Below are 249887 nucleotides of genomic sequence, written 5' to 3'. Positions count from 1 at the left end.
TGTGAAACCCAGTCATGTGCCTGGGTTCATTACAGCAAGCACTCCGTGGTTCTCACATTCTCTCCTGAAGGCTAACAAAGCAACAAGAAGGTTCCAGAACATACCTATACTGAGGTTAAAGTGAGACATTTTTGCTTGAGGAAACCCAGTATTTTTTTTTTTTTCTTTCCTCTTTCCTTCCCAAGCCGCCTAGGCTGGCCTGTAACCTACCACCTTCCCACCTCAGCACGCCTCGTGTTAGGATTACAGGTTGACACCAGCACACCCAGCGAGGAATCCAATCTTGTCTTTTTCCTCTTTCTTTTGTCCTAGAGTCTTTCAAAAATCATAGTTCCTAACCAGGCATACCACCACATGCCTACAACCCCAGAACTACAGCTGTGGAGGCAAGACAATCAGTTCAAGGCCAGCCTCTGCTACCTATCAAGTTCTAAGCTAGCCTGGGCTACATGAGACCCTGTCTTCAAAGTAAGCACTGTCACAAGCTTTTCTGTTATCCCGGACAGTTGCCGTTCATTCTGGCTCTCTTACCAAGCATGTCTCCCATCCTCAGCACCAATAGTTCTATCTATAACCAAACCATTTTGGGAAATTTAGGGTTACAAGTAAGGAATTCACTCCTCCTGGTAAATGTTTTGTAAAATGAGATGGCTCAGTGGGAAAGAGAGCTTACAGTGCAAGCAGGAGGATCCGAGTTCAAATCCCTAGTCCCTGTGTTTTGTTTTGTTTTGTTTGTTTGTTTTTTAAAGAACAGGTTGAGCTTGAATGCACATGTACCTAGAAACCCAGCACTGTAGGGTTGGAGACAGGAGGATACCTATGAGTTCCTGACTGCCAGCCTATCTCCAGGTTCAGTAAGAGACCCTGCCTCAAGGGAATAAGGTGCAAATTGAGCAGGTAAGACAGCTGATGCCCTTCTCTGGCCTCTGTGATGCACATGTGCACACGAACACACACACACACACACACACACACACACACCTTATTTACATAGTGCTGCTACTTCTATACTATGTGTTCCACAGAAGGTGGAGACAGGTGCCTGCACACAGGGGAAATGTGAAGATCATATGCAAACATGTCCCCTGATATATAAGGGGCATAAACATTCAAGTTTTGGGTATCTGTTGGAGGGAATGGGTCCCCAACAGGAGTGTTCTCCAAATGTTCTTTAGAGAATCGTGCCTCAGGTTCCCTGTACAGGGAAAGCACATGTGTCCTTGAAGGACCCACCTAAGAGCGAGGCATGTTCTGTCAAAGTCAGCACCAGCAGGGACATCACAGCCATTCTCAGGTGTCCAAAGATCATTTGAGGCGGACTCTGGGCCCTATGATGAAACCTACAGAGGTTTAAAAGCCGCTCCTCGCTGTCAGAGGCACTCCCCTGGGTGATTAGTGAGCTCCCAAACACTCTGGTCACCTTGGCCTTGACCTTCCTCCTGCATCCTCTAGGAACTGGGCACAGTGTCCAGGGAAGGCTTTCAGAACTGATGTCAAAGTACGTTCTGTCATCTAGAATCTTCCATGGCTTCTAGCCCCTGCTGCCTAACCCTGGTCATGCAACACCTCTGTCCTCTTTCTATTACTCCATATTTCTATTACCCCACCATCCATCCCTCTGGGCTCTGCCAGTTTGAAGGGACCTTGTTCCTTTGGCTTCTAGGCCTTTGGCCACACAGGTCTTTCTACTGGGCCCTAGTCTGTGTCGGGGTAGATATCGGGCAACTCAACACAAAGAACTGTTAACCAAGAACTGGGAACTGACAAGTCTCCAAGTCCCCATATCACCTCCACCGCCTCTCTCCATCAGAGAATGACACTGTCATTCTAGGTGAGGCTGAGAAGAAGAGGGTCATGCCGCTCCCCAGAGCAGTACTAAAAGCATCTTGGGAGGGTTCCTTATTAGTATGCTGCCTGCTTCCAGGATCCTTCAGAAAATTCCGGAGACTCCCAGAGAACTTTCCAGAAATGGAGAGAGTCCCCACCTGGAAGCCTGAAGCTCAGTTCTCCCTCACCACCCTGTCGGCTGTGTGACTCTGAGCCGGTTACTGCCCCTCTCTGGGCCTCTTTCTGCTTCTCAAATATGGACTAGTGGTCCTCAGGTCACGGGTTCTCTCTAGGGAAAAGCAGAGGGAACTAAAGCCTTGGTTGGGATGAGCCCCAAACTGTCTGGGATCCAGCAGCACGCCCGAGTGATAAAATAACTAGGGGGTCTCTCTTTCCAAGTCTAACTGTAAAAGTTGTGGTACAGCTTTCTCCATTGCTGGGTAGTACCGTGCAGCATCCTGAGGCAGTGCCCCACCCCCTCAGGCCCCACCAAATTCTGCCCCAGCTTTCACTTCCCCGTCTGTGGTCTCTGCACTGGTCTGGTACACATTCTTATTTAAACAGGCACCCAAAACTCACTGGGGCACTGGCTGTCAATCAGGATGACTGTGACAGCCTAGGTAGGCTTTCAAGAGCCCAAGTAAGTAAAAGCACCTGCCTGACCTTTGGGACATGTTAACATAATAAAACCTGAGCCCTTTATCTGCAATTAAATGGAATGGGAACGGACAGCCCATGTCTTACACTATGCCCAGGGACATCTGTCTGTCTGGAGACATGTCTGTCCCACCTGGTAATGCTTCTGGAGACAGATGCCATCAAGGGAAGGGTGCAGGGGGGGTCCCTTGGCAGAGAACAACCCAGGCACAGGTGCCCGGAATGCTGAGAGTACAGAACTCTGTGTCTGTACACACCACGGAATTCTCAGGACCACATCCAGAGGCACAGTGGTCAAGTCAGGGAAACCAAGGCACCGGTGCAGAGCCTCCATTGTTACAGTCTTGTGCTGTGAGTTCTCTCTGCTAAAGTCAACGCAGAGCCGTGAAGAGCAGCCAGGAAAGGAAGGAGCAGGAAAGAGTGGAGCCCTCCAGTGTCCCCAGGTACACTCACATCACCACCAGCACCGGACACTGGCTGATGTGCTAGACTGTTACCAATGGCGCCACCAGGGGGAAGCAGAGACTGGGAAGTGGCTGCAGCCCCCGCCCTCCCCAACTCCTGATCTAGGGAGGCTTGAGGTGACTTTCTCTTAATGGGGGTGGAGGAGTAGGGGGTTGGGGAGGGCGGGGATTCTATTTCCCAGACATGGTCGAAAACCACAGGTTCCTGGGTTTTGTTTGTTGTTTTGGCACCATTTCTGTAACAGCAACCTGAGGGCTGTAAAAATCTACCTACCAACGTGGAGGCCACACACATGAGGTATGTGCGCAGTGGTGACAGGAAGGAGGTTCTGATGCGCATAGCTGGAGAGGGATCGCTTCCTTCCTCTTCATTTACTTGTGAGTCTAATGCCGCCAAGACAAGAGAACCTTTGGGTGGAGACGAAAATATTTGCGGAATATAATCTTGCACCGCATGGGTTAGAAATTTACATGAAGGGTTGTGAGGTGGCTCAGTGGGGAAAGGGGACTGTGGTCGAGCCTGACAACCTGAGTTCAGCACTCAGGAGGCAGAGGCAGTCAGATCTCTGAGTTCCAAGCCAGTCTGTCTGCAGAGGGAGTTCCAGGAGAGCCAGGGCTACACAGAGAAACCCTGTCTTGAAAAATAAAAAACAAAAGAGAAAAAAAAAAGCAAACAAATAAAATCATGTGGAGCTTGGCCAGTGAGGGTTTTCTTTTCTTTCTTTTTTGCTGTGCTGGATTTGGTTTGGTTTGGTTTTCGACACAGGATTTCTCTGTGTAGCCTGCCCAGTTAGGAGCTTGCTTTTCAAATGGTCTGCTGGGTGTACATTGTTTGCGTTCTTAGGAACACTTTAAAAGCCAGTTTATGGGCTGGAGAGATGGCTCAGTGGTTAAGGGCACTGACTGCTCTTCCAGAGGTCCTGAGTTCAAATCCCAGCAACCACATGGTGGCTCACAGACATCTGTAATGGGGTCTGATGACCTCTTCTGATGTATCTGGAAACAGCTACAGTGTACTATTATGAGTATCTTTTTTAAAAAGCCAATTTATAATAAAACAGACAATTGAAGAGTTACCAGGCGATCACAGGTGGTCCTGACTTCAAAATATAAAAAACGAGAAAGAGCTGGGGAGGAGAAATAAACCAATGAGAAGTTCTCCAAATACTGACAATGGAAGGACTCATAGGCACAATGTAGCCTGTGAGAAGGCTCAGCAGCTCAGGATGGTTGCCTACACGCCTACACCCTGGGACCCCCACGGCAGAAGAGAACCAACTCCCAGACACCATTCTTTAAGCTCCACTTGTACACGGTGGTGCACGTGTGCCTGCACACACACAGACACAATCACTTGTGTCTACACAAAACACAATAAGCAATTTCAGGTTGGGACACATATGGACAGTGGAATATTATATAGCCACAAAAAAGACGGCGGTTTAATGACCCTCGCTTCGACAAGGGTGACCCTGGAAGACGTGTTCAGTTAGATAAGCCCGACACAAAGGACATACGTCGTTTGAATCCACTTACCCAAGATCCACAAAGTATCTAAATGGAGCAGTTAGAGACACACATCAGAAAGACATTTTCAGGCACCGAGAGGAGTGGTAGAAAAGTTAGTGACCCATATGTTAGGAAAAAAAATGACTCGAACAGGGCCTAGGGGTGGAGCTCAGGGTGTGTCCTTAGCATGTGCAAGGACCCAGGCTCCACCTCCAGCAACATGGCACATAGGAGGTTAAAATGACACACTTAGGATGTACAAATTTTAATTACATTTAGGGGCTCGAGGGGTTGGGGGGTACGGGGCATGCACACACCATACGCATGAAGGGCAAAGGCTAACTTATGGGAGGTGCTTCTCTCCCTCCACCACGTGGGTCCCGGAGATTCAACTCCAATCATCAGAGTCAGTGGCAAGTGCCTTCAGTCAGTGAGCTCTCTCCTTGCCTGGTGCTTGCTAACCACATGCAACAGAAACAAAAATGTCTTTCCACAAACAGCACTGTTTCACATCTCTTGCTTGGGTAATTTAAAATATTTGAGGGGCTTTCCCATGAAATCAAAGAAGACCAGAGCTAATCCGAGGCTAGTCTCAGGTCTCAATGCCCTGGGGAAATAGCTAGTGATTTATTTATTACATATAAATACACTGTAGCTGTCTTCAGACACACCAGAAGAGGGCACCAGATCTCATTACAGATGGTTGTGAGCCACCATGTGGTTGCTGGGATTTGAACTCAGGACCTCTGGAAGATCAGCCAGTGCTCTTAACCACTGAGCCATCTCTCCAGCCCTCATCTAGAGGTTTTAAAGAATATGCACAGGCCGACTGACCAGCAGACACTGTGAACTCCTGCCAGACCGTCCCTGACTGACCAGGGTGAGGAAATGTGCTAATTGCGTCCTGAGTAGAGAGAGGTAGCTGTGGCTAAATTCAGGGAGCTAGAGAGCTGGTAGCTATAGGGAGTCACACAGATGTCAGGACAGAAGCTGATCCCACTCAGAGGGGGAGACTCTTGAGACACTGCAGGGGTTTGGAGAATGCTCACAGTGGTGGACTGGGTTCAGGAAATCCAACTCTTACCTTACCTTGTCCCTGGTCCACAGAGATTATCAAGGCTCACACCTGGGCCAACACTGGAACAGCATCAAAAAAAAAAAAAAAGCCACAGGGTCAAGGGGTGACAGCAACAGAAATGAGAGGGTGTCCTTTATTCACGCTCACACCCACACTGGGGAAAAACTAGAGGGGGGCGGGGAAGATTGGAGGAACTGGCCTTCCCCAGCAGTTGTTAAGAAACTAAGAAGGCTGGGTGGCGGCAGGGCACGCCTTAGATCACAGCACTCAGGAGGCAGAGACAGGAAGACCTCTGTGAGTTTGAAGCCAGCCCGGCCAGGGCTACACAGAGAATCCCCGTCTGGAAACCAGAAAGAAAGACTCGGCAGAACAGCCGCCTGGGGGCCTCAGCTCACACTTATGTCTACAACCTGGAAACTCTTTAGGGGTCTCCTGGAGTCATTCCCCTCCAGGAGCAACCAGCCAGGAGCAGCTGAGTCCTGAGTGCCCCCCCACCCTTTCCATCTGCTGGCTGCTGTTTTCTGATACAAGCATTTGTGGAGCCCTCCTGGGCAGGGCGACGCCCCAACACTTAACTTCACCCAATGGAGGAGCCTGGCCCAGGTCTAGCCAGGGAGGAGGGCAGGCAGAAACCTCTTCTAATGTCCCCTACTCCACCCTTTCCATTTCTCTTTGAGACAAGGTCTCTGTAGCCCAGGCTAGCCCCTGACTCACTAAGCAATGGAGAACGGCTTTGAACTTCTGATCTACCCTTTGGCCTCCCTCCTCCAAGTGCTTTATTACAGTGTATACCACCTCATCCAGTTCTATTCGGTACTTGGGAATAAACCCAGAGCGTTGTGAATGCTAGGCAAGCGCTCTACCAACTGAGCCGTAGCCCTAGGTCAGAGCTGGTACCCTGCCCTTGGTTGGGCAGTTTTGCAGGATACCCTGGCTGCAAGGATACCCGGAGTTTCCACACTGTAGACGCTAAGATGACAGTCTCTGGACCCCTAAGTGGGAGAGCCAGGTTTCTGTCTCACAGAGTTTCCTATCCTTGTTCCCGGGAAGCCAATGCTAGAACGCAGCCACATCTGAGCCCCAGGGGTGGGCAGGCAGGAAGCCCTTCTGGTCCGGGCACACTGACTCCTTGCTGGGCTGTGCTCCTGGCTGAGCTGCAGCCCTTGGGCCTCAGCCCTCTTTGCTCTCCTCAGCCTTCCCAGCCTCGTGTGTGTGTGTGTGTGTGTGTGTGTGTGTGTGTGTGTGTGTTGGGGCGCTCTGCAGCAGCTGCCTCCTGTAAGGGAAGCTGGGTCTCCATGGCAACATTGACGTCAGGGGCCCAGGTTGGGAATGCGGCCTCCCGCCCCCAGTGGCCAGCTCGGCCCAGACTCAGCCCTGATCTGCAGCAGCTGGGACCCCGGAGTGTCTGAATCCTTGCCCTCTGATCGGACCTATTAGGGGATGCAGGAATACCAGTGGCCATCGACAGGTGTGAGCATCCTGGTGGCCTTGCTGCCTGTCCTCATTTGCCAGCCCCCACTTTGTCCTCGAAGTGCCCTCAGCTGGCTGCTTGCTTAACAGACCCTGCTTCCTGCTCCATTCATCAGCCCCCTCCCAGAGCGCATGTGCGCTTAATGAGACCGGGGAAGGAGAAGGTGCCAGGAAGGCAAACAATTCCCTGCTTATCACTTGGCCCCTCTCTATACCCGGCCCCAGTTCATTGTTCTAGGATAAAGACCCCAGAGGCCTTAGCCCTCCCTCTGCTCTGCAGATCCAGAGGTCTTCCCTCCTGTTTCTCCGGTCCCTCCCAAGAGCCTGGCCCTGTCTAAGGCTGTTCTCTCTGCCTGGAAGACCCGTTCATCTCCACTCTGGGGAGTCATCCCTGGCTCCCCTCTGGGTTTAGGTAGCCAGCCCCAAACCCAGGCTTCTCTCAGAGGTCCTGGGCTTTTTATCCACTCCCCCCCCCCCCCGCGCGCTGTTGTAATAATGGCTGCTTCCTCCCTCGGACTTGATGTGACTTGAGGTCGCAGAGAGCACAAGTTTTATATTTTCCCCGAGCCCTCAAGGTGCCTTGTGAACAATAGATGTGTGTGCGTGTGCTCTCTCTCCCTCGCTCCTAGTTCATTGACCCCAGACCTGACATTTTAAGTTCCATCCCCAGGTCTCATCGTGGAAAGAGAGAACTCCCTCCCACAAGTTCTTCCCTAACACCCCACCTCCCAATAAACGAATATAATTAAATGAATTTAAACCACACATTTTTGTGTGTAGTGCGGTTGGGGGTGGAACCCGGGGTCTCCTGCGTGTTAGACAAGGGCTTCCCCCTGAGCTACCCATGGAGGCCACCCCACCCCCACCACCCCATATATTCTCACACAGCCCTGATACTCAGTTCATACAGAGATCAGCTACGCACACCTACGACCAACACGCTAATGTTTATAGTGTCTTAAGAGTCACACAGACACCACGGTCTGTCATCTCATGTCTTCCTTGTCTCGAATGAAACCTGATTGTGTTAGCACGTGATTCCCCATCCCCCATCTCTGGGTTCTCTGTCCTACAAGTCACATACATGCAATCATCAAACTGTGTGCAGCTCCCTGTAGTGGCCACAGGGGGGAGCCACCAGAATTCTGAGCAATCTCTGCCCTGCCCGCCCCAGAGACGCACATGATTGTACGTTCAAAATCAAGCTAAGACAACAACAACAAAACTCGCAAACACTCCAGTTTAGGAGCCCCCAGGGGAGACCAACCCTCCCCCATGCATGCTGATGCTCTCTATGACAGGGTCAATGACCTCACACCCCACCTAGCAGCTCCACAGCAGCCAGGGTGTGTATGGAAGGCAGTGGCCACACTGAGGGCATTCTGTTCCCCAGGGCACCCCAGCTGCCTTCTGGAGCCTCAGCCCTTCTCCTCCATACAGACAAGGGAGGCAGACCTCCTGTGTGGAGCTGCGCCGTTCTTTTTACCATACATAACACGAAGAGTAAATTAAGAACACATTAAAAACAGCCAAGAGCAGGTGGGCGTGGTGGTGTACCCTTTAATCCCAGCACCTGGGAGGTAGAAACAGGCCAATTTCTGTGAGCTTGAGGCCAGTGTGGTCTACATAGCGAGTTCCAGGAAAGCCAGGGCTGGGTAGAGAGACTGTCTCAGGACAGTCAAACAAAGACAGCCCAGCGGATCTGTCACTGGGAGGTGTCCCTTCCATTCTATTTTCACCATCTTGATACCACGTGGGCCCTCGTACAGAAAGCATGTCTCCGTTAACAGGTCTCAACCATCTGGTCATGAAGCTCCTGTGTCCTCGGCAGTCATGTGACCAGGACTTTCACCCAAACCCAGGCTCAACAACACTCCGTATCCGCCATTCACGTCCCAATAGAACACCTTGCTGATCTCATAGCTGACCCCCCCCCACACACACAAAGGCGGGAGCACCTCTCAGTTGAGGTTTCTCCAAGGAGGGTAAATAGAAATCACCCAAGGACCTCATTCAAACGCAGATTATGAGTCTTCAGGGTCTGTGGTTCTAACGACCAGCACCACAGCACCATTCATAGATGGACCACGGCAAGGCCCTCAGCTCCTGTCATCCGAATTAGAATGGGGTCAGAGAAGAAAGCCAGCATCAGTTTTAGGATAGTATGCAAACACAGCTAGCTAGGATTTTCTGAGAAGTAACCCAAAGCCTCACCATGAACATCCAGGCGGGTTGGACGTTGCAAAGGGAGTTGATTTTAATCTTTATTAAATATTTCCAGCAGGTGGCAGTAGAGAGTCCAAAGAGCCACCAATTCAGAGGCAACTTTGCAAGGACTGCCTGGCTTCCCTATAGGTGTCACGACAGGGTTGAGAAGAACATTTGCTCTGTTCTTTAACATATTCCTGTTTGGCAGGACAGGATGGTGCACACCTGTAATCTCGGTATCCAGGAGACTGAGGCAGGAGGATCGCTGTAGACTCAAGGCCAGCCTAGTCTGCATAGTGACTTCCAGGTCACGCAGCACGATCCTGGGAGACTCTGTCTCAAACACCACCACCAAAATGCAAAACAAGCCCCCCCCCCAGATACTGCCCTTCAACCTCTGCCCTCAATCAGTTGCACTGTTTTGTATTTAGGGCTGGGGAACTTATCAATGACCTCAACAGTCTGAAGAATGCCCAAGTCCCCGAGTTCAAGGACATTCTGACTCAGTTGAAGTTGCAGGTATAAGCCAACATGTTTGATGTACAATTTGTTGCTGGTGTTTTTTTTTAATTGAACTATAAACACTTGTGACGGCAATAAACATTACAAATTATTTTTAATTATGAGTATGGATATGTGTGTGTGCAAGTGAGTGCAATGCCCTGGATGGCCAGAAGGGTGAGCCACCCCCAATGAAGTAATGGGTGGCTGCAAGCCAATCAACAGGATGCCAGGAATTAAGCTCTGGCCTTATGCAAGAGCAGCAAATGTGCTTAGCTGCTGAGCTGTCTCTCCAACCCCTTAGTTAACCAAACAGTGCCCTTTCCGGTGGCACATGGAGTTGGCACCAAGCCATGGAAACTTATCTATATCTAACTCTAGATAGAATCTTGCTAACCCCAAGAGGAACCCCTGCACCAGTCAGCAGGCAGTCCATCCACCCAAACCCCGACGAGCATCAGGTGGCTTTCCAGTCCTGCTGATTCTGGACGTTTCCTCAAAATGGAATCATACCTGGACTGTTGTATCCCGCCTCTTCCCCTCAGCATCATAGTTTTTGAGGTATATTTATGTTATCAAATATCTCAGTATTTCTTTTTTTTAAGTTGATTGATTTATTTTTTAAAGTTTTTTAAAAAAATTTTATGTATCTGACACTGTAGCTGTCAGACACACCAGAAGAAGACATCAGAATCCATTACAGATGGTTGTGAACCACCATGTGTTTGCTGGGAATTGAACTCGGGACCTATTGGAAGAGCAGTCAGTGCTCTTAACTGCTGAGTCGTCTCTCCAGCCCCCAGTTGCTTTATTTATTTGTATGTGTGTGCCTACGCCAAGGCACATGGGTCAGAGGACAACCTGTGGGAGTTGGTTCTGTCTACCACGCAGGTTCCAGGGATTGAACTCAGATCTTCAGAAGTTGCAGCACCTTTACCCTCGGAGCCATCTTGCCAGCTTCCTTCTTTGCCTTTTGACCAAATATCTCATCATCTATACTGGTCTCCTGGTCTCCTACACCCCAGGCAAGTGCTTTATGGTAGAGCCTCTGGCCCTGGTCTACAGGCATTTGGCTGCTTCCTTCTGATGCTAATTTAAAAAGTTGTTATGTGATGTGATAGGAGATACTAGTTTGCAGCGGACAGCTTCTTGAGAGTCTAGCTATCCTTACCACAGACCCAGCTGCAGAGTCCTCAGGTCGCCTCTTGTCCCTTCTGTGTCTGTAACAAGCCCCTTCAACATAACACCATGGAACTCTTTGCCATTTACAGAGGGCTTGCACCTGCTCAAGAACTTTCTAGAAGTGAGCCACTTCCAGTGTGCCTGGCATGTTCTCTCTCCCCAGTTATTTGTTACTGTATTGGATGGCTTTCTTGCTCCGTAGGACTGTATGTGAATACGCTAGTGTGTGTGTGTGTGTGTGTGTGTGTGTATGTGTGTTCTGAGTTAGCCAGATATTTGGCCGGTCCTGTTGCCTATCTGTCCCACGGTATTTACCACTGGTGGACGTGCTTTGCTGTTAAGTCACGCACTATAAACCTTGCTTGCATGTTGGGTGTGTGAACTCAGTTGTACAGCCGCCTGGGGACAAAGCTGCTGGCCACACTGTGTCTATTTGCCTAGTTTTAGCAGACAAGCCTGCAAAGGCAGCTTGTCCAGCTCTGAGCTTCCACCTGCTGAGGCCAAGTTTTCTTATATTTTTGGTCGCGAGCCTAGCCTTTAATGGCTGAACCATCTCTCCAGCCCGAGGCCAAGCTTTCCTAGTTCCTCCTCCCATCAGTGCTGAGGACGAGCTAGCTGGCTCAGACCTTCCAACATGGCCAGGAACCAGCGGGACTGGTGACAGCACAGCTCTTGGGTGGCATTTATTAGACTGCCCTGAAAGGGGCTCTCCCTCTCCCCACGTGATCTCATTCTCTAATCAGAGCAGTTTATTTTTCGGCTATGTTTCTTCCACCTGGCCTAGAAGGAAGCATGGGAAATGTCACACACAGGCATGCCCCAGTGTTCCGGTGATCCGAGACTGTGATGTGGAGGTGATCCAGCTCTTGAGAGAGCACCTTTTGATCCTGTCCCCTTGTCAAGGCCTGTCCTGCTCCACAGAAGCTCAAGCTTCTTCCCCTCAGCATGTAGCTTGGGTGGCCAGCCCATGGCCTTTCTACTCATGGGACAAGAGGCCACCCAGGAGAGTTGTGCGTGGGACAGCCAGGATACTCTAGTCTGCCAGTCAGGCCTGACTTGGGCCATCACACATCAGGTTAACTCAGGACAGTGGGGACATCCCCAGAAGGCCAACAGTTTAGAAAAGGATGGAAAGTACTTCTCTGACATGTCTGTGTGTATGCATACGGAGCCTGAAGGACATCAAGTCCCAATTATTCCCCCCACCTTATTTTTTTTGGAACAGGGTCTCAGAATGTGGAACTTACTGGTTCAGCTAGGCTGGGTAGCCTGCAAGTCTATCCACTGGTCTGTCTCCATCATCCCAAGTACCGGGAATGCAAGTGGATACCACAGTGCCTGGCTTTGTATGTGGGTGCTGGGAATCCAAATTCAGGTCCTCACGTTGCTTAGGTACCAAGTATATTACCTACTGTACATTCTGACGTCTCCCATCTTGCTCTAGCATTGCCACAGGTCTGCATAGCCTAGACTAGCCTTGAACTCCAGACCTTCCTGCTTCAGCCTTAAGAGCTGGGATTACAAGTGTGTTCTGTTCCATCATGCTTGGTGACACACCTGGGAGGCAGCCATGGATAGCCAGGTGCTGGGCTAGGGCCCACTTCGACCCTCTGAACTTGGGTGTCTCCAGTAGAAATTCAGAGGGTGGTGACCTTGTCCGGACAGAATGTCTAGTGGCCGGGAGGGTTGTCACCGTCGGTGAGGGTGCTGCTAACGGGTGTCAGCCAGGAATGGATCTCAGTGAGCGAGGTAGGGCAGCCCAGTGTGACAGGCTCTGGCACCATGGTCAGTCCTCAGGTGTGTCCTGGCCCCCTGCATGGGACCTCCCCCCCATTTCCCTCCTCCTGCCCCCCAACCACACAGCAAGGCCAACTCATGAGTCACTTACAGTTTATTTTTGCCTGAAAGTATTTCACATCTCTTTGTACACAGCTACGCGACAGTATTTATTATTAACCATCAAGAAAAAGCAACGTTGCGGGGTGGGGGCGGGGGTGGGATGTCTCAGTTCTTTTTTTTTTTCCTTTTAAAATTTTTTCCTTTTTCTTTTTTTTTTTTTACATTTTAATTTTTTTTTACTCTGTTTTCTTTATTTTTTTTTCTGCTTCTGCTTCTCTCTGCACCAGGGTGCTGTTAAGAAAGGAACTGGGGTTGGAAGAAAAGCAACAACAGAAATCAACAGAGAAACAAACACAAACCAGAACTCACTCCACACACACACCCGCGCTCTCGCGCGCGCGCGCACACACACACACACACACACACACACACACATACATAGAGGCACACACACAGAAGAAAACCTGCCACGGAAAGGGAAATTAAGACTGAGACTCGAACCAAAGTCTCTGTGTTTTTTTTTCTGTTTTTTTTTTCGTTTTTGTGTTTTTGTTTTGTTTCCTTTTTTTTAAAAAAAAAATGAGGGCACAGTTGGGGGTGGGGAGGGTAATAAAGTCTACCTGGCAAAGTATAAAACAGCTGAAGCATGGTCTCCATCGAATAAGATTAAATAGATATAAAACAATTAACTTCGACTGGTGGGTCTGGTTTAGAGGTGCCAGGGAGGGAAAGGATTTGTGCTAAACCAACATAAAAAGGGCGGAGTGGGGGGCTAAGAGGGGGTCCCCCAAAAGAATTGTCAAAGGGCTGTTTCTGTACAGTGAGGGCTTGGTAAGAAAAAGCCAACTGTTTGTAAAAAGAAATGAGGTTAGTCTGCCTCGGGGCACAGGGGGGAGGGGATGCCACAGTGACCGCTTCTGTGGAGGGGAGGTATGGACAGTCGGGTCGAATCGGGCTGGCTGGGTGACTTAGCTCTTCTCTCCCAAGAGACCATGCAAAGAAGTGGGCGTGGGGCATGCGTTAGGAAACCACAGGACCAGGACGGGGAGGCCACAGGTTGCAAGTCTCAGAAGGGGACAGGGACAGCATAAACAGGGGTGAGGAACCAGCAGGACCTCGGAGGACCAACTCTCCTACGGGGTAAACAGGGAGGGGAGTTCAGGGCCCTTCCAGAGTCACAGAAGCAGAGGAGGGGAGCTGTGAGCTACAATGTGGAGAACCTATCTCTTTCCTCCTCTCCCCTCCCCACCGTCTTGATCCCCCACCCACGAGGAAGCTGGAGACTTCTGGAAATAATACAGAGTAGCAAGTGGGCAGACTGACTGACCAGCATAAGCAATACAGAGACCGGTAAGAAAAAAAAAAAGCAATTAAGTTTTCAAAGGTCTTTTTTCCCCCTGTTGTTTCCTTTAAAAACCAGAATCACTGGCACTAACCCGACAGCTGACTGGTCCAGACAGTACTACACGCCAGGGGGAAGGTGGGGAGGGAGGGCCGGTCAAAGACTTCATAAATAAGAGCGGGTCCCAGACCCGCAATTTGTCAACGTTTCTTAAATAGGTGTGTTATTTAAATCTTATGTACAACAAGAACCACTTTGCATAGCAATGGTGAGCCACAGGACGAAGGGTGTGACATGACTGGGTATTCCTGTCCCAATGGTCAGGGCGAGATCTCTGCTCGGTGCACCTACAGGAAGAAAGCGTCCTCCTTCTGGCCCGAGTCGAGTTGACAGCATCAGGCTGGATGAATGCCCCCACAAAGGGTATCACACAACAAAGGCAAAGAAAATCCACACAGGGATCCCCGCCCACCCCTCCCCTGCCCTCCCTACCCACTGTTCCTCCTCTTGTTGCCACTAAGGCCGCTTTTGATCAAGGTCAAAGGTTCCAATATGAAGCTCTAAGAATTAGGCGGGGGCTGGGCGTGCTGAGGATTCCCCACCCCTCCCCCCTCTGCCCCCCAAGACTCCCCCATCTATCCCGCAGCCAGGTGCTGGGACCACCCACTGCTCTACGGCTATTAGTCAAGAGTCATTTTTTTTTTTTTTTGTTTCTTTTTTGTTTTTTGTTTTGTAAGACGCCATCCTGTGCACACAGGGGGGGACTTCACCAGGCTTCCGTGTAGCGAACATCGACCTCTTTTAGATTAGGAAGCTTGGCCTGTGGGTGATAAAAAAAAAAAAGGTACCCGGTCAAATACTAGCCAAAGTCTCTAACAACCCACCCACACTCTCTCCATTGTAAGGCTGTGGGCTCTCAGGTGACCTTAAACAGAGCACAGGACAGGTGGCCTCAGAGAAATTAGAACGTGGCCACAGGAACCCCAACCCTAGAGTAGATGCAATTGTAACAACCTTGTGAGACTGGACTACATATCTGACCTCCCCAGGTTTGTTTTCTGGTGGTCACAGCTAAAGTGAGCCCTGTCTCTGGTTCCCAGGTGGCATTTAGGATTGACTATAGCTTTCTGGGAAAGCCCTGAGTGTCAGGAGATAGACTATACTTCCTAGGTATAATCTTCCTTCCCTTCCTACTGTTAAAAGAACAGTCAGAATGGGCGAGGGACCAGAACACACCAGCAGCCAGCCTGGACTCCTCTTAGGTTCCTGTATCCTTAAAATGCAATATGGCTCCACCTGATACTTTTATTACATTTATTTGTTTGAGAAAGAGCTTCATGTAGCCCAGGATAGCCTCAAACAGGTACGAAGCTAAAGATGAATCTTCTAAGCCTTTCATCTTCAGCTCCACGTGATAGACTACACACTGCCTCATCGGCTTTATCTGGCACTGGGCGTGGGAGCAAAGACCTTTGTGCACACAAGGCAAATGTTCTAACTGAGCCCCACCAGCAGCCCAATCAACTTGTAAGATTCTGCGCCCCCACCTTTTCTAAAGAATTATTTATTTATTTCATGTATGTGAGTACACTGTAGCTCTTCAGACACACCAGAAGAGGGCATCGGATCCCATTACAGATGGCTGTGTGCCATTATGTGGTTGCTGGGAATTGAACTCAGGACCTCTGAAAGAGTAGACAAGTGCTCTCAACCGCTGAGCCATCTCTCCAGCCCCAAGATTCTTACCTCTTTCTTTTTGTTCCTGCTGGTAGACTATTCTCTCAACAGCCAGCGTTTTCCTTCACTGTACAGCAGCCTCTAACTCATTAATGGTTTCCTGCCTCCACTTCCTGCCTAACCACCAGTACCATTCAATAATGCACACGCCATCTCCATGCACACGTGTACACACACACACACTAGCAGTCTGCTCATTGTCTCTGTCCTATGCCCAAAAATCTTCAATGTCTTTCCCTGCCCAGGTAGAAGTGGCAAGCTAGGGTCCTGTGGTCACCAGTACAAAGCTGAGAAAGTCTTGCTTGCCAGTGAGGAGTCTATACAGAAAGATACAGAAGGCCTGCATAGTAAACCACGTGGGTTTATCAGAGCACGGGGCTAGCGGTCTCAGAGACACAGAAAGCGGCAGAGGTCTGGCATTAGCACAGACGTTCTTCTTCAACAGCCAGGTTATCTCCAGGTGCCCCAGGGGAGATGGAGGTCGGTCAAAAGCTAGTATCACTGAGTTGGCACCATGTCCTTCTGGGGCATAAAAATAAATCAGGGGCTGGTGGGACTGCTCAGTAGGTAAAGGTGTTTGCTGTGCAAACCTAGTGGCCTGCCCTGGAATTCACTTAAAGGTGGAAGGAGAGATATGACTAAACACACACACACACACACACACACACACACACACACACACACACACGGGGTGAGGGGTATTAAGCAATAATTTTTTAAAAAAGATAGTAGGAACTAGAAACATGAGCCATTGTTGCTTTTCCAGAGACCTGAGTTAGGGTCCCAGCACCCATATCCGATGGCTCACAACCACCTATAACTCCAGCTCCACAGAATCTGATGTCTTTTTAGTGTACCCACACACATGTGGTGCCCCCACTAAAATGAGAGTCAGTTTTCCTCATAAGCAGTCTCTTCTATTCCATTCCAGGGGCTCTGTGGCTTTTGGGGACTTAATGCAGGCCACCCTGATGGCTATGCCTGTGTTCTGATGAATGTCATCTGCCACACTCATGTTCTCTCTGCCCAGCCTTGTGAACACACGGCCTGCTTCTATCCTGGCTCCTGTTCCCACAGACCATCTTCCAGACAACAGCGGAGGTCTTAAAACTAGAACCTGGGACCCTCTCCAAGAGCCCCCAAGGGTGTTCTGACACTGGGAAAAATCTAGTCCTTCGGTGACCCGTGAGGACTTCAATCAGTCCCCCGTTCTCACTTTCCAGTTAGACTCACTATGGCCAGGACCTGCCTTTCTTCTCTGCTTCGGAACCTCTGCAGATAACCACCCTCCCTCTGGACATCCAGGCTTCTCACCCTTTGGATTCAACACTATGTGGCCTCTTTTTGGAAGGAATGGGCCTTGGTTTCTCCATGCCATATAGATCCTCACATCTAGACTGTCAACCCTGGCTGATTTTGTCCCTCCCCACTCCCCTTCCCCATCTCTGTCTGCTTCTGGTATGCCAGCCATGGTGCTGGAGAAGTATCTCTAAGGGTGCTTAGGGAGGGAGAGAAGGAACCGGCAGAGAGGGCTTACCTTCAGATCCTCATAGGTGTCAGCCGAGAGCTTGGTGCTGTTCATATTTAAACTGCAAAGACTCTTCATGGCTAGGTAAGCATAGACAGACAGTGAGCCCACAACAAAGACTAGGGAAGGATGGGGACACCTAGTGAGGGAGCTGTGACAGTGTGGGCTCAGCCATCACGAAGCCCACTTCATGCCCTGGGGTCTTGTCTTGGTCCCTGACCTCTGATCTTCTCTCCCTTTCCGGCCCTCCTGGGCATCTCGGATGCTCTCTGGTGCTAGCTCCCATCTCTCACTTTGGAGCCACACAGATGCCTGCTGCAGGCACATTCAAACGCTTCTGCTGAGGCGCTGAGGGGGCTAGGCACTCGAGGAATTCTGCAGTGTCGATTAGAAGCCCCCCACCTGCATATGGCTCCCAGACAGTTGGCCCAATCTCTCCCTTTTCTCCCATCTCACACCACGTAGAACCAATCTACGAGCTCGTGATGTCACAGCCACTTCTGTGGTCTCCTGTCATGCTCGCTGCCACCTCCCAGAAGTCTGGTTATTTCACAGCGGAGCCAGAGGCCTCCTGTCTAAGCTCTCGGGTTGGGGAACAGGGACACTGGAACGTGCAGATTCCCTGGCTTTTGGTCAGTGCTGTGAAACCAGTATCCCAGCTCCTCCTCCCTGTTACTAAATGCTTCTTATGACAGGTCCAGGAGCACCTGGGGACCCAGTAGCACAGAGATGTGTTTCTGCACAGCTAGCAAGATTGGAGTTGCTGGGGGGGGGCGTGTGTGTGTGTGTGTGTGTGTGTATTCAGGCTCATGTGCGTGGTGTACCCTAGTGAACTTTTCTTGCAAGTGGTTTTCGGTAACTGGATGGAAGGCACAGGCTAATCTGATAAACTTCCCCCTTTCCTCTAGACTTCTAGATCAGATCCCTGAGGGCGAGCGCACCCCTCCGTTTGCTCTCAGTGTCTGGCCTTTGGCAGCATGCAACAGGTCTGCCACAAAATAGTTATTAATGAATGGTTCCCTTTCCAGGGTGTCCAGCTTGGGGTCAGCCCACCTGCTGCAGACCAGGTTTTACTCACAGCTAAGGGCCAGCAAGCCCGCGTCGGTGACTGGGGTCTCACACAGGTTCAGCACCTGGAGCATAGTGAGGTGTTCCGACAGGAGCCGCAGGCCGGCGTCTCCAAACTGTGGGAGGGGCACATGGGTTCTTAGCTTCTCCAGGCCTAGAGGAGGGGACCTAAAGCTGGGGGCTGGGAGTGGGAGGTGGGATCTGGCTATGAGATCATGGCCTTCTTTTATAAAGAGTTTCAGACCCAGTTTCTTACAGAGACATAGAAACGTAGGCCAGGAAAGGGTCTCTCTGTGAGTATCTGGCCTAAGGCTCCTATGCCTGAAGGCAGTGCTTGAGGAGCCTTTTCCAGAGATAGAGGAACCTGTGTATTTCAAAGAGCTAGGCCAGTGTACTAGGCTGAGACGCTTAGGAGAATACTCGCGTGTATACCTCTCAGTGGCAGGCAGAAGAGGTATAAGGTGAACTGAGGTGAACTCAGCCCCGTTGTCTCCCACCTCAGGAGTCTGTGTAGGAACTGCCCTGGGCTTCAGTGTTCCCAACTAGGAAATGGGTACAAGCCACCAACCTCCTGTCTGGGGGAGTGGGTTAGGATTATGTGTGTAGAGCAAGTGGCTGGGCCCATGGACTCTGGGTAGAAGAGGGCAGGGTGGGGTAGGCACCTGCGTGGACCACAGATTGAGCTGCTTGAGGGAAGGCAGTTTGATGAGGTGCTCGGCGCAGGCACTGGTGACGTTGGTGAAGGCCAAGCTGAGGTTCTCCAGGTTTCCAAAGGAGCCAGAGCTCAGCAGGCGGGCCAGGTCCGCATCCTGCAGTGGGTAGCAGGAGGCTCAGGCAGGCCGGGGTATCTATCCGGGTGGGCCTCATCCCTCTGCCTTATCTGCAGTCAACACTGCCCCTGACCACCCCTGAGGGTTCCGTGTCCCCAGAAGCTAGGGGGTGGTGGCTCAGCCTGCGGTGTGACTCAGAGCTTTGAGTCACAGCTGGATTATAACCAAGGCCAGCACCCGCCCAAGCAGGGCATGCACATGCACATGCGTGTCGTGTGGATGTGGTGTGTATGTGAGCACACCCTCTGCACCAGGAGCTCCTGTGTTTCCCATGTGAACAACTAGCCACCACCGCAGCGACAAGCTGGCAGAGAGTCACACACACATGCCGAATGCCCTGGACCGGGAGGGTCTTGTCTTTGACTTTTAGCTGTCCCCTCAATTACAGCCAATTTCCCAGAATTCTCTGCAGCTAAACATGACCAGGTGCTGAATATGGACAGCTAGACCAAAAACAAAAAAACAAACAAACAAACAAAAACACCCAAAAAAACACCCAAAAAACAAACAAACATAAACCCAAACCCAAACCCAAACAAGACAAAACAAAACAAAAAAATGGAACTTCTAGGAAGACTATCTGAGGGAAGGGCGGGCTGCTCCCTGCCACTTCCTCCTTCCTGCTGGCTGGGATGGAGACACAGTGGCTGGAGCCTGAGCAGGCTTCCCGGTCATGAGGACAGGGTGGTAGTAGGAAATTAGATCCCCAAAGACTTCAGAAAACAAAATGGGGAAAACGGTGGGCAGACCAAGACCGGACAGGGTTGTGAAAATCAAAGGCACAAAACAGTCCAGTGCCCATTTGCTACTGTTACCATGGTTACCAGCAACCCCTAGGCAACACTGCTGTAACCGGCAATCTTTTGTTGTTCTCAGGCACTGGAGTTTCACTCGTGCTAAACGGGCCGCTCTACCTGTGAGCCGCAACCCCAGCCTCTGTCTCGACAGAAAACTTTATCGGTAACATCTTGATTCTGCATGGTTTTAACTTCTGCCCCTTCAGACCATGTACCTCGTAGAAAAGCTGGCCTGTCTCCCTGCCCCACCGTAGGTAGGCCATCTGTGCTCTCCCCTCTCCCTCATCCCAGCGGTTCAAAGGTTAACCTTCCCACTCTGCGGATCTCGCCCTACCTCACCCCACGCCAGAGACTGAAACCTACTTACCGTGGACTTAGAGGGCAGTGTTAGCCTGGTGGGCCCGCCCTTCCTTTGCTGCAAGAGAAACAAGAGCAGTTTGAGACACATGTCCACTCGTCACCAGCCTCATGAAGCCATGGCTGCTTCCTTGGGCAGCCGATGGCGTCTGTGACACCGAGCAACACTGGCAGAGGTGGAAGTGTAGATGCTCTGGTGAGAGACATGTGACCCATCAAGTTCTTTCTTGGGGTTAGTGGCACCCACTTCCATCTAGAGTCCAGTCAAGTGACAGAGGAGGTGTGAGGCTGGTTACGCCCCAGAGCTATAGTGGGGCAGGGAGGGTGCTTCCAGGGTAAAGGACTGTACTCCTAGGCCCGAGTGTGCACACAGATACAGAGACAGCCTCTGAACTAGGACTGAGTATGACAATGACACGCGGGCCCCTGTGCCAAAGCGGAAGTGGGCTGCGTGATTTCAGCCCGCCCGCTCTACCTCTCTGTCCCCGGCTCTCTGGGTGTGGAGCGGCAGTCACGAGGGACTCTGAGAACTTACCAGCTCCTTCAGCTCCCGCTGCCGGTCGCACAGTTGTTCATACATGCGCTTGCCCACATCTGTGCTCTCCAGTGTGGAGATGATCTGCAGCTGGGTGTCCTTGTTGTCAATGATGTTGTATTCCAGCATCAAACACAGGATCTGCCAGGGGTCATCGAGGGTGTGTCAGGAAATGGCCTACCACAGGACCTTGGCATATGCTGTTCCCAAAGTCTGTCCTCTTCTGCTTTGGTCCCATGCTAATATCTCAATCCTACCTCCAAGGAAACTCAGGGTTTTCCCAATGGGCCTGTTCCTTCTTGTAAGGTGGAGCCATTTTCCCACCCCCTGGACTGATGGGCAGCTTGGTGACTGTTCCCTAGAAGGTAGACTGTAGTGAGGTGGTACCACCCTATTCTGGTAGCTGTTATAAAACCCTATTGCTCATGAGACAGGAGCTCTGGGAGTGTGTGGCACTAGGGGACTTGAGTAGTGGGAAGAGGGGACAGAGGAGGGACAGTTAGAAGTGGCTTGAGGTGCCTGAACTTGTGCTCACTTAAGTAGTGACCCCAAAACCACACAAAGCAGAGAGAGGTTGGGACTGCCTCAGCCCTTCAGGCAGAGGAAGAAGCCTGGTGAAGGATCCCATGAGCTCCAAGGAAAAACAGCTCAAGAGGAGCCAGCTACATGTGTTCCATGTAGAGATGGTTGCTATATGTGTTCCATGTAGAGATGGTTGCTATAAAGTACGAGGCAATCAGGACAGAAGCTTCTAGACGGCTAGAATTAACGTGCTAGATCCCAACTGGAATGGACCGGCAGCATCCTGAGAAGAGCAGCTGCATACCCAGGAGGCTGCCTGCCTTGCCCACACTGCCTGCTCCTCACATGGATGCCATGCGACGGTACCTGGGGACCAGGGCCTTACCTCTGCCATGGTCTGGTTCCCTCTCAGCGCCAGGAGCATGCAGGGGCCCAGCTTGTTTTCCGCCAGCGACAGCAGAAACTTTTTGGTCTTGTAACAGGAGCCCATGAGGATATGCACCTGGGAGGCAAGAAGACTCAGGTGAGGCATCCGCAACCATGAGACCACCACAGTGCTGGGACCCTCGGCGCCGACGCCCCCCTCCCCGCCCCCATGGGCAGGAACAGGTGGAAGACCAGGGAAACAGTGACCCTGCCTGATAGTGCCAACTGCCTTGTCTCCAGTGACGAGCAGACCGTTTCCCTGTGGAAAGTGACTGAGGATGACACTTAGCATTAAAGGGTTCAGAGGCAAAGCCAGTGAGGATAGAGTGTTTCAGAGACGGGTGGTGCTGATGGATGCAGAACTGTGTACCAGAATCATGCTGGGATGCTTGAGACAAAGTGTTAACACTCAGTCTCACGGTTTTACTACAGTTAAAACAAAAAAGGAGCCCTCTTTTCCCCAGCTCCCTTTAGAGGCTACTGATATTAGATCCTGTAAATTCCGAGCATTGAGGGTAATGGGTTGAAAACCTCTAGGCAGTCCTTGCTAGGTGGGGGACAACAGGCATGACTCATGTGGCAGTTGGGCTGTTCTGTGCTCTGCTTTCTCTGTGATACCAAACCAAAAGCTGTTCTGAGAGATCACCCACCCAGAAAACTCTGCTCCCTCCTGAGACATGCTTGGAGTGACTGTGTGTGTTGTTTTTAGAGGTTGAGGCTCCCAGACATCCTGCAACTTCACATAAGAACAAAGACCCTCTGAAAGAGACAGTCTAATCCAAGAACCACTTCTCGCCATGTGTCTCCATGGAAACCGCACACTTGCATCCCCATGGCTGCCTGCTTCCTTCCCTGTCTATGTATTCTTCTTCTGCCCCATCATTAACAACTCTGGCGTACAAACGAAATCACTCTGGCAGGAGCTCACTCCCAGAGTTCTCTCTCACACCGAGTCTCCGCATGAAGGGGGGGGGGGGGACCTCTCCGCATTGCCATGGTGAATCTGTGACATCAAAGGAAGTCAGGGAGGCGATGGTAAGCAAGACGTGGCACAAACAGGCGGTGGGACGTGTTTCTAGGTACAGAGGACATTCAGAAAACAGGTCCAGGGCAGCAGGCGAGGGGTTTGGAGCTGATGCGTAAGGGAAAGTAGCTAAAAATAAGGCCCTTGAGGTGATGTCTGAGAGAACATGCCCATCTATCGTCACTGCACAGATCTCTCTGCCAAATCCACCGCGGTAGCTGTTTACCCTGCAAACCAGTCCCTAGGAGAGAGAGAACCTGGGCCAAGTTGGGGTCAAGGAGTCCCTGGGTGGTTCAGTGAGTATTTCATGCCTGTCTCTACACACAGATGCTACTGTGCCCTGGCAAAGCCTCTTTGTCTCGTTTTACCTGTGAGGACGCTCTAGACAGGCAAGTCAGCACACAAGGCCAACTAGCGGAAGACTGGGCAGTGACTTGAGACCCAGGACTATCGGGTACCTGCATTTTCTCTGCATCACAGGACCCCAGAAGAAATGTGTGATCTGTGGAGTTGGGTGTGTCAGGGAACAGAGTGCCTGGGGTCCCTGGTTACTTGGGTAGACCTTCTGTTTTGGGAAAAGGGGAATCCGTGTCCCTCTCCTACAGAAGACAGTCATCTGGTCTACAAAGGGCTTGTAAAGAAGTCTTGTCAAGCAAGCCACTAGGCTTCTCTGGGCCGCTCTTGAGGTCCAGGTGTGATTCTGTGCAGGGTTGCTACATGGATTCAACAGAGCTGAGTACAAGACTTGGCTGACACAAAGCTCTACAGCAGTGGTTCCCAACCTGTGGGTTGAAACCCCTTCACAGGGGTCACACCAGACAGTCTGCATTCCAGACATCTACATCACAGTTCAAAACAGCAGCAAAATTACAGTTAAGGAGTAGTGAAATAATTTTATGGTTGGGGGCCACCACAACACGAGGAACTGTATTAAAGGGTCACAACATTAGGAAAGTTGAGAACCATGCTCTGTGGTAAGAAAGTACCAGAAGCCACTGTGGATGTTTTAGTGACCTCAATACTTGGCTCTGAGGTGGGGATGAGCATCCTGAGACTGGCTTCCAAGCCTCTCTTTGTGAGCCAAGCAGGTGGATCTGGAGTACCTTGTGCTATGATGTACCTGTCCCTTGCACAGAATGTCACCATAACAACCAAGTCTGATCAATGATTTGTACACAAACATATACACCCACAAAGATAGGGCTGTGATCTTACAGGGCAGAGTATTCCCAAACAGGTCCTGCCTCTATATTTGCTTTCTATGTTGCCTCCTGGGTGACTTCCTCTCTCTGCACTCCCCAGAGCAGGGACGGGTTCTTGGCCCAGATAAGCAGGAATTAGTGATACTCTCTGTAGTGGTTTGAATGTTTGGCCCAAGGGAGTGTCACTGTGTGGAGGCGTGTTCTTGGAGTAGGTGTGTTACCGTGGGCATGGGCTTTAAGACCCTCATCCTAGCGGCCTGGAAATCAGTCTTCTGCTAGCAGCCTTCAGATGAAGATGTAGAACTCTTAGCTCCTCCTACACCATGACTGCCTGGACAATGCCATGCTTCCACCTTGATGATAATGGACTGAATCTCTGAACCTGTAAGCCAGCCCCAATTAAATGTTGTCCTTATAAGAGTTGCCTTGGTCATGGTGTCTATTCACAGCAGTAAACCCTAACTAAGAAACACCCCCTGTAATCACCTCCCTCTTCATGGCTGGCACTGTGCTGGCCAGAAGACTTGCAGGAAGGCCACAGCAGGCTGGCCGCTGTGCAACTTAGGATGGAACAGCCCAATGTCCACCAGCCGCTTCCTGTAGGGACCTCACGTACCATGCTGGCAAATAGCTCCCCGTCATCATCACAGGCCACCCCTCCGGGGCTGTAGAGCTGGAACCAGCCATCCTTGCCTGCCCGCACGCTCAGCAGACACGAGTGGACCTGAGGACAGAGGACAGACATATCAGTTCTAAACAATCTCAGGTATGAAGGTAGGGTGAATGGTGTCCAAGCCAGGCAGTCCGGAAACGTATGAACTTCCTTTAGCTTCACAAGGATTTGCCTCTAGGCTGCGAAGTCCAACCGTGTGTCTTCTGCTTCCTAGAACAGTCCTGACGTCTAGCAGGAAAGCACTCTGAAGAAGACAGACTGTGGCCTTGTGGGGCAGAGTGTTCCCAAACAGACCCTGTCTCCATATCTGCTTTCTATGTTTTCCCTGGGTGGGTTACTTCCTCTTTCTTTTCTTTTTCTTTTTGATTCTTTTTTTTCAAGACAGGGTTTCTTGGTTTAGCCCTGGCTGTCCTAAAACTTGCCCTGTAGACCAGGCTGGACCCGAACAAGGGATCCACCTTCTGCCTCCCGGGTGTTGGGATTAAAAGCATGAGCCACCACACCCAGCACCCTCTCGTTTTTCTGCTTGGGTCTCTGCGCCTCTCTGTGCCCGAGTCCTCTCTCTGTCTATCTGCCTCTCCCCATCTGAGGTTGATCACTAACCCTTAGGCTTGGGGTATTTGCTGCCTTCTGGCCCATTCTCTGCCTTTCCTATGTGGGCTGTCATCCCTCCCTCCAGGCCTGGCCTGGTAATCTCAAACTTTCTCCAACCCAAGCTTTCTCCAATCCTCAGCTTTGTCCACGTATCCTTCGCTCTTGATGGGTCTTTGTTTAGAGTAGAAACAAGGTCCAGGCCCCAAAACAAGCCTTTTGCCTCCCGGTCCCAGAGCTGTGGTTACAGACAAGCGCAAGAGCACGTGTGTGTGCATGTTTGGGAGGGATTCCACATCCATCCATGCCCACTACGATCCCACACATGCACACACACAGACATACAGCTTCAGACATTTTTCTATAGCTAGAGACATTTCCTCATTAGCCTTTCTGCTCCCTCCCGAATCTGCCCCCCCCCCCCATCTGAAGATGGCTTGGAGAACCTGTGATGGAACTAGAACTTCCTAGAATGAGGTTTCCCACTGCACTGCAGCCTGGAGACCACCTAAGAAGCAGGAAGGATGCTTACAACACATGGTTTGGTTCAGCCAGATCCAAGGATCTTGAATCATGAGGGTTAGTGGAGGCCTGCTTTGTAGGCTAGCAGGGAGGTCTGGAGATGGTCTCCCTACAGCATCTAGACTTGGGACCTGAGACTGGGCACAGGCTGTGAATGTATGCTTCTGGGTAGGGCCAGTGTGCCCTTACCACATCTGGTTAAGTGGTACGGGAGGCTAATGGCTTAAGTTCATTTTCACAATGCTGAGAGGGCTGGGTGGGGAAGGGGATACCAGTGATTGTTTTTTAGTTTTTTGAGACAGAGTTTCTCCATTTCTTCTGGCTGTCCTGCGAGTTCTGTAGAGCGGGCTGTCCTTGAACTCAGAGGCCTGCTCTGCCTCCCAAGCGCTGGGACTAAAGGTGTGTATCACCACTGCCTGGCTTGGGGGGGCGATTCTGAAGTCAGGAAGGGATAAGAATGGCTTCCTCTTGGGGTGGTAAGGGTTAACAGGGAGCATGCATGTGCCTGGTCTTGGTTTTCTGAAGCTCAGAGTTTAGTGACGATCTCTTCCTTGGCCCAGGGATTCCCCACGCGAACAACAGCACAAACATAGAGCACAAAGGTGACTGGAAGCTGGTTGGGCATTCCATGGAGGATCCACTGGATCCCAAGTCATGTGGCACAGGGACACTGCTGCCAAATGACAGTCTGAGGCCACATCTGGGTGGTTCTACACACAGCGCCTGGACCTAAATACTCTATATTGAGGATCTGGTGACACAGTGGCCTCTGCAAGGAGACCTAGGAGGCCCCAAACGTTTACTCCCTACTGCAGAAAAAAAGGCTCACCGGGCCGAGGCACGGCTCAAGTGTTTGCTTAGGTCCCATCCCCAATAAACATGTTGTGGGGGGGGTAAAAAAAGAAAAAGGCTTACCTCCTGTCTTGGATCTTCTGCAAACCTCTGAATCACGTACTTCAGCTCCCTGGAAGAAAGAGGAGGGTGGGTCATTTGCAGGCCTGAGTGGACAGGGAGGGGTTGGAGAGGGATGGGAAAGAGGCCAGGAGCAGGTGGGGGTAGACAAGGCAAAGCACATGGCGGACTTCCTAGCAGGGTTTGGATGTGTGCCACAGGGGGGCGCTCAGGAGATGCCTCTGCAGCCAGAGACATTCACTTCCAGAGAATGGGTAGAGGGAAGTTGGTGGTGGCTGGGGTGTGGTGGTGACGGGGTTCAGGGGCACTCACAGCTGGAGATGGTGGGGTGGGTGAGTCTGGTATACTTACTTTGTGAACTTCTCGTGTGCGAGAGCTCTGTACCAAAAACCAAAAAACAGACAGGCAGTTAGAGGCCATCACGTAATGACCACATTTCCTCAAGGGACATCTAAACTTTAGCTCTGATTAAAAGAATGTAGAGAAAACCGACAAAGAAACTAGGGTATCAAACGTGTCCTTCCTCTGACGGGGTGAGGATCACAGTGATGTGAAGGGGCTGAGCCACCGGCGTCCCCAAGGTCAACACCAGGCCCACACCTGTCAAGTGCAGAAGTACACGGACCTGTTCAGCACACATGGGCTCCAGGGACTCAGGTGTGTTTGTTAATTGCTCCACAATTAAGGCAAGGCTGCACTAATTACCAGCACACATTGCCAGGCAATCAGGGACCATTCTTCCAAGTGAATTGCATCATGGGCTACCGTCAAGTGGGTCCCAGGGCCTGTGGGGACAGCTGCTGTAGCCAATGATGCCACAGACAGAGAAGGCTCTGAGGAGTCAGATTTCTCCGGTCTCCATTCTTGGGGGCCCTGAGGGAACTAGCCGGCCAGCAAATGGGGCAATTACTGGGTGTAATGTCCCCCTCAGAGGAGAGGCATCCACAAACACAGGCTCACTAATGGGCTCCACAGAGAGCCCCAAGTGCCTCCCAAGGCCCAGCAGCTTCCAATCTGTCAAAACAGACCTGCAGGCATGTGAGGCCCGTGGCTGAGCTGAAGCTCTCGGTAGGCTGTGACCCACCACAATGATGCTTCCCAGAACGAATTCCACGGAGTATGAGGGTGGGCGAAAGAGACACGGAGGGTCTATGTCCGGCCGCATTCAGAGTGTTTTTAGCTGACGGCCGTTAAGGCTCCGTAGGCACAGCCCTGAAATGGCTCCATATGTGGTTTCTTTTCTTTTTGCTTGTTGGTGTTTGGAGACAGACTCCAGGGCATTGCACATGCTAGGTGCACACTCTGCCACATGCTAGGTGCACGCTCTGCCACCAGAGTTCCTCACTTTTCCTCCCTTTCTTCCCTTTTCTGCAGACACGGCTTTGCTGTGTAGTTTAGGGTAGCCCCAAGCTGGATTATAAGCTGTGTTTCTCAACCTGTGTGTTGTAACCCCCCTGGGGGGGGGGAATCAAAAGACCCTTTCTTAGGGGTTGCATATCAGACATTTACAATAAGCTTCATAGCAGTAGCACAATTACAATTATGAAGTAGCAACAAGAATGACGTTATGGCTGTGGGGGTCACTACAACATGAAGAACTGTAGTGAAGGGCCGCAACATTAGGACTGAGAACTACTGAATTGTATAGGTAGGTGTTGCCCTGCCTAGCACAGTGATTATATTAACTGTCAATTTTTACTGTTCTCCAGGGATTGGGGGCGGGGTATTGCTGTCCCCACATGCTGTGTAATAAAAACCGTTATGGTATTACAGGTAGATATATGGTAGAGATGATCTGGTCTCTTCTCAGTTTACTGAGTCCCAATGTTGCTGCCATGAGGCCTGAGGCTGTTCCTATCACATTCTGGTTTTTCAGAGAGGCGGAGCAAAGCCACATCTCTATGTCTTCTTGGCTGTGGGTCCCACCACCCTCCTCACCGCCATGACACTGTGAGCCCCTTAAAATGACATCCTCCTCTCCTGAGGTTCTCCTCCTATTTGGACTTACTCTTTGGGGAATGGAATGGGTTGAAGCAAGCTGGCCAGAGACGGTCTCCAGTCATCATAGTCGGACCTAGAATGAGAGAGGAGACCGGTGAGGGGTGGTCAGCAGGGAGAGGTTTTCCACTTGCTATCCCACAGTGGGCCACAAGATAGAAGTGTCTGGGGTTAGCACACAATATGGAGTCTGCTTTGCCTACTTCAGAGACAGTAGTCATAGCACAGCATGAATCAACAAAGAACATTCCAGACTTCCAAACAACAACGGGGGGGGGGGGGGACTATTCAGCTCCCCAGGATTTGCGTACCCTCCTTGCTCAGGGCTGAGACGGTCTCTGTCTCTGTTCATTACTGTTTGGGGCTTCATAGAGGGTGAGGGGGCTACTCTGGGCCTCCAATCCCTAAATCTAGGTTGATGTCCGAGCCCCTTACTACCTTAGGGCAGGACACATCTGGACAGAGCCTTTAAGGAGGGGTTGGGGTTACACGGGGTCACTAGTTCAGGCCCTGAAGCAACTCAAATGACACGAAGAATTTGTGCACAGACCTATTCCCTGGTATAAAAGATACTGAGGTCCCAGCCACATGGCCCATGGTGGCATCACAGCACTACAGGCACACCTGTCCCTCTCGTCTGTGACTGACCAGACTCAAGGGGAAACCTACAGACTGATTCAAGGAAACAAACAACCAAAACAACAACAACCACAAAACCAAACCAACCAAGAGCAACAAACCACAATTTGGACTGTCGTCCTCAGCTACCAGAATGGTTTTTTTTTTGTTTGTTTTTTGTTATTGTTGTTTGTTTGTTTTCTTTATTGACAGGATCTCGAGGCTGGTGAGGTGGTTCTTATGGGTAAAGGTGCATGTCCCCGAGCCTGACAACCCGAGTTCGAGCCCCAGAATGTATATGGTAGGAGAGGAGAACTGAGTCCCTGAATGAAGCCTGTCCCCTGCCACCACATGTATACTGTGGCATCTGAATGATCACAGACACACACAGACACACACACACACACACACACACACACACAGGGTCTCATGTAGCCTAGTCTGGCCATTTGATACACAGCTGAGAATGACCTTGGACTTATGATCTTCTTGCTTCCTTGTCCTGTGTGCTGGGATTACAGACCTGGGCCACCATGCCATATCCATGTGTAGGGTGACGTAATCCAAGGGTTTCCACATGCTAGGCAAACATCCTCCCAATAAACAGACACCCCTTTTCTTGCTATTAGAACCCCCGCCTCTTTTTCTCCACTGGACCCAGCTGGAGGCCTGTGACATACTTCCTCAGCATCTCCTACGCACACGCTCCTTGCAAACACATAACGAAATAAACAGGATCTGCGCCATTTAAACAGAAGAGGAAACTCAAGGGTCAGAGGGGCTAAACAGTCTGCTAGAACTAACACAGCCCTGACTGAGACGCGGCCTTTAGGCTTCCGACGCCAGACCCTTGAGCTAACTGACTTTATACTGTTAAGACCTCACCCAAATCAGACATTTGTATGGTAAGGAGCCTGTGCCTCAAGCAGAGACATAGGGGAGGGCTAGACATGCTGTGCCACCTTCTCTCCTTCGAGGTGCACCCTGGTGGCAGAGTGAAGCCATTGCTCAGAGAATAAATGACAAAACAGGACAGGTGATACAGGCCCTGCTGTCCCACTGTGGAAACGTGGCTGAGCAGAAACACTTCAGGCACTGGAAGAGGCTGCTCTGAGGCTGGCTGAGGGGGAGTGCAGAGCGGAGACATCACAGGAGAGATTTCAACAAGGTCTCAGTCTGATGATGGGTGGACACCCCCCACCCCCACCCCATGTGGGAAAGCTTCCGGAGAACTGTGGGGAAACTGAGACTCGGAGATGCTTTGCGACTTTCTACAAATCTCCACTGGCAGTTGAGGTGCGACTCAGGTACTCCTAAAGCCATGGCCCACATTCCCGAACCCCGACACCTACACTGTATTTATACCCAAGTCCCTAACCTCGTGGGTTTGAGGGCTTTGCTGAAGAGCGAACCTCAAAGTAGTCTGTTCTCAAATCACAGTGCTCATGGAGTGAGCTGCTGGGTGGATGGCCGGCGAATTTTAAGCTTCACTATTGGTCCTCGTTTAAATTTGAAATTGAGGTTTCCTGCCGTTTTCTGCACTAATGCTCGTCTCACATTTCCCCCCACTTCTTGTTCTTCCGGTTCCATTCAACCTGTTTGGTTTTGATTTTGAGATAGGGACTCTCAGGTAGCCCAGGCTAGCCCCAAAGCTGCTATGTAGCTGAGAATGACCTTGAACTCCTGGTCCTCCTGCCTCTGCTTGTCAAGTGTCGAGAGTACAAGCATGCCCCACGATGCTCATTTTATGCAGTGATGAGCGTGGACACCAGGACTCAGAATGTTAGGCCAGCTCACTACCGAGTCACAACAGTCCAACTCTTCTGATCTAACACTGCTGACCTCCTGCCTGCCTGGACATCCTGCCCATTTACCTGGGCTTTCCACAGAAATAATGCCTGCTATTTTTCAACAAATGCTTGCTTCTAACAAAGTATGGCTTAGATAAACTTAGGCTTTGGACTATTCCCCGACATGCCGCCCTCCAAATGAACCCACGATAAGGACTCCGGGACTCAGATCACACCCTGGAAAGGTTCCGAGGAAAGGCTCAGAGGCTGGACAACGGTGTGAAAAAGAATTACCAGAAGAATCTGGTAGCTCTAGATAAGTCTAGGCAGTGTTATGGCTGACATCTAGGCACGCACTATGCCCTGCACTGGGCTCAGATTTGTCCACGTCATTTCCGGGACACCCACATGAAGAGGGAGGGACGGGATGTCTGGGTTCAGGTAGCAGGAACTGAGGGGGGCATGATAGGGCACTAGCCTGCTGCACTGTGCCAACCAGGGGTCTCAGAGTTCATAGGCTTTAGGGATGCATGTGCCTGTTCCCTTGGTTCCTCCTGGGGATGGGGGTGGGTGGTTCTTTTTTTTATTTTTATTTTTTTTGCAGCTAGCTTGCCTTCCTATGACAAGATCACCTCCACCCTTAACTGACTCATGGTATCCAGCACACTGAAACGTGACTTCCTATGCCGTGTCCACTGCATGCCAGATGAGGTCTTCCAAGGCCCTCCAGGTCAGTGGACGTCACTGTCGCCGACTTATAAAACACAAATGCTTGAAACGTCAGCATCTCGGCCTGGATCTTAGGTCAGAGCTGAGCTGACCCTTGAACCCAGGATCCTGGCTCCTGCCTATGTTCTGTCCACTTGACAGCCAAGGGCCTCACAAGAAGGTGGCCAAGCTCCTACTACAGAAGAAGGCTATACTTAGGTCTTTTTTCTAATAAAAAAAAAAAAAAGCCTGGGTTGGAGAGATGGCTCAGTGGTTAGGAACACTCATCGCTCTTATAGAGGACCTAAGTTCAATTCCAGCACCTATAACGGCAGCTCACGACTGTCTGTAACTCCTGTTTCAGGGGATCCAACACCCTCACACAGACATACATGCAGGCAAAACAGCAATGCACACAGAAAGAGAATATGTGCATGAATGAATACGTGGGTGGATGAATGGATATATAGACAGACGGATGGATAGACAGATAAATGGATGGTGGATGGACGGACAGACAGGTGTGTAAATATACGGGTAGACAGATGGGTGCATGATAGATGAATGGGTGGAGAATGGATGGATGGATAAGTAATCAGATGGATGGATGATGGATGGATGGACAAGGACCCTGAAAAAAACCCCAGGCTTTCCCTACTGCAGATCCCAAGCTGGTCTTGGACAACTCGGTCTAATCAAAAGTAGATCAATCCTGATGTGTCTTTGAAATACACTCCTTCTCGTGGGTCTCCAGGCTTGGGTTGACTTTTTAGAGGTGTCAAATTCCAGCGATGGAAAAGCCTGCCTCTGGGAACTCATAACAGATTAGAACAATACACTGACTGGCTGCCATCGAACATTCTCCCTGCAGCCAGGGGCACGCCCAGAGTTCTGAGCATGGCTTTCTTCACCCTCACAACATCCTGTAAAGTGATGTCTCAATTCCACAGCATACCATCTTCTCTGCTTTTTCCAGACAAGGACTGTTTATGGTTCTGGAACTCACTATGTAAAGGAGGTTGGCCTTGAACTCATAAACCAGACTCCCCCTGCCTCCCTAGTGCTGGGGCTAAATGCCTGCACTGCTATGCCTGGCTCCATCTTCTTCTTCTTTTTAAGCTTTCATCTGCACTTCAGTACAGTTCACTGTCACCAAGGACCACAGTACAACAGGGAAAACTGTCCCATTACTGAAATCTCACAGCAGCCCTCCATAGAGGGTGCAAGACAAAACCGCTGAGACCTAAAGGAGACAGGGTACTCACTGTCTCATGTTACTCAACAGATAGAACCACGTCCACTGGCTTCTCGGCACCTTTGTGCATGTCGAATGCCAGTGTTCTTTTCCTAAGTTGTCAAGTTAACAATGTACCTTACCCTGACTCTATTTAGGACAGGAAACACTACCCTATGACTTCTGTAAGTGGCGTGATGTCTCTCAGGCCTGCGAAGAACCCAGGTGGCAAGAGGCCTGGGGCCGATGGGAAACAGCCCAAGGCAGGCAGCTCTGGCCAGGAAGGCTGCTTACCAGGAAATGTGGTCCATCTGTGCATGGTAGCGTCTGCTCTGAGCTGGAGCTACAGGGTTCAACTCAGAGAGGCCACACGACTGATTTATGTCACAGATTAGTTAGTGGCACCTGAGGGATATGTACCTAGATTTATTGCCCTAAACCTGTTTTCCTGGTGCAAAACACACTGGAACCCTCTGAACTGCAGGTGTTTGTTGAGATCTAGCAAATCTGAAGGCCTAGAGATCAGAGACCTAATATTCAGTTTGGTGGGACCTTTTCTGGCTCATCAGAGTGTTCTTAACCTGGACATGACCTCTGAATCCTGACCCTGGGAGCTGTAGCAAACAGGAGGTCTGGCCAAGCAGGAAGAAATAGCTCAAACATGAACATTTGTAAGGGAGTTAACTTCTGTCAGTGGTGTGTGATCTCTCTCAGGCCTGCAAAGAACCCAGATGGCAAGAGGCCTGGGGCCCATGGGAAACAGCCCAAGGCAGGCAGTTCTGGCCTGGAAGGCTGCTACCAGGAAATGTAGCTCACAGGAGCCCATAGCCAAGACCCCGGGGAGGCTTGGAGTGCTGTGGGTTTGGCCAAGAAAGAAACAAGATTCCTCCATGCCTTGTGGAAGCCCAGATCCGAGCTCAGTTCTCAGATATTCAGAATGAATTCTGGAACTTTCTTCCTTAGGATCCGTAGATTGAGCTCTACCCTCCCTTGGCCTCAGCTGAGGGACATAGAGTCTGGCACTGATTTTAGCAGGCCCCCTAGTCCTTTCAAGGGCAACAGGAAGTGCAGACGAATGACTGCTACCTTCATAATATCCTCAACTACAGGAAGTGTGTCACAGATTAGCATGTGCCACGTGGGCTACACTGAGCTACCTTGAACTTGCAGTCATCCTCCTGCCTTAGCTTCCCTAGTACTGGGGCACACCTGCCCATTCACAGCTTGTACATCTAATACAAGCATGCCCATACACCCACCCCCATAGGGCTCAGGCTGGTAGCAGGACCGGCCCCCCCCAAACCCTGCCCTCCCCAAAGTGGGTTCCAGGGTACTCACAGCAGCTTGAGGATCTCCACGTGGCAGCCGAGGGTGCGGCCAGCCTGGGGGCCCAGCTCAATGCTCATGGTACCACATGCTGGGCTGACCATGAGACAGTCAATAAGGTTGGGCTCGCTGTCGTTGCCCGTGCTGGCTGTCAGAGCCGGCTTGGCAGTGCTGGTGCGCTCCACCTCCACGTGGACCTCGCTGGAGGCCACGACCACCGACTTGAGCCGTGGCTCAGACAATGTGGCTTCCTGAGACACCAGGTCCGGGCTGGGGTGCAGCAGGCGCAGAGGTAAGGTGGGCTTCCGGTCGCATGGCTGCTGACAGCCGTTCCGGATCTCCTTCAGGCTGGGGGAGTTGTCGCGGCTGGATGGGGAGAAGAGAAAGGGCAAGAGTGGGTGAGTGGGTGAAGGGGGGATGGTGTTCAGCCCTGACAGCCACAAAGGGCAGTGCTGAGCAGAGGTTAATTAATCTCTCTGTACTTGGGATGCTGAGGCAGGAGGATGCTTGCCAAATTTCAGGCTGGTCTGGGCTACCTAATGGGTCTCTGTCTAGGAAACTGAAAACACATGACGGCAAACAAACAATAAGCCAGGAGGCTACTGGAGACACAAGACCTGACCTCCTTAGCGTCTGTACATCAGCTCTGCCGGTTTCCCTAGAACCTCCATAAGGGGTCGCAATAAAGTGTTCGTTAGGAACAAAGAAGTGGAGGCTTGTCCTGGGGTACACAGCTCAGTCTGAGGAGCACTGGACCCGGAGTCCAGACCCCACTGCCCGTCTCTATAACCGACCACAGCCCAGACAGTAGGCACTCAACAGACACCTGCTCAACGAGTCAACACTGGCACACCTGTGACAAGGCCACCCCTCTCTGTGACCACCTAGTACCTGGTGCAGCCATACGGACACCAACCCAGAATCCTTCCTGATACGCCTGTAACACCCGAGGAGTCCAATCCTGCTCCCATTTGTTTCCTGAGGTGAAGCTACCTCTCCTACCTTGACGCCACCATGCACTTCAGGTGACATTCCCTATTTTACTGTCTGTCCTAGCCAGGTGAGAGAGAGAGAACATAGCATCCACTCTCCTCCTGGGAGTTCCCAGCTCCGCATCAATGGCTCAAGACCCATATTCTGGCAAGCCTGTTATCTCGGGGAGGGGGGATCTTTTCAGGGTTCACCTCTAAATTCTGTCACTTCCAACTGCCTAAAGGTTTTGGTGACACCTCATGACACCAAGGTGGTGACTGAGGAACTGGCTTTTAGGTGACAGTTGCTCGGACAATGTGGAGCCAAACACTGATGTTCAGAGCCTTTTTACAGCAGGACTTTGTCAGAGCCTGGACTTGATAAAGCCCCTTCCAAAGTGACCCCCAATTTCTGGGACAGCATCCTCGGGCACGGTAAGAGGGGCAATAGGTTCTGGGGCTGGTGTCCGTGCCTCCGGGTAAGACTCCATGGGGGTTAATACTCCTTGATGTCACAGCTCATGAATCTAAGCAGCTGAATCTTTCTACTCTTAGGGCTAAGTACTACCAACCAAGCTGTCTTTTAAGGCCCCAAGACTGTAGGTTTCCCCTCTAGGAAGCCCCCTTTGGTTTCCATTTCCTGCCATGGACGAGTTCCTGCCTGGACACCAAAACCATAGCTTTCCTGCCCTGGTGGATACTCGAACAGTCCCCTGAATCTGGGAACTTTTGAAACACCCCCTCCCACTCACCCCAAACTCAAGGAACTCAGCTGTTCTAGGGCAAGCTGCTACAAGCAATTGGCAGGGCTTCCACAAGACTAAGATCAAGACCAGGGGTGACCAGAGACAGGTGCTTCTCGGGCTGGCAAGATGGATCAATGGGTAGGAAGGTTTGTACCTAAGCTGGACAAACTGAGTTCGATCCTTGGGCCCTACATGGTAAAGGTTGGAATGACTCAAACATGTCACGTGTGCCGTGTCCCCAAAGGGAAGAGAGCACATGCACTGTGTACTGGTGTGCAGGGCTAGGTCCACATGGCGGCTCTGGGACCACGTGCCAAACTTGTGAAGAGACCTCAGGGAAGGCCTGAATCCATTTTGCACCTGCCGTGAGCCAGGGCTGAGCACAACGCAATGAGGACATTCAATAAACACATTTTGGCTTTGCTGGGGGAAAGCAATCACTCGCTTCTCTAAACCTATGAACTCCATAGTGGGCGGAAGCCGCATGTGGTCTGAGAGGCGGGGCCTGTGGATCTCCACGGGCTCAGATTTTATTTGCTCCCCTGTGCTCGGCACTTCAGTTCCCCGTTTGCCTCAGCTGGGGTTGAGGAGTGGATATTCAAGGCCTCTTGGCCCTGCTCGGTGATTTTTTCCAGACAGCCACGTTAACCTGGGTCAGGCCGTCTGTTCTTTCAAGTGTAGGAACATTGTGTGCTCGCTGGGAGTGTGCAGAGGCCTGGAGGACAACTGGGAGGGACTGACCAATGGGCCAAAAGGAAACAGCAACCTGGTAGGCCTGGAGGAAGGAGGAGCTATGCCATCAGCTGGGACCCCAACTCAAGGGCTCCCAGGGGCTCAGCTGTGCATTACTGGAAGCCAAGGCCAGTCTGTGTGGGAGGAAGGGCGACCTGTCTTATCCTTGTGTCTTCATCTTGACAGTCCCTCATGACTGAGGGCCTGAAGCCCGTCTCCCTCCCTGCAGCAGTAGCAGCGTGGTGGTTGGAAGGGCAATCCCTTGACAACCCTCCCCTACTTAAATTGTCTGTTGGCTCACCCATGTTCTCAGAAAACGGAACCCAGGCCAGCCTCCTCTAAAGTGTGTCTTCCTGCTCAGCATCTGAGTCCCACCGCCACATGCTGAATATGCAGGTGGGTGCATGCGTGTAGTGGCCAGAGGTTGATGGCGGATGTCTTACTTGATTGCCTTCCTCTTTATCTATGGAAGCGGAGTCTCTCAGTCAAACCCAAAACTTGTCCATTTTTCTAGGCTGGCTAAAAAATCTACCATATCTCTGAGATTGTAAGTGGCTGCCAAGCCTATTCGCAAACACCTAGCTTTTATGTGGGTTCTGGGGATTTGAACTCTGGTCCTCACATGTGTATGGCAAGCACTTGCTGAGCTCCATCTGCTCTCAAAGCCGGCCCCAGGGAGTCCCTTCATCTTTAGCTTCTCTGTCTCTAGTCTTAGTTACACTAATTTCCCTGAGCTGCTGCTCTGCAGGGACCCTCCGTCCATGAGTAGACCCTGGGCAGTTTAAGCAAGCAGACCCCTGAATCCCCAGCCGAAAAAAACAAAATCTGCGGGGAACTTCAGCAGGCTGAGTGGCCATGAGTGGTTCAGGAAACACGGATGGGAAAATGCTGTGATCAGCAGTAACCTGGTCACCACTGGGTCACTGCATACACTGTGTCCTCTGCCAGGATGCTCCTCTTCCTGCTTCCTGCCTCCCTAAGTCTGGCGGTCTTGTGTTCAATAGCATCTCCCTGAAAGGCCCTTCTAACTTTCTATTGGTAAGAGTTCTTAGCTCTAAGCCCGGAGACTCTAAATACCACCAAGACCACACCAATTAATTCAGAATGGCACTGGGGGCCTGGGTATTGTTCCTCTTTTCTTATTTCTAAGCTGAATAGACCCTGTATTGTGCTGGCAAAAGTCCAACAGCCCCGTCTCCAGGACAAAGGATCTCTGATTGGTGACGTCACCCACAACTGTGGGATGGGAAAAGATGTACATCTCAAGACAGACAGGAGCGGTCTTCCTATGGGAAGGGGCAGCAAGGTCTTTGAGCAGACTGCTCTTTCAAGGACTCCTCTTAATGTCAGGACCAGGACAGAGGGGTGGAAAACCAACCCTCCTCTCTCATGCACGGCTACCTAGAAACAACCCTTATCTGTCGCAGCCCCGTCCTTCTCTGCCTGCTGGTTTTAGTAGTTTCATTAACCCAATGTCAGAGATTCCCCCAAAGGCACTAGGGCCTTTCTGTTGTGAGGATACTTCATTTAGCACATGCTGCTCCCCTGCCCCTGAAGCTCCCCACAGCTCTACTAGTGCCTAGAGAGCAGGGGACCCTCAGAGACGTGCTGTGTCTCAACTGAACAACTGGGCAGCTGCAGCACCATGTCCTGCGTGACCAACAAGACTATAGGAAGTAGCTATAGGAAAATCAATGGCACCTGTCCCCCCCGAACAGCCTTAACCAGAACAGACGAGTCTGGATCAAACCTTGGAGGATGATGGGTAAAAAGACACACAACTGAGTCACACCTAGCTTCCTGGGGCAGGGGGGTCTCAGCTACACATAGTAGTCACCCTCTTCCACCTAAATCCTAGGCTCCGAGGCTCTCCCCCCACCCAGGCAAGCACCCACAGTAACCCCCTTCTGGTCCCCTCACTATGTGGTTTTACCATGTGCATGGTCTGGTTCCCACCAGACAGGCTCTGGTGTAGTCAGGGATCTTAGGAGTCCCCTAAGAGCATCTGCTTCCAGAGCGGAGGTAACCACAGGCACAATACAATCACTTCCTAGCTCTGATAATGACACTCTTTTTGCAGCGGGCTGGAAAATGCCGTTAATAGCCCCTCCCCCACACGCAGATAAGCACACACAGGTACATACTCAACACATCCTCTCCCCCTCAAGTTCTCCCTCTGTCACCTTAAACCTGTGATCCCCCTGCCTCAGCCTAAAATGACAGGTGTTCATCCAAACTCCTAGGAGTGCCACACAGACTTGCATATCTGAGCAGCCTTTTGCTTTAGCCCCTCAGAGTGCTGCCCTGTCCCATAGTGAGCAGCCTTCAGCAAAGGATACCAGTAGCTAGAGCCTAGGTGCTCCTAGGCTTCTGATGTTGCTTATCTTCTCAGCCCTAACTTGGGGCTGGGTCCACACCCATGGCCACTTGCAGAGAGGGGTGACAATCTATCCTCTTTGGTGACACATTCCCAGGACAGGGTGGCACTGTGCTCCCACCCAGACCCATCCAGCGCACCGGCACTGACCTGTTGATGAACTCTTCATAGCAGGAATATATGGCCGCGAGGCACACCGCCACGAGGTTGGGCAGGACCCGGGGATGTGGGCAGTGCCCTGTGGGGCCATGCATGCTGAAAGAGAGGAGAGGGAGGTAAGGAGGTTGTGGAGCAGCTGTTGGCCTGAGGTGGAGTTGGGGAGGTGGTCCAGGTGGGAGACCACTTCTGTCAACCCTCATGAGGGCAGGTGGAGAGCCTGCGCCATGTGGCTGATGAGTCCTAGCCAAGAGGGGTGCCAGCTCACTTGGTCTAGCCAACTACTCGAACTCTACCCCTGTGCCTTGAGCTCTGTGAAGGGCGACAGAGGATCAAATCTAGTTTGGACCATGCGGCACATTGTGGCTCTATCCTGGGACCAGCCCCATTTGCACAGGTGCTCTCCGAAATGACTATTCAAAATTCTTTAAAGTGTGATTTGTGAAAAACAATTGTCATTTCAGGTCACCTTAGCTGAGCACAGGGCAAGCGACATCACAGAGCCCTTAGTACGTGTTACTGTACTGTTTGTTACAGAGGCCTCTCTGCCATGGTTGTTTCTCTGTAAAACGGGCTGACCTGTGTGTGTAGGATGACATACGGAACCTCTCTAGGAAACCGCCATCATGGGTGCTGTCACTGAGACAAGCCTGTCCTGCTTTGATTGACCCCACAACCAGAGTCAAGGTTAGAAGTGTGTGTGCGTGTGTTGGGGATGGTGGAATTTGACACCAGTCCTGCAGAACAACCTGCCTGAGCATGGTCATGTGCTGTGGGATTGTAGTGGGCACAGGTCACAAATCTAAGTTTTGTAATTGGCTCAGGCTGGATTTGAACTTGCAATGTAGCCCAAGATAACTTTGGACCTCTGGTTCTCCTGCCTCCATTTTTCAAGTGGAGGGACCACAAGACTGCATTGTGAGCACGGCTTCCATTGTACTGGGGATGGAGCCCAGGCTTCAAGCATGTTAGGCAATCTGCCTACTGCCACATCCCCAGTGCCCAGGTCAGGTTTTTTTTCAAACGCAGCAGAAATGAGCACTTCAGCTCACTCGGATTGTCATAGTTATTGGATCGAATGAGCATCAGAGATCTCATTTCACAGATAAGAAACTGAGGCAAGAGGAGAACATTTGAAAAGGAAGCCTCACAGAATACAGGCCAAGGTGAGAAGTCAACACCAATCTTGTCCTTGGTCCTTGCTCCACCCTAAATACCCACAGCCCTCTGGGGGAGGGGCCACAGAGACAGGAAAAAAAAAATTTAAAAAATGGTTCAGAAGTTCCCCTTCACCATGCTAAGGGTTTCTTCATGTGTTATCTATTTACAATAACAATCTCCCAGAGATATCGAAGGAAGCCAGATCACAGAGGCACAGTGAGAGGCTCGTGGTGTACCTCTTAGAAGGTTAGAGACACAATTGTACCCTGAGTGTCGTGAAGCAGGTGGCATGGGGCAGGGACAGGAGGGGTGGCTGGGTGGGTGGGTGAGACACACCTCTGAATGAACTTCTTTACCACCTCCATGCCTGCGTTGAGCTCATTCAGGGCGAGGATGTACTCCTGAGTAAAGAGCCTCAGCCTTGGGCACTTCCCGAAGTCCTGGAGAGAGAGGAGAGGTAGAGCTAAGGAGGCACGGACAGGAGGAGCTGGAGAAGGGAGCCTCAGTCACTCACGGACTCACACCTCTAATGATTCCCATGCTGAGGAAGGGGTCTGGTGCAGGTCGCATGTTCCCACCTCCTGGATCTGCTGCTGGCAGAGGTCATCAAGTCTAGGTCTGTCCTCTGCAGGACCTTGAGTGGCAGATGTTCTGCCTGGCCTCTGGTTACACCCCCCCAACCCCCGCCACTGGGGTAAACTACAAGCCCTTTTGAGGTGGCCACCCGAATTGAATCTGTGAGCTGGTGTCGAAGGTAGCCGCAGTCAGAGAGACTGCCTTCTGAGCTGGGATGAACCCAGACACATTTCCTCAGAGGCTTCTTTTGGTTTGGCAGACCCCAGACACTCCCAGGCTCCCGCACACGTCTGAAAGAGTATCTGAAGACCAACAACCCACACGCACACACATGTTCCAAGCTCCTGAGAGGCTGAGGCAGGAAATTTGTGAATCTGTGGCCAGCCTGGGCTACACAGTGAGGTTCTACGTTCAAATGAGGAGGCTAGTGGGAAGTGGAAGGCGAGGCGGGTGTCAGGCGTGGGCGCGCGGGAGGCAGCCGGTGTACGAGAACACAGCCAGGCAAGGGCAGTGTGGCTGCGTCATTGAAGACAAGACGGGAAGGCAGGCGGCCGCAGTAATGAGGAGGAAGATGAGCACGTAAAAGAGGTAGTGCTCCCGGCCTGGGGACAGCTGCGTCTAGAGCTCACAGGCGTCCATTTGCGGCACGCACTTGAGGCTTAATTATGCCCCCCCCCCCCCCCCGCCAGCGGGAACAAAGGGCTTCTTCATGCTCTAGCCGAGTAGCTCTCTGAGACTGACATCAGCAGGTGCAGGCAAACAAAACCCGATCAGGAGCCAAGCATCCAGCGTGGCCCAGGGTCTTCTCCTGGCCTGGTCTGGAGAAATGGGCAACCAAGGAAGAGGAAGCACTTTTAGGAAAGGCCCCAAGTGCTATCCAACTGTGCTCAGCGAGGGACGCAATGCTGAAGGCTGTCAGGTAACAGCCCCCCCCCTCCCCGCCTGCCACTGGTGCAGAGCCTGGGCATGGAGCGAGAAGGAGGACACACTGGTCGGTGCTTCAGCTCTGGAAAGATGTGTCTGGCCAGCCAGATGTCTCACGGGTGACACTTGAACTCATCCTGCCCCGCTCAATGGGACCCCTTGAAAAAAAAAGTGGCAGAGTTCTGGATTTGATCCCTAGTGTAGGAGTGGGGGTGGTTTTCCTCACGGTGTGTTTGTTAAGGTCATTTCTCTACACAGGAACGGAACTCGGAGGGGAGCTTAAGAAGTATGCAGACACACTTTCACGCACAGGCACGCGTGCACACTGTGGGCAACACTCACACACAACACTCAGCCAGGCATGAGGTCCTGCAGGACGGGAGGCTCTGAAATACTTCATCTTGCCTTCCTATCTAGGGAGATGCCCACACGGCGCGCCCCACTGTTCCATAGCTCTGATCTACACCCTGCCTCCTGGAGCCACGCAGTGGGCGCGTGCTTAGCATCCTCAAACTGTCAAACGGTGGCATAGCTCAGTGCTAAGAACACATGCAAGGTCCTGGGTTCTTTTGTGTTTCTATCATTGCAGGTGTGAGTGACCTCTCATTTCAGAGGGCCACCCCCAAGCCATCCTTAGGTGTACTTCTTCCAGCAAGAAAAAAGAATGTCTCTTTGAATTCTTAATGACACCATGATATTTGGTTCCAAAAAGGAGCCCAGTAAATCTTCAGAAACACACTTGTTACCCTTAGGCACGGTCCGTGTTGTAGGTTCTTGCTCCAGAAGCCTCTATGCGTAGCACTGAGAAAATATTTGCCATCCTCACATTAAGTGCCTCAGACCCTGAATGCCAGGTTCTTAAAGGGGATGGTTCAGTTGGGCCTTTATGTTTTCAGAAATGAACTAACTTCGACTCTGGTTAGATTCCCTCCTAATGTGTGTACCCCCTGTCGTCTTTGCTTTTACATGAGACAGACTCCCATGTTGAACAGGCTGACCTTTAATTCATGACGTAGTTGAGACTGACCTTGAACTGATTTGCCTGGCTCCTCAACAGGGATAGGATTCTACAGTCCATTACCTACTTGGTCTATGTGGTTCTGAGACAGAACTTGGGGTCTCATACATGCTGGATAAGCGACTACTAGCTGAGCAACACCTTCAGACCCTGAAATGTCCTTTGTCTGTGTTATGGTCCTAGTTGGGTAGAGTTGAAGGGTTTGTTATGGGCTGGAAAGACGGCTCAGTGGTTAAGAACACTGACTGCTCTTCCAGAGCTCCTGAGTTCAATTCCCAGTAACAACACGGTGGCTCACAACCATCTGTAATGGGACCTAATGCCCTCTTCTGGTGTGTCTGAAGACAGCAACTGTGTGTGTGTGTATTTTATATGCATATAAAACAAATACTTTTTTTTTTTAAAGTAAGGGTATGTTATTTCCTAAGGTTGGACTGAGGTGACAAGCTACAGGGAGAAAGATCTCCAGGGCGAGGTTCCAGAAGTCACCAATCAGATGCTGACATTTACGTCCAGCTGAGGCCACAACTGCTGAAGGCCTTCTCACCTTGAATCTGCCCTCACTCCTACACCACACCCTTCAGTAGGATGTCACTGAGCCCAGGCTATCCTTCAAGAGTGAAGAGTCCCATCCACAACCCGGAGAACGGAGTACTGCCTATGTCCCATAGTGGGGACCACTCAATGGAAGCCATGTGCCCAGTAACCACATCTATTCTGACCCAGAAGAGATTTTGCTGTCTGCTTGACTGGAGAGAAACAGTCCTGAAGGGACAAGCTGCACAAACTCCCAGCTTCTGAAACTGCCACGGGCCACATACCATCCACTCCAGGCTGTCCAGGCCACTCACCATATTATGCTTAAGAATTCTCTGAACCACCGGTGTGAACACCTCGATGACCACCATAGACCGGGGCCGCTCTCTGCAGTGCTGGGGAGATAGAGGGGTGTGCAGTCAGTCAGTGTAGCCTGGGGGAGCCCCACCCACAGCCTGCTGCTTCCAGAGGCCAACGCGATGCTATCAAGCCCAATAAGGATATTGTTTTCTTTGTTTAGGAAGACCACATGCTTTAGAGAAGGCTTAGGCTCAGGGCAAAACTGCCAAGCAGGGGTGTGTTCCAGCCTCCCCAGATGTTGACTGTACCACAGTACACTTGTTGGCAGGTATTTATTAGTTCATACCAACATGTCAAAGGGACCTTAGTTGGCAGTCTACACTAGGTTGGTGTCTAGATGCCCCTTCTAGGGGTTTAGACCCAAAGTTAAGGGTTTTTAAATCACCATGACAGTAGCATACAGTAGTTTTGCATTGAGCTCTGCTTGATAGCACCCAGTCCTTCCCGAGCCTTTGCAACGACTGAGCTCTGCCCTTCCTAGCTGCTTGGCACTCCCCGAGTTCTGTGCCCAGGTTAACTGGCGCTGATTGAAATGGGAAGCCCGGGAGTAATAGATTTTTTTGGTTGTTTTGTATTGTTTGTAGAGTCCTGACGTAATTTTCCACAATGTTTTCAGCATTGCCTACTCTGACAATATCCTACTTCAGGTGTCAAGTCAGCATGAGAAAGTTGGGGTTTGGGAGCATTTTGGATTTGATTTGCGGACGACAGATGCTCAGCGCATGACTGAAATCACAAAGGCATGCAGACTGAGAAGTGCGCACGTCCTTAAGTGGTGGTAACTCCCACAGGGTGTGTGGGGAGTGCTCCCTGCAGGTTCCCCACAGCTTCCAGTCCCTTCCTTTTCTTGTGACAGGGTCTTGCTAAGTAGTTCAGAAATCAAGGTCCTCCTGCCTCAGTCTCCATACTGCTGGTGCTACCACAGCTGGTGCTCATGTCTGTCATGCTAAATAAGAGTCCCCAATGCTAAATAAGAGTCCCCAGATGAGGCCAGGAAAGCGCTGGCCAGGTTTCATCCCTAGAACCCACGTTAAAAACAAACAACAAACAAAACCAGGCATGGGCTGGAGAGATGGCTCAGCGGTTAAGAGCACTGACTGCTCTTCCAGAGGTCCTGAGTTCAAATCCCAGCAACCACATGGTGGCTCACAACCATCTGTAGTGGGATCTGATGCCCTCTTTTGTTGCTGTCTGAAGACAGCCACAGTGAACTCATACAAATAAATAAATAAGTAAACAATAAACACAATAAATAAATCTTTAAACAAGCCAGGTATGTGGGGAAGGCTAGCTCCATGATTAAGAGGCCCTGTTTGCGGTTCTTGTAAAGGGAGGGGATTTCCAACAAGGTGGGTTCACAACTACCTGTAACCCCAACTCCAGGATATCTGATGGCCTCTTCTGGCCTCTGTGGAAACCCACATAAATGTAACATGTGATATACATTTATAAATATATGATATTAAAATGAACATGCTTGTAATCCCAACACTGGGGAGACAAAGAGATAGGAGGGGGCTTACTGGCCTGGCAGCCTGGCTAATTGGCAAGCCTCTGGCCAGTGAAGAAACGCTGTGTCAAAAGACAAAATCTGCCTGAGGAAAAGGCACCTGAGGTTGTCCTCTGAATTTTGCATACATGTGCACATGTGTGTATGCATAGTCTCTCTCTCTCTCTCTCTCTCTCTCTCTCACACACACACACACACACAGAGAGAGAGAGAGAGAGAGAGAGAGAGAGAGAGAGAGAGAGAGAGAGAGGGAGGGAGGGAGCACATAGATTCCAAAGCATGAGCAGACCACAGCTGAGGAACACTTTGACTGCTTCAAAATTCTGGCAACTGACAATATCTGCTATACAAATCTATGGGTGCATTTAGGTTTTTAACTCAATTGGATTGAGTTTTGTTTTATTTATTTATTTATTTATTTTTAAAGACATTTATTTTATTATATATTTTATATGAGTACACTGTTGCTGTCTTCAGACAGAAGAGGGCATCAGATCCCATTACAGATGGCTGTGAGCCACCATGTGGTTGCTAGGAATTGAACTCAGGACCTCTGGAAGAGCAGCCAGTGCTCTTAACCGCTGAGCCATCTCTCCAGCCCTGCTTGTTTGTTTTAATTAAAGTAAGGTTAAAAAATGGACAAGACTGAATCTTCTGTTGATTCTGTTTGACCTTGAATGTTTAAGACCACTTCAGAAAGATATGTTCTGCCTCCAATCTCATTCCTTATATAAGATTCAGCAGGCCTGTCTGATAAGCTGGAGAACATTCTAGATGTGGGGCAGCCTCTGACTTCTCAGAAGCTGTCAACACCCTGCAGGAGTCCACAAGCTAAGCTCGCTTCTTCCTTCCTTGTCACTGTGGAGACCTTCACACGTGAATTTTTTAAGGCAGGGTCTCTTGTAGCCCAGGCTGGCCTAGAATTTACTGGATGACCTCAATATCCTGACTTTTCTGTCTTTTACCTCTTGATCGCTGGAAGTTCCAGGTGTGAGCCATCACACACAGTTTTAAGCAGTGTTGGGGATCAAAGGCAAAGCCTCAGAGGGTCTGTGCCAGGTATTCTATGACCATGCCTTGCTTTGACATTGAATTAGGCCTCCTGTAGAGCAAGCAAGTGCCTTTGGCCCAGTAACCTTGCCCCATTGACCTGCTTGTACATATGAGCCCCTTGGCCCAGAAGTGAGTTCTGTTTGCAACTCTTAGTGAGGTCAATGGACCTAGGGAGAAAGAGCCCAGGGCTTTTCTGGAAAACCAGAGCAGCAAAATTTCCTCAAACCTTTGTATCTGAGATCTGGAAGTCCAGCCGGAAGGGCTGTCTGGAGACTCCTCAGACAGGCTCAGAGAGGCCCCGGGGAGCCGGTGAGGAGGGCTTTGTAGCAATAAAGCTCCTCTCCCAGGGCTTAGCCACCAGAGCAAAGACAGCTTGAAGCCCCGTGGCCCTGGCTAGGTTTTTATCTCTTCCATTTAGATCCCAGCAGGGACTGCTCAGAATCCATTTTCCCCTACTTTGCTTTATGCTAGCAGGGACCCCAGAGAAAGACTTACTTATGGGAAGGGGACGGCCAGCGAGGTTGCTCAGCAAGTAAGGGTGTTTGACATGAAGCCTGACAACCTGAGTTCGAGCCTCAAAACACTCAAGGTTAGAGGAGTCCATGGATACTAACAAGTTATCCTGTGATCTCCATATCCTTGCCATGGTTTATGTGTGCACAAGCATACGAAGTAAGTGAATGACTCGCTTTAAAGACTGTAATGGGGCTGGAGAGATGGCTCAGTGGTTAAGAGCACCGACTGCTCTTCCAGAGGTCCTGAGTTCAAATCCCACAACCACATGGTGGCTCACAACCATCTGTAATGAGATCTGATGCCCTCTTCTGGTGTGTCCAAAGACAACTACAGTGTATTCATATGAATCAAATAAATTAAAAAAAAAAAAAAAGACTGTAACAAAGGTCAGTTTTCTGGAATAAACATTTGTTAACCATGAAACTGGGAGAAAGGCCTGAGCTCCCTTACTCCATCTGCCTGGGGGCTGACACTGAGCATTGAGGCAGAGGCTCCTCTCCTGTGTGGGGCTGCCATGGTAGTTGTTTGCCTACTTGGACCAGATGGCCCATCACCTGTACCACATGAAGAAAGGGGCTTCTGTGCTGGGTCCTAAACTGCCCCATGGTCTGGCCAACGTGTGAAGACACTGGGAAACTTCTCCTTATAGGAGAAGCAGAGACAAACAGAACACAGTCTTGGCCCATTTTCCAATGTCTCCAACAGGCAGCTTGGGGTTGTAGAGGGAGGCGGGGTCCCCACATTGATACCCAAGGGGACCAAGGAAGAAGAGAACATAAAGGAAATTAGTCTGCAGGGAGGTGAAAGATGCAACCTTGTGTCTTTCTAAGGATATCAAGTTATTAGAGTACACACATGTGCACGAGTGGGCGTGCACACACAAACACATACACACACAAACACACACAGCACAAAGGACAGATAGATTTGTGTGCCAGTACAGCCCCCAAGCTGCTGAGCTGTGCTTTCTGGGAAGGCCCTGCTCCCTGGTATGCCTGGGTATGTTGCAGAAAAACTCTGCTGAGAGGTTGGCATCAGGTCCCTGGGCATGCTGCCCTGGTCTGTGGCACCTCCAAGCTGACCTGGCACATGCTGCCAGTTTCCCTTGTCCAGGGAAAGCCCTGCAGCCGGGCCCCTACCCTGGACCAGTCAGTGCTCAGAGGAGCCTTAGCTAAGAATAACTCAGTTCTGACGTCAGGAATCTAGAAGACTGACTGCAAGCTGCCTCCTAAGACAGCCAGGAATAGTCCACAGAAAAGCCAGACGCCTGGTTCTTCCTCAGCCTGTCTGGCAGAGGACAGCAGCCCTAAGAATGGGCACCTGCATACCCTCTTCCCGCACCTAGTACCTTGACCAGGCTGGCAGGTAGGTTTGGCATTCAGCCAGGGCATTCAGACCCCCCCCCTCAGTTGGCACACTGTGGTGGCAGTGGCCTCTGGTAGCCCACTGCAGTGATACCATACCTTGCAAAAGAATTCGCAGAGATCTGGTGGTGGGTGGTTGTTTTCCAGCAGAGGCGCAATTGCCTACAAGAAAATGAACAGCCATTAGTCAGCAGGATCTGGTGGGGATGGGGGCGGGGGTAGGGTGGGAGAGAAGGGTATAGTCTGTAGAAGAGAGCCACTTGAAAAGATACAAAAATATCCCTCTCCTCTCCGCTGGGTAGAGCGCCTTTTTGAATGTACAGACCAGAACTCCAGAGTGCAGGATAGCTCCAGGCTAGACCCGCAGTGGGAGAGCTAACTTTAGGGGCGTCATGCCTAGATTTATCCACACCGCCTTCAAGCCCACAACTTCTGACTAAGCAACAGGACATCTTATTGGGTGAACGTGATGCTATTTTCAATAAGGGATCTTGGCACCTTCTATGTTTCTAGCTCTGTGGGGAGCTGGGCCCCTGGCAGCAACCTAAGGGATGAGCATCCAGGCTGGGCAGAGTCCTGGCTGAGATTCTGATCTTGCCCCTTCCTCGTAACAAGACCACTGGGACAGGTTGACTTTGTCTCAAATGATCCTTAAACCTACCACCTGAAAAGTGGGGTTCACGAAGTCTCTGCAAGTGTCTGATGTGCAGTCATCCACAAGTGGGGTTCCTTCGCCATGAGGTTGATTGTGCTTTGTGGGGTGCTGGCCCTGTGCCCTGCCTTGCTAAATATAAGCAGTAGCCCCCTTGCAGAAGACAATGCAACCGCCTCTCAACACACTCCAGGTCATGTTAAAGAAGGTTGGGGGTACTCATCCACTCCTTGAGCAACTGCTTAGAAAGTCTCCTTGGGGCCTGTCATGTAACACTAGAGGCTCACTGGTTTTAGGGGTATCTCGGGAAAGACTGCATAAAGGAGATGAGCCAAGTCCAGGAATCATCCCAGCTGCTCAGGAAGCCATGACAGAGGAACTGGAATTGGGAGGGTCGGCCTGTGTTACAGAGCGAGTTCCAGGACAGCCTGGGCAGCGTATTGAGACCTTATCTTCCAATAACGAGTTACAGGATTAAAGTGCTGTCTTACAGCATGGTGATGGGGTGTTTCTGATGTAGGTGTGAGACCCTGGGTTCAACACCAAGTCCCACAGAGGATCGTGGGGAAGAGATCAAAGGCGGAGATTGCAGGTGACCAGATACTCAAGCGGGTGGTCATCTGAGATAAAGTCATTTCAACAGAGTGGCCACAGGTGACACCTTCAATTTCAACTGGCACAAAAACTTAACGACTTTTGGAAGAAGGAAAGAAGTTTGTCACCTTCTCACTCTGGCCCCATTTCTATTGCTAGGCAGTCCCAAGAGACTCAGGTCAGGGGTTCCCCAGCTCGGTGCAAGGCAAGTTCCCACCTCGCACCATCCCACCCCGATAAAATGACAGCATTCGCAGTGGTGGCCATCGGTGGCCTGTACCAGCCCATGTGGCTAGAACTGTGTGACTTGTCTACTGAGCCACTGAGAACGGGAGTCTGAGTTTGGAGAGGACAGTACCAGTCCAGGCCAAGCAGTGAGCCAGCAGCAGAACAGGGACTCAGAGCCACTCTGGTGACCTCATGGTTGGGTTATGGTTCATTCTATGTCATTAGCAAGGAACAGAAGAGTCTGGGGACAATGACTACATTGAAGGAGGGACTGGAGAACAAGGAACAGCACAAAAGACAACGGTAAGCCTCTCAGTGACCTGAACAGCCAGGACATCCTTTCTTCTGCCTCCTGGAAGCGGATCATGCCTAGCTCTCCACTCCAGAGCCAGGCGACCCAGCGACTGGGTTAAACAAAGGAAGGTTTCGGGCCACAGTGGCAGCAACAGGATGGGAGGCCCCCTTCTCGGCTCATGAGGCATTTCCCTAGCTCTACTCGGGTACCAGTGCAGGGCAGGGTGTGGTCCCCTTGGGTTGGGTCCCTCTAGTTCCTACCACGTCTCCTTCCTAATGGATGTGAATTACAGTGTGGAGGAGGGGAGCTAGTATAGCACTGACAGCAGCTGTGAAGTGTCACATCCAAGTTATCCCTTCACTGATCCTTAGGCCCACAGGGACAGATAAAGAGGCAGTGGGGTCAGGGAATCCTCTAGGACCTTGCTGGTCATAAAGTGATGACTGTATTCAAACGTGTTGATATAAACCGGGAAGCGCCCCCCCCCCCTTTTTTTTTGTGGAATCTTTTTAGAAGCAGTACCCTTTGCTCGGCATGTTAGATGCAATGGCTCATGGAGAATCCTGAGCAGCCCATGAGAAAAGAACCAAACTGCCATTTTACAGAGCCTGGAGCATTGAAGCCACCGGACCGGAAAGAACAAGAGTTAAGGAAAAATAACAAGGATGTCCAACCAGAAGCCCTTACATTGCCACGGATGCAATTCATAAAATTGTGAACTTAAAAACGTGACCAGATCTGGCAAGATGCTTGGGGAGTTAAGGGATTGCTGTGACCCGAGTTTGGTCCCAGGAACCCACACAGAAGGGACAACTGAATTGTTTCTACAGGCTTGTCTGTTGATCTACACACACACACACACACACACACACACACACACACACAACCACGACACACATGCTCCCTGATCCCACCACCACACACACAGTAAGTAAATAAACTTAAAATACTGAGGGGTTTTGGTAATTATTCCAGTAACTCAGCGCATGGCTCCCAAGCATGAACTCTTCAGAAAACCAAGTTTTTTCATGACGTCAAATGGCATCTTTATAAAGTAGGTCTTGAGGGTAAACTGGCCCTAAGGGGTACCTGGTACACGGCAAGATATTTCTGTCCCAAAGGCCTTTTGGGAGTAAAGGCCAGAGAGGAAGGATGTCACATTCTGACAATGCCCAAGGTACCTTCAAAATGAGAATCCACTCTCTGCGACTGTCGCTATGAAGAAGGAGAGGCGCTTGAACAAGAAATTCACAGAAAACCCTAGAAGGTTCTCTGGGCTACACCGACAGACAGAGTGACAGATATGGAACACGTCCTTGTTACCCTGTTCCCACGAAGAACAAGACCCATGGCAGAAGCTGTTGCTGTGGATGAATTATCTCTGAGGATGGTAACGGGAGAAGGCAAGATCACACTGCCCTTCCTTCTTCAAATTCTAAGGCTAGACAATCCAGGTATCACCCACACTAGCAGGAGGAAGTGCTCTACGACCAAGCCACATCTCCGGCCCCTCACTAGGAGACTGTGGGCAGGGGATCTCCCACTGAACCAATCTTGCAGCCCCCTTGTTATTTCCAGAAAAGGTCTCATTAGGTTGACTGGGGCTGGACTTGAACTCATTCTGTGGCCCTGGCAGGCTTTGAAGTTGTGATCCTCCGGCCTCAGTCTCCTAAGTACCTAGGAAAACGTGCCTGTGCCAGTAGGCTTGGCTCAAAACCTCAACCTCAACAACAACAACAACGACAACCACCACCACTACAACCACAAAGAAAATATCAGCAATGTCAAAGCTAAGTCAGAGCCCTCTTCATGGACTCCTTACCTGTGTATTCAACAGCCATGGCTCAAATTTATTTGGAAGAAAAACAAAACAAAAAACAAAATGCAAAACATCAACAACAAAAACCTGTCCCTGGACAGAAAGTAGAGACTTCTGCTAATGTTCCCGAGGCTCTACAACATGACTTGTCACCTGCTCACCTTGTACCAGATGACCTACACCCTAGAGATGAGGTAATGCACGCGGGAGGATGCTCAGAGACAGTGTGTCAACACATCCTGTCTTCCAGAGACTTACACACGTGTAGAGTCTGACACCCTCAGGCGGCCTCAAATCACCCACAGGTCCTGAGGGAGATTTTTTTTCCTTTGGGTGGTGCTGGGACTTGAACCCAGGACCTTGCACTTGCCAGCAAGGTGTCCCAGATACCAGACATTGTCTTGTACATGTATGAATGTGCACCATGTGAGGAGTGCCTGGAGTTAGGGACGGTTGTTAATCACTGTGGATGCTCTTAGCTGCTGAACCATCTCTCCAGGCCAGAGACAACTGTTTTCAATCACACTAAAATTTCTTCAGGCGGGCTGCAGAGACACTCAGCCGTTAAGAGCGCTGGCTGCTCTTGCAGAGGGCTTGGTGCAGCACCAACGTGGGGTAGCATGATCATCTCTGTCTCCAGTTCCACGGGATCCAATGGGCTCCCCTGACTTCGAATGGCACTTCTGGCACCCCGTGCACAGACGTAACACCCACACACACAAAGTAATAATTACATGTTTTTTCTTCTAGTAATTGCCATATCCAGGTCTAGATCCTCTGAGCTTGAACCTGTGGACCCACTCCAGGCTGGAGGGGAAGGCTCCAGCACCTCTAGGCCATTGTAACCTTCAGGACCCGGGGACACAATAGCCTTTGTGATTCTCAGACTGGTACTGACCCAGAGACTCTCACTGCTGCCTTGTGCACACTGGTCCGTTCTTTAACTGTCTTTCCTCAGGACCCCAGCCCCCTGCCGAAGAGAGCAGCTGCCTCTCCTGTGCTCTCCCACCACCCAGAACCACCCCTGCCCCTGACTGAGATGTGTTTTGATCATGACTGATCTGCTGCGGGCCTGGAATCCACAAAGCAAGTCCTCAATGGCAGGGCTGTCCTCGGGTGGGACACAGCCGGGGTTTGGTGCACTCACAGCCACCGGCAGTGAAGGTTTGCTTACACAAGCTAACTCATCGACAGGATACCGGGAGAAGGTGCTAGAACGTGAGCAGGGGCACCCAGGTTGGCTTATTCCATCCTGTCAAGAGCAGTCAAGACAGCTGTAGTAGGTGCGCCGACTGTGCACCAGGTCCCAGACTAAGGGAGGAGGCTCTCCTGACCCCCACTGAGCTAGGGAACAGCTGGCACTGACCTCCTGGTGTGAACATAGGGGCACAGCTTAGCTGGATGAGCCTTGGGGGCAATGGAACTCCCAAAGCCACAGCCCCTCGTCACAGGTTCACCCTGTCCTCTCCAGAACTGGGTTCTGCTTCATCTCCATTTCTGGTCCTACGTCCCAGCTTCCTGCTCCCATGTGTTTTAGGCTCCGGCATTGCTGAAGCTTCCACAGTACACACCGAGCTGCTTTAACCTCTGTACCATTGAATAGATGGTTTGCTCTTCCCTGGACGCCTTCACTCATCTAGCAAACTCCTATTGATGCTTCAAAGCCCAGCTCAGATGTCACCCGCCCTGGGAAGTTCTCTGGCCCTGTCTGCCAGGTTTGGTCACTGCACATTATGTGCCTCTGTTCTGCAGTGACCACATTTGTCTTCCTACAACGGATGAGCTCATGGCACCGGGGCTCAGGTAAAGAGCTGGGCATACAATACACGTCATCAGTTATTCAACTTCCTTTCTCCCAATATGAACCGATTCAGCTCCTGGGGTTCTTGAGATGCTTCCCCATCCTCATGAGGCACCTCAGTACCTCATCTTTTAGCCAATGAACTTTGCCCACCCTGGATATTCCTAACCCCTTTCTCCCAAACTGTAGAGTAGCCTTTGATTCACCCGAATAAAGTTGATCTGTCTCCCCGAAGCTGGTCCCAATGTGTCGTTCTTAACGTTTGTACCCATGGGCCATCTGAAATTCCGTTCACGGATTACACCCTTCATCCTCATTGGCCAGTGGCCAATGACCCCAAGGAGAAGGGACCCACAGCTGGTGCAATCCATTTCTCTCTTTTCCATTAAGTGTCTCAGAGCTTAAAATTGACCAGGGAAATATTTTACACCCAAAGGTGCTTACAACACCACTGAACTCTGAAAAAGACTAGCCTACTGTATGTACCAGAGGGGTCTACAATCCTGGTTTCATATAGTGAATTAATTAGGGGACATATCTAGGGCAAGAAAGAGCCGGTTTACCTGCCCAGGGACAAGGTGATGGCCTTGAATTAAGTCAAAGTGGAGACTTGGAAATGAGAGGGCAACAGAGGGCTTAAAGTGAACCCCAAAGACTGAGCATCATGGCTACTGCCAGGCAGCTGGGATCTGCAGTGAAAGGTGGGGATGGGCAGCCAAATGACTCAAGTGGCGCAGTTAAGAATCTCAGGCTGAGCACCAGGCTGAGGCTTGGGGAAGTGGGGTAGGGGATGTCAGGCAACTTACCACAATGATGTTCTCGTGCTCCTGAGTGGTCAGGTTTGTGTTCTAAAGAATTGGGTGGAGAAAGAAGGAAAACACAATCAACAAAAGTGGGCATTTGATCCCAAGGATCCACAGCACTGCAGACTGTTTCTAGTGCTATCAACCCTCACCCCAAAGACATACAATAATCATGTTCTTCACTGAACATACCACGGCTACTCTGGGATGGGGCAGGAAAGTGGCTATGTCCTAGTTATCATTAACTCTCAACTTACCACAGCCCAGACTAGCCTGGGGGCATGTCTGTAAGGGACTATCAAGATTTGATTGTTGACTGGTGCAGGAGGGCACAGCCCACTATGAGCGGCACCATGACCTACACAGCTGGTCTTGAGCTGTGTAAGAAGAAAGCTAGCTGAACATGAGCCCAGAGCTAGCAAATGGCATTCCTTCATGGTATCTGCTTCAAGTTCCTGCCCTAACTTCCCTCGATGACTTACTGTGACTTGTAAGTGGTAATACACTCTTTCATTTCCTAAGTTACTTCTGGTCAGAGTGGTTTTGTTGTTGTTGTTTTGTTTTGTTTTCGCAACAAGAAAGAAAACCAGAACAGAGGGTAAAAGGAAACTGAGCTCCCCACCCCTGTCTCTCAGCTCTGAGGCCTGGGGTGACTCATGTCTTGTTGAGACTCAGTTACTACTTTGGACAATGGGGGCGGGGGTCTGATACCAGCATCTCATAGGACTGTGGTCTGAGGATTCTGACTTGGTCTTAACAACACTCCTTAGAACCAGAGTGCAGGCTCATAAAACAGAAGAAATCAGACCTTTTGTGAGTTCACACTCGGTGCTAGGTCAACCTTTTATTTTAGATCAATGTGATTTCAACGGTTCTCAGATGTTTTAGCTAAATGCACATCTGAGCAATAGACCTCTAAAACAAAACTAGGTTAATAAACTTGTTTTGGTCCTCCCCCCATCTGGAATCCGTTAAACTGACTGCACCGTTGCCTTCCTGTGTGTGAAGAAATGGCAAGAATCATGGGAAATTTCAAAGCACTTGCTGTTCTCTTTTACACCAGTCTACTGTGTCTCTTCTGACGGACCCAGGCTGTCTCCGGAGCCTACTTGCATTTCATAACAGCCACATTTGGAGCTTAGAGCAACTCCTGATTTGATCTGAGTTGGCACGGTGCATGAACCCTTGCCTCTACCATCACAACAGGCCAATGGGGAGAAGGAGCATTTAGCAGCTCTGCACTTGCTGAGGCCGAAGGAAAGGTACTATGCTGGACATCTGCCTTTGTACCAGCCAGCCATCCTGGTACGGGAAACGGAGACAAAGGCTCTAAGCACCAAGCAGGGGCCGCCCACCATCTTAAGGGTAAAGTACAAACAGAGTGCGCTTCTTTGACTGTAATACCCTTTTCCTTCTGTGGGCCTGTTTCTAGAGGACTCTTAAAAAATGCTAGACACTTTGAGTCACGGCAGATGAAAGCCAGTTTTCACTTCCCTTACGTTGGCAATGAGCTTTTAGAGCTTCAAACAATTTGCTTTCCACCTGGTACACTGATTCGATTTCATTTTTTACTTTGAAAACTTTCTCTGCTACATTTGTCCATCCGTCCATCCACCCATTCATCTATTCACCCACCCATCCATCCATCCAGCCACCCACCCATCCATTCATCCATTCATCCACTCACCCACCCATCCACCCACCCACCCACCCACCCATCCATCCATCCATCCATCCATCCATCCATCCATCCATCCATCCATCCAGTACATGAGATGCAACCCATGCCATGGCACAATCAGGTGGAGGTCAGAGGACAACTCACAAGATTTGGTTTTCTCTTTCTGCCCTGTAGATTCTGAGGATTTAACTTGTTGGGTCATCAGACTTGGCAACAAAAGTCTTTATTCCTTCATGTCTTTATTCCTTTATGTCACCAGCCCCTGCTTTATGGTGACAGTTTTGTTTACTTGTTTTTGACTACCTGCTGACTGATTGAGTTACTTGGAGCTGAGCCACTAGCCCGATGCACAGGGAAACCGTGTTGGGAGTGGGGACCTGAACCTCTGTCTGACCTGAGACCAAAGCTTTTATTTTCTGCAGAGCTATAGCATTCAACCCTTGGGCAGCTCCCTATGCTGGGCTATGTGGGCACCCATATCTCTCTCTAAGAAGCTCCTGTTGTGAGCATTCTGTTTGCTGGACAGGGAGACTTCTCCCCTACATAGGATTTTGCTCCTTTTTTTTTTTTAAAGATGTGTTTATTTTTTGTGTATTAGTGTTTTGTCTACATGTCTGTGTAGGTTCAAGCGTTGTACCCACACAGTTGTGAGCTGCTGCTTAGGGCCTGGGAACTGAACCTGGGTCCTCTCAAGAACAGCAAGAGCTCTTAACCACAGAAGCATCTGGAGCCATCCCTCTTTTGTTTAATTTTTTTTTTTTTCAGACACGGTCTCATGTACCCCAGACTGGCTTGCAGCCCACTACGTCACTAACAATAATTCTGAATTCTTGATCTTTGGTCACCACCTCTCAAGTGCTGGGATTAAAGGTGTGCCCTACCTCAGTCAGCCGACTCTCCAATCTAGGTCTATGAAGCATCAGTGCCTCAGCATACGAGCCTAGCTAAGGGGTGAACCTAGCCAGCTACGTAGCTCAGTGTCTTTACCAAGCTACTAACTCCTTATGATAGCTACTCGTCACTAGCAACTCGATAGGTTCTACAATCACCATGGAAACACAAACCTGGACTTCTCTGTGAGAGATTTTCTAAATTTGGGTTAACTGAGGTAGAAGGACCCACCCTAAATGGGGCAGCACCATCTCTGGAATGAGTCTACCATAGGCCAATACCGGAGACCTTCTACCTTCCCGGGAACAGCCCACTGTGCTGGAACTGAAGGGCTGGGTAATGTCACATCCAGATGCAAGAGTCAGATGGCCCTGGAGTAAAAGTTCTAGGCCAGTATGGGCTTGTCTTGTGTGTCCCTCAGTTGTTTCTTTATGAATGAGGACAGCAAGGTCTCATGTCGGGTGGAATATGTACACAAAGAGGTTCCTGCTGCCACTCGGGCCCCACTGTGAGTGCACCTCCTAATCGTGAGCCAAAACAAGTATTTCCCGAAGTCCGACCAATGGGAAAACGCCTGATTGGAAATCTATCTGCCTGGCTTCTCAAATTTTTCCCTGGCCCTGGGTAAAAAGCCTGAAGTCAGGGCTGGACACTGGGCAGGAGGCCCTGAGAGTTTGAACCTTGACTGTGATTCACACCAACACATGACCCTCTGCAGAGCAAAGCTCTCCCCCCAGTTATGTATCCACCCTGTTTGTCCGCCTGCCACTGCAGAGACACCCAGCTCTTCCAGGGGAGGGACCCCCCCAGCCCAGGCTTCTAGGGGAGGGACACCCCCAGCCCAGGCTTCCAGGGGAGGGACACCCCCCCAGCCCAGGCTTCTAGGGGAGGGACACCCCCAGCCCAGGCTTCCAGGGGAGGGACCTCCCCCCAGCCCAGGCATTCTGCATCAAAGCAGACCTGAGAAGGGATGATGAGAGCCTGCACAGGAGCGCATCGGGACACAGGGGATGGAACTCTCCAGAGGGGCATGACAACATCACTTGGGTGGTGACTGTCACTATTTTAAAGAGGGAGCCAGCAACCCTAGCATCCCCAGCGGCCAGCCAGGCACATATAGAAGAGCAGCGTGGCTATTTAGGGTGCAAGAAACTGTGCCGAGGGCCACGCACAGATCCCAGGGGGTGATAGTGAAGTTTGGGACTATCCCTCCTCCCCATCCCCCCCATCAACTCACTTGGGGCTGACTCTTGATTCCTCCCTGTTTCTGCTGCAGCCCCTTGATGGAACACAGGCAGGGGATCGGTGTTAGTATCCCGTCCATAACCCGGCTTGGCAGCTGGTACCCACTCTAGGACAGGGCTGCTTGGCCAAGCGGAGGGTGCTGGCCTTTCCCGGGACAGGATGCTAAGAAACAGTAGCTGCCCAGCATAGGCAGATTTTTCCCTCTTTTAAGAGAACCTGGAAATGGCCATTGTGCTGAAATCTGAATACTTCTCTCTCTCTCTCTGTACCTTTTTGCTTTGATCTATCATTTGACAATTTCATATACGTGTGACAGTTTCCTGCCACCACCTGCATCACGCACATGACGTCTGTTTTTTAAGGCAAACAAGGCTTACCGGTGGATGGCTAAGGGTGCGTGGGACAGAAAGCTGACGAGGGCTGAATAAAACCAGAATGAGATGTTGTCCCGGCTGGACAGAGCAGAAGGGAAGGTTTTATCTAGGGCAGTGGTTCTCAACCTGTGGGCCTTGACCCCTGGGAAGGGGGGTCACCAAATGACCCTTTCACAGGGGTTGCTGGAGAACAGATATTTATTTACATTATGATTCCGAACAGTGGCAAAACTGCGGTTAAGAAGTAGCAACGAAAATAACTTAATGGCTGGGGGAGGAGCGGTTGTCACCATAACATGAGAAACGGTGTTAAAGGTTGAAGCCTCAGGAAGGATGAGACCCACTGCTTTGGGGCTTTAGAGGTCCACGGAGTTGGCACTTGACCCTGGGAGCTGCAGTGGCTACTGTCAGGGTCACTATCCAAGACCCGGGTTCAACCCAGGGCTTAGTAGAGGTGGCAGTCCCCTATACCTCCAGACAAGTTGGAGGCAACTAGAACCAGCAAGCCCCAGTCTCCGTGGTTTGGTGAGAAACACTGGCTTCCTTAGTAAGCACGGATGGCATACCATGGGTACATCTCTCCTGCTCACTCAGATGGGGCTGAATACAAGACAGAGGTAAAAACAGACAACCTAAAGGAGAGGGAGGGGGGTCTCGTCCAGCTGGGGGATGCATCTTACCTCCGAGAGTAGTTTTGAGACAATTTCCAGTGGGGCCTGGTTGATAGAATCATCCTGCAGTGGGGACGTGAGAGCCATGTCCACCAGCGTCCGAATCTCCTTCAAGACTACCTCCCAGCGGCTCGGGTTACTCAGGACTTTCTTGTATTTGTAAATCTTTTTCTGGGTGGAGGGGAGAGATGGGAATACATCACTGATTTAGCAAACCACTCAAGATGACCAAAGAACTTCTCTGGCTAGGGTGAAAAGGCCCTGGGAAGTTGTCAACCTGGCTTGAGCTCTCCCCAAAAGGAAATGGATGAATGAAGAAAGAAACCGACTCCATGCAAGGTCAAGGGTGCGTCTGTAGACAGGCAGGCTCCGAATGCCGGAACGACAGTTTCCCACCCTCTTCCCAATGACACATAAAAAGGAATTAGGAAACTGCTCTTTACATGGAGTCTTCTGCCAAACTCAGTCCCCAAGTCGCCAAGCACAGGAAGAATGGGAATGCTCCCGGCCCACAGAAGGCTTTCTATGAGCCGAGTTGCTGCTGCCTAGGCGGACCCTATGAGGTCTCTTGGTAAGTGGCATTCAGACAAAGAACTGGATGGTCAGGATGAAGGCCAGAACTTAGCTGCAGCCAGGCGGGGACTGAGGCCAGGACAGCCCAGGAAAACGGGAGGCATGCTCACCTCGATCAGTGCTGCCTCCAAACCCGAATGGAAGGCAGGGCTGTGGCCTCCTGGATTTGAGGCACACTTAGTTCCGCCTCTCTGACATCATGGAAACAGAGGCCTTGGAGGGCGGCGGTCCAAGCCAAGTGCTCCCCTCCCGTCTCTGTCTCTGTGGCTGCTTGCCTGGCCCTGTGCCGCCTGGCTTGCTGGGACTCTCAACAGGGTGCGCTTCATCATTTACTGCTAAACTCCTTGTTCCTCTGGGGTAGCCTAATCTTGGAGTCATGGCACCCCATACCAGCAGCCAGCTGGGGTGACATGTCACGACCTCTGAGCCTAAGACTAAAAGGGGAGAGGGGGAAAGAGAAAGGGAAGGGCCCTCGCTGATAATCCAGGCTCATTCTGAAGGCCACTGGGGTCTTCCTGGGACATTTCTGAATTAATTATACAACCAACCGTTTAATGACCTGGGCGAAAAACGCAGCACTTGGAGGGTATATCCCAGCCCAAACGGATAGAGATGGAACCAGGGTGAGAATGGCTCCTTTAGGGAATCATTTCACCTTTAGAGCCCTAGGTTCCACATCACTGGGCAGAGAAATGAGTCCCAGTCTCAGCGGGACCCGTGTCAATCTTGGTTCCACATAGTTCATTTCCTCTATGAAGTCACACCAAAAATCACAGCCCGGGGAGCAGAGCCAACAACGTGAATGAGGAAGCTCTGGCATGTAGTCTGTCTCTACGGACACAAACATACTCATCTTTTTATCTCATTTTCCTGGTGCTGCCCGCTTGCAGCCGAGTCCCTGCTTGTATCTATAAGGTGTTTTCTGTTTTGTTGAGGTAGGGTATCAAGCAACCCAGGATGGCGTGGCACTCGCTGTGTGATCTCATGTTCCTCCACCTCCCAAGTGCTGGGATTATAGGCAAGTGCCAGCACCCTGTGCTGTTTTAAACTTCTTCCCCCTCATCCGGTTCTTCTCCTTTTCCTTCACTTTATTTCTTTCATATTTCTGCCGCATCCCACCCACGCCCGCCAATCTCTCTTGACCTCATGGCTGTGTGCTGGAGCCCTGTATTTTCCACAGCGCTCCTTGATCATCCGAGGCTGACACCAGCTACAGCGCATCGGGTGGAGGACGACCGGACCAGGTACAGACTTGCGCTTTCTGAGGACAGAAGAGTCATGGCAAGTTCTGCTGGGGACGGGCACCCCCTTGACACTTAAACTGGCTGTGCTGACAATGATGAGAGTGGCCAGGAGTGTGTCCCCAACTCCATTACTTTAAATGACAAAATACACCCTGATCCAAACAGGCTGCTTTGAACCTGTCACTGGTGCCTTTCCGGCTGCGAGAGACTATGTGTACTAGAGAACCATGTCCTTGTCAGAAGATCATTAATATTTCTTTTCAATTTTTAAATTTCATCACAACGAGGCTTGCCTGGACAGTCCATCCTCTGGGCCTCCCACTGAAGACTTACTTGTGCACCATGGAAACTCTCAACGTGGAACCATTTTGGTGGCCAGCTGCAAGCTATTACATTAGAAGGAATTACTTATTTCTATAAAGATGATAGGCACTCATTTTAAAGAAAGTTGAAACCAAACTACTGAAAAGCACAAAGAGGAGAAGGGGGGAAAAAAGCAAACCTCAAAAATCCTATAATCCAGAAATAGCCATCATTAATATATGTGGCAAACATGGTTCTGGCCACCCCTCGTGTAAACTCTGCAAACATGGCTGGCCATGGTGGCCCATGCCTACAATGCAATACTCATCTGGGCGCCAGAGACCATGGGTCTCCCACGAGGCAGCTAAGCCAGGAAAATGCCCAGAGGGCAAGCATGAGAAAGTTCAGATCCCCAGCACCCAAGCAGAAAAGCCAAACTGGTGGAATGGGCTTATAATTCCAGTGCTGGGAAAGTGGAGACAGGGGGATCCTTAGGGCTTGCTGGCCAGCTAGTCTCAGCTGACTTAGTGAACTCCAGCCACGGTGAGAGATCCCATCTCAAACACATTGGAAAGTGACTAAGAGAGACATCAGACCGGGACACTCACACTCATCCCCCCCCCCCAAGTACGTTGAAAGCTATCATGGGTTACAAAAAGAGACCCTATTTCAAACAAGAACTCTGCAAAACATCACCAGCCTACGAGGCAGGCAGCTATGACAGTTCTAAGAACAGAATCCAAAGGGCAGCGATTCTCAACCTGTGGGTTGTGACCCATTGGGAGTCCTGAACATCAGGTGTTTACATTATGAATCATGGTGATAGCAAAATTACAATTAGGAAGTGGCAACAAAATAATTCTATGACTTGGGGGAGGGAGTTAAGGGGGTCACCATAACATGAGCGCTGGGATTAAAGGGGTGCAGCATAAGGAAGGCTGAGAACCACTATCACTGAGACAGAGAGGAGGGAGTTAGAGGCAAGCAGGACCTATCTTGAGTGCCTGAGCAAACTAGCTTCGGAGTTTGCTTGCCTTCAATGACCTGGCCTTGGTGCTGACTGATGCCATGGGGGGGGGGGGCGCAGCTGAGGGATGACATTTGTATAATCAGGACGAGAGCCTCAGAAACAATGTGAAGAAGTCTGTGACAAGGGCTAACATTCGCATAACAAAGGATAGGAGCAGGCGCATGGTTAGCTAGGTTCTGATCAGTACCGTTGTAAAAACCCTGGGAGCTGGAGTCTTAGCCCAAGGTTAGACCACCCGGCAAGCATCCTATCAGCCACAGGACTGAGCTCAAAGAACTTGGGATTGGAAGATCGATGGAAAGAGATGGGGAGACCTTTCTCCTCGTCGGCCATCAAAGGCAAGGCGGTTCTCCAGCCGCTCTAACGGAGTCACCAGGGGACATCCGGCCAGGGTTCTCATGCTGCTCTAATGGCCACAGTCTGAGCTAGAAATATGGGCTGAACAAGAGCCACCCGTGTTTCCACGGGCATGAAAAGGACACGGACTTCCTTAAGTTGGGTGAAGTGACCTTAAATAAATTATTCCAGACCATCTATCTACCCAGCAAAACAGATCATTCTTATCTCTGCACATTAAAAAAAAAAAATTAAGGGGGCTGCAGAGATGGCTCAGCGGTTAAGAGCACCGAGTGCTCTTCCTGAGGTCCTGGGTTCAATTCCCAGCAACCACATGGTGGCTCACAACCATCTGTAATGGGATCCGATGCCCTCTTCTGATGTGTCTGAAGACAGCGACAGTGTACTCAGATACATGCAATCAACTTTTAAAATTTTCTTTAAAAAAAATAAAAAAAAAACCCAAAACTTCAATACCTTGTGGGGTGCAGGGGGTGAGGTGAGTGAGCAGTCGGTACGTGTCACCTATCCTGATGACAGGGGAACTTGACAATGTCATCTATGTGGGCAGCAGAAAAACCAATCCTACTAGGGTTCTCAAACACTGGCAGACTCGCCTCGACTACAGGACCCCAGGTCTGCGGATTCCCTTTATTCTCACACTTCTGTCTGCCAAGATGTTCTCAAGGCCACGAGCATTCAGGGCACTATTCCACAGCGTCCAGGGTGAGCAGCCTGCAAACGCAGATGGTGCTGGGAGTGAGGCAGAGGATCCGCAGCATTTGCTGCAAAGCTGTTGGAATCCTGACTTATAACTAGGTCCCAAGCCAGGAGGCGGGGAATAACCAGGTGAAAGCCAGGTACCCACGAAGAATCAAATTGGCACATGAGTCAAAACAGGGCTCTTAAGGTCTCACTCTTTCTGTCATGTCCCTCAGGGCCAGTAGGGTCAAGGGGAGAGAGGCAAGATGGGCCAGCCTAGAGACACTGAAGGTGTCATGGACGCTTGGTGGCAGGTAAGAGCCAGGAACAAACCCATGGGCTGGACATCAGTGACTAGTGGGTGAGACACATGAGAGGAGTTGGGTTCCAGGTCCTTAGCCACACCCCAAATGACACGTTAGCATCATCCCAGGAACTCTGATGAGCTCAGCAGGCAATGAGTCATGGTGGGGCTAAGATGAAGCCATTTCTAGAATCTCTCTGGAGGCAACACAGTCTTCCCACTGAGCCTGCCTTGCCAGAAGCAATGGGTGGCTCCTGTCTAATGTGTGCCTCGTGGGCCACTGGAGTCCTTGACCTGAGTGGGGGAAGAGGGGACGGGGGTCCTGGGCACATGACTAATAGCATAAGACTTGATAATGATTTAGTGTGGGGCTGGCAACATACAGCCTGTGTTCAAACCCAGTCTTGGCTGTTTGGACACAATGGCAAAAGAGAGAAAAAAAAAAAAAAAAAAAAAAAAGAAAGAGGCTCTATGGGTTTTCTAAGAGTTGTAAAATTCAAAGCAAACAGAACATGTGACAGAAATTTGAGTGTGTGTGGCTCTTAGAGCCCCAAAGAGCTGCCATCTGGCCCTTCATCAACAGCGCTCTGCCAAGCCGTGCCTCATGACTCAGACCCCAGTATGGGAGAAGACACGTGAAAAGATGTTCACAGCTGGCCATGGTGGCACACACCTGTCCTGCCAACATGGGGGGAGGGGTGGGGTGCAGAAACTCAAGTCATCCTTGGCTAGGTAAGAGTTCAAGCCCAGCCTGGACTAACTGGGCCTGTGTTTCCAAAAAGACAAAATAAAACAGAAACTATTAAAAAAAAAAAAAAAAAAAAAAAAGCAAAACAAACAAACAAAAAATAAAAATGGGGGTGGGAGGTGTGATTTGTCGTTATATGCTACTGGGGAAATACACATTTCAATGGTACAGAAAGACCTTTTCATGCCCACTGGGATGGCTGTGCTGGAAAGGACAGATAACACCAAGGGTTGGTGAGGATGAGGTCAAACCAATCCTAGCGCACTGCTCTTGGGGTGAGAGGGTTAAAAATGGAGACCTACATGGCAAAATCATTCAACACTCCCTCCCATCCTCTTGTTCTGGGAATCAAATTCAGTTCCTACCACTGAGCTCTGCCCCTGCCTGTTTGACAGTCTGAAAATACTAAGCACACACTCACAACAGAGCTCAGTAATGGTTTTATAACACTGCCCCTATTCCCCCAAAGGAAAAGCCAAGTCTCACAGAGTTTCCCCCCAAGACAAGGTCAATCTCCTTCAAAGAAGGAACTCATGGCTAAACAAGATGTGTAGAGCCATGTACTGGGGAAAAAGAGCTGAACGTATCCTCTGACAGCCTGGGTCACTTCATGGCCACTGTCCCTCGTGACAGAGGTCAGATGTGAGGCATAAACAGTAAGGTTCCTTTTATGTGAAATTCCTAAAAGAAAAAGTCCATTTACAGACAGAAAGTGAACCAGACAGTGCGGGGGCTGTGGAGAGGCAGCAAGGATTTGCACAGGGCATCTTTAGGGTGGTAGCCATGTCCTGAACCAGACTGGGAAAACAGTTGGTCAAGCCCGTAAAGTTTCAAGTGATGATTTTATGATGCCTAAATTTAATGACATGTAACTTATACCTCAAATAAGCAATTTTAAAATATATAAAATGCCATCCTTGGAAGACAGAGGTAGGCAGACTAAGCCAGAAGCAGCATGGCTTGTTAAGAGTACGGGTTTCGCAATAAGCAGATTTCATTTCAAACATTTCAGACTTCTCGGCTGTTTCTATCATCTACCCATTCATCTGACCGCCAGCTCTTTTCTTTAGAAAAAAAATTGATTCTTGTGTGTGTGAGGGGATCCCCTAGAACTGGAGCTACAGACAGTTGTGAGCTGCCGTGTCGGTGCTGGGATTTGAACCCAGGTCCTTAGGAAGAGCATCCAGCACTCTTAACCACTGAGCCATCTGTCCAGCCCCAACTGTCATCCATCCATTCACCCATTCATCTTCCTATCTACCTCTCCTTACCCATTCACCCTCCATTTATCTACTGATTCCTCTACTCATCCATCCACATCCAGCCACCCATTTCCCTACTCATTCACTGATCCATCTCCTACCCACTAATCTATCATCCTTTCATCCAAGAGTTTATCCACTCATCCATCCGATCCTCCCCCATCCGCTTTCTGGTGTATCCATCCTTCACCGATATACTCACCTCCCATCTGCCCGCTCACCCATCACCCACCTACTCGCTACGCACCCACTAAGACCACGTGAAGCCTTCTTCTACTATACCGGGCCCACTATTGTGCTAAGCCCTAAGGAGGCGGTGGTAAGAAGAGCAGACGGGCCCTGGGATTTACAGTCTATTGTTTACAGTCTCTCATCTGCACAGCGACAGAAGAATAACTACTACCAAAGGTTGGCTGTGCTGCCCATGAAACAACAGGCAGGAAGCATCTCATCTACTTCCTGACTGCACAAAAACTGAGGATAATATCACCTACCAAGTCCTAGGAGGGAGTGGTCCAGAGCAGGCAAGACTAAGAAAGGCTCCCAGCATCTGTGGCAAAGCCGCACCGGCCAACAATAAACAGAACCAGCAGGCAGAGCCTCCTGTTTCCCCTCTGGCAGAGCCAGTCACTCCACGGCTGCCCTCACCCTATCTGCTTGTCAGGGAAGGGACGTTACCTGGGCAACACCAGCCATCTCTCTGGAAACTGTTCCTGCGGTAGGAGCAGGCACAAGACACTGGGGTTCTCGAGCCTGAGAGAGTGGAGCCTCTTAGCTCTTCCACGGGAGACTAGCTGTCATCAGGTGGGTGTCCCTCACCAGGAGGTGTGGCTCAGAATGTACTGGAAATGCTCTTCCCAAGGATGGAGCGGAGGGGGTGGGGGACAGCTCTGCTGCCTGCTGCAGCCTCCGAGGCTCGCGTGCACACAAGTACGCATGCTCCTCGTCACTTGTCACGGGTACTCTGAGGAGCTGCGGAGGGGAGGACGTCCCTGAGGAGATGGAACCAAGCAAGCTAGGGAGAATGGCTTTGACACTTTATTTCTAGGTCTGGTGTGGCGCTGCCTACTGGACCCAGGGGGGCTTCTGACAGTCAAACTTAATTAGAAGAAAATTTAAGTGGAAGCCCCGCTCTTCAGTCACACAATGTCTCTGCAGCTGCTAGTGGCTGCAAGACGGAGGACACTGTTGTCACCACAGAAGGAGCTACGGGGCACTGCTATGCCTCCATTGCCATGCTAAGGTCCAGCTTATCTGTTCAGCACAAGGACAGCATAGGGGACACGGATTTAAGCCCCCAACTGGTGGGTGTGTCCAATTTCTACACACTGCCACTTACGAAGTTCACAGGAGAACTTACATGAGAGAGAGCGCATGCGCACGCGCACACACACACACACACACACACACTTTATAATGTTAAGTAAGTTAACATTTTTGCACTGGGCCACATTCAAAGCAATCCCCTTACATCTGAGTTATGGGGTGCAGGTTGAACAGCCCCAAGCAGGGATCCCACCTTGGGCTTTTCCTCCACAGTGTGGGTTTCACAGTGAAATAGCTCCTACAGGTTTACGTGGTCCCCAGCTGCTGGCGCAGTTTTGGGAGGCGGTGGGACACTCCCCATGGGGAGCCTAGCTGTTGGCAGCAGGCTGTAAGGGTGAGGTATGACCACTGTACGAAGGCTGTGCCTCTCCACTCCCTAGTTGCTATATCATTTAATAAGCAGCTACCACCTGTCCGCTGTCATGTTTGCTTCCCCGGCAGGCATGAACAAGCCTTCCCCCTTCCCTGCCCCCGTTCCTGCCAGTCACTCTTTCACAGTGACAAGAAAAGTTACCAATTAATGTTTTGTCCCCTAGAGTCCCTTGTACACCCGGCAAGAAAGGCAAGCAGACTGACTATGCCCATCGAGACTCTCCAATTGCTACAGGCTGCAGATGTTGGCGCAGGCAAACAACCGGCCTTCTAAACATGTCACACACATCCATGAAGAATGTCGCAATGGAGCCCACCATTGTGCACAATTAGCACGCTAACAGAAGCATTAAAAAAATACAGCAAATGCAAGCTGCCTTTGTCACGGGCTGGGCCTGTCCCATCTAGAAATATTCGGAGATTAAGGCGAAACTATTGCTCTGTTATGAGAATCCCTCCTTTGTCACAGGCTCGGAAGAAATCCTTCATCCCCCACTCATTGCAACTGTCACAGCTTTAGCTGTCAACTTGACACCGCCCCAGAGTCATGGGGAAGAGGAAACCTCTTGAATGTGGCCCAATGTAAAAGTGTTAACTTACTTGACATCATAAAGGGCGAGTGCTTGTGCGTGTGCGCTTCTGTGTTTGTATGTGTATGTAGGGAGGTGTGGTTTCTCATGTATATTCTCTTATAAAGAAGTGCCTCCATCAGATTAGCTTGTGGACAAGTCATGTCTGTGAGGCATTTTCTTGGTGGTTAAGTGATGGAGGAGGGCCAAGCCCACCGTGGGAGGTGCCATGCCTAGGCAGATGGATCTGAGATGGATAAGAAAACACACTTCAGTTCCCACCTTTAGCTTCTGCTTTGGCTTCACTCAGTGATGAACTATAACCTGTAAGATGAAATATTCCCTTTCCTCTCCAAACTACCTTTGGTCACGGCGTTAAATCACAGCAACAGAGAGCACTCGAAGACAGAGATCATCTGTGGCCCGGTCTACATCGGAACTCCAAGCCCATCAGCCCTGCTGTCTTAGTTGTATATACCCGCCCATTATCAAGGTGAAAGACACATCACTGAACCAATCTTCTCGAAGCATACAAGTCCAGTGGCGCTTAGCACATCACATGCAGCAGTCATCCCAGAGAAAACTGAGGACATCCAATGGTCAATGCCTCGTCCCTTCCAACACCTCCTTTTTTTCTAGTTTCTGGACAGATCAAGAAGCTGGGGTCATACTACAAACACACAGTCTTTATGAGGCAGGCTTCTTGCACTTGACAAGATGGCCTCAGAGTTGCTAGGCAGCTCCCCGAGCACCAAAATCCCATTCCTTCTCATGATGGAATTCATCATGTGGCCAGGCCACCATTGATGAGCTGCTTGTCCAGAGATAAGGCTATTCCCATCTCTGCCTCTGCGATCATCTGGATGGCCACAACCCCACCCTGAGAGTGAGCCATGTGGGTCTTTCAGGGGGACCTAGATTTGGCCACCAGTCACTGCATAATCACACACGGTCACAATTTCACCCACCAGTAGAGAAATTCATCCATGGTTTTTTGTTTTTTTTTTTAAAACCTTTGGGTGTAGGGGACAGGGAGGGGACAGAAAGCACTCCAGCAATGCTATCAATTAGGTAACAATGGCTGCCCACTAGATGGGAGCACCTGCAGTGCATGATGGGTTGTGATGAATGTTACTTGGACGCCTTTGTTCTTCATTTGGAGGACTGTATACTGGTCAGGCTCTGTGCCCAATGCCTTGTGTGTGTGCATGTGTTCGTGTTCCTAGGGTACACATATGTGTGAGAGTACAAGTGGAGGTCAGAGGTCAGCCTCAGGTGTCATTCTTCAGGAGTTCTCCATCTTAGTTTTTGAGACAGAATCTTTCCCTGGCCTGGAACTAGCCGGTAAGCAATTTGGAATCCACCTGTCTCCGCCTCTCAGCGCTGGGATTTCAAGAGTGCACCACCACACCTGCTGGCTGTTTCTCATGGGTTCTGGGGTCTCCAAGCTTGCAAGGCACGCTTTATTAAGCTATCTCCCCGCAGACCCACACATTAACTGCTGTCGTCACAAGAGTACCCCAGGGAAGTGAACCGCACTTAATAGATAAGAAAACCGAGGCTGAGCGATTAAGCCACATAGCTAACGATAGCCAGAGAGAACAGGGTAGCCATGTTTGTCACCTGACCTCACATTATCAAGTAGGGCAAAGCTGGGGCTGAAGAGATGGCTTGGCAGTTAAGAGCTGCTCTTCAAGAGAACCTAGCTCCTAGCCCCCACACGGCAGTTCACAATCACCTATACCTACGATCCCAGGGGAGTATACTAGTGCCTTCTATTGGCTCACACGAGTACCAGGCACAGACATGGATGGCATCAACACCCATACACATAAATATAATAAGTTTTGAAACCTATGTCTTCCATTCATCAATGTCTGTGGTGCCTTCCTGTCAAGTCAAAAAGCCCAGCTGATGTGTTCCTGAGACGCCAGGTCCTGGGGAGATGGGTACTCTGAAAAAAAGGACACAGCTCAGGCTCTCGGCCTCTTAAGTGACCATCAAAGGCAGCCTCCCTGTAGCCATTACCGCTACCAAGGAAACAGGTGGGTGTCCTGCTCTACTGGCTCTGGGCATCAGCTGGTTGCCTGGGTAACCATGAATCTGGCTGATGACTGGATGACCCACCTAGGTGTCAGGCTCACAGCTGGGTACCACATCCCACTCATACTAAATCCCAGGCACAAAGCAACCATCACACAGATGAACAGTGTGCTTCCCACCGAGTTCATGTTCCCCGTGGGCAGGGATGAGCCTTCCGCTTTCTCCGCAATTTGTGCAAGGTACCAGAGCAGTTTGGGGTAATGAAATTGCTGCTGGTTAGCTTGTTTAGGGCAAGGAGGATAATCGTAAACCTCAGCATCAGCATCAGAGACACATACTTCCAACCACTGCCATGGACAGGGAACTTGGGTGTGGGGGCAAAAAAGAAGACTCAGCCTTGAGTCTGCATCAGGGTTTTCAGAAAACCCTGGAGACTCCTGAGCCCTAAAGAAGCAACATTCAACCCCCACAGCTGCTGGCTGGCTGGCTGTAGGATAGACAGACCACAACCTGTGGCATAGAAAAGGCAGCGATAGAAGGGACCACTCCCTTGTCTAGGGACACCCTGCTGGCAGTGTGGGTTGAACTGTGCCCCCCCCCCCAGAAATTATACTCCAGTGATAACTCTGGGCATCCAACTGTGCTCTTATTAGGAAGCAGGGTCTTTGCAGATGGCATCAAGTTAAGTAAGATGACGTCATGCTGGACTAGGCTGAGTCCTGAACACACACACACACACACACACACACACACACACACACACACACCACACAACATGTGCAGACACAAGCAGGAAGCATAGTTGCAGAGCCAGAAGTAAGAAGGGGCCAAGGGTTGCCCGCCATCCCAGAAGCTGGACAAAGTCAGACCGAGATATGCTCAGAGGCCTCCAAGGGAGCAAGATCCTGCTCTATACCTTGATTTGGAGTTCTGGCTGCAGAGCTGTAAGACAGTGAGTTCTGGTTGTTCTAAGACAGTTGGACTTGGCTGGGCAGTCTTGGGAAACCCATCTGCCTGGGAAGCAGCAGGTGAGAGCTGGCCTGGGGCCCTGGCTTCTCACACCTGGTTGCCCCATGAGCCAGGCTGAGCCATCTAGCCCCATAACTTCACCAAGGGGCCACAGTGAGAGGGACCCTCATCCTCCATTGGAATAGGCTGTTTTGTCTTTTCCTTAGTCACCCTGGAAGTCTGTTCCCTGATTCCTCAGTGGGCCACAAGGCCTGCATTAGCACCCCAAAGCCTGCCTTGGCTCTTGGCATGGTGCACAAGCCCTAGTCCTGTGTGGCTGGGCCCAGCCACCCGCAACCCTGTACACCTGCATCATCTGTGATGTCAGAGAGAGCTACCTGGGGACCTGGCAGGCTGCAGGAAGAACTTCCAGGAGAATTCAGACAGGGACGTCAGCCACAGCTGACGTACGGTCCTTGGCAAAGAGGAGCCACGGGGGAGGATTCTGCCCAGCATCTTCCTTTCACAACAGCAGACACTGTCAAACCACCCACAAATCAAGTCTTCTTCCCACAAGCTTCCCCCAGTGCTAACGCCCACCCTGACAATCCTGTTAAGACGCTCAGTCCTGGGTATACATCAGAAGCAACCTAAGGCTTAAGAGACTCCATGCTCAGGTAGACCTGTTCCTCTAGCCTGGTGCACTGTAGGGGGTGGTACCCAGACACTGGTCCTTTTGTGGGTACAGGTATATTGAAGGGGTATATCTATACACCCCCATTCACTGTAGCATTGTTCACAACAGCCAAGAGATGGAAACAACCCAAGTTCACAAGTTCATGAACCAACTGTAGTACATACATTGGAATATTACGCAGCCTTCAAAAGGAAAGAAACACTGACATGTGCTACTGCACACATGACCTGAAAGACATTGTGCTGAGTGACGTGTGGCCAAGGCTCATGTGATCCCACTTGTGTTAAGGTACTGAGAGTAGTCAACCCTACAGGTACAGCATGTGGGATGGCAGTTGTTGGGGTTGAGACTGAGCGTTATCTTTTAACGGGGACAGAATCCAAGTCTGGGAAAACAAGGGTGGTGATCTCGGCAACATAACGGTTAGAGTGTGCTCTTAGACGAGCAGGTGGCAGGTGGGCTGGGCTCACAGCCTCGAAGGCGTCACCTCCCCCTTCACGATACTGGGCCACCACACTCAGGAATGCTGAGGCCATCTGTGGTCCTGTGTCAGTTACAGCTTTAATCTTCCATCATATTCTATCATACGTAGGTCTGAGCGCCCGGCTCTCGTTTCTCAACACCTGCTGGGAACTACTCCAAACCAGTTCCTGTTGCTTGCCCTCCTGCCTGCTTCCGCAAGCTACATCTCTCTCTCTCTCACACACACACACACAGACACACACACACACACACACACACACAGACACACACACACACACACACTGCCAGAGGTGGGGCAGTGAAAGGAAGATGCCGGGTAGAATCCTTCCCTGTGGTCCCTCTAGAACATCAAAATGAAGCCCCCTAAGGTCCTGCCTCCCTACCTCAGCTTAGGGATCACTCTGGCAGTGCTTCTGGCTTGGTGACCTCAGTGGCAACTGACCAGGACCCTACCCATGACAGTTCCTTGTATGCCGCCAGTAAAGGCTGCGGCGGGGCCTCTCACTAAGCATTAAAGCCAGGTGGAGCTGTTCAGCACAAACGTGTGTGTGTGTGTGTGTGTGTGTGTGTGTGTGTGTGTGTGTGTGATGGTTTGTTATCACCATCAACTTGGCGAGATTTGGAGCCACCTGGGAGATGCGCTTCAAGCATGTCTGTGAAAATGTGACTGGAATGGGAAAACCCACCTCCTCTGTGGCAGCACCATCTCCGGAACACAAGGTAGCTCAGCATTGCTTCCCGACTGAGGATACCACATGACCAGCTGCCAACGGCTCCTGCTGCTAACGTCACCCCTGCCATTATGGACTGAACGCTTCAGCTGTAAGCCAGCACAAGCCCTTCTTAAATAAGATTTACTTATTTTGCGTGTATGGGTGTTTTGCCTGTTTACATGTATGTGCCCCATATGTATATCTAGGGCAGAAGACGGTACCTGTTAGATCCTGGAACTGAAGTTATAGGCAGTTATGAGTCACAGCACCATATTGTGCTGGGCATCTTGCACTAAGCTGTAGGCATGAGACCCTGTCGCAGAGGCCTGGATGACACAGTCCGACCCTCTTAAGCAACCATGAGCTTCGCTTTGAGAATTAACAAGATATAAATTCAAAATCCTTTGTCTGAATTGGTTGGGAGGCTTGGGACAGAGGGGACCTGTATAGAGAATCTAACTCAGGCCTTAGAAGCCAGCAGCTATGGGTACCTGTGCTGCCATCTTGGCCAGTGTGAAGAGACCCTGGTCTTCTGGGTATCCTTTAATGTCATGGTCCTGGAAATCTATCCCATCTAAGGACAAACACAACCCCTTGCAGAGTCTGACCCAAGCCTCGGCAGATCTGCACTGGTCTGCCTACCACTCCGGGAACACATTCCCCTGGTACCAGGCTGCTACCCCACAGCAGCTCAGTTAGGAGCGGACTTGTGTCCCTGTGAGTATCTCTGCCTGGCTGTGGTATGCACTAGGGCCACGCTGAAAACTCAAAGTGCCCGATGTTACAAGGGCCTCAGGCTTTTGACACCAACTCTGGCCAATTAGCTTCTCCCCAAGCCCCTCCTTCTCCAGACCTGAGCCACCATCCGACTGGGCAACTATAATCACCTCTGGAAGAGTCAGAGTGAATTCCTCTGTGTGGACAGATGTGACTGCTCTTTTAAGTCTCTTGTTGAGCCAAGCCAGTGGGCGGGCAGGAGACACAGAGGGCCAACCCAGAACTGTGGGCCACCATCCTCTCTTCCAGTGGCTACTCAATCACCACACCACCCTGAAAACAAGATAGTACCCCCACTGCCCACCACAGCCTCCGGAGAGACGGAGGTCATGTCAAATGACGACGCTGCCTCCTGGTTATGTCTGGAAAACTCATCCACAAAGAGGAGGGGAGGGGAAATCAAATAAAATTCTGCTTTAAAGGGCAGAACGAGGGTTTACCCACAAACCATGTACGTGAAAACCCTCCCTGTGCGGCTCCGTGACTCATCGGTCCCCATCAAAGCGTGTGTTCATGACACATGGCAGCTTCAGTCCCCTCCTTGCTTGGAAGGAAAAAAACAACCCACAGATGCCACTTCTTTCCAGAATGCTGGGAGAACCACCATGCTGCTCCAGAGGTGCAGGCAGACCTTCACATCAAAGGGGAAGGCATCTCAGCGCTTAAAGCCAGGTCTCTAGGAGGGCTGGGGAAGAACGGGAAGGTTCGAGGACAGCCAAGAACATGATGAAGACTCAGCTTTTCTGTTTTTTTGTCACGTGCATGTGTGTGTGTGTGTGTGTGTGTGTAAGCTTGGGAGTTAGTACCTGGACATCCCACACCTCCTCTTATCTTCTATTATAGACAAGGTCTCTCATTAGCATGTGGACTTGCTGGTCAGGTGAGGCTGGATGATCTGTGAGCCCCAGGAATCTATCTTCTCTGCCTTGCCAGTACTGAGGTTACAAGCATGTGCTAGCACATTTAAGAAAAAAAGGGGGTGGGGGGTCCTGAGGGCTATCTTTCCTAGACATCATCCTTTCCTCTCCCCCACTCTCCAGCCTCGCTGCTTGGTCACTCTCTAGTCTGGGTTCCAAATGTTTGGTCTGTGAAATAGGGAGGCCAGTTCCCCAGGGTGAGGACTGGTTAGCAAAGCCCCTTGTGTTGTCTATAGACAGCTCAAATCCGCTTGCTTGGTCCCTTCGGGAACCCTGTTGCCTAATGTGGATGGCAGTGAATTATTAAAGATCTGAAGCCCCCATCTGGCCGCTTTAAGCTGAACCAGCCGTCTCTGTTCGCCTGTGGCCCGATCCCTCTCATGCAGGCTCCGCAGGACCAGCCGGTGGCCTTCCCACTGGACAAACGCCCGAGAGAAACAGCTGCAAGAAGGAAGTTCATGTTTAGCTCACAGCTTCAAAGGTTCCCGTTCAGAGCCGTCAGACTCCATTGTTTCTGGGCTTGGGGTACGACAGGGTTGACAGAGGAGGCCTCAACTCAAGCAGCCAAGAAGCAAAGAGAAGGACAGAGGAAAAGGCTTGGGGTAAGATACGTCTTTCAAAGGGATACCTCTAGGGACTTACTTTCTCCACGGAGTACCCCAACTCTGAAAGTGTCCAATAATCAATTCTCAATATTGTTATCAAATCCCGTTTGGGTCTGTCAAAATATCAAACCACTCAGGATGCCCCAAGGAACCACTCACTTTCAAAAATCCCACCAGCTAGCAAACGACCTACTCTGTGGATGCATGAGCCTCTAAGTGACATCTCAGACTCAAACCAGAGCGCAATGGCGTAAAAATATTAAATAGAAAGTTCCAGAATCACATTGCTCCAAACTTTACCATTTCAGCACTGGTGTGAGCAGTATAAGGAAGGCTATTAACAACCCTCTCTCTCTTCCGGTCAGATGCGGTGCGTTCCATGTTGTATACATGTCACTAGCCTGTCGGAAGTATCTCCTTAGCCGATCAGCTGCTGTGGTGCCCTGAACTTGCCCTCCCCTGACAACTCCTCCCACATCCAACCTAACTCCTCAAGCTGTAACTTACTTAGTTACTATTGCTACGCATGTATGCATGACCTATGACAAGTATAAACTTTATATACATATAACAGAACCTACTGAACCCATTTAGTATTGGTCTTACTAATGTAAGATGTCTTAGCGTGACCATTGGGCGACTGGATAACCCATCAGGTAGCTCGTGCCTGAATGATGGATGATTTGCGCTCTTTCAGTGACCACTGACTGTCAAGTAGAATTTCTTCTGTCTACATTCTCATGATAGCTGGAACCAATATGTAGGTCTGCTTTAGACAACTATATTGTTCAAAATTTGTGGGTCCAGCACCCGTGTCATATTTACATGCACCCTACCTAACGTGTGGACAATCTTTCTGTCCCCTCTACCAAAGTTTTCTCTGAGTCTAGTGAAGATGACAGTCAACTAACCCTGCACACTGGGCAATGAGGTCACGTACGCTTTTGTTGCATGTGACAGGGCATGTGTGCTTTGTTACATGTTCAATTTTTTAAGACCGTAAGAAGTGTGAACAGGTTCAGAGCAAGCGGTAATTCTTGTAAAGTCCTTTTTTAAATTTTTTTTTCCCGGAAAAAGAGTGGTCAACTCTCCCTCAAGGTGACCGTAAGTGTGCCCCACAGCCTGTGACTTAACTCCCACACAGCCACAAGGGGCATGAATGTACGCACAGACACCAGAGTGTTCCCGACGGTCTTGTCTGTACCAGGCCAGATTAAAAAAACCGAGACACACACACCCAGAGCAGAAAAAACAACCACCCAGCACTGACAAATACAGCTTCACTACACAAAGAACACATCTGAGTCTCACAAACATAATTCTCAGCGTAAAAGCCCAAGGCACAAACGAGTCCATTCACAATTCTGAGTTCAAATGGGCCAAATAGATGGAGGAGTTCTAGAAGTGTGGGGCCTGGAGATCCAGCCTGTGTGTGTGTGTGTGTGTGTGTGTGTGTGTTCACACCCCAGGGAATCTGGGGAGAAGTCGGAGGGCCACCTCTTTTGATCTGTATGTTCTAGAGAAACTTATATAAAGGACAGAAAAGCCTGTAACCAGCCGAATGTGGGGCATAAGTCCATATTTGAATGGTATCTCAGCTATGGGGAGGTCTTAGGCAGGGGGGTTGAAGGAGCTTACCTAGATCCTATCTACAAAAAAAACCCTCAGAGTGGGGGATGAAGCTCAGTGAACCAGTACTTAATCCCCAGTACCGGAGAGACAAAAGGAGAGGCAGAAAAGGAGGAAAGGCGGGAGGAAGAGGAAGAATGTACCACGTGGTGAAGTGGAGAGACTGTAGGTTCAGGGTGGGGGTCCTTTGGCAAATCCTGGTGGAAGAAGCTGGAGGGATGGGATGGAGCTAACCCACAGGCCCTCCTGGTGTCCAGCAGAGAGATGCTCAACCAATGCCTGGACTCCTTCAGCTCATCCTTCGAGATGGGCATCGTCAGACCTTGAGGATCCATGACATGATCCCCTCAAGTCTCCCAAGATAAGAAGGTGCCTAATAATTGTTTTCTTTCCTCTACGCAAAGGAAGCCCAAGAGTGCGAATCTCATCCCCAAGGCCACAGAGCCTCAGCCTTTTGTTAGTTTCAATCCCAGGGGCTCCCCTTGTTGTTAGTTACGGGGACCCCAGTGACTCTCTGAGGGGCCGCACTGAGGCTGGAAGACACTGGAGACTAGTAGCCTGGGTCACCAAAGGCCGCTACGCTTGGGTCTCCAGAGCCCAGCTACCTCTGTTCTCTGTTCTTTGGGTCATCATGGGGCCTTCCTGCGTCACTGGAGTAGGATGACCTCTTGCAGACTGAGGGCAGCTCAGAGTTTATAATGCTCCAAGAGCACCTCTGATCCTCCTGTGGCTGAATGCAGAGCTAACCTGGGCTATTAAAAAACAAAACAAAAAAACAAGGTCCTGCTGAGCCAGCCACTGGGAAGTGAGGGGCCGGGCCAGGTCCAGGAACCAAATAAAAGGGAGTGGTGTTGGTATAGCTGGGCAGGCATGGAAGCAAGGAATGGCTGTGGCTATTCTAGCAAGTAGCCAAGAACAGGTAGCCAGACCACCTTCATCTCTACCTGTGAGTCCTTCCAGGCCGCAAAGGATGCAAAACTCTCTCCTATGTGTGTCGTAGACAATCCAGACTGAGAACTTAAACCGGCTTCTATAAAAGCTAACTGTCTCAGGAGGGTGGGAGATACCCTCGGACCCTCTCCCTCAGGCCATCAGACAACTGAAACACTGGGCCCCAAGCAACTAGAATTTCTGCTAGGGAATTCATGCTGGGAGGAAAAGAGGCTGAAGCCTGAGTTGCCGGTCAGAGCCTGGATCCAGAACCTGGATTCCTCCAAGAGAATACACACAGTTCCAACTGCTCATGAGACCAGCTCACTGGAGGGTCTGGAGTTGAGAGACTGGTGGATCAGTGTCAGTGAGAGTGACAGTCTCTGTGTGTACACCTCATGTCACAGAAGATGAATTCTGGGAGATGGGGTGGGGTGTGGTTGCTGGAACTCTTGGTCTTTCCTTCCTATTTTTCCGTATCACTGGTCTGTTTAATTGGCATGGGGATGGGGGGAGGGTTGTTGCTGTTTGTGCCTAGAATCTGAGCCTAAAATCTCCAGTAACAACCCATGGGACATATGTGTTGAGCGTGGTTGACTATGTACCAATGTGTGTGCTCTGTGTTTGAAGCTATGCTCCGTGGGGGCGGTGGGGAGTGGGAGGGGATAAAGGGACACTGGGTTTAGGACTCAGGTCAGGCCTTTGTTCAAAGGCCACGTGACTGGGTTAACTCAGGTGTGACTTCTCAGCCCCACTGTCCACTCCTGGAATAGGAACTCTGGGAGAAGCAGCTCCTTCCTCGCAGCTGTGATGTTCAGCCATGCTCACTGCCAAGTGAGTACACGGGGCCTGCCTGCTGCTCTGTGACTGGAGGTGTGTCTATCTGGATACCGCGGGAGAGGTTCTGGAAATCAGAGTGGAACACGGAATCTGGGAAGGGCGGTGGGGGAGGGGGGGTTCAAAGTGTGACTTCCTGACCAGAGAGAGACAGAGCTCATTGACGCTAGGAATGCTGGGAGGGGTGCAGGATGGACAGTCAACTCAGGGCCTTCTGTCATTCCCTCATTAGTCCTCAATTCAGGCACCAGCCGGGGCCCCTCCCTGTGGAGAAGGTAGGATAAGACTCTGTTTCCTGACAGTATGAGTGGCAAAGAGCTCACACAGGAGCCCGGATGTTGGCTGTCCGTACACATCACGGGGGCGATCCTCGCTCCATGGCAACTGCCTAGTATACTTCTAAGAAGTCATTTGTCCTTGGACATGTCACTGTTCTCAAGCCACCTCTCCTATTAGGCACAAGTGACAAAGGCTTTTAAAAAAAAAAAAAAAAAAAAAAAACCTCTCCTGAGGTTCAAGTCAACAGATATGTGTAAAACATTCTACAATCTTCACAAAGGCACAGTAGGTGGGGTGCTACCGTCACCCCATTTGACAGAGAAGAAAACTGAGGTATCCCCACCACCAACACATGAATACAATGGCCCGCCCTCATACACCATAGTACTTTTTCTGTTTCGTCCTCCTCCAAAGCAGAGGAGGGACAGAGGTCCGAACCCGGGTGGTGTGAGGTCATACCAACCTTGCTGGGACACGGGAGAGCCTGCTGGAGGGGAAGTAACCAGCTGAGGCCAGGTCTATCCAAACGCACTCGTGGCTGGCCAGCTTCTGTCACACCCTGCCTGTCCCCTGGGGCCTGTTGTGTTTTCAATGACCCACTTTCCCTGGAGAATGCAATCACTGTGGATTTTACGACCTCTGTGTAGCGGCCTCCAACCACAGCAGGAAGCAAAGGCTGAGCTCAGGGTCCCAACTGTGTGGAGGGGAGAGCAACAGACCCAGCTAGAGGCTCACCACCCGCCTTAGCTACCCCTCGAGCTGGTCAGGCAGGCTTGCCTTTCCCTGATGCGCACATTGGAGCCTCTTGTGTTCAGAGCCCAGAGAGAAAATCTGGTCAGTTTCTCACATAAGCACATTCTGTGCACTTGCAGCCTGGAACACGGTCAGTGTCACACAACCTAGGCTGTCCCTTCATGGCCTTGTTACGAACATGGCTTAGTGCCCACAATGGACCTGTCCCTTCACAGTAGCATATATCTGGATGGGTCATTCTCTTCTTGGCCTTGAACGTGAGTTATGCCTTTCCTTTTATGGCCTTGTACAACGCAACACAACAGGCCTCTCTCCTCAGAGTTTTGTACACACAGAAGGATCTATCCTCTCAGACTTGTCTCCTCACAGACTTCACACAGAAGGGCCTGTCTTCCGATATACAGAATGGACCCCAGACTGGTGGCCTTGTACATGTGACAGGCTATTCCCTTGAAGCCTCATGTATATGTAGACTATCTCTGCAGACCCTGGCCTCTGAGGGCCTGGGCAGGAGCAAAGAGGAGCATCTGAGTCAGAACTGAGGCCTCATTAACTCTGTATGACTGTTTATGTTCCACCCCCAAGGGAATTGGCCTCAAGGGCCTACTGCCTAAACCAAACAGACAGCTTCCCCAGGGAGCCCTTGGGACTGCAGGCTGGGCTCTGGGGGAGGGGGTTCAAGTAGAGCAGAACATCTCTTTTCCATCCCTTCTCTACTATAGGAGGTACTAGTCCTCCACCCTGTCATGGAATCATGGGCATCCCTGGATTCCCCTGACCAAGACTGCTGTAGGCAAGAACGGAGCTCTTTCCAGGAAGAGAGGGGAAAAGGAGGAAGAGAGAAAGGACTCGGGGTGGATGGCTTACTCTGCCAGCCTCTTGTCTCCTCAGAGCAACTGCTGGCTTAAGACAATCTATTCAGGTAGAGCAAACAGCCAAGATGGTGGTGGTGGGGGTAGGGTGGGCAAACAAGGAAACTCCAGTAGAAACTCCCTGACTTTTTAAAAAATGACAAGAATCCTACAAGGGGCCTTCAGTCACACCTGGCTTGTGTTCCTCAGGACAGTCTGAAATGGACTCTGCCATATCCTTCGGTGGAGAAGCCTCACCATTCTGAGGGTCACATTCTGTGGGCTACAGCTAAGTCTTTTTAAAAGATCCAGCTTTGCCTTCCCGAGGAAAGATACTGCCCTGGGCAAGTCTGGGCAAGGTAAACCGGGAGACACAGCATCCGAGAGGCGTGCGTCACACTACAAAAAGAGCATACTCTATATATACTTCCTGTTGTAGGCTGCATGCAGAAAACTCACAAATTCAAACTGTGGTTGTGGGATTGCTAAATGTCCTAAATTCTGATGTTCCGCTGTCTACTTTTTCCCCCCTGTTAAAAATGGAAAAAAGGGAAGAAGCAAGTAAATAAAACAAATCCACAGTGGCTGCCTTCTGTGGAGAATAAGAGCAGCTCTCTCAGCCCCGAGGCAGCCGCACACACCTTTAATCTCAGCACTTGGAAGGCAGAGGCAGGGGGATCACTCTGAGTAGAGGCCAGCCTGATCTACAGAGAGAGTTCCGGGACAGCCAGAGCTACATAGTGAGACCCTGTCTCGAAAAACGAACAAACAAACAAAAAGAGTGGCTGTCTCAGGAGAAGCAGATAGAGGACCGTACCCAGAATGGTCTCAGGCAGTTAGACCGAGGAGGCCCGATGAACCCACAGGTCTAGCCTGAAGTTGCTGTACATTCTTGGGCAAACTGTTTGGCCCTCTTAGCTCTAGTGTCCATACTGGTTAATGGACAGCAAACAGAAGTTTTTAAGCCAGGCCTTGTACACTACAAACTTTAGTAACTGTATTCAGTCAAATAAATAAACACCCAGATCTGTCTGGACCAGTACAAGAAAAAGTTAGGATTCGAATTCAGGACTTCCAGCTGACATTGCTAAGATGGAGCATTGTCCCCTCCCCCCCAAACAATCTTGCGACTCTTTGTCATTTTGCAAGGATGGGTAACTCTCACCACATCTACATCTCCAAGAGCCATAACAAAATCAAGTTGCCACAGCGAGAGACCACTGCCACCTGGTGGTTACATACCCAAACCATCGGGGGCCAACTGCCCCAGGGGAAGGAAGCTAACTTCTCACAAGCTTATATGGAGGGAATAATTCTGGAATGTCATCCTGGAGGAAGGAACAACGCCTAAAGAGGTCTTTTCCATCCTCTTATACCTCTGGCTTAGGTTTCCCAGGTGCCTTTCTTAATGACAAGGTTCTTACTGATTGAAGTTAGTGACCATAAAGGAACAAGATGCCATCAGAATTGCGATCAGATACCCTGGCTAGCTCAGGGTTAATTTTATGAACCCCACATGTAATCCTAGGCTAGATCATCCAGAATCATCTTTTTACCAAAGTCTCTTAAAACGTCATTTCCTTGTAAGTCTCAAACTAGTAGCAATCCTCCTACCTTGGACTTTTAAGCACTGGAAAAAGGGGTATTTCCCACTGAGCTCAGCTTAAAGTTCCATTTCTGTGCCTCTATCTTGCTTACCTTTTGTAAGAATGTGAGCACAGCCTTGCAGGTGTGCCTGGGGTGCATCACCTCAAAAGGTGAATCAGGACCCCTAAACCCTCCTCAGCCCTCGAAACCAGAGGCTGAGCTATACACTGAACTGCCACAGGCCACCCCAGCCAACTCCAGTAGAATCTGTGTGACAAGTTCCACAGACTGAGTCGAAAACTTCAAAAGAAGGAGGCCTCTTAGAACAGGTTGTAGAACTTGTCACATAGATTCTTACTGGAGTTGCTTTGGCACTGAACCCCAGTTTTCTCAGAGGAAGCCTGATGCAGACAGGAATGAACTTCACAGAAGTCTTGCCAGTTGCCAGTATGCAGTAGGAGCTCAATAAATGCAGTTTCATTGTAATGACTCATGGTACGAGGGGCATAAAGAATGACTACACCCTGTGACCAGCTCATCTCCTGAGCCACTGAACATAACAACTCTTCAGGAGAGCTGGCCTGGGCCTAAGAAGTCATAGTAGAAGTCTGCTCTCTCTGCATGCCAAATACTTTTATACGGAGTGCTAACAAGAGTGAGGCCGGAGAGCCAGCCCAACAAAAAGAATCAAGGCCAATGAACACAGCCAGTGCTAAACTCCCACTCTGTACATCTTTCAACACGACTTGTTCAAGGAACTTGTTAGTACCCAGAGTCCAGCCTCCCTGGAACCCCAGCTTTGCCCTCCCTCTGATGGAAGCAGGTCTAGGAGCTTCCTGGAAGCAAGGAAACAGTTGGATGGTTCCAAACTGAGCAGCCACCTACCAGGGACCTGCTCCTATCACAAGGCACAGTCCTTGGGGAGAGGGCAGAAGCTTCTAGCAAGAGCAGGACCCTCACTGAGCCACTACAGAGGTAGTGTTCCCTACCGCCAGGCCTGTGCCCTGCCTGGCTCTCAGCCATCACCCTCTCAGCCTCATGAAGCCACTGCGAACCAGCAGCAGGGGCCTGACTTACCTTCCACTGCAGAGAATGGAACCACTGATCTCTTAGGTAGCTGTTGGCAGCCTGTAACAACAAGAACAGGAGAATGGCAGGTCATCATTTTCTGGAATATCTTCACACAAGTCCCTAACCACCAGCTTCTGCCCTAAAACCCTGGCTTGCCTCCTAGAAAATTATGCACTTATCAAGATCAAAATCAGGACAGATTTTGGTTGCTGGTTGGTTTGGGATAGTTTTTCTGGGTATAATAGTCCTCATCCTGCTGGTTGGAGCATTTTCCCTGTGGATAGGCATAAGGAATGACCTTGGATGGATAGTGGGAATTGGCGGAAGGTGATAAAGTTGAGCAGATTAGTGCCTCTGCTCTGCCAGGACTGCTCAGGAACCCTGTCACACTTGGGGGTTCCCTCAATGATCCCCACAACAAGCTTCCAACTCCTTGCCTATGCCTATCAGAGCTCAGCCTCAGAAAGACTCAGGCTTAAGTCCTGGCCTCAATCACAGCCTAGCTATGAGCCAGCCACTCAGCAACACAAGGCCTTCAGAGGCCTGAGTAAAGAGAAGCACTCCCTGAGGGTCTGTGGCTCACCCACACCTTAGCTCTGGTCAGCACTGACCCAGGATCTGGTCTCATGACACTGGGCCATGGGCTTTGCAACAGAAGATGGTGCGAATACTTTGCAGATGATCATCAAAGGCTCTCTGGAGCAAAATAGCTCCAGCCTCGGCATTGCATTGTTGTCTCTGGTGTAAATAATCTCTACAGGTTGAGGAGATTTAGAGCTCTCATGAGTAAGTATAAACCAGGCTGGGCCAGCTCCAACACAGAACTGGTTAAAAGCCTTGTCTATGCTTTTAACATATCACAGTACTGGGGAGGAGGAACAGAAGGGGTGCTCCAAAGACAATCACAGGCCAACCACTTATGGTGGTAATGGGACTCTGGAGATGGTACCATCAAGGCTACTGTGATGGTAAGATCACCTTGGACCATCTAGGTGGCCCAGCGGGATCACATCATCCATGTAAGAGGGAGGCAGGAGGGCCCATCGGACTAGAAGCATGAAGAAGATCCAGGTCATAGTGTCCAAGGAGCATTCAGAATCTGAGAAAGGAGACAGACTCTTTCCTAGGCCTCAGGAGCAAAACCCTGGCCACACCCTGTCACTGACACCCATCACTTCTGATCCCAGCAGGCAACTGCAGAAGATCCAGCTGATCTTGGGATGAGAGTCAAGCCCAGCCTACCCTGGGCTCCGCCACCACCTTCCTGATACTGACCTGGGGACTGCCAGTCTCAATGTTGCCAACCATCTCAACAGCCCCGCCCCTTCTGATACACAGTACAAGTACACACAGCTTGGTGATTTGGCCAGCAAGCATGAGTTGTCCTGGCATGAAAGGGACCCTTCTTCACCTGTGGGTAGAAGCTCTGCTTTTTAAGAGTCATGGCATGATTTAGCCCTGTCCCATGCAGGCGCCGCGGAAATATCTCAGATGATGTGATGAGTACTCCCGGGCAGAAGCCCAGCAGCCATGGGAACTAGGCGGTGTGAACTGGTAGAAATCCTTAGCTGTTTTGAGCTACACGAGACTGGGGCTGCTTCCCCGGTGCAGGGATCCAAGCTTACCTAATCTGTCTATCTGATTCTAGCATTGCCTAATACTGCATTAGGAATTCTCCACCTTCATCTGCTTTCTCCGGTGCCCTCAAAACTCCTAGCCACTCAGGTCACACCCAGAATGCCATTTCTCCGGGATGACTGTCTCGAGGCTGGCTTTCCTCTGTCTGTGCTCATCTAACATGATTCTGTCCCGTTCAGTTGTCCTCCTTCCTGCAGGCACAGGTGATGTGAGCATCACCATGTTTGGGAAACCCAGAGCAATGTAATACCAGCTGGCATGTTGAATAAATGAGAAAGGACCGAGTGGACGCATGTGTTCATGAATATAGGGCAAGGAGGCATAGATGGGTGTGTGGGGAGTAAGCAGGGGAAGGTTGGAACCGTGTGCAGGTAGATGGTTGGGTGGGTACATGGGTGGGTGGGTGGGTGGGTGGATGAATAGATGGGTAAGGACATAGGTGGACGAGAGGGTGGGTGGATAGATAAATATGTAGATACTCAAGCAAGTGGACGGGGTGAGATGAGTGGATAAATGGATACACAGATGCGTGGAGGGGTAAGTGGCTAGACAGGTGTCTACGTGGATGGAAGGATGGATAGGGACACAGAGTGTTAAGTGGGTGAATGGGTGGGTGTGTGTGCAGATGCATGAATGGGTAAACGTGTGGATGAGGAGGTGAGTGTGTAGACTGATAAATGAAGTAAGTAAGTAGACAGATGGGAACGTGGGTAGATGGATGGGTGGATGGGTAGGTGTGTATGTAGATGTGTGGGTAGGTAGGTGTGTATGTAGATGTGTGGATGGATATGTATGTATGTATGGATGGATGTATGGATGGATGTATGTATGTATGTATGGATGGATGGATGGATGGATAGGGTATGTATGTTGACAGATAAATGTGTAAGTAGACAGGTTTGTCCAGATGGATGGTTCCACAGGCATAGGAGAATACAGAAAGGAGGGAGGGAGAAAAATCTTAGGACTGATTCACAGTAAGTACAGCATCCATGGACCCATTCCATGGACCTTCAAAACAGTCCCTTCAGCTCTGACATGTTTTGCTCTTGACCACCTCGCTTGTGCTGAGTCTTCAGAAACATGCATAGTGGTATGTCCCGGACACCTGTGTACCATGCTTAGACTGTGTGACTCCGCAGTAACCAAGAAGACAAATACTGCAGTCTAGTTACAAGTGAAGAAAGAGAGCCCAGAAGCTTCCTCCCACTGCCCGGGACACTGGACTAGCACAACAGACTTGGATCACACTGCAGGCCCATTTCCCTCCTAGTCTGTTTGCCCCAATACCCTCTAGGGAGCAGGTAAGCAATGTACCTGGCTCCTGTGGATACGGGAGCTGCTCTTCCCCTTGACAGTCAATGAATAATGTGGTACCTGTTGGCCAGCATGGAAAACAGGGTGGACCAGGCAGTGTGTGACAAAGGTGACCCCCCCCAAGCAGAGGATACCAGGCAACACTCTTGAACCCCAGTTCAGTTCTCCCTAGGTGGTTTGGCAGGGGATAAATTTGCCTAGCTGTACTGCAGCCAGGAGAGCCTGTCTGTGAAGTTCCCTTGCAGCCAGGGTGCGGGAGAGAGGAGCCAGGACAACCCAGATCCCAGGGAACACCAGGTACAGTGAGAGGCTGGAGGGTGACTTGGAGGAGAATCCCCTGAAACCCCAGAGGGAGTCTGCAGCCTACCTTGCCCCCCATGGCCCCAGGTTGGCTCAAAAGGCAGCTCCTGGCCTGAGCCTGGTGATAACCTTCCCACAGGGCTGGCTCCGGGCAAGCCAGCCCAACTTCCTCAGCAGAAGCTGCCAAGTTCTGGCTCATTGTTACATTGTCCGAGAGGTGAGAAAAACAGCCTGGAGCCTGCGGGGACTGTTCCCAAGTTCAGCTTCCTGGCCCAATCTCCAGGAAAAACAGCAAAGAGTAGACAGGAAGGCTAGCGCTTGCTTCCCATCCCCCCCCCCCCCCATATTCTCCCTCCCTAGCAGTAAGACGGGAACCCATCCCGTTCCTGTCAGCTACTTGTATGTAGGGTAAACAGTTGTCCATCTCCCATGGGGCTTCTGTGACCAGTAATGAGAAGTGGGGGGTCACTGTCAGGAAGGAGGGCCCACTTTCTCTCCTTATTTAAGCCACCTTGGGCTCTGTCTGCTCTTCCTAAAGGGTAGATAGACCTTCTGCCTCCAGAGTATTAGTTCCGAACGTTCCTTAGTGCTTAGCGTGTAACCAGAAGCCACCAGCAAGGTGCCTCAAATAGGACACACACCATGTAGGCACTTAGAAGCTGGCCTCCTCACAACGGAGCTCACATGAGGACAGTAAGGGGGGGGGGGGGCGGACAAGCAAGGTTAGCAGGCCTCTGTTGCTGCTAGGACCTCTAAAATGTACTTAGGGAGCTCACACTGAAATCGCAGAAAGCCCAGGAATACTGACTGGCCCCCATGCTGGTCACTGGCACCTTGTCTACTGCTTACACTTTGCTACTTAAGAGGCATGCCATGGGAAGCTTCCGTCAGCCTTTCTGGAACCCCCAAGTCAGGTCCCAGGAGCTGGACTTCCAGGAAAACAGGCCATCGATCTGAGTCAGAATGCAAAATGGGAGGACACTGTTGGAGGAGGAAGACAGAGATGGATGCTCTGAGGCTAAGGAGACATTAAAGAAGAAGCAAACAGTAAAAGCTAGAGAGGGGGGGGGGGAGAGAGAGAGAGAGAGAGAGAGAGAGAGAGAGAGAGAGAGAGAGAGAGAGAGAGAGAGAGAGAGAGAGAGAGAAGGGGGAGTAGGAAGAAGGAAAGACGGACACAGAGACAGAGGAGGATGATGGGAGGAGAGAGATGGAGGATTAGAAAACCCCGAGAGAGCAAAGCCCTGACACTCAGTGTGGCTCAGGACGGAGAAAGCGCAGCTTCCAATCAATAACACAAACTCACTTCACCACAGGGGCTGGTGACTGCAGTGACCATACTCACTGCAAAAACACTCCAGGACCTCTGCCATTCTGCAAAAGGCCCTCAGCACTTCCACTGGGCCAAGACCCCTGGGCTGTGACCCTTTAGCCTAAGTGGCTGTTGCCCAGGTCCCCTCCCACCTGGAGTCAATGAAGCTCTGTCCCTTGAGGATGTTCTTGGTGACACCTAGGTAGTGGGGTCCTAACAGTATGTCATTCAAGAACTAAGACAAAGCCAAGGCTCGACTTCCGTGACACACAACATGAGGACCAGGATGCCCAACAGGGACCCAAACCAGCAGCTATGGCCTCACCCTGGGGAAGAGAGGAGCCATACGCAATTATGGAGTCTAGGAGGGAGGCAGGGACAGGCAGCCAAGCTAATGTGCCTGCCTTAGCCTAATGGAGGTACAAGCAGGAGAGAGACCCCAGGGGTGGGAGGGGCAAGACTGCACCCACCTAGCTCCGAAGGGAGACTGCGTTGTTTCCCTGTGTTAGGCGCCGGATCACGGCGGTAGCTGGTACGGCCTCCTCTCTTCTCCTTCCTTCTCTCCTCCTCTGCCGCTCCTGCCTCTGGCTGAGCAGCCACCAAGCAGGGGCGGCAAACGTGGAGGACGCTGGGGCAGCCTGGTTTGTCAGCCCGCAGGGGGAGCTCTGACGCGACGCTCAGCCCACTGCAGCCTGGGAGAGTCATCACTACCACCAGCCAAGGGCCATGGCCAGGTTAAAGAGACATGCCCAGAGCTGGCCAGCGTGTCTCACTCCTCTGACCCCGAGGGGACTGGGGGGTGATGCTTTAGCCTCAGAAACAAAAGGCTCTCCTGCCAGTAGGTAGGGACCACCATCAGCAGATAAAGCAGGGCTTCCTGGCTATCTCCCATATGTCCTCTCAGGCCCCGATCGTTGTCTAGTGTTCCCTCTGTCCCTGAAAAGCTTTCTATGGCTCCCCAACGCCCTCAGTATATAGTTGGAGGCTGACAAGCCCTATCATCTATATACACAGTCATGGGCATCAACCTCACTCCTACCAGAGGGGTCCCTCCCACATTCATACTAAGGTGTGCCCCCTCCAGGGCACCCTCCTACTTATCCCCCTGTACCCCCACATCAATGCATATCCCTGGGGCACAGCTGTCTCCCGAGGCCCAGTGAGTTATCCTCCCCCTCACCCCAGTCCTCTGGGACACGGTCTGTGTCTGAGTTGCAGCTTTGGTAATCATGTGTTTATGGCTCAGTCTCCCCAGAGGCTGACAGTCAGGGTGAGGTTGTAGGGCCCAGAGAGAGGGGCAGGCTTGAAGCTGCAGAATTGAGCAGTAAAGACATTCCAGAAGGCTGTCCTGCTAGCCTTCAGGGTCCCCTCTGTCTTGGCCATTGTTGCTCATGGAGTCAATCAGCCCCACAGGGCCTGGCACTGCCCAGCCTTACAAAGACCCAGAACTAGCATGATCAGCTGGGCAAGGGAAACAGAAGAGAGGCAGAGAGGCCAAGGGAGCCACAGCAGAGGCTGGTTGCCCCCCCTACCCCCCGCAAGACAAGAAGACAACAGACAGACCTGGGGAGCTCATGATGAGGAGGGAGTGGGTCACCATGGGCAGAGCAAGGTGGCTGAGTTCCAAGATGGGTTTCAGCAGGCATGGCCTTTGGTGTCTTCCAAGAGAAGATGACACGGACAGGGTTGTGTCACACAGTGTCCCTCACATGCTGCGGCCAACAGGCTTCTAGCTGCTACTGTCCCCTTCTGGGATGCCTATCTCTCCTGCCTCTGGGTGGTACCAGAAGGACAATCAGCTACTCTGGTCAAAAGTGAGCAGGGAGGCAGAGTACAACAGACTCCCAAGGTAAGTAGGGCCAACCTGGATCTCCCATGAGGTTCAAGGGGGAAGGAAAGGAACTCTTGCTTTGAATAGAATTAGGAATTCTAAGCTGTTCCTTAGGGTGGCCACCCTCCTTCTTTCCCGCCACACACTGACAATGTACCTCACCATGAAGGGAGGGACAAAAAACCCTAAGTCTTGATGCCATCATCCGTCATCTGATCCTGGGTCCAGCTGTTCTTTGTAGTCCTCCCCTGGACTTCTAAGCAATTTTAAAAGAACGAACGACTCCTGTTCGGTCCGAATGATGTTTGTGTCGTTCCCAACCCATGTGCTCACGGATACACAGAGCCAGCATTTCCATTGTTTGCAAAAACAAAACTGAACTCACCAAAATATACAGGACACATCCTCACTCAAGTTCAGCAAAGAGATGGTTCATAAAGAGGCGGTCCTCACAAGCTCTGAGACCTGACAACTGACACATGGGCTCAGTTTCTCCATTTTCAAAACAGAGGCTACAGAATTCATTTTTCAGGCTCAGGAAAACTACCAAGCTCCTATACAGTGGGCAGCATGCAGCAGGTGCTTAATCCACACATAGCCCTCCTCTTACCCTCCTTCGTGAGTTACCAAGTTGAGCAAAGCTATAGAGGGAACAGGTGAGAAGAGGGAGAGGGGGATGGGAGGAAGGAAACTGCTGGCTCATGCTTACTCTTCCTACCTGCAGCAGGACGGTCCCTCCAGGGATCGTGAGCTGTAAACAGTACTTCGGGGCGTTCTCCCAGGACAGCGGCTGAACGTCCTCAATGGCGCTGTAGGAGACCGAATTTTCCATGTACCCAGACGGCTGTAGCAAGGAGAGAGAAAGAAACAAGAGCTGGTGAGCAGAAATTATAAATACAGAAATGAGTCTACCCAGGGACCAAAGGAAGGACCAGCTCTTGGCTGCCAGCATCCCATGATGGGGAGGGGCTATGGAGGGAACTCATTCCACACCTAGGGTGCAGGAACATCCCCTGGTAACCATAGAGCCCAGCATAGGGCAGAGCTTGGATCTCAGCATCCCTCCCAAGCGCAGCATCCTCCAAAGGCTCCTAGGGTGTCCATCCCATGGAAGTCACTCCCTACAGCAGCCTGCTGACAGGACCTCTGACCCGTCTGCTTCCTTATCCTCAAAGTCCACAGAGCACATGCTGTCTTTCACTGGTGCCTGGACCACCACATGGCTCCATAGCTTGTTGAGAGAAAGCATGAGGAAGGCAAGCATGGGTCAATGATGGGGAAGGCAAGACAGGCCTGAGGCCATCCATCCACACTGCCTCTAAGAGAGTCCCCGGGGTCTCAGAGAAGCCATCAGGTCCTGCTAGGATCTTCAATACCCCATCTCCAAAATGCCAGGGGTCAGAAAGGCGACCTATCATAGTCCCTTCGTGTGCGCACACTGCTCCAAGAACCCCAGGAGTGAAATTTCACAGTAACTTTGGGGAGGAGATGGTAGGGCCATCCGTGGGGCACACAGGTCTTGTGCCCTTCCCACAACTAAGACTAGATGAATGTGTACACTATGCTGTGCTGAAACAGGAAGGTACAAATTAAAGTCCATGGCCTGGGAAGTATTTTACCACAGACACTTAGGCCTTTGATCCTTTTTCTTCTGTTCCAACTGACACGTACTGGCGGTGGGGAGAGCTGATGGTTAAACTGCCTCAGTCTCCCCGGGTGAGGGCGGGTGGTTATCAGCCTTAAGTGACGTGAATGACCAACTTATGTTGGTTCAGCAGATATCCACTGAGCTTCTAGTATATTCTAGGGGTCGTGGCGGGTACTGCATAAAACTAGAGTCCAGTGGGGTGAACAGACAACAAACAGACCATCCCCACCCCCGCAAAAAAAAAAGAGTAAGCATGTGGGAGGGGTTGAGAGAAGGACTGAGTATTGAATGGGGCAATCAGAACTAGGCATGGTGACGGGGCCACAGCATGAACTCAAGACTAATGCTAAGGCCTAGGGGGGGGGCGGGCAGTGAGCAAGAGGGCCAAGGGAAGAGGTCAGGCGCAGCTTAGGTAGCAGGTAGCCCTTCTGGGGTCCAAGGGAAGGTGTCACAGGAAATCCTAGCAATATCACTGAAGCCACAAGAACAGAGCGAGGAGGACAATGTTGGTGGGAGGTGGCTGGCCGCAAGCCCTTCACACCAGTGCCCTGCTCGCCGGCCAGACCTGCAAAGCACAGTGCCCACCTGTGCAAACCGCCCCTGTATGTAGAGGTTGCTTCAGGACACCTCCTTTCTACAACCTGGCCTGGCTGTCCGGAAGCAGCTTGTAGCTGGAGCCCTGAGCAAGGCTTTCTGGGAAAGGGTTGGGTAGAAGTAAGCACCCGTTGTTTTTAAAAGCCAGATTGATCACTTTCCCACTGTCTTACTCAGCACTTGGCCCAAAGCAGTCTTCAGAGCCATTAAGGCCTTTATTTGAATCCCTTACTGTGTGTCATTAGGACAGTCACAGTACCTCTCTGAACCTGGTTCCTCTGACAGTAATTTCATAAAGATAATTGCCGAGGATATTCTAGGGGATCTAATTTGCCAAGGGCTTACTTAGCTCAGCATCTGGAACATACTGAAGATATATCTCATCTCCGGCGTCCTCTTCCCTCTTCCCCAAACTCCAAAACCCAAGTTTAGACAAAGTGTTCCTCAAAAGACATCTGCCCAAGTCAGGCACGCTGAGGCTCACCTGCCATTCCAGCCTCTTGCCTCTACGGACAGTAGAGGCAAGAGGCCTGAGCATGTGAGGCCAGCCTGGGCTACCTAAGAAATGTGTGTGTCCTAAACCAAAAGGGTTTCCCAGCACTTATGGAGGACAAGAAATGCCTAAGCCCAGCTGAAGAGGTTTTAGGGGGCCAGGATGAGTGAATCTGGGGACAATTGAATCTGGGGACACAACATGCCACTAGGAAACTTGGATGACTGACCAGGGCCTGGACCACAACAGTAAGTACTGGATCCTCAGGTCAGGGCCACACTGGCACGCTGGTGTAAAACACTCCAGATGGACAAAGTGGGGCAGCTCAAAGATACTGTTCTAGTCTTCTCAGTTCTCTTCGTACAAGGTTCCTCTGTGGTCACTGGAGGTTAGATTACATCGAGGACCACTCCCTGAGGGTCCTCTCTGGAACAGGAAATCCAAAGACATGTGGGGGCAGATGTGTCACACCCACTGAGACCATGTTACCCACAGCAATGATGACACAGGTGCCAAAGTCACCAGCAGACAAGAGGTGAATCAGGAAGTAGGACAACGGAGACTTTCACCACCAAGGGAAAATGGGAAACGCAGCTCTCAGGCACAACTAAGAGAATATAGGCTTTCAGGAATCAGGCTCACGGCACAAGATTCCGGGACACCCTGGAATTTGCAAAACCCTTGGTGGGATCAGATGGGAAGCTCCAGGCTGCAGGGGTGGGCTGGGCTGATGAAAGGCAGGGACATATTTGGAGGGGTGATTTGGAACCGGCTCACCCCAAATGCCTGTTCCTCCTGGTGGTACCAGCTCTCCTGGAGCGGCACACTAATGGGTGGATGTCACTATATGTAAATGACAACTCACACTTGACTAACAAATGCAGCGTGGGAAGGTGAGGGACAGAATCTAAGCATTTGGATAAAATTAAAATCAAGATCACTCAGGAGCCAAGCCTGAAGGTTCAAGCCTATAAACCCAAGGGGGCTGAGGTAAGATCACCAATTCAAGACCTGCCCAGACTACAGGGTGAGTTCAAGGCCAGCCTAGGCAGGTGAGACGGCCACAATATAAAATGTAAGAGGGCCAGGGATGCAGCCAAGTGTTAGAGTGCCTGGTTAGCATGCTGGAGAACCTAGGTTCAATTCCCAATCCCTCCCTCCCTCCCACACACACACACTCAATAATTCTCCAATATATTTTTTCATTTTAATTTTTACTGTATGTAACTCTGCATCGGTGCGCGTGTGTGCTGTGTACATGCGCCATGCACAGGTATACAGAGGCCAGATGACATCAGGTGCCCCGAGATTAAGTTATCACTTTCTGTTTACCCCCTTGAGTCAGGGTCTTACTAAATCTGCAGCTGGCCTGCTTTTGTCCTGACTGATTTGCCTTCTGCCCTATGGGGCTCAACCTGTCTCTTCTGAGACGCAGGCGTCATAGGTATGTGTTGCCATGCCTGGCTTTTACATGAACGTTGGGGATTCAAACCCACGTCCTTATGCTTGTAAAACAAGGTCTCTTACCCACCAAACCATCTCTCAGGTTCTCCTGACTATTCTTAGCCGTAACTTGCACAATTCCTTATCTACTGTGCACATGCGTGTATGTGTACGTATGTACACACACACATACACACACACACGGTTTATATGTGGCAATTAACTTGTAGGAGTCAGTTCTCTCCTTTCAGCCAGGGATCACACTCAGGTCAGCAAGCGTGCCGCCTTTACGTGGGGCTTGCCGCCTATACCCGGTGAGTCATCTCGCCGGTCCTAAACTTTTTTTTTTTTTTTTTTTTTTTTTGCTGAGTCCCAAATCAAAGAATTTGCTGTGCTATACCTATGGGCATCCACTCGGGAGTTTCTCTCTGCTCCCGCCCCTTCTTGCTGTGGACAGAACTGCGGTTCTGCTTTGCATGAGCGATAAACAACTCCGAAGTGAACATCCTTGTGAAGCCTGTTTTTCTAGCCTATATTTAGGATTATTTCTTTAGGCCAGATTCCCAGAAATGGAATTACTGGGACAAAGGGTTAGAGCATATTTTCTGCTGTTGCCAAATTACTCTCATTAGAGAGATATTAAGGAGTCCTGGGAGCCCTGGCCAGGAATGAGGGCCCCACTGCTGTCGCTGCTGGGTGCCACGTTCTAACAAGGTGGGTTCGGCACTGGAGTGTCTGGACTGAGCACCATATTGGGTCAGCATGTACCCAGTGCTGAGGGCACAGACATCCACCATCCAAGGACCTGGCTTATGGGGTGCTGCCTTCTGAGACACTGTGAGTTGTGCACTGGAGACACTGTCTTCTCATGGGAGGTGGGGACAAATCTCTGAGCTGTGGCAGTGTTCTGCTATGGGATTAATATGGGCTAGTGTGAGAGGGCCTGTGTTTTCCAGAAAACGTTCCTCTAGAATTCTGAGGTAAGTCTGGCTCAAAAGCATGGAAGGCCTAAATGGGAGACAGAATAGGTTGGTGGAGGGTCTCCTCACCAGTGTTCCCCTCCCCGAACCCCAAGACCTTCAGAGCTAGTGTTTGCATGAGTTATCTGCTTTCTGGGGGCTTCTCATCCAGTGGGGTGCTCATCCAACAGCCTTCACCATCCTGTCTGTCAGAGATCAGCCCTGCCACCCCAGCCTATCGCTAGTTTCCATGGTGATGAGCACATGACTCATGAGTCTTCAGCCCCCAGGACGAGGCTCTAGGCTGACTCAAGACATGCGTTCCAGTGGGATGGGGGGCTCCCACACCCCAAAAGGAAAAGCCTATCTGGAAAGTCCCTCTATCAGCCACTCCAGACTGGAGCCGCTAAGTGCTGCAGATGCCTCATCCTGGCCCAGCTTGTAAGCAGTGGGCTGGCTGTCACCCTGGCAGCCAGCTGAGTGGGACTTGAGTCATCCCTCTAGGGAAGCCGAGTCGCAGAGCAGGGTCCTTTGGTGCCAGCATGCTGGTAGGGCTCTAATCTCCAGGAGGACACCACTAACACAGCAAGAAGCCCCTTCCAGCGCAGGTGGCCAGAGAACACCGAGAAAGTCAAGGACAGTATCGCCATCTGCGTTCTCATTGGTCATTCTGCCAGGGACCAGGAAAGAACCCTGAGATGCAGGGAACACCCATCATGCCAAGAATCCAACACCTAAGAGGAGATCACCATCATCTGCCGGTCAGGTTCGGCCTGTGTGAATCTGCTTATTCGGAACACTGCCACACAGGCCCAGAGCTGAGGCCCTGCCTTATTCCTGTTTGCGGCTGAATACACCCCACTGTGTGGATCACCTACAAGCTCTACCTACACAGGGCCACTTGGACCGCCTATCCTGCCATTACTGTGAAAAGCCTTTGTCCCTATTATCTTTCTAATGGGGTGACAGGAAGATGCCCACATCACAAGCACAGTCTCCACCCATCGGGTCCCACTCCATCAGCCCACAGCCCCACCACAAGCCCCACCCTCACTAAGCAGTCTTCCATGATCACTCCAGCCCCAGCTGATCGCTGGACTTCTCTCAACCACACTGCAATGCTACGGCAAGCAAGGGAGCTGTAGTCACCCTGGGGGTATGGAGAGAGAAGCTATGACCAGGTCACAGGCTTCCTGCTTCCCACTATGATCCAATCTTACAACTACCAACACAGACCTGACAGTCCTGGGCAGCTCACCCACTCCGAGGCAGTGTGAATCGTGCAGAATGCGGCTACGGCCAGCCCATTTGAGGGCCTGGCCTCCCACTGCTGCACAGCTGTGGGGTCCCCCGCACACCTGTAACAGCAGCTGCACTACAGCTGGACCCGCCTTTTATCAAAACAAAAACAAAAATAAAAAACCTGCAGCCAGGCCTGAAGGGCAGGGCCATCCCAGGACTCCATGAGGACCGTGAGGAGGCATACAGGGGGCTCATTAATCAAGAAGCCAGCCCCGGGCAGCTGCCCCCTTTTATGGCTAAATGCCTCAAGAAGTTTAGTAACAGAGCCAAGGCTGGCTATTTCTATATCCCGACCCTTCCAAGCCCGTCTTCTCTCCGGGGATGGGAAGAGTGGGAATTTGGTCCCCGGGCCTGGCACTTTGGCATCAGTCCCAACATGTGCCTTTGCCACTGAAACAGTTGAGGAGTGACTCAAAGATTTCCCCAGGTCAGCTCCATTCCACCCAGAATCCACGGACCTGTCTATCAGTAACAGTCAGGTAGGTGGACCTGAACTGCCTACAGGTTCCAAGGGACCCTGAGGGAGTTCCCACTGGGACCTCTTCAGAAAGAAGGAAGAAGGTTCAGGGTCCAGGGTATACATTATGCACAGCACTCTCAACAGAACAGGAACAAGGAACCCTGCTCTGGACTTTCATGAACTTGGGGTGACCCTGACCTTGAACCTTTTCTCCACAGCAGAACCATTAGGACCACTGTTACCCACTGGCAATAGAGCCTGTAAGAAGAAAGTCAGAGGGCACTGGGGGTGTGCTTTTGTCCCTTGTCCCCCTGCCTCTGACCACCATGAAGTGAACAGATGTGCTTTTCCAGATGCTCCTGCACGCTTTGGCCTCATCGGAGACCCAAAGCAACAGGGCTACATAATCATGAAATGAAATCTACCAATAACATGGACCCTTTCTCCTTAAGGTTGACTGTCCCAGTAAAGGAACTCTCTAATAAAACAGGGTGGGGGGACTTGGGGGGGGGATGAATAAAGCTGTTCTTGTGGCATCCACCGGCACTGGGTCCTGTTGAGAGATGCTGAGCTCTTCAGCTTTGTCTCCAGCACCACCCTTTCTAAGAACGTCTAGAGCTGCCCTTGGCTGTAACCCTGAATTCGGTGGAAGCATCCCAAGAGTTCCGCAGAAATTTCCCAGAGGACAAATTATTTTTTTGGGGGGTGGGGTGAGGAGTCCCCCAGGCCCATTCTTAAAGGAAGTCATATGGCTCAGCCTCCAGGAAATATCCTCAGAGATATCCTCATCCCCTTGGAAAACCAGGGATGCTGGGCAGGTCTACATCCTTCACTCTCCTCGGCATGACTGCAGCCTGTTCACAGAAGGGATGGGGGTGGAGCAATGCCTTCCAGCAAGACAGCTTGTTAGAAAATGGGGGGTGGGTAGGGGAGGATAGGGATGACAGTCTAGACCGTGAGGCTCTGGGAGGTGTGGGGACTCGGGTTCACAGAGTGGTGGAGCTGGGTGTCAGCAGTGGTCCAGCCTGAGCACTGAGCAGACAAGCACATTGCACAGGACCTCCTCTTCCCCTTAAGGCTCACAGCTTGTCCTCAACCGATAGCAATTCACAAGGAAGACCCAGGGCAGGAGTCAGCCAATGGTTACTCATATCTTCATGGCCAAACTGACGTCTCACTTTAAAATTTTTATTGCGCATGTGTGTGGACGGCATGTATATGTATGTGGTTATGTGTGGCTGCCACAGGACAACTTCCGTTTCCTTTTCCGGAGCCACCCACCTCGCTTTCTGAGACAGGGTCTCTCCTTGGTCACCTAGGAGGTAGGCTAAGCTGGTTGACCAGTGAGCCACAGAGTCTCTTCCTCCCCACCATGCCTAGCTTTTTACATGGGCGCTGGGGACTAAACTCCAGTCCTCCAACAAACTGCCCACTGAGTCATCTCTCTGGCTCCTTGCTGGAATCTTACGTAAGCAGAAGGAAGGCCCTGGGCTAGTTTTGATGACTGGAGAAGATGTACTCTTCGTGATTTTTATCAAGCTGTTATACTACTCTGGATGGGGGTTTGTTTGTAGATAATAAACTTTAATAAAGCAGGGGCTCTCAGTCTCGCTGTGTTTTCCCCTGGTGTGTGTGCCAGGACCAGTTTGCACAGAGTCCATGTTTGCCAGGAAGGGCAGATGTATTAGGGACCTGTCCCTGTCCCTGTCCACAGGAAGCACATGCAGAACGCCGCCCATGCACATATATGTCTGCAGCAACACAAGCCAACACTCTGAAAGCTGACAATCTGTCTGTCTGCCATCCTCTGCATCTGCTCGGACTATAAAGGCAACAAACGCACACTTGCAAAGCAAAAATCCAATGGGCCACCTTAGTCCTGCCTCTCTCTGGCTGGGGTTTGGCTAGACCAGTCTTTTGGAACTTCCGTTTCCCTATTGTGTGTGTGAGGGTCCACAGCCATGGGCATTCCCATGGGACTCCCAGTAGAGCGATGGTGACAGAGAGTTTAAGTATGCGAAGCATGTGGGACATTCAAACACTGTGACGGATGTGATCAAGAACATGAGTGAGGTGATAGGTAGAAGCAGGAAGCTGGGTTGGCAGGTTAAAGAGGAACTCACATTCTTAAAAAAGGGGGCTGCCAGGGGCTCCACCAGGAGTGTTAAAAAAGACAGGAACCATCCTTGCCTGTTGGTTCACTTCCTGTCAGCCTGACAGAGCTCTTTGGGATGAAGGACTTACCTCCCATCAGACTGGCCTATAGACAAGTCTACAGATCATCTTATTTGATTAGTGTTTTGTGATGGAGGGCCTAGCATATCATAGATGGTGCCACCCCTGAGTAGGTGGTCCAGGGGTGTATAAGAAAGGAGGCTAAGCAAGCCATGGGGAGCAAGACAGTAAGCAGCATTCCTTTATGGCCTTACCATCAGCTCCTGCCTCTAGGCTCCTCCTTTGAGTACCTGCCCTGACTTCCTTCAGTGACAGAGTGTGGTCTGAGAGTTGTAAGCAGAAATAAACCTTTCCCCATCCCCCAAGTGTATTTCTGGGTCATGGTGTTTTATCATGGCCACAGAGACGTAACAGCTAGTAGTTCTGATGCATGCTCAGCCAGCTTCCAACACAGGACAAGGCTGCCCTAGCCACGGATGAAACCAAATAGAACTCCGCAAACCATTTAAAGCAAGAATTTATTCTGGTTTTGTTAAAGGGGGGGTGGGTTGGGGGTGGAGGCAGGCAGATCTCTGAGTTTGAGGCCAGCCTGGTCCACAGAGTGAGTTCCAGGACAGCTGGGGCTACACAGAGAAATCCTGTCTTGAGGAAGAAAAAACAAAAACAAAAACAAACAAACAAAAAAAACCCAAAACAAAAAGCAAGCAAGCAGACAAACAAAAAGACAGAATCTCAAGCAGCCCAGACTAGTCCTGAGCTCACTATATAGTCAAGGAAGACCTTCTGATCCTTCCTCCACCTCTGGAACCTTGAGGTGACAGGGATGTGAAGAGTGAAGACTGTGAAGAGAAACTTTTGACCTCAGAGAGCAACTTGCCATCCCCGTGACCACCCCAAAGAATCTTAAGATGTAATCCTATCAGGGAGAATCGGGTTTAGAGAGGAGAACCAGAAGGATGATGGTTTGAGGGCTTTTCCTGGCTGAAATAAAAAGAAACAAGGCTGAGGACGTGACTCAGTGAGTAGAATTGTCCACTAGCATGCAAGGAACCCTGGGCTGTGTGCTCAGAACCACATAAACTGCACATGGTACACTGTGCATGGTTGTAATGTGGCTCTCAAGGAGGACTCAGAGAATCAGAAGTTCAAGGTCAGCCTAGGCTACAAGAGATGCTGCCTACAAGAAACAAAATGGCATGGGTGCTTCCTCTCCTTCCACCTGGACAGCAGCCCTGAGGGTTGTCAGCTCTCGAGGCCCCTTCTCATGTCTCAAGGGCCTCCCTCTGTCTGACCCCGGTGGCCTTCTGTCTCAAAGGACCTTCGCTCTACAAAGCTGGGTTCTCCGGAAGCCGAGGCCAGCAGGGCAGACTCTTAGACAAATAAACTCAATGTTTCTCTATGGTTCTTGGCAAAGCCGAGCTGGATTCAGGAGCCTGTGTGTGTTTCATGCATGGGAAGTCCCTGGCGGGTCTTTCCTCGAGCTGTAGGCTTCGCGCCAGGGCTTCCAGGATGGGTGACAATGGGTGCTGAGGGAACTGAGCCCATGTACACAGTTAGGTGCTCCTGCACAGACTCTGGGATTATCTCCAAGAAAATTGATGACAAAGCTCGTAGAAATATGCGGGGGGCATGCTAAGAAGCCCCCCCCCCCACGAGGCGGCTTGAGAAAAGTTCTAGATTGTGGGTACACACTGCTTAGATCTTCAGCACCCTTTGACAACTCTCCCTGACTTCTGAACTCCTTGAATTATGTCTGGGGAAATGGGGATAAGAAATGGGGATGTCCACATCAAGGAACCACTGCAACCTAGAAGCGACCAGTCACAGCTTGAAAGGGAAAGGACTTTGAAGGTGGCAGCTCAGGGGAGCCAGGGCCAGCCACTGAGAGGGAGTAGCTAAGTGAGCAAGTCACCTTCTCCATTTATCTGCTTGCCTCCTGGCCACAGAAACACAGCTTAACACACCCGAAAACTACCCAGTGGCTGAAAGGGTTCCAGAAGGTACCAATTAGAACCACAGCAGTATGCGCAGCCCCTAGACCAAGTTAGCCGGTTTCCTTTTCATATACAAAAGCCCCTCTACCCAGCCCCAGTCATCTGGAATCAAGACCAGGTAACTGGTATTGTTCAATTTAAATGAAAATATTTTTAAAAAATAACAAAACCTAGCCAGTCTCACGTGACCCACCCTTACATCTCGCCAATGATTAGTATCTTCCAGATCCCCAACAGACCAAAATGAACGCAGAGAATCCCAGGACACGAGGGATTTAAATCCAGCCATCTCTCCTGCATCCCCTGCCTCCTAGCTTCCTTTATCTGCCCCTATGAGACCACCCTTTCGGAACTTGAATTTCGAAGATCCCAGAAGACAATAGGTGTGGGGTCCAGACCCAGCAGCCTCTGCGAGCAGCTGCCAGCGCCTCTTCCGTGACAGAAGAAGAAAACCAAGTTGTCAGGATGTGTCTTCGGAGACCACTTCCTATGAGTCCTGAGATGATGCGGGGCTCTAGGAGGAGTCTCCATGGGGTGACACAAAACCGATTTCAAAGATGCAGGCTCTGCGAGGCCTGTGTCATCAGCCCACTGTGACTCTAGTGCTACCACTACTGCCTCCTGGCATGCGCAGGAGCCTCTGCGGCCACTCAGTCACTTAGACCGGTGGCTGTGTGAACGGTGCCCCGCACTTGGCTTGACATCAGTCACCCACTTGCTGACTTGAGAGCTTGCTTCCCTCTCTTCGTGCACAGTTGGCTAGATTGCCAAATAGTTATTAAGTACTTCCTGTGGGGCACAGCTGGTGTGACCCAGGCACCAGGGACATGTCTACACACAAGATAGAGCTCCTTACCTCCAACACATGAGCTGAACCCCAAGTCAACCCCCGTTGTCTCCCCGCATTTCCCTAGCCCTCTTCACTGCTACATCTGCTGGCTGGCTGCTCACTCAATGTCCCCCATGAATCTGATGCCCCAGTGCCAGGGTCCTGCTGGTTCCCAGGATTAACACGGATCTTCACAATTCCCACAGTAAACACTCTACCAATGGAGTTGTCCCCCAGCCGGTCCCTTGGCCCATGATTTAGTTGTCAAAAACAAACTAGATGCTGATGGAGAACTCAGATGCTTGCTCGGGGAGCCACAGAAATAGGCTGCTGGCTTATCAATCCAAAAACCTGAGTAAGAGCACCAGGACAGGACTTGCTTCTTGCTCCATAGGGTCCCCGACTGGAAGAATGGTCCAGGACCCAACCTGAGGGATTGAGGGACAATCGCACAGGCCTGAGGGTTTCCCAAGGCTGCCATCAATGTGAAGACAAAAGAACACAGCACAAGGAGCCATCCCCTCCTTCGCTGCCTGACCAGATAGCAAAGGTCACAGGCTATGACAGTCAGGCCTCAGAGCCCCTTAGAAAATTTCAAATCGGCTCTGACCCAAATACCTCTTCCTTCTGACCACTAAGCAGACGAGGGAGGGAAGAGGAGCCTTGGCTAATTCTTAGCTGTCACTGGAGCACTACTTGCTGCACAGTGCCACCGTCAGGAGCTCTCTAGCAGTGGAGAGTGGCTGTCCCCAGCTTGCTCTGAGTTTTCATTGGTTCACCTTCCAGCTGTCAAGTGCTCTTGTCCTAAGGGCAGCATTAGAGTCCCACATCTGTCCATCTATCCTAGCTCCACTGTCTGGGGTACTCAAATCTGTAGGGCAGTGCTCAGCATGGGAGAAGGGGCCCCGTGGGGCCACCCTGCAAAGGGCAGGTCCCTCCCTGGGACAATTCTTCCTGCAGCCCTGGAGTAAGCTTGCTAGGAAGTAGCCTTGAAGAATTCCTGTTCATGAACAAGGCCCCAGGGTGCGGCTGTGGCTCAGGAAACAGGTAACAGGTGCTTTTCGGGCAGGCTTTAAATGTGGAGATTTCTGGGTGCCCACTCCTCCAGCCTTTCTGACTTAGAGGCTTTTACAAGCACGCCTTCAGTCTACTGGTTGGGTCTGGCCTTTGTTGGGAGAACCTGGCCAGCTGCAAGCAAACACCCTGGGGAAAATTACAATTAGGACATAGATTTGGGGTCATGGCTGTGGCACAAACATGGAAGGGGCCCCTGAGAGGAAAAGCAAAGGGCAGGAATGGAAGGGCTCTGGGGACTAGATTTCCTGGGGACCAGCCTCAACTCTGAGCAGCTTGATGTGGGGTAGTTCTATCCTTCAGAGCCTCAGGGTCTACCACAGATATCAAAGAGATAGATACAGACTCTTGAGTCCCCAAAAGCCACTTAAAAAGGGCAGAACCCAGAGGCCTGGCACTGAACCTACTGTAACACCTACCTTTACAGTTAGTGACAGATGACACCCACCACCCAGGGACCTTCCCACGGGAGCAGCAGCACCACCTTCATTTCCTGCACGGAAACCCGAGTTGTTTGTTTGCTTCTTGAGACAAGGTCTCAAGAGGCCAAAGGAAGGTCTGAGACTCACTACGTACGTGAGGGTGACTTTTAACTCCTGATCCTCCTGTCTCCACCTGCAGAGCAGGGATCACAAACATGCTACGTCAAGCTTCAGTTCTCATCTGAGTTCTCACCTCATGGATGGGGAAAGGTATGGGTCTAAGAAGAAGGAGGAGCCAGAACACCCTGTACTGAGCTTGTGGGGACCCACAACTCTGATTCCCCACCCAGGTCCTGCCCTCTTTCTACCTCCTCAGGCAGAAGAGACAATGCAAGTGGGGTCAGAAAGACCTCAGAGGTAAGACAGGAGACTAGTTCCAGGACAATATGGCTCAGCAGACAAAGGCACCTGGTCACCAAGCCTCATGACCTGAGTTCCAGTTCCTGGGATTCTGTGGGACAAAGAAAACTAACTCCTCAAAAGTTGTCCTCTGACTTCCACGCGTGTGATATGGCACACACGTGTGCAAACATACACAAACAAACTTAATCAAATGCAAAAAGAAAACCCACAAAAAAATTTAAAAGACTCTAGGCTCTGACGACAGGGCACACATGCGCACATGCACACAATTCGAATCCTCCTGGCTTAGGTTCTCTCCGGCTGTGTGGCCTTGAGCAACTCACTGTCAGGAGGCATGCCCACTACGTTTTATTGTATTTCACCAGTCTGAAGATGCAGCTCAACTTCCCTTGGAATCAGGTATCCTCCTAGCAGTCTTGGCTCACAGCAGATACTAGCATGTGGCACCGTCACACGTTAGAGGAGACACTTGCTACATACTGGCACTCAGCGTGGCACCACGGGGAATTGGCTTAGCGAAGAATGTGTCCTTTCTCAACTTAGCAGCTGACCAGCCCGTACAACCTACATAAGCAAATGTGGAGCAAGAGCTTTGGTTGGGAACTTTCCCTGCCACCTATCCTAAGAAACCAGCGTTGCTCCAACACCATGGACCCTTCAGACCTGAAGCCCACACTCTGGACCCTAGACCTGATCCTGCTCAGCACATGACAGAGGTGCCTGGAGCCTGGCTCAACACGCCAGGCAGTGGGCACATCCATGGGACCATGTGCAAGTGAGTGGGGTAAGATGAGCAGCCGACCCTGGCTGCAACCCCAAGGGCTTCACCTGTTTACTGTGGCTCCGATGAAGTCAGTCTTGGGGGACCATTCCTCCGGGGTTGACATCACCACTCTAGAGACCCATGTGCTCTTCTGGGGCCCTATCTCTCTCCTCTGAATTTGTTACTATCCCTGGTGTGGAACTTGTACCTGTATAGCAGTCAGGGATGGTAACTTGGAGCGTGAGGAAGTTTGCTGATGGTCACTCAGTTCCATCCCCTCACAATGCTCTGGGCCTGGCAGAATTCCTAGGAAGCCCTTAGCTTCCCAGGCTGCTGCTGTGTGATACCTGCCTAGTGGCTTGCCTCAGTTTCCCTCTTCTGAAGAACAGGGAAAGCGTCAGGCATGTGTCCAACTCAGAGTTAATTTTAGCTATCAATCAGGTGGTTAAGTCTAAGAACATTCCAGAAACAGCAGGCATTCCTGCTACCACTATCAAAAGGCAATAAACAGTGTTCTTCTCAAAGGACTAAGAGAAACAGGAACAAACAGGACCCCTTTATACGACGATGCCCTGTGGTTGGCACCAGTAACCACTTCACAGGCACCACTGTGTAGGTCTTAAAGGGATGGTATGGTCCCTCTGTTGTAGGTCAGTGTGCTGGTCCTAGCACTCAGTGTCACCAGTTAATGCCTTGTTGTGCATTTGTCTGTCCTGCTGCTCTGTGAGCCCCAAAGAGGAGGGACAGCACCTGGCTTAGAGCCACAGTGTCCCTATAGGAAAGCATCAGGCATATAAGAGATAGGCAGGTTACAGCCAACATCAGTGCCACGTTCTTAGAGAATCTCCACCATCTCCCTCCCCATTTCACCTGATGGTCAGCTAGGATTTTCCAGCTGTCCAGTAAAGCCTCCTCCAGCTTCCTAGTTCCCGATAAACCACTGCCTTCCTCTGAAGTACTAGCCGACATCCTGAGCTGTCAGGGCGGGGCCGGAACAATCTCAGGCTTTGCCGGTCTTGCTTAGTGACATGCCAAGTGCCAGGCCTGGAATCCCTGCCACATCCTCCTGCCAGCTAGCGGGACTCCTGGGGCTACGGAGGCTGTTAGTGCCAAGCAAGGGCAGTCCCAGGACAGGCTGACAGTCTGGACCCAGGAGGCCACACAGTCACCAGCAGACCTGATAGCAAGGAATATACAGCCACCAGGAGATAGTAAAGGTCAGTGCTCTCAGCTGGTGCAGGAGCTGGGTGGGGCCTACAGATCGGTGCTGCCCAGGAACTTTCTAGAACAGTGGGAAAGTCCTATATGTGTTACCCATTGGTAACTCACTACATAGTCAAGGATGACCATGAATCCTCATACCTGACCCTCCTGTCTCCCCCTCTCAAGTGCTAAACTATACAGGCTTGCACGGCTATGCTCAATTTATCCGAAGTGCTGAAATGGACCCCAGCGACTCACGCACGCCAGGTGAGTGCCCCTCAATCTTTCCACATTCCCAGTCTGAGCACTTAGACTATGGCCATTTGTGACTAGCGGAACGGAACCCCTGATTTTTAACTTAAAGGCCACCCTCTGAAGCTTGAATCACTGTCTCAAGCCAAGCCCAGGGTTTGGGGTTACTACACTGCACCCTAGGAAGGGAAGAGGAGCATCAAAGTCAGAAGTCCTGCTGTCTGAGGCAGCGCTCAACCTGAGGCTTGGAAGACATCAACCAAGTTGATTGTCACAGTCACTGGGAACACACATCTAACAAAGCAGGAGCCTGGAAAGGTGGAGTCACCATCACTTGCCTGAGGGACAGGGGACTGAGCACTGAGTCACCTAACAGCCACCCGCACTGTTCCCAGCAAAGGTGCTAGGTTATTCCCTGAGTGGAGAACAGAGATAGGAGCTTCTGAGGAAGCGGGTGGGCTGGCTCATGGGCTGCATGACCAGCTTGCCAAAACAGTACTGGAATATACCATTCAATCAGCCCTGCTGTGCCTTTGAAAGTGAATTCCCAACTTCTCCTTTCTAGCTCCTCCCATCTGTCCCTCCAGCACAGGACTGGAAACAAGACCACCCACAGATGTAGGCTGTGGGTCTGCTTCTCTCTCTCTTTTCAGCCTATCCTAGGGCAGGTGGCCACTGCCACACCTGTCTGTCACCTGGCCCAGCCAATCCACACAACTGTTTTCTGGAAAATTATTATCAGGCAGCTTTTACACTGGTTTTCAAAACTACAAGCCACACCCTCTTTCCAACTACGAAGACCAGATGCCCTCAATCTGACCCCAACTGAAGGTCAAGTTCTTGTAATCTTAGCACTGGAGAGGTGGAGGCAGGAAAGGAGTTCAAGGCCAGCCCTGGCTACAGGGACCCTGACTATCTCAAAGAGGAGCCTGCTGACCTCCAGTTCCAACTTCATTACTTTTCAATGTGCTTTCTACGTCTTTGTTACAGCTTTGATAACAAGGGCCAGAGGCCACTGGATTCTATGTTGCATGTTTATACATCCCCCCCACACACATTTGGCACTCAGAGAAACTTGGACATGAGGGAGGGAGATTGACACGTCAGTATGTGGGGGACTGAGAGGCTTCCCAAAGCAGGACTCTGCACAGTAACGCAGGGAAGTCCCAGGCAAACTGGGATGGTCAGGTCGCTCACTTTATCTACAAGAGCCGCTGTTACCTTCTACGAGAATTGCTGTGCGTTTCCCCACCTGGGCCTCTGCTAACTCTGGAAGCCTAAAAGCATGAAGCAAGCAGTCATCAGGAAAGGAGTTGACATTGGGAGTATGATTCATGAGGGGCAAATTCCACTTGGCCTGGGCAGGTGGGGCACCTTAAGCCAGGGGACACCCAGGCTCAGCTCCAGGAAGAGAAGGCCCACAGTGCAGGAATGTCATTGACAAACGAGAAAGAGATTGGATGTGCACTGCGTTCAAGGATCACTGGTTCCCGACTGCTTTCTGCTGTCTGAAACTAGAAGCTAGCTAGTAGAGATTTTGAGACCGCTCGTAGCACACACAACCAGCTAACTTCCTCACAGGGAAGAGGGGCCTTTTTCAAGGCAGACAGCGTTCTTACACAACACGGAGATCTTGTTACTCCAGGCAAGACCTGGGACCCTGAGCCCCAGCTCTGGAGAGCCAAGGAGACGTGTCTACTTAGGTAGACATTCACTTAGGAGAGCATACACTTAGGAGAGAGCATCCCTGGAGCTGAGGTAGAATGAACCTCAAAGTCACCAAAAGGAGGCTAGAGGTCAAGAATGCTATGAGACTGACTGCACAGTGACCAAGGAGGGCGAGAAAGCCAGGGCAGAGGGTGGGACCCATGGGAGCTGGACTAGAGGACCCAGCAACCCTAAAGGATTGGTTACATACAGATCCACACCTTGCTAGACTAAGAGGAGAGCGATGCCTTATCATGAAATGCAGAGACTCCTGGCTTGAGAGTTCAGGATGCCAAGACAGTTGGTCAAGTCATTGAATAGGACACACACACAAGCCACTCCCTCCTCTGCTGGGTGGACTAAGCTAGGCATAGGTCAAATGGAATAAGGGGTAAATGTATGTCACTATTTATCTGGACCAGATGGGGTCCTAGATGGGAAAGAGTAGTTAGTTCATAAGCCCAGGAAGTAATCCATACTTAGAAGGCTCAGGAAGTTCCTGAATGCTAAGAGGTTTGCAAGTCATCATTCCTGGAAAAGGGAAACTCCCCAGCCAGCCCAGCTGCCTCCAAGTTCTGTAGAAAGCTTGAGGGATACAGCTACCATGAATGGCCATGCAGGGGCTTCTCATGCATGAGTCATCGTGGTGGGCTTTTTGGTGATGCAACTACCTTTGAATCATCCAGGCTTCCATAAGTGATCCCAATAAACTCACTAGTTCACTACGATAGACTTGTGAAGAATTGTTTTTTCTTTAGTCTGTGACCAGTGCATCACCCTAAGTGGAATGAACTTGGTACCCTAACTCCCCCAGGAAGTCACACAGCTGGCCTTTGTGTATCCGCTGCAGCCAGTGCAAAGCAAGACTCTAGCCACAGCAAATGAACAAGCAAGCAGGACAGAGGTCCTAGCTATGGTCCCTATACCCCAGTCCCTCTGTTTCATAAATACAGACATAATCACTTAAACTTTACCACTTGGTTCTAATTCCCTGCTCCTTCTCTAAGGTGCTTTTCCTAATCCCGAGATTGGGCGTTCTCCCCTCCCCTGAGTCATGGCTGTTTTGTTCAGACTTCCCTTGTTTTGGGAAGACCCTGACTGGGTTTGGTAGTTCTAGACTGAACCCCTCGCCCTGTCCCCCACCCCCACCCCCACCCCCACCCCCCAATACAGAAGGTTCTGACCAGGATCAGGGGTTATTGGGTGGGAGAACCCAGAAGGACACAAGCTCCTGGCCTGGCTAAGGTCATGCCCAGCAGGAATTTGACTGTGAAGTTCCTCCTTCCCTCCCCCTTCCTCCCCGTATTCTTGGAAGCCAAGCCTCATTGAAGAGCCTGGAGTTAGAGAGGTGGCCAATACTATTCCTGTTTACCATAACAGTTCTGAGGCTGTGTGGGCAGGCTCCCTAGAGGGGTCCAGGTAGCACAAATTACTCTGCTCCTGGAGGGCTCCTGGTACATGGTGGGCAAGGAAACAGATTCCTGCCTGAAGGTGTGATGGTGGGAAGGGGATGAGGGTTGCTCTGCCCAGCCACGCTCTGAGGAGCCCACTGGACAAGACACTGTTTACATGAAACATGCCCCACCCCCTCCTTCCAGGGTCCAGTGAGGCCTGAAGGGACTGGATCAACATGGAAACAATGTGTCCCAGTTGTGGGGTGGCCACTGGTCCTGGTTATTTAGGGAAATGTGGCTGAATAACAGAGACCCCTACAAGTCAATGCCGCTAGGGCTCTTCAAAGACAACCGCCATGTATTTAAAGGAGGCTGTGGACAACACATGGCACAGATGAGGACAGACTCTACAGGGCTGACATAGTGCCCATGGTGACCCATCACAAGGTGGTCTAGTCAGGATCAACCCGGAACCCTGTCACCATCACAGCAGTGAGCCCATCTGCAGTCCACTTTAAGTGCCAGGTCATTTCCTCCATGCTGACAGCACAGGGCTGTGGAATGAGCCACCAACATATACACAGCATGTCACACCCCGGGTTATGGAGAGTGGGACTCTTCCACTTGTGGCCTCACAGAGCCAGGCAGCCACCCAAGTGAAAAATCCCTAATCAGATGAAGAGGCACAAACACCCTTGATATAAAAAGAGCCTCAGTTTCTTCATCTACAAAGTGGGGCAAAAGGACACCATGGAGGAGCCGACTAGAGAACCCCAGGACACAGCAGGTGCTCATGAGCAGTGCTGCTCTATTCTCAGGGGCCTGGGTGGGAGGAGGAGAAATTACAAGTGGTAGAACCAGGAGGGTGTGACGACATCAACTTGCTATGACCTAAAACCACCTGAGATAAGAGCCTCGACTGGGGACTGCCTGGATCAGGTTAGTGGAGGGCATAGCTGAGGAGGCGTACCATGATTATTGATGTAAAAAAAACCCAGATCACTGTGGGCGGAACCATCCCCTAGGCAAAGGGGGTTCTGAGCTCTATGAGACATGAGACAGCCAGATGAAAGCTGGCAAACAGGCAATGTGGGCTCATCATTTCTCTCTGTTCTGCTGATGTGACCAGCTATAACTAAAATTATAAGACCCCCCCCCCAAACCCCCTTCCCCAGGCTGCTTCTGGTCAAAGTGTTTTACCAAAGCAACAAATGACAAAATAGAACAGGAGATGAGTCTGTGCTACTTTTGTCGGAGAATTGTTTGCTTCACCCGTGTCACTGCTATCGGGAAGCTGAAGGTCTTCCACACTGCCAAGGCCTGTAGACCCTTGTCCTCCTGCTCTGTGTGCTTTTCCCCCTGAGGTGGTCACAGCTTCTTATTGACTTCCCCTTGCTCTTTCCATATGAAGGCCACTTAACCCATCCCTTGCCAGCTACGCCGAATCTCACTGGTATCATCATGGGCCTTCCAGTCTAACTGATGGAAAGGTCAATTTGTTTGTCCATTTTCCTGTGCTCAAAGGTCGCTTTGTTAATGTAGCCAAATCCAGCCCTGCCTTACTTGCGGCTTCTGTCTCCTCACATAGAGAGAGCCACGGTTTGGGCTGTTGTCGATCTGGGAGCTGATCACACCACTAACTTGATGGAAAGCCAAGAACGAATGTAAAAGTTTCCGCTCTCCCCCCCTCTTCCCTGGCCAGCTAAGGGCTGTGCCTCCCTCCGGGCCTTCACTTGGTGGGATCACTCCCCTCCCCTGGAGCTCCTGTCTGGCACACAGAAAGAGTGACTCACTGCTGAGGCATGGTGCCCTTGCCCTGGGCCCTTGCCATATGGCGATAGGAAAGAGTCCACGAGTAAATGGCAGGGCCCATGCTGAAGAACCCCCTGGCTCCAGGGCGGGGGTGGGGGATGGCGGGTCAAGGTAGCTCCCAGTGCTGCTGCATGGGGCAGGCATTCAGCCAGAGGCAGTGGGGGAGAAGGAACCAGAAGTGTCAGGAAAGTCAAACACCCTGACCACAGCAGGGAACCTATATGGTCAGAGCCATGGTGAGGTAGCACCCCCCCCCTTCACTGCAGTTAACAAGAAATTTCCAGTCTATGCAGGAAATCTTGCAATCAGAAGGGGCCAGGCCTCTGATGGGCTTCAGTCTTTATATCTGCAAAATGGGCCTCTTTGTAACTTGCAGCTTTAAAAGCCAACTAGCACTGAATAAATCATATCTGCACGAAGGCAGCTCCCAGTATCCCTGGGTTGAGTAGAGAAACATATTCTGGTCTCTGTCCTGCCCGCGAGAATATTTAGAAGGTTGATGGTCCCATGAAAACAAGAGAATGGCCAGGCACTGAGAGGCCGAGGAGAGGCTTGTGAGGGCACGATCTGGGAGCAAGGTTAGGGAGAGTGCAGCTTTGCACGCACACATGCACCCCTCCCAGAGTGGAAACTGAAGCCCACATGATTTCCTGTCCACAGCTGCTCAGCGAGGGAGGCACAATGAAAATCCACTCTCTTCCCCTGACACACAACCCTGCCTGATCCTCATGCCTAAGGCCAGGCTTCACCATCCACATATACTACATTCTACCTGACAAGACGTGGGCTGTGGGGCTGGAGAGATGGCTCAGTGGTTAGAGCACAGACTGCTCTTCCACAGGCTCTTGAGTTCAATTCCCGGCAACCACATGGTGGCTCACAACCATCTGTAATGGGATCCAAATGCCCTCTTCTGGTGTGTCTGAAGGTAGCTACAGTGTACTTATAAAAATATAATAAACAAATATTTTTTTTTTAAAAAAAGCCAAGGCCGACAGTTAATAATATTAAGAAAAAATAAATAAAAGCATGGGTTGTGTCCGTGACAAGGGTACTTCTTAGACAGGCACGGCCCTCCAGGGGTCATAGCAATGGAGCTGAAGCCCGGTGATCACGTGCTTCCAAGGCAGGGCCTCCCCAGACAAAATAGGCCTGGAATTTTACTTCAGACCCCACCCCTCCCAGCTAGGTGCCCACCTACCTCTAAGGACCCTGTGAGAAGATCGGGATGGTTACAGCTGGAGAAGCCCTGTCTCTGTTCACCCACCCGGTGTCTTCCCCTGAGATCCATCACAGAAAGTAGCTTGAATTTCACGGGATGGGCCAATGCCTTTGGTCTAACTTTACTCGACAATGCTGTGTGGGAGCCAGGCCGTGTGGTACTGTTCATAGCCCCATAGTATTTCACCCTGTGACTCCTGCTTAATTTGCTCCTGGGTTCTCCTGAGGATAGCCCTGTGCCTTCCTTCTGATTCGGGGCTGCTCTGAACATTGCTTATTTGTGTCTTTGACCAAAGCACCTAGGGAATATAACCGCGACAGAGTCAAGGGCTGTATTGGAAGAACCGCATCAGGCCTAAGAAGCAGACAATGGAAGGCTCGTGGTAGGCAAGAAAACAGAGGGGCCAAATGACACGCCCAGAACACATAGCAAGGCCAAGGTCCCGAATGTATGCGTACACAGCCCCGGCCTCCTGGGAATGGACACTGTGGACAGGAAAAGACAGACAAACTGGTGTGAGGGGAGACTGTGCCATCGCTCCATGGAAGAACAGCAAGGCCCCAACCTGTCCCAGGAGACTGGAGACAAGGTACAGGACCGGCGGACTGAGCAAACAGAACAGCATGAATGAGGCCTAAGTCTGACGAACCCCAAGCACATAATTTTATCTGGAAGACAGCGCGTCCAGCCACCCCCGCACACCCTCCTCCTCACAGCAAGGACAGCCTCTGCTCAGAAGCGCCTTTGTCTGTCCCCGGATGGTCCGAGACAGAGTGGCAGAGGACTAGCTTGTGCAAACAAATGACAGGTCACACCATGGTCTCCCTGGTCCCCCACTGATCACTACAGCTCAAAGAACCAACTATCTGCCCAGTTCTCCCTGAGTTTTTCACTAACACATCCGAGCTGGTTGTGCGAGGCTAAGGAGAGCTCTCTGGCCTTGGCCCTAAAACCAGTGGGACAAGTGACATGACTACCTTTTGTGACCTGAGAGTGCCCACTCCCTGACAGAGCTGGAAGAACTTGGGGTGAGGGCCAGTGTGTCCTGAAGGAGGTCACTCTGTGGCTCCAATTAGGACCTAGATGGGAAGAGACGAATGGGGGAGGGGTCTGGAAGTAGATCAAGCAGGGTACCTCGTTCTTTCTGGGTGAATGACACACTGCTTGGGTGGTTACCTCCCACCACTGCTGGCTAAAGACTGCCTGTCACCACGGTAGACTACTGGATTTCGAGTTGACCCTCATGGTGGTTGGTCCAGCCTCTGCCCCAACCCCACTTCTAGGCAGTGATGTAGCCACCGAGGTTACTGAAGTCAGATGTCTACAGGAGGAACAGAACAGGGAAAGATGCAGGCAAGCAGATAGGGTGTGGTGTCAGTCCCTGCCTGCAGGCATCCCTATGGACCTCCTGTGGGGGCTCCCAGACTTTCAAAGGCTGACAGTGCATCTTGCGTTCTGCGGCCTGTGCAGGAGTTCAGCCATGTTCAGATCCCACCAGAACCCCCTGGAAGGTGTCTGTTTCCATGTTGTTTCTCGGCTGTCTCCAAAAAGGTAGTAGTCATGGAAACGGTGTGCCTTGCTGACGTGTGTTTTGTGTTCTCAGGCTCTGACACAGCAGAGCTGAAAACCGGTAGTAACGTTGGTCACACGGTACGTAGGTTCAGAGCCCTTAAAGAACCCAAGGCGCTGATGGTGATGATGACGGTGATGGTGACAATGACAACAGTGATTTACTATCCTCTCTGAAGCTGCTACCCTGCCAATGAGGGGTTACAGTTGGGTATCAGCCAAACCTTCTTCACAGGGCATGCCCAGAGGGCAAATCCTCTCTGGGGGCCCAGCAGCCTCTATCCAAGGGATGCCAGAGAGCCAGAAGTTCAGTACACAAGAAGGAAGCCCTGGTCCTTGGGCAGCAGGTTACCAGGTAACAGCTTTCCTGTCATTTACCAACACAAAGACCTTCTGTTTGCTGGGCCTCCTCATCTGCTGGGCTCAGAGATCTGTGCTTATAAGGCCCTGATTTCAAAAGGGCAAAGGACCTTAAGGAACAAACAGTAGAAGACAACAGAGTCAGGAACAGACAGGCTGGATGCGGACAGCTCCCCCATTAGCGCCTTCTGCAGGCTTGAGGTGTGGAAGGTTTCAAAGACGTAACAAGAAAGGCACTCTGGCAGTGCCCAAGCATGGTACGGTATACTGCTGGCTACGGGCAGTTCCACTCTGTGACACTAGCCTATGTCCTCTGCTCTGTGCTTTACACACTCAGTCTAGGGGACTAGCACGTGTGCCGGCACTGTACACACTTCACGGTAGTGAGAGCAGGCCTGGACCCGCAGGGCTTATCTGCAGGGTGACACAGGGTGACGCAGAGTGACTCCATCCGCAGTCAGAGGGAATCTACGTTGGCAAAGTGGCTCCCTAGGCCAGGGTAGAGGTGCCTCAGGAGGTGAGGGAAAGAATTACATGTGATCCTTAACCCTGCTTCTAGGCGCGCCCGGGTCAGGACAGATCTCAAGAAGCATCTACTCGCTGCAACATTCCACATTAAAAAGCGACACGTGGAGGCAACATAAATTTAACTGACAACGAAAGGGCCCCGGCCACGTAGCACATGCGCGTAAGAGAACAGTACGGAGCCACGGGACCGAAAAGCAGGGCACGTGCGTGCTCTCAGATGGTTGGGCACCGTGGACATTGTGCTTAGTGACACCAACCAATCACCAAGGACAAACGGCCTTGGATTCTTTCTCCATGGAATATCTGGAGCGGGTACAATTCACAGAGACAGAGAGTTTAAGAACCAGCAAGGCTAGGAAGAGGGAACAGGGCGTTCCTATTTAGTGGTAGAGGCTCTTGGCTGGGCCTCAGTGGGAACAAACTGAATGCAACAGAGCCACACACCCTTACAAGTAGGTAAGACTTAACACTTTGATACGGTGTGTCTTTTATCAAAACCTTACAAAATGTCTCCAAGAGGATGGTGAGCCCCGCCTAGTGGAGACTCAAGGCCTGTAACTCCACCTACTCCACACTCCCACACTCGGGAACGCTTTTTAGGTTAGGAACCTCTCCCCATATCACATTGGCCTCTTCTGGACATTTCCCAGACAGTTACTTATCCTTAGCAGAGGCCCCCACACCCTAACCTCCATGAAAAGCTCTCTGGATTTTGGCACAATGAAACTCTTCAAGAAAAAGAAGAGAAGCTTCCACTCACTGGCTACGAAGGCGGGCCAAATCTATTGAGTACAACGGGCCGTCGGGTATTCCTAGTCCCTCTCTGAGCTCTGACTCCAGGGCAAGCTACCTACCTCACTGAGGTCCAGGCTTCCTGACCTCTAGGCTGAATCTGCTCACACCATCTTTTCCTTCCAGGAGCCCGCCAGTTGGGGGAAGCAATAGTCAGTGTTCTGAAGACCCATGCCTCTGTTTAGGAGTCTCCTGTGGGAAGCTTTCTTCTACAAGTGTGTGTGTGTGTGTGTGTTGTGTGTATGGTATGTGTGTGTTTGTGTGTGTGTGGTGTGTGTGTGGTGTGTGTGGTGTGTGTGTGTGTGTGTTTGTGTGTGTGTGGTGTGTGTGTGGTGTGTGTGGTGTGTGTGTGTATGGGTGGGGGTGGTAGGCAACTCTGGTACTCCTGGAGCTTACTGCAGTGCTAAGGATGACCTTGAACTCCTGATTTTGCTGCCTCCACCCCTCCCACTCACCCCCAATGTGATTAAGACACTGACAATGGAAACCACATCCTTGCAAGTGCTAGGTGAGCACTCTGTCACCTGGCCCCAGGTCTCTATCTTCAATTTGCTTGACGCCAAGTTCAGTGGCATTAAAGCACGCACTCACCCGATTGTGCAACCATCACTGTCTCTTAAGAGAAGTATTTCTATCTCCTGAAACAGGCATCTTGTTGCCATGGCTGCAGCTTGTTGCCCTGTGGGGCTGCCCCGCCTCCTTCCGTCACCACCAATGCCTGAGTAAAACCCAATGAAGTATCACAGCACCCAGTTAGGGTGGCCACCAACTGAAAGTCACAAGTGTTGGCAAATTGGGATGGCAGCAAACGGTGGTCTCACAAAGAAAGACAGTTCAATGAGATACTGTGTCATCCCCCCTACACACACACACCCCCCTAGTTCTACACAATAACACAGGGCCTCAGACTTGAATGTGTACGGCCAAAAGGGGAGCTACTCACAACCTCCACAAGGCAAAAAGCACTGCATGTGTACCAGCTCATACTGTAGCATGCATCAGATTCACGCTCTATGATGTAGGAAACAGGCCAGATCCTTTAACATCCACAATGGGATGGCAGCCACAGGGGAAGCACCCAATTTCTGGCCTCCTCTGGAGCAGTTCTCTCAACACACACAAAGGCTATACTAACGTATTTTGTGCTCACTGAATATCACCTTTGCCTCCCAGCTGTCAGTGTCTCACTGGCTTGTCCCACAAGGAGATGTCACCACTAACTTGTAGACCTGAGGAAGGCTGAGGTGCAGGGTGAGCTCAGCAGGAGAAGATGTCAACATTTCAGCATGGAGGCAGGTTAGAGGAGCTCCGTGGACATTGGGTATTCTGACAGAAGTATCTGAGGGAAAGATAATTCTTTCCCTTTGAGCCTCAAAGCTCAATGGGCATGGTCCACCATGGTAGGCAAGACATGGCAGTGATGGTGGGAGTAGGGGGTGTGTGGAAGATTTGAGAATCTTGCAGACCAGGAAGGAGAGAAAGAAAGAGGCCAGAACCAGTGGTGAGCCAGCCCACTTCAAAGGCCTGCCCCTATGACCAACTTGTAATGGTGAGGCCTCATACCATAAGGGTCCCACAACCTCTCAAAACAGTGCCACCAGCCAGAAAACAAGTATTCAAACTATGTGCCTGCAGGGACTTTTCATCTCCAAACCACAACCCTGCCATAGAGCCTCAAGGCTGGAAGGCCCTCTCCCCAGGGGAACCCACAACACAAACCACCTCCTCCTAGATTTTACATTTCCAGCCTTACTGCACAGTTCCCTCCCCCACCACCACTAGATGCATTTAACCCATCCATGGAAGACTCTAGCAAATATCCAACATGTATCCAAAAGAGGTGTGGTGCAGTCTCCCAGACGGAATTAGAGTGGTCACATGACCAGAAAGCTGTGGGACCCTGGATAGATGGCGATGCATCTGGAAGATCAGTTCTCCACAAGTGAGATGAACTTAAGTCATTTGATTAAGCACCCACTGCTGGCTGCTTTTAAAGTCATGACTGTGACCATACGAAACTGGAGGCTAGTCATGTGCAGAACCCATTATCAGAGAACGGGAAAAGCTATAAACCCACCTTTCCAGAGATAGCCCAGCCTTCCATGAGCCAAGGTAGACCAGACAACTTCTCCCCCAGCTTGGCCCCTGATCCATCTACTACCTACAAAACAAGTCCTTATTGTACTGGCAGCCTAAGCCTGCAGGGTATCTTGTGGCTGGGATTCTATGCCCCAAGTCTGGTGCCATGTACCAGGTAGCAGGTCACCATCTCTGTCTCCCCATCCCCCTTAAAGGAAGGAAGGAAGGAAGGAAGGAAGGAAGGAAGGAAGGAAGGAAGGAAGGAAGGAAGGAAGGAAATAAATTCCCTTAGCTGGCATGGGAGGATCCAGTATATCCTGTGATCTCCTGGGGACAACGGTCCAAGAGCATCAGCTCTTTCCTGCCACTCATTAGAACAGGATAGCATCAGAAACACAAGCTTTGTACCTAAGAAGATGACAAGCCCGCTTCTCTCTCCCTCAGACTTTTCATCAGATGCTGTGGGTCTGAGATGAGATCTTGTGGGGTCATAGTCCGTAGTTGGGAGCACTGACCACAGAGGTGAGGAGCCAGCACAGGAAGGGGGTACCCACCCCACGAAAAAGCAAAGGTACGCAGAGAGCCTGCCATTATGACAGTCTGCCTTGACTGTCAATTTGACAAGATTTAGAATAGCTGCAGAAACAAATCTCTGGGCATGTCTAGATTAAGTTTATTGAGGTGGAAGAACCAACCTAAGTGTGGATGGATTCCATGAAAGGAGAAGTGAGCTTAGGACCAACGTCCATAACTCTCTGCTTCCTGATGGGGGCGAAAAGGAAGGATCAACTACCCCAGGCTCCAGTCACTATGACTTCACTACCAGTGCCTGTTGACCATGGCATGGAGCAGACCTGGTGCCCCCGGCTCCAGCTGCGTTGGTAACACCATTACTAGCTTTGCCCAGACAGTCAGGTTATCTCCACCCTACAGACAGGACCTGAGGCCCAGGGAAAACTAAAGCAGCCAACCCAGGCTCACATGGTCGGGAAAGTAACCACAGAAAGAAAACACCTACTGAAGCTTCTGACCAAGGAAAACGAGAAGCAAAGTGACAGTCCTGAGCCAGAAGACTGACTTTTGAAAATTAAAATAAATGCAAATCAAACAGATTCATTCCTCTGGGTGTCTTCAAACTTCTGACATGCCTAGTAGTAGCCTCCTGAAGAGGTGTGTTATGAAGCACTCAGCATCTGCATCTGGGCTCTATGGGAAAGGGCGGCGATTGATTGTTGATGTCTGCCCTGGATACAACAGTGGAGAATGTGGCAGCATCCACTGTATGCACATATCATGGCACCTCTCAGAATAGCTGTTAGCTTCCCCTTTGCATTCAGTATGTTCAGACTAACTGAATGCAAGGTAACTAGCAGGAGTGCCTTTTGAAAGGAATGTTCGCCCTAAGGCTAAGTCACGCAACTGATACTTGTTATTCAAAGACAAAGCTAACTTTTCCAAAAGAAAACTCCACTAGAGAGAGAGAGAGATAGATAGATAGAGAGAGAGAGAGAGAGAGAGAGAGAGAGAGAGAGAGAGAGAGAGAGAGAGAGAGAGAGGGAGGGAGGGAGGGAGGGAGGGAGGGAGAGAGAGAGAGAGAGAAAGTGCGTGTGTGTATTTGTATGTCACTATGGTTACATGTTCATGTGTGTGCACATGGATGTTAGTTTGGAGGCCAGGGGTCAACCTCAGTTGTCTTTCCTTGGGAACCATCCACATTGTTTTTGAGACAGTCTCTCATTAGCCTGATCTCAATTAGGCTAGGCTGCCTGACCAATACACCCCCGCCCCCAGGCATCCTGCCATCTCTGTCTCCTCAACACTGAGATGACAACCGTATGCCACCACATCCAACTTTTTCTCATGAATTCTGGGGACCAAACTGGGGTCCTCAGGGACACCAAATACTTTCCCAACCCCTGATGTAAATAAACATTTTAGGGGCCGACTTTATGACAAGGGTCACTGTTTCATTTACCTTAGTTAGCAAAGAGGAGAGCGCAGAAACTGTGGCACGAGCGGTGCTGGGTGGCCTGGCCTCCCTACTGGAGACGGAACTCTGGTGTGGAAAATTACGTTTCTGCTCTCAGTCCATTGGCGATGCTCACACACTGGTCCTGATGCCCAGAAGGGTGTTGGACGGCTATGGAATGTGGGCCCGTGACACAAACGGGCCACAAGGAGCCCCCACTGCTCTAGCGCACGAAGCTGAGGGTGGTCCTCCTCCCTGTGATCTGTTTGCTAATTAGAAACTCATGCTTCATTCTTTGATTTTTTTTTTCCACTCCAAAGAAGAATCTTGGCCATGCTGCTTACAGAACAAACATGGTAGGGCCCGCACAGGACAGTAAGGATGGTGTGTCTGTCTGACTGAGGCTGGAGCGTCAGCCCAATTCTGCTGTCTGGGTTGTAGTTACAAGTCTCCATGCTGGCCCAAGCAACCTCACCCACCAGTGGGCCAGAAGGAGCCACAGTGTGTCACAGTTGCCTGCCTTGTCTGAGACTGACACCAGCGGGACAGTAAGGGAATATATAGTGTACATCAGAAAGGTCTAAAACAATGGCCCTTTTCTGGCTGAGCAGGAGGAAGGCATGTTGAGTCAGGGCTTCTTCAGTGAAAATGCCTGACCAGCAACCGGGAGGCCTGTTTCCCACATCACTCCGGGTCAAGGCCAGTGAGTCTCCCAGAGTCCTAACCGGAGAGAGCCGAACCTCCACCTTCCAAAAAAGTGAAGTTGGGTGCGAAGTCTACCATCAGGAAAGATAGAGAATAGATTCCATTAACAAACAGATCAAGGTCCTCTGGGTCCTGGGTCTCTAGAAGCCAAGCAGCTCCTATTCACCAGCCCACTTCCTCCCTCATTTCCCAGCCAGCAGCAGGTGGATCACTGCCTCAAGAGGATCTTTCCTGCTCTTCCTAGTGACTGGGACACCCCCCCCCCAAAAAAAAACATACATCCAACACTCTGCCTGCCCTCTACACCTCTATGAGGTTCATTTCCTGCTCTGGACTAGAAGACACATAGTAAGAAAGAAGCCTGGTTCTGTTAGCTCTAGCAAGTCGTGACACAAGCCTGACCTGCAACAGAGATGGGTGGTGAGGAGCTGGGGGATGGCTCGCTTGGCTCCTCTTCCCAAGGACCAATGGCCTCCAGAATGAGGCAGAAAACCTGCCCTCCAACGATGTTCTTCCATTTATCCCCAGAATCTGTCTAATGTGACAAGGAGGCCTTCTGTGTGTGTGAAACGAGGAAGGGAGAGGCCTGATTATCAGAGTGATCTCAGGGACCCTGAAAGAGAGAGAGAGAGACAGAAACAGAGAGAGAAAGAGAGATAAAGAGAGAGGGAGGAAGTGATGTGAAGTCACAGATACAGGTTAAAGAAGCAGAGGCCCGTATAGAAGGCCACAATTCTACTTCCCTCACCGTCTACCACAATATGGCAAGGCTGGCAGCTGATAAGTGCCCATACAGGGACACTCTTTCATCTTGCTTCAACTTATAAGACCCATTTTGGCCTTGTCCCAGCCAAGGGTATATGAGGATATGCTTGGGAAATTTTTGTTACATCAGCCTTAAGACACCAATGCTCAGAATTTTCTGTGGGCTTCTACCACAGATGGGGACTTTGCCTGAGCCACAGAACAGCCACAGATAACGTCACTTCTTCCACACACTGTAGAAGAGAAGGATCGTAAGGCGGCTCACCATACACATGGCTTGTGTGTGTGTGTGTGTGTGTGTGTGTATTTCTCAGAGGCATATATATACCTGAAGCTGCCTTCCAACATGCCCTGCTCAACTTTCACCTCGGGACATTTGTCCCCAAGACCAAAGGTCTTCATTTCTTTGCTTTACAGCCAGGCCCAATCTGCAGTATGGCCAGAACTCTAGCTGGTTGACGGGTATTTTCAGAACTCTACTGTCCCATTTGTCACTGGCTAATTAGCCAGGAGTGACTAATCAGAAAACAGTGGCATGGAGCAAACACTTTGGTGTTCTTGGCTTTCTGTTGCCCGTGGTTACTCAGAACCCTCTGGAAGTCACCGATGGAGCTGGGGGGAGGTGGGGCGACCAAATGAAGCTCAGGTCGTCTTCTAGGCAAATTCCGATAGCCTTGGGGCTGTCCAGGGTTCTCACAGTCCCTGCCTGCAGCTTTCCAGTCAAGTCATTGCTAACTCAGAGGCTGAGCTGTGGAAGCATGCATGAGCAGCTCTTCTCCTGGCAACAGCAGTCACATGACTCGGCTGCGGGCAGAGGCCAGGTAGACGTTCACTGACACAGTAAGACCATCAACGCCATCCTGTTCAGTACTGTCATGGACACAGAACCAAAGGAGAGAGAGAAACAGAAGCCACTAACTCCCTGCTGCCCTCCCAATACTGCAGGGACAGGGTGCACACCCTCAGTTACCCACCACCCTCTCCAGCCCCAGCCACAAATATAGTACACTATCAAGGTTTGTATACGGCAGCTGTCTGGAAGCTTCCAAGTCACAGATGAGGACACTGAAAAGCCTGGCCATTGCACATGCATAAGTGGCTTCAGGTCACATGACAAGCAGCCAGAAATGGTGCCTAACCAAGGTGGAGGGACAGAGCAAAGAGAGCTAACAGGGGCATGTGCTGATACTTGCTTATATCCACTGGGTTCAGAACAGACTCACTGCACACTGGTATGCACACCCCTTTAACAGGTGTATGTATTCCAGTGAGCATAAATGAACATCTAAGCACACAGACAAATGTGTAAAAGTGCAAAAACACACAGAGCATGTGTAGACGCACACACAGGGCTTCTCGACATAAAAAAGAATACCCACTGACCTTCTATAAAGGTGGTTGTACCCCGTGCCTTGCTAGGCAGCCAGACCATACCCTGCTCTGCCACCCCACTCCACTCTTCATCCACCAGGTTTGGCCAAGGTCATCCCTACTGGCCTTTGTCCACAGAAGTAGACAGGAGGTCTCAGCAGGGTCCCTGGGGACCAGTGAGGAAGTGCCACTACAGCATCCCTCACACACACCACCAACTCATCCCTGCAGGATCCTCTGTAGAGGGTGGCTCTCCTGGGGGGGGGGGGGTCACAACGCTGACTGATGTTGGCAAGGAGAAGTGGGTGAAGTCAGCTGTTGAGTTTCCTAACGGCTGGCCGCCCCGCCGGCTCCTGGCCTAGTAATAAAAGGGAGATGAAGAAAGAACAGATGGAGAGAAACACCCACACTGGCAGGGCTGCCTTTCTCCGGGGTAAAGGTCTACTGCAGAGAGCCCAACCAGCTCAGCAGGGTTAATCATTGCCTTAGGAGGGCCATCCAATGCTCCACAGGCCCAAGGAACCAGCAACCAGCTTATGGTCAGGGACTGAGCTCTTCCACACACTCCCTACCCCCAAAGCCTTACACTTAAGGGTCTGGATGATGATGAAATAATGGCCAGGTTGTCAAAGGATCCCTCTTCCTTGGGGGCTGGAGAGATGACTCAGTGGTTAAGAACCCCTAGTTACTGATCACCTTTCCCAAGCTTTTTTGATTATGAGACAGGGTCTCGATGTGTAGCTCTAGCTGACCTTGAACTCAGAGATTTGCCTGCCTCTGTCACCCAAGTGCTGACAGTCATCCTAATCTTGACCTTGTCCTTTCGCATCCAAGCCAACAGTAACACCGTTAGTAGCTGAGCACACAGGCGCAAGCAACAGCCTGGATTCGAACCAATGAGATCCTTGAGGGCTCGGTAACTTAAGATCTGTTAAGCAAACATTGGGACCCGAGTTCAAATCATGATCCCAGCCAGTTGTGCAAGAGCGCGCTTAGAATCCAGCACTGGGGAAACAGAAACAAAAGATCCCTAAGATTTACAGGCCAGCCTGGCTAGCCTATTCAGCAAGCTCCAGGACCAAAAACAGAACAAGAACAACAACAAAAAAAACCCACCCAAAACTCTGGACATCTCATGCATACACGGGTACTTTCATACCCCACATACAGTAGCCATGCTCCCATGTACAAATCAACATATACACACATAAACACACACACAGGGGGGGAGGAGACTGAGAGTCCAGATGGATCAATGCATATAAAAATGAGTCCTCAGAGGGAGAATTTGGTGACATCTTTGGTTGTCACCCTATGAGAAGGAAGAAGGATATCAGTATCAAAGGTCAGGACGCTGCTGAACACCCTATGTCACACACAATGGAAGAGAGACACCACTAACATGGCATTGAGACCTCTTAGTATGAAGGGTGCCACACAAGACACGGGTCAAGGTATGTTGCTTCACTCAAGAATGTTGCTGGGGCCATCTCACAATGTCAGGGCTGCAGAAGAGGCTGGGATCAGAGTCACAACACTCAGGTGACAGTGAGGGCACAGCAGAGCTTCACATCTGCTCCTTCCTCCCAGAACACCTGGTCTTGATGCACGGGTGGCCCCATGTAGCTACTGTGTCCCCACATTCTATTTTACAACCTATCCCTGCCTGTCATCCATAGCAGGAAGATGTCCCTGGGTCCCCACATTCTACAACCTATCTCTGCCTGTCATCCATAGCGGGAAGATGTCCCTGGGTCCCCACATTCTACAACCTATCTCTGCCTGTCATCCATAGCGGGAAGATGTCCCTGGGTTGGTTTTTTTGGACCTCAAATGAACAAACAGACTTGAGGCTCTAGGCCCTGGAAATTACCTCCTTTTTCTTTATTCTCCGTCAGCCTCAAGTGATGTGTTCCCAAAAACCAGGTTTTTTTTCTTTTTAGAGTGATGTCCAGCCTTGCCATTCCGTAAGCTACTGCCACTAGCCATGGGGACCTTCTATCTAGCAAACCAGAGCACTTAGAGATGTCCAAAAACCATTAGGCCAGGAGACAGCAAGAGCTGGGGCGGCAGGGATCTTTCTCCAAGAAGGAGACTTGCAGTTCTTTTGACTTCATTTGTACCAAGACAGTGTACAGCATATAGCTCACACCATCTGCCCCAGAACTTCGATCCAATCACACAACCCTCCCCGTCTCTCCAGATGTTTCCAGAGGTTAGGCCTGGGCCCAGGAAGCTGACAACCTATCTGACCCAAACACTGCATTCTCTCTGCCTCTCGAGGCCCAGCACTGGCCTTGGCCCTCCCACATCACAAAGAGACATGTGCTAGTCTTGATCCAACCCTACATGACCACCACCAGCCTTTGCAGCCTGGTACCAGGTCAGACCTGTAAAACCAAACTCTGCCACAATGGGGTGCTTGGCACTATATGGTACAATCTGACTTCCAGCAGCTACAGGGATCTCGAAGCCCTGGGAAGGAGGCTTATGAGTCTGAGCGCCACCTTCTACTTCTGCTTTCCTTTAATTACACAGGCAGACTTACTGTGTGCCCCACCTCACCCCACCCCATGGTTACTGGTCTGGGTAGGGCAGGTGGGTACACGATTGACAACAAAACCTGTGCTTGACAACCTACTGACCATTCTTGATCGCTGGTTCACTTTCTCCGTCTCATTTGGTCCAAAAACACTCAGACTGGAGGCAGAGGGTTTGGATTCCACTCTGTACTGTACTGTAAATATCAGCTAAAGAAAGGAAGACAGGAACCAACGAACAACTTGTGACTCAGACACTGTCTCTTCCTCACTAAGCCTCAGGAACACAACCACTGTTGGCCACATCCTCTCTTCCCCTTGCTAAGGGGACAGTAGACCCTGCAACCAACTATCCCCACCTGCACCACTGTGTACCAAGCATCCTGCCCTGTGGTCTTCCTCCTCAACCCCAGACACACTACCACCATACCACCGAAGACAACACCACCATCATCATCACCACCACCACCAGCAGCACCACCCACGAGTCAGAGGAGAAAGAAGGGTAAGTCTGCCTTCCCTTCACTCAGAGAACCAGACTTCGGCCCCTTCTTCCTCTTCGCCTGGGCTCTGGCTCCCTGCCTTTGGCTCAGGCAATTCGGTCCCCTACAAGAGTTTACAAAATATATATAACTTGTAAGGATGAACTTGGCGCCTGTTATAAACCAAATAAATGCCTTTCATCCCTAGCTGTTGGCTAGCATGTTCCCTGATGCCTTTACTCACCGTGAGCATCACCACGTCCCACCCACCAACCCACCCACCGCCTCGGCCCATTTCCTGCCAATGTAGGTCACGCTGGATTCTCCTGCATTCACTAGATCTGCCTCCGGTGAGGGTGTGGCTCTGTCTGAGACAAATTTAGAAGTTCTCTCTCAGGCATATAGGAACCCCATGCACTCTCATTCAACTGAGACCCAGACTGTAACCACACTTGGAATTCTGTTCACAGGTCTCCCGACATGTGGGGTGACAATCATGTTCCTTGTGGATTCAAAAGGCACCTTCGCAGACAAACAATTCCAAGGACAGTGGGGGAGAGGAGGAGATAAACAGAAACTGACCAGCCAGGTGTATGACAGAGCCCTACCTTCCAACTCTCTGTCCTGCCTGGCTGGAGCCCCGAGTTCGTGTCAGACAGGCGTGCCCTTCCTGCCAGCGCAGGGATGATGGGTGTGTGAAGTCATACACAGTGGGGACCACTGTCTTCAAGGATGAGACAGGCAAGGAGCTGGGTGGGGAGGCCTCCAACAGGACCCAGGAGAAGAAGGGATTGTTGTTTGTGGCCTGATCCTGCAGAGGTCAGAGTGTGCAAGAGGGAGGCTCTTTGGGTGCCAACAAAATGTTGTCTGAGGCCCAGGGAGCCAAAAGGAGGTGGTTGATGTGGAGAATGAAAAGTCTGAGCCAAACTTGGATTTGCTGCCTGGAAAATGAGGAGTTGAACTCTGTCTTGCAAAGAATCTAAAGAATGAAGTACCGAGTGGAAATTACCTACCTCAGGGAAATTACCTACCTCAGGGGTCGGGAGGATAGCCTGGTACAATCGTTCACACGTGGCACGCACATGTTCAGACACATACAGACTCACCTGGCAGACACACATTCACGCATGACATATATATTCACATACAGACATGTGGTATATACATATTTACACATAGCATACATTCATATATGACACATGCATGGCACACATATTCACCACAGCACATGCATACAGTATACACATCCATATGTTCCTCCATAAACATGCACACATCCCCCTACTACATACACATTCACGAAGGAGCATATAAAACCCCTCCCCCACAGATATACAGACTAGCACTCATAGAACACCCTACACACACATCAATATGCAATGCACATATATCAATGTACATACATACCACATCCCTACAAACACAAAATATGCACATGTTGTGTGCCTGTATACACACCTCTAAACATATACATACATACATGTGCACTCATGCAAACATGTCCACACCCTCTGTGCATATGCAGTTTGTACAAACATATACAATGCTCCACATTTAAATATAAATGTATAATGCACACTCACATGTATACACAATACTGACCATTATAAATGTATGTGTGGGGCTGGAGAGGTGGCTCAGCGGTTAAGAGCACCCGACTGCTCTTCCAGAGGTCCTGAGTTCAATTCCCAGCAACCACATGGTGGCTCACAACCCATGTGCAATGGGATTCAAGGCTCTCTTCTGGTGTGTCTGAAGACAGCTACAGTGTACTCATATACATAAACTAACTAAATAAATCTTTAAAAATAAATAAATGTATTTGTGTACACACATGCACACAAACATGCAGCTTCACACACCCAAATTTCTATTTGCATGTGAGCAACTATCCCTTGCCTAGGCCTGGAATGTACCAAGAGCAGAAATGGGGACTTACGGGATCCAAGCCACAACAGAAAGGAAGTGGTGGAGAGACACTCACAGAGCCTGGAAATGCTTTGCTCACCAACAAGTAGGGCGCACACTCTTGAGGCACACACCCTGAGCTTAAGCAGCACCAGGTCATCTTGGAAAGCCCTCGCGTGCCAGCACCACCTCACATGGAGCCTCTCCTCTTCCATGCCTGTGACTTCCCACACCTGGTGCCATTTAAGGACCAACTTCTTTCTCTCTTGTAAAAAACACACAGACTTAGGAGCCCGTCCCATGAATTTGGACTAACTGTGTGGGACAGAGCAGGCACTGAGTCCAAAGAAGACGACGGCTGGGCGTGTCTGGCCCTGGCAATCCGGGGAACCAAGGGCTACAGGAAAGAAGGAATGAAATGCCTGACAGAGGCTTGTTCACACTTGCTCTTGTGCTGGGTGGGTACGATTTAAAAGCTCCTTAGAGTAGCCGCATCTGGCTAGGACGTGGTGAAGTGCCTTCCCTCAGTGTGGGCTATGCTAGTGGTAAGAGCCCAGTGTGCTTCCTCTTTAGAGAGAAAGCAGAAGCAGAGATGGAATGCTACTGAGGAGACTCGGGGGGGGGGGGGTGTCACAAGGTGGCAGAAGTCAATGTCACTCTCCCTACCCCCGTCCCCATCCCTAGGATTTTCACAGTGTACTATGTAGCTCTGGCTGTCCTCGAACCCACTACGTAAACCACACTGCCCTTGAACTCACAGAGATCCACTGGCCTCTCTGCCTCCCAACTGGGTGGATTAAAGGTGGGTGTGTGCTCCCAACGCCCAGGGGGTCAACGGCATAAACAATGAGTCACGGTTACTTATTTCCTGAGAAGGAAAGCCCTGAGTAAAACAGGAACCTGTCTTTGTCACAGAGAAGCCCGCCCATCTTGATCCAGATGCAGGTTTCAGACAGTAAATTATTTTATCCTCACCCCAACTCTAGGTGGTGAAACCGAGACACTGAAGGACTGACCAGTCCCCTGAGGTCAAGGTCAGACACTCACCCCAAGATTCTGATCTCTGTCTCAGCACGTCCAGCCTCACTGCCTTTCTGCAAAGAGACACCCCATGCATGCTTCACAGACTCTGGGAGGCCAGGGGCAGAGTTCTGGTCAGCCCTGAACGTCAAAGGCAGGGGTCAACGTGATGTCCTGGCAATTGACATATGTATAACTGTTTCTGGGTGTTTGTATGAGGCCCCTGAAGAGGCATCTCTATCGGTCATCTGACATTTGGATGTAACCAGGGTGGAGATGACATGGTTCTGCTCAGGGGAGGAATGGCCACAGAACCAGGCAGAAGCGCCTATGTCCACTTAGAGTTCCACTAGGTAGAGGTTACATAAAGGTTCCTTCCCAGACCTATCAAAAAGCAGCTGCCCTAGGCCAGGAATGGAGAACTCACAAGTCCAAGGCTAGAGACTGTGCTCACTGGCCCTTCATGGCATGAGTACCCTACCCCAACAATAAGTAAATGAAAAAACCCAATTTTAAAATGACAAGGAGGAAGGATGCAGGGGTTGGACTGTAGCCTCCACATACATGTGCTGCTCACATGTGCACACATGTGTACACAAGCACTAAACATACACAGCAAAATAACCAAGACTTCCAAAATAAAGAATATTTGGGGTTTGAGGGCACATGGGCCAGGACATTGAGGGGACAAAATCCCTCAGCAGGTGGACTTGTACCAAGGCAGTTTGACCCCATATGAAGGCTGGTGCTTCAACCACTTGACTGTCATGATGGTCAATCAATTGGTTCTCATCCTGTTTCTTTATTTACACAGAGATGCCCAGCGCTGGGACCTCTCAAGATGGGAGAGGTTACTTGGTTTGGTGGTTTGAATGAGAATGGCCCCCAAAGGCCCATATATTCGAATGCTTGGTCCCCAGGGAATGGAACTGTTTGGGAAGGACGGAAAATGTGGCTTTGTTCTAGATATCTCACTGTGGGGTGGGCTTGGAGGTCTACGAAGTCCTTGTCATTCCCAGTTGGCATCTCTGCCTCGCGTTTGTGCATTAGGATGTAGGGCCATAGCTACTATTCCAGTTCCACGCCTGTCTGCCCGATGCCAGGTTCTTCTTCATGGTGATCAGGGACTCACTCTCTGAAATGGTAAGCCATCTTTCTTCCATCCGGAAGCCTTGGTAATCAATACTGTCTTATCACAGCAGTACTGAAGTAACTAGGACACTCTAGCAATCGGCTATTCGTTGACATCTGTAACTGTCCTTACACACTGAGATGGATAATATCAGTTTGACCCATTTTAGGGGATTTCTAGTCTGGTTAACTGGGGTGAGAAGTCCCACCCTGAATGTGGGCAGCATATTAATCCAGATGAATCTCAAGCATCAACTGGATGAAATCTAGAATCACCAGAAAGACGAACCTCTAGACACTCGTGTACAGGATCATCTTTATTTGGCTGAGATGACAAGCCCCGACCACTGTGGCACCATTCCCTGGGCTGGGACCCAAAAAAGACAGTGAGCTGGGCAGCGGCTTCCATCTTTCTGCTTCCTGACCTGGACTGCAAAGTGACCGAGTTCCTGCCACTACGAATTCTCAAGGACAGCAGCCTTGAACCGTGGGCCAAAATAAACTCTTGCTTTCTTCGGTTGCTTTTGTAAGAGTACTTTATCACAGAAACAACAACAACAACAACAACAATAATAATAATAAAGGCGTATTCTATGAGCTGGCATCCTGGGCTGAGCAGAGAGGAGAAAGCCAGCTGAGAATCAGAGCTCAACCTCTCTGCTTCCTGGCTGCAGACACAATGTGGACAGCTGCCTTGCTTTCCCTACCATGATGGACTGTACTCTGTCCACCCCACCCCTGCAGAACATGAACCAAAACAAACCCTCTGTCTGTGAGTTGCTTCTGGTCGGGTATTTGTCCACAAGAAAGTCAATAATGGCTGAACCAATGGGTGGCGGCTTCCTACTCCATGCAGACACTGTGCTTAGAGCCAAGGATGGATCCGTAAACACGCGGTTCCAGACCTTGAACTCAAGAGACAGACAACTAAGACACTGAACAAATGTCAAACAAAACAACCCAGAGGGACAACTTCCACTTATCCTGCTGCCCAACCACTGGTGATGGCTCTCCTCTCGTTGTTCTCCTCAACGTTGGCCATCAAACTCAGAAGGGGGAAGGGTGAAGTATGAATGAGGTGAGCAGGCGCAGAGGTCAGTGTTAGCAAGAAGAAGTTTGTTCAGCCTGTGAAACAGTGGAGGGGGTGGGGGAGAGGCCCGGCACCCAGGTGATGTGGCAAGAGGTCAGGGAGACAGGCTCACCCAGAGCCATCCCTGCCTTAAAGTCTTATACCAGAATTCAAAAGGTTTTCCAAAAGAAGTCTACTGTACCATTCCTGAGCAAAGAGCAAACCATCTTTTTTTTTTTTTTTAAATTCTTTTGCATGCCTAATAATGACTTAACAACCTGGATTTCCAAAACAACCCTAGAGAAAAACACCTTTCCCCAAGGGCCCTGCAAACATCATCACCAACCCCAAGGCTAACTGTTGGTAAAGCATAAGGCACAGCATAGGGTACAGACCCTGCTGGGCTTGAGGAAATAATCTCACAGGATTTCTCTGTCGCTGCAGGTGCCCGCCTATAGACTCTCTGCAGCAAGGACTTTCCCTGGTAGCCGTCCTCAATGGTGCTATTGTGAACAAGACTCTGTGTCACTATTAGTAGCTGGGGGATCCCCACATGATGTAGCATTTGGAGGTCCCCGGGCTGCCTGAACCCAGGGCAGTCACGTCCTACCAGTGTGTGTTCTTTCCCAGCTGTCTAATCCAATTTCCTGTGTGCGTGGATATAAACACTGTTGTCTGACCCACAGTGAACTTGTAAACAGTGTGATGATATCAGCCCGTAATAGATGGGGTTCTCAAGAGGAGAAGGACACCAGTACTTCTACTTCCATTGGAAGTCGGGCTCAATTTCCACGGGATAAAGACTAAAATTAATGGCCGTGGAAGGAATCAACTTGACTGTGAGGAATACACGTGTTGTGATTGCCCAAGATCTCTGCAGTCTGGGTTTCTAATGTCACGTGTGGGCTGTGACCTTAACACTGTCCTGTGGTTTCTTGGAATGGGGCCACTCTCCTACGTTCTTCGGAGTAGACAGAACACCAGTGTGACCTGGCTGAATTGTCAGAGACATCACCACTGCAAAGCTTAAAGAAGCATACAAAATCATTATCTAATCATCTCTCCTTCCAAACCAGGCTCTGGGTGTGTGCGCGCTCCTGCAAGTGTAAGAGTGTGCCTGTGTGTAAGCATGTATGTATGACTAGCTGTGAAGTTCAGAGGACAATCTCACTTGTCATTCCTCAGAAGCCATCTACCTTGTTTTGTTTGTCCTTCTTGGAGACTTGGGGTTTACTGAGAGTTCATGTATGCCCGACTTTGTTTTCCGTGAGTACCAGGTATAGAACTCGGGTCCCCTTTTAGCCTTTTACCATTCCAACACCATGCTCTTCTCAAGCTGTAGGTATCAATCCCTGGGCTTTTGAGGTAAGAATAAGGGGGAAGCATGCCAGCCCAGATCAGACTCACCAGGACGAACAGACAACGGGAAACACACACACACACACACACACACACACACACAGAGCACGAGGCCCAATACGAACTCAAGCCCAGTAAACACTCTGCCTTACCTCAGTGAACATGTACGGCACCATCACCAGTTCCCTGTGTCTTTCCCCAGGGTCTCTGCTTCCTCCCTGCCCATAAGTATGGTAGGGTACGCTGGGCTCTGGGTACCCTCTGAAGGCCAGACAAGCTCAGCCTTAGTTAAGATCAGCACTATTTTCTCCTGGTGCCTAGTCATGAGCAACACTCCAGCTACCCAAATATCTGGTTTTCCACAATAAAATGGTTACAAAGAGGGCATCTACCTAATTGGCTAATGTTTTAGGATACAAGGAGATGGGGGGCAGAGTTGTCCAATCCAGGACAAGACACTGCTAGGTCATCAGTGTCCAAAACATTTGATCTATTGCACCCCACCCTCAGACCCCCATGCTGAGCCTGGTCTCTGCTCCTGTCATGTCTCCCTGTCACGCGCTTCACCCACACAACCCTTCATCACCTCAGAGTCTTGCTGTCACTTAACACAAGAACCAACATGGTGACATGAGCCTTGGGAGGCAGAGGTAGGTAGAATTCTCTGAATTCTATGCTTGGTCAACAGAGTGAGTTCTGGGACAGCCAGGGCAACACAGAGAAGCCCTGACTTGGGAAGGAAAAAAAGAGAAAAAGAACATCACAGGAGACGGTTCATCTCTTCACGTCTAAGGCCTCTGCTAAACTTTGCTAAAACTCCCCCAAATCAGTCACTTCTGATCAACCTGATGCCTGCAAATTCATTCTCTCTGACTCTGTCTCTCTCAGAGTGTGTGTGCTTGAGTACATTTCTTTCTCAATATATCTCAACATTATGGACTAAGATACATTATTATATATTAGCAAATATTAAGCTATACCCGTGCCTTCAGCTCCAGACTTTTCCTCTCAAGGGCAGTCAGAACTAAGGTGGTGGGCAGGTTATACCAAGTCCTACCCCATCTGCGGGAGGTCTCTGGCACATTCCTTTTAAAGAATCAGTTACTCAAGAACCATGCCATGTCACTGAGAACCAACGTGCCGTGTGACCACACTAACGTGCGACCTGCCCCATAGGTGTGGTCACAAAGTGGGGCCAGTGACAGCAGCCTAGTGTGTGAAGTATGGGTAGGGTATATACTAATCCGCTGTGGGTCTGCCCTAAACAAGTGTTGGTGAGCGCTTATGAAAACTTGCTGAGGAAGACTTCCTATGCAAGCTGGATACATCAAAGTCTGCAACCTTTGTTTTTTATACAGTGTCAGTCTGCTAGGTTTTCTCGTTTGTAAAATGGGAAGGTTGCCTGGGAGCCCCGACTTCGCAAGCTCATGCTGCAGACAAGATGGAGTTGGGACCCAGGAACCAATGAGCCTGGACACTCATCTCTAAGGTTTCGGACCCTTGGAAAGGGAGCTCTCCGGGAACAGACCCCTGCTGGTCTCGCCTTAATGTTGGAGCAAAAAAATTCCTCCGGGTTTTCAGGACATGTGAACTGGCGGTCTCCATGAACTGACCTGATGGTTCAGAGAAACAGGTATGTGACGTGTCTTGTAGCTGTAAGAGTTCCTCGGCCTGCTTCGTTTGGATCTCAGTAGCACATGGGGGGGGGGGGGGCACAGTGGGTTATGGTAAAATATTTGTAAAAAAAAAAAAAAAAAGAAAAAACAAGTATCAATTACAGTACTGACTGACATTCTAAAATAAAGATGCAGTTACTGAAAGTCAGCGTCACGGACTAGTATAATTACATTAGTACTGGCGGGTTTTGAGCTGTAGGTTGCAAGCATGGTTCCTGAAGTTCATGTCCTACCTCTGCTTGACGGTGGCCCTACCACGGCTGCGACTCCTATTTATCTCTTCTTAGAGACAGACAGAACTCAACGCAAGTATTTCTTTTTAAAATAGAAATAACATTCCATGAAAAACAAAAAACGGGCTGGAGAGATGGCCCGGTGGTTAAGAACACTGACTGCTCTTCCAGAGGTCCTGAGTTCAAGTCCCAGCAACCACATGGTGGCTCACAGCCATCTGTAATGGGATCCGATGCCCTCTTCTGGTGTGTCTGAAGACAAGTCTGAAGACAATGACAGTGTACTCAAATACAGAAAATAAATACATCTTTAAGGAAGGAAGGCAGGGAGGAAGGAAGGCAGGAAGGGAGAAAGGGAAGAAGGGAGGGAGGGAGGGAAGAAGAAAGGACACCAAAAAGTAGCCCAGGGACTTGGTAAGTCAGGAGGCACAGTCAACAAGGAGAGCCACCACACAGTGGTTCTCCATCTAGATGTGTGACCTCAGGCAAGTGACTTGACCTCTCTACTCCTTTATCTTTCATATGAAAGAATTCAACTCAATACCGTGAATGCAGAATAAACAAAATAGCACAGTGCCAAAGCAAGGCCGGTGAGTCCCGGGCACTAACAGTCCCCAGGAGTCCAGGAAGAACCTGCACAGGACAGACAGCAGCGATGGCTGAAAGCCATAGAGAAGCAAGAGCGACTCAGTTAACTGGGGGTCCCTCACCTCTTACAGTAAAACAACCCTAGATTAACAGTAGCTGAACCCCTTTTTTAGGAACAAGAGATGTTTGCTCAATCTTAAAACTTGGGAGTTGTTGGGGCTCGAGATGGGCTCCAGAGTTAAAGGGCACTGTCTACTCTTGTAGAGGAACCTGGGTTCAGTACCCAGCACCGACACAGCCATCTTTAACTCCAGTTCCTGGGGATCTGATGCCCACTTCTGGTCTCGGCGGGCACTGAATGTACAGGGTTCATGTACACACATTCAGGCACACACATACACATACATTTTCTAATTGGAACAATTTTCTAAGCCACTAATTAACTAATTAAGACACACAAGCCTGACCACGGTGGGGGGGGGGGGGTAAAACTTCTACATACAGATCAATCTCTTTAAACAAAAATAAGGAAGCCAAAAGAAAAGACCTTGCTAGATAGGAAAAACGGGTTCGTACCGGGCTTGAAAGGGATCAGCAGGGGCATGGGCGGGTGGCTCAGTCGATAAAGTGTCTGTCACCAAAGCATGAGGACACAGGTTCAAATCCCCAGCACCCACATAAAAAGCTGGGCAAAGCGGTGCATGCCTGTATCCTGGCACTGGAAGGGGTAAATAGGAGTCTTGGGCTTGCTGATTGGTGAGCCCCAGGTTCAGTGAGAGGCCATGTAAAAATGAGACAAAAGTAGAGACTGAGGACACACACACACACACACACACACACACACACACACACACACTAACAGGTTCTCTATTTAAAAAGACTGCGTCACCAACTGCTCTTTGACAAAGGTACCCATATAATTCAAAAGACAGGCCAAAAAAAAAAAAAAAAAAAATCCAAACAAAACAAAGAACTGCAGAGAATCAACAGGAGGGACGCTGGTGAGGGCCACCAAGGACCTTCCCACACTCGTCAGAATGACCAAGCAGGCACAGCCTTATCCTCACAGCCAGCCTGGCAAGGGCACATTCCTCAAAGGCCTGGCCAGGAGACGCAGCCTGGCCACAGACTGCCTGGGACGTGCCCAGGTGCAGGAAGCCAGACTCAGGCATGTGGTCACAGACTAGAGGAACGCCCCTTCTCATCCACAAAGGGGACAGTGGCAGTTAGATGCCATGGGGCGCCTCTCCTACTCTGTGGGGGAGTAGGGAGGCAGGAGACAATGTTAAAAAAGATGCCACGCCACCCCATGTCCCAGTCTCCCAGTGACGGGACGGAATAGGAAAAGACGGACTAGGAAGGGACGGACGGGAAGACCTCTGCCCTCCTCCTCCTTCAGACTAGTGCTCTTGCTCTCTTGCACAGACATGCCCCCTCTGTGTGCTTTGGAGCCTCCTGGTGTAAGCCCCTCCACACAGAAAGTGCAGAATGACATCAGTGAGAAGTCAGGCGTTCAGTGGCTGCCTGTACTCGGCAGGCGGACTTCAGAAAGCACAGCCTGCAGAGCTCTGTGGGTTTCAGTTGTCCAGAGCACAACTATTCGGTGAGCACCTAACATGTGTCATCTGGGGTGGGGGTGGGGAGGACGTGGATGACAAGCAAAAACCCCAGCTTTCCTAGTGGAAGGAGACAGGGACGAAGTGAAAGCATCAGGCCTGTTCGTTTCCGATAAGTGCTAAGGCAGGAAGCAAGAAATAAATGAAGTGGAGAGTGGGAGGGGGTTGCCCCCCCCCCCCGGCAACCTTTTAGATGGTCGGGACGGGAAAGTCTAATAAGCTGACTTCTAAGAAGAGATAGGGAGTTGGACAGCATTGTCTGGCATCAATGGAAGAAGAGGCCTTTGGTCCAGCGAAGGTACATTTTCCCAGTGTAGGGGAATGTCAGGGCACTGAGGTGGAAAGGGTGATTGGGAGAGGGAGCACCTTCATGGAAACAAGTGGAGGGGGAGGGGAGATGGAAGCGGTGTTGGGGATAACATTTGAAACGTAAATACAGAGAATATCCAATAAAATAATTTTAAAAAAGAAGAAGAAGAAGACATAGGTAGGTAATAAGAGGCAGAGGCCTTGGGGCCCAGGGGTGGGGTGGGGGGAGGGCAGTGTGTTTGGAATCACTACTGCAAGCAAGAGAGGTGAGCTCTGCTTGTCACTGGAAGGCACCACACGATGCCAAGGTCTCACAGTTAATCATTGAGAGACTGACTAGGCCGTGCAGGGTGAGAAAGGGGTACAGAAAAGTGCATGGGGAGACATATCCAACATCCACAGTGCCATCTTGGGATGCCTCCATCCTGTCTGGAGGCTGGTTGCCAGCCCCTGTCTCCCAGGACATCTGGTCGGAAGCCCCCACTGGCACACTGCTCAGCACTGGGCTTTCTCAGCCAGTTTCTCCTCCCTAACTCCACAGAGCCTCTGCAGCTTGCAGGACAAGGCGGACAGGAGCCGGCCTCAGTCCCTGGAGAGGCTCACAGCTATTAGCAGGACTTAAAAGAGACTTAAAGGGTCATGCACAAGCTAGTCATCTATTGGTTGGGCTCGATTCTCAATTTATTGGCCTGGCAGGAGAGGTCATTCAGGAAATATTTTCAAATCGGTTATGATCAGCATTCTAGGAGACAGCTCTGTGTGTGTGTGTGTGTGTGTGTGTGTGTGTGTGTGTGTGTGTGTGTGTAAACCTTATGTTGACACAAGCACACACGTGAGCATGGCTGCCTACCCAAGTCCAAAGGTGAACTGTTTTACTGCCGTCTAATAATTAGGAAGTTTTTGCAGTCAGCATAAACTTAGATAAGCCGGTGAGTACGGAACTCGGAGCCTCCACTTGGAAGCCTGCCTCAAACAGGTGTGAGCTGTGACCTTGGGCGTCTCTACACCTCCATCTCCATTTCCTTGTCTTTGGATTACTGAGAACAACCCCCAGAGAAACATGGGGGCTTCAAGCCACCTGCAATGCTGGGGCTTCACTGGGGAGGGCGGGTCAGACCCCTGTAAGCAAAATGCAGCACAGGTGAGCTCAACAACTAGCCCCCAAGTAGTCATTTGCAACCAACGACAGCTTTCTTCAGCTAGGCAGCCCTTGCTGGCTTTCCTACCTAGGGCAGGGTTGGAATCAGCCAGTCTGAGAGAAACCCTGGCACAGTTAGACCTTGATACCTGGGAGGGGAATGGAGAGTCTCCGAACCCAGTGAACCAGGATCCCGGGGCAGAGGTCAGACAGCTCCTGCAAGCCCACTGCCTCCCAACCCACTTTGAGCCACAACGAAGCAGACAGACACAGCACTACAGGGGAGAGGGGAGAGGCGGACTGGGCACAGGAGGCAACAGAACCAGGGTTGAGTGAATAGTCCTGTTCCAGAGCTGTCCCAGAAAAACCCACAGAAGTAGCTGGGCCTGGCTGCATAGGCCTGCCACCCAGGCTACTCAGAAGATGGAGGCAGGAGGATCCCAAGTTTAAGGCTGGCCTACTAAACTTAGTGAGACCTCTATCCAAAATAAATAGTAAAGAGACATCTTGGGGGGCATTTCTCAGTGGTATAGCTCAATCCTCAGTACTGAAGGAAACAAGAGCACAACCTGTTCTCTCCTGAGGCCTTCTAGGCCAGTGAGGCTGGCTTCTTCTGGGTGTTTTGAGGACCAGCTGCTCTCTCCTCTCAGCTGCACCCAGAGCACCCTCAGTCTCAACTCATGACACTGCCCTGACCCTACAGTGTCGTGACCCCAACAAGGTCATCTCCCAGGCACACAAGGTCACACTCAGACACACATTTTAAGGGATACCATTCGGCATGCATGGTGACCACCACGGTTAAGATCATGACTGTCTCACCAAAAAAAAAAAAAAAAAAAAAAAAAAAAAACTGGCCCCTCAGTGGGCGCTGGAGCCTTGATGAAGTAAGTACACCTAGTGGAATATCCTGGGCTATTTAAGGGGACAATGGAACCCCCCCAAACATTTCCTCTTCCTCCCAATCCCAACTAGCTATAACATAAAGTTGCCTCCTCCAGCAACTCCTGCGCTGCCAGAGGCCCAAAGCAATAGGGTCAAAGGTCAGAGATTAAAAACCTCCAAACCAGTGAGCGGAGATAGCCCGTGTTCCTTTTAAGCTGATTCAGGTCGGTTATTACAGTAGCGGACAGTTGATTCACGCTGCTCACGGACAAACAAGTTGCCGCTGATCAAGTGCCCAAGTAGCCAATGCTGGAGAGGACTGGGGACCTAGGACCCAGGTGCCCCAGAAGGACGTGGTTGCAAAAGATGGGTTCATGTAGTTAGGCACACACCAATATTTCGGTGGCAAGCATAGGGAGGAGGCTTCCAATTCCGATGATCTGGGATATATCTCTTTCCTGGAGACATAGGAGCCTTGGAGGCCCCATGAGGAGAAACGTGGGAGGGGGGCGGGAGGCTTCAGGAGAGGCTGAGTAAAGGAATCTAGCTGTCGTGAGCGGGAGGCGACAGATCGCAGGCGCTGTCAGGAGCGTCAGTGGAGGGTGTGGGTGAGTCACCCAGGCAGACGGGCCACGCGCCGATCCCACAAAAGACGGAGCCTCCTACCCAAGAGATGTGTTTGACTTCTGCAAAGTACAGGTTGCATGATACTCCCGACACACCCCACCTTCCTGCTCTACACAGGAGGTGGGAGACGAGTCCCAAGGGACCCAGCACCATTTCTAGGACTTCCCCCAGAGCGGGCTCCTACTCCTCCCACTCACATCAACAGAGAGAATCAGAAAGCCGGGGGAAAGGTTCCAACCTCACAGGACCCCACCAAGGATCAATCCGTAATTATCCTTGAGCATAAAAGAAACCTTAACTCTTCTGACAGACATCTTCAAAGAACCCAGATGGCTACGAGGTGAACCTTTAAGGGGGTTCTTGAGTTAAAGAGAATAGGACCTATAGCCTCAGCACAACCAGTTCGGTGTTGCTGCCCACAACCCAGGCCCTGGTACCAATTTTCTAGAAAGTTCCATACCTGCCTACCTAAAGTTGCCACAGACCCAATGGTTTGTCCTTTCAGAGACCTAGAGAGAGCCCAATGGGTTGCACTGAGGGCAGTGAATGGGGGAGGGCCAGCTCCTCCTGGGGGTTCCAAAGGAGAGACTTTGTCTTTCCAGAGATCATTGCATCTCTAGATGTGTGGCCCCCGTCTCTCCTGCCTCCCTCCAGCTCTGCCTTCACACTGTCACCTGCATGCTAAACTCCACATCTCAAGACTCTGGACACAAAACCCTTGTGTGACATTAGATAAATATTCACCTTCCGGTGACTAGGACAATGACATCTTCAGGGACATCATCCTACCTACTACAGGGTATCGCTGTCCCCCACACCACACTCCATGGAATGCTAATAGGCCTGACTAAAGGGTCCTACTGAACCCCACAGACACATCACCCACCTGCCCCAGACACCTCCCTACCACACAGGTGGCCAAGGATCCCTGAGTGGCCTAGACAATGCCCACCTCACAATCTCCCTCTCTTGAGACATCATATACCTACAATACACTAGCCTCCCACAAGGGCCCATCTCAAGACAGTGTCAAGATGCATACCCAAGTGTATGCTCGACACCCCCCCCCCCCACATCCCTCAAGTCCCACTCCATCACTTGTTCCATAGACATCTTACTGCAATGATTGATATCAGTTAGCAACTTGACAGGCTCTAAAATCATCCAGAAAGCAAACGTACAGGCATGCTTCGAGAGAGCTTGTAGCTAGGGATTGCAGGGAAAAGATCCATCTTAACTAGACTGCATTACCCCATAGGCCAGGAGTAAAAAGGAGACAGTGAGCTGAGCACCAGCATCCGGCTCTCTCTGCTTCCCGACTGCAGATGAAAACTGTCTCACGCTCCACAGCAACCCTGCCGGGGCTCCTGCCTCAACCATGGACCGACGATCCTTCCTTAAACCGCTCTTGTGAGATACTTTGTCACATCAACAGACACGCGTGACTGACGCATCTACTCACTCATCTGTCTTCTCCAAAGGCAAACTGGGTAGAGGACCTCAAAGGTGAGGACCACCGTTCATTCATCTGTGTTTAACCCAAGATTTGACTCATAATGAGTACTCTAGGAGGGGGAAGGGCTGATGGATGGGTGGATGGATGGATGGGTGGGTGGGTGGGTGGATGAATGGATGGATGGACGGATGAATGGGTAGATAAATGGATAGATGGGTAGATAGGTGGGTGAATGGATAGGTGGGTGGATGGACAGACAGACAGACGGATGGATGGACGGACGGATAATGGGAAAGTGCATGGGTAGATAAATTGGCAGGTGGGTAGGGTGGGTGAATAGGTGGTTGGTTGAATAGATGAGTAGGTAAGTGGATAAGTTTGTAAATGAATGAAGAGAAACATACATTGGCAGATGGGAGGAAGGAAGGAAGAAAGAAAGGAAGGAAGGAAGGAAGGAAGGAAGGAAGGAAGGAAGGAAGGAAGGAAGGAAGAAAGGACTGCCAAAACAGAAGGGAGGCACTAGGGAGGAAAAAAAATGGCTAAGTGCCTGACAAAATTTTTAAGGTCCCTAAATATATGTTGAGTCTAAGAAAGGAGAGGAGGGGAGAGAGCGTGGCTTAAGCCCACCATCTGTGTGGAGAGAATTCAGCTAAACAGGGGCCAGCCGTGAGAAAGGAGCTCAAAGAATGTCCAGGGGGAAACCCAGCAGTCAACAGCTGTGACCCCAGGCCAGGAAGCAGGAGGTTTCCAGGAATGGGTCACAACCAACCAGAATTAGCAAGAAGTGCAACTGTTTTGACTGTCTCAAAAACACATTTCTGCATGTGCCACACACCCATAACCCCAGCAGCCAAGGAGAAGCAAGAGGATCCGAGTTTGAAACCAGCCTGGACTACTAACAACATATTGTAAAAATGTGTGTGTGTGTGTGTGTTTGTGTGTGTGTGTGTGTTTGTGTGTGTGTGTACACGCGCGCTATATATATATATATATATATATATATATATACACACACAAACATATATATACACACACAAACATATATATACACACAAATGTAATATATATATTACACATATGTCTTCTCTGTGAATAAGCAGGAAGTAACCACCAGCACCACTTTTGTCCAGGCACCAGCTGTGAGCACCTCACAGTCTTTCTTGTGTCTTGTTGACCAAAGCTAAGCATGGGCTAAGGAATTCCCAGATTGACAAAGACCCAGATTCTATAAACAGCCAGCTTTATAAAGGCTCTCCCGGACTCCTTGCATCTGGTTAGTCCTAGGATCTGCAGCAGACAGAGGCATGGTGCAGAGGGCCGAGTCTGTCTCCTAACATCAGAAAAGTTATCAGTTTCAAGCATCTCTGGTTCAACAAGAACACCACCACCGCCAGGGGTGAATGACAGTTTCTCAGCATTTTAACGTAAAGGATTTCAACCACCCAGCAACGTTGAACACTGTTATATAACCACCGAAATGGCTAAGGCAGAAGACAGACAATGACAAATGTTGGCACTGATGTGAAGCAGCCAGACATCACAATTGTTGCGGGGAGGGGGGTATAAGTTGGGTAAAGACAATGTGTCTAACTGCTGCCCTCAGCAGACTACACACAGCCATCTGAACACAGCCAGAAGCCAGTGGGGTTCATTCCTAAGCCTGAGTCAACAAAACACATATGTGCTTCTTGAAGGCTCTATGCAACCCCTCCACACACACACCCTAAAATATGGCTCCCTAAAAGCCTAAGAAACTGACCGGCTTAGGGAATTAGCACCCTGTCTAAGTGTTCTAGAACTAAAAAAGATGTCTCCTTTCTTAGGCTTTTGAGACAGCTCAGATGCTGACTAAGTGTGGTCAGGTCTCTCCTTCCACCACACAGATCCCAGGGATTGAACTCAGGCTAGCAGGCTTGGCAGCAAGAGCTTTTATCTGCTGAGTCATCTCACTGATTGCCCAAATGGTAAATTAAAAGAGTTACATAGTAACAAAGATTTAAAAAAAAAAAAAAAAAAAAAAAAAAAAACCTAGGTATGAGCAGAACCTGTGAGACTACTTCATGCTGAGCCAAAGAGGCTCCTCTGTGAAACTGAACCGGGAAGGCAACCACATAGACACAGGCGGTGGTCAGCATTAAGGGAGGAGAAGAAGAAAGGTATTAATTGGAAGGGGACCCCAGAGTGCCTCTGGGTTGTGGGCTGACGTAGCAGACACAGGGGGTGTGCTCTAACAATGGTTAATTTCAGTTGTGCCCCTTTTTATAAGTGAATGAATGAATGAATGAATGAATGAATGAATGAATGAATGGGTCTGAGGAGATGGCTCAGTCAGCAAAGTGCTAGATCTGGGAGCACTGAGGACCCGAATTCAACTTTCAGAATCCACAGCGGGGTGGGAAAAAAGCCGAGTATGTGGGTAGAGGCCAGTAACCCCAGTGCTGGGCGGGCAGAGACAAGAGGGTCCCTTAGGGTCACTGGCCTGCCAGTGTAGCCCACTTAAGGAGGTCCAGGTCAGTGAGAAAGTCCTTCAAATTTAAAATATGATGATAATAGTAATACTAATAACAACAGTATGGATGGCATCTGTGGAATAACACCTGGAGCTGACCTCTGACCTCCACACACCCACACAGAGTGCAGAAGCCAGTGTAACACACAAAACCTAAAATAGCTGGGGGTACTGCTTGATGTAAAATACTTCCTTAGTAAAAGTGAGGTTCTGACTTTGATCACAGTATCTCACACACACACACACACACACACACACACACACACACACACACACACAAAGATAGACCAGGTGGTACATACATACGCTCACCTCCTGGGTTCCACAGTGAACACATTACAAGTCTCACCTTGTCTCTATTCAACCAGCCATCGCCCATTTATTCCTTTATTACTACTGAGTCCTGACTTGGAGGCCACAGAACTGGAGATTCTCACAGCTCAGTCTGCTCCCCTCCCCCAGGCTCTCTGCTAACACAGGGCAGGGCAGGACATACTCCCTGAGGACCCACTGACTCCTGTCCTGTCTTCCCTGGCACACTCAGAGCCAGCCGGCTGGGGATAAGGGTGCTCTGATGACAAGAGAACCAGGCAAACACATTCCTCTTCAGGTTCAGACCTGCCTGGGCTGCGCGTGCTGTCTGGGCTAAACCAGCAGTGTTACCTACACCTCACTGTTTCCCCCAGGAAGCCAACTGCAGGACTTACACCCTGCTTGCTCACTGCGGGGAGTTCCAACAGCTCCCGGCAGGTCCAGAGCTGTCCCAGATCTCAAGACTCCAAGCGGTTATGAAAGAACAATGAAGTCGGGCTGAGACGGGTACAGAGGAAGCCCTTTGCTGGGTAGTGTTATCTATACATAGCAGGACCAACTTATCCCTGAGTGGACTTCTCTAGAGGCCCTCTAGAAACCAGCTTATGCTGGGCTCCCTGGCATGTGGGTGAGGATATCTTTTCTTAGATCAAGCACTTTATTTGGGAGGAGGAGTGTCTCGGTTACCCTAGGGTGGACTCAAACTCCCGATCCTCCTGCTGCTTGCACTTCCTGGGTGCCGGGGTTACAGGCATGTAGTAACACACCCAACTAGAACGATATTTCTTCTTCTTTTTCTGATCTTTAACATAGAAAACCCAATTCAGAGGAAATGACACAGAGGGTAGACCACATAGACATATGCTTACCAGAATTTATCTTAAAGTCTGTCATGAGTACCAGATGCCCTTTCTATTAACTCACCAAATAACACAATCCAGTAGGGGTCAGAAGACTATGACTTCGGGGCAGCGATGAGAGTAACAGGGTCCCTAGTGCTCCATGATATTGTGACCAGGTCACACCACCTACAAGGAAATTTCACTTACAGCTGAGTGGCTGCCAGCCGCTTGACTTCTACACCAGGACCCAAGCCTGCCAATCTCAGAAGCTGGAGTTTTCCTTCTGTTACCCTTATTCTTTCCTGATGGCATCTAAACACAGGGAGTTTAAAGAGCAGGTTTACAACACAGTTCTTGTCAGTTCTGTTCCAACATCCAGAAGGTAGAGACAACCCAAATGCTAACAGATGCGTACACACACGCACGCACACACACACACACACACACACACACACACATTCACAATGGAGTATTATTCAGCCTTAAAAAGGAAGAAAAATGAAATCAGGTATGGTGGCTGTGATGGTTTGTATACGCTTGGCCCAGGGGGTGGCACTATTAGGAGGTGTGGCCTTGTTGGAATAGGTATGTCACTGTGGGCATGGGCTTAAGATCCTTACCCTAGCTGCCTGGAAACAAGTCTTCTCCTAGAGTCCTTCAGACGAAGATGTAGAACTCTCAGGTCCGCCTGCACCATGCCTGTCTGGAGGCTGCCATGTTCACACCTTGATGATAATGGACTGAACCTCTGAACCTATAGCCAGCCCCTATTAAATGTTGTCATTTAGAAGAGTTGCCTTGGTCATGGTGTCTGTTCACAGCAGTCAAACCCTAAGACAGTGGCACTTGAGGCAAGAATATCAAGAGTTCAAGACAAAGCTACAGGACTCTGTGAGACCCTGTTTCCAAACATAAACAAAAGGAGAAAACCAGCACACACCATCATCAGAGATGAAACTTGAGGCCATTTTGTTGAGAGAAATAAGAGGGCAAATTTTGTTTTAAAGGCCTCACATTCAAAAACAGATTCGTGGAGGGCAAAACAGGGAACTGGCGTTTAGTGGGACAGAGATGTGGCTGGGAATGAGGTGGGGTAAAAGAGCTTGTTGCCAGTGGCGCAGGCAGTGTTGGCATGAGCCTTCAGTTCCTGCACTCAGGAGGCAGAGGCAGATCTCCGAATCAGGGCAGAAATCCTGTCATGAAAAACTGAAACCAAAGCCAACCCGAAATTAAAATAAATAAAATATACATACATACATATACATACATACATATATACATACATACATACATACATACATACATACATAAAGGAGGAAGTAGAAGGAGGAGGAGGAGGAGGAGAAAGAAGAAGAGGAAGAGGAGGAGAAGAAGAAGAATTATTCATCTCCAGGACCCACATAGTGGAAGAATATGGACACCTACAAGCCGTCCTCCAACCTCTGATTTCCGAGGTGTTTTTACTCCTAAAACTAAGTAATTTTAATTTTAAAACACACTCTCTTGGTAGATCAGTTTCAGATGGAAGCTGCCAGACCCTGTGGACAAAGACCAACAAGTACTAAGAAGTCCAAGGAGCTGTACACACTAGCAACCGTTCAAACAGTTCAACAGTTATCTCCGGGCTGTGCACATCTGACCATCCGGATGAGGCCACCTAAGGCCAGAGTGGGTCCTGAACCCCGTTAGAAAGGGCTCCTCAGCGCTGCTGCACCATGTTCAGGCTGGGCCACCTTGAGCAAGTCACTTCTCTCTGACCTCAATTTCCACATCTGTGAAATGAGGGCAGCAGTCACGGCTGTGGCTGCCATGTGCTGGCGCACTGACCCAAGACATCCTGGCAACCCCGGGAAGTTGGTTGAATCACAATATGACAAATGTTACGGCTTGGTAACTTACCTAAGACCACTGGCTAGGACGTGGGCAGAGTCTAGCTGACCAAGGAACTCGGACTCGAACTTCTCTCTCTGCCTGTCTGTCCCAACGTAATGCAGACTAACCAAAACCCGGGTTTCTAGCTTCATGTCTTCCCCAGAGCCACCAGTGGGGTAGGTCCACCATACATGTTTGCCGGGTAACTAACTCAACTGTATGGGGCTGACGCTAGCATCTATGTAGGTGAGGGCATTGCAACTTTTCCAAGGGGGGAGGGAGCTACTGCATGTCCCCATGCCTGGCCTGTGTCAGACCATTGCTTCCCTGGTACCCTAACAGCTATGGGGACAAAGAAAGCCACAGCTAAAAGAGCAGACAAACTCACTAGGATGTTTGTGTATAAGGTCTATCCTTGGGCACATGCATACACACTTGGGACACACCTATGATTCGAGGACAGTGGGTGTGAGAGGCTGTATGGGGCTGATGTATGTAGGCGAGGGCATTGCAACTTTTCCAAGGGGGGAGGGGGGCTACGGCACAGGAGCCCATGCATTCACGATGGACAAAGAGGAAGACAAAAGGCTGTAGTCAGGGTTCCAGCCACATTCAGCCGAGGCTTCCCTATGGAAGTCAAATGTCAGCCAGGACAATAGGCACAGCAGTCCCCAAACCAGAAGCACGTCCTCACAATTCTTATCTAGATAGCTCAGCCTTGAGGCCACTGTACCCTCTGAGGGAGGGACTTGGTTGGCAGTAGCCTACGGGAGGTAAACATAGTTGGGCCAGTGGCTGTAGGAACTTAAATTGTCAAGCTAGCTTCATAACCCTCCTGGCCAGAGCCCAGGGAAGCTGGAGACTATGGAAGGAAACCTTGGATTTGAACCCAACCGAAGTGGAGACAGGAAGGCTGCCAAGCCTACCCAGTGGCCTTTGCAATGGCTCCAGGCAGGTCTACAGAGGGTTGTCCTTGCAATGGCTGAAGATGGCAAAGATCTAGTGGCTGGGGGAACAGCTCTGGGATAAAGAACATAACTGCCATGGCAAGGCCTTGGGTTAGATTCTGAAAAGAGCTAAGATTCCCAGGAACTGACAATCTTCAGCACTCGCGCAGAGGCAAGCTGAGCATACACTTGAAAAGCAGAGCTTAATTCTCTGCTAGATAAAACAATGCCCAAGAAGCAGATGGTAAGATTTATACAGCAAGCTCAGGGTCAACCTGGGCTATATGATGAACCTGTCTCGAAAAAATTTTCATGTATAGAAATACAAAGTTATTGTTTCCCCCCTCCCCCACGTGTGTGTGTGTGTGTGTGTGTGTGTGTGTGTGAGAGAGAGAGAGAGAGAGAGAGAGAGAGAGAGAGAAGGAGGGAGAGAGAGAGAAGGAGGGAGGGAGAGAGAAGGAGGGAGGGAGGGAGGGAAGGAGGGAGAGGGAGAGGGGCAGAAGAGGGCGCTGAAATGTACATTTTCAAGGGACCTTGAAAAGACAGTGAACCAGAGCTGTACACTGAGCTAACACTTCTTTTCCAGAATGTATGGGGTTGAGAGGCGGATGGAGCTGGTTCCTCAGTTAACACCACAACTGTGACTGAACTGTGGGTATCATGTGTATTTTTAACTTCCAGAATTAACAAAGGTGAGAAAAACTAACCCTGCCCTTCCTGCTGAGAACCAGGGTACCCCTGCCCTGCTGGGACATAACCCCCAGCTCCTGCTTCTCCTGGGCCAAGGGGGGAAAAAAAAAACCTTACCTGGACAGAGCAACTTCCACATGCCCTGCCCAGACCTGCCCCATTCATGATGGCACTTGAGGTCCAATCCCTTACAAGGGAGAAACAAACACAAAGCATCCAGGGGGCTCTGCTTTCAGAGTCATCTAGATGAGGTGCTGAGGACAGGGTCCAATCCTCCAGGCACACTCCAGAGCCTAGTGACATCATCGATCACCAATCAGAGCTGCCGATGGACCAGGGGGAAGTCCCGTTGCCACGGGAGACTGATGAGATTCCTGCTGGAGGCTGAGACACAGAGGCACGTGGAACCAGCTGTTAGTCTAAATCCGCCCCTCTCCAACCCTCCACGACAAACTGACCCTGGAACCCACTGAACCCCTCAACTCCCTCCTCCTCCCTCATAGATAAAAGGAGGCTTTATCTCTCTGGACCTTGCCCTGCTCTGTGCCAGACCTCCCACCCCATCCACGGAGATGCCCCCCTGCCTATTGATCGAGTCATTAAGGAACAAGTAAACTGGACACACTCTGCTGTTTGTCTTGACCTAAGTTCCTGAGGAAGAAAAAGATCCTGGGAAGACCCACCCACCCCCCCTAACTGCAGCCATTTTGAAAATCGTGGAGCAACCATGAAGGGCTTAAAAGCTGCTAACTCGTTACCTCACACCCACTTGCGAGTTAACAATATAGAGGTCAGAAAAGCCTAGCCTTCAAAAAGGGGCATTTGGAGCAGGTTCCCACAGACTCAGCCTGCTAGGCTCAAACATGAGTTACCTATCCCCATACTGGTAGAATTTTTCATGGAGACAGTGCCCCCCTCACTATGGAAGCAGAAACTGTCCTGTGGGACCTGTCCTTCCAAGAACAGGCAGTAAAATTTCTGGGAGGCAGCTGGCTTCTGCGCTCACCCCTATACACAGAACAGTGGAGACAGCTCCAGTTCGTTGCTGGAAGGTGGTTGGGGGGGATGGGGAAGAAATGAGAAGCCACCAGATAACTGAAACCTCTGCTGTCTTCCTGCCACTGCGGACCATCACCATAGAAACCACATCCTGCTGCTACCATGGCAACCATGCAGTACCAGCCGCTTCGCAAGCAATGATGCAGAGGCCACTCAGGAAGGCTGTTACAAGGAAGGCCTTGGTGCTGAGTGTCCTGTGGTCCCCCGTCATGGGGCCAGGAAGTGACAGTAAAGAGCCTTCCAAGTGATGCAGTTTAGAGTTTAAAAGCTTACTTCCTGCTTGTTAAGGACTTACCCCAGAATCAAATACTTCCCTGTTCCCAAACAGAAGCATCAGTTAGGAGCCTGGAAGATGGGGCAGGACACTGGGCTTCTTCTGAGCACGGCTGTGAAGCCAGCAGGAAATGGTAGGGGAGGCTCACCTCAGCAAAGGTACACACTATCTTCAGCCATTCTAAAAGGCCAGACACTGGAGACTTAGGCCCTTCCAGAAGGAGTACCCGACTCCATGCTCCTCGCCCTCCTCGTGTAACTGATTTCCCACTTTCTAACACTTCAAAGGTAAATTTCAAAGAGCCTAAATGATTTAACCGAGGTCACGTAGCATAAAAGGCTGGGCTGTTTTAGTGTACAGAGGAGCCAGGCTCACTCAAAACAGCCAGTGCCAACTTGTTCCTAAGCTTTATTCCAATTAAACAGCCATCGCCGATCTGAGATGACTGTGTCAGGCTTCATGTTCGTCTCTCCTACAGTGGGAACCACTACAGCTGCGAACACGGAGACTCAAGAGCCGTGACTCTGTCGGACGGCGCACGCCAGGTAACGGAGTCCGGTATGGGTGAGAACACCGGCCAACACTATTCCTAAAAAACCGGACACTGCAAATAGTAACCGTGTGGGTGTGCGCACACACAGAGACATACACAACAGGTACTCACACATGCTCAGACACACACACACACTCTCGTACACACTCTCACACACACTCTCAGACTCTCTCACACACTACTCTCACACACACTCACATACTTGTCTCACTCTACCATACACTCACACTCACTCTTATAATCCCTCTCCCCCCTCCCCCACATAGTACCTGAGCACAGCCCTCCCAAATTACAACTGTATCGCCCCACGGCTTCCATCCAAGCCACAAGGCCAGCTTTAGTTGTGCCGGCTCTGGAAATGGCCCCTTCGATGTGGATGTGGGCAGGCCTTCCTGTCCCCACCTCATTGCTCTGAGGGCTGAGGAAGGCACGAGAGCCTCTTCCAGCACCTCAGCAGGGCATGCAAATGGTGCATGTGATGCGTTGAGCCATGTGAAGCTTTTCTTTTTTTTTAATACATTATTGCTTATGTGTGTATGTGCATGAGGCATGTTCATGGAGGTCAAAGGACACCTTGAAGGGGTTAGTGCTCCTCTTCCACCAGACGGGTCGTGGGGATTTAACTCAGGTCATTATGTCTGGTAGCAGGGGCCCTGACCTACTGAGCCATCTTGCTAGTCACACAAAGCTGCTGTTGATGGTGGCGGTGGTGAAGGTTGTGGCAGTGGCGGTGGCACCATCATCCAGAGTGAGATAGATGCTGGCGGTTTCTGGTTTATCCTAGTGTCTACGCTTCCTAACAACCTCCAGTTTCCAGATGATAACAGGCTTGAAGGAGTTCAGAAATCCCCAACAGAAGAGGAGAAGCAAAGACCAAGAGAATGCAAGCTCATTCCTGCCCCGGGTCCTCCCCTTCCCCTCACCCATTGCAGATTCTCACCTCTGCACGGCTCTGGGGGCCAGGGTTGGTACAAATGGGTGGGCATACAAAGTGGAGAACCTGCTTCCTCTGCCGCAGAGAGGGGTCAGAGCTGTGTGGGAGCTGCCCCCAAACTGAAGGGTGGAGGGAGGAGAACCATGGGGAGGAGTTAAGTTTTCAATCAATACCAACAGAGAGAACACAGGAATCTGCCTTAGCCTTGTTGGTCAATGCTCCCTAGAGAGACTGCAGGATGCTCACACAACAGTGCAGGTGGGGTTGGCAGCAAGCACGCCTTTATAGCCGAGCACCCAACAACCTAGTTGGCTTTCCATTCCCATTTCTCTCCTTGTCTACACAGGTTCTTTCACCGAGATGTAGTCTAGCCTGTGTCCTGGAGAAACTTTGGAAGCCAGCTTTTTCCCAGCCTACAGTCCATTCCCAAGAAGGTCAGGGTGCAGGTCATGACATCCAATAATTCCCCCACCGGAAGGCCCTGGTCAACAGCCACCAGGTTGCCACTTCCTAGTTCCCAGTCCGGCCCATTAGCAAGCCCCCTGGGACAGGTAAGCTGATCCTTAGCAAATGGTGGGTCACGATTTCAAAATGATGACAGACAGACCTCTTGATGCTCCTCCGTCTTCAGATCTGAGAGAGCTGAAGAGGAAATGCTAGCATGAGGTAATCCATGGGGCTTTGCCCGGCAGACAGTTCAAAGCAGACTCAAGAAATAGCACCCTTCTGACTCCAGCCTTCCAAAGAGTGGAACACCTTCCAACAGTCACACACCCCAGCCCTTCTACTCCCAACACATGCGTGTGTGCTCACAGTCAACCACACTGGCACATGGGGACCCCTGGCATTCACTTTGCCTGACGAAGAAATTCCACACCTCCTCCCGAGTTCGTTTTCCTAGAAAATCCTCCACCAGTGAAAGGTTCCCGTGGCCGGGGCGGGAGGTCAGCCCTGAAATAGACATCTCACGCCGCTGCCAACTTTGTGCCAGGGCTACATCTTTCTTCCAAGCCTCTGGAGAGACTTGGAGCTCCAAAACTGCCATTCCCAGGGGATGGGATCATTTCCGACCAATTCCCCAGAGAGTCACCACTGCCCTGGAGTTCCGGGGAAAATGCTCTGTCTCCCTAAGGCAGCCAAGGGAGACTCCAAGGTCTTTTGCTTCCCCCAAGCAGCTTGTGATTTATTTGGCAATTACAGCAAGTGTGGCGGCTGTCGGTAAAATTCAAGCAGCACAGAAAACAGGAAGAGGTAGAAAGCCCAAAGCGCCCCGTTCTCTCCCCAACACCTCCCTCAGACCCATTTCCTCCCCAGGGATCATCCCTCTTGACAACACAAGGTGTTCTCTCCAAAGATTTTTTTTTTTTAAAGGCATTTAGACACCTGTCCAATAGCTTTGTTCAACACTTCCGTGTAATAATGAGTGCTGAAGAATGGCAGGTCTTGGGACCTATCCACAGACAGGCATGTTAGACGTGTGGCAACATCTGTCATGCCACATCCTAGTCCTCTGGGCATGCAAATTATAATGTACCTACCTGTGCTTTCATTAAGAAGAACCTTAACTGCTATTTTCTTTCCTGTTGTGCCTCAAATATCATATAAAATTTACATATATGTGTAGGTATGCTTGTTGGTTTTAGCTGTGTGCATGATTGCATGAGTGAATGTATGTGCGCCGTGTGCATGTAGGAACTCACAGAGGTCAGAAGGACCATCGGATCCCCGGGACTGGAGTTACAGGTGGTTGTGAGCCACCATGTGGGTGCTGGGAACCTAGGCTTCTGTAAAAGCTCCTCTGCTTTTCTACAAACATCCTCGGGCACGCCTCTCTGGCCACACAGAGATTCTGCTAGGAAGACAGACATTCGGAAGCTCAAAAGCCTCCCCTTCGTCTGCCCCCAAGGAGCCCATAGCTTACTTGACGACAACTCAAGAAGCCGTCAAGCCAGAAAGACAAATCATAGGTGGGACCCAAGACACCAGGACACAAACAAAAGGACCCAGTCAAGGGAGGACATAGAGTTAGTGTTGGGGAGAACAGCAACATGAGGTATTCGGGGTCTGCGATACAGCGTGCCCTACAGAGAACAGCAGGTTGAACAGAGCGGCTCATCTGGGCACAGAAAGTTCCAGCGCCCTGGGGAGGGTGCAGCGCAGCCACCGCCAGAGGAAAGGAAGGTGAGGAGACGTGGTTTGTACCTTTGAGGGAGTCCGAGAGACTCAAGAATGAGCCACTCACCTGAGACACAAGCCCAGGCTGCAGAGACAGGCTGCAGGGAAGGCCGTGTCAGCAGATTGGCAAGGACTTTCAGGAGTCTCCATGCGTGGCAAACGGGAAAGGTTAAAAGAACATCTGGCTCCGCTGGAGTCAGGTGACAATGAACCTCAGAAAAGCCAGCCATAGCATCTTGGCTGGCTGGGTCAACCAGGGTCTAACCAGCCACTTAGGTATCTGAACTGTTGAACATTAACTCCGAGAAATGGTTATAGGGGTGATAGAAGTTACAAGATGCAAAAAAAAGGGAGACACTGAGAAACCCAGAGATGGGGAACAAGTGAAGGAAGCTGCCCAAACTTCTGTATTGGAGGAACTGAGGTGTGTGTGATGGGGGCAGGGGTGGGTGTGAGATACTAAGGCAGGCCTCAGGGAGGGAGCCCAGGAGAAGCCGAGCTGCTGCTGAGGCTTACAGAGATGCTTCAAGCTTCCCCCTGGCTTAGGCTGAGCCCAGCAGCACAGATGCCTGGAACCACACTTCACTGGCCAGCCTAGGCTACAAACGGTAATCAGGAGACCATGAAACAGACCCAAGGGTGGCTTCCTTACTGACCTCCAGGACCGGAGTGGTGCACACACAATAGAGAATGGAATAAACAACAAAGGTGGGCTTCATATCTCTCTCTCTCTCTCTCTCTCTCTCTCTCTCTCTCTCTCTCTCTCTCTCTCACACACACACACACACACACACACACACACACACACACACACCACACAGAATCTTCTGAGACTAACTTTCAGACTGCTGGACCATTCCTCAACTCATACTCACACATACGCAACTGAGCCCTACACTCACATCATCCAACCACCCATGATAGTTTGTCTCTGAAACAGCTGCTCACTGAAGCCAATACAAGTGCTGTGTTGACACCAAACAGGATCTCTCGATGAAGGGATGCGGCCTGTCATGAGGCCTTCCAGCTCTGAGGAAGAATATGGGTTCCCTTTATCCATCCAGTTTCACCCCCCACATAGCCTGTGGCTGGGCTCAAGGAAGACACGGGTTCCTCTAGGTTTCCTTTGTTTCTGGCCTCGCTGGCAAGAGGCACACAGGCCCAAAGGAAAAGGCATCTTGGGATGTCAAGACCCTGCCAAGGAATCAGTCAGGAGACCCTGGAGAATTCCTTGATCTCAGAGCACAGCTGGAAAACGGAAGGCTAGGATCTGCCCGTGGCTGTTGGAACACACAGTAGATCCTCAGACGAGAATGCCCTAGAATGCTGTTCTCTAAAGCTTATCCCTGGAAAAGGGGCCCGTGGTACCTAATGGGACAGGTGTGAGCATCAGTGAAAGTTGTATATAATAGTACCGTAATTCATCCCTACCAACTCACACTGTGGAGCCTGCCTGGCTGACAAGAACCCTACAGCCACTTCTCACAGTGTGCAGATTGTGAGCCATGTCAGAGCTCCCATGATGTCCCCGAAACTAGCCCTACTGTGTGCTTCAAGAAATGAGCCTTCACCCAGGCCCAGTCAACTGTCCAAGAGAGCAGGCCAATGAATAGCACCTGCTATGAATAACCTGCTTCCAGAACTCCATGCCCTCCCCCAAGTCAGCCTGCTTGCCCACCTGTTACTCGGGCTCAACGCACCCTGACCCTCTGGAGGTGGGCATGTGCACTCCTCCGTGCCAGCCTCAGCCTCAAACGCACAATGCAGAACACCTGCTGGCCTACCACAGCACCAAGCATAAATCCGTTCCTCAAATAGAGCGGAACTGTCGCCACATTCTAACCTCGTCTCTAGTAAGCGAGCAAGATCGGTCTCCATAAACACAGTTATTTTGGAGGTGGACATTCTCAGAACACTGAGCTGGCTGGCTGCGGGGACTTTGGTGTTTGTTTCTTGCCGTTTTTAAACTAGCAGCAGTAGCTACAACAGAAACGTCTCGTCCGTTTTGGGATCAGAAGACAGAGCCTTCCTCCAGCCCCATGATGGTGCTGGCCAGTGAAGCCGAGAATAGCTAGTCAGTTGGAAGAATTGCAAAGTCAATGCTGTAGCCAATACAGCAGGGCAAAGGCTTCATGGGGTGGGGTGGGGGGGCTGTACAGGCCAGCCCCCAGAGGATTAGGATGTTTGAATCATATCATAAAGTCCCAGATAGTCAGAAGATGACTATAGCCCTGCAAAACCCCTCAGCCTGGAAATGGGATTCTGCTCTTCTCTGGGGAACAGCCAATAGGACCCATCTAGTCACGGGGCAGCAGTCAGGTGGGAAGCTCTATTCCCTACTCAGTGTGCTGTGTGCGACCCCAGAGAGGTGTCCCAGTTGCCGCTGCAGAGGATCAAAGGCCAGCCCTGTGTGGAGCTAGCCTCCTGGAGAGTCTCCGGGTGGAGAGGCATCCAATCTGGCCAGGTGGTGGGACAGATCATCTTTCAGACGACAGCTGTTTCCGGAACACCTACTAGTTGTAGTGCTTGGGCCAGCAGATCTGGCCAGCCTCCTCTACAGGGGCCTCTCCCTGGGAACTGGCTGTGAGGCAAGAGGGAGGAGTCCGCCCACAATTATCCCCGCTGGAAAGAAGCCCCCACATCCTGGGTCCCGTGGACCATGATGAATGCAGATAGTCCCCCACACAAAGGACTTTGCTTACCCCCTAAGAAGCTGTAGGTGGTAAAGGGAAATGGGTGTGCCGGTTACCCCAGCTTGAACGTTACACCTATATTTGCATGAGAGCATCACAGCATACCCCCAGAGTATTCAGTTACTACACACCAACTGAAAACAAAGCAAACAGACCGCCAAAGAATCCCAACCTGCTAGCTAAGCGGGAGAACAGAGCCCAGAAACAGAAAGGCCTCAGTGGCCAAAAACAGACCTGAAAATGGACTACAAGAGTTCACAAATCCCCAAACTCTTTCTGAGAGCGGAAAACAGGAGCAGGCCTCTGGAAGGCCCTACCAACTCAGGCCGTTGAGGCTAAAAGGTCATGCTCAAGGGAAGAACAGAGTCTTCTTGATATCTTTCCTATCTTTGCTAAGCATGAGAGCTCCCAAGGATCAAGACAAGGGAGGTTAGGTTGTGTTAGGATCAGTCTATCTAATCCTAAAGCGGGCTTCTGGTATTTACCATGTTCTGTAATTGGTAGGGAAAGGGGGCACCAATCCGTTGGTAATGATTGAACAGTAGCAGAAGCCCCGATGGGAAAGTTGGCAACAGATGGGTCACCAGTCACACCCACAAGACTGCCAGACACAAGGGTCCATGGAATAAGGCAACAGGAAGGGCTCCCTCGAAGATTCAAGTCTGGCCTTTTCAATGCAAACTGACCGATGCTCTGGATGAGCCATCGCCAATAAAGATGAAGTAAGAGTTGTAAGGGGTGAGTTTGAAATTCTGTGTTGTAGCCATATTCTTTTGTGTGTGTGTGGGGGGGGTATGAGGGACCCAAGTGAGTACACATGTAGAGGCCAGAGGTAAATAACCAGTGTCTTCCTCTATAGCTATCAAACTCTTTGAGACAGATCTCTCACTGAACCAGGACATTCATTTGATAAAAGCAAATGGCCAGGGAGCTCTGAGGATGCCGTTCCTGTATCCCCACACCCTGCTTTTATATGGGTGCTGAGAAGTAAAATTCAGGTCCTCACACTAAGATAGCAGGCACTCAACAGACTCTCCTCAGCCCCTAGTAGCTACAATCTTAACAAAGTGACGCCAGTTAGAATAACATGTTATTTTTTACCCCAATACAGCCACTATTATCATCCCAACATGTAACTTACTTTAAAAAAAAAAAAGTAAAATAGTTTAGGTTATTTTTCTATACAAAGTCTATAAAATCTGATGTGCTTTTGATGTGTTGATACATTTCCATTAGGACCACCCACATTTCCAGACCTCACAGGCCACATGAGCCCGGGGACTGTGCGAAAGCTCAACGAACATTGAGAACCAGAAATCCACAGAAAATATAAGGCTCAGAGGGAATCCTTAATGACAGCGTGAAGAAGGGATCAGCCAAGCCTCCATATGGAAAACCATGTAGGACAGATGCCTGATTTGAAAACATATTTTAATGTCCTCTAGAGACTTAATAAGCAGACACACAGGGACAACCGTGTCTGGACTCTTATCTGGACAAATCCATGGCGAGGATAACTTAGGGGACAACGGGAGGAATGAAAATATTGCCTGGGCTTTCGATAACAGAAAATGACCATTTGGTAGGTATGAGCCTATGCCTCTTAAAGAACCCAGGCCAGATGCGGTGGCGCAAGCCTTTAATTCCAGCACAAGATAGGTAAGAATAGGAGACTCTCCGTGAGTTGGAGGCCAGCCTCGTCTGTCTATATGAGTTCCAAGACAGGGCTACATGAGGCACCGTCTCAAAAAAAAAAAAAAAAAAAAAAAAAAAAATCAATCAATTAATAAAAACTGGCTCAATCAATAAAGTGCTGAGTTCAGATCCCCAGCACCTATGCAAAAGGCCAGACGTGGTTGTTAGTGGTCATCCCAGCGCTGGACAGGCAGAGAAAGGAAGATGCCTGAGGCTCCCTGGCCAGCTGGGATAGCCAGATAGGTCAGCTACAGATGCAGCGGGAGACCCTGCCTCAAAAACTGAAGTGGAGGGGGCTGATGAAATGGCTTAGCCAAGAAGAAGAGCACTTACCACTAAGTTTGATGACCTGAGTTCAGCCCTCAGAACCCACACAGTGGAAGGAGAAAACAGGCTCCTTTAAGTTGGGGTGCACACCTGCACAAACACACACACACACACACACACACCCCTCTACTTTTTTTTTTTTTTTTTGGCAATCGTCACTTTAAATGAACTCAAATAATGCAGTGGCTGGGGCAGAGGGGTGTCCGCACGGTGGCTGGGCCACAAGACAGGTCAGGAGTGAGTTAACTGCTGGCGCAGCTGATTGGTAGGTGGGTGAAGGGGCTACTTTACTCTCCTGGATCGCAGCATGTGCTTTCCCCCAAATGAAGAGTTTCACTTCTTTTAATTAAGGAGAGCCCTCTGTAACAGCTGCCCCAACACAGCACCCATACAGGGCGGTGGAATGGCATTACCAAGGTTTAAATCCTGGCTCTTTCTGTGGCTCCTTCTGTGACTTCAAGGATGTCCCGCTGGCTGCAACGCCTCAGTTTACCACTCAGTGGGTTAAATCATCCAAGCAGACTGGATTAAGCTTACCTGCACACACCCAACAGTCAAGTGACATTAGAGTCACTGTCTTCCGTAAAGCAGGTGTCGATCATTGAGTCTACCTGGGCACTGTCACTCTGATGAATTGTGGTTTCCTATCTAAGGGTACAGAGGTCCCTCTGTGGAGCCCCTGGACAGATGTAAGGAGCTTCTGTCTCCATCAGACCTTGAGAACCGGAAGTCACAGCTTGAAGGAGAGACAGTGGGGTAAAGCAATACTGAAGACACTGGTCAATGCCCCGTTACAGTACTCAGCCTATGGGCAAAGCCAAAGTCAGTGGGGGCTTTTGCCAAATGCCTTCACCAAGATTAGAAGCAAAGCATCTTCTTCTCAAACCTTAATGCCAATGGCTCCTTTTGGCAATCAAACTGATTTGGCATGGGAACCTCACTCCTCCTACTTCCTGCTCCCGCACTCCAGGGCGTCCAGCTGTCACCTCCCAAATGCTCAGGAAAGAGAGGAAAACAGCACAGTGACAGGGCCAGACATGTACAGCTGGGACACAGGGTTTCCCAAGAGACACAGGGCCAAGCCTTGGGTGGTCCAGGCAGAATTCTGAGCCCCCAGGCCATCTGTGAAGCGCAGCTCTGTTTACGTAGCCTCACTGGCCCAGACTCTCAGGATAATGGAAGCTGTAGAAAGAAGAGCAGGAGAGGAAGCAGCCCAGGGCAGGGCTCTGTGAACCAGGCACAGGTAAGACAGTCATGTTTTTTAAAGTGGAAAAGTCCAAAATTCCAGAGTGTCAGAGGCAGGGTGATAAAGGTCAAAAGACCCTCAACATGGAGGGCCAAGTTAAAGTGCCTGTGTCATGTCTACAACGGAGGGCACCCTTCCTGAATGACACAAACCACCATCACTCCTTGAGCTGTGTGTGGGGGTGAGGGAACAGGAGGAGGGAGAGCTCCAGCACACTGCCCTATGCAAAACATTCTCTCTGTCCATCTGACAAGCTATGGGGGAGGGCTATCGAAAGGCCACTACAGGGCAGGTGACAGATGCTGAAGATGTGATAGGAAGATTAGCGTTCGCATCACTACCCATAAGCCCTTCATGAGGACTGGTGCCACTTCCGAGGCAGAGTGAAAGGGGCCTCAACTGCACTCAGGAATTCTTTGCTGGCTTTGGAGACTGCCGCCAGGCACAAGGGGAGGAAAGAGGGAGGAGACCCACACTCCACACACTCAAACACCAAGTCCCATTCTTAAGTGAGGTAGCTTTGGCTCAACCTGCTCGCCTCAGCATATCCTAGCCCAGGGCACCAGGTTTGACTGAGCACATTCTAGGAAAGGACCTGGGATGGGAGACAGAGCCCCACCCTGGCACCTGTTTAGGTCCCCGTAGCAAAGTCTGATCACTCTGTAGCATACCAAGGGTACCAGAGCAGTCAACTGGTACCAAAGGTCACAGGGACTTGGAAACACGCCTCTTGGACCAAGTGCTCCACTTCTGAGACAGGGATGGCCGTGCATTTGTCTCAGAGATGGACAGAGGACAGCCACTTGAAAGAGCCAAAGACTGGAACCACAGCCATCTGCAGGAAGATGTTTAGATAAATTCCTAAGAAGGAAGAGTACGTAGCCACAGTGAAGCCGGCAACAACCCGTTGTTATTGTTTAGACTAAAAAAATCGGCCTGGGGCGTGTGTATACAATGCAGTCATCTGTTTAAACAAGCACGAAAAAGAAATAGGATTTGTATGCGTTCGCTCCTGTCTCCTAAGACTAGACTATCTTGGAAAGAGAGGCCCAAGATTGTGTGCTTCTGTGTTCCATGAGGCGGGGACAGGTGACTTGAGGTGTTCTTCAGTTACTAAAGCTCATACTGAGCAGACATGAGGACCTGGGTTCAGATGCCCAGTGTCCACATGGAAAAAAAAAAAAAAACAAAAAACAGATACATCAGCACATACTTGTTTCTGAAAGAAGGCGTGCACTCCAGACTCATGGAGAGACCTTGCCTCAAAAAAGTAAGGTAGAGAGATGAAGATACCCAACCTTGACCTCCAGCCTACACACAATCATACATAAACATACATGCTCACACACATGGGGACACACACAATCAATCAATCAATCATCAATAGAAGAATCTACAATATCCTTCAGCATCCCCACTACTGAGTGTGCCCCCCCACACACACACAAGCCCAAAACCTCAACACAGAGCAAAGTATTACACAAACCACCCAACCAAGAATTCTACTCAGGCCTCAGGTTTAATCTCATAAGTCTTGTAAAGTTCACATTCCACTCCAAATCTGTGCCTGCTTTAATAGCAAAATAATATTTTAAACGGCTCCCTGGTTTAAACAGTTTAACCTCTGCCCCCTCCGCCAAATCTTCTAAAGTAAACGCGGCCAGAAAAGGGATTCGAGTTCTCAACTGTGCGCCAGTTAAACTCAGTCACCTTTCCACCTTCCAGGAAACAAAAACCCCTCCTGCCAGGTCTCTGGGCCATGTTTTAAATTACATATTAGTTAAATCACTCAACCTTTCTCCTCTGGGTGGGCAAGTCAAATGAACATGTGCAGAAGACAGGGCAGACAGAGCCTGGCTTTCTCCAACTCCTATCTCCCCACAGGCAGCAACACCCCAATTTAGGAGGAGTTTCAGGTCCTCTTTGAAGTCCACAGGAAAAGAGTATACAGGACCCCCAGAAATCCAGGGTGGGACAAACGTCCTTTCTTCGGGAACCATTCAGGAACAAGACCAATCCGCTTCGGCCTCAGAGGCTGAACTTCATTGTGCTCTTTTCATAGGGAAGACCTCTGCCCATAGCTCACCGCCCCTCTGAAGCCATCCCTGGCACTGGCTTCCAGTTTCCAATGACCCTTCCATGATACAAAGCCAATACTGTTTTGCTGCTTTACTATTTTTTTAAGACCAATAAACTGCAGTTAAATCACCAGATCTTGCTATAGAACGAAACAGCCCAGTGGGAACAACTGAGCCAAGTTTCACTTCTCAAGAAACCAAGGTCAAGATCTCCCTGCGCTTTCTCCAAAGGGTGGGAAATGTTTCTCAAATCTCCCTTTTTTTATTTTTCTGATGGCTGTCTCAGAGCCCAGTTCAATAAGTGTTGTGGACTGGTTTCCCTTGCAAGCCCAGAATGTCACAAACCTAGATCTAATCTACCAGATAGGCCACCCGTAGCTGCGCAGCCTAGAGGAGGTCCCTCAACCTCCCTCGGTCCTGTTCTGAGCCTCAAACAAATGAATGCTATTCTGAGTTCCTTCCATAAACGGGGCTAAAAGGTCCCACCTGTTCAAGTTGTCAGAGGATGAAGAGACAATGGGATGACCAACACTTACTAAGTATTCTGACAACAGGCTTAACCCTGAATCAAACCAGACATGCTTTGGCAAAGGGGGACGGGGAATGCAGGAGGGGAAAAACCTCACAATTTTCTGACACTATTCCCTCCCAGGCCCTGATGGGAAGGGAATCCAGAAAAGCATTAACTCCACCAGTGTGGGAAGCAGAAACCCAGTCCATAGCCCCAGCCAGGGAAGCCTGCAGCCTGGGCTCTGCTGCCTTCTAAAACCAGAAGAGAAATGGCAAATGAAGCCAGCTGCTGTCCAGGTACAGGAAACCCATCCTGGCCCAGGGACCTGACCAAAAAATTACAACAGTCTAGCTGCCCCTAACGGGCCCATTCTTTCCCTCCCCCGCCTCCCTACGGGGCTCTCTGAATTACAGGTGCAGCCACATGACAAGCCTTGGCCAAATCTGGGAAGGAGTGGTAAGACTCACTAGCAGGCAGAGTCCAGTGGCCCAGAATGTGCAAAGGCATGTGCAGTAACAATTTTGGAGTTTTTGGTTTCTTTATTTATATCACACACACACACACACACACACACACACACAGAGAGAGAGAGAGAGAGAGAGAGAGAGAGAGAGAGAGAGAGAGAGAGAGAAAGTAATGATATGACATTTGGAATTCTGGGGACTTTTCAGAGAGTACGTAAATGCCAGGGGCCCCAGAAGGTTGTTGTTGGTTGCTGTTGGTCACAGTTTGTTAAGTAGTCATGTGCAAAGAAGAAGAAGAAACTAGATATCCTGATAGTGAAAATCAAACTTGCCCCAAGGAACTCGAAGCCACTAATCAGCAGGAAGCAGTATAATGACAATGTTGCCCCCTTTCTAATCCCTGACTTTATCCAGGGATCTCTTTCCTTCCCATCCTTTTTTCTCTCTTATCTAGGGTTAGAGGCTTGGAAGGGTGGAAAGAGGTGGAAGAAAGAAGAACCCACAAAGTAGCAAAGACCAGCTACAGGCATACTCAAAGGAAGCCTAACAGTGTGTCCCTGGATGAGCAGATGAACAAAGCCCTCTTCAGTGTACCCTGGACCATCTGGCCCGGTGTCAAGGAATTGACAAATGGGGTCGTCTGTCATGCAGCAGGACCCAGCTTAACTTGCTGAAGCCAAGGGTATTCACGAGCCTGGCCAAAGGCACTGCTTCTTGCAACCCTTGACAGAGAAACCCAGATGTGTCTGCCAGTTATAATCCACTGTAGAAAACATCACGGAGGGCTGGAGAGATGGCTCAGCGGTTAAGAGCACTGGCTGCTCTTCCAGAGGTCCTGAGTTTGATTCCCAGCAACCACGTGGTGGCTCACAACCATCTGTAATGGGACCCAGTGACCGCCCCTAATATGTCTGAAGAGAGCAACAGTGTAGTCAAATAAATAAATATATAAATAAATCATCACTGTAATGTCATGTTGCTAGGAGGTTCTGTACCCTTCCTCCTGCTTCCTGAACTTGCTTCTTCTAACAACAAGTGTTTTGCAAGTCTACTGGAGCTGCCAGGTCCAGAGGGCAACTGAGGCAGGTTCAGGCGCCCTACACCCCTCTTCTGACGCTGAGAATATAACTGACCGAGGCAGGCTCTACTGCCAGTTTGTAAAAATGAGGGTTTTCCAATGAAGACTTAAATATAGAGTGTAAACCATATGAAGCCAAGGTCTGGAGACATGCTCAGTTAAACGCCAGCCGTTTACTCTCACTCAGTATCGGTGACATCTTTGTCATAGACAGGCCTAGTGCCTGTTTTGGGCATCTGGGCTATGATCACAGACTTCTTCAGGCAACCTCAGAGAACGAGACAGAAGACAGAGATGAGGAATTCATTTCCACACACCCACTTGGAGATCACCAGGGCGCATCTAAAGAGGAGCGAAAGTATGACAGGCCACAGAGACCAGAAGGATAGCCCAGATTGTCTAGTACCACAGGAGAGAAATCTCAACACAGTTTATCACCATTGTAGGAAATACCAAGTGAGCCTGTTCTTTCAAAGGCTACAGTGGTTGAATCCCAGCATTTGGGAGGCAGAGACAAGTGACTCTTGGTGAGTTTGAGAATAGTTGGGTCCAAGTTCCAGAATAGACAGAGCAATAGGGAGACCGTACGAGGACTGGGAGGGGCGGGGGGGACACCAGAGGGAAAGGGGGGACATGACTGTGGGAGGGGGAGGATACAGTGTGTTTAGGAAAAGGAATTAAAATCTTTTTTTATCTCCCTCACCTTGTAAGATTTTTTTTTTTTTTTTAATGCAAGGATTTTAATCCTCCCCAGCAAGTAAAACCTCTGTTTACACAAAGGCCCCTGCTCCGTTTTAGGAGCACGGAAGTGATCCTCCCTGGATGAGAGACGTCTTCCCCCTTCCTGTGCTCCAGCTCTTTTCAGATTAGACAATGGAATAAGACTGTGAGGCCAGACCCCAGCTAATGGGGGAAAGACACCGCCTGGGCTAAAATAAAAACCCGGGCCTCTTCTCATCCTCGAGCAATGGCTCCTCCCTCGAGCGCACCAGCATCTTGGTCAAGAGTAAAGTCTGTCTTGTCCGGACACTTCAGTTAGAATGGTGATCTCTCTCTTGGTGACCTCAAACTCATTCCGCATTACAAAGTCACAGTCACTGCCACTTGTAAGATGCCTGAGGCTGGGCCCTTTTCGTACAATTAGGGATGCTTCACTTTGAAAAAAAAATGAAGGCAGTAGAGTTTGGTCTGGCTAAGACACTTGCAGCCATCTGGTGACCCCAAGATGGGTTCTTTTCAGAACAGGTTGCCCAACTACCCTGCTTTCCCTGAGGCTCAAAGATTTTGCAGAGTGTGAGATGACAACTTTACAAAAGGGACATCTTCTGCAACCAGGTCTGGAGTCAGGAATCCATGGGGGGCTCAGAGGCACTCTCCCCTGCTCATCCCTGCTAGGGAAAACTGGGATAGTGCACGGGCATGCAAGGCCAGAGACGACACAGTGCAGGACATACTCAGTAGAGACAAGTGGATGAACAGGCACCTGGGAACAGAAATAGCTGTAGAGCCTGGAGACGGCCCTGCCTTAAGGCCTGTTCAAGAATCAACATAGTTTTTAAAAAAATGTTCTCACACACCAGAAAACTAACACACACTCTCTCTCTCACCCTCTCTCTCCCTGTCTCCACCACCCCCCCCCCTCTCCAATTCAAACAAGAAGTCATCAATGGCCACACTGTGGTGATTTGCCAAACAAAGCAAGGGGAACCATACTTGAAATTTCTTAGAAGGGCGTGTCTCTGGTGCTACTTCAGCCCAGAGCTGTTTGGCTCTGTCTGCTGTCTCCCCACAAATGCCTGGTGCCGGTGACATGCTCAAGGACATCCCTAGATTGACTGAATGAAAACACCTCCATTCTATAAGAGTAACCGAGGTACCCTAGGTGAGGTTCTGAGACCCGTGTCACTCTCCTCTCCATGGCTCAAGGGGATCCAGTCCCCTGAGGTCATTCTAAGAGAGCGTATGTGTACTGAAGACGGAACCAGATGTGACTTGATTGATCATTTTACCAAGATGGAGGTGATCAGAAACTGGGGCTGTCCCAGTCAAGGCAGAAGCCTGGATCATCTATCTCCCTGATGGGCCTCTTGAGGGGGCAACTTGGTGAGCACAGACCTGACTAGAACCAGCTTCCGAGGTCTAAACTCCAGCAAGCAAGACAGGTGATGACTCAAACCCCTGGACCTTAGCTTCCCACCTGCACGGGGGAGCTAGGCAACAGCTGCCCGGAAGGCCTGCAGCTCAAAATAAGACCTATTAGGAAGATGCCCGATGGGTATTTGCTCAGTAAGTCAAAAGTTGTTCAGTCTTACTTCACATTAACCTTAATGACAGAACAGGATTCTCTGAGACCTCCTCCCCATCTCCAGAATCTCAAGATCTTACCTCCTGCACAGCTGCCCCACAATCCCTGCCCCGCCCCCCACACACACACACCGTTCAGAAAGACAGCCAGCAGCCAGCTTCCAGCCTTCTCTGTCCCCTTCAGGAATGAGGGACACACGTCAAGCAGGAGGAGCAAGGAAGCCAGAGCACAACATGTGGCCAGGGCACTGCCAATGTTCCCCTGGGGCCAAGAGCGGCTAGCTCAAAGGGGAACTAGAGTCCCCCGAGGCTTCGTGCTGGAAACAAAATCAGAGGAACAGGCCCCAAAATAGGAAGGGCATTGCCTGCCCTGCGTCACAGCGCCATGGTCTTTGTTTTGCTTCCTGCCAAGTTACTTGGTCTCAGAGAGTCCTTTGCAAGATCAGACTGAAATATAACCCCCTCCCCTCCCCCACCCCCAGCCCATCCTTCATCCATTGAGCCGGTGGGACTTTACCAGCACAGGTGTCCCTGTTCTGTAGGAAAACTGGGGGTGCCTGCCTAGAGTCTTGGGTACTTGGTAGGTCCAGGCATGGGGCTACAGGAAGCCGCAGGAAGTGTCTGTCAGCCTTTGCTTATTTTTAAAGGACAACCACTAGATTTGGTGTGGGGGGGGGCGGTAATTTCAAACATTTTTGACAGAGGGCACCTATGCAAACTGGAGAAAATCCCATCTCCTTGGGGTCTTCTGTCGGTTCAGTTTGTAGTGCCCTCAAAAGAAGCGGGGGGGGGGGGGGGGGGCGCGCAAAGGAGAGGGATTATGAAGGGCTCAAATTCTCCGCTTTCATGAGCTCACAGCAACTCCGCCACCTATATTCAAGTGCGTCCAGCCCTGAGCGACACTGAGCAATAATCCCTCCGTGGAACCCATCTCTCCTGCTGAGCTACTGACAATGGTTGCTGGGAGAGACAGAGTCCCTTCCTCCAGTAATGCAGCCATGGTAAATTGTCCATCTAGTCAATAATCCCACGGCCATTCTTACACAAGCGGTGTATGCACTCGTACACACGCGCATGCACAAACACACGAGGACACACAACCACCACCACAAAAGCAGAAGAGTGACATGGGAGGCCGATGAGGAGGGGAGGGGTCAGATGTGGGGAGGAAATAAGAGGGTAAAAGGGAATAAATGTGACTAAAAATAATTATAAAAATATCAACGAAAAAAATTAAAATTAAAAAGACCCCCAAAAACCAAGTTAACCAGCTGTGGCCTCCTGGAGGAAATTCAAGGTAGAGAGTCGGTAATGGCCCAGTCACAAGGAGAACGGGGATCCCTGGAGAAGTGCCTACCCTACCTCCAAAGTGCCCACCCAAAGACATAGGGATGGGTTTGGTGCAGAGTGTGCTGGGGTTGTGGCTGGGCCAGAGCAGAGGAATCTAGATGCTTCTAACATGGGGCCAAAATAGGAGCACCTCCGCAGCTGACAAGCCCAGACTTGAATGTGAGAATCCAGAACAACTGCAGGCCCTGGGTTGGGCAGGGCCCGGCGAGGCTGCCACACACCGGACTAATCACAGGCTCTGCTTGGGGCAGCTGGGAACCAACAGTTGGAAGGGGGATCAGCTCCCTGCTACGGCCTCACAGAAAGACTTCAGGCCCAATCCGATGTAAACATGCCTGTGTTCCAGATGTGAGGTCTTGAGCCGTCTACAAAGTCAAGTAGATGCTCTAGATAGACAGACCAAAGATGAGGACGCTGGGTCAGGACTGCCTACGGAAGTAAGGCAAAAAGCCTAGAAGAAGGTGTGCTGTCATAGTGGGATGGGAGAATCTGGGACTACTGGAGTCACTTTCCCAACCTTTGAATGAGAAAGCAAAGGGCAATCCAGCCGGGGGCTCTGGAGGTCAGGGATGGGCCAAGGTGTGCATGAAGTGCAGACACACGGAGGCAGGTGTGCACTGGAGTCTATTTGCAGGAGTCCTCTGGTGTGCCACAGGTGTGAGCTCTGCACATCCACAGCCTGGGAAAGGAAGACCCCACTATCACATATGCACAATGGTAAATATGCACAGCTGTGCGTGCAGGTGTCACATTGTGGACGGGCTTGAGAGCACGCACCACCACAGAAAAACAGCACTGTGTTAGTCTTACAAGCCTGTGCTGGTGCACACCTGGAATGGAATCTTGGCCTTGCTCCCTGCAAGTCTGTGACCTAACCTCTCTGGCCTCAGTTTCTTTATCTGTAAAACAGGCTAATGATAGTATCAACATCCTAGTGTCATTGGTCAGGGCCCTACATACGCTTCACATACATGTGCTGAAAGACTAATACTGAACTTAGACAGGAGCTCGGGGTGGTGCTTGCATAACATGCCTGAAGCCCTGGGGTTGGTTTCTAGTGTGCCTCCTCCCTTCCCGCCCCCCCAAAAAGTTGAGAAGGTGAGTCTTAGATACGTAGGGGGCGTTAAAGGGAGGCTGCTAAAGACTCAGCTTCCAAATAAATAAATGTGTGTGCAAAGACACACTTGCACTATTGGAATGCATGACTTCTTACACTCCAAAAGAGATACGCAGCAAGGGGCAGAGTGTGCACCCTCACTTGGAGGCTGGAATTTCGAGAGTATGCAAGAACGAACGGGAGCTGTGGGGTCCACGCTAGAGGGAAAGTTTGCCCTAGTCCCCAAAATACTTCTCTTATAGAAGCTGAACAGGAAGGAAGGAGAGCTTGTGACAAATCGAGGGACACGAGGGAGCCATGTGACTAGGCCCGTGCATGGGACACACTCTGCTGACATCTGCTGTGTGATTTTTATCAGCCTCCTCCCCTTGTTATCACAAAAACGTGTCCTGAGTGTGGCAAGTCCCCCCAGAGGCCAACAGCAGTGATCATGGGGTTCCAGGCCTGTGTAGACCCTGAAATCTCCTCCTACCACGCATCCACCTAGAACAAGGAAATGGACCAACACTGGAGCATGAGGGATGAGTAAGCCAGGCACAGTATAAAGGAAATCAAAACCTAGTGCCCATCAAACATGCAAAGTCACAGAGGGGTAGAGATGCTGTCACGGGAGTAAAGTGGGAACCGAGCTCCCCCTTTGAGCAGAGCAAGATGCCAGGTAAGCAAAGGAAGTCATCCATACGGCTGTCGGGGTACGGCAGCTCAGGGATCGGGGGCAACCTATATGGAAGAAATTTCCAGGGCCCAAGCCTGCTAGCTTCATATGGGTCAGGGCACCGGGGAGTCTTCTGTGGAAATCCAGCAGGCTGGCATCCTGACCTCCCAAGTCCCGTGGGGTTGAAGATTAACGGGCTCTCAGATGCCAAAGGCCCAATATCCCCTCAGAGCTAGCCTAGCCAGGACATCAGTGGGATGGTGACTTATGGCTGGGACTTCTCAGAGGGCACTGTGTTGTCAGGTCCTGAGGAAACAAAGAGAAAGTCCCATAGTCCCTTCTGGAAGCTACCAGCTAGGCTCAGGGTCCCTCTGGAAGGCGACTTGCTAGGAGCCCACCTGGCCAAACTAAGCAGCTCAGGGTGTCAGCTCACAGTTCTGGGAGGCCTGGAACAGCAGCCCAGCCTGGCCTGGGGTAGATCATCTGCTGAGAACTACACTTCAAGGAAGCTAGGCCAGGCTAAGGTCTAAGAAACATAGTCAAGACACAGAGCCTCCCACAGAAAGACTTTCCTTAAAAAACTGTAGCCCTTATGGCCTGGCTCTGCCTGACAGATGCTACCTCCACCTGCCCCCAAGACCATCTCTGGGAAGCCAGGGACCTCCACAGCCCAGACACTCAAGGGGACCCAAACACCCGGGCCATATCTGCAACCCTTTTTTAAATGCTGAGTTCACAGGCCAGCAGAGGCTAACAGGTCTGTGTGCCAGGCTGCAGGAGATGTCCCATGCATCATCTTCAGGCTGCTTTCTCCCTCCTGAATCTGCCCTCTGCTTCTCCTCCTCTACTCTGCTGAGCTCTGCCCCTGCTCCCAAGTGTACTCTGGGGTCTGTGGGACCTGACCCCTAGTTCACCCTGGATAGTGTGTCTTAAAGGGCCTCATCTCCATGGAGTCAGCTAAAGAGACACAAAACATCAAGTTCACTGGAAACCTATTGGACAAAGTCCGTCCAATTTAAAGCCGAGACTCCGCCCGTGCTGGCGCCTGAGCTGCTGGGCAGCCGCCACCCCAGTGTGCACAGGCTTCATGAAAGAAAAGCGCAGGTAGGGTTACTCAACCCGAAGCTTGTTCAGCCAACATTAAACATCCGCTTAGTATTGATTTTAAGGCCTGAAGGATGGCTCAGTGGGTGAGGAGGCTTGCCGCCAAGCCTAACGACCTCAACTCAATTCTCACGGTCCACGTGGTAGAAGAAAAGCAACTCCAAGGTAGGCTCGTTACTACCCCATAATACAGACAAGAAAACTGAGGTGACTATGAGCTCAATGCCCTGGATTTGAAAGGGCACAGGCCACACCCTCAGTTTGTCCGATCTAGTGTACGACTTCACCCACTTCCTTGATCCTACCATCTCCCCAGTTCCCCCATTTAAGAGACTGAAGGGCAAATTATCACACAAATGTACACAGTTGGGAGAATGGAGCCTCAGGAAGAACAGCTCCCTGTCTCCTCAGGACAGGAGACAGAAAGGAAACTGACAGCCAGTGGTACCCTAAGGGACCAGGGGACTCCAAAGGGAGGCTCCTGTCTCCCAAGAGGAAATGGTTGATGTCACTGGTGTCCTGGACCTCTACTTGCTTTTGCTACTTCTCCAGCACAAAGGAGAAGAAATGGATCCAAGTCGTTCCAGATACAGTGACACCTGCCTCCTGGGGGACGGAGCTCAGGGACTCCAGGCAGAGGCTGAAGGCAGAAAGTCTATGCTCTGGGTGCAGAGCCACTCCAGACAGACCCACCAACCTCCCCACGTGGGTCACGCCCTAAGCGGCCTGTCCCATCCCTCCCTGGACGCCAGGGAGGAAATCTGCAACTTCCTTCTCAGGAAATGGAGTGGCCACCGGCAGGGCTGTTTTGTTTTTCTCTACTGGTCCGCTCCGGGCACACCAGGGCTTATCTGAACTGCTGTGCCCCTTGGTCTGCTCACTTCCATTCACTACAACACTGCCTGCCCTCCCGGGGCCCCTCCTCATTCCCTCTGCATAAGCCAGAAGCCCCGCTTGGACCATGGAAGTCCATTCCCTGTGTGATGACAGTAACCCTGGTGAAAACAACTACAGGTGACTCTTGGTGAGTATCTATCTACCATGAGTCCTCAATTTAAAGACAGACAGCTTACATGGACCCATTCTATAGGAGAGGAACCCAAAGTTTAAACAAGCAAGTTGGCTTGCGTAAAGCCTTACAGTTCTGAACACCGGTGTAGTCCCGGGTGTTGTTTTAATAGAAAGTTAGGAAAAAGATGATGTCCCGGGTTTTGGCGCCAATGTTAGGAAAAGGATAAAGAGAGTGGGGGGAGGGGTATATGCTCCATGAAGGTGTGGAGAGGCATGGGGGGAAAGGGGGATGCCATGTTGGGAATCCCTTACCCCCCACCCCACACCCCGGAGGAACCAGCCACACGACAGTATAGTATAAATAGAGTTTATTCAGGGCATGGGAGGAGAGTTAAGAGGATAGTATGGGCAGAGAGAGAGAAGACAGAAGAGGAGTAGAGGAGAAGAGGTCAGCCATGAGAACATGGAGAGAGGGGGGAGAAGGGGATGGGGAGAGGAGGGGGAAGGCGGAGAGAGAGGACAGGGCAATCAGCCCCTTTATAGTGTGGTATCTATATGGTCCTGAACATGTGTGACTACTGACATGTCAGTGGTAAAGGGACACAGTGAGTCCCTAGACCACTGACACACCGCACACCAGCCAAAGTCAGCTCCACCGAAGAAGTCCTCTTTCCTAATGTCCTTCCTCCTACAGAGAGTGTGTCCCTTCCTCCCAGAAGTAAGGGGTCACCCAGATTTCACAAGAAGGCCAGTTCCGAGTGAAGAGGAAGGGGCCCTCACTCTGTAGCCAGAGGAGCCACGTGGCTGCCTTCTCAGCTGCTAGGTCAACAGAGGCTAATTCTGGGACAGGATCCTGGCTCTCACATCTGCTCAATTCTCAGCACATGCATGGAAACCACTGAAAGTCCCTGATCCGAGTCCCCGGCACCAGGCTCGGGACACACAAGAACACATATCTGAGATTAACCATGAACAGGAGGCTACAAGGTGTGGGGTGTCTCCAACACCCTACCACCAAAGTCACCCTTTTCCTTTACTCAGGAAACTCTTCTGAGAGCCAGGAAGCAACTGGCATGGAAGCTTCTGGAACATTCTTCATCCACGTAGATGAGACTGTTACATCTCTGATCTTATTCCTATTGCTGTGATAAAACACCATGACCATAAACCCTTTCCTCCCCAAGTCAACTTATTTGGCTTATGCTTCTACAGCATGGTTCATCATTGAAGGAACCCAGGACAGGAACTCAAGCAGGACAGGAACCTGGAGGCAGGAGCTGATGCAGAGGCCATGGAGGAGGACTGTTTACTGGCTTGCTACTTTATGGGTCCTTCTTTCTTCCACTTTTCTTCACCCCCTTTTTTTTCAGTCCCCTAACACTAGATAGGAGAGAAAAAAGAGGGATAGAGAAGAAAGGATTGAGATCCCAGAATAAAGTAAAGGGTCAGAAAGGGGCAACATTATTGTTACACTACTTCCTGTTGATTAGGGGCATCAGAGTTCCTTAGAACAAGTTGGATCTTTGCCAGTTGGATATCTAATAATTATCTTCTTCTTTTTCCTCCTCTTCTTCGCACATGACTACTTAATAAATCGTGACCAACAAAAAACAGCAACCAGCCAACCCCCCTCAACAGCCAACAGCCACCAACCCCGCCTCTCTGGACCGGAACACTTATATACCCTCTGAAAGTTCCCAGAATTCCACACATCACACGACTGCAGAAGCTATCTGCCGCTGGCAAAACCATACCCCTGCTAGAGCACAGTGTAAACCATGGTCAGCTGCAACGGGCAGCCCCATTATCATACCTGAGATTAAAATGAAAACGTATTCATATAGTATTTCTGGTGTTTGTTTGTTTAAGAAACAAACATTCCAGAATTCTTACTATACTGCTCAGCCTGCTTTCTTATAAAACCCAGGACCACCAGCCCAGAGATGACCTCATTCATAATGGGCTGCCCCCACCCCCATCAATCACTAAGAAAACGTGCTGTATGTTTGCCTGAAGCCTGATCTCATTTATGGAGGCATTTTCTCAATTGAGGCTCCTTCCTTCCTCTCTGATGACTCCAGCTTGTGTCAAGTTGACATAAAAGTAACCAGGACAATTTCTCTTTTTTTTTTCACACTGTTTATTTGCTTGCAAGATAAAAATCAGCTAATAAATAAGTAATGTTTCCTGAGACGTTCTAAGAGGAACAACCAGTCCAGTGGCTAAACCTGAAAGTGAACCAGGTTACGATGGTTCTGGTCGACCCTGGAACCATCAGGGACAGGGACAGGGACTTGGCCTCCTGGAGTTCGGTTTCCTGTTGGACGTCCCACGTGGAGGGTCAAAATGGCAGGTTCTTCGTGTGTGCCACTCACAGAAACATCACCACCATTATATTAACCCCCTGTCTCAGTTTCCCAGTATAACAGGTAACTGAGCATCATCTACAGGGGGTTCACCTCACACTGCAGCCAAAATCCAAGGGCTACCATCTTCAGTCATTCATTGTATAATCCGTACCAAGTACCAAGCCTGCTCCCAGTGAACAGTAGTTCTCACTCCATCCCTTCCTCTGAAGGCCAAGGAGGCAGACAAAATGGTGTTTACATGCAGAAGGCCACTGAAGAGAGGACAACTGCCTCCCCAAGCCGCTGCTAAAGCTGCTGAAGCCATGGGAAAGAGCACAGGGACATCCGTGTGCCAGGGACTGTGCTCATAACTCTGGGTCACCTGCAAGGGACACCTGGGTAAAAGGATCCTGCTCAGTAGGAGCCCCGGCCTAGTCCCAGTCCCAGTGTGACTCTGTATTTCTGTGACAATTACTCTTGAATGTCAGCTTGATGAGATTCACAATCACCATGGAAACAAACCTCTGGGCACGTCCACGAGGGATTATCTAAATTGCTTAATAGAGAAAGGAAGACCTCTAGGTAGGTGATGGTGGCACACACCTTCAGTCCCAGCACTTTGGACCTAGAGGCAAGCAGATCTCTGTGAATTCCCAGCTAAGCATGGTATACAGAGCAAGTTCCAGGGCGGCCAAGGCTGTTGGGATTCTGTAAACCCCACCCCTCAATTACCTAGCAGTTGCCAGGTATGCTCTGCCCCAGTGACCTGACACTATAAAAGGAGCTGCTTGCCTCCTCCTCTCTCTCTCTCTTGACCTCTCTTGCCTCTCTAGGCCTCTTGGCCTCTTGCATCCTTGCTCTCCCACCCCTACTCCTCGACTTCCCCTTCCCTTCCCCTCTCTCCCTCCACGTGCTCATGGCCGGCCTCTACTCCTCTCTCTCTCTCCCTCTCTGCCTCTACCACCCTCTTAACTCTCCCATGACCTGAATAAACTCTATTCTGTACTATACTGTCATGTGGCTGGTCCCTCAGGGGGAAGGGATTCCCAACATGGATCCCCCAGAGGCATCTCCCTTGCCCCCAGGCCTCACCGCACCTCCACGGGCCATATGCCCCCAACTCTCTTCATCCTTCCCCTAACATTGGTGCTGAAACCCGGGACGTCATCTTTTCACAACATTGGTGCCCGTGACTTTTCCTTTCAGTGGTGCCCCATCTTCTTTTCCTTTCAAAGACTACGCAGAGAAACCCCCATTTCAAAACAAAACAACAAAAACAGAGGGAAAGGCAGACTCGTCCTGAAAGTGAATGGGCTTCCTTCCCATCCCGGGCTCAACATAAAGACAGCTACCCTAGTGTCAGTATGCATCTCTCTACCTCCTGACTGCAGACTCAATGTGACCAGCTCCTGCTGCCACTGTGGCTACACACACACACACACACACACACACACACACACACACACACACACACACACAGAGTGCACTACTTCCTTCAGCTGCTCTTGCCAAGCATTAAGTTTCCAAGGAAGATCACGGCAGGGTGTGACTCTGGCTTCCCTTCCCTCCCAGTCCTATTTCATTCAGACTCTGAGATACACACACACACACACACACACACTCACTCCCTCACTCACTCACTCACTCACTCACTCGAGACCCATTGCTCCAACCCATCCTATAATCTCTGCTCCGGCGCAGCCAAGATTTCCCCTGCTCTCCTCTGTTGTGGCCAGCCTTTGTTCTGGTTTCTCCCTCCCTCTGGATTCTCCTCCTCTCTCTCCCTCAGCCTCCTCAGAAGTACACATCCCAAACCCAACAAAGGTGGCTGTGACGCTCCGCTTCCCTGGCCTGGCCACTGCCACCAAACCTTTCTTTTCTGCTCTTTGCCCCAATAACAGCAGTAAGAAAGAGGTCTCATCAGCATCTCTGTTGCTAACAGCAGTCCTAATGACTGAGAGGCAGGGACAGAAAGCAGAGGCCACACCAGGAGCTAAGAAACTGGTCTCTTGTGCCAACTCTTGACTGGCACTAAAGGGGGGAGCATTCCCAATAAAAGTGAAGCTACTGGGATAAAAGGGAGGAAAGGGGAATAATATCAACACTGACCATACTGTACTGGAAGGAGACCACGCGTAGCCAGCACCCAGCACAGATAGGCTGGCTCCTCTAAGAAGCAGCTCGACCTCATACTTACCCAAAGCAAAAACTGTCCAGACCTAGGCTCAGCCAGTCTCCCTCCTGAGAACTTTCCCAAGTAATCACTGGTCCTCATGGAGAATGAAAAGCAAACAGCGTGCAGACATTCACAGTTCACTGTCTGTGGGGCTTTTTTTTTTTTTTAAGCAGGAAGCGAGGCTTAGCAGGGGGCAGCTTCTTAGATCGGGTCACAGGGAGCTGATGACCAAACTAGAGGACTACAAACAAGCTCCGGGGTGGCGGGGGAGGGGGGCACAGTGAGTGGTCAAAATAACATTAAAACGTGCATACGGATGGGCGGAGACCCCGAGGAGCTCCAACAAGAAAGGAGGCCAAACGGCCAGGATCTGCTGCTTGGTTCTAGGCTTTGGGACAGCAAGAAATGCAAGAGCAGACCAGCCAAGAGTTTATCGGGAAAACATCCCAACGGGTCTGACTGTGCAGTGCAGGCTGGCTGTGGTTCTGTTAAGGAGGGAGAGAGATAAGACCATAGTCCCTTCCTCTCACTGTCCCGGCAGCTAAATAAAGGGAAGGGAATCGAGAATTCTCGTGTACGGGATTCCGAGCTGACACAGGCCTTTCTCGGATGTAACCTTACTTGATCCTCACGAAAGGGAGGCAGGGCGGGGAGGGTGGCCCATTATTTTTTCCACCAAAAAGAAAATTTAATGGCTCGGGATGCCTAGCAGTCACCAAGCACTGGGCCCCATCCGGAATGAGGCATCAACTAGGCACAAGCCTGTAACATCAGCTCTTTGGCTGGCGTTAAGGAGGGACCTCAAGGTCAGTCTGGGCTCCACAGATGGTTCAATTCCAGCCTGGTCTACATGAGACCCTGTTCAAGGATGACCTTAAAATCCTGATCCCCCTTACCTGTACCTGACACATGTACGTGATGTATGTGGTGCACATCACACTCAGTTTCCAAGACACCAGGAGAATGAGGTCAGAGCATCCCGTATGCTCAGCAAGCGCTCCAACCGTCTACATCCTCGGCTGCACATTAGAGGTTCTGACTCTGTCTCTGAAGCCACGGAGGCTGCTGCTCCATTCTCCCAGACCCTTGTGGGGACTGGGGTACAGACACTACCTCCCTCCCTGGTCCATTTCATCCCCTGCCCTGGGGGTCCGTGAGAAGATGCTGCCTGAGCCTGACAGTCTCTGCAGGGCCTCAGGCAGCTTGATAGCTCCTACTGGAACAGATGAAAGCCCCTGGCCTGGAATCAGCTGAGCCTTCAACTTTACGGTCCATGACCCTAAACTCCACACCAGATTGGGATCCAGGCAGAGTATAGAGTCCCAAAAATATATACACCATTCTATTGTAGACTATAATATATAAAATTCTCCACTCTGGTGAGGCTCCCATCCCACCACAAACGTCCTACAAGATAAGCAGGACAAAGTAAAGACCCACCTGCAGGTTCACCAAAGCAACAGGGAAGCAAGGGAAACTGAGGCCCACCCCAGAGGGCATCGGCACGCCATCCCTCTAACAGTCCCAGAAAATCAGCATTGCCCAGACATGGTGGAGACTACAAAGATCTCTGGTCAGGATGAGAGATTGCAGTAACCATGACAACACCGCACTCTCTGTGCAGCCTCATTCAGAGCAGTTTACATGTCTGGCCTCCTCATGGGCCTTTCCGGATAGAAAGGACCCAGGACCACTGGAACAGGACCAACTCCATGTCAGAGAGTGGGAAAAACTGGTCACACAGGTAGGGTAGAAGAACCTCAACTCAGACAAGACTCCTTCTAGGACCTGAACTCTTGGCAACCAGTCACCACCTCTCAGCTTTCCTGTGAAGCCAAAACAGACAACTGTGATACAATACCCTCAAGTTTATTCATATATTATTATCATATTTACACCATGAGGCTAAAGCCGGCCAATCAAAAGCAGTACCAGGCCAGAAGAGATGGATGGCTCAGTAGGTAAGGTGCGAGCCGTATCGGCCTGAAAAACTAGGTTCAAACCCCAGCACCCATACAAAAAGCTAGGCACAAAGTCACATGCCTAAGATCCCATTGCTGAGGAAGTACAGAAAAGGCCCTCTCGGGCTCACCGGCTAATCCGTCTAGCTAAACTGGGAAGTTCTAGTACAAAGCGAAAGAGAAAGACATCAGAGGCTGACCTCTGATACATGAGAGTGCATGCACAGGCACACACGCACACACGCACACACACACACACACACACACACACACACACACACACACACGCAAGCAAGAGAGAGTGATACTCTCAGCCTAATATGTCAAGATCACATGATCAAAAAATGACTAGCGGGGCACCCCAACATTGCCTCCTGAACTGAACCAAACCGAACCATACCCAAAAGGCGGTCACCACATTAATTCTGTGCAGGTTGCCTGGTGTTGCCAAAGCCATCCCACTCTACAAAGTTAACACCGAGGTCTCTAGAGCTACGTCCTAAAGCTGCTCTGAGGCCCGTCTCGTGCCAGGCACCAAACCAAACACTTCCGATGACTCTCTCCTTGGACACGCCACACGACCCCTTGAAGGTTCCCACATAAATCAAGCTGGGGCTCCGAGGAGTGAGGTGACATGTTCAATGTCACAGAGCTCCGAAGTGTCATCAGAACTAAGCCTGCTATGATCCCAGCCCCAGACCCTGCTGCTGTGGCTCTGGCATCCTCTTCAGAGAGGAGGAGCTGCCTGGAAAGCCAGCAGGACAAGCTGCCCAGCCTGCCCACTCCCGCCAAGCTGGCTCCCAGAGCCCACCGCAGGTCCGGAACCCCTCACTTCAAAGTGATTCACCGGGCAGGGCTGTGTGGTTGGGGCTGAGGCATTGAACAGTACTGTCGAAGGGCAGTTTCTTGTCCCTGACCACCCAGGTTTGAACTGGGTTTCCCGGGACCTCAGGAATTCTAGTGCCAGTTATGGAGGTTGTCTGGCTGAGGCCACCTCGTTTGTAGGAGGTTGCCATGTCTACGGAAGTTATATCTTAGCTCTCCCACAGTTCAGAAAGGCTCTGTGGGAATGTGAGGGGCTCTTCCCGTCACTAATCACTAATTAATCTCATTAATCACCTATTCCCAGCTATACTAGGGCCCGATCTCAGGACCACAGACCCTGATCCAGCAGGCAGAAAGTTCTCTCTGCCTCTCCAAGGACTGGTGTCCAAAGGAACGTCACCACCTCAGATGCCTCTATTCATCCCAAATCCCACGCTCTGAGTGTAGCATGTCCCCTGTCCTGCTCGGCCCCCCCCCCCCGCACCTCTGAACCTCAGGAGGCTGGGGATATGGAATGTGTGATGCCTAGGGTCAGAGCTCGCTGCTGTGAGCCCAGCTGGGGGAAGATGGCCAAGAAAAACTTGCTCATTTGCTTCATTTCCAGACTCCGCTGCTGCTGGAGCCGAGCTTCCAAACCAAGTTGGCTTTGGCCAGGACATCTGCAGCTGCGCCGGCCACAAGGCGCATCTGGATTCGCTTAGGAAGTTAAGCGCCATAAAGTTCTCCTAAGAAATTAGTTCTTGGGGATCCTGTGTCTCTCTGGGGATCGGGCAAGGGGCTGACCTGCTCCAGTCGCACCCCCTTGGGCCGAGGACGCCCGAGGAAAAGACACTTGGTGATCTCCTTGAATTATCAGCATGTACACCCCCATTCAAGATGGCTTGGGAGGACAGCCAGGCAGGGCAGTGCACCCAGCAGCCACCTCCTAACCGCTGTGAGTGACAGCACCCAAGAACAAATGAATGGCCTCCATTAATTCATCTGCAGAATGGGGGTGCATGACAGAGGACCTAGCAGACTGTGTGCGCGCCTGCATTCTAAATGACACCTGGTAACTGCACACAGGCATGAGGTGTAACGTGACTGACACTTGCATACAGTATGTCGTAGGCAAATAACCCTCCCCCCCTCCCCGCTCGTTCACTGGATACTTGATACAAAGGCATGAGGCCCAGAGTTCAAGGCTCCAGAACCCACATTAATAAAATACTTTAAATAAAAAAAAGAAAAAAAAGGAGTCAGGCATAGTATTATGTTCCTGTAATCCCAGTGCTGGGTAGGCGGACGCTTACTGGCTCTGGTGCACCCAGCCCACTTGGCCAGTTCCAAGCCAGTGAGAGACCCTGTCTCAAAAAAAAAGGGAGGTGGTGGACGATACATGAAGAACAAGAACAAGAAAGGAAGTTATCCTTTGGCAGCCTCCTTCACCACACACACAGACACTGACAGTCAGACAGACAGACAGACACACATACACACAGAAGGGGGAGGGAGGGGAGGGAGGGAGGGAGACTTTCTCAATTTTGAAGTCCCCTTATTCCAAACCTCACAGCTAGCTGGTTCAAAGAAACTGCACATCTGAGGAAGAACAGTAACAACCCCCACCCTCTCCCCCATCACAGGCAAAAGCCTAAAGTGATAGCCAGGAGTGAGGCCTTCCCAAGCCCCTCTCCGCCGGCCAGGCAAAGAGGCAGCCTCCCGGCTCCAGAACAGTAGGTCTGGGAGCCACAATCACCAGCCGCCGACACAAACTCAGAATGGGCAGCTGAGAAACAGGCTCCAGGAGGAGGCAGAGCCCAGAGAGATGTGGGGGGCCCACAGTGCAGTGCCACAGATCAGTCGTGGCTGGGTGAGTCAGCAGCCACACCTCCTGCCTCTACTCTGCCATCCGCTTTGGGTGATAACTGGAGTATGTATTTCAGGGCCTGGGAAGTAGAGCAGGGAACTTTCCCAGCATGCACAGCGTTCTCTGTCCCATCTCTTGTACTCCTGAAGGGGGTAAAGGGTATCACCAACGGGGGCATGTGCCTGTAATTGCAACATTGTGGAAGCTGAGGCAGGAGGATGTCACATCCAAGTTCAAACCTGGGCCACTGAGACCACTGTCTCAAAGAAAAAAGTAAAACCAAGACCCACCATATCAAAAAGTAATAATAATAAAAAAATAAAATGAAGGTCTCTGAGCTAGAGAGATGGCCCAGTGGTTAAGAGAACTGGCTGCTCTTCAACCAGAGGACCCAAGTTCAATTCCCAGCAGCCACATGGCAGCTCACAACCATCTGTGACTCCAGTTCCAGGGATCCAATGCCCTTACACAGACATACACGCAGGCAAAAGACTGATGATACCTATAACATAAAAATAAATGTTTTTAAAAGTCTCGTTCATCCTCTGCAACGTGCCTGCGTCAACAGTATCCACGTGGCCAAAGGCAGGTGTAGCTCACTGTTCTCAACAAAGCAGACCTGAGTGTACAGTAAACGGTCCCCACCTTATTCCCAGTGGCTCGGTCTCAGAAGAGCAAAGCAGACCAGTACTGGCTCCCACCCTAGAGGGACAACAGGAAGCTAGAGCAGAAATCACCTCTGCTCCTCAAAACCCAGTTCCCACCCATGCTCAAGGAGCTACCTAGCAGTGACTGTCACATTGCCACCAAGGGGCTGATGCACTTCCGTGGCCAACACTACTGACCACCTAATTCCTGCAGCTAAGTCTCAAACATCGCAAACTCAGCCTGCACCGTTGCACTGGCCCGACACCCAGTCACCTCCCTTTCTGGTCAGTCACCGGACTTGAACATTTCATTCAGGCTAGAAGCGAAGAAAGGACGTTGATGACCCTCAAAAGGGAAGTGCCAAGAAACAAGAGGAAGATAGTGAGTGGTTCAACCAGAGTGACGTCAGAATAAAAGGGTGAGGCCGAGGCTGGGGGATGGGTTGTCAGCTACGGGATCATTTTGGTATCAGCTCAGAGTGGGGAAACGGTTGCTCTTGGAAGCCCCCCAAGAAAGTGTGGGGCAGAGAACCAAGAGGTCTTCTGGCTACGAGGATCAAATGTTCAGGAGAAGAGGGTGCTGGCAACACGTCCTAGGAAAGCTATGAGAACGTGGAGCGGGAAACCAAGTGTCCCCCGAGGAGGGCTGAAGAATGAACTCTGGTGTCGTCTGGTCCTTCCTAGAGACTCCTTCGCACAGAATCTCCCCAATATTTCCAATGTCGCCATAACCTACCCATCTACCAAGACCCCATCATGGATTTAAATCCACAGACCACAACAGAGATTTAGAGCAAGCACACCACCACCGCCTGTTCTCATGGTCCAAGGCGGGAGCCTGCTCGCACCTTAAGTTATTTCCAACCAGAGACAAGATCACAATTCAGTCCATGCTGGGTCGGGGGGCGGGCGCTGGGGAAGAGATAATGGGTTGTCATAGCAAACATAGCCCAACACTCGGGTCCAAGCCAGGACTTGCTGGGTGTCCCCAAGAAACCAACACAGGCAGCTACTGCTTCCTGGCCTCCTTGAACTGGTCCTGAGGCCAGCCAGCCAAACCAAGACCAATTTAGCCAGAACTTGGGGGGGGGGGGCGGAACAGTTGTGGGGTCCTGGAGAAAGATATCCTGCTGATGAGTCCCAGGCTACCCTGGGACCAGGGTGGAAGACAAAAGCCTGACACACCGTGTCGACTCACTGACTTGAGGCACGGTGTGTCCATTCCGGCTGCCACAAAACCCCATGGCCAGCAGAAAACCCAACACACCGTAGCTGCTCAACAAATATTGACTGGTTTCTTCTCCTCCCAATGGTTAAATATAGAATGGAGATACCGGTAGGAACCAGACACAATACCTTACCCAGAAATCGGGATGTCAATGTCATTGGCTTAAGAAGAGGCACGCCAAGGGTTCTACCCCTCTCCCTTCAAGTCTGCAACACAATCTCCATTCACCGGGCAAGCTGGACAAATCTAGAAACCATGTGTAAGCCCCTGTGTTCACTCAACAACAAAAGCCATAGTGACTCCCAGAGACCAGAGCCTGAGGAGTGGGTTCGAGGATGGTCCCCAGCCTATACGTGTGGGGTCTTAAAAGACCTTAGACCACCTGGCCCAACCCCAGCTCATGCACAAAACCTCCAGTCGCTCTCCCAACACACCAGCCTGGCATTCCTGAGAGAGGCCAGCAAACTCCTGCCCTGGAATCCACTTGATGTTTCTCACCAGCAGAGAAGCAGGAACCTCAGAACAGTTAGAAACTGATTGAGGCCCTCCTCCCTCCCCAGCTTGTAAACCTGACATTCATCCTATGGTTGCATCAGAAAATGCACAGGGAAAGGACATGCTCCAATCCCCTCGTACAGCACCTTAATGGATTCCAGTTTTGCTTTATTAGATTATAATCCCATATTAAGCATGTGCCGAGCCACCCAATGATCTCACTTATCAAAGGAGAGGTAGGGGAAAGGCTGGAGAGATGGCACAGTGGTTAGAGTACTGCTCTTGCAGAGGACCCCAGTTCAGTTCTTCACACTCATATTGGGTGGAGTTGCTGGAACTTCCTACTCTGGGGTATCTGACCCCCTTTGGAACTCCATAGGGCTCCTGTAACCATGACCGTGCATACCCGTATACATATAATTTAAAAGTAAGGACTGGAGAGGTGGTGCAGCAGTAAAGAGCAGTTGCCGCTGCCCTGGAGGCCCGAGGTCTGATTCCCAGCATCCACATCAGGCAAGCTCACAATCACTCCAGCTCTAGGGAATCTGCCGCCCTCTTCTGGCCTCCGTGGGCACTACACAGATGTAGTGCACATAAATAGAATCAAAATGTCATGTATGTACAATAAATATAAATAAATCTTTTTTCAAAAAAATATTTTAAAAGAGGGAAAATAAGAGAAAATATTTAACAGCCCTTCGAGATGTAATCTGGTATTTATACTAAATTGTATCTATATGGGTAAAGCTGAAACAGTTGTGACTCTTAAGGCTACAGCCATGATCTGAGTGTATTTTCTTTCTGAGTGAGCAAGCTCTCTCTCCCCCTGCACCCGCTCTCTCTCTCCTGACCCCCGTGCTTAAAGTCTAAATTAAATATATTAAAATGTCTTTAATAATCTCCAATTCTGCTTCCTACCAGCGTGTCCTGAAATCATTTCCCACATCAAAGTCATAAGTCCCAGTATGGCCTGAAATGAGATCCCTAAAAGACTAAGGGAACTGCTGGGGGTAACTGTACGAAGCTATACCTCTGTCCCCCACCAGTGGTGGGACAGCTGGCTTTCTTGAGGCACCGCGCCCAGCTTTATATACTGCTCTGGGTGGCTGGAGAGCCTGTCACTCTTCAAACAGGAAATAGGAAGGTTTATTAACATCAATCACACCTCCAAGTGGCTCAGAGAGAGAGCTATGAGAGTCACAATGTGGGGAGGGAGAGTAGGGATGGGCTCAGTCCTCCCACCCAGCCCCCTCACCCTACTCCTGGATTTAACTGACCATGCCAACCCATCCCTGAAGCCACATGCCTTCCAGAAGAGACGAGAGCCCTCCTCTTCAACGCCATCAAAGCTTCTTCGAGTGTGATGATGTCAGAGAGGGCCTAAAATGACTCACCCTGAAGCTGGGCCACCCCCAGAAGCACAACCACGCACCACAGGACCACAGAAACAGAATAGACAAGCAGCCGTCCCACCCTCCTCTCCTGAACTGCCTAGGGGCAAGGCAGCCTGGCCTTCCAATACCCAGAAGGGTGAGCGAGGGTATGGCAGGATCAGGGAAGGATGACCGGAAGTCCTAAGAAGAAAGTGCCCAGGTTCCCATGAGACCCTTCATGGGTAGGCAGAGAACACTGTGCCTCAAATCACCCAGTGTCTGTATATTCTAGCCCAAGACAAGACAGGTGTCTTAGCGATTGGGTAAGAAGCCCAGGACCCTAACTCCTGTCGCTAATTCCAGGATCTGTAAGCAACAGGACTCTCTGGCCTGGATATAGGGAGCAACCTCAAAATTCCAAGTGGGATCCTCAGGTATCATCTGGATGGGGATGAGGGAGAGACAGAGAAAGGGGAGAAAAAAAAGCAGAGGTAAGGCCGGAGTGTACACTCAGGGCATCCTGATAAAAGCCCACATCCTGGAGACAGCGGCTGGTGTAGGGTGACCAGAGGCTGGAGCCACGGTGAAGACAAGGAGAACGGGTGGCCAAGCTGAAGCCCACCAGTCTCCACTTTGCCTCTGAGTGGGGACACCCTACCCACTGCTACCCAGAGCTGCTAGATTCAAGAAACAAAGGGCACAGGCTTAAGGAGACCAGGCTCATGAGTGGCACACAAATTCTGGCTTTCAGCATCATTATTCAAAAGATAATAGAAACCCAGAATTTCTTTTAAGGAACTCTCTCCATTTTTTAAATGCAACCGATTTAATACGACTTTTTCCAAAAAACAAAAATAAATAAATAAATTAAATAAATTAAAATTAAAAAAATAAAAAAGATATACATTGTAGACTGGACCTTATCGGTGGGTTACTGGCTCACCATGTCCCTGTCTCACACTGAGGCAGGCCAGTCCCTCCACAGACCTCCCCCTCTAAGTCCTGTGGGACCAAGAATCACCCCAAATCAACACCAGCCTCCAAGCCCAGGTCTCCTAATAGAAAATAGTTGTTTCAGTCACCTAGTACTGATTCCCACACCAAAGCTGGGAGCTACCAACTGTAAGCCACCACGCCCAAGTTGCTGGCTTAATTTCATAGGAAGGGGGGAAAAAAACTATTTCAAAAAGAAGAAAGGAGAGAGCCAGCCAGAGGTGACGCGTTCACAAACATGGCCGCGGACCTGGGCGGCAGGCTCTCCTGGTTACAGAGGAAAAGGAGCCGCCACTGAAAGCGGCCCAGACTCCAAAATTACAGAGCAGCAGAGCCCACACCCCTGCCTTGTCTCACCTGTCACTCCTCAGGAATGCAATTACCCCCACGAGAACATGAGGACAGTCAGTGACCGGATGGCCATGTCTGTCCTGCCTAGACCCAGACAGACATTCAGCCAGACCACAGGCACTCAAAGCAGTAGAACCTAGGGGAGGAAGGAACCATGGGGCAGGCCAAGGGGACTCAGAGGGCCAGCCATGTCTCTGACCCCAAGTCCTCAGATGCACAGTCCACCTCCAAACACTAAGTGGAAGAGAGCCTGAGGAAGGACCAGATGACAAAGCCAATCTGTGGGGACAGCTTCTGTCTGCTCCAATGACCCCGGAGTCATGCTAAAGTCCTACCTCGAGGCTTTTGTGTCTGCTGTACCACTGTTGGGACTGTCCTCCTAGATGCTCACAGAACTGGCCCCTGCGTGGCTATCACATTGTCTTGCTCCTCGATGAGCCTCAGTGCCCAGTGCTGGGCTAGCATGTGCGACCTCTGAAGTGTCTCTGGTGACTCCACTCACTTATTTACACGGTGTCACTGAGAGAGGGGACACCTCAGAGTGCTCTGTAGGTACCACAGAGAGTGGGGATTCAGGGGGACACTCTGAAGAGTGCTGAGTTGTCAGGCCTCGCAAATTAGTCTCACTGATCAGGTCACTTCGAAGTCACAGATGGGGAAACTGAAGCAGAGGGCTCGAACCTTGACCAAAGCCACACACGAGTCTAGCCAACGTAAATGCAGAGAAATGCCGAGGACGGCCTTGGAAGGTGTGTGTGTGTGACATGTGTCTATGTGTAAACACCTATGTATATCCACCGTGTGTCCACAAGTACATATGCAGGTTGTGTTACCTGTGCACATGTGCCTGACCCTGTGTGTTTGCATTCACACATACCTGTATGTATCAGCATACATATGTGCATGTAGTCCATGTAGGTATATACGTCTATCTATACATATGCATCGAATGTGTCTGCACAAATATGTATGAGCCAGGTGTGCGCCATGTGTGTGCATATCTGCATATACCTTTATGTGTTAGTGTGTGTACACACATATGTGTGCAGGGACGTATAAATGTACATGTGTGCACACATATTTATATGAGCGTGTGCTTATATGTGTAAAGGGGCAAACACATGTGCGCAGAGGTGTATGTCTATACCAATGACTAAGTTCCCTTGGTTACCATCTGAGCTGACTCAGACAACTCAGGCCTTGGTAGAACCCACCCCACCCCCCCGCCGGAAGTCAGGAACTGTGTTTACTTAAAACCATCAGAACAGACTAGAAAAAAGGCTAAGTCTTTTCTGGCTTGCAAAATTAACATTACTCTGCTCCAGTCCTGCTATTCACCAACTGTGGCAGACCAGCTTCAGAGAAGCAGGGTCCACCTGGCCACCAGGTGGCCTGGTGTCCACAGTCACTCCCGGAAGCCAGCTCTTTTGTTCTTTGTGCTGGCCACGAGAGGAAATATAAAACCAGGAGGGTGGGGCTTCTGAAACCTCCCCCACTAGGTGCCTGGAACTCAGGGGCTAGGAGTCTAGTATGTGTGAGAACCCACCCTGAGGCGACTCTGGAGCCACCAAAAGTGGAAGCACAGAGAAAGGCCAGAGGGCAGAGGCCGCCTCACTATCTGACGCTTTCAGCATCTCTCTTTTGTTCCTTTAAACAGAAACCAAGAGCTCGGCAGATTGATGTCAAGGCTACAGAGGAAGTGGCCTGACCTTCCACACCCAGTCCCTGCAAAAGCTAACACCCCAGGGCTAGAGAGTTGGCTCAGTGGTTAGGAGCACTTGGTCTTGCACGGGACCCAGGTTTGATTCCCAACACCAACGCAGGGGCTCTGCACCTCCTTGGGCACCAGGAATGCTTGTGGTGAAACACCCAAACACCAAAACCAACGATCAATCTTTTAAAAAGAGGAAAGGAAAACAGCAGCTAACATCGCCCATGTCCTGTACGTTAACCAAATGCCGTCCACCAGCTGCCACTCTCAGAATACCCAGAAGTCCTCTGGCCCTTACCCTGCCTGCAGACTATCATAAAACTATTCACACAGAGAGACTGACCCCCACAGCCTACGGGATAGAGCAGTATTGATCCATCATCCAAGTAGAGTAAATAGCCAAGCGCTAAGTAAACAATACCTTCTGCTCGTTGCCAATTCTCCATCCGGTGTCAACACAACACAGAAACTGGTAGAGCCTGAACTCAGGGCCTGGAGCTCCAGAGCTGGATGTGCCTACTTTGGGAAGCCCTGACCCCGCCTCTCCCGTTCTTGAGTCCAACTTTTCCCTGCATTCTTTCTTTCTTGGTGCCGTTTCTGGGGCAAACTCTGGGCAAGCGTTCTCACTAAGTCCTTTTTAGAAGCCTGTGGGGTCCATCCCACAAAGTCTATTCTGATATACTGCTGAGTAAGGATGTCTCAGAGAGGTGAAGTTCCTCACCTAGTCACACAGCGGACAGAAGTCAGAGTGGGGCATTCTTCCAGAGTTGGGTGCTCCCCCACAATGTCGGATCACGGCTTCTTACCTAGCCACTTCTGGTTTTCCCACCACCCAGAGTGGAGGGCGAGCGGCCATCTCTCTGTTGGCCCATTTGCCATTCACTAGCTTCTCCTAGTTCCCCGGGCTTGGGGAGGACACATCGCCACTGGTCCTTCCCGATCCAAACAGTAAAACATGCCCGAGATCCCAGGATCCTGCTTTCCTGCTCACATCCAAAGGCCCACAAACCAGCACACAGGACACTCCACTCCATTCAGCAGGACTGTGGGGTGCTGCTCCCCACCCCAACACCCAGCCCCTCACACGTGCCAGGCCTGCCTTCTCTGTCGGGCCTAGACTCCCTGCTTTGCTAGGGAGCCTTCCCTAACAGGGACCTTGGTGCTTCCTGCAAGCTCCCACTCTGAGTCATCTTTGTTTGTATTGGAGCCACAGAAGGCTCTAGAACCTCCTCTCCTCCGCCACCGCACCCTCCTCCCAGGCTGCTCACTCCCAGACTCCGAAGCCTGTATCTAGCAGGTGCTCCCTTGGGTGCAAGGTTCAATGCGAAGCCAGAAAACACACACAGGTAGGCAGGAAGGTGAAGAGCAAGTGTGATTTCCCAAGAGTCCAGAGGACCTATCAGTTTACTGTTCCCAACCTACAGGAGGGCTCCACCCTGGTCCTCGGTAATACAGTGAGGAAACCGCCAAGGTTATGCAGATGACCGTGGCAGGGCTGTGACCGGGGATATAGACACACTGCCAGGCAGGAAGAAGATGGGGTGGGTGGGAGTGGGTGAGCCCACTTGTTGTGGTTTGGATCTAAAATATTCTACACACACACACACACCCTTGTACTTCCAATGCTTAGTTTCCAGTTCCAGGCACTAGTTGGGGAAGCCGTAGGACCTTCCAGACATAAGGCTTTCTGTCAGAAGTAGGTCACTGGGGCTTATAAGTGATATAACTCACCTCCTCTGCTTCCTGGTGGCCCGCCATACAGAGCCCCCACCATGAGCTCCTACTGCCACACACAAGGCCAATCCACCAAGTCTTCTCTGCTGAGGTGAGCTAAAGAGCCCCAGACTGTGAGCCCAAATAAATTCCCTTCTCCACCAGGGGAGGACAAAGAGACAATAAGGCAGCCTCACATTTAGTATTCTGAGAGAGATGAGCCTTACCAACACCTGGGAAAGAGCAACAATGGTCCCGCCCACTACATCCCAGCCCCGTGACTCGAACTTGTCATCTCAAGATGCAAAGGCCGAAGGCACCTTCTACACTGAGTATCTCCAGGGACCTCCATTAAAGAGAAGGGCATAGCAGTCAGGTGGCGGAGAAAGCAAACCAAATCTTTCCTTCCTGGATCTTAAATGCACCGGTACACATGACATGGATGGAGAACACCCCAATCCTCCCATCTCCCCAAAAAGAGGGAGACTAAAGTTGCCCCTTCTGCCGAGGGTGCTCTGTAATAAACCCATACCTGAGGCACATGGCTTCACCTGTCTCTTTGATTCATCAAGCCCCCCATTTATGAACCAGAGAGTCCAGAGAGTTAAAATGGCCACAAAAGGGACGACCTGGGCCCAGAGGTGACCCGTGCATCAAGCCCGTGCTGTCCCCGTGCTCCCCAGTCCCATGTGGCACACAGAGACCTCTCAAAGGCTGTTGCTCAACTGGTAAAGGCCTCGCCCGGCATGTATAGAGCCCTATACTCCATCCCGACATTAAAAGAAATGTGACGCGGCGGAACACTCTGGTAAGTACAGCACTCAGGAGGTAGAGGCAGGAGGATCAGAAGTTCCCCTTGGCTATACATTGAAGCCTGGCCAGCCTGGGCTACATAAGACTGCCTTTAAAAGTAAAGTAAAATAGAACAAAACCGCCCCGAGCCTGAGAAGACCCCAGCCCCTGCTGTGACAGCGACGGCGCATGTCAGAAGGTGGCTTTGCCCTTCTGTCTAACGCCCGCCCAGCATATTCCGCTCATTTCAGCCCTCTATCCATAAGATTTAGCCCAAAATGAGGCTGAAAAAGAGGAAAAGGCCTGGCCAGCCACCACAAACCCCGGCTGAGCTTTCCCTAATGGAAGAACAACGGCCTCTTTCAAGAGGGGCCCTTTTGTTCTGGTTCCCAGGAAAGGGTCAGACTCTAACCCAGGGACAGCATGGCTGCACAGCTTTGGTCTGGCCAACATATCCTGGGAAAAGACACCGCCCTCCCAAACCTACTACACGAACCCGAGGAACACCACGTCACTGGTGCGGAGCCCTGTGACATAAGAGTAAAAACCATTCAAGGCCCGATGACAGTGTCATCCACCCTGCAGAGAACAGGGAACACAAGGCCAAGGGAGGTGTACATGAATGAGCTCTCAGCCAGGCTTCCCAGCGACCCAGAAAGCAAACACAGGCAACATATACACCACAAAGAGTCAGCCCAGGCTTCCCAAGGGCAGTGCTCATAGATGGGAGGAGTCCTTTAATCAACAATTAAAAGAAAAGCCAGGGTTAGCGGGTGAGGCTAGCTCTCGGTCGGAGGAAAAACTCACCAAGGGCCTGAGTACCCAAGAATCCAAGAGAACTGATCCCACATACACACAATACTGAACTTGATGTGGTTTGAAAAGGACACCCGATCCATGCTACGCGATGGGGGGGGGGACTTGGAAACATGCTATGTGGCACACACAGGACAGGACAGATTCTGTTAGTCTCCTGGTCTGACCCAGGTACCTACAAACCAACGGCTCCTTGAGAGCTCAGGGCTCTCAAGGTGAGCAGCAGGGAGGCTGGGGAACGTTTGGTACGTGTGGTGCTGAGGAGGGTAAGAAGTGTGTGGGATGTGGGGAGTGGAGGCAAGCCACAGAAACAGCACAACACAACACACCCCCCCCCCCCCCGACCCTGACGGTGGCTGACGCCCTTCCCTGAACACTTAACGGTTAGGATCAGCATCCTGGTGTGTGTACGTCACCACAATGAAAAGCAAATAAAAGAGCACGCCTACCTTTAATCTCGGCACATCAGAGGCAGAGGCAGGCAGCTCTCAGAGAGTACAAGTCCGCCCCAGGAGACGGATCAAGTTCCAGGCCAGCCAGACTGAGACCCTGCCTCAAAAATAAAAATGTTGAGTTGACTGCTAAGACGGAGACAGGATTGGGTGGGTGAGTGAGTGTGTGGGTGTGAAACCCTCCCGCTCCTTCCAGATCAGGTACCTGTGTTTTGATGGAGGCTTGGGTGGGGGTGGTACTTGCCTCAATCTCTTTCAGGATCTCTAACTAGAAACCAGATCAGGTCCAAGCCGCCTCTAGAGGCCCCTAGAGCATGCCTCCAGGTCATAAAGTCAGAAACCTACTGTCGAACAACCCCAGGTTAGGCTCAGATAGCTTGGGCTCACCACAACGAAGGGTGTTGGCTCTACAGCCTCTTTTATGCACCCAAACCCCCACCCCCAACCCCCTGCAAGGCCACCAGGCAGAGAGAGACAGAGGCAAGATCATGCCAAGCCCAATGACCTGACCCCAATCCCTGGGCCCCTCCTGGCGGAAGACCTAAGAGACTCCCAAGGTTCTCCTCTTTACCTACAATCTTCATATACACATTGTGGCTTCCACAGCATGCTCACAGAAACAAATGAACACACACACACACTCAAGAGTATATATTTTTAAAAAGCCATTCTGTTGGGAGGCAGCGGTGCATGCCTTTAATCACAGCACTCTTGAGGCAGAGACAGGCAGATCTCTTGAGTTCCGGGACAGCCTGGTCTCTATAGAGTAAGTTCTGGAACAGCCAGAGCTACACAGAATACCACTACCTTGAAAAAAGAAAGAAAGATAGATAGATAGATAGTGTAATAGATTGTATATGCTCAGCCCAGGGAGCGACACTATTAAGAGGTGTGGCCTTGTTGGAATAGGTATGTCACTGTGGGCATGGGCTTAAGATCCTTACCCTAGCTGCCTGGAAGTAAGTCTTCCACTATCAGCCTTCAGATGAAGATGTAGAACTCTCAGCTCCTCCTGCACCATGACTGCCTGGAGGCTACCATGTTCCTACCTTGATGATAATGTACTGAACCTTTGAACCTGTAAGCCAGCCCCAACTAAATTTTGTCCTTTATAAGACTTGCCTTGGTCATGGTGTCTGTTCACAGCAGTAAAACCCTAAGACAGACAGACAGACGATAGATAAATAGTAGATAGATAGATGATCTATACATATATAGGTAGACAGATGATAGATAGATTGATTGTCCTAGCAAGCTGCAGGCCTGTACCTGCAACAATCCCCTGGAACTTTGGTCCTGTAGTCCTCTGGTCTTTTAAAGTCACTCCCTGTTGTAGTTAAAGATCAGTGCCCACCTGATTCAGAAGAGAGACAGCTGATGGGCAGGTGGCTGGGCTCTTTACATGGATGTGTTCGGAGAACCCAGAGGAAGGGATGTATTACAATCAAACATGCAGGGAGCTCACTGGCTTTCGCTGACTGCCGGGCTGGAACAGATAGGACAGCCATCCTTCCCAGCACACAGAACCCACCCCAGAGTCAAAGACAAGGTGTTCAAACACAAACCCCACTGTGGTCTACTGAGTTTTCTGGACATGATTTGTGGTGGTGGTGGCGGTGGTTTTGCTTTGGTTTATTTGGGGGGGGGGGGGGTGTTTGTTTTTTGTTTTGTTTTGTTTTTACGAGACAAGACTTTATAGATCTAGCTGTACTGGAATACTGGAACTCTCTCTGTAGACCAGGCTGGCCTCAGAAATCAGCCTTCCTCTGCCTCACAAATTGGGATTAAAGACGTGCACCACCATCACCAGGCTTAAATGTGAGTTCTCAGTGCTCGGCAGAATATAAGCCTTGCTCATTGGGGTTCTTCGACATCCTGTTGCTTTGCTTTCAGGTTCCAGATGTGAGGTAGCCCAAGGTCACCCCACTCATTGGGACGGTTACAGGGTAGGGGCTGACTTAGCCAGGAGTCTCACCTCTCTGACTGCAGATAAGCCCCTGTGCAACAGAAGCTTCCATGATGCTCTCTGCTTATCAGACAATACTAAGATGCCTCGGGAAAGAAAAGGGGAAGAAAAAAAAAAAAAAACACTTGAGGGACAAGGAGTACCAACCTTGAAACTCCAGACTCCAAGTATTTCACCACAGCCCAGAAGACTAAACAGGGTTCCAAGAGCCCAGAAAGCTACACAGATAAAGTGTGGCTTCCCTGGCCACAGAACTCCAGAGGGAGCCTTGAGCTTTTACTCTGAGATGGCCTTTTGTCCACGTGTTCACTTCCGCTCACAGTTCCCTCAGCGCTGTCAGAAAAGAGCACGCTCGGCTGCCCACCTGCCATCTTACCACTCAGCCGATGTAAGGCTTCGGGTATCTAGACTTGGGACACCCCAGAATCCCCTTCTGTCCGGCAAGCTATGGCTCTGCCTTTTACTACGACTGGATGACTCGCTGCTCCTGGGCCCCTGATGAAGAAGAACTCGGAAGAGAACAAAGGGACACACCACACCACTGTACACTGCAACTCATGAGAAAGTGAGCAGGGCAAAACCTAAGAGGGAGGGGTTGGTCAAGACAAAAGCTAATGACAGTAAGTCAGCATCCTGGTCTCCAGGAAGGTAGGTGTGTGTGTGTGTGTGTGTGTGTGTGTGTGTGTGTGTGTGTGTGTGTGTGTCTGTATGTATGTATGTATGTGGTCTATGTATGTGTGGTGTGTGTATGTGTATATGGGGTGTGTGTGTGTGTGTGTGTGTGTGTGTGTGTGCGCTCGAGCGCATGGTGTAGGGGGAGGGGAGTGTATATATGGGTATGTGTGGTGTACCTGTGGTGTGTGTGTGTGTTGTGTGTGTGCTGTATGTGTGATTTTGTGGTGTGTGTGTGTGTGATGTGTGTAGTGTGTATGGTGTGGTATATGTGTATGATGTGTGGTGTGTGTGTGTGTGTGTGTGTGTTTGTGTGTGTAGACAGCCTCATCTTCCTCCACTGCTTTGTTTAGCACATATATGGTAATAGCACATAGCAGGAAATATTTGCCAGGTGTCATGTCCCTCACATGCCTGGCGTGGGGGATGGCCATTCCCAGGTGGGTAGAAGCTCAGGGAAGTCATGTCATTTGACCCTACTTAGATCCAGGAAGTGATGTTATTAGGATTTAAACCCGGTTCTGTGCAGTGCTGCTGGGACCTGAGTCCTGTCCTCCACACCACCCTCCCTTAGACATCAGACTTAAAGCTCTTCTCATGGATACAGATATTCAAGTACATGTGTGAGTGTGCATGCATGCAGGTGCATGTGTGTCTACATGCCTGTGGCGGTCAGAGGTCAATACCAGGTGTATTCTACAAGCCTTTCTCCACTTTTTTTTTTTTTTTTGAGGTAAGGTCTCTCATTGAACTAGTCTGGTAGACCTACTGGTCAAGACATCCTCAAGGATCTTCCCGTCTCATTCCTGGTTCTGGGATTAACAGGCACAAGGTTCAGGCTTTTTTAACATGGGTCATTTGACTACTCTTGAGCAGTGGGTTCTTAGTCTACACAGTAAGAGACTAACACTGTACCTATACTGATTAGTAATGGCTATCTCTGGGCTCACTAAGGAAACAGTGCATCAGAATCGATTAGTAATGTCTACAGAAGGCCAAGGGACAAGTAGCAGCATGTGTCCTATGTGTACCACTCCAGAGTTCTCTTCCAGTACGGACCAGCTCGGACTCTGACCATATAAATAAGTAGTAGGGGGAGGGGACAGAAGACAGATGGGACATTTTCCCACACAGGATGTCCGCACACATCTACTGTCCTCATACCAAGCAAGACAACCAGACACGGCTAACGGATGGACGGCCTGATATAGCCCCGGCCATCTGACATCCCTTCGATAAGTGCACAAACCTTTCAGGAAAGATCTTTGGGTCTACCATGACCAGACACCTTGCTCAACCTAACTCTTGGCTTCCCACAGCCCAGAAAGTCCTGCCAGGATGATCACAGTCATCTAGATGCAATAGGACATTGATGGTCCCAACAAACAAGGGCTACTGTCCCCGTAAATGCCACCAATGCCAGCGTTTTCCTTCAGAGAGGTAATGTTCGCAGGAGCCCAGGACACACTGCGTACTGGTTCAGCAGCCATGCACTCTATCCAGAAGGGAGCCGAAACAACATGTTCTGCAAGGTCCTGGGAGGAAACAGAGTGTGGACACCAAATGGTGTCATTTAAAGATGTTTAAGAAAAAGGACAGACAAGAGGTCTGAATGTGTGGGTGGAAGAGGGGGGGAAGCAGGGACGTCTTTCTGCCTAGGTGGATGAGCCCTCGGTGTTCGCCAAGAACAGAATTTCCTGAGACATAAGACATCCAGTGGGAAAACCCAGAGTGGTCCCAGAATCTAGAAGCTATGACCGATGACCTTCTCAGAGCAGCTCCTGGGAGGAAAGACGGAGAACGGAGGAATATGGGGTCAGGGACAGATGAGGTCAGGGTCTCACCTGCAAGGAGGCTCCTCAGCCAGGCTCTCAGAAGGGACTCAGCCCTCAGCCCTTATCCAACAGGAAGAAGAAAATCTTCCCTCCCCGAAGGAAGAGGCTGCCGGATGTGACCGGTGTGCTAGACTCAAGAGGTCTATGGATCCACGGAGGCCACTGAGTTTGGATTGTAGAGCTGACGGGTTAAAGAGAAAGTCTCCTGCACCTGACAGTGACAACCCAAACACTAAGTAAGACAGAGATGACCCATCCAGTGAGCGCTTGAACGTGCACACTCACACACACAGGGATGGGGCGAGGAGCTTCCCAGGGGCCCCTGTTGGATAGAGGCAGGTGGTCTGGACACCGCAGCTCCAGGTGGGTCATCCAAAGCAGAGTTCCTGCCCTGTAGGGACAGTCAGCCCATCAGAGAGACCCAGGTGCATGATGGGGCCTCGAGCAGCTTTCTCTTGCTCGAATGCTCCGACCAAGGCCACCGTTCTGATCCGACACAGGTGTCACAAGCAATACCATTTAGAAAATAAAAACAACTTTCAATTCTGTTTTTAAATCGTATTTTCCGAGATCAAAATCTTATTTACCAAGCGCTGCCGCTGAAAGCCAAGGGGGAACCCACGGAGATGTCTTAATGCTCTGACTCCATGTTGCTCCAGCGGGAGATATGGTGGGTCGAGATCAGAACCTAGAATGGGGCTCAGACCAGATTCTAGGTGCCTGGGGTCCAGCATGGTCTCACGTGCATACTCTACAGGAGTCTTTTGGCCCCAAAGCCACCAGACAGGGTGGGACCCTCTAAAAAAACTGGAGGTTTTTTTAATCCCTTCACAACCTGAGAACCGTCAAATAGCTACATTCATTCAAAGGCCTGGACTGACCCTGGCATCCATGGAGGAAAGGACCCCAAAACTGCCACCAACCCACAGAACGTGGTAATAATGATGATGGTATAGCAGAAGGGATCGGCCAAGGCACTTGTCGGAGAGACAGTGATACACCCTTAAGAGGCACTGACCACTGGGCTAACTCTCCCGATCCTGGGAGGTGACTCCACCCTCCTCCACTGCAGGGGGCAAGGGAAACCAGGGCTAGTTCCTTTTTAGTGAGATGAAGCTAATAATGCAAAGGCAGGAAGATGAAAGAGCACGAGAACCCTTCCCCCACCCGAGCTTGAGTGTGTCCAATACTTCACAGGGCATTCTGGGCTCCCGGACCACATACCCAGAAGAGAGCCTGGCTGTTAGGAAGACTTGCATAAATATCAATTCACCTCAGCTCAGGCTACCAAAGACAGACCAAAGTAACTTCCGAAAGGCTGTAGATGGAGTCTCCTCATAGTTCATGTCCCACAGACCACACATTCTAACCACCTCCAGAGAGAGACCCTGTGCAGTCAGGGACCGGAGGAGTGGTGGCCAGACTGTCACATGAGGGATGGTGGCAACCCCCAACTACCTCCATAGGGGATGCTAATAAGCAGAGTCTCCTTCAGGTAACCACACCTTCCCGATAAGAGGGGAAGGGCCAGGCCATATCCAGAGGACAGAGGTCCAGAGATATCTTCATGCAGGGCTGCTCTGACTGGGCAGGAAGGGCCCGACCCAGCTGCACTAAGCAAAGGCGATGTGGGTGGTAGTTCTCCTGGACCCACCCTGAGCGTTGCGGTAGCCCAGAGGACTACACCAGAAGAACGGCTCCCCTGGACAGAGACCCCACCTCATCCTGTAAGGAACCTGCTGACAGGTCCTTCCCACAACTCCAGAATCTTCTTCCTTCTGCTGTCTTTTCTCCATGTGGTTCAATTTATCCTTCAAAGACGTAGGCCTCTCCACCACCTCGGTGGGGCTTAGGTCAAACAGCTGGACCCAGGGCCTCCAGCATGCTAGGCAGGTGCTTAACCACTGAGCCACCCTCCCTAACTGCTCCTCATTTTTGCTGAGGCAAGTCTCCAATGGCCAGGACTGACCTGCCAGCTATGGAGCAGAGAATAAATGTCCTGAACTCCTGAGCCTCGTGCTGGGGACAAGCCCAGGACCTCATGCGTGGGTGGCAAATGCTCCACCAACTGAGTTCTACCCTAGCCTTTGCTTTGCGTCATTCTATTGAGACAGGGTCTCGCTAAGCTGATGGGACTAACCTTGAACTTTCCAGTCTCCTGCCCCAGCCTCTAGAGTAGCTAGGAAGATGGCCTACACTATCACATTCTGACTTACAATGTTTTTAGAAAAGGGGAGAAGCTACGCCACCTGCCCTAGCTACTCCCTCTCCTCCTTAAGCCTCTACCACCACCACCCAGCTCCCATTGGTATACACGTAACAGACACACATGCACACCGCATGCACAACTGCCTATTCATACATATGTGTGCACGGGCACACACACACACACACACACACACACACACACGCAGGCATATGCACACTAATCTGTTTCAAAAGGCAAGAAGCAGATCAAGACATTTTCCTTATGGTAAACTTTCTTATGCTTTTTTTTTTTTTTTTTTATGTATATGGGTGTTTTGCCTACATATATGTCTGTGCACCACATGTATGTCTGGAGCCTGTGAAGCCCAGCAGAGAGTGTCAGATCCCCAGGAGTTACAGATAGTTGTGAACCACTGTGTATAAGCCCGAAATCAAACCCAGGTCCTCTGGAAGAGCAGTAAGTGTTCCTAGCCACTGAACCATCCCTCCAGCCCCTCTTAATACTAATTCTTCTTGGTCACCTTTTTAGTGGCAAAGATACAACTCTTTTTCAACTACCCATCTCTAAAAAAAAAAATGTCCTGGGTCATCAGCCCAAGTGGGGACAGCAATGGGTCACTGGGAAGAATCAAAGGTAGGGCTGCCTGCTAACACCCTGGCCAGCCTGGATTCCATCCGGGGCTCTTGGCTCCATATTACATGAGCTGTGACAAAGTGGGCTGTCTCTCCTGTACCCACACCTCCCTTGACTCCCTGGAGGAAGCCTGGTGACTATGGCGAGGATCAAAGTGCCCAGCTCTGTCGTGGGCAGCTGCTTGCCCAGAATATGGGACCTCGTATGGAAGGAGCTGGTGATGATGGGTGTAAACTGAACAGTTCTCAGTCGGGGCACTGTGGTCCACGGACTGAGGCAACTCTAGTCTAGCAGACATGATGGCAGCAAGTCAATCAAGACCAGAGATGTTGCTCAACGCGGCGCAGTGGACAGGACGGGTGTCTCACCACACGTGACTGGGCTCCACCAAAAGCTGGTGTGTGACCACTGCTAAGCAGACAGTAAGCACTCGAGGGGCTTTACCTTAAGAGACAAGTCACCAAGATCCACAGGGACTAGGGCTATGCTGTGCATTGCTGCCAGTCAAGTGGATGTGTGTGGAAAGGAGAAAACATGATTCTTTGCTACCCAGAGCAGACAGAGGTGGTGCCAACAGACTGTCATGGCTCCTCACGGGGTGGTTTGGATTTTCTTCCTTTATTTCATAAGACTGCACTCAACCATGTGTTCTTATTATAAGTAAGCAACTAGCTGATAGGTAGGGAGAGCTGAGAGAGGCTCCCCATACCACCTACAAGGTTAAGAGTCACATACACAGGAGCAAGCCCCACTGCAAGCAGGCAAGGTAGCCCTCAAAGGCTGTCAGAGTGGCCCACAAATGTTTCCAGCGGAAATGTCAAAGCTTAGGCAAAGACAGCAGACAGGTGGGTAAGGTACCACTCCATGGCTACTGAACTTCAAGGCTAAGATATGTCAGGGTCAGGTGGGATGGGGCAACTGGCCAATTCGGGTGGTAAACTGAGGCTCTAGGAGGCAGAGTAGCTGTCCCAAGAGCAACAAGAGACAGTGAAGACGCAAGCCTCCTCCATGACTCTACTGAGATGGGTTTGCAGAAAGATCTGGGTGACAGATGCAGTCTCTGAGGTCCCCCCTCCCTCTCTGTAGATTGCCCTGAAGCTGTTTGTATTCTAATGTTAATTCAACTTCCCCAAGAAGGGCTGGCTAGTCAAGAGACTCCAACTGAACCTTCCCATTTTAATTGGTAAAACAGAGGAAAGCCGGTGACACTGGGAGGGGCAAGGGAAGTAGAGAAGGCTGAGAGCTCTGAGGAGGTCAGAGGATGGAGGGTGAAGAAATTTGTGGCAACGTGGAGTTTCCCAAGGACCAGCTGGACCCAGGTGATATTAATTGGCGTTAAATAGCTGTGAACATTAAGGATTTTATAGGTCTAGCATCTTATATAAAGGGCAGTTTGTAACTTTGTCTATTTCATGTAATATTGTTGTGTAGCGGGTTTGTGGATTGAGAGTATAAACCTGTATGAAAAGCTACTGGGCTGTAGAGTTGTGTTTGTGTGGGATTTGGGGGTACAGAAATACCCCGGGACAGAGGCAGAGAACAGGCGGTAATAAACCGCCAAGGGAAGGGAGTTGCGCAGACGAGTTGGGCTGTGGCGGCTCAGAACAGGCTCCAGAGGTGCGCGCGGCTCCGTATCAGGGTCGGGCCTGAGGAGTGAGACCTCAGGGCCGGAAAAGACATAAACCGATTTTATTTTTTAATATTTACTGCAACACCTCTCCACCCAGGCAAAGCCTCCTGTTCTACCCACACAGTCCTTTTGGCAGCATGATGCCCAGGAGTCCCCCTGCCATTTGTTCTTAACCTATAGAGCGGCGGTTCTCCGCCATCCAGATGCTCTGGCCTTTTCATACAGCTCCTCATGCTGTGAACCCCCCCAACCACAAAACTACTTTGTCGCTACTTCATAACTGTAATTTTGCTACTGTTATGAATCATAATGGAAATACCTGATATGCAGGCTATCTGACAGGCAGTCCCAAAGAGACCCAGACCCACAGGGTGAGAACCGCTGCTCCGCCCTGCTTACCAGTGGACTGTGACGCTCATGAAACATTCGCCTGTAAAATGGGCGCCACCTCACGAGCTCCTTTAAGCAAAAGACTTGGAGCTGATGTACATGAGGCCGCTGTTATCAGTCCCTTGCCGGTGACTCAGCCCTTGCTGTCACACTCCTATGGAGTCACGGAAGCAACTGGAGGCCACTGGTTCTGAAGCCATGTTGCCCATTATAACCTTAATCTCTCAAGAGACACTCACTCTGTGAGCACAGTGCCTGAGGTACTCACTCTGTGAGCACAGTGCCTGAGGTACTCACTCTATGAGTACAATGCCTGAAGCACTCACTTCGGGGCTGATGCAAAGCGAAATGCTCATACAGAACCGAGAGACATGGTGTAGCTAGAGCAAGTATCCACACCTCGGTCACTAACATCCTGGTGAGCTCTCGGACTCTGGGATCTGCCTGGCTTTCTGGAACCCCCAACCCAGCAGCCAATTACCGTTTGCCCAACCCTAATGAGAGCCTCTATGGCAGACTGGTGAATTCTGATGAACCAAGAACCAGACTGAGCAAAACAAGTCCTTGTTCCCCTTTGTAACAGGCAGCCCTGCCCCCCACCTCCAACCACCCCTGGAACTTCCTCCACTGCAGACCCAATGCAGAGACACCCTCAGAAACTTGCAAAACGCCGGTCCATCCTCTGGCTTTGGATACAACCCAATAGGGCTGGCCTGGGCCTCCCCTTCTTGCAGGCCTCAAAGGACAGGAAAGGAGCTACACATGGTGCCTCACACCGTGAGGGGGACTCTTCAAGTCCACTTTAGGCAAAAGACTAGGATCTCCAGAACTGCTTCCTGTAGGGCCATAGAGGCCCGAGGTCTGCAAGGCTGTGGAGAGCTAGAAGTGCAAACACATTCCTCAGTGTGTGCATCCACTCTCTTTCAAGAGAGGACTCCCAGCTAGGGAGTGAGCGGCTTCACTCATTCATTCGCTCATTCATTCATTCATCCATCCACACACCCACAATTCATCCGTTCACCCATCCATAGAAAGGAAGTCAGCTGGGAAGTGCTGCCTCAGTCTCCCCGATCTGTAAAATGGAGAGAGCAATTGTAGTGGACAGAACTGTGAGAGTCATTAAGGACTGGCCATGTTGAGTGGCTTCTGCCCTGTCGCTGCTGTGACTAACTTCCTGACCCTGATGACTCAAACATGCCTGGGGTCTTCAATCTCTCTTTGGTGAAACCCTGCATACCCCGTAAAGCGGCCATCAGGGTTCCCCTGCTCTAACACACACACACACACACACACACACACACACACACACACACGGACTACCTGCCCTGGTGGACTTAGCCCAGACTGCATTGCATCCGTCCATCTGTCTCTCACACTTGTACTTACAGTAGGGACAGTGGTACCCACAACCACACAGCCTCCTAAAATGTACCACTGCCCCTCTAACCTTTGCCTTGGCTCTCCTGTCCTTCTGTCTGCTTGTACCCATAACCCGCCATCCTTTCTCTACCATTTCTAATCCCAGCACAAAGGGTCCTTGAGGAAAACCATGGGTGTGTAGATGGGTGGAGCTCAAGAGCCTAACAACCCGACTTTGGTCCCCAGAACCAACATAAGGAAAGCTGGACGAGGCCGGCAGTGTATATCTGTGATCCCAGGAGAACCAGCTGGAAACCTGCAGGTGCAGCCTGAGTGTGCAGACCCTGCCTCCAGGCCAGCCACGCTGAGTGTGCAAACCCTGCCTCCAAAACAAGATAAAGGAGCAAACCATCCCGAAAAAAAAAAAAGTTGTCCTCTGACCCCACACATGCCATGGCACATGCACCCACTCACATACACACATGCACAAGCAGACACAATAACCATTATTAATAAATTTTAGAGTCTGGCAATAATGGTGCACGCCTTTAATCCTGGCACTCAGGAGGCAGAGGAAAGCGGGTCTCTGAGATCAGCCTGGTCTACGGAGTGAGTTCCAGGGCAGACAGGGGTAGTACAGAGAAACCCCATCTAAAGAATGAATAAATAAACAAACAAACGTTTTAAAGCAGGAAAGATTTGATCAACTAAATGAAGGGTTTCCCTAAAGCCACCTACTTGCAGGACAGCCACGCTATCCCCCAAATAGCAAGAAGACACACACACACCGGAGACCATGCACTCTGCTCATGGCAAACGCAGCCCTTCTGGAGACAAGATGGACTTCTCTTGTACTCCCCGCCAGCATCATACCTGGGGTACCTCCTCCTTGCAAGCATCCTCCCTGGAGAACCCCACTCTCAAGCGAGTGTCTCGAGTACTCACGCCTCTACGCAATCACTCTGAAGACCAGGGGAGCACGGTGCCTACACACACTAGGGAAATGACAACTGTCCCCAACCCTGAGCAGGCTTCTTCCCCTCCATTGTTCCTTACCAAAGAGGAGCAAATCCCGGGCCTGCCAGCAGCCTCCTTCCACTCTGAAGTGGCTGTGCCGTCAGTGCCTTCGGGATCTCAAGGCCAATGCTGCACGCCAAGAGGGGCGAGCCACAGCTCCTCCAGGGCTCGCCTCCTGAGTTACATCTCTCCGTAGCTCGGGCTAACCTAGAACTTCCTGTGTAGCCTAGGCTGGCCTCAAACGAGTGATCCTCCTGCCGAAGACTCCCAAGTGCTGAGACCACAGGCATACTCCACCTCTAGCTCACATTGCCCAGGCTCTCCTGGGCTGAGGTATAGGCCTTGCCTCTTGCCCCACCATCCCCACAGAGGACCTAGAGGAGGCCCAAGTTGGAACCAAGTACAAAGGAGGCCATGTAAGTTAGCATAAACTCCACCCCACAGTTACCTGGCACTATAAAAGGGGCTACTTGATTTCTCCTCATTCCCCTGTTCTGGTTCTTGCTCTTGCTTTCCAGTCCCTCTCCCCCTCCCCCTCCCTGCTCTCTCTCCACATTCTCATGGCCAGCTTCTCTCTGCCCCTACTACCCTCTTAACTCCCCTCCCCAAGCCCCAATAAACTCTATTCTGTTCTATACCATCACGCGGCTGGTCCCTCAGGGGGAAGGGATGCCCAACCTGGGCCCACTAGAGGCATCCCCCTTCCCCCACATCTCTATAGATAGAACATACCCCCCCTTTATCTTTTTCATAACAAGGTACCTCAGAGATAAATGGGACAGTCAGTGCCCAACAGAGAGCCCTCTGGAACCATGATGAGCAAAGAAAAAACAAACACCGCCTGAAGCCATCAGGCCTCTGGGTGGGAGGGGAGGCTGTTTGTTACACAGCCAGTGAGCACTGGCTGACACATCCTCCAGCTGGGCCTGGAACAAACAAGTTCATTCATTTGGCCTAGCCAGGAAGCTAGAGAGAGAAACAGAGAATCCAGGACTGCTATCTTCAACTACTCTTGACCTCTCAAGAGTCCAGGGCAGACTCAGAACACCCAAGAAAACCAACAGAAGTCCAGGTGTTTGTTCCCCACGGGTGACCTCTCCTGAGCTGGACCAGCGAGAGCCCAGCCCCAGCGAGCACCTGCTTCCCAGCCTGATTCCTACAGTCCCACCCACCAGCAGACTGGAGGAGCCGACTCACCTGCCTAGTTCCACAGCCTTCTTCTCACTGCTGATAACAACTGGAAAACAACAGGAACCAAGGCCAGGAGAGGAGGCAACTGTATGGGGCACCCCCAGTTAAATTATTGCAAGGGTCTTTGGGCCGCATCAGCCCCTCCCCACCTGCAATCTAGTGGTGAATCAGAGGATTCTAGAACCTGGGGTCTTTGGAAGCTGGTTATTCACCAACTCTGCTGAAGCATTATTCTGCCAGAGGGCTGGAGAGATGGCTCAGGGGTTAAGAGCACTCACTCACTGCTCTTCCAGAGGCGCCGGGTTCAATTCCCAGCAGCTACATGGTGACTCACAACCATCTGTTATGGGATAGAATGCCCTCTTCTGGTGACAGTGTGCTCATATACATAAAATGCATCTTTAAAAAAAAAAAAAGCATTCTGCCTGGCTGGGTCATTTTAAGACCCTTTCAACACAAATACTACAAAGCTGTTCTTGAGTCTTTATTGGGAAGATGCAGAGACAGACTCTCAAAGAGAAAAACTAGACTGAAACTTCCTGGGGCAAGCAACAACATATACCCAAGAATATTCAAGATGCTTGCTGAAAAAAAGAAGAAATTGGGGGGTGGAGGTAGGAGTAGAGTGAGGAGACGGGGTCTTACTGTGGAACCCAGGTTAACCCCAAAACTGGTGTCAAACCTCCTGTCTCACCCTCTTGAGTGCTAAGATTACAAGATGTAAAAAGACAAAAAACAAAAACCAATAGTTGGGCATGGTGCACGTGCCTTTAATCCCAGCACTAGGAGGGCAAAGGCAGGCAGATCTCTGTTCGAGGCCAGCCTGGTCTACAGAGTGAGTTCCAGGACAGACAGGGATACACACAGAGAAACTCTGTTTTGAAAAAACAAACAAACAAACAACAGGCCCCAGGAGAAAAGTGAACACTGAGCTTTTATCAAATTCCCTCTGGCCTCAGGGGCCTTTTGCATTTGCTCAGTCCCTCAGCCTGAAAAGCCCTCCCCTGACAGCGATGCCACACCTTCTCTGACATACAGACTCCCTTAAGCCCACAGCTTACTGGTCTTAGTAGCCTGCTGTTTGCTGTCTCCCAAGTACTCAGAACAGTGGCATTTATCTGTTGAATGAATACCTTGCCTCCCTTAACCCCAACATCAAGTCTGAAAGGAAGTCCTCACAATCCTCCCTCTACAGATAAGGCAGTCATCTGGGAAGCTGCAGAGGCAGGATTCCAGGTCACCTGTCTGATGTCAAGTCTGTGTTCACACAGTTTCATCTCCTAGCTCTCTCACCAGGCACAGCGGATCTTACACATGGCAGAGGTGAGGAGGTGGATCCTTAAGACAGGAACGACTTCAACCCTAGAAACCTTTGCTGCCACCCGCCTCAGTCTGGAGATACGTGTGTGTGTGTGTGTGTGTGTGTGTGTGTGTGTGTGTGTGTGTGTGTGTGATTGAATTAGCATGCACGTTACCAAATGCATCCAAACTGCAGGGAATGAGGCTTGCACGAGAGAGAGAGAGAGAGAGAGAGAGAGAGAGAGAGAGAGAGAGAGAGAGAGAGAGAGAGAGAGCAGGCACCTCTGACACCCACCTCAGCACCTCTAGTTAGGGATCCCCCGGAGGGAGTGAAGTGTCCTTTTCAAAGGTATGCCCAGCCCTAGACCAAATACACCAGCTACCTGGTTCACCAGAGAGAGGAGAAAGGAAGATAAATTCTATCCACACCCCCACCTCCCTTTCTCTCTTACAAGACTGAGCCACCTGGCTTTCATCCTGAGGAAAACAGGAAGGAAGAAGAAAATGAGGCTCTAGGTTTGAGCAGCCCAGACCCTGATCCTCAGAACAAAGATGCAAGCAGTATCTTCCTTCCCTCAGCTCCTGGTGGCAGGGCTGGCAGACAGACCCCGTGGGAACTCACTTCCTGGTGACATTCTGCCAGACTGAAGCATGCCCCCACCCCCAAGAAAGTACGCAAACATTTAAACTGTTAAAACAGATACAAATTCCGCTGATAAAAATGGGGAGTTGCCAACAACTGAAAGGAAGCTAAATGCCCAATGGCGAGGGAGGGGAACTGGTCTGCCCACGACATTAGTACCATACACTTCAAGACAGGGAAAATCACACAGCAGCGGGAAGAGGACACGCGGGTGGATCTAAAGCGAACTCCAAATGCAGGGTCTAGCATGTGTGCTCATGTCCAGAGTGCCCTGCAAGGAAACCCAAGAAAACACACAACAGGGCTGGCCTTGGAAGACGGACTACTGAGGAGGACTGTTGAAGCATGAGGTAAAGCTGCAGCCTTTCCCTGCAGTTTGGATGCATTTGGTAACGTGCATGCTAATTCAATTACACACACACACACACACATATATTTACTTTTTTAAAAAAATGGGTTTTTGGTGCAGGGGAGTAGGAGACAAGTTCGTTTGTGGTCCCAGGGATCGTAATCAGGTGGTAGTCGGGGCGGCAACTTAAGTGCTGAGCCGGCTTGGCTGCCCATAATCCTTCCGTTTCTACCGAGCTCAATGGGGGGGGGGCTCTCGTCACAAAAACTGTTCCTGACTGTGTGCTGGCTGCCCCACTACCAGAACCGGTGTCGACATCTGGACGATCACCATAATAAATGAGGCGAACTGTCACCCGGCACGTGGACACAGCCAGGAAGTTGCGGCCTCAGGCTCCAGCCCTCTGCCCCACGGTGGGGGGCGGGGGGGGCACTGCGAGGCTATGCTGCCCTGCTCGGTTAATCCTTTAATCATGGGTGTGACTAGACCATCTCAAATGTCCATTCCAAGGAAATGCCAGGCTGGTCCCCTTGGAGAGAGGTGAGGGGAAAAGTGACCAGTGGTGAGTACCTGGGGGCACTTTGCCTTTAGAATAATTCAGCTCCTGTGCTGCCCACAAAAATGCCCAGAAAGTCCCTCCCCTCTAGCAAGTGAGCGAACGGGACCACACAAGAGCCACCCGGGCTCCCAAAAACACAAGGCTCCGCTGTCACCCTGTAGGGGAGCACCCAGCAAAACACCTTCTACCAGGAAGGGCATCGGTGGCCAGCCTGAGCAGCTCCCCTTAAAATGTACTGACTTCCTACAGCCTGTGGAAGGCAGGCCATGCCGCCTGGCCACAGAGAACGCCATATGCTCATGCCCGTCCTCTCCATCCCAGCCCCCATTTCTGAACACACAACTACCTAGGAAACAAATCTGATGTGCTCCAATATCTACTCGTGACCATTAAAAAAAAAAAAAGTGCTTACTGAGTGGCAGGATCATAAAAGGAGGAAAGAATGGGCAGACAGAGGAGGGACCTACGTGGCAAAAAAAAAAAAGAAACATTAGCTCATATTCATTCCAGCATCTGTGTGTACAGAGATGGGAGCCCTGGGGACTGAAGGGTTTCATTCTCAAGGGGGAGAAAAAAAAACCCCAGCACCTGGAGGTGACACCTAGACACTTAACTAGAAAAGGACCACACAGTAGGTCTCAGAAGCCCGTCTGCTGAAACAAATTCCAAGTTCACAGGATGGATGCTCAGACACCCCGGAGGGAAAAGAGCCACAGACACGAACAGCCAGATTCCCAGAGATGTTGGAGTCGAGCAGCAGCGCAGAGAATGTGAGCGGCAGCCCTGGAGGAACAAGGCTGAGAATAAAGACGCCTGCTGTCCCTCGTGTCCCAATCCCTATTCGGGGAACTGTGCAGTTCGGTCCCACTGTTCTGAAACCGTTCAGTTTGGTTGTTTTGTTCTGGTTTGTTTTTAACGGGTGAGATGAATGAAAGATAGGGGTGCTTGCCATTCTTTCTTTCTTTCTTTCTTTCTTTCTTTCTTTCTTTCTTTTTTTTTTTTTAACCTCTTTGGTGCAGTGGAAACAAAGACTAGAGACAAAAGACAAACATGTCTAGCAGGTGATCAAATTTAGCCAAGCAGCCAACAGCAAGATGGATGCCTATCCTCTCCAATGAGGACACTTCTACAAAAAAAAAAAAAAAATGGGTTCATTGTAACAAGGTAGGGAGCTGCTGAGCCCAGAAGGCCCTGGGCAAGTTCATGTAAAGGAGAAAGAAGCAACAGAGGCAGCCTCAGGAGCAACCCTACTACACATGTCGGAGACCCTCCTACACATGTCTGAGACCCTCCTACACATGTCGGAGACCTCCTCCTCTGTTGACAAGCACTGTGGCTCCAAAGGATCCAAAGTCTCCTAAGTTCATCAAAGCTGGCCTTGCTTCTGCAAAGGCTTAATCAGTAACCGGACCAGTAGACAGCACAGGGCAAGTTCTGACCTGACCCCATGGAAGGGCAAAGTTTACAGCCAGGTCAGGAGAGGGGTGTCAGGTCTGGTGACACCAGACTCCCTTTTAGTTCTCTGCCCCAGGGAACCAAGAGACCTCCGCACTAAGTGTGTCACCAGCTGGTAAGCCATGCCAGAAGGGACTGAGAGACCCCAGAAACTTGGCTTACACCCCAGCACAGGGCACCTGGGGTCCAGGAAGCCTCTCTATTCCTAACGATTCAAGTGTAGACATCTGACTCGGTGGATGGTTTGGGCAAAGGAGTGGATTGTTTGTTGACAGACTGAAATCCTGACCAGTGCCTCTGAGTCCTGTTCCTGAGGTCCACACAATTAACTGGATAACCCCCAGACAACTCTAAACCGAGCTTCTTAGGGACAACGTACACCTCACCCCTCTGTGAGACACACTTCTACATGGGCTACTCAAGGCTGGGCCGGGGACTACAAATGGGTTTTGGGGAATGAACTACATTCGAATTCACCTTTGTTTCATTTGAGCAAACATTTCTCAATACAGTGGTTGGGCCGCACTATAAAATGCAGACAGGTTACATAATGCCCAGGCCTAAGGGAACCCCAAGGAGGCTCCTCCACTTTCCAGAGAGTGGACACAAAGCAAACATGGGACAGGATCTCTAGCAGCAAACCCCAACCCCACCTCTGGCCTGGAGGCCACTGATCCAGGCCCTGGTGGCCACACCTCCATTCACACAGGCCCCCCCCTCCTGGGGGGAGGTTTTGGGGGAGCCACACACCTCCACTAGAGGCCTCCACTGGAAGCCCCCACTGACACCCCCACAAAGCAAAGAGCTACATTGTCAGAATTCCCTCATGCCAGGTGAGGAAAGGGTAGGGCAGGGTTACACTAGCCTGGGCCAAGTTTCCAGTTCCTCTTTTCCTATTTTCTAACACACAACAAGACTCCACCAAGACCAGACTTGCATCTCAGATAAACCCGAGGCCACACACAGGACTCAGGTATTCCTTGGTGGTATCCCACACACCTATGCCGGCATGGGTGGGCAGGGGGGGTCCTACCTGCTGGAGATACCCGGGTCTGATTCCTTTCTGCTTTCTCCTAACAGACAGACCTCTTGGGCAGCCAGGGAAAGTAGGGGGTCTCTAGCCTGAGGTAGCCACACAGTGATTGTGCTCCGGAGGACCGGGGAATGCCCTGTCCTTCCTGTAACGGTCACTGTCCCTCACAATACTGTCCTTTGCTGACAACTCCTTGGCATTTTGAGGGATGGCATGAAAAAGAACAGAGCCTAAAAAGACATCCCCACCCCCAACTCAGCCAGGTACTAATGCTAAAGCCAAACTTGGGGTCTCCAGAGCCCGGGGAAGGTTCCCAGGCACCTCTGAGACCTGAAACCCTCAGTGCTGGCCAATCAAATGGAGATCAAGGCCGAGGCCTATGACTCAAGGCAGGTTTAAGAACACACACCAGTCTAGGAGAAGACCGGGCCGCCTCCCGGCAACCCTCAATCCTCCTGGGGACAAAGTCTGCAGTTACTGCACCAACATGCCCACAGCCTAGAAGAAAAGAGGTGCTTTGAGTACATCAGAGCCAAAATTTAGAATAAATGCCCTCTTGTACCACAAAGGGATAGGGTAGACACAAGGAGTAGGGTGTCTAGGCTAACTTCCCCCCCTCCCCATTCCTAGGAGCATGTGTCACAGTCTGTGACACACCATCAAGGGAACACGGATGCCGAGCAATGTCTACACACACGCTACACATTTGTGGCATGCATGTAAGCAACAGCCTGTTTCCTGGCTGGGCTTTCTTGGCACAGGTGTGAGCTCGGCGGTGCATTCTGCCCTCTCTCATGATGTTTAGTAAACACCTCGGAGCCTGCCATGGGGGTACGGCACGTCCTAGACAAGAAGGGGGCCCCCAACAAAGATATGTTCCCCAAGCGCCAGGCTAAGGCCCAGCCAGAGCCTGTATTTGAAACTGCCCTTGTTGGAAAACACAAAGCATCCTGTTTAGGCCCTGCCCACCGCCCCCACTCCCCCTCTTCGACCCCACCACAGCTGTCTGTCCCCAGGAGGAAGAAGGCCACCATTTGCAGATTCGATTTCCGAAAGCAACTAGTAAGATCCTCCTTTCTCCATCTCCTCCAGCTGACCTGGCCCTGGCCACACAGAAAAAAAAAAAAAAAAAAAAAACTGTAACAAAACAGGACGCAGCCACAAAACATGCTTACACACGCTCCACAGACAACGCAAGGGCAGGCTGGGCAGCCCAGCTTCTTCTACCCAGAGAACTTGACTAGCCCAGGGTCTGAGCGGGTCCAAGACCTCGAACCCCTCCCCCTCCAACCTCCTAACGTGCGAAGAAGATTTTTAGAAAGGGCAGACACCCGGTTTTGCCTTGCCAGGCCCGGCAGGAAAAAAAAAAAAAAAAAGAATAAAGGCAGGCTAAAGCAAGCGCAGGAGTTGCTTTCTGGAAATTGTTGGCGCTGGGGGTTTACGGTTTTTATGGAGGGGAGGGCTGCGTTTTGTTTTCTCCTGTAGCTCAGATCCAGATGGGCAACGAGTTCAGAAAAGGAACAACACACCACTAATCTCAGGGCCCAGTCTAGGGTTCACCAGGGTCCTAGCCATCGGAAACGCAGGCGCTTAGGCAAAAGTCCCCAAGCACTCAGCCCGGGTGGGCTAAGTGTCCAGGATACGAAGAAGGGCTCCCATAGCCTGCCTTGGAGGATCAAGTCTAGATGTTCCAGCCCAGCTCCGGGCGCAGGCCGGGACTAGGGGGCCGCGCGTTCGGGGACAACCAGCAGGGCGCCTCGGTCCCTGGGGACCCCAGCTTGGGGAGCCCCACGGCCACGCAGGGCCACTCACCGTGGCGGATGCCAAGCTGTTGTCAGCTAGCGTTAGGTGGTGCGGCTCCCAACGCCTCAGGAATTTGGAGGTGAGGATCTTGCTGAGAAAGGTCCGAGGGTGCCGGATGACACAGACTTGAATGTCGCCCTCCTGCAGCAGCTTGTACCTCATCCCGTTGCAAAGCAGCAGGGCCCGGCGGCAAGGCACGGCGCCCATCACCTTGGTGCCCTCGGGGCCCGACACGTCGCTCCCTAGCAGCGGCTTGGTCTCCTCGATCTGCCGGGGGTCGCCGCCGCCCGAGCTGCTCGTCACATCCATGGCCGCGCCGGGGCGGGGGCCGCGCGCGCGATCGCGGCTGGCGTGGGGCCGGGCCGGCGGGGCCCCCGCGGAGGGCCCGCACCCCCCCACCGCCGGGAAGGTGGGGGGGCGTGGGCTGGGGGCGCCCCGCGGGGACGAACGGGAGCGCGCGGGGGCGGGCGGGTGCGCGCGGGGCGCTTCCTGGGCTGCTTCCTTCTAGCTGCTGGGGCGCATGCCGGCGCGAACGGGTTGGCGACTGCGGCGAGGGCGGCGGGCGATCGCGGGGCGCAGAGAGGATCGGGTCCTCCGGGGGCGGGGGCGGCGCCGGGGACGGCGGGCGCGGGCGTGTCTCGGCCTCGCGCGGGCGCGCTGTGCGGTGCGTGTGTCCGCGTCCGTCCGCGAGTGTGTGCTGCGGGCGGGGGCCGCGCCGGCTGCCGGGGAGATTGCGGGAGGCTGGCGCGCGCGATTGGTCCCCGCGGGGTCATGTGCCCGCCCTCTGACGTCAATGGCGGCAACAGCGGCTTCGGCCTCCCCGGGGCGGGCGGAGTCCGGGATGGGCCGGGCTCCGGGCGGGGACTTGGTGGAGGCGGGCGCGGCCCGACGGGAGGGGCGGCCTCTGGGGAGGGGGCCGGGGTTGGGCAAGCGTCGACAGTCCCCGCGCCGCGCCCCGGAATGTGGGTAGTGTTCGAGGGGACGTCACGCGAGCCGCGCCCCCGAGGGTGCACAGCTGAGCTCTAGCCCTGCGCCCCTAGCACGCCATCCTGGGCCGGGCTTGGGAAATAAAGTCTGCCCCATGACCAAGAGGATGCCGACCAGTACTTCCCCTTCCTAGTGCAAAGCTAAGCTGAAAGCTAGGGTTCTGCCCGCTGCACCCCTGACACCGGCCTCTCCAACCCAAGCTGCTTCCCCAAGGATGGCCAGATTGGTCCATAAAACAGTTTCTTGGGGTTGAAAGAGCTATGCAGGGTTGCTTACAACTAGGAGCCCAATACTCAAGGGGCTGAGGCAGGAGGATTGCTGTGAGCGCGAGGAGAGTTTGAGCTACACAGTGAATTTCAGACCCTATTTTTAAAAAACAAAATAAGTAAAAAATAAATAAATAAATAGGATTGGGTTTATCTCAATTGTCAGTAGAGTGTCTAGCATGCAGAAAACCCTAGATTGGTTCCTGACCACTCACTACATCACTACCTAACCCCACAAGCACTAAGGAAGTAGAGGCAAGCAGACCTGAATTCAAGGTCATCTTTGGCTGTACGTTCAAAGCTAACTTGTAGTATATGTTTCAAAAAAATATATTTTAAGGAAATTTTAAAGAAATATTTCCTCCCTCTTCTGAAATAGCCCCCACTGAAGGTCTCTCCTCTGGTCTTTGACACTTCCTGGACTTTGCTTGGGGTACGGGGGCCCGGGGATGCGTACTGGGAAAGAACACAAACCCTCAGCATCCTGAGAAGAGCCCTTCCTAGGGTCTCAGGAAACAAATCTCCCCTAGGGTGATCTAGCCGCCTTGGGTTCCACCCACACCGCAGGCCACTCCAGAGAATCAGACCTGGTCAACCCCAGTCTTCAGTTCCCACACCTATGTAGGAGAGACTCACATCAAATGAGCCAGTGTGACAGCTTAGAGACAATTTAAAAAAAAAAAAAAACAAAGTCCCCTTCTGTCATTGCTGGGGAGGAGCTCTTTCACTCGTCTTCCTCATCTCCAGTATCCTGCAAGTCAAACCTCTAACACCTGCAGCTGGGCTCTGGAGATGGTAGAGTTGCTTGCCATGCAAGTATGAAGAAGACACAAGGGGCTGGAGAGATGGGTCAGTGGTTAAGAACATTGACTGCTCTTCCAGAGGTCCTGAGTTCAATTCCCAGCAACCACATGGTGGCTCACAACCATCTGTAATGGAATCTAATTGCCTCTTCTGGTGTGTTTGAAGACAGTGACATTGTGTTCATATACAAAAAATAAATAATATGTTTTTTAAAAAAGACACAAGTTCAAATCCCCAGAATTCACAAACACTAGCTCAGAAGAACATAACTATAATCCCAGCGCTCTTACTATAGAATGGGAGCACACACACACACACACACACACACACACACACACACGCACTCCACAGCAGCTCTCTCTCTGCCCCTTCTGAGTAGTGAATGCCCCGTGATGAATGCCAGTGTGTCTGACCAATGTTGAACTATACAGTGAATGGTACAGAAAGTTCTTAGAATCTCTGAGATGGAACTATTTGTGCATACTGGCTCTTAAATGCACACTAAGAACAGCTTGGAAGAGGAGACAGGTCTCAGCCTGCCTCCCTCACTAAGCAAAACCCTTAGCCGGTTGTGGTAGCATGAACTTGTAAGCCTGGCACTTAGGAAGGCTGAGGCTGGAGGACCATGAGTTAGAAGACAGCCTAAGCTACATCCCTTCTTGTTTTGGTTTGTTTTGTTTTGTTTTTCCAGACAAGTTTTCTCTGTGTGCTTCCTGTCTTCTAAAAAATTCCCATTGTATCTGTACTGGAGATGGGCAAAGGTTTTCTCTGTGCCCCAAGAGGAGACAATATTAGGCTGGAAACTGAAAATTCATGACCTTCCCACAATAGACTGGCAATTTTATTCAAGTGCCAAACTTCAACAGGCTTGTGTAGAAACCACTGACCAATACAAGCAAGCCCTAGCCCAAAACTCCTGATATGAATATGTGTTGGGAGGGTGGTGGTGATCAAGAACCACCGTCCAGCCCTTTTAGGGGTGGGGTTAGGTCCATGCAAACCTTGGTTGAGTTCTTGCTATCTGTGGACCTAAGCCAGGTAATGGGTTAATAGTAGCTGGTATTGTCAATCACCGTGGCCCCCTAACCTCCAGAGATCTGCAAGGATGCTCTCAGCATGCATTCCTGCAGATAAGGAAACAGCAATTCAATGACCTGTCCAGGCCCCCAGCTGGTCAGGATGGGCTTAGAGCCCAGGAGCCATGCAAAACTCAGAGAGTAACCACATTGTGCTTGGGGGCTAGATGAAAGAGGAGCATTAACCCAGGTAGATAGGGTCAGCGTGGCACTGGGTCATGTGTCCCTGCTCCAAGAGGGCTTTAGAAATCAGATGAAGAGACTCGAGAGCTGCTCAGTAGTTAAGAATGATTTCTGGCCAGGCAGTGATGTCACATGCCTTTACTCCCAACCATCAAGAGGCAGAATCAGGCAGATCTGTGTGAGTTTGAGGCTAGCCTGGTCTACAGAGCAAGTTTCAGGACAGCCAAGGCTACACAGAGAAACCCTGTCTCAAAAAAAAAAAAAAAAAAAAAAAAAAAAAAAAAAAAAAAGAAACAAAGCAAAACAAAAGGAAACTTTCTGTTCTGTAGAAGGCCTGAGTAGTTCCCTGGACCCACCTAAGGCAGCTCAAAACCACTTCTCTGCCACACCTGCTTTGGGTGACCCCACTGCCTCTATTGTCCTCAGAGAGCACCTGTACTCATGCGCACCACATAAACACAGACGCACACCCACAGCGTTGAAAATAATGCATTTTCTTAAAAAGGAGGTGTGTGTGTGTGTGTGTGTGTGTGTGTGTGTATGTGTGTGTGTGTGTATCAGGTAAGGGGCCAGAAACTCCAGGGAAGGTAAATTGCCCCCAACAAAAAGGTAAAGGGCTAGAAGGCTGTTTGGTTCATCCAAAAAAATGAGACATTTGTCAGGATGCAGAGGCAGTGGGCAGAGGCCTGTGACGTGTGTGGCCAGTGCCCTGAAACACGAGTCGTGGCGAGTGACCTCATGGAGTAGGCGCAGAGTGAATTTGACGTGGCATTTTCACAAGGTCAGTGGCTATAACATGGTATGGCTGAGGGTGGCAGCCACATAACCTGGCCTCAAGGGGCCCAGCAATGAGTCTGTCAAGGGCACTCTGGTGGGAAAGCAAAATTGATTGTCCAACTCCAAATCACTGGGTGGGTTAGTCTCTGTAAACAGTACTGCTTTTTGTGTCTGGGCCTTCTGTAGATCTACGTCCACTGCCAATTCAGGGTCCGTGCTCCAGCAGAAAGGGGACTAAGCTGAATTTAGCCCAGACAGGTTCAGTGCAGTCACTGGGTTGATACCTTAAACATTAAGCAGAAATGTCATGACAGCAGCAACCGGTGCCCAGCAGCAGGTCCTGTATTTAGACATTCTGTTGGTTTCGGTTTGTTCTCCCACCCAGCCATCATCTTTAGAGAGAGAGGAAGTTCATGAACTCGAGAGAGCCAGCCAAGACTTAAACCTAAAACTGAATAATGAGGGTATAGCTCAGACGGAAGTTAAGTGTTTCCCTGACTTACACGAAGCCCTGGGTCCCATCCCCAGCACCACATAAACTATGTGTGATAGTCGATGTCTGTAATCCCCCGTACAAGAGAGGTGGAGGCAGGAGGATCAGAAATCAAGGCCATCCATGTCTGCATAAGAAGTTCAAGGTTAGCTTGCGCTACAGGAGACTGGGAGAGGACAGAGAGATGACTCAGCATATTCCTACGGAGAACATAGGTTCGGTTCCTGACACCCACTTGAAAGCTCACAAGCATCGATAATCCATAACTGGAGAGGTTCCTCTTCTAGCCTCCAAGGACTCCGGGCACATACGCGGTGCACAGACATACACGCAGGCAAAAACACTCACATATAAAGTAAAACAAGTATTAAAAGAAAAAGAATGGAAAGCCAAGCTTAACTCAAGGATTGACTTGCTCTACACGTCTCTTGTTCCTCGGTCCCCTGGGAATGCTGGGAGCCATCACAGATACTCTGTGTTCTCCTGGACAGCGCTCAGAAAACTCTGAATCCTGTCTCTGTTATCCTTAGGTAATAGTACCTGTTTGGGCTTCAGTTTAGAATCAGTGGAGGCTCACAGCACTGCAAGAAAGCCAAACATGGTAGTTCATGCCTGTGATCCTGGCTCTCAGTGGGCAGAACCAGAAGAATCATCTTGACTTCTAAGTCATCCTTGGCTAAATGGTGAGTTCCGGTATGGCTTGAATTACATGAGACCTTGTCTCAAAAAATAATTTTAAAAAGGCCGGCTGCAATGGCTCACACCGTTGGTCCCAGCACTCAGGAGGCAGAGGCAGGCAGATCTCTGTGAGTTCTAGGCCAGCCTGGTCTACAGAGTGAGTTCCAGAATGGTCAGAGCTATTACATAGAAAAATCCTGTCTTGAAAAACTAAAACTAAAATAAAATAAAATAAAATAAAATAAAATAAAAATTTAAAGAAATAAAAAGATTCCAGAGTTTCCTTACATGGGACAGACACCCCAAAGAATCTCCCTTCCATCACTGACTTTGAGAGCTGTAGAGATAACATGAGACATGGAAGACTTTGATAAAGTGGGAAAGTCCCTGCTAGGGAAGGACCATGTCCAGTGGCAATCTCTTTTGCATAGCTCATGAAATGGCATGTAAATCCTGATTCAGACCAGGCAGTCAAGGTTCCTTCTGGAGTGGCTTACCTTTGCATCCAGTGGTATGTGTCCAAACAAGTCAGCTTGCTAAAATAAAAGAAAGCCCTGGTTCACAGCCTGCCAACTCCCCTGGTGTAAATACTCCCACTGAGACTCATTAGGAGCCACTGAGTTCATCGCTGAACAGGACATTCAGAAGAGATGCGCCCCACGGTCAGGTGTGAAGGTACAGGTCTGGAATCTCAGCTGAAAGAAAGGCAGAGTAGGGAAGGCTAGGTGATTGAGACCTGCATGGATAACACCAAGAGTTCAAGGCTTGCCTGGACTGTGTCACATAGCCCTGTTTCAAAATAAAAAGAGCTGGGGTTGTAGGTCCATGGTAGAAAGTTCGAATGGTACACATAATCCCCAGTACCACAGTGAAAGAAATGAATAGAGATGCACCTTTTTCTAATGTATCCAGTGGACCAGGGCCAGGCCAGACATAGCAAGCTCAGCATCTGGACTGCCACATCTGGAGTATTTCCCTTCTGGCCATTCCACAGAGAAAAGCTTGGTAAGCTCTACAATAAACACACATAATTCAAGATGAATTCAGTCATCTGAATCAGAAACAAACAAAAATTATAACAAAGCACACTCCTTTTAATGCCAGCCCTCAGGAGGATCTCTGTGAGTTCAAATCCAACCTGGTCTACATAGCAAGTTCCAGCAGCCAGGACTATAGAGAAACCTTCCGAAACAAACAAGCAAAACCAATATAACATTTGGGGCTGGAAGGAAGACTGGATAGTTAAGAGCACATGTTGCTCTTGCTGGGGGGGGGGGGGTCAGAGTTCCATTCTTAGCACCCACATCAGAAGGTTCACAGCCACCTGTAACCCCAGCTTCAAGAGTGTCAGATACCTCTGGTCTCTGAGGATAGATACCTGCACCAGCGTGCCCATACACCCCACACAGACATGCATGCATAGACATCATTTTAAAAAAAATAACAATACATCTAGGGACTGGAGAGATGGTTCCGTGGTCAAGAGCACTGACTGCTCTTCCAGAGGTCCTGAGTTCAATTCCTAGCAACCACATGGTGGCTCCCAACCATCTGTAATGAGATCTGATGCCCTCTGCTGGTGTGTCTGAAGACAGCCACAGTGAACTGACATAAATAAAATAAGTAACTTAAAAAAAAAAAGAGTACATCTAAAAAAGAACTTAACATTCATTATTAATTTATAGATCATAATCTCTTATTTATATGTATTTTGTGAGGGTGCATGTATGTATGTATGTATGTATGTATGTATGTATGTATGTATGTATGTGTGCATGTGTGCCATGGTATACCTGTAGAAGTCAGAGAATAAGTCATAGGAGACATTTCTCTCATCTTATCATGTGAATTCTTGGGAATGAACTCAGGTTATCAGGCTTGGCAGAAAGCACTGAACCATCTTGGTGACCCTAACACAATCTTTTATTTAAGAAGATTTAGTTCTGTATTTAGTATGTTATGGATGTCTCTCGGGCATGCGTGTCTGGGCGCCATATGCATACAGCACCTCTGAGGGCCAGGAAGGGTCTGTGATCTTTTTACAGACAGATGTGAGATACCATGTGGATGCTGGGAATCAAACTCAGGTCCTCAGGAGGAACTATACGTGTTTTCAACTGTGAATCCCTCTCTCCAGTCCACAACCCAATCTTTTTAAACAGCTGTTGGACAGCCAACTTGTAAGGTAACTTGCAGAGTTAGCAGTCAACCTTCAAGATTTGTTGAGGTCAACCTAGCACATGGTGGTATGCTTCTTTAAGGATTCACTCATTCATTCGTTCATTCATTCATTTGATTTGATTAGGTTCCTATTTTTGTTGGGTGCTACTTTTTGAGAGGAGGTCTCACCATGTAGCTATGGATGACATTAAGCCCCTAGCCCTTTCTCCACCTCCCAAGGGCTGCACTTACAGGTATGGATCTCCATGATAGCTTCCGAGGCGCTAGGAATCAAACCTAGGGAGCTGTGCATGCTGGCAGGCACCTTACTGCCTGTGTTAAACGCCTGTCCCTAAGAGGCCTATTTCTGAGTGCTCACTTGAGTACCAGAGATTTTGTCAGATGCCATAAACGCAGCTCATCACGCAGCCCCGTCAAGGTCACAGTTATCTGGGAAAACTAGACCCAAAGCACCATTCCTTGGAAAGAGCCTTCCAAGAAGAAAACAAATCCGTGCCTCTCCTGGCCCCTGCTGTAGGTGTCCTTAGTTGATGAACCAAAAAGTGGGGTGGTCACAGCACCTTTCTCCTGCACTACAGAAACTCCACGGGACCCCATGTCGAGCACACTGGAAAAAGAACTAGCCTTTTCCCTTTTCCCCTTGTTGGTCTGTTTTAGTTTTTTACACTTCTTTATTTGCGTATTTCTGTATATGAACATATGGATGCTGCCATGTGAATTCTGGGGACCAAATTCAGGTCATCAAGCTTGGTGGCACGCACCTCTACCCCGTGAGTCATCTGACTGCCCCCACCCCCGTCACTGCTTTTGTTGAAGCAATATTGACACATTCCATAGAATGTCCTTATAATCTAACCTCATTTCCTAATCCCCATCCATCTGCCTTCACCTGGGGTGCTGACCCTCTAGACACAGCATCTCCCTAAAACTGGTACAGATTCTGACCATGCTGAACTCTTGGAACAGATCCTTCTTTCTGACAGGCAGGCAACTGTTCTGTTTCACCCCACTTATGGCCTCTGCCTCTTGAATGTTACCAGCACCCCCAAGTCATGACAAACAAAAGGATGTCGGGACATTTCTAAATGTCACCTGCTAGAGGTAGGGGCAAAATTCACACCTGGCTTAAAGGGAGGTGGTCCGTCACTCTGGATGGCTCCTTGTGGTGGCCAGCTACCTTCTGTTCCACCATTTTGTGGGTCACGGGCTGAGGAATTCATATGCTGTGGTAACTTCCTCATAGAGGAAGCCACATAGAAGAGCTAGGAGCAAATGTCTTCACAGCCAAATTTATCTCAGTGTCGACGAATGCAGGGACCACAGGATGTTGTAACATGCAGCATGAATGAGGTCATGTTTTGGGTGCCCGTTTAACAGCAGAAGGCCAAGTGCATAAAAAACGACCAGGCACTGAATGCAGGCAACGGGATGTGTGTCCCAAAGTGGTCCCAGTTTCTAGGTACCCGAGGTGCTCTGGGTTTGGTGGAATTCTTTGGAAGCCTTGTTTGAAACTTTCTCACTGAAATTGCATCAGCCGGCACAGCGTTCCAGAACCTTGTTTCTCACAAGCATCAGACACCCACTCAACAGAACATACACTCTGTGTCCATGGCATTTAATCTACTTATCAGATAATAAAATACACCTATTTGCTCCCCCAGTAGAGCAGAGGTCCATTTGCTTCCTGGAGCCTGGATCTCCTCCTCCCTGCTTTCCTTGGGCTGCTGGAAGGCCCAAGTCATTTTCAAGGTGACATCAGTGGACAGAGAGGACAGGAAGGGGTGGGGGCATGATTTCATATGTATCGACCTGTGCTGGTCATTGTGATGGAATGTTGACTCCACTGTGTCCTTCCCCACCTTCTCAGATTTCAAGGACCAAGAGGCCAAGGAAAGAACATGGCATGTCAACCCTTCCCCACATAATGACGTCTGTGGACTTAAAGAAAAAAACATTACAGAAGAATGAGTCTTGCTTTGGAATTCACATTGCTTACAATCCATAGATAGATTGACTGATTCACATACACACACTTACACACAGAGACACAGACACATGCAACATGCATGCACACATGCACACACACACACTCACACACCACACACACTCTCACACACACACCTTACTTTGTTTGGCTCTAACATTTGTTGATTTGAAACAAGGTCTTTCTATATAACCCAGGCTGTTCTCAGTATGTACCCTAGGATGTCCTCAAATTCAATAAATCAGTAATTCTCCTACCTCAGCTTCCTCAATGCTGGGACTACAGGCATGCGACACTCTAGCCAATTACACAGTGTTTTGTGTGTGTGTGTGTGTGTGTGTGTGTGTGTGTGTGTGTGTTTTCCCTTTTAAATCACAGTTATTCAGTGAGACCTGGTGGCACATACCTATGACCCCAACCCTCTAGAGCCTGAGGAGAGAGAATTTTAAGTACAAACACAGCTAGTGTGGGCTACAGAGTGAGATTGTACTCCCAAACAAAGGAATGAATAAAATAGAAGCTATTGTGGCTGGAGAGATGGTTCAGGGGTCAGAAGCATGTATTACTCTTGCAGAAGACCTGAGTTCAAATCCCAGGACCCACACCAGTGACTCACACCTGCCTTCAACTTTAGTCCCAAGGGGTTCTGATGCCTGTGAGCTCTGAAGGCACCTGAATCATGTGCATGCACACACACATACATTCACACACAGGAACGCACAAACACACACACAATTAAAATTAAAATTACAACAGTAGAAATATGTTACTGAAGTTCTTTGTTTCTTTTGCTCTTGGAGCTGGGAGGTGAACCCGGGACTTTACACACCCTGAATACTAACCCTCTACCCACAGCCCTTGAAACATAATTTCACATGGAATAAACCACACTCACTTGAAAGAACAGGTTTAAGTTGGGTGACTCTTCAGCTGAGATGCTGACCCCTGCACAGCTGACCCCCACCACGCTTTCCTGGCCCAAGCAGTCCCTGATCTACCTGTCATCATTATTGTTGGGGTCCCCGTTTCTCAAATGCACTATGGACAGAACCATCAGGTCTGTCCTCTGACTTGGTCTCAGAATAGTGATTGCGACGGAGCTTGCTGGCACCTGTGCTGCCTGTCTGTCCTTCTGCATACCAGGGAGTCTATGTGTAGATGCTCTCTCCCTCCCTCCTCCCTCTGCCCCCCTCCTCTTCTTATCCCTCTCTCTCCCTCCTTTTCTTTTCCTTCCTTCTCTCATCTCTTCCCTCCCTGCTTTCCCCATTTTAACTCTTCAGGTATTTCTTGAACACAAACACCAGGCATGGATGATTTTTTTCCTGAGACAGGGTCTCTCTGTGTAGCCCTGGCTGTCCTGGAACTTGTTCTGTAGATCAGACTAGCCCCAAACTCACAGGTCTACCTACTTCTGCCTCCCGATTATTTGCTCCACCACCACCCAGCCTCCTTGATGCATGTCCATCTGTCTGTCTGTCTATCAGTTTTTCAAGACAGGGTTTCACTGTGTAGCCTTGGCTGTCTTGGAACTCTTTTTTTTTTTTTTTTTTTTTTTTTTTTGTATATGAAGCTGGGTTTAAACTCACAGAGATCTGCCTGCTTCTGCCTCCCAAGTGCTGGGGTTAGAGGAATGTGCCGCCATCACCACCACCCAGTTTGCTTATTTTATTTTTTTTAAGAAAAACCTTGGGCTGGAGAGATGGCTCGGCCATTAAAGGTTAGGCTCACTACCAAACACATAAGAAAAACAAACCGCTGTGTGCCTCACATTAATGGCATCTCGATCTCTCTCTCTCTCTCTCTCTCTCTCTCTCTCTCTCTCTCTCTCTCTCTCTCAGCAGCTTTCTCTGTGGATGCGGCTCACATTGACCAATTCACATGTGACTTCCTTTCCACCTCCATCCACTCTGAGTCAGTTGCTAAGAGGTAAGGAAAGGAAGGGCTGAAGAGTGTGTTTCGAGTGTGCTGTTCTTCCAACCTCACCCCACTCCTTCCTCAGCCCTTCTAGACAGTCTTTCGATGAGCAAGAGGAACACCGCTATCTCATTTTGCATAGTAAGGCACAGCCACCTTTAATCCCAGCACTGGGGAGGTCGAGGGAGGTGAGTCTTTGAGTTTGAGGCCAGCCTGGTCTATAGAGCAAGTTCCAGAACAGCCAAGGCTACACAGAGAAACCCTGCCTCAAGAAAAACAAACAGACAACAAAACAAAGTAATAATAAAAATAGTGAAGAGGAGGAGATGAAGAAGAAAGGGAAGAAGAGGAAGAGGAAGGAGGAGGAGGAGCAAAAGCAGCAGCTGAGGCAAGGTCTGGAGATTGCCACCGTACAGGAAGACCTAGATTATCGAATCCAAGCAGTTTGTAGACCTGGTATAGACGCGAATGTCTATACTCTAATTGCTCAGGAGATGAACACAGGTGGATGAGGAGTTCAACCTCATCATCCGAACAACCTCATCCAAACAACGAACATCCAAAAATGACCTCAGCTACATAGGAAGATTGAGGCCATCCTGGGCTACTTTAGAAAGCAAGCTTAGGTATTCGAGAGAGTAGAGGGAGTCTATCCAGGAGACAAGGGTAGCAAGAACTTAGGAAGGTGGTGAAGTCCTCTCTCCATACTCCTTAGCTAGATAGAAGTAACTAGTCTTTCCATGTCTCTGAAATGAGGCTCTGTGACAATGTGTTCAGGAGCAAAGGACAAGGCTTAGTAGGTGCTTAATAAATACGCAAAGTGTGTGGGGTCACAAGCCCTTGCTTTCTTCCTTCACCTTCATGAACCTGTGCCCACAGACCCAGCAAGGGGAAAAGAGGCAATATTTTCTTACAGCTCTGAGGAACCTTTCCTCTAGATGCAGGGCAATGTTCAGAGCCGCAGAGAAGTCAAGACCAAGAGTAAGGCAGAAACCAATCAGAGCAACTTTAACAGAGGGAAGGCGTGGCTTAGACAGCCTGAGGTGTCTCAAGCAGCCTCAGTGGCCAGAACCACAGATCCAGGAGCCTTCCCTCTGTCTCCCTGTCAGACTGGCCTTCCCTGCAGTGTGGCCTTGGCATTCTACAGAGGAGTTCATACTGACCTAGGGTACTTTTGGCTCAGCTCCAAGGAAAGAATTTGCTTGGCTCAGCTTGGAGCAAATGTCCACTCCAGCCAGTGTCTGAGTGTCATTGTGCAAGTATGTAAGGTTGATAGTGACTGTCCTCTGGAGGTAAGTCACTGTGAGCTGGGTAGACCAGACCCCTGAAACCCATAAAGAGGTAAACCAGTACATACAGTAGCTACTTCTTCCTTCCTGCAATCCAGTCTTGTGCATGCTTTTATTTTATTCCTTTGTTAGTTTGTTTAATTTTATAATGCTGGGGGCTGAATGCAGGGCCTTGCCCATGCTAGGCAAGAATTCTACCATGAGATACATCCCCACATCTGGTGTTCCCTATGTGAGCTATGACATCATCCTGAGAACAGACCAATAAGATTGCTCACAAGGACAGAAAAGGGGGGGCATGCATTCCCAACCCTTTGTATGTGTGTGTGTGTATTTGTGTGTGTGTATCTTGATTGCCAACTTGAAGCATCTAGTATCACCTAGGAGATAGATTATCTCCCACATATCCATGAGGGGGTTTCTAGATTCAGTTAACTAAGCCAGGATGATATGTCCTGAATGAGAGAGCACCATCCCATGGGCTAAGATGCTGGCTTGAATAAAAAGGAAAAAGGAAACTGAGTCCTCTCTCTCTCTCTCTCTCTCTCTCTCTCTCTCTCTCTCTCTCTCTCTCTCTCTCTCTCCTGTTTCTGTCTCTGTCTCTCTGTCTCTCTGCTCTGTCCATCTGTATCTCTGTACCTCTCTCTGTATCCCTGTATCTCTGTCTCTCTCTGTGTGTCTCTCTCATTGTCTCTCTGTCTCTCTGTTTCTGTCTCTTTCTGTCTTTCTGTCTCTCTCCATATCTCTATACCTCTCTGTATCTCTCGGTATCTCTGTATCTCTCGGTATCTCTGTCTCTCTCTGTCTCTGTCTCTGTCTCTGTCTCTCGCTGTCTCCCTGCTCCCTGACCATGGATACAATGTGAACAGTGGCTGCATACTTCTGTACCCGGGCCCTTTCTGCAGAGTAGGCCAACTATCCTCTCCAACAGCTGATAAACTCTTCCCTCCTAAAGCTTCTTTGGTTACTTTGTCTCAGCAACAGGAAGCAAGAGGAGAAGTGGGTAATGCACAGGGCCCCCAGGATGGCACCAAACTGAAGATCTACCCTCTTCCACCTCTCAAGTGCAGAGATTACAAGAGTATGCCACCACCTTTGCCATGTTGTTAATAGAACTAACTCAGACTGGCATGTACTGGGCAATTTTAAATGATTTGTATTTATTCACTCATTAATTAAATTAAACAAACACTACAAACTCAATGAAAAATGTGACCATTGTACAGATGAGAAAACTGAGGTAAAAAGAGGCTAAACAGCTTGAATTTGATCAAATTGGTTTCAGACCCACTCTCATAATGACCACATCAGCTTGCCTTATTTTAACTTCAGTCTTTTCATTTCTAATTTTTTTTCTTTTTTAAAAAAGAGTTCTTTTAATGTATAATTTATTTTTATTTTATGTGCATTGCTGTTTTGCCTATATCTGTGTAAGGGTGTTAGAAAACCTGGAAGTGGAATTGTAGATAGTTATGAGCCACCATGTGGTTGCTGGGAATTGAACTCAGGGCCTCTGGAAGAACAGCCAGTGAGTGCTCTTAACCACTGAGCCACCTCTCCTGCCCCATAATTTTTCTTTCCAAACAAGAAAAAGAGATTGACTTGGGATATAGCTCAGTTAGGAGAGTGCTTGCTTAGCAGTAGTGAGGTCTGGGACTCAGTCCCTAGCACAGAGTAAATAGGGCATGAAGGAAGGCTTGGACATCTGTCATTTTAGCACTTGGGAGGCAGAGACAGGATGATCAGGAGTTCAGGGTCATCCTTGGTTTCCATAGTGAGACTGAGGTCACCCTGGACTACAAGGACTCATTGTCTCAAAAAAATTAAAAACGATTAAAATAAATGTTGTTGTTGTTTATTTTTAAATCGAGAGGGTGGTGGAAGGATTTGAGAGCTGACCTTTCACAGCTGAGAATGGAAAAAGCCTGGGACTTTGCTGCCCATCCTTGCTTTTTGTTCATTCAGACCTGGAATTGAGGGAAAGCCTAGGCAAGTCACAGAAAGCCTGGTCACACATAATTTGGCTTCAGATCACCAAGAGGGCCACAGCCCAAGACCACCTGGGGTCAAGAGACAAAGAGGTCACGGTAGGTAGTTTACCTGGTAGGGTGCTTGCCTTGTATGCACAAAGCCCTGGGTTCTGCCTGCCTGTAATCCCAGCACTCAGGAGGTGGAAACACAAGGGTTGAGGGTTCAAGGCTATCCTGGGATATGTGAGCTCCTGCATCAGGAGAGAGAGGGGAGAAGTGGAGGAGGGAGGAAGGAGGAGGGAGGATGGGGGTTGCATGCATGATACTTAGACAGATATCAGAATGTAGACAGAATGTAGACAGTGAGAATTCCAAAACTCCAGGCTTTGAGGAAAATTCTGCCTAGGGCAGGGCCACACTCCCATCTTCTCTCTGTCCCTTAACCCTTCAAGTCTGGGCTGGCAGTTTGCTTTGGTTAAACTCAGGTCTGCTTCCCCAGACAAAGTGGTCCCCACCTCCAGGCGTCCAGGTTAGAAACTGGATGCACCTGCTCACTTCATCCATTCAGACCCCAGACACTTAGGTCACCTAGGCTCAAAGAAGGCTAGTCTCACCAATTCTCTTCCCTCCCCCACCCGCCCTCATTCTGGCCAACCCCCTGCCCCAGGGGCTTCCTGTTGTTCCTCTAACAAAGGACTTTGCACTGGGATGTGCATCAAGGTGTCTGTGGCATAATTCCTTCCCCGGAAGGGCCTGCTCCAGGCCGCTGCTGCAGATGCTTGGTGTGGCTTGGCTTGTACCATCTCTGCCTTCCTCCCCCTGTGTCCATGTCCCAGCTTCTCCTTTTTTTATAAAGATTCCTCCCCACCCAGCATGACCTCATCTTGACTTATGACATCTACAGCAACCCACTTCCAAATAAGGTCACATTCAGAGGTGCCAGGGGTTATGTCTTCTAGAGATGGGCACCGTTCAATGGGGGCAGAGCTCAATCTCCTCAGCCCGAGGGACTCACTCCTGGGTGTTCTCTGCATGGATACAAGCCTGCTCTACTCTCCCCAGTCTTGTTGTGAAACACTCATGGGACATGCTCATGATTTCCTGGGCTCCTGAGGGTGCCCCTGGTAGAAGGTGACTCAATTCCTGGTTCAGCACCGAAAGGCTCTATCCAGATGGATAGCCATGGACTGTATGAAGTCTCTAGCATGCTCTGGTTTCACAGGACAGTTTGTTCGTGTGTATGTGTGTGCATTTTCTGAGACGGGGTTTCTCTGTGTAGCCCTGACTGTCCTGGACCTCGCTCTGCAGATGAGGCTGACTTCGACCTTAGAGATCTGCCCGCCTTTCCCTCCCAAGTGCTGGGTTTAAAGGCATGGGCCACCACTGCCCAGTTCAGAAGACAAATTTAAAGGCACTGAACCTGAAGAGCTCACAATGGACTAATAAATTCCACTCAGTTTGGGCAATAGTGACACTATAAATTTAAACAGTGGTGGTTGGCAATAGCTAGGGTCTGGACCAGATAGTCATGTGGAGTTTATGTGTAAAGACGCAAAGACTTGTTGGGGGTTAGGAAAGAAGGGACAGAAGGAGGAAGGGAGGGAGGGAGGGAGGGAGGGAAAGAAGAAGGGAGGGAGGGAAGGAAGGAAGGTGTGAGGGAAGGAGGGAAGGAGGGAGGAAAGGAGGGAGGAAAGGAGGGAGGAGGGAGGGAGGGAGGGAGAGAAGGAAGGAGGAAGGGAGGGAGGGAGGGAGGGAGGGAAGGAGGGAGGGAGGGAAGGAGTGAGGGAAGGAGGAAAGAAGGGAAGGAAGGAGGGAAGGAGGGAGGGAGGGAAGGAATGAGAGAAGGAGGAAAGAAGGGAGGGAAGGAGGGAGGGAAAAGGGGAAGAAAGGAGGGAGGGAGGGAGGGAAGGAGGGAAAGAAGGAGGGAAGGAGGGAGGGAAGGAGGGAGGAAGGGAGGGAGGGAGGGAGAGATTGTGTAGAGGCCAGAAAACTTGTTAGGTCTCTTGGGTCTGGAGTTATAGGTGTTTATGGCCACCTACCATGGGTGCTGGGATCCAAAATCTGGTGCTCATGAGAAAGCATCAAGCACTCTTAACTACTGAGCCATCCCTTCAGCCCTAGTTTATTTCTTTTTGTAATATTTGTTTCTTAAAAAGTATGTGTGCGGTTATCTATGTTCAAGAATGTATGTGCATGCGAATGCAGTACTCACGAAGTCCAGAAGAGGGCGTTGGATCCCACAGAGCTGGAGTTATGGGCAGTTGTGAGCCACCTCACATGGATGCTGGGAACCCAACTTAGATCCTCTGCAAGAGCATCAAGTGTTTTTAACCAGTGAGCCCCCTCGCTGGCCCAACTTTCTTCCTATATTTATTCATTTTTCTCTTTATTTTGGCTAAAAACTTCAAGCAAAACTAAAAACAAATCTACCCCAAGTCTTGGTTAAGGTGCAGGAAGCTGGCTCACCTAGTCTTCAGCCAGGGCAGACATCACCAATCAAGCACAGACACCACCGACATGTCTAAATCCCAATAGCCTATGTTGCCTTCATTGCTCCTCAGAGAGTAGCCATTGATATGGAACATCAGTTTTGCTGGGGAGGGAACACGTCAGTGGGCTCTCTGGTTCATCTACTTTGCAAATGTGGAGATTAAGTCTCCCCATGGAAAAGAAGATAACAACACCCCCCTAGTGATGGGTAGTAACCAGAGGCTCAGAGTGCCTGGCATCCTGGCTCCGAACCCCCCCCCCCCCCAATACTCTCCTGTCTTTTTCACTAAGGTAATACCAGCAACCATGTACTTCTCACCTGTCTGCTTGTTGTCTGAGTTGGTGATGACAGCCCCTTGTCCTGGCTCCAACTGCTTCAGACCCTGGAGGCCACCTGCTTCCTCTCTCTCCCTGTTTCTCCCCCCCCCCCCATGAGATGCGTTGGAGCTTCTGCTCTCTTGACCTTTGACCTGTATTTTGGGGGTTCTCTCTGATAACCTCACCATCTGGAGCCCCAGAGAAGTCTGGGGGTCCTACCTCTGCTGTGACTGTGCCCCTGGTGCTTGGGTTCTCACCGCGACAACCCTGCTCTGCCACCTCCAAATAAATTCTCAGGGTTGCCAAGCCCCTCTGATAACTAACTGGACAGGTAGGCCTCAGCTAGCAGCAAAGATTGACTCCTTGGTCCCTGACTGGCTGGCTGGTTAATAACCAATGTCACTGTGAAATACTTATTTTGTGGAGTCAGGAAAAATAGGTCAGAGCGTCAAGGTACCGATGCCAAGCCTGACAGCCTGGGTTTGATCCTTGGGACCCACATAATGGAAGGAGAGAACTCACTTCCACAAGTTGTCCTCTGTCCTTTGACCTCTGCACATGGGCTAACCCCCATGCATACCCCAAGTGGATAAATGAATGGAAAAAGAAAAAAAGAAACTAAAGAACCTTTTTTTTGGAAACAGTGTCTCACGAAGCCCAAGCTGTCTCCAAACTTACCATGTAGCAAAAGATGACCTTGGACTTCTGATCCTCCGGTGTCTACTTCCCAAGTGCTGTGATTATAAGCACCGGCACCATGCCTGGTTTTATGTTGGAGACAGCCCAGAGCTTTGCGAAAGCCGGACAAGCACTCCACTGACCGAGCCACGTCGCAGGCACCATGAACCTTTTTATGCTGCCATGTTTTTGTTGTTTTGATGGCCATACCTTGGGCCCAGAAGGCAGGACGTCATCTCTGTGGGGACTGTCCTCTTTTGGAGACACCTTCCTTGTCTGTCTCCTGTTTGAGGGACTCAGCTGACCTCTACAGCGCCAGGAACACCTGAGATCTATACTACCTGATTTGGGTCACTGTGGGCATTGAGTATTCCCCTTCCAGGGGCAAACAGCAGCTTCTGCCTTTTGCTTCTGCCTTCCATCTTCTCGTTAAGATTTCCCAACTATGTTGAAGTAATTAAGTAATTGCCTCCTCTCCCGGGAGGGGGGCTCTCCTCCATGCAAATCATGAAACATCAACAAAGAGAAAGGTTCCTCCCCCCCACTGTGAAGATGAATGGCTTGCTTAGGACACATTTCCAGGGGTGAGATAACTCATGACTGGATTTGGAGACTTAGAGACTAAGAAAAATGGTAGGTGGGGTGCTATCATGGAATAAAGAGGCCAGGAGGCACATGCTGTCTGGGACATGTGAGGCTTTCCTTAACCCTGGAAACCTCTATCCTTTCACAGGTGGTCCCTGGGCTGGCTGTGTCCTGTCCACCTTCCCCTAAGAAGACCCCATTCCCACAACCACCCATAATTCACAAATGTGGCCTTATTTGGGGGAAAAAGGGGGTCTTGGCAAATGCAGCTAAATTCAGGATCTCAAAAGGAGGTCATCCTAGATGAGAGGGGCTGAAAAATCCAATGTCAAGGCCTGTGTAAGAGCAGAGAAAGAGCAATGGCACAGTGTGACAAGGAGATGTTATGAAGTCAGGGACAGAGATGGGAGCCATGCCCCTGCAAGCCAAGGAAGCTGGGTGGCAGGTCACCCAGGAGGAAATCCGGGATTTATTTCCCCCAGAACTTCCCAAAGGATCAACCTTATAGCTACTCAATTCTGACAATCTGGCTTCCTGCATTGGGAGAAAATTGTCTTTGTGTGTGTGTGTGTGTGTGTGTGTGTGTGTGTGTGTTTGTGTGTCTGTGTGTGACAGGGTTGTACTATATAGCCAAGGCTGACCCAGCACTCACTATGTAGTCGAGGCTAGCCCAGAATTTATGTTGATGCTCTTTCCTCAACCTCCTGAGTGCTGGGGTTGTCCAGTTAAGGCAGGGAGAAGCAGACTACACGGGTACTATAAGGCAGCGCAGGCATGCCTCAGCACTTGCAGGACGGAGAGGGGCTGTACGAGCCTGAAGCCACTCTTTCATACACAGTGAGTGCCAGGCAGTCTTGACAAGCATTTATGAAGCCTTGCTAGCATCCATGAAGCCTTGAGTTCTGTCCTCAGGACCAAGTAACCAGGTATAGTGGTGCTTGTTTGTAATCCCAGCCCTTGAAAAGTAGAGGGAGGAGGACCAGGAGTTCAAGGTCATCCTCTCCTCCATAATGCGTTTGAGGGTAGCCTGGGCTAGGTGATACTGTGATAGTTTGAATAGGAATGGCCCCATAGACTCATGTGTTTGAATGCTTGGCCCATAGGCAGTGGAGATATTAGGAGGTGTGACCTTGTCAGAGTGGGTGTGGCCTTGTTGGAGGAAGTGTGTCACTGTGGAGGAGGGATTTGAGGTCTCCTAGGTTCAAGCTCTGCCCAGTGTGTAGAACTCTCAGCTCCTCTCCAGCACCTTGTCTGCCTGCCTGCCACCATGCTTCCCGCCATGATGATAATGGACTGAACCTCTGAACCTGTGAGCCAGCCCCAATTAAATGTTGTCCGTTATAAGAGTTGCCTTGGTCATGATGTCTGTCCACAGCAGTAAAACCCTAACTATGATAGAGACCCAATTTCAAAAGAAGAAAGGGTGGCAGCTTGCAAGGCAGAACTACTGGTAGAGGGCTTGCCATGCAGCATGAAGACCTTAGGTCAGATCCTCAGCATCTCTGTGCTATACCAGGCATACATGTAACGCTAGTACTTGGGAGGAAGAGTAGGCCAACTCCTAGAGCTCACTGGCCAACAGCCTAGTCAATGAGTGGACTCTGAGTGTGGGTAGAGAACTTATCTAAAAAGAAAAAATCCAGTGGGGGGGGGGAAGGGAGAGAGAAGGGGAAGGGGGAGAGAAGGGAGAGAGGGGGAAGGAGAGAGAGAGAGCACTCTGGCTTCTACACACAAGAGCTCAAGCATGCACACACATGCTGCTGTACAGGAATGCCCTCCTCGTGGTGACGTTCCATCCTGGGGAAAGGCATCATGAGACTCCTCGGGAAGTGAGCAGACTTCACACAGCGAAAGCTGAAACAGGGGACTCACTATAGTCCCTCCCCAGGGTAGAGAAGAGGTTTTCAGCTGCTGGGAGGGGAGACTCTGGCCAGCAGTTGCCTAGAAGAAAGGTTAGCAGCTTGCCCATCACACACAGAGCTCCAGGGTCCCTCCTTTGTTAGTCATATTAGGGTGCACTATGCAGCCATCTTTGATTTGCCCATTCTCCTGTAGGTGACCCCAGTAAACAGGCTCACCATTTTGGGCTTTGGTGTGATTGTTACTTTAGTTTGAAATAGGTTCCTGGGGTGAATAGTGTGTGTGTGTGTGTACATTGTTACTCTAGGAAGAGTCTCACACAACCTGTTTGCACATGTGTATGCATACACAAACACACACATTCAAATGCACATTACACACAAATACCAGATAAGCACACACACAGATTGTAGGATGTGTTACAATAGGCACAGGAATCTGACATCCCTTTGGGCCCCCTCTAAAAGGGCACAGTCACAATGGTCAGCTGGACTCATCACTGAAGCAAGCAGAGGTGTCATTGTGTTGGTAGACCTACCCTCAGAGGGGACCTCGGGGAAACAGGCAGTGTGTGGTTCTGCCCAATAGGAAAAGGGCAACATGAAGTGGGGTGGGAGCAGCCACTGGCTCTTGGGGTTGGGAAACTCAAATTCTTTTCATGCATGGTACACACAAACAAATTCCAGATGGCCAGAGGCCAGCATGTGAGAAACAAGACTTGAAAATATTTAGTTGCAAGTATAAGGCAGTATTTTCATAACCTTGGGGTAGGACAGGGTAGCTTCTACAAGATAATAAGCCTTGCATCTTGAAACATCTGACTCTGCCCAAGCTAAAAAACAGAAAAGCCTCTGGCGCTCACAGGATTCCATAAACAAGTAGGCAGAGGAGCTGAGGAGCAGCTGCGGTGTGGGTGAACACCCAGGATTTACCTGGAGCTGCTAATGAGGTTGGCTGTCAACCCCATCTGTGAAATGGACACATAAGTTAGCCAAGGATTTCCCCCAGAGTCGAAACAAGACCGTAGGAGACAGTCCTCAGTCGATCACTTGCACACACATTCATAGATGTGCACAGGCATGCACACACGGGCACATCACACTTGCACACACTGCCATGCATGCCACACACACAAGTCTTGGGGACGGAATGGCACCGTGCTTCCATCAAAATGGCACAGAGGGCAAGAATGTAAGTAAGTAAGGTGAGGCTGGTGGGAGAGGAGGAGGAGCAGGACCCGCCTGGCTGACCAATATTAGGAAATGGGAAAACCAGGTTGGGAAGCACCGGCTGGGTGCTTTACTGACCCAAAGAGGGCGTCGGATCCCATTACAGATGGTTGTGAGTCACCATGTAGTTGCTGGGATTTGAACTCAGGACCTCTGGAAGAGCAGTCAGTGCTCTTAACCACTGAGCCATCTCTCCAGCCCACTATTACTGTTTTGAAACAGGGTCTCATGTTCTCCATTGGTTTTGACCTCTCTTGTAGCAAAAGTGACCTTGAGCTTCTGAGCCTTCTGCCTTCACCTCCCAAGTGCCAGGATTGCAATTGTGAGCCACCACATCTAGTTTATGCAGAGCTAGGACAGAACCCAGAGCTTGGTGCATGCTAGACCAGCACTTTCAAACTGAGTTACATCTCCAACCTCTGGGCTATTCTTTTCTAACAAGCTCCTAGCTGGTGTTGCTGCTGCTGACCTGGGGCCATGCCTTGAGAGCTGCTGAACTAGGTAGGAGGCTGTTGAGCGCAGCCACAGGAGCATCCTCTCGGCTGGTGAGAAGCCAGAAACTGTCATAGGAAGGGGCTAAATTGTGTTCCCTGTAGGACACTGTAATCCTAATCCTGAATTGCTGTGGTCACAACTTTACGTAGAAGCAAGGTCTTTGCAGACTGTTAAGTTGGAGTGACTGGGGTGGGCTCTTGTACAAGAAGACTGGTGTCCTTTGTTGTTGTTCTGATTTGGGGGGTGTTTGTGTTTTGAAACAGGTGTCTCTTTGTAGCCCTAGCTGTCCTGGAACTGGCTTTGTAGACCAGGCTGGCTTTGAACTCACAGATCCACCTGCCTCTGCCTCCCAGCTAGTGTCCTTATAAGACAGACAAACCCATGGATGCACTTCTCTAAAGTCTGGAGCTATGCACATCACATCCAGGTTTTGCAAACACCAAGCCGTCGCCCAAGGTGACCGGCATCAATGCTAAATCTAAATGCTCCAAACCTGGCAACCTCCAAGCACTGACGTCATACCGAATTGTGAATCTTTCCAGCAGAGTTAGTAAAATACCGGATGAGGTTATCTTCAGGAGGAGTAAGAAAGGTGGCACACAGCGCGGTCTCAGCTCCCCTCCTACTGTGGGTTGAATCTGAACTGTCCCCACAAGCTCATGTGCTTGAACACTTGCTCCCTAGCTGGGGGTGATGTTTGGAGATGCTGTGGATGCTTGGGAAGGAAAACTCAGACACTGGCAACAAGGGGCAGCCTTGAGAGTTGTAGCCTGCCCCTCCCTCTTCCTCCTCGTTCTCTTTTTTTCCCCTCCTGTATCTTCTTTTTATTCTTTGACAATTATATATATATATATATATATGTATATGTGTGTGTGTGTATAATATATTTTATATATATGTATGTATATGTATGTATAATGTATCTTGATCCTATTTACCCCAAACCTGTCTCTTATTCCCCCAGGACACCCCCACTATCCCTTCCTACATTCATGTCTTTTGTCTTCTCCCTCTCATCTCTTTTTTTTTTTCTTAATTATTTATTTATTGTATGTATACACTGTAGCTGTCTTCAGACACTCCAGAAGAGGTCATCAGATCCCGTTACAGATGGTTGCGAGCCACCGTGTGGTTGCTGGGAATTGAACTCAGGACCTCTGGAAGAGCGGTCAGTGCTCTTAACCACTGAGCCATCTCTCCAGCCCTCTTTCGTCTCTTTCATTCTTTCTTTTCCTTTTCTCTTTCTTTGTTTCTTTCCTACCTTCCCCCCACCTCTCTGAGACAGGTTCTAACTTTTGGGTGCGGTGACTTCTGAGAGTCGTGCCTGCCTTTCTGATTACTTCCTCTCCGCTCCCTGATGAGCCAGGTTGTGAGGTGTAGCCTCACTTGCACTCACAGCCAGCCATCTCCCACCAACATGGGCCCTAGCTGTGAGGCAAAAGAAATCGTTTCCTTTCTAAAGTGGCTTCTGTCAGGCCGCTTGTCACAGCAATGAGAAGAGTAGCAAGTGTAACTCATACAATTTCTCATTATGTTTATGTAAATGTTATAATCCTATGGGGCTGGAGAGATAGCCACCCTCAAGCTGGCCAAGGGGACTTGCTGAGGGCCAGGCACTTTAATCCCAGCACTCAAGACGCAAAGGAAGTTGGATATCTGAGTTCTAGGACAGCCTGGTTTACATAGTGAGTTCCAGGTCAGCCAATGCTACCTGCTAAAGCCCTGTAGAGGCAGGGTTATCAGTTCAAGGCCAGTCATGGATACAAACTGAGTTGGAGGCTAGCTTGGGCTATATAAGTCTTGTCCCAAATAACAATAATAAGTGGAAGGGCCATGGGTTCAAGTCCCAGCAGCACACATACACATAAAAGGTAAAATTCATCCAATGACAAATATTTAGTGACTACTGGGTATGGGTGGAACCTATACCATTGAACCTAAGAGAGTCTGGTTAATACATCTTCCTTTTCTTTCCTCTTCCTTTTCCTCTTCTTCCTCTTCCTCCTGCTTCTCTTCTTCTTGTGGAGGAAGAGGTTAAGAAGAGTTTGAAACTGGGTCTCAAGCTGCTTTGAACTCTCTACAGAGCTAAAGATGACCCTAACCTCCTGACTCTCCAGCCTCTGCTTCCCAAGTAATGGGCTTATAAGACCCGTTTATGCACTAGAGAGGACTGAACCCAGGACTTCTTCCTTCATGCTAGACAAAGCACCTTACCAGCTGAGCCATATCTCCATCCTGGTGACTGTTTCTTAAACCTTATCCACCTTGGAGAGTACAGCGTCCTCCTTCCCAGAGAAAACATCATGTGATTTTTCTGTGCACAGAAAGGCAGAAAGCAATCTGTCAGTGTTTTCCAGAAAGCGCGTGCATGTGAGTGCTTACACACACACACACACACACACACACACACACACACACTAGACTTCAAAGAGAACACGACATAGCAATTTTCTCTCCCTATTTTCTGTCTCATAAAGAACCAGAGAATTCTGATCCATCTTTCATGTCATAGAAACAGAAAGGAACAAAAAAGCCTCAGAAAGAAGCTGACAGCCAAACAGCGTGGGTCTGCAGAAAGGTGTGCAACGCTCAGCACCCAGAAACAACGGCAGCCAGGAAGAGTAAACAAATTCGCTGTCCAACCTCCCACGCATCAGAGAGAACTGGGTGGGACTCCCACCTGCGCCCCTGAGCCTGCCACTGAGATAGGGCAGCCCCATGAGCTAGATGAAACCGGGCATATTTACAAAGGCCAGGAGCCTAGGGTGCTAGTGTGAAACCAGACCAGGGAGTGCGGGGCTCAGGGACACATGAGGACACCCTCGGTTCCTGGGTTATGGTCTCAAAGCTGTGAGTGCGCAGAGGGACTAAGATTGAAAAATCATTTTATGTTATTTCCAATTTTTGCTTGTTTGTTGTTGTTTTTCAAGATAGGGTTTCCGACCTGTCGGTCCTGGAACTCCCTGTGTAGACCGGGCTGGACTCTAACTCACAGAGATGCTCTTCCCTCTTTGTCCTGAGTGTTAGGATTAAAGACGTGTGCTACCACACTACAAGGATATTTCCAGGTTTTTACACGTTGCTACCAAATGCTAAGATGATGCGTTGGAATTTCACTGTTGTTTGTTTTTTTTTTTTTTTTTTGCCCTTTGTTTTTAATAGTTTTGTTATTGTTGGCTTACTTGTTTGTTTTGAGCCATGGTTTCGGTATCTAGCCTAGGCTGGCTTCAAAGTTAGGACGGTCTCACTTTTGCCTCCCAAATGCTGGGATTCTGGACCTGCACCATCAGCCTCGACTGCGGGATTGAGCGGTGAGAATTTAGAGACAAGCAGGAGTTGAGTCATCCATTAATCCAGTGGGAAACTATTTAGTGAGCACATCCCATGTGGAAGACCTGAACCTAAGCACCCGGGAGCCCCTAGTTCTAAGATATGTGAAGAGCCAAGATCCTTGATGGACAGTTCTACTTGACTGTAATGGCCATGCTGAAAACCATCCTCAGAAACACAGTTGGAAGGCTGAGAATGTGGCACAGTAGGCAGAATGTTTGCCTACCATGCAGAACATACCCTAGTTTGACTACCAGCACTGCATGAACCAGGCACAGTAGTAGCACATGCCTACGGTTCCAGTACTTAGGGAGGTTAAAGGCAGGAGAATTAGGAGTTCAAGGTCATCTTTGGTTACACAGAGAATTTCAGGCTAGCCTTGGGTCTCAAAAGATGGGGAGTGGCTGGAGAGATTGTAACGTGAAGTAGAGTAATTGTTGTTCTTGCAGGGACCTGGGTTCAATTCCCAGCACCCACAAGATGGCTCCCAACCATCTGTAACTCCATCTCAAGAGGATAGGATGCCCTCCTGACTTCTGCAGGCAACCAGGTACATGTGGTCTGCAGACAAGCTGCCAAAACATTTATTGATAAATAAATGCATCTAGAAGGTAAAAAACAACCACTATTACCACAGGCTAGACACGATTACTGCCTCAGGGTAGGCATGGTTTGGATGCCTTTACTCCCAGCACTTGGGAGGCAGAGGCAAGGAGATCTCTGAGTTGAAGGCCAGCCTGGTTAATGGAGTGAGTTTCAGAACAGCCAGGGCTACAAAGAGAGATCCTGTCTCCAACCCCAACATCCCAAACAATCAAAACAAAATAAGCATCAAATAAAAAGGATGGTGAGAAAAAGAGAAGGTGGGCGAACTTGTGCAAGGATTGGAGCGCTACCACTACCATCATAAACTAAGAGACACCAAAAACCAAGGTGGAAGTGGTAGCAGTAAGTCCCTCCCCCCAAAAAACAACAAACAAGCAAACAAAACCTAGAGAGTAGAGGGTATGAATGGCCCTTGATCTTGGGTTCTTGACCTTCAGGATGAAGAGAGAATATATTGTTATAGGCCATCTAGTTTATAACAATGTGTTTGAGTTGCTCTAGGAGATTTGGGGGTCATTGGCCACATGTGACTTTACTATCGCTGCTAGGTATATTCAATACCCACCAGGTCACTCACAGTAGCTTTGTTCATAATCTCCCCAAGTTGGAAGTAGCCTAGACACGTCTGTCATGACAGAATAGACTAGAATGTTGGTCAGGCAAGCAATGGGATGCATAATCATTCTCAGTCACACGGACAAGCAAACTAGCCCAGCGGTGGGGACAGGCGCCTTTAATCCTAGCACTTGGGAGGCAGGCAAATCTCAGAGTTTGAGGACAGCCAGGGGTACACAGAGAAACCCTGTCTTGAAAAAAAAAAAATCAAATAAATAAATAAATAAATAAGCAAACTAGCTAGTTGTGGTGGCACATGCCTGCAACATCAGCACTGGGGAAACTGAGGCAGGAAGGGCCCAAGTTCTCTGCCATCTAGGGCTATTTCATATGACTATATTTCAAAGTGAATAAAAATCAAGCTGAACAGACATGGATACATTGGCATGGGCAGTTTTTGCTTTTTGTTTTTTTTGGTTTTTTTTTTTTTTTGTTTGTTTGTTTTGTTTTGTTTTCTGAGACAAGGTTTCTCTGTGCAGCCCTGGCTGTCTTGGAACTGGCTCTGTAAACCAGGCTGACCTCGAACTCACAAAGATCCACCTGCCTCTGCCTCCTTGGGATTAAAGATATACACCACCACTGCCTGGCTCAGCGCAGTTTGTACAGAGGCTCGGTTGTCAGGGGAAGGATGACGGACCTCAAAGAGACTCCAGTGTGATTCCCTTCGCCCGAAGTCCAAAACGAGGCTATAGCGGCCCTGGCAGCGGTCAGCACAGAGGCACTGACCAACACAGGGTTGATGTCTAAACCAGCTCCTTCCTTTGTCTCTATTCCATTCCATCTGCTCCTTTATTCCTTTTCTCCTTCATTGACCCCACCACCACTTTTACAACAAGTTTTATTGACTTTTATTTTCTGTGTATGAGTGTTTGCTCACACGTATGTCTGTGCACCATTTTGTACCCAGGATCCTTGAAGACCAGAGGAAAATGCCAGATGCCTTGGAATTGGAGTTACAGATGACTATGAGCTGCTGTATGGGACTTCTGCAAGGGCAACCAGCACTCTAACCATTAGGCAATCCTATCCCCTCCTTTTTTAAAATTAGTCTCAAATGGAACCCCAGCTTGGTTCATCATATAGCAGAAGGTGGCTTTCAATTCCTGGTTCTTCTACCATGACCTCACATATATATGCCTTCAGGCTCAGTTTTGGAATCATGTTCTCGGTATCTAAATGCTTGATTCTCACAGTGATAGTCACAGAGTTGGCCCCTTGGCACTGTAGTCTATATGTTATAGCTTGATATTTTTCAAATGAAAAGATAAAAATTAAGCAATAATTCTGAGTCAGGAATTTCCAACTGTGCTGGCTTGTTTTACATCAACTTGACACAAGGTGTAGTCATCTGAGAGGAGGGAACCTCAGCTGGGAAAATGTCCCCCTAAGATCAGGCTGTAGACAAGCCTGTAGGGCATTTTCATAATTAGTGATTGATGGGGGACCGCTTCACCTTGTGGGTGGGGTTACCCCTGGGCTGGTGGTCCTGGGTTCTGTAAGAAAGCAGGTTGAGCAAGTCAGTAAGCACCGTCCCTCCATGACCTCTGCGTCTGCTCCTGCCTCCAGATTCTTGCCCAAGAACTACAGACCGGATGCTTAAATGTTCTGAAGCCAGTGACCAAATGTTAATCTTTTGTGTGCAGTGCATAAAAGGTTGGTAGGCAGGAATTCCCAGCAACTTCCCAGATCGCAGGACATCAGTAGTTACAATGTTGCCTGCCTGCGCCACAGGGGAGCCTGACCTGGGTTATCAGTGCCTGGCCATAAACCTGACTCCCGTCCAGCCTCCCAGACAGTGAACCAACTGGCTGTGGCCTCTGGAGACTGAACCAGCTAGATGCCGGAGCACAGCCCTGCCCTGCAGGGTACTCGACCGGGGCCCGTGGCCAGGCCCTCAGTCACTTATGTGACATGGGAAATAATGCACCAAACCTAAGGAAAGAGGAAACAGCCCACTGGAAACCCAGAAAGAGAACACTGTGTGTAGACCGCATGAAGGCTGTGGGCTGGACGTGTGCCTGACCCAATAATCCTTTGTCATCCTGGGGGCAAGATCATCCCCAGTGGCACTGAAAATGTATCCCAACCATGAACAAGTGTGGGAGCTGCTGGCATTTGGTGGGATCAGTGGGCAGGAAGGCCAGACATTCTGGGCCGTGTAGGAAAGTCCTCTCTAGGACAATGACGTTCGTCCCTTCATGTGGGTGCAAGTCCTGCTCAGAATGACCCTCATCTAAAACCCAACCTCATTTGATATACAAATGTGCTTTCTTTTCCTGCTCCTTCAGAAGAGTGACACCGAATTTTACAGGACAGTCACCATGTGCACGGAGGGACTGTGGCTCTGCGAATTTGGACGTGAGTGACCTTTTTAGATAATGTACGTCACCCATGGCCCCTCTGCTTTTGCTGTCTGAATCACACACAGGGCACACCTGTGGTGGCCTCCCCCGGGAGCTTCCAAAAGGGGTGAACGCCTGAGTCCTGCTTCATGTGTGGGAGAACACCTGATGCCTTATGTGGGGTTTTATGGGCAACCCACCTTCCTTCCGTTGAGCTCCCTTTGGTGTTATCATGTGACAGCGCTTCTGAAATGACGGACCTAAGCAGGCGATTTATGTACTGGAGAATTCAGCCTTTAACAGAGAGGCAACATGCGGGGTCCAGAGACCAGGGGCATGGCCTCCTCACTGAGCCACATGGGGACGTCACTGGAAGAAAGCAGGGACTAGTCCTGTGAGAGAGCCCATCTACGGTGACAAGTGAATGCTGAATAAAGAAGCAAGGCCAAGGAGTTGCAAGCCAGAGTCAGGGGGTGGGGAGACATGGGTGATTATACTTTGAGCTTGAATTTATCAAGTCACTCTGGCAGGAGCGCAAGTGACTAAGTCCTCCAGAACCTCCACTGCCTAGAGCTTGAGGAAACGTTGCTGACCTGTGGCCCCCCCCCCCCCCCCCCCCGCCATCTCCGTCACACTGCGCGAGGTCTGGACTTCTTACCACACTTGTTGTAAGGTCTTGCTGCTCGGCCTCAACTTCCGATTCAAACCCGAGGATGGTGCGAGTCAGACGCAGGCGACACTGAAAGGCACCGCCCAAAGTGTTCACGGAGGGGGGAGGGGCACCGTGACTAAGAGCATTTGCTCTTGCAAAGGGCCTGTGTTTACTCCTCCACATGGCCACTTGTAACCATCCATAACGTCAGTTCCAGGGAATCCAACACCCTCTTCTGACCTCCACGGGCACAACTCATACATGCAGTGCATATATACACACGTAGGTGAGACACTCATATACTTGAACATTATCTGTTTATTTATATGAGCACACTGCTGCTGTCTTCAGACACACCAGAAGAGGGCGCCAGATCCCATGACAGATGGTTGTGAGCCACCATTCGGTTGCTGGGAATTGGACTCAGGACCTCTGGAAGAGCAGTCAGTGCTCTTAACCACTGAGACATCTCTCTAGTTCCCCATATACTTAAAAGAAATTATTTTATGTAGTCCTCTCAGAGACCCATTACATATGGTTGTGAGCCATCATGTGGTTGCTGGGAATTGAACTCAGGACCTCTGGAAAGAACAACTAGTGCTTGTAACAGTTGAGCCATATTTCCAGCCTGACACTCATATACTGTAAAATAAATTAATCTATTTTTTTAAAAGAACATCTATTGTGTAGTGTTTATACCAACAATACAGCTTTCACCTTAAGAGGAATGAAAGGCTGCTTATTTCTGGGGGGGGGGGGGGAATGGAGTGATCCTGCACTGCAGACTCAAGGCACCCAAATTCCATTTTCCAGTTTAGTAACCTGTTTCATGAAGCCGTTATGGTAACAGAATAAGGAGACTTATAGATCAATGTGTTTCAAATACTTCGGTGGAGACACTAGGTTGAGCAGGTCCCAGCAATGTAGGGACATGTTTATAAGGGGCGCCAGATGTTATCTGACCACATTCTTAGCTCTGAGGTTGTCAGGAGTGCAGGGTCTCTTTGTGCATTCCAAACGACTTAACTAATAAACCAGAATGTCAGGTCTCGCACAGAGGAGGGCCATAAACAGCTGTGACAGGCTTAAGATGGCCCAAGATAATCTGTCTCTGGACCTGCAACATTCCAACCTCTCCCATCACAGGAGTTCTTATCAATCAACCAATATTTATAGACGTAGCTTCCTTCCAGCAATTTTCCTTCCCAGTGGTCATGGCTGCCCTGAGGCCGGGTATGAAGCAGACAGATCTCCGGAAGTCAGTGGACCACTTTGGGTCAGGATCAGGAAAGGTGCAGGGGTTTCCGATTGATCCTCTGCGTCAGCAAGAAGGTCCCCAGGGTACTAGGGTCCTGTATTAGACTTGGCTAGGAGGGCACAGGTGACAGGCAGCTAGCTCTCTTCCTGCTTCCGGGTTGCAGGCTACAGCCCTGAGAGCCGGAATCCTCCTGGGTTTCAACGCCCTCTGCTGGCCATTTCTACCACTGCACCTTGATGCCAGATGACTAAACCAGGAATGAGAAGGTATTTGCGGGTTTGTAACCTGATGGGGACAAACATGAAGAAAAGCCGGCCACAGAGAGATGTGAAGAAGGATACATATCCAGACACAGTTTCTGGGTCTCTATATGTATTGGAAGATACTACGAATTCAGCTCTCTAGTCTCCCCCAGACACTTCTCTGGCTCCTCTTGGACTCAGGATTCACACTAGCCCACAGAATCCCCCTAATATTGAAAGTGTTTTTGGGGAAAAAATAGTTTTTCTTGGTCTGGGAATGTGGCTTAGTTGAAGAGGGCTCACCTTGCACGAGAGATTTTCATCTGAAGTACTGTCTGAATGCAGTGACCGCACACACCTGGAGGCCCAACACTGGGGGGTGGGGTGCAGAAGGAGAAAAAGGTCGAGGTCAAGGCCACTACTTAGAAAGTTTGAAATCAACCTGGGCTATATGAGCCTCAGCGTCGGCCTGGAGAGATGATTCAGTGGTTAAGAGCACTGACTGTTCTTCTAATCCAGAGGTCCTGAGTTCAATTCCCAGCAACCACAGGGTGGCTCACAACCATCTGTAATGGGATCCGGTGTCTCTGAAGAGACTCAGCCTCAAACCAAATAAAAAAATAAGAGCTCTCAAGGGTTCCCTTGGTGGTCTTGTTTACATGGACGGAAAACCCATTATTCAGATAAGAAAACTGAGGCCAGCCCTCAGCCGGACACTAAGTCTTGTGTCCTGAACCCACAGTTGCCATTACACATGTCAGGTGATTTAGAGGACAGCAGTAACCACGAGTCCTTAAAGCTCTAAGCCAGACCACATTACACTTGGAGGCTGGTGGTCTATTTTCCCGAGTGGGCCCTCTACTGAGCTCTGACTACTCAGACCCTGATTAGTGCTCAGGGGCCCTTTGGAAACAGAGGAAAAGTCCTGTGTGGGCTCTAGTGCTTGGGGATCAGCAGAGAGCAGGGCACCCAGGCTGGTTTCACTTTATGTGACAGGCACCACCAAAGGGCTGGTTCACAAAGCAGAGGGTCTAATACTCACACTCCACGGCAGATGCATAGGTGAGGTCCCCCTTGCTTCCTGGAACGAACCAGGTGATGCACAGGATGGAAGGGGGCTGAGAGTCTGCCGGTGTGCTCAGAAAGGCTGGATGGGGCTCAGAAGATGGCTCCATTACTAATGCCTTGGAAACACAAGGACCTGGGCCCAATCTTCAGAACCCACGTTACAAAGAGTTAGATGCGGTGGCCAACACTAGGACTCCCAGATCTGGAGAGGCAAAGACAGAGGACTCAAGCAGTCAGCTACCCTACGCTGCTTTGGGCAAGTTCAGGGACAGAGAGAAACAATGTATCAGTAACAGCACCACCAACCACAGACACAGCAGACACCTTCAGATACAGGAGAGTCAAGGGCCTGGAGAAGTGAATCTGTGGTTAAGGGCACTGACTTCTCTTGCACAGGATCCAGGCTCAGGTGCCAGCACCCATGTGGCGACTTACAACTACCAGTAACTGCAGTTCCAGGGGATATAATGCCGCCTTCTGGCCTCTGTGGGTCCCATGCATACACATGGTGCACAGACACAGGCAAAACACTCATATATACATAAAAGTAAATAAATCACTACGAAAAGAAAGGACCACTAGGGGTTTGGGATATAGCTTAGTGGTAGAGCATCGCCAGAGAGGGCTAGTTCCTGGCTGGGAAGACACATAACCTCTTCTGCAGTATCTTTTAAAAGCAAGACCCTCCGGGCTGGGAAGATGACTCAGGGGTAAAGCACTTGCCACACAAGCCCGACAACCTGAGTTACATCCTTGGGTCACAAGCCCTTCCTATTAAAATGGGACTTGGGTTTGTGGCCCACTCTGGTTTCCAGATCTTTCCCCCTTTTTTATGCTTGCACTGCCTACTCAGACACAAGGATTCAGTCCTCGGCCCCTACTCCTTAGTACTGGCTGACTGCCCTCATGGCCTCCTTGGTCCTTCTCAACTACAAACCAGAGATCGTGATGATAAAGCTGACCGTACAAGGATCATGTGAAGAGTCACGTTTGCAAAACCCGGCGCAGAGACATCTCAAAAAACCACTGGTGGCTGGTAGTTGAGTGGAGGGTGTCCAGCCTAGGGTTCCCAAGCTTGGGCGGCAGCCTGGAGGTTTGGTTTAATTGGTCTCAGGTGGAGCCTGAGTTTGGGTACTTCCCAGGTGATTCTGGTATTCGAAGGTAGGAAGTCCGGGTCACAGCTTGGCTGGCATCCTGGGTCCCTTAAGGGGAGGGAACAGCTCCCAACAGGGTGGCACCCCGCAGGTGTCAGGAAGCATTAGCTGGAGATACTAGAGCATCCTTTGTGTTTTTTATACGCTTGACTCAGAAGCCCTTGGTGAGTTTGGCTCCTGCCTCTCCTCAGCGGGAAGGATAGGCACCACCCACTCAGAGCAAGGTCAGCAGGCTGGCATAAAGCTCTGCTTTGTCCTCCCCAAGAGTCCCTAATCCATGTGATGTCATTGCAGCCCTCCCTCTGTCTGCCTGGGGCTCTGGGGAAGATCTGCTCAGGATCGCGGTAGGAAGGGACCCACCCAGATTCTCCCAGTCACACCTCGGTTGCTAGTTTTCCATTAAGGGCCAGAGAACCTCAGGTCTCACGAGAAAGGATGTTGAGGGTCCCAGGAACGCAGAAGCCTGGGTCTGGGGCTGCCCCTTGTTAAGCGGCTGTTTTGGGCCTTCACTGCCTTGTTTGCTGAGACCTTCCTGGCTTCTTTGAGTGTGAACAGTGGCTGTGGCCGGGACTGCCCTGGAGGATTCCAGCATCTCCCAGCTAGACATCTACTGGGTGACATCGCCTGGCCTCCGTCTGTCTTGAGTCAGACTTCTTTCCTAAAGCATTTATGATTGGATCACCAACAGAAAGAGACGGGGATGGGAGGGCTGGAGGTATGGCTCAGTGGTGAAGAGCACTGACTGCTCTTTCAGAGGTCCTGAGTTCAATTTCCAGCAACCACATGGTGGCTCACAACCATCTGCAATGCCTTCTGATGCCCTCTTCTGGTGTGTCTGAAGACAGCTACAATTAAAAAAATTAGGTGGGGATGGTGGTGGGAATGGGGGTAGGGGTGGTTGTCTGGCAAATAATCCTACCTCCTTCAGAAGGGACCCATTTGGATTCTGTTTGTAGGTCCAGAGTCTGAGCATCCTCACTTCTCCATTTCAGGCCCTAGAACTGTGAGGACCAATGGGAATTAAGGCAGACATCATGTCTCCTTACCAACAAGCATTTTTTTTTTAAAGTACAGAATAGTTTATTCAGGTCATGGGAGAGTTAAGAGGGTGGTAGAGGCAGAGAGAGAGAGAGAGAGAGAGAGAGAGAGAGAGAGAGAGAGAGAGAGAGAGAGAGAGAGAGAGAGAGAGAAAGTAGAGGAGTAGAGGCCGGCCATGAGCACGTGGAGGGAGAGGGGGGAAGGGAAGGGAACAGGAAGGGTAGGGGTGGGAGAGCAAGGCTGCAAGAGCCAAAGAGCAAGAGCCCCAACAAGCATTTTTGCCCAAACCTACACAAGGACTCACTCGTGGTTCTTGGATCCCTGTGTTTGAGAGACATGGAAACATACACACAGGTAAATAAATGCATGAAGGTGATTTCATGGGCCTCACAGCAGCCTCTGGGAATGACCTCTGACCTGGATGTGCTCCAGAACCCCCAGTATAGCATCACTTTTAATTTTTTAATACCCCCCAATGTATAACTTGGTGTCATTTGACAGAATGGGTACTACAAATGTTGGTTGACTTTTTGTTTTTGTTTTTCAGTTTTGTTTTGTTTTGTTTTTTAAAGACAAGTGTTTCTCTGTGTAGCCCTGGCTGTCCTGGAACTGGCTCTGATCTCCGGCCTTGATCCTAGAGAACTGCCTGCCTCTGCCTCCTTAGTGCTGGGATCAGAGACAATCCTCACCACTGTTGGCTTTTTGTTTTGTTGTTTTTGTTTGTTTTGTGTGTGTGTGTGTGTATGTGTATATGTGTGTATATTTGAGACAGCATCTCACTATATAGCTCTGGCTGTCCTCAAACTCACCAAGCTGGCCTAGAACTCATAAGAGACCCTTCTGCCTCTTCCTCCCAAGCGCTGGGATTAAAGGCATGAGCCACCACTACCTGGCAATGTGACATTCTTTCCTCAAACATTTATCAAGTACCTGCTGGGCGTCATTTGACATACTGGCAACTGGGCACAGTCCTTGGCTGCTGGAACTGATATTCCAGGGAACAAGTGGGTGTAGGTGCGTGGGTGGGTGGGAGAGAGAGATAGCAAACGAGTAAACAGAGATACAGAGGGTTAAGTGTGGGTCACCCCAGCTGCTGCGTTTCCGGAATCCTCACTTGTTTCTTTCCAGTGTGGCATGTGGGCTGGGCTCAGCTGAGGGCATCTGCTGCTGTTGCTCTGGCCTGAGGTCCCTCGTGCCTCAGGTGTAGCTTGCTGACATCCCTGGCTGGGGGCTGCTATGGCCTTGTTCACCATAGTTGATGTGGCCAACAGCAGGACTGTCTGTGTAGGATCTTGGGACCCAAACAGTCTAACCCTTAGGTTTTTGTGGTCTAGCCTTTGGGTTTCCTCTCTGGGGTAGCCTGAGAGTTTCAGGAAGCCAAGGAAAAGATGAAAGGCTAATTCAGGCCCAGGCAGGGAACCAGCACGATGGTACTGTCTTATCCTACGGAAGACCAACTCAGAAGAAGGAACAGTAACTCCCACCAACCACACAGTGGGAGAGGGCCAGAGTCAGAAATTAGACCTCTAGACTTTTTCTTAGTTTCAACAGTTAGACTTTCTTTTTATTCTTTCTTTCTTCCTTCCTTTCTTCTTTCTTTATAGAAAAAGCAGAGGACCTTACATAGCCAAGGACGGACTTGAACTGGCAGTGTGATTAAAGATGCCTTGAACTCTGGGTCCTCCTGCTTCTACCTCCAAATTCCTAAGTTAAAAGCAACAAGCAGGACCACCTGAGCTACACATCAAAAACCCGAAATTATTTCTGCAGATGTTGAAACAGCAGATGTTGCAGGGACAGCTGGTCAGGCCACTGCCACCACCGGCAGCGATGGGCAACAGGAGGCGTGGCCACTGCTCCCAGGACACTATGCTGTCCCTTCTATCTCTTTCCTGGACACAGATGAGAAGTGCATCCTGGGGAATTGAAACATATCCATCACTGTGAGAGCTGAGGCTGGGATTCTGGGCTCTTCTTCTTAGCCACAGTTTAGGCGTGGATAGCAGACAGGATGACAAGTCACCACCTTCACCCCAGCCTGGGAGTTCCTGGGAAACAGGAGGCTGGGCGCATCAGGGCCAGTTTTCAAAGGGTAGTGGTGCATAGATGCAGAGGGCATGTGGGGCTGGGGGGTTGAAGGGAAGAAGAGGGCATCAGATCTCTTTATAGATGGTTGTGAGCCACCATGTGGTCACTGGGATTTGAACTCAGGACCTCTGGAAGAGCAGTCAGTGCTCTTAACCGCTGAGCCATCTCTCCAGCTTCTCAGCAAGCACTCTACAAGCTCGGCCACATCTTCAGCGCTTTCCCTTCTCCTCAGAGTGAGGAGTCTCCTTTTTAATTTTTAAAGATGCAAACAAAAGCACTAGGTGTGGTGGCTCAAATTTAAAATCGCACCATGGGAGAGGCAGAGATTTGGGGGTTCATTGGCCAGGGTCAGGGGTGGGAATGGATGGAAGGTGTTTAGGGACAAAAGACACCCATGACCTCTGGCCTTCACATACATGTATGCATGCACCTGCATATACACACACATACAAACGAAACACAGAGGGATTCAAATGTCTTCCCCATCAAATGATTTTATTAGTTAATGAAACAGCTTGAAGACAATTTGCTCTGTCCAACACTCTTCTAGAAAATAGTTCAAGTTGTAAATGGACTTCCAATACATAAAACAGAATTACTCGACCATACACAAATTTCAGCTCAAAATACAACACTCTGTTTTCTTACCATTATAAAACCCAGTCCATACAAACTACGTAGAAAAGATAAAACACTTTTACTGACCCTTGGAACGAGGGAGCAGCACAATGGCCGTGTGTCCCTAGGACCCAGGTCTTGTGCTGGGGACGGGGGACCCATAGTCTTCTACAATAGCCAAGCTCTGTAAACAAAAGGCTGCTACTTAATTTAAGGGAATTAACATATCCTTCTGCATCAGTGTTGCTTGTAAACCATAAAATAAGTTTGTAAGAAACATTAAAAATTAAAGAAGTCATTTCTGACTTTGCTATAGATGCCAGCAAAGGAATAGAAAATCAGTCACTCCACCCAATGGATACATTTGGCCCACGAGGCAGGAGACAGGGACAGTGCGAGGAAATTCTCTGGACAGTTTTGTATTTTGTGACCTTCTGGCCCCTCAGATATTTTACATGTTTACGTGCGCCCCTTATGAACGCCAGTTTCCCGTGACAGCTCTGTGCAAAGGGTGCTCGGCTTTTTCACACTCAGCTCAGCCTCACCTGAGCGTAGCTGTTTTCTGTCTGGGAGCTTCACTAGTGAGAGCTGCAGGGTTTACATGAAAAGTTCTGCAGGTCCCACACCATGAAACACAGATATGTTAATGAGACAGATCTGTGTCCTGACAGGATGGATTTTATTTATCTATTTTTCCTCCAGACAGGACTTCTTTGTGAGGTCCTGGCTGTTCTAGAACTTGACCTGTAGACCAGGCTGGCCTTGAACTCAGAGATCTGCCTGCCCCTGCCTCCCGGGTGCTAGGATTAAAGGCGTGCGCCACCACTGCCCAGCTTGGTGTGGTATTTTTGAAACCTGGTATGCATATAGTTTTTATGGAGGCGTCCTTATGGTCGGAGACGCATCACAGGATAAGCCAGCAATGTGCTAGGAACCAGCTCTTTGCAAGGGTAATTACTATCATGTGCTCAGCACGATACACACAGTAGGAGTACTTGTAGGCCCAGGAAGGGTGGTTCCCCAGCCTGGGGATGGACCGTCTTATTTAACTCAATTTATGATCTCTTTTTAATGGGTCTGATGGTTTTCTGTCCTAGCAGCGGACACTGGAGACAGGAGACCAAACAAGTCGCCATGTTCGCTGTGCATCATGGGTGGATCTCATTCTGACCGCGGCAGACTGAGTTCTGCCTGGGCTGTGTTTGCAGCCTGCATACTGACAAAGAGAACGGCCAGTGTGGGGCAATCTCCAGGCCGGGGAGTAGGAGTGGGGGTCGGGCAGGAACTATGGGGCTCACTGTGAAGTGCGCTCAGCACTTCCACTGAAGCCACCATCTTTGTTTACGTACGGCTATCACAATTTACAAATGGGACTCCATGGTCAAAAGAAGTGTCTCCATATGCCACCATTGACAGGGAAGCTTACAGGAAAGCTGATATGAAAGGAAGCTAGCTTTCAAGTGGGTTCAAAACAAAAGGAACCCACGGGCAGGAAAAGTCACTGGCTACTGAATTAAGCAACAGGCAGCTTGTGCTTTCTTTTCTATTTATTTAATTAGTTGTTAGTTTCTGTCCTAGAACTTGCTCTGTAGACCAGGCTAGCCTGGACTCAAGAGAGCTGCCTGGCTCTACCTTCGGAGTGCTGGGATTAAAGGTATTTACCACCATGCCTGACTTCTTTCTCCACGGAAGGAAGTTGGTATAGTTCCTAACAGAGTTCTTCAGCCCACAGGATTTAGATGACCTCTAAATGATGAAGGTGACTCTAAGGCGTCACCTAGAAGCTGTCTTAGTTGTCTTTTTTTTTTTTTTTTAAGTTTGAGGATGCTTTTGTACTGGGTACCAGTTTTCAAGTTATTGTTTACTTGCTTTTATTTGTGTGTGTGTGCTGGCGTGTGCGTGTATGCACACTTGAGGAGGTCAGAGGAGGATATCAGATGCCCTGGAGCTGGAGTTCTAGGCAGCGGTGAGCCTCCATGTGAGTTCTGAGCTGTCTCTCCAGCCCTACACTCTTTATTACTGTTGCTGTTTACGTGGCCCACAGTCCAGTTCTGTGCGTCAGTCTGGTTATCACCGGTCCTCATCACCCTGCTCACTGGCATCGTATACATAGTGCTCAGAGTTTCTCTTGAAGCAAAAACCCCTGTGATGAAATATGAAAAAGTGGTCCCTTTCTCATTGCAAACAAGCTATTTCCGTTTCTGACTACTCACAGTTTGGGGGTTCAAGGTATATTTAAAGTCAGAGCTAAACAAGGCAAGAGGAGATAGAACACGGGATGCAGGAAGGAATCCCATAGCGTTTTGTGGGGCCGGTGCAGAGGGAGGGTGTCAGCCAGCCAGTGTGAGGCGACCACGCTCTGAGCACATCTTGATGGACAGTCTGGACCACACAATGCTGAGACAGATGCTAGATGCTGAGGTAGTATGTGTGGTCTGGTGCTGGCCCCTGACTCTGAGAGAGCCTAAGGCGGCCTCAGGGAAGGTGGAAGTCTCCTGCTCTAGTCTCCAGTTGCTCCAGGCTGAAGATGGGTTTGGCTATGCTGGGTGCTGACCCGGAAGCTGCTGGGACTGGCAGGCAGGTGTGTATCACTGCCAGGGCTGGCTGGTGGGAGGTGCCAGCACAAAGGCATGGTTAGGGGCTGAGAAGGCACATTCTGGGTCCGGGAGCAGGAGTTACAGCTCCTTCCTTTTTCCAGTTTTATCTCTTTTTTTATTTTGAGACAAAGTTTCTCTGTGTGGCCCTTCCTGTCCAGTAGATCACTCTGTAGATCAGGCTGGCCTTGAACTCAGAGATCAGGCTGCCTGTGCTTCCCAGAGCGCTGGGATTAAAGGCATGTACCACTACCACCACCTGGCTAAAATTTCCTTTTACATATACGTATGTAAAAT

At 50.3% G+C, this 249887-nt stretch overlaps 1 protein-coding gene across 1 annotated transcript; it reads right to left on the bottom strand.

The window, feature by feature from the left end:
* Positions 1-14724: 14724 nt before the first annotated feature.
* On the bottom strand, positions 14725-210442 carry CMIP (c-Maf inducing protein). Its single transcript, XM_080936738.1, has 21 exons — positions 209738-210442; positions 90533-90658; positions 83426-83476; positions 59540-59701; positions 54672-54713; positions 48576-48638; positions 43988-44068; positions 40955-41058; positions 39452-39556; positions 34488-34841; positions 28810-28875; positions 27153-27179; positions 26805-26853; positions 24720-24827; positions 21837-21953; positions 20930-21070; positions 20405-20452; positions 19073-19219; positions 18421-18526; positions 17352-17422; positions 14725-14897 (listed from the first exon to the last, which is right to left on the bottom strand). Exons 1-21 carry the CDS (start codon positions 210035-210037, stop codon positions 14844-14846), a joined length of 2322 nt encoding a protein of 773 aa, XP_080792864.1. The 5' UTR covers positions 210038-210442; the 3' UTR covers positions 14725-14843.
* Between the last annotated feature and the right edge of the window lie 39445 nt (positions 210443-249887).

The sequence above is a fragment of the Micromys minutus genome (genome assembly GCF_963924665.1).
Source record: "Micromys minutus genome assembly, chromosome: 24".
Classification (NCBI taxonomy): Eukaryota; Metazoa; Chordata; class Mammalia; order Rodentia; family Muridae; genus Micromys; species Micromys minutus.
Note: the sequence above shows the minus strand (reverse complement) of the source record. Positions and strands in the feature narration are given on the sequence as shown.

Excerpts from the sequence above, each read along its gene's own strand:
- CMIP (XM_080936738.1), bottom strand. The coding sequence starts at position 210,037 with ATGGATGTGACGAGCAGCTCGGGCGGCGGCGACCCCCGGCAGATCGAG. Across the intron at positions 26,854-27,152 it reads GCACACGAGAAGTTCACAAA|GGAGCTGAAGTACGTGATTC; the intron begins GTAAGTATACCA and ends TCTTTCTTCCAG. Across the intron at positions 18,527-19,072 it reads TCAATCTGTGGTCCACGCAG|TTTGGAGACGCCGGCCTGCG; the intron begins GTGCCTACCCCA and ends CCCCTCCCACAG.